We start from the raw sequence: 288,358 nt of genomic DNA, 5'->3' as shown, positions 1-288,358 counted from the left end.
GTCTACATCTAGTAAGTTAAACTAAAGATAGATAAGTTGTTGAAAGCGGCCGTTAATGTATTACTGCATTGCACAACTAAGCTGTTGCGTTTTCTGCTTAGCAATTATTATTGGAGTGTTTATAGTTTGTTGTTATGTACTGATGGTATATTTATTTTTTTGTAATCTCAAATACATAATTTTTGGTGTCATAAATTAGTCAAAATTACATGAATATTATGTTTGTTATATGTTGATGATATATTTTACCAGTGGGAGGCTCCCTTGCACAGGATGCCGGCCAGATCATGGTTACCACAACGGCGCCTTTTTCTGCCGTGTACCAGTAATGTATAAACATTACTACTGTGTTTCGGTCTGAAGGTAGCCATAGCTAGTGAAATTACTGGGCAAATGAGACTTAACATCTTATATGTCAAGGTGACGAGTGCAATAGTATTTCCGCTCAGAATTTTTGGGGTTTTTCAAGAATCCTGAGCGGCACTGCATTTTAATGGGCAGGGCGTATCAATTACCATCAGCTGAACGTCCTGCTCGTCTCGTCCCTTATTTTCATAAAAAAATATATATCTGCTGATGGCTGCAAGTAGGTCAGGTAGGAACTCATATAATGGCCATTGACATTTACAGTTAGTACACATGTCGAATAAGTTGCATACTATTGATAATCATTCAATAGTTATTTTATAAAAAAATATTGAAAAAACACTTATATTGGATCTCCAGACAGATTAAATCAATGTTAGTTTGCTCCAGATAAATAAAAAAAAATCAAAGCGTTGTAATATACCTACTATCGAAATGATACTAATAAAAATCGGTACAGGCGATTAGTGATTGACAGAAACATAAAAAGTAAATTGAACGTCTGTTAAAGGCCTTTAATTCTTATTTGAATTAAGGCTGGGGAGCGCGCCAACGGCCTTGAGCAATCGAGCGAGCTAGGTTACCTCTCTCACACAAGATCGCCATATAATAGTTTTAATTCAGATTTTTTAATTTGTTACAAACATAATACAGTTTTCTTAACAAAAAAAATAAAACTATGTCATGTTAAATAGTATTGGTAAATAGTTAATAATTGGCATGGCTCCAACTGTAAAAGTTAGTGTACTTTGGTGATTTTTTCGTAATGTCTATTGAAGATAGAAATGCTAAGAAAAAATGCTTTTACAAGAAGATCCCAGAAAATGTTCAAAACAAAAGTATTACGTTATTCAAAAGAATTCTTAAAAAACGTTTGTGTGGCAAAGGTTACTATAACATAAATGACTTTCTTAATGATAATCTGTGGTAGATTGGGAATGGACCGCCCTCAGGCTATTAAATAATATGTTTAATTGTACAATATTACACTGTAAACATTTTATAAAAAAAAGCCCGCTGAGTTTGTTGCGCCCATTCTTCTCAGGCCTGACGCATTCATTTTGGAATGGGTGGTAGTTTCTTTTGACTTTCAATAAGTAATGTTACATCCTATTTTGAACAAAAATATTTGAATTTGAATTTGGCTTTTTCTTGACATAGCCTTAAGAAGCTTTCACAATAATTATATAAGATTGCATTATTGTTTCTGTTAGTACTAATAACGTGGTAGGTATCACGCTATTACCACTCTCTAGTTCTAGTCTGAAGCTAAGATCTATAGAGAGTACTCAGACTTTGCTCAGACATTACTTAGCGTAAAACTTAGCTTAGTTCAAGTTTAGCGCTATGTTTGTATTGGTGTCTATATTCATTTGACAGCTGAGATTACGCTGAGCATAATGAGAGCCGAATAGAAAGATCAAGCGCGCGATTCATTACACACAGTACATTGTCGAATATCATTAAATAAAGTATTACAATAGAAACTATACTAATTTATAACAGTATCCAAAACTTATTTGATTAATAGTTTTATTGAAATAAATGGAAATCTATGAGTGACTTATGCGAATTGCGGACTTTTTAACTTTTTTGGTATGTGAAACGGTACGCATTTTTAGATGTGTGACATCCACTGACCTCTACTATTGACCACTGGACTGGCGGCTGTCAAAGTGCTTTTGTGCCTGTTTGATGTTCGCCATTCTTGTGCTGTTGGCCATAGCTGCATATCTGCGGTACTAAAACTAGTGATGACAGCCTCAGCAAACATCGATAGATGGTGTGAAACTATTTACAAAAAAAAAATGTGTACTTTATTACGTTGATTCTTGAGTTATAAATAACACGGAAAACGAACGAAATAATTCAAAATGATAAATACTTTAGAGTGCTTTACGTTCCTTCGCAACCATTTGTATTATACGTCAATATTAGGACGCTCGCGAGTGGCGCTTCAAATAGGCACAAAAATTTGCTGTCAAACATATGGGACAGCCTGTCCAGTGGTATTTATACAGATCAGTGGTGACAGCAGACAGTGTATCGAAGAACAGCTGTTGTCAGGCTAGCGAACTCTCTGAGAAATAAGCGATTCACTCAATTGTATGAAACGTGCAGTCATTGATAGATTGACAGATGACGGATATAATCTTGTAAAAAACCAAGATAGCCGTAATCTACTTCGTCATAAGCAACTGTTCGCTTTTAAACTTAGCCGGATTATACTTCGTCGCCGATCGCCATACTGTAATAACTACTATTTCAAACTTATGTCAAATGACTGCACGTTTCATACTAAACTAAATTTAAATTATTGATCTCCTTTTTGTTCAGATTATAGTCTCAGTTTTTCCTAAGCCGTCTTAATAATGTCTTCGTATGTATAAAAACACTTATACATACACAGACATTATAGTGGACTTAAGTGCGAGTTAATATCTAAATATCCTGTTTCAAGGTGGCAAGCGCAATTGTAGTGCCACTCAGAATTTTTGCATAATCTCAGCCAACAAATTCAACAGTCAATTCATCGTATATTTACTCCTGTTTTTCGTCGTGTCTTAGAAAAAAGCAAAGCTACTTAATAGAAATTAACATATATTTTATGTATTAATTACAGCAGTAAGCTGTTATGTGAATTGGACGACGATCCGAGTGACGATGTGTTCTGACGCCAGGCCACCTACCCACGACGTCGTATTTCAAGAAACAACGGATATACGCAACTATAAAAAATTTGACGTAAAACTCAATGACATTCTGTACACATATAACGACATATCATTCGCAGCGTTGATAGAAGATGGACACTTGATTCGCTGTCAGCGTATGTAAATGAGATAGCAATAGTCTGTGACGTGTGCTATGTTTTCGTTCTGAACGATTTGTACAACGTGATAGACAACAACGTCAAATATTCTAATAATAACTGAATTCACACCAAATCACTCAATTAGGTATTAACAATTAGAATTTAAATTAAACAGTTTTGCACCACGGCAGCCATTGTTTGTTAGGCGCCGATGAACTGGGTCCAAACTAAAAATCGAATAAGCGAAAGGGATAGTAGATATTGTAGTGTATCTCACTTACTCTTATTACCAATCTAATTTATGTGTCTCTGTCACATTCATCTTCTATCTACGCTATCACCGCTCCCATATTTATGTTCTCATAAATAAGATAATCTCTTCTTCAACTTTGATTGCCTGGTACCAATTTTTATTTATCAAGACGCGTTCGCGGTCTGATTTATGTACATATACATATAATCTGCACACATAACTGCGTCTCGTAACGGTGTCGCGAGTACTCTATACGCTACGATTCGCCGTCTGAAAGATGAACGGCAAAAGTGTGCTCATAGACAATGTAAGCACACTTCTCATCGTGTGTCCGAACCGTATTTTCAATTCAATTTATGTACGTAACTGAGTAAATGTTTTACATTGCTGCTTATTGACAAAGAATATTTTAAACAACTAAAGTAAATGCGGCAATGTATAGATATAGCAGTCAAAGCTTATTATAGTGTAAAGCGTGACATGTGCCATATGTCGGCTATGTTTTTTTAATGACGTGTTGTGTCTATATGTATTGAATGTCATTGCGTAACAATTTTTAGCTCAATGACCAATAGTCATTTGTGTTTACATAGAGAGCACTCGCTTAGTTTCCGAATCTCTTTGTCAGCCATTTTATGATAGATGCATGTATATCTATGAATTTAATAAAGATCATTTATACGTCTATATTGACTGTAACAGCCGCTGTGAAAACACATTTAAATAAAACACTATTAATGTTTACAATGCGAGTAAATGTTACTGTGTTCTTACATTAATTTTTGCATAAAAGTCACATTTTTATTATTAGTTTAGCTTACCCGGGATCTTCAAAGTTAAATTCAAATTCCTTATTTGCCAGAAACATTCACAAGTAAAGTTGTTACAAATTTAAGAGTAGACCTTCGAGACTCAAAGGCCCCCTGTACCCATGAAAAGTTCACGAAACATCTTACAATCTATAAACACACTTACAAATTACACGCGTTGTAATCCCTTAATAAATTGATTTATTCGAAGCTGTTAAAACTATGAAAGTTTTGAGCCATGCACTAACACAATTTGATATACGAATCGCGTGTGTAAGACGTAGATTGTCACACACACTAAAGTAATGAACATGGCTTGTTTTCATCGGTTGTCTATCATCTAGACGTATAAATTATGCAAGGAATTACCATTCATAATTAATCTATTTTTGTAACTAACTGAAAATGTATAATGAATCATATCTTATTACATAATTGCCGTAATAAACGAGAAACGAATGTATAAGGTATTAAACTTAGATTAAGGATTGGTCTCCGCTGCGCTCCAACTATATACCGCAGGCGTAGTCGCAAAGTGCGGCAACCCAGGTGGGCGTACTCGATCCAGTCTCGAACAATGTGTGACATTGACCTGCCACATGTACTGTTAAACTTAGCTAATAATTGAAACTAAAATGCCGGGTTGCGTATTAAACTTTGTAAAAATAATACTACATGAAAATATAAAATGGAAGAAAGACATTGGGATCACATAGCCAATACACACTACAATATAAAGTTGCCGTTACAAAAATACTATTATTCTTAGATAGTGCGGTACCTAGTTAGAGCGCAGCGGAGACCAATCCTTAATCTAAGGTATCAAAGATGTTTTTTGGTTTCTTGTAACAAACTCATAAATGTCAAAAAATTGTATTAGCTAAGCTTTGGTAACAAGTAAAGATTAAACATGTTTGAATATGTGTGAAATAAAAGCATCAAAAAAAATTCACGCCAAAATTGAAAAGAAATGGTCAAATTCAAACGTATTAGCTTAAGTTATATATCGGTATATTACTTCCGAATAGTATGCAAGGCTGCTAAGTTTTTGATGGAAATATTGTTTTCACATAAAATTCTAATGACAGTTATCACCAAAGCGATGTTAAAAGGTATGTGAAATAAAATTATTTAAAAAGGTTTACGCACCTATTCACACATTTCAGATTTATACAAATATATGTTCAGAACACAGCTTACGTAAAAATAATTATTTGTTTTTGAAGTTTGCAGTGATAATGTAAAAGACTCGCCTTAAAGTCAAATATAACTAATAAAGTATGGTCCTATCTCAGAGTTGGTTAAGTATAATTATATGTCTTTGTGATAATATCTTCAAAAGATGCATAGTTTATGTCTTTTTCCTCAAGAGTTATTATAGAATTGACTAAATAAAATACATCTCAAGATAAAAAAACATAAATTGGATATTTAAAACTTTCGATTCAAGGTCTTTTAAATACATTGCGCGTTTTCTTTGATAAGTTGTTTACAGCAATGTATGTCTTAATATGGATGTTAATATTAAATTTTATCTATAGCTAAAATCAAATCTATATTATAATTGTGATTATATATTTAATCTTATCAGATCAAATTATTGTTTGTCTGCCTGGTTCAGCGTTGAAGCTTTGGGGCTTGAAAAATATCTGAAATCTCTGATTGAATATCTTTAACGTTTAGCTATAGTAAATATTTGTGATTTTATGATGACGCTGTTTTCCAGCTTGGGTATCAATTCGTCTCTTTCTAACTTCGATCTAGGCCGGATAGTATAAGTCTTATATATATTCAATTTAGCTATTTTGTTATCTAATTATAATCTAGATAAGGTAGTGTCACAGTTTTGTAAGTTCTCACTATTTTGATTAAATTGTAAATATGTTGTAGGCTTTCATGTTTGATGAGCTAAAAGAAACAAGTTCTTCTACGGTTCAGTCTCGCTATGATATTTTATAGACTAGACCATGATTTACTTGACTTAAGTTCCTGTATCCCCTAGCTGGGGCAGAGGACATCCACAGTGCATCTCCATCGCGATCGGTCGTGAGCATCTATCTCTCTTGATTTCACTCCAGGTCTTTCCGATGTTTTTCGCTTCGTCAATGACAGTCCGCCACCAGGTTTGCTTTGGACCGCCACGTTTGCGTTTTCCTTCAGGGATCCAATCTAGGGCTTGCCTCAGTATATGGTTGGGATCACTCCGGAGTGTGTGGTATATCCAGCTCCATTTGCGGCGTTTTATCTGTTGGACTTCATGACAGCGTTGCCAAAGACGATCGTTGGAAATTTTGTCGGGCCTTATAATCCTGTCCAATTTTATTCGTAATAAACCATACCAATAAAACTTAGCAAACTTGAGAGTGTTTATCAGTGATTACATGCGTGTTACCCGGATTGACCTTCCTTACTGCTACTGTTTTTCGATATATAGGTTTGAGATAACCTTTTACCCCTTCGTCACGTCAACAAAACAAACTATCTTTTGTTGACCATGACATACTTACACTTGTTGACGAGTGAGTAATCTAATGTCATATACTACGCAACAAATAATTTCAAATCTATCTCTACTTATTTAGAGTTCTCATTCGATCGTGCGAGCCTATATTTCCGTGTTTTTGTTGCCGGAGTAATTATGACATTAAAATACAATGAGATTCAGACCTATATATAACATATAATGTTCAGATATTATGATTTACGCTCACGGGGCTCGTGCACTTCGAATATATAATATATAATTATTTATCGAATGTTCGCAAGAGTAATAACGACATGATTTGTGAACAACTTGTTTATTCTTCCTTATTAAGATACTGTTTGATATCATTTGAGAATAATCCTTACTGGAACCATATGTTTACTAGGCGTTAAATAAGTATTTAATACTTACAGCAGTAAGCTGCGATGGGTCATGAATTATTTTCAGAATGATTCTGGTGTTTGCTTATTCTGTATTCCTGCCACGTAAAAATGATTTACATATTCTGCAAGAACCCATTATCCAATCTGGGGAACTATTAATTTTTTAATATGAAGTTTCATAAGTTAAAGTGGTATATTTAATAACAGCCAAAAAATATTTTTTTGTGTTTTTAATACAAATATAATATTCAATAAAGATAATATTAAGTCTAATGCATATTCTACGGCTTAAAATGGTAATATTGTTTTCAAAGCATTCAATAAACAACGAAGAACAAAGTAAACTTATTATTAATTTGTACTTTATTCCGAAATATTAAAAATTTTCAAATGGGTTTATTTGCTTACTTTTCATTAAAAGTTAACATAGGTAAGATTATTCCATTTCATTTAAGTTGCGGTATCCCCTAGCAGGGGCAGAGGGAATCCACAGTGCATCTGAATCGCGATTGGTCCTGAGCGTCTCTCTTATTTTCACTCCAGTTCTTTCCGATGTCTTTCGTTTCGTCAATGACAGTCCACCTCCATGTTTGTTTTTAACGGCCACGTTTGCGTTTTCCTTGATGGGTCCAGTCTAAGGCTTGCCTCGGTATATGGTTGGGATCCCTCGCAGTGTGTGGCCTATCCACCAGGAGGGAGGAAGTTATGGAGTGGTGTTGGGAATCGCTGATTGTGAATGGTTAAAATAATATAAGCCATTTTACTTTTCTACTAAGTCCGTGTGAATCTTTCGTATGTATTAAGTTTGTCTGTATCAGACAGAATCATTATAACAATGATGCCACTTACATACATACTTTATACTTGCTTACTTAAAAAAAATATCATTGTAGAAAAAGTGGATATGCTTAGGCTTCTCGAATATATGCAGTTTATAAATATCAAAGAATAATATATTATGTTACAAAGTAATAAATTGATTTTAATAACAATTATCTTTATATAATACTATAAATTATTCCCAAAAGTATATTCCGCTTTATCTAAAGTAAATATGTGATATTAACATAATATTTTTTTTTGAATGGAATAAATTAATTATTTTTGTGTCTATTAAAATCTAATCATTATTTTTATACAATAGAAATTATTTTAGCTCCTGTCAGTCCTTCTATATCAGTAGACGGTGGGTAACATACTCGCCGGGTATAAAACGCTCTGGGTGTTGTATAAATCCTACCTAAATTCGCAGACGGAACTATTAGTATAATGTGCAACTCAAGCGAATGACCGCACTCGCTTCGCGATCAATCGACAGCGTCGCACGAGTTGCACATACTATTTTGTAACTTAAGGCCGCTATTCCAATTAAACGTCAAATTTGCGCGCTGTTGAAACCACTTTTTGACAGAATATATAAAGTTTATACATATATACGCTTTTCTTCGTGGTATTTTAAATATTAAACCACCCTAACGCTATACTTACAATAGTATATTGTGCAACGAGCGCTACAAGTTGTCGATTGCCCACGAAAGCGAACATGAACGCACGAACGTAATCGACAACGTCGGACGTGTTGTACACACTATTTTGTATTACAAATGCGACGTTTGCGAATTCATGTATTATTTTCGACTACACATTCGTTTTTAAGCATTTGAAACTTAAATTATAATATTAAATGAAATTCGCAGACGCGTCAACCTCAATTTAGTTTTGATATTTGGAATATTGCGTGTGCCAAGTATAATTTGCGTTCGACAAGTAAACTTTCCCTATTATCGTGCGCAAAGTTCGATTTTGCGCATGCATTTGCGTTCGCAAAGTAGCACTTTCCCATACGTTGACACGAGCGTGCGGGAACGTAGCTGAGCGTGCGGGAATGTGGTGAGTGTGGGGGAATGTTTAAAAGTAATTATAGTGGTCGAACTTTGCGCAACTTAATAGGAAATATAGTATACGATAATGTACTATTTCGCACTCGGCTCTCTTTCAACCGCCACAGCGAGCGCCAAGATACTACTTTTCCCGAATGAGTAATACAAAATTAACGAGTTAACCCTGTGTCAAGTCGTCTGTCTGTACGGTAGTGATGATGTGGAGGTAGCTTATTAAAACTATCACTAAACTTACAATATTAATTTAGTTAAATAGGAATAAATGTTGCTTACATACATACAATATCTGGATACATACGTTTGAAATAAACGTTTATTACTTATTATAATCAGCAGCAGTGGTTCTAAATAATATTAATAACGGAGAAAATTCTATCTAAGTCTTAATTTTATAATGTTAACAATGTATTAAATGGAAAATATTAAATTGTATATGTTTGTATCGATATCTCAGTTCCAAGGGGCAGGAGCAGTTTAATAACTGCAAAGTATAGCCTGTAAGTGGAGATGAAACAAGATTTACGATCGATGCGTCACTCAAACGGTTGGCTCAGATGGTGGAGCGCTCGGGCGGACCCCGAGAGGTGCGGGTGCGAGTCCCGCATCGTTCATAAATTTTGGCTACAAATCTTATTTGTATTTCTACTATACATTGGAATAACTAAAAAGTTCTTACATATTTATAAATCGGAGGTCTTATAAATATATAGGAAAATACAGTTATATTAACAACAGTTATTTTCAAACTACCCTATAATTAAGAACTGTATTAAATATAAAAATACATAAATTTCTCCTTTTAAATGTAATTATAATACTATTTAATTGCACATATTATTGTAATTATAGTGCACTGTATTATTCCAGCTATATTATATTGTGTTCTATAAATTTTTAAATGTATATAGTAAAAATATATATAAATTATTATTGTAAATAAATCTATATTGTTCTAGTCATTACTATTAACATTGACACAAAGTGTTGCTACAAATAAAGTACTTAATGCAAAGCTTTTTAAACAATTGTTTCTTTTATTCCAAAGTCTAAAATCAAATAAACTTAAAGTAAGCGTTGTATAATAGTTGTCTTGCACCGCATCTATCACGGGGAGTATTCCGAAGAGCTGTTTGACGTGATTCCTGCCACTAATTCCTTCGCACGATACGCCACAAGTTAGAATATCATCTCCACCATCTGGATGTGTAGCGATCCTCCACAGTGCGGTTTTCAAGGAACTTTCTTCCTAGTACGACCATGCTGTCGAATGAGCTTACTTTTGCGGTATTTCCTGGACGATACGACATGGGTAAGATCCTTTAAAAGAAGCACTAACACTTTTTTAAAGGGCCGGCAACGCTCTTGTGATACCTCTGGAGTTGCAAGAAGAAGTGGGCGGCAGTGATCACTTAACATCAGGTATCACAGGTTACGTGCTCGTGAGAAGAACATTCAAGAAACTCAACGACCACTCTTTTCAATCAAATGGAGTATTTTACAATGGCTGTAATATAGCTTACAAATTAGTTTGTAAGGTGCTGCATCCAATATATGAATAGTGTTTTTAATAATATCAAATATTTGATAAAAAGTAATAAATGTTTTTAAACTTTTATCATCGCGGAACTTCCACATTGCAATTATTATGACGAGTACTCACGATATATATATTTTAAATATTTGATGCCGATATTTCGATCCAATTGCATGAATCTTGGTCACGGCGGAACTGTTCACTGTCATAATAATTACAAAATGTAATAAAGAATAAACTGTTTATATTATATAAGTTATCCTATATTGGATGCATCAACCTTTAGAGCTTGAAATCATTGCTTGTGTAAGGATTTTTCGTGAACATGATGATCAAGCTTACTGTCATAATTAGTAATCGCATCCAACAAATAATATGATTTGTTAACTATAACAGGTCGCCTGGCACCACAAGCGTTCACGAGTTGACAAATCGACCAGCTATCGTTCCCTTCGTACATATTTGAGGGAAGGAGACGACCCAACGATACCGCCGCAAGCAATTCCATTTAAGTGAGCATGACGAACCATGTTACAGCTTACCTACGCATGATGACTACAAAATTAATGCTCACAAAGCAAGCCTACTAATGATTCTATATAATGCATTACGAAGCTCCGTAAAATATTCTCGTCCCAAATAACACAGTGTCTGAAGACGAAGGTTTTCAACCAGTCTGTGTTGCTAGTGAAGACTTAAGGTACACAGACGTGGTCCCTAAGTATGGGCCTTATGAGTAAGCTCATGGTCGCTCAAAGGGCAATGGAGAGGGCTATGCTCGGAGTTTCCTTGCGAGATCGAATCAGAAATGAGGAGATCCGTAGGAGAATCCAAAGTTATAGACATAGCCCAAATCATTGCGAAACTGAAGTGGCAGTGGGCAGGGCACATAGTTCGACGGACAGATGGCCGTTGGGGCAGTAAAGTCCTCGAATGGCGACCACGTACCGGAAGACGCAGTGTTGGTAGGCCACAAGATGGACCGATGATCTGGTCAAGATCGCCGAAATACATTGGATGAGGGCATCGCAGGACGATCGTCAAATAGATTATTATGGGATGCCTTTGTCTCCAGCAGTGGACGTCTTCCAGCTGATGATGATGATGAATGCAATTACAGTGGATTCTATATAAGCCAAAAGAATATATTATATTCATAGTACATTCATAAGATTATACAATCTTCATATTAAAAGAATTATTAATAGGTTTGATTATTTGTTTTGTATAAAAAGTTTTTTGAGGTCTACCTCCTCTAGGAGCACAAACGAGCATAAGGGTCACCTAATGGTATGTGATCACCGCAGCCCACACTTTCTTGTAATGAATCGAAAAACCGTACCAAATATATGAATTCCAGACTTGCTGGTCGAAATACTTGCGTTTCATTGAATTCCCTGTGCTTCCATGGGGCATAAAATGAATGGGTATGTCCCATGCCCAAGGGTAAGGTTAAGAACGACTAAGGGTATATAATATATACTTACTTAAACATACTTAAATACATATGAACATCCATGAATCGGAAACAAACATTCATATTCATCATATAAATCATTGCACCTACTAGAATTCGAACCCGGAACCTCTATAGCTCAGTAGGCAGGATCACTAACAACTGGGCTATAGGGGTCGTCATGATAATAATAAGTTAGCTCGCACCATTACTGTCCGCACTACTTATGCTGAACGACAGTTTGGCTGTCAATCAGCTTACTTATATAATAAAATAAACCGTGATCTTTAAAATATATCCTATGACATTACATCTATGCAATGATATTATAGTATTAAAAGAGGTAGATATGTCACTAACGCGCCGAAAATCAATCGACTAAATTGAGTCATTTGGTTCCTATGGTTTTAGTCGTTCTCTTGATACGAAAAAGGTACACACGCGTTTATTGTTGACAGAATTGCTAACAATTTGATATAGGTACAACATTAAAATGCCGTCTTGTGTTATGGGAAGATGCACTAATTACAAAAGTAAAAAAAATCATAGAATTACATACCACAGTTAAGAAATCATGAATTATAACATTTTATTTGATTTCATTATTTATCTAACAAAATTAAATATGTCGCCATGACAACGCCGGTCGCCGCCAAGCCGATCATAGATTAACGTACAGAAATGACAAAATATTGATGCTGTCTGTTGCGGGATGATCGAGGTAGAATATTTTAGTAAATGATGTAAAAAAGTCTTTGTTGCAGTGAATGTAATACAAAATGTAATATTTTTTAATAAACAAGTGCGTATATAGGTAGCTGAACTATCAAACTACTAAAACAAGTTTTAGGGTAGGTAGCGGATGTAGACAGTGAGTGCTATTTGTTTGCGTAGGAATTTTCACAGTAACACTGTTCCTTTCAGTATATCCCTTACTAACTGCAGAAGAATCAATGGATCATTTTCTTCTTCTCCCATTACCTTATTGTAATAATATCATAAATAATATAAGATACAAAAAATAATAATAGTAATCTTACAACTTTTTGGGAGCCGTCATTAGTAGAATTGTAAAAATGGGACCCGTACTGTTTTGTTCGGTTTTGTTTTGGTGTCTGTATGTTTTTTATTATTTTATGTATAAATAATTTATATCGTCAATGTGGCTATATATTATAATCAATATATTTTTTTTATTAAATCAATGACACATTATCTAATTTCAATGCAGTTTTACTACTTTATAGCTTTTACTACATGAACTCATGAATGAATCGTAATCTAGGCATAAATCACGGTGTACGGTAAAAAACATATCTGATGAATTAACTGTGTTTTTTCCATAGAAATACGAAGCAATTAGCAAATCAGAGTTATCTCTTTTTCGCTTGCGATAATTGCATTTACTATCCTTCTTTGACGTGTAATCGTAATGTAGTGTGCTATTGTAATGTTAAATTATTCATGTGTGCGTTACTGTATCATTTTCAAACACCGAATGTTGTCTACGTAACCTATCTATACTTTTAAATATCATTGCATCTATGCAGAAAAGCTTTAAGTCATTAGCTAACTTGTCTTACTTATGATGAAGTGGAAAATCTTCTGATCAGACTAACATGACAAGTACACTCAGTCGTAAGATGGAACCCAATTAAAGGTTCAAACTCAAACACACACACACACTCACTCACTGCATCACATACACGCACAGTTTTCAGATTGTAAAATTTAGTTTTTAATCATTTTTGGTTATATCTATATTGTTTTTCAAGTATTAAGTGTGAGTGGAAGTGGCGTAATTGAAAATATTAATATACCTTATAATTTAGTTAAATAACGTTTTTTTTATATATGTCATTAAATTATTTTTATACAATTATGTAGAAAAGTTTTTTTACAACTTGCCATATTTAAATTTACTTAATTCTTGTCCATTGGTTGTGGTTCAGTAGACATATGAGTTACAAAACGCTTGGTAACTGAAGTATTTACCATTTGTATCATACAAATGGTCTCGTTGACCAGCTATCGTCAGTGTGTCAAATTAGAGTGTTGATGCGCGTGCATCGCAATAATTATAGAAGTAAACCTTAAAAAAATACTTGAGAACTGAACTCGAGGATCTGGCTGTCCAGGCCCTTCTTTCAGAATCCCTTGGGAGCATAAAGGAATCATCAAAATTTGGTTAAAAACTTATTAATCTTAAACTTATACATACATTTTATCATCACGTCGGAAAAAAAAGAAATTTTTTTTTTGTTCTTCTCTTATATTCCTTTACTACTTCAGCATCACTGCAAGATGATGCAACATCAATACGTTCGACACGCTTGAGTAAGTTAAGCAAAAAAAATAATAAACAAAAAATTGTAAATATATTTTGTGACAAAAATCATCATCATCATCAGCCGGAAGACGTCCACTGCTGGACAAAGGCCTCCCCCAAAGATCTCCACGACGATTGGTTCTACGCTGCACTCATCCATGCTATTCCGGCGATTTTGTATAGATCATCGGTCCATCTTGTCTTCTTAGTTCTTGGGGTCTACTTATCTTGGCGCCCAAAAATACTATATCTTCCAATACGTGGTTGTCACTCTAGGACTTTACTACCCTAACTTCCACATAAGTTTCACAATGTTGATGACTTTGGTCTCCTACGGATCTCAAATTACAGATTACTTAAATTATAAAGAATATTTTTCTGATGACATAAAACTCTTAATTAAAATAAAAAAAATCTTCTAAAAGGAGGTTTTGTTCACCTTTCATCAATATTAATTACTCCACTATACGTTTTTGGGCGAGAGAAATTTTTCAAGATTATTGGATATGCTAGCTTTAAAAAATTGGAATCACATTTCAAATACTAGCATCTTTATTAGGTTCACCTATGTTGGTTTAAAAAAAAAGGCTTTTTGACAACTTATATTGGCTGTTATAGAAAATGATAACGATTAATATCGTATTTGTGCAAACGGCTTTTACATTACCGCTGTATAATTTCCAATTTTGAAAATATTAAAATGGATATAGTATCCTAGGTATGTTATCTTTAGGATATAGACATCTGCCATATCAGACTTTTCTGTAGACCTAAGATGAATAATTCCACCATACATTAGTTTGTTATATCTCAAAGGGTTTTTAGACAGCGTATCCGTTCAAAGCTCCCAGACGGTTTTTTCCGACATCTCCAACAAATTTCTGCAATAAATACAAAAAACTTAACTAATTAAGTATATACAAAAATCTTCCTCGAGAACCACGCTATCCATTGGTAAAAACAGGTTAAAACAGCGTGAAGATAGATGCAGTAATTTTTGAGTTTATTTCGAACAGACAGACACGGCGGAGGACTTTGTTTTATAATAATATTTAATGATATCCATCCAACTATCCATTTTTACCCAACTGCAGTAAAGCTTGATAAGATTTAGCTAAAAATGTTTTTGATGACGTAATATTTATTAACTGCAGCATAAAATATCGCTTGCAATACAACCTTAAGGTTTCTCAGTAATTACACAATATAATACAGCAATGCAGTAATGGTTACATGCCGTGTCACGCGCGGTCGTTGAACCCTTTTAAATATTGACGAAATTTTAGGTAGTTGCCTGTGATGCGATGAGCGATTAGCGTTTTCAAAGATATAAAAATTTATAGAATGATTTGACTCGAAAGGTAAAGGACTATTCTATCCGCACCCTTTCAGATAGTAAATCAGTACTACAAGCCCTACAAAGCAACACGATCACCTCAAAGCTAATATACAACTGTCACCAGTGTGTGAGGGAGTTATGTGCTAATAACAACTAAATATCTCTTCTATGGATAAAGGGTCACAGTAACTTATCAGGTAACGATGCCGCTGATGAATTGGCCACGATACTTCAACACACCAAGGAACTACATAATAAATATTGGATGGAAGTGAGTGGGTGTATACAAGCAAAAGAAGCTCTACCTAAAATAATAATAAACTTTATTAGCAACATTACACTGTAGGAAATAATAAAAATAAAACTTTATTTCATTTTCTTTTACACTCACTGCAAATAACGTAAATTACTAAATGTACAATATTTATTACATAATACTAATTATTTGCATCTTTTTATCGCTAATTGTAATAATACTAACATCGAAAAACGGTTTTGCAGTGATATTAAAAGAGGTTAACTAGTTAAAACTGTATATTGGGGGTCAGTGATTCTTCGAGAAATGACAATGACAAACGAAACAAAATTAAATAAATAAAAATTAAATATGAATGTATGTATGTGTGTGTGTGTGTGTGTATGTAATTCTTAGTGAGTAGGTTACAGTAGACTTTTCGTTTCTGAATATGATAATTGTTGTAAAGTTTAGAGGAAAGAGCATCATATTGACGTTTCGCGAATGCCTTTTTACATTTTATTATGGGACATAATTGGGTGCGGCGTCGTTCAAGAAAATGAATGTTTTCTTAATACACTCCGAAGAATATTTAGTTGCCGGACCGTTAAAACTTGGGATTCTGAGTAAAGTAGGTTTGTAGAGTATCGGATAGGTTTATAAAGCATTATCTTTAGAACAGCTCTTTTTGCTCTTTCCAGACTTAACATAATAGTTAAACGGGCTCCACCCCAAACAGGGATACAATAGGTCAAAAGTGATCGGCCTAAGGCAACGTATACAGTTTTCACTGTATTGGGAATTAAATATTAGGTCAAAAATTATATAATTAAAAAAGAAACCTTCACATAATAAGTAATTTCAACATAATGTGTAACAATAATTAAGAATAGTTAATACAGACCTAGTGGAATTTAAAAGTAATATGAAAACAATAACATTGAGGAGCAGTGCGATCACTTTAGTATTGCCAATCGGAGGCCCACTCAGTAGTCACTTACGGTCGTTTTTAACAACCTATCTACTCTTAGTTAAACTTACAGATACATTGCTGTCACCTTTTAATGACAAGATCTTATCTATCCATAGTTATGTCCAATATAGCTGTTACGGCCGTCCCCAATATTCAGTCTATATACTTGAGATAAAAATCGTAACCATCGTTGACTTTTCTATCCGAATAAACTTCGACGGTAACTCTCCTTATCCGTAAACGCTGTCTGTCAATGGGAAGACGTATAGCTTACCAGCCATAGAAGTTTTTATGGAAATTGCAATTCACGCGTCCCAATATAGTGCTATAAGAATGTCTTATCGGGTGTATTGGGAAAGATTCAGATTATTGACAGCTAATTACTGACAGGAGAAGGTAGTAATTTATCTCTATCTGTAGATAGTATATTGGGACGGCCGTTAATGTCCAATGCTATATGTCAATATGTTATTGAAATGTAAGTAAGCGTAAAAGGATAGATTTGTCTACGTCTAGTAAGTAAAACTAAGGATAGATAGGTTATTGAAAACGGCCGTTAGTCAGTATACGTCGAGCCGTTTGAGGTATGGTCTGAGGATCGACACTGATTTTCAGAGGACACTATGTCTCGCAGCCCGGATACCGATCACGACATACTACACATTTTTATTTTTAAATACTTATATAATATTACTTTACTAAAGATATATTAATAAAATATAATATGTATCACTACTGTTTATAATTTTTATGACATTATAGTTTCAGTCAGTGATTTATTGTTGAAAGTTGTACATAACTTACATACATACTTCGCGGAAATTGAGTATGCATACGCTATTGGGCCATAAAGAATACAGGTAATAGGTAACATTCATAATATTTTAAAATATTTTCATAATTCAATTAAACAATAATAATAATATGGGTGCATTTAAATATATTATTTAAATTAAACTTGTAAAGATCCAGGGTGTTTCAAGTAATGTGACTAATGTATTATACCTAAATATTGTTGCGTAGCAATCCTTCGAAGTTATATGACGAGAGTTGTCAAACTTCAAGACATTGTTAATTTCAACAGCTTCGTCAGCAATACTCGCAGCTCAGCGGAAAAGTGTTTACCTTAGACGCTGTAGACCCGGGTTCGATACACCTACCAGTGTATGGATTTTTTTGGGTTTTGTAAAGTTAAAGTTCAGGATCAAATGGAAAAGAAAAAAAGGGATGGAAAATATCTAAGCAGGATAAAAATAGTTAAAAGAATTTTCTAGTACAATTTAAATTTAAAGATGGAATGGGAGAATCATTTTGAAAATAGAACGGATCCGGGGTTATATAAGCCGTACTAAGCGTGGCCTACGGCAGTTCTAGGTCTGACTCGAAAGTGTAAAGAAGAAGAGGAAGAAAAGAAGAAGTAGTGAAAAGTGGAAGTGTTCCAAGAAGAAGAAGATAGAAGAGACTTAGTGTTCGGTGCGGTGTGACGCGTGGAAGGTACCGCCGCCCACATGAGGAACAGCGGCAGACCGGCGAAGTGCAAGTTCAGATAAAGCGAACGCAAATAAAGTCTCGTTCCTATAAGCGGAGTATTATTTCCAATCCCTGACCCACTCCCGTGTCAATATAATTTATTATTTTTATATAACTTATGAAGTATTGATTGCTTATTTTTTTATGTAATAAAAGATTGAATATAGACTCCAAGCTAACTCGCAAGCTGGTTAAACTCCCACGACATAGACGTTACCTTGTTACGTAAAATAACCCCTTAGGGCCTTGTTAAAAGGGCCTTGACCCTTCAAGGCCCTTTTAACAAGCATCTGTTTAATAGAAGTGTCACCAACAGTCCACTGTGCAGAGCCTGCATGGAGGCAGAAGAAACAGCCGCACACATCATTCTAGAGTGTAGGAGTTTGGCCACATACCGGGCCAAACACCTGGGGTCACCGAGGACTCTCCCCGAGGTCATGGGTGACATCAGAGGTTTGAAAGACTACCTTGAGGAGTTGGGATGACAAGATTATACACATATATTATAAAATCGCTTATAAAATGCTCACAGAATACCTTTATTTATTTACAGTGTGTGTGGATGATGCAGCTACTGTACTCAATAACTTTTGTTTTCTATTAATTTACATTTACTTTTTTGACTCACTTGTGTAATGCATTCACCATTTGACGTTTGAGTATGTTTATTGCATCACGTTACATCTTATATTATATTGTAATTGAAATGGTTTGTAAAACGATGAATATGTAAATCATGATTTAAATGAGTGGCAACAAGTTTCTTGCTACTTCTTCTCATTAGCTCAACACTTTGAGAAGTAACAGTAGATTCAATATAAAATTTTATTTTTACATTCATAAGTGTCATTTTTGAGAGATTTTGAGTTGATTGGATTAGCCACCTACTCAATCACGCAAAATAGGCGCGCTGTAGTCACGGATAGTAGCCCATGATAACCTTATAACCTATACCTAGTATGATTTGATAACTGCGCTTATGATTTATGTCTTTATTTTTAAGGCTAGGTATACCTGACCAGATCGTCAGTCCATCTTGTGGGGGGCCTACCAACACCGCGTCTTCCGGTGCGTGGTCGCCATTCGAGGTTTTTACTGCCCTAACGGATTTGGCAATATACTTAAATACTAAGGAGCTAACTAAGCCAAGCGTTGCTGGCAATGTACGACTATATTGTAAGTTTATGGTTACGAACCATTGGTTCAAATATACATTAAAATTCAGCGGTACCTTGAAGCTATAAAGCTTTATTTCAGTAATTTAAGTCAATGGTTTGATTGCCGTTTAAGGTTAATATTTGTACAATAAGCAGGTAATTCCAATCCTATAAGATCCTTATATAAGACCTTTCTATTGATAGAGTTGCATAATAATTGGTAAGTATCAAAATCCCCCCGGCAGGTTTAAAAAAAAATGAAATAAATAAATATTGACACTCTTTTATATAAATTATCTCGCCCCAAATTAGGCATAGCCTTTACTATGGGTACATGACAACGATATATTTAATACAATATACTTACTTAAACATATATAATTACATATAAACATCCATGACTCGGCAACAAACATTCATATTCATCATATAAATGTTTGCACCTACCGGGATTCAAACCTGGGACCTCTAGCTCAGTAGGCGGGGTCACTATCCACTGGGCTATAGGGGTCGTCCTATTATTAGTTTTTCCTATTTCTGAATTTCACTTGTTTTTATCCCGACGAAGAAAGTTACTTAGACTTTCAGTAAAGAGATGCTCAAAGTAAAAAAAATATTTAAAAAATGGCATAGGAGGACAAACGAGCGTATAAGTCACCTGATGGTAACTGACCACCGCTGCCATAATCTATTGCAAATTCAGGGAAATCACATAAGATTTTCCAAGCTTTTCAGTAGATGTTGACGCAGAATTTACATTTGATCTATCATATTTCAGCTTTAAGCTACTTATTTAGGTAGAGTCGAATCAACTTATATAAGGAAACGCGACCTCATCATATTCATTTTCTTTTTTCAATTTTAATTGAGCGAACGGCCAGGGCTAGGCAAAGGCCAATTTTCTGTTGCTGAATTGTTGAATTTTTAATCTTGATATGAATTTTCTGATGCACTAAATCTTAGTGGTACGACCAATTTTGCTTTTGCACTAATGCGGTTATTACACTTGACTGAATTTAGTCATTTAAATTCAGAAGCAAATTTATAAACATATTAGACTCTTTTGATCACACTGTCCTAAATTTAGTTACTGTATCTGTCACCACTTAAAGCGCGACGAATTCGGACGTATCGTATAAGTACGAGGATGGCTCCAGTATTGTCCAGGCACCAAAAAATTGGCCTTTGCCTGGCCCTGGCCGTTGGCTAAATTATTAAAATTGAGAAAAGAAAAGGAAGACTGCGGGTGAAATAATATTTATTACTGCGCAGAAAGTTAGCAAACATGAATATTATGGGTGGTTTATAACCAGCAGACCTTAGAAATTATTTACGAATGGATTCGAGATCGTTGGACATATTATTATTAAATCTTGTGACACCATTTATTAAAAAGCAAGATTCTATCCTACTAGACAGTATTAGTACAAAAGAAAGATTGGTCGTAACACTAAGATTTAATGCATCAGAAATTCATATCAAGATTAAAAATTCAGTTTTTTAATATCCCAACCTCTACTTTTTCATGCAAAACTTAAATACGTTCTGCGCGCACGAAGACCCACGTGCGACTATAATCAGTATTAACTAAATGCGATTAAACCTTCCTAAATGCGTTTCTAATTAGGCTTCTAAATAATTTCGTCAGTCAGAAACCACACTAGCTTCTGAGTTTAGGATGCTAGCTTGCTGAATTCAGTAATGACTGTATTAAGACGACTAAATTCCGTCATGTGTAATAAGCCTGTAAGTTACTACTTAATGCTTTTTATGTCAACTGTCAAATATAATTTATGACATAAAATGCAAATGTTTTTCTTTTAACTACTCACAGCCAAGTTATAACTGACTTCTGTGTAAATTAATTATTTTAAAAGATCTAATAAGAATTGAGATTTTGTATCTTTATGTAACTTATATGTGTACTTATTTGGCGTAACGAAATAGGAATGATTAAAAAAAATTTTAGTGCTATGCGACGTTTGTAGAAAGAGCAATATTGTAATAAAGAAGGTATTAAATAAAACCATTGAAAATATTAACCCCATAATTTAGTCTGAAATATGACACAAATAGTAGACCAACAGCTAACGTCATGGTTTTGTCAGTAAACGCGCGCATCGTAAATATCTACTCTGCTAAAATTGCACTACGGGAGTGCTGACAGAAGTGAAATCTTGAACAGTTACGTGTTAATTTTTTTAATCGTCATTAATTAATATTTTATTGTAAAGGATACTTAAATCGTACGATAATACTTTTAAATGAAGTGTTCTTTATTCACAATTATAAACGATTACAAAAAAGTAATGTTACAATTTATATTTAATGTGAAACATGAAAAATAGTGTATATTATTTTACATAGCAAAATTGCAATATTTTACTCAAAATGTAAATTTATGTAACGGTAACAAAAAATGCTAACATGCATGTGAATTGATATTTTTTTGATGATAGTAAGGGACGAGACGAGCAGGGCGTTTAGCTCATGGTAATTGATACGCCCCGCCTATTACAATGCAGTGCCGCTCAGGATTCTTGAAAAACCCAAAAATTCTGAGCGGTACTTAAAATGCGCTCGTCACCTTGAGACATGAGTAATTTCACCAGCTACGGCGCCCTTCAGACCGAAACACAATAATGCTAACACATAACTGCTTCACGGCAGAAATAGGCGCCGTTGTGGTACATATAATCTTGCCGGCAACCTGTACAAACGAGCCTGCCACTGGTAAAAATGTATGAAAATACACAAGATATGTTCATACAGAGGTTTCAAAAAATTTCCAACGCACTTAAAGAAGTTTTCATTTCAAAAAGCACAAATTTGTACTTGCTAGTGTTCACTTTCTTCTTCCAAGTTATTGTTAAGTTATGTATTCGCGGGCTTTTTTCGCAACATTCCTTGAAGTTTTTCACTTTTTTCGACCACGCTATCCTAGAGTTGGTCAATTCAGAGCTGGATAAAAGGCCACCAAAGCCTATCTTTTGGGCCACCGACGCTCTATTAATGTCAAATTCAAATATTTTTTTTCAAAATAGGATTTAAAGACACTATTGAACGTCAAAATCTACCCCCCATTCAAAAAAGACTGCTTCAGACCTGAGAAGAACGGGCCCAAGAAACTCATTGCATGTTTTGTCATGTTGACTTTTTCAATGAAAATGTTATCTGTTTCGAAAGAGACTAAAAAAGAGAGAAGAGAAATCCAACAGCGGGAACCAAGAGACCGGGCACATGTCTGGTCTCCGCTTCCGCTTCACTTATGACATCCATCTATACAAAAACACAATTTAAGACATTAGATATTTTAAGTTGCGAAAGTTTTCATTGTACTATAAAATATAATTCCCATTATTTATAACCTAAATAAGATCTTTGAGTGTTTTCTTTTATTAAAATTATTCTCTTTTGTGTAAGTATATTTTTTATATGTTAAATAATATGAATGTCAAAAAAAGAGACTAATTTGATTACTTATTGAATTATGGATAACTTCATTGTGACAAAACCAAGCCTTTATTTGATTCTTGTAATAATAAATTATATTAAAACATTACTTTGAAAAAAGAAAACCAAGTATCGCAAATCAGTTTTTTTACCGTAAAAAATTGTTCAACGACTCGTGGTGTAAGAGTATCATTTCTAAGGGAATATATTTTGAATACGACTTAATAAACTTACATGAATAACTAACATATTGTGTAGTATTTATTGATTATTTCCTGGTACCTTTTTTATTATGTTTTTAATATGATCCCAGAAAATGTACTATCGGTGGGTCGCGATTATATCGACAAAATATAATCGCGACCCACCTTAGTATCATTTTCCTGCAGTCATAATAAACAAGAAGGTTGAAATTTGCTTGAATATACATTTCCTAAGTAACTGAAATTGTTTTTTTAGACTCTAACAGTCCACCGATTGTCATACAATCTTTTTCGTGTAAATAAAAAACTGTTTTTATGATTTTAAAAGAATTATCAGTAAAGTATGTCAGGAATCAATTTGTCGATGCTACAAAACAAATGTATTTGGAAAATAAAACAATTCTTACAAATATTTATATGGTTAAAGGTAAATAAATACATTCTCTAACTGTTTCAAATATAATGAACAAGTTTTGTTAGACCTAGAAGTCTAGACACTAACGAGTCGTTGTAATAATATGAGGGTCACCTCTGAGCTTTTTTGTAGTAATCTCGTAGCATATCTTTCTTTTGCTACGCTTCTAGTATGCTACGAATTATGCTGCCGAATATAATATCTAACAGAAAATGTGTTATAATTGTGATTAAGTCAATTCACAAAAAGGAATTACATTTTAGTTTATTATATATTTTTTGTATTCTTGTAGTGTTAGCATTGTAAGGAAGGAAAATCCAGCAGTTAATAATATAGAAAAAACAATATTGAAAAAATATTTATTAATTTACAATTGCTTCATACAACTGCTTACAAGAATCAAAGTCAAATTAAAGTAAAATCAATTTAGCTTAATAGCTAAGCGCTTTTGAATCTTAACTATAAAAAGATCTTTTAAATTGTTGAATCTACCATACGTTCGGAAAAAGTAGAGCTCGTGATAAGAACATACAAGGAACTCAACGGTCAAAACGGTTACAATGACAATATATAACAAATTAGTTTGTAAGGTAAGTAAAAAATCCAATATATGAATCATTGCATAGTTAAAAGTGTTTAAAATATCCAATATTTCATAAAAAGTAATAAAGAATAAACTGTATAAATATAAATTATCGTATATTGGATGCATCAATCTTTAGAGCTTGAATTCATTGTTTGTGTAGGGATGCTTCGTGAACATGATGGTCGTGATTACTGTCATTATAATTAGTAATGGCATCCAACAAATTCAATTATTTATTTACTATACCTACAGGTCAACATGGCACCAAAAACAGCACTCGTTCGCAAGTCGACTCATGGACCAGCCATCGTTCCCTTCGCACATATTAGAGGGAAGGAGACGACCCAGCACACGACACCGCCACAAGCCGTGTTCTAACCCGTGGACGCAAAGCCGCCTATTGAATGTTAATATTTAAATTACTCAAAGAACAATACGCTTACAAATTAAATCATCTATGTTCTAGAAAGATCTAAGCCTGAAACGAATTGAGGGTAAGAGTTATGTTTTCAATACGATTGGCAAAAAGCCAAGTTTTTCTGGCCTTATTACAAGAGCTTTGTTACAAAACCTTCATAATAACTTGCTTACGTAAAGAATTGTTTTGCTTAAATTAAAAAACAATTTAAACAGTTAATTGCCTTCTCTAATTAAATTTAAAATGCGATACTTTATTAATTATAGAATATAATTAATTAACATGGTTCACCATGCTCACTGAATGGCATTGCTTGCGGCGGCGTCGTGTGCCGGGTCGTCGCCTTCCCTCAAATATGTGCGAGGGGAACGATGGCTGGTCCATGTGTCAACTCGTGAACGGGTGCTGCCCGTGGTGCCAGGTCGAACTGTTATAGTTAAAAAATCAATGTATTTGTTGGATGCAATTACTAATTATGACAGTAATCACGACCATCGTGTTCACGATGCATCCTTACAGCGAACACATCACATCATTCACAATCACACACAAATACACAGATTCTATACATTTTTTCACACACACCCACATCGTATTCAAATTAAGTAGGTACCTACCTACTTCTATTAATGTTAATTTTAAATTTCAAACATTATCTTTAACCGATTTATCCAAATATCAGGAATTTATCGAATGCCAAAGAGAATTTTTAATTCAACAATGCAAATTAAGTGCATGTTTAAAAAAACTTAAAAGACACTTTTATAAATGAACTAATCTAAAAATTGTATAAAATGACTGACTATTGATATGACTAAAATGACTATTTTCATTACTACTTATTATTGTATTGCGTACTAGCTGACCTGGCAAACGTTGTTTTGCCATATAAATTATATATGTAAACCTTCCTTGAGCTTCAACGAATCTATTACAAAAGATTTCATTGAGATCGGTCGAATAGTTTAGGAGTTATTAGGGAACATACAAACATAGTACATTCTCTTTTATATATATAGATAGTTTTACACACAGCAAGTATTTTTTAGAACAAATATTTACTGCACAGTTTCAATTTTATTGCGATTTTATTATATGTATAGATTATAGAATTATTAATTATTAAAAATATTGATAAAAATTTTAAATTTTTTTTTTTAATAATTTAACTTTTTTTCACGCTTATTTGAATATCGTTCATAAAACTCAAATTCAATGTATTTTTCTGTAAATCATCTAATATATGATTTTTATCTCCATCCAAATTTTGATGTGAAGGCATTAGTAATAATTTAAAAAAAAAGATGAAAAGCAAAATACAAAAAAAAATTGCAGGAAATATCTCGTAGAAATAAGTAAACTAGTCACGGTACAGTCAAACTTATTATAAAGTAATTATTTGACTTTTCAAATGAAATTTTATTTGCAAGAAACATTGTACTTAAGATGTTAACTTAACATTATTAATAATACAATATGTATCGTCAATTATATGCAAAATATGTTACAGAGTTGCCTACATGATCTTTATTGATCCATAATACCTACTTCCCTTTTTGGTAAATTTCGCTTATTTGTTTTTAAATAGCCTTTATTTTCTACTACAGCAATATTTTAAATCTTACTCTAGTTTGAACTATATATATATATATATATATGATTTTTAATTAATTTAATAGGTTATTAAACTAGATAACTGTTATTTTATTAAAATTTAAAAGTAGTAGTCTCTTCTGTAGCGTAGGCCTCTCCTGAATCCTTCCAAACATCTCTTTCTCGTGCCGTCCGCACCCAATGGGATCCACATCTGTTGTTGAAGATGAGGATGAACACTCACACTCACACACACACACACACACACACAGCTACACACACACGCAGTCTCACCAAAAAACACCGCACAAATATCATATCTTATTATAAATATTGTAAATCCGTTATTAGATGTAAGTACTACAAAATAGTATTATTATAACCTAATTTAAGTTCTGTGGATTTTGTGATGTTTTAAATAAATAAATAAATAAATGTCTCTCCATCTCTTATGTATTCGTGATCACCCTTTCTTCCTCACGTGGTACTCACTCGGTTAAGCGCTTCGTCCATCTATTATTTTCCATCGTACAAATATGTCCTGCCCTGCCATTTAAGGAGCCTTATTCTTTTCTGTGCATCTACTATTTTTGTTTCTCTTCTTATGTTTTCATTACTAGTTAACCTTAACCTAATTTCGCTTATTAGATACATTAATTTTGCTCAAAGTACAACTACTGTTAAACTGAAACATGTCTGATTTCACAATGCTATCATTTATATTAAATACTAGCTGACTCGACAGACGTTGTTCAGTATATAATAAATAAAATAATGTTTTTATATGAATTTTTCAATAATATATCATAGCATCAAAAATTATTTCGTAAAATATGCTCCCTGCTGTCGTAATGAAATTGTTTCATAGCAAAACTGTCAAACCGTGCGTCAATAAATTCTCTCATAGAAATTATGTATGGACACATCAAAGGAAAAACAAATTTGATGTTTTTATTTAATTTAGCAGCATTTTCCTATTTATTCTCCTTTAAAACCTTCTCTGGACTTCCACAAATAATTCAAGACCAAAATTAGCCAAATCGGTCCAGCCGTTCTCGAGTTTTAGCGAGACTAACGAACAGCAATTCATTTTTATATATATAAGATATGGATAACCGAGCCTTGCTCGGATTTTTAAGAATGTGCAAACTTGAACAGTAAAAATACTAATAGAACATTTGGATTCGAACCGGGGTCTTCTGCTTTCCCGATCACCCAATGTCCCATCTGAGCTATTATAGTCTTGTATATAGTGCCGAAATTTACCTTTGTATTATGTTATTGTAGGAGTGTCTCATTGAAAAACGGATAAAACTACATTTTTTAAAATTGAAACCTAGCTAGATCGATAGCCTCAGACCTAGCCCCCGAAATCCCCTATATACTAAATTTTATGAAAATCGTTGGAGTCGTTTCCGAGATTCAGATTATATATATAATAATTAGATATAAGATAACATTAAAATTTTATGATATTATAATTTAAGATGTAAGTAAATAAATTAATCATTCATTTAGAACATATTCTTAATATGTTTGTAGAATAGTATTTTTTTTTGTAATAAATCTTCAGTTTTGCGCAACGATTTGCTTACTGCAGGCTAAAATAGATTTCAAGGTGTTAGGGTGAAACAAGACATTCCGCCGCCGACCGACTCAGCATATAACATAGCATTATCGATCGGTGACTAGCGTCGCGCGCATTCTAATAACACACAAAACTTCAATTTAATCTGATTATAAACAACATTTTGCACACAACAACAATACAGTCTAACTATACCATTATTATTGTTAAACGAATTCAATTCTAAATTTGAAATAAATCCCAATCAAAACGTCATGATAACGTTCCATATTTGAAATGTTTTCTTTTATATGTATGCATTTGAAATATGACTATTTGAATGGTTTTCGAAGTGTTACGTACTCGATGTATCTGCGCTCCGTGTGGACTCATAGACTGTAGACAGTTGTAATCCAATCGCGGGCTTTGTACGACGTCTGCGTGAAGTAGCCGACAGAGAACAATATATAGATTTTTATTTTTCACAGGACAACCTGTATTTCTAATTGGTTGTGTATTAATAGTGGTAATTGATTAACGCTTCTAAAGTCTGGAGAAGGATACATAGCGATCCGTTTATGGTATGTTTATACGTTTAATTTGGTTTACGCAAATTGTAAGCTCATTTCAGATGGCAGTCTAAGTGGATTACTTTGTCTATTTATACTTAAGTCTTGGTATTTAGTACTAAAACGATGTTTTATTTACATTAGTGGTTTTCTTTTTTTGAAAATATAGTTTAAATACAGTTTAAATGTAACAATTACGATTGTCCACAATCATTCTACGTTTGTTGGAGTACTGTGGTTATGAAACTCTTTAATCGGATTAAAAAATTGTAAAATAATCTTAGTATCTAATAAGATTATACAAAATGGTACAAGACTTGATAATTTTATTAACGGTATAACAGAAATCCGTTCAAAGGTTTCACAATAACCATATTAGCTCTAATAATATTCTTTGGAGTTATGTAACAGTTAGTAACTTCGCTTAGATTGCTGAACTCTGCATGAAAATCGTAACAAAACTATATATATTAATTCCGTACTTAACTTAAGTTCTGTATCCCCCAGCTGGGGCAGAGGACATCCACAGTGTTTCTCCATTACGATCCTGAGCATCTGTCTCAATTTTACTCCAGATCTTTCCGATGTCTTCGCTTTGACAATGACAGTCCGCCGCCAGGTTTGCTTTGGACGGCCACGTTTGCATTTTCCTTGAGGGTTCTAGTGTAGGGCTTGCCTCGGTATATGGTTGGGATCCCTCCGGAGTGTGTGGCCTATCCAGGTTCATTTGTTTTATTTGTTGGTCGATTCGGACTTCATGACAGCGTTGCCAAAGATGATCGTAGGATATTTTGTCAATTCCGACCCTCAATTACTTTTGAATTATTTTCATTTTTATATAATATATTCTACTTTTATCTGTATTTTTATCATCAATTATTATTAAACATGATAACATACATATTCTAATAAGAGGTTTAGTATGTGAAAACTTTTAGCGGCGTGGAACACTTTTCTTGGGATGGGTATAAAATGTTAAACTAACGCCAGGACACGTGACCTGATCGAAAATTCGTAAGACAGTCGTTGAAATAATGGATGAAAGTAGATTTTTCTGAGAGATAAACTTTAAATGTAAAATTATTGTAATAGTTCTGAAGTGTTAAATTATTTTATGTAATATAAAGTATCAGTTAAACAACCACATAAATGTCAGTGCTTTGATATTATAAATAAAGCAATTTATGCGAAATTATTCCCTAACCATTCCGAACTATTAAAAAATGTACAACGTTAATGTTCAAGTTTTCAGTTCTGCTGTCACTCCCGGAGTGAAACCCGTTATTTATTTTTTTATACTGGAATTTATTCAATATATTATCAATTTAATCGATATAAACAAACATAATATAGTCACTGTAGATTATAACTTAGTTTGCATGTTTAGAATATTGATTAAAGATTTTGGTATGACACTATACTTATAAGTATATTTAAGAGTAAAACATAGCCGTTTGCCTCTCTTTATAAGATTTTTTATAATGAAAATAAGGGACGAGACAAGCAACACGTTCAGCTGATGGTAATTGATACGCCCTGCCCATTACAATGCAGTGCCGCTCAGGATTTTCGAAATACCCCAAAAATTCTGAACGGCACTATAACTGCGCTACCTTGAGACATAAGATGTTAAGTCTCATTTGCCCAGTAATGTCACAAGCCACGGAGCCCTTCAGACCGAAACACAGTAATGCTTACACATTATAGCTTCACGGCAGAAATAGGCACCGTTGTGGTACCCATAATCTGCTCGCCTCATTAAAAATTGCAAATTTTTATTTCATTTTTTACAATTATTTTCCATTTTTATATATATTCCACAAGATGGACAGACGATCTGGTCAAGATCGCCGGATAACGTTGGATGAGGGCAGCGCAGGACCGATTGTCGTGGAAATCTTTGGGGGAGGCCTTTGTCCAGCAGTGGAAGTCTTCCAGCTGATGCTGATGATGACTTAAAACATTAGGACAAACGTCCTTATGTTTTCTTAAAATGAATAAAGTGAATAAAGCGAATCAATCGGAAACTATCGCTCAATACACTCATAATAGCCACACGTGATTGATAATGTCGATAATTCTTTAAGTATTTATACCAATGACAAACCATCGAACTGGAACACAATGTGGCGTGAATTTAATAATATCAACAGAACTCTAAGCTGATATTGAACGGCTTATAAATAACGGAAGTTACTTTTCTGGAATAGATTTTCTATACTTTTTCTGACCACTCTTAAAGTGCCAGCCTTAGATTTTGTCAAATCATAATAAATATATTATGTACAAACATAGAGTTAAGATTATTTACAATCTTATAAGAATATCTGAAACAAAAATGCACAGCAATATTAATTGAATGTTAGTGTTTTATAATTAAGTACACATTAAAGTTATAGGAGGCTCCTTAGTTACAGGATGCCGGCTAAGGCCAAGCAGTAATGTGTAAGCATTACTGTTTCGGTCCGAAGGGCGCCGTAGCTAGTGAAATTACTGGGCAGTTGAGACTTAACATCTCATGTCTCAAGGTGACGAGCGCAGTTGTAATCCCGCTCAGAATGGTTGAAATTTTTCAAGGATCCTGAGCGGCATAACCCGGTCCCTTATTTTCATTAAAAAAACAGTTTAAATTAATTCAAGTGATTATGGATATACTTAGTAGTTTGACTGAAAATTATGATAATATTTAAGTTTTAAGTTATAGCGACCGCGCGCGTTACTGAGGGTTTTTAAATAAACGACGTACTTAGGCTAAACGTCACATTTGACGCTGAGAAAATTGTCAATTGATCATTTCCCCTGCTGACCCGCCAGGCGTTGTTCTGTGCAAATATTATACTCTTAGATAATAAGTCTATATAGAGCATCTTGCTTTTAGACAACCGACGAAAACAGGCCAGGTTTATTAATTTAGCGGGCGTAACAAGATCCGTCTTACACTCGCGATTCGTATGTCACTTTGTATTAGTGTGCGTGTATTGCTCTACTAGAGGTTAACTGGTAACTTCAATTTTTTAAACTAAAAACTTCTTTAGCGGCGTTGAGCACTCTTCTTGGGATGGGTGTAAAATATGAAACTCGCGTCAGGACACGTGGCTTGATCAAAAATTCGTAAGACAGTCGTTGAAATTATGGATGAAAGACTTACACTTCTAATTATAGTTAGGCTATTTCTACGTAATTATCATATTGTCATTGGACCATTGGTTGATTCTTTGTAATTGCGACGCCGAAACACCGCGAGGTCCAGGAATCGAATCTCAGCGTGAAATATTTTTACAGTTTATCAGGGATGAAAGGTGATATTTCTGAGAGATAAACTTTTTAGTGTAAAATAAATTGTAATTTTTGTGTACGATCGCTCAGTAAATGAATATTGTATTTAACCACTTAAATACTAGTACTTTTATACTGATAAATAAAGCAATTCGTGCGATATTATTGCCTAACTATTCCAAAATATTCAAAAATGCACAATGTTAAGTTTCACTTCTGCCGGCACTCCCGAAGTGCAACCTGTATTTTATACATCATATCAACTTTAATACAACCGTTTTGAGAACCTATAATATTTTTGTGGCCAGACGATGTATTTTCCAGTTTTTTTATTTTTGTTTAATGTGATGTGTGGTGGTGTGGAGTTTCCTTACAATCGTGATACCTGGATGATACGACATGGGTACCTTAAAAAAAAGTGCGTTCACCCATGAAGGGTTCCGTAACAGCAAGTAACATAATATAAAACTTATATAGAAAGGAAAATGATATTAAATTATTTTAATGAAAAAGGCAAAAGATCTTTGCTCAAAATCATACAGTGGAAATGAGCGCTCATCATTATACATATCAAAACTACTTACTAGATCTCGTTCAAACTAATTTTCAATGGAAGTTTGTAGGGTAATGTACATTAAATATTAATTTAGTTTTATTATTCTCTTATTTAGGAAGTTACAAGTGGAGCGGACACAGATTTTACCACTTTGGAAGTGTCTCTTGCGCAAACTATTTAGTTTAGAAAAAAATGATATTAGAAAACACAATATCATTTTTGAAGACCTATCCATAGATCCAAACGTATGGTTATGAAAAAAAATATATGAGTTCTCAGTATGGGGAACCCCCAAAATATTTTTTTTCTATTTTTTGTGAAAAAGTCAATGCGGTACATTTATTATGTACTTACCAAGTTTCAACAGTACAGTTCTTATAGTTTTGGGAAAAAGTGGCTGTGACATACGGACGGACAGACAGATATGACGAATCTATAAGGGTTCCGTTTTTAGCCATTTGGCTACGGAACTCTATAAAGCTGATTCCTCTGGTGTTGCAGGAGAATGTGGGCGGCGGTTATTGCTTAACACCTGGTGATCCGTTCGCTCGTTCGTCCTCCTTTTCCATAAAAAAATTATTGTTCGATCTCTTGTAAGACTAATTTAGTGAAAAGTAAAAAGAACAGTTACAGAGTACAAGCGCGATAAGCAATAGAAGCTGTTGTGAAGGATAATATTAAAGCTGGGGACCAAGCCAACAGCCTTGAGGAATCGAGCGGTGCTACGTTACCTCTCCCGTACAAGATCGCCATAGTTTTAATTAAGAATTAGAAGCATGTTTAATTTATTACAAACGTAATACAATTTTCTTTGCAAAAATAACAAAGCTATGTCGATTTTAATAGTATTTCTTGGCGAACAATAAATTAATTTTCGTACAATTTTAATCTAGATTGAATAATTAGCATAGCTCCAACTGTAAAAGTTAGTGGTATATCGGTGATTTTTTCGCAGTGTCAATAAAAAATTTGAATGTAATTAAAAATGAATTTTCTTCTCATATTGTTACATTATTTTTTGTAAAAATATATCCTTTTTATAAACCGTCGAGAAATGGTTTCAACTATGGGCTATTTTGGCAATTTCTTGGGATTGCAGCCTTTATGGCGCCAGAAATAAAATATGTTAGTCTAGAAATATCTGTGAGCTATATACTCTTGTTAAATCGATAGTAGCGCCAATCTGAGACATTTTGGCGTCGGGTAACTCAGCTGCGTAGAATAGTGTTTACATAAGCAATTACTTTGTTATGGATTCAATTTGTTAAGTTAATGTATTTCGAGACAGTTCTCTCCCTTATCTATTTAAATAAAAATAATAAGCATTTGTGTGCAAATCATAGAAAAACTACTGGATATATTATAATAAAATCTTCTTAGTTTTATTCCTTTGAGTGTCTAAGGAATGCCCTTATCAAAAATATATTGCGGTTCATTCATTTAAAGCTTTAAGAAACAACGATTTTTGCAGTACTTGCTCAGTCATATGTGTATGCGGACGAAGTCACGGGTGTTAGCTAGTAAAATCATAATAATAGAATTAGCATTAAGCATAGAGGTCCTATATTTTTTTGAACTAGATATATATTTACGATAAGGAAAGACATTAAAAACATATTTGCAACAACTCTTGGTAAACTTCATGACAGCTACATCAGATCGTAAAGGGACTTTGACTTATTCACTATAATTCATTATAAATAAATAAGCAAATATTTAGACTATAAATAGGCTTATAAGTCCTCTATTCCTGTTTTTGATTTTCTATGGCTACCAGGTTGCTACCATTTTGCCCCACTTATCTGGTCCTTTTGACTTTTACTGAAACATTCGCCACTCCTGTGAGGCGATCTTTATCTCTTTTCCTGACCTTTCCCTTAACACCGTTAATGTTTTTCACATTGAGTATGCCATGACTGGTAACTTCTCTGAAGGACCAATACCGCTTCCATACGCTTGCTTCACGACGGTCAACTTCTTTTTCATTATTGCATTATTTGGTAATAAATAGCTTTTATTTTCTAATTTCAGAAAATGTAAATAAGGATTATTCAAGACACAACGAAGTGAAGTCATAAATTGCAGTCTACAGCTACGGACTGATGCTACATGAAATGACCGAGCCGAGTTGAATCAAGCGCTATGATCGCTTCTAGCGACCTCACGCCAACATGGCCGACGAAGAAGAAAATCTACCAATACCTCCCACATTCCTCGAGAAACTTCTCTTCTACACAACAGCGACCTTTGTCCTTCTCGCTATCTTCAGCCTCTTCGCCTTTTTATTCTTAGTACCCTTTGTAATAGAACCTGCTTTTACAACCATATTTATGCAATTCGATCCAGTGGCTGCGTTATGCGTCACTGTAGAAGTAAAACACTTGGTAGGGGCAAGTAATTGTTCCTGGGCGTCTTGCAGAGAGGGTTGTACCAAAGATCTATTTGAATGCACCCAAATTCGTGTCAACTACAAGCTTGGGTACGCTCAAAATATATCAGCCACAGAATACGAGGCGCTCATAAGGGCAGAGAGATCTCTAAGAAAAGATTACGATTACGAAAATTACGAATCGCCTTTAGATAAACTTGATCCAGAAATGGAAGAAGAACTACCAGAAGTAATACCAACTGGTTTGCAGGGAAACGATTCTGAATGGTACTTTACTGGTGCTAGATTATTTCCGAATGTGAAAGGATGTGGTTACCCACCAGTTTTGAATTGTACAATATTTTATGGGAAGTACAAGCCCATAGGCACGAATTACAGTTGTTACTATAGTCGTGTAGATCCTGGTTTAGTGATCACGGATTTAGATATGTGGCAGAATACGCTCAATTTAGTTTATGCCATGGCTATACCGATTCCATCCTTTATTATTTCCGTGATATACCTTACATTTGCATATTTTATGATATACAATACTGAGGAAGAATCTGAACAAGCGCCTTTACAAAGCGATGCTGAAGGTATGGCTACAGGTGATGAAGGTAAACCTACCACACCTGGGTCAGACACATTTCGAGAAGATTTGGCTTGCTTTGGTCATCAGCTCAAGCTACAACTGGCTAATGAGAAGTCTAAAGAAGGTTTTGAATCTAACAGCCCACCGATCTCCAACTCAGCATCATTGTCTGGGTGAGAATCTTAATTTTACTATTTTAATGATTTTAGTGAATTTCTATGTCATGTATTTTGTTTCGTAGAATTTAGTATTAATGGAAATTAAGAGTTGAACAACAATCGTAAATTACTAATATTTAATAAACGGAGTTGTAGATATACTGCATGGATTTAAGTACCAAGTTTGACTATCCAGTAGTAATAACTAAATACTTTAAACTGATTAAGTTTTGTTACTTGATTTGGCAGGACTAAATCATCTTTCGTGAACGCCTAAAGAACCAGAGTCACAAAGGTATGGTGACTATCTAAAAACCTAACACGCTTTGTTACGCATTACATATTATTTTTAAAATTATCTGCCTTGTGAATCTTAACGAATTTACGATTAAGCCTAAGATTACGTATAAATATAATTTTTTATACTTACACCTTTATATATGCCAATTTTATCCCACTTGCATTTAATATTTATATCTCATGTTTTGCTTACAATTAAAGTAGTGAATTAACAAAATTGCTTGAACAAGAATTTGCTTAAATTTTGATGTTCTGCTAACAATGTTTTATTTTACTTTGTTTCATAATATGCAAGCTATATTTTTTGATGACTGCACATGATGTACGTTTTATCACTGAGAAATTATTGATTTAACACATTAATGATGAATGCCTGAGTTTCAAAAACCACAGTTGAATGATTGATTATATTCTGATTGGCCTCACTTAGTAAAAGTAGTTACTTTATGTATAATAAGTTAGAATTGTTTTGTTATTTGTTTATTTTCATGTTTGTTTCCATGGAAAATAATTGTTATGATATCAAAGGCCTTTCTAATATTTAAAAATTCTTCGCCAATATTTCTGTTGAACAAGGAAGACTAAAATCATTGCGATAAGAACAATTGCAGCTGCAGAGTAAAAATCATGAATAGATACTCAAAAACAGCGTTTCACTCTTGACTATTTCCCCATCCAACACTTAACAAAACTAAACAATATAATGAATACTCAATAGAATGGAAATATCTGTGTTGAACTGTTAAAATTTTACCAATTATTGTTGTCTGTGTAGTAGGCTGATTTTTGCATTGCTTATGTGATTAAGAAGTTGCAAGCACTGTTTGAAATAATATAGCACTTACAAGAGCAAAAATATCAAAACAGAGAGATGATATTGATCTATAACGTACATTCTACGGAAAAAGGAGATAACATAGTAGTTTCTTTAATTACCGCGAGTGTTACACATTTAAGGCTGCTATCCCAAGAAATGGCCAAAATAACGCATAGTTGAAACTATTTCTCGACGGTTTATATAAAGCTTATATTTTTACAAAAAAATTGTTATATATCGACAGAATATGAGAAGAAAATTAATTTTTTCACTATTTTTTTTTATAGACAGTGCGAAAGAAAATCACCAAAACACTCCTAACTTTTACTGTTGGAGCCATGCTAATTATACAATCTAGATAAAAATTGTACGAAAATTAATTAATTGTTCGCCAATACTATTTAACATGACATAGTTTTGTTAGTTTTGTTAAGAAAATTATATTGTGTTTATAATAAATTAATAATGCTTCTAATTTTGAATTAAAACTATGGCGATCATGTACGAGAGAGGTAACTTAGCACCGCTCGATTCCTCAAGGCCTTACTAATCGGATTAACTAATCAATATATTATTATTCCTGACATTAATAAGTATAATAAATGTTTCAAATTTGATTTTCAGATGACATAGCTCCTGAAGGTTTGGGTATAAGGTGTACCATGAGTTGTAATGGACAAATGAAGACAATTTTGCAGTGTGTGATGCTTTGCTTCTGCTTAAGAGATAATTACTCATACAATGTGTTGTGAATTAGGAAGATTTTCTTTTACATTAGTATAAAACTATTGCATACAAACGTTAGGTAAGTTTACATATTTTTTCGCGTTGTAGTCTTAAGTAGTATAAGTTAATTTAATATTTAATAAGTGAACATTATTGCGAAAGAAAGCATTATGTAATATTATTAATAATTGCGATTTTGTACGCTGATGGCTATGTAATGTTGAGATCGAGAAAATATTGCTGGATCGTTAGAAGTTTCTGGAAAATGAAACAGCAAAAATTTTGATAAAATATATTATTTGGAACAGTAACAATATTAATTACAAACGAAGTCCAATTTTGCTTTGATAATTCAACAGATATCTTTACTTTATTATTATTTTATTAAGTCCTGAAACTCAAATTTTAAACGTTTGGAAAAGAATATCAAAGTTCTCTGCAATTTTTTTAACTGATTTCGGCGCCATCACGTTAAACTGCAAACATTATTAAAGATCATCAAATCGAGCCGACTTGACTCAAGCTGAAATTTGGAAGTTTTTAGCAGCAAAGTATTTTTAATCAACATTAGATATGAAGCTTACTTATTTATTACTTTCTTGCAATTTCAAAATTTGGATGTTATTTGAAGTTATCAACGAGTAGTATCCCAATTTACCAGTTTTTGAATTTAATCATCACAGACACTCACAACTCTTCTCATTATAATGTTAGTTAAGATTTGTTTTAACATTATGTTTGTAACATTATTAGTATGATATTTCTATTCTGCAGCTTATTGGTATTTTAGTATCAAATTACTTTTACTGTCACTTAGTATATTTTTCATATTATTAAAACAATTATCATTACCAAATTTTGTATCTATGGATGGAAATTCATTGATTTTTAATATTTTCTTAGGGTCTTTGCCTAAGCCTTATTAAATAGTATATTTTCATTTCAATGCATGAAAATATACTATTTTATTTTCAATATTTTTTGTAAATGATTAAAAACACTTGTATGTAAATTATTAAGTTTACACAACAATACTCACCAAACGTATGTAAAATAATATAAAATATAAGTTAAATCTTATCTACTTGTTTGCTAATAACTTTACGTGTAGGTATTTAGTTTAAGTTTAAGTTATAATTACAAGATGAGCGGTGCTTATGCTCAATTTAATTCCTTTTTAATAACCTTATACTGCACGACGTATAATTTATTATTTTCTCTTAAACTTCTTCACCTTAAAGTCTATCCTAAGGAATATCTGGATTTAGAATAGATTTAAAATATACTAGCGTATGGATTATAATAATAAATAAATAAACTTCGTATATTTCAATGATTGCATATTATTAGTGATAAACAATATAGAAATAAACAAAAATGATTAAAAACCAAATTTTACATTTATCGCACAATTAAAACAATTTTGAAAAGTATGTGTGTGTATGTGAGTTTGGACCTTTATGCCCAATTAATGGTCAAAGCTCAAACGCACATGTACACACACAATCACTCAGTCACTAACACACACATACACACATAGATGACCTGATGTCAATGTGTGCGTTAGCTATTTTAATATTCAAAATTTGTTAAGAAGCTAATCCCAAGCTTGGCTTACTGTTGACGTCTTGTCAATCAAAACCGGTTACACTTACAATAGTTGTTTTTCCCTTTCGCAAGGTTTGGTTGTCTATTCGTATTAGTATATTGTAAATCTATGATCTAACCTTTATTGATTATTTTCTTTAGTCTTTGAAGAATCACAATTATTATAGGGCATACAATTGGATATTATAATCAATAATGGATATCCCAGTAGTATTTAATGAATATTCCGTCCCGTGAGTGAAGTGTTTAAAAATTTATCTATGCCTTGACGAGTCATCAAACGATTTTGTCACATTTTCTTAAGAAAATTAATTTTCAGATGAATCTGAGATTTTATTCGAGTATGTAAAGTTTAAAAATAAAAAATAATTACAATTGTATAGTTTTCAGACTGCGCCCTATGCTTGTAGTATAAGGTTATATCATTTGCCAAATTTTATAGTCCTATGTCAACAGTAACCCGGTAGTAATTTTGAGTTCCTTGAGAGTATCGAAAAATAGCTGTCGTTTTCTGCACCACAAACGGCCGTATCTTTTTTACGTTAAGTAAAAAGTTTGATTTTTTCACACTATCGATTGAATTTCAATTCGATACATCAATGCGTTCCCGAGGTAAAGGGTCTTAACAGACAGATGAACTGACGGTGTGATTAAAAAGTGATCCTAAAAGCTATCCGTTTTTTCTTTTTGCGGTATTGAACCCTGAAAAACATGGCAAAGATGATAAAAGCTCTCTTAAGGATACTTCGACTTTTAAAAATTCTTAGATCATTTAGATTTCGGCTAACACTATATTTGGCCTTCATTTATTTCAGGATATTTCCATTATAAGATATACTGATAAACATCCAACAATATTGAACTAAATCATGTACAATTTTGTTCTAATTTTCAGTGCTTGAAAATTTAATATTTTTTTTAGAGTAGACAGGCAAGACGTTCGCTGGGTAGTACCCTGTCCATTACAAAATACTCTCGATTTTTGATTGAACCCAAAAGTATGAGCTGTATCGCAATTCCGTTCAACACTTTAAACCATGTTAAATCTGAAATAATATAGAAATACAGGGCTGTTTCGTGACAGAAAATATGCCGTTGTGAAACCTACTTATCTGGCATTCTGTGCACCTCCCACTGTTATAATCAATGACGTTTTCTACATATGAAGCCATATAATTCACACACTGATAGCGGACCGGCAAAAGTGTGCTTAAAGACATTGAAAGCACACTTTTCTCCTTAGTCGTGTATCAACTGTCACTGTCCGAATCAAACCTGAACTAAATAAATGTTTTACATTGCTGCTTATTCAGGAATGAGATTTAAAACAGCTGGAGTAAATGCAGCAATGTATAGATATAGCAGTCGAGGCTTCTTATGGTGTAATGACATGTTGTCTATATGTAAAGAACGTCATTGGATATAAGCAAATTTTTTCAGATATTTAATAAAAAATCTAATTGTAAGTTTTTCATCGTAAACGTATTTACTGTACAGCTTTTTGAAAATTAATTTTACCAAATAATACATTGATTAGGGGCCATCCCTAAGATACGTTGCACAAATTTTACGCATTTTTAACATCTTTTTGTGACCCTCCCCGCTGCTGCGATGTCATTTTTTTTTAAATTTTGTTATTATTAGATTTAAAATAAGTATAGCTATTTTTTTAATTGTTTTATAGATCGGACAGCGATTCGGCGCTCACTAACTACTTAAACCTACAGAAGCCTTATAAATAAAGATCGGGTTATGAATATTTCTTTAAATTTTGCATTACATATTTATATTACGTTATGTGAAATATTATTGATGACGACGACCCTATAGCCCAGTGGTTAGTGACCCTGCCTAATGAGCCCGGTCCCGGGTTCGAATCCCGGTAGCTGCAATCATTTATATGATGAATATATGTTTGTTTCCGCGTCATGCATGTTTATTTGTATTTATGTATGTTTAAGTAAGTATATTGTATTTAATATATCATTGTCTTGTACCCATAGTACAGGCTATGCCTAATGTGTCAATATAATACTTATTTTAAATTTATTTTTGATTTAAGCATGCGACATCGAAAGCTTTTCAACCGCCTCCCCCCTCCCTTGTCCCCTCCCCAAAGTGTGATGTAATTTATAGATGGCCCCTTAATCATATTCAAATAATTGAAACAATGTTATTTATAAATATTACTTACTATACGTATTTTGCTAATGTCAATGTGGTTGTATTTAAAACATATAAGGCTTGTGAATATTGCGAAATCTAGGCTTAATATTTATAACAATAACAAAATGTAGCATGCGATGTAAGCTATAAGTAAATTATAAATAAAGTTTAACTAAAAAATATATTTAATGTTTATTGAAATTAATAATTTACTTCGTGTCGTAAATAAATAATTATTGCAAATATTTATTATATTATTAAAATGTTTATTTCGTACCAGAATAAGTAAGATAAAAAATTTCGAGAACCTATATTTTATTAGTATTAAAAAAGTTGACACTAATTGAATAAAAATTATAATATGAAAAAAATATGATTAGATAGATATTATATAGTACCCGGATACATTATCTCTAGACCTGACGTCGATGACGTCACATCGTCGCTGTGGTACCGTGTGCAAAACAAGCATTACTAAATAATATCCTAATATTATTATTAGTAAATAAACTACGATTTATTTTTTCATTTGTATTATTGAATGATGCAAATTATTAAATTATTGTGTTGCGATGTGGATTATTATTATTATAATGATGAAAAATCAATGAAAACTCAAGGTTAAGTAAAGAGTATAATATACCTGAGAGCCTACATCACTATTAACAATCAGAGTCAAACAATGCAGAAACAAACTTCAAAAACAAAGCAGTTATAGCACGATCAACGACATGTACCTAACGGTAATGAAGATGCAAACCGTACTGATGCATCATCACGAGCGCGAGGGGGTGAAAGGGAAACGGGGGGGCTTCACGTTCCAGCGAGGTCTGGAGATAATGTGGCCTTGTAGTAGGTTAGTAGGTAATTGAATAAGAACGCTTAGACTGTCGGTGTTATTAATTGGTATATAAATTATTAGCTAGATGATGGCAAACGTCATACACGCACGCACACTTAGGATAAAATTAAATACTAGATTATTTCATTAAAACCCCTCTCTAACATTCCTATAAAGTGTAACTGTTTTATCATTTAAATATAAAACAGCAAAATTTCAAGTTCAAACATTTAATTATCTAAGATCATCGCAATAACATAATAAAAGAAATCCAATTACGTGAACCAGCTCCAAAATAATAAAACCACTATGATAATTTTTCGCAATCTGCAAAAAGCATATATTTTTGGCATATATATTCTCACAAAAGCAACATCAACGTGGTTACTTTTCGTTGGCTACATAACATAATGACTAAAGAGAAATGTTACGGGCAATGTTTATAATCCGGTATTATGTACAATGCCTAGGCAATTTATAGAATACCCATAAGTTTCGGGCAATGTATGAAAAATTATTCAATTTATGCTTTGCCTGGGTATTGTGTAATAAGTAGCCTTTAATATTGTTTAACGAACATCTTTTTAAATGATATCATTTCTGTCTCCGACCCAAAAAATTAAACAGTTATATCATGATGATCTGTAATGACCTACTATGACTACGCAAAAAGTGTTTGAGGTGTTGAAACAGTTAGTTTTGACCACAATCTTAGAGAAACGAGCAATAAATATAATAAACTTGGAAACTTTAATTAAAAGAAATTAATGATGGGCTAAATTTGATTTAGATGTGACAGAAGGTTCGGAATGGAGGATTCATTAACTAACCCATCTGTAACTGCTTATATAAATTAACACAAATAATTAAAAATACGATCAAATATTGTTTAAATGCAAAATTGTGAAAATTTATGTAGTAGTAATTGAGTGGAACAAAATATTAATGGCTTTACCTTCAATCCATTTCATTTACACACAAAAACGTCCGACCTCGTCAAGCGATTACCAGCCAGTATTTTTCACAACACCGGGAGACTGTTTGCGCTACATAAGAATACTATTAAATGGACCATAAAAATAAACAAATTTCACACATTGTTTGGACAGCGTAAGTGTACTGTGGATTGCCAAGGTATATCGAATGTTTGAAATATACACATTGCCCGTAACATTATATGCGTTAAAACTATTATGATAACTTGTGTGCATTTTGAGATATATGTTACATCTAAAATAAGAACTACTTAGTTTAATATACTTACCTAATTATTATAAGTTGTGCTATTTCAATATTCATGTCGTAAATTGTATGAATTTTAACTTAAGCGAAATCCCCGCCGTTGCGTCCGTATACATTTTTTGTATAAATTTACTGAAATTTTTAGCAATTTCCTGCTTGTAACGCTTTATCTTCCGGCCCTCAAAACTACCTCTACGTCCATACTTATTCTTTAAAAAAAAACAATAATAATGACCCTCCAAATACTGTAAAAACAAATCTGTCAGTTGTGAGATATTTAAGTTTTCTTTTATGTGTCACCGATTCTATTGCGTATAAAAAAATGCGAGCGTAAATAGTACACATGTCACAAGTGAAAACTTCATTGTGCATGAACCTCTTAACTGCATATGAAGTCCTGGTACATGTTGCTAGGATGACACAATATGGTTTCAACCGCTAAGAAAGACTACACTTTACTATTACCGGTACCATATTTATGTTCTCCTGGTGTCTATGTAGTAATATGTCGTGCTCATGACGTCAGAATATATTATGGTATACTCGCGTATATAATATTCTCTTCTTAAACTATGATCGCCTGGTACCAAAACACTGAATAATGCTTCTCATTTTCTCCCACGTTAAATCTTATGAATTTACGTGTATACTCTTTTAACTGTCGCCCTTTTCGTTTCGTCGACTTTCAAATCACAGCGATGCTTACGAAGTTTTGACTTCAATCAAATTCTGTCCTGACTATATTAACAATAATTTTTGATGTGCTTACCGAGTTACAACAAATCTTTGTAGAGTAAATGTATAAATCAAAAGTCACTGCCAGTTTTCGGTCCGTACGCTTTCAACATGCCCGAAGTATTTTAAAGATTAGCTTACAAATACATAATGTAATAACATATTTTTACTAAAGTAATCATTGCTGTTAAATTTATGAGTTTTTCTATTAGATTTAGCATCATTTCGATCAAAATTCAACAACAAAATTATATATTTTAAATTGATACGACAGTTGAAAGTTGTTTGAATTTGGAATTTAACAATTTTTAAGTGATGTGAAAAAGGAGACTGTTCAGCGTAATTTATGCTGCAGTGGGTGCTATGAGCACTGGCTTTCAGCGGAGCTCATTGCGAGACAGCTCGTAACGAGGTTCCGAGATGCTTAAACATATATATATATAAATATCGTACAGCCCCAAACAATGAAATTGCGCTTAGCATTCCTGAATTGTGGGATTGCACTCTCACTTCGGAAAATATGATATTTGTAACCCTAAAATACTAGTTGAAAAATCCTACACTATATACCATATACAATATTGACTCATCACGCACTTTGCTGTTAATTGTTTTAAAATTGAAAAACATTGTATGACAATTAGTAGTGTACTGTTAGTGTCTAATAAAATGATATCATTTATTAAGGAAATGTATGTCAAGCGAATTTCGACTTATTTGTTTATGATGACTATAAGACAATGACACTAAGGTGGGTCAATTTTGTCGATACTACTTTATCGTCATGAGTAATAAATACTGCGTTACTAACAGTAGTAAAGGTACATACCTTTTGCAGTTCACACAACAAGCGTGGTCAAACATTGTCTAAGATTATAATATAATTATAACATAGGCCCTGCACGGTAGATTTTAGACCTTGGGTGGTGTTTTTAATTCACAAATATTCATTCGAAAACATTGATTCCGTTCAACGAACACTAGGCATCAACGCACGAGTCTGATTGTAATAATTAGGGTAACCATTTAGAACTTAAAAGCCCTGGAAAAAATCCGATAACAGCCCGGACTTTTAAGTTGATCTCGCTTCAGAGAGAGCCGGTCAAAATCCTGACTAGAGTGTAAAGTCCGGATTAATTCGGACCCATGGTAACCCTAGTTGCAATCAAATCGCCCTCGCTATATCTGCGTGTGTTAAAGACACCGCTCAAAAGACTACATGTCAAGCCTGTACACTATATTATTATAATTTGTGTATGTGCCTAAATATTAAATTATGAGCTAAATGCTTTTGTATATATACGGTAGCGGGCACAATTGATAGGTCTTGCAATATTTAATTTAAAATCTCATTATAGTTATATTAAATTTGCATAAACTATTTGCTATCGCTCTTATATTATATACTTACAAATAATTTACAATTTAATGTTTTCATTCACTATATAATAGTCATATTATTATTACATTTATATCAATGTGCAATTATGTTTTGTGATACTGGGTTGTTTATTTCTATGTAATATATACAAGCACGAAGGTTTAAAAACTTATAGCAATAAGTTTTCTGCAAATTAATGTTTTAATTAATATTATTGTTACTACTATAATTTAATAAATTTATATTGTATCTTATAACATTACTTAAAAGTAGGCGATTGGCGTGAAAAGTACTTGATGCTAAGCAAACAGAGTTATAGTTTTAAGAATAGAATTTGCTGTATATTTTGACCTCACAGAGGATCAACATTTTTTGGAAAAATTAAAATAAATCGAGTGATTTAAAATGTAATAGCATAAACACATGGTCGGACTTGGTACGTCCGGTCTATCGGACGGTCTGGTGGGGGCTTCTCACTGATTGGTCCGCCGTCGTATTGGTTATGTTTCGGACTATAATAATAATAATTTTGTGCGATGGACACAGCGACATACCATTGAATATGGTCCGCTACCAGTCCTCCCGATGGTTCAACCGTACCAAATCCGATCATGTGGCTAGGCTATAAGATTTTTGTTCAATTAAATTTAATGCTATGTTCAAAACTAATCTAAGCGTTCTAATTAAAACAAATACTATGAAAATTTATCTGAGAGTCTCTCTTGACGAAATCAATTATTTTTCACTTGATTTACATAATCTAGCATTGTTTATCTAAGCATATATATAAATTGAGAGTTGTGTTCGTGATGTTATCAATTTACAATGTTTTTTTTAATATTTAAAGTATAATTCGAGCGATTGAGATTCGACAAACTTTATTGGAATAATTCAATGGCCATATTTTTGGACTTACGCACTAGGTTATTGTATAAACACAGAAATATATTAAACATTAGATTTACAATTTTAGATATGATCGTTTAGATTCGACTCTTGAGTAATGAACCGATAAGTAAGGGTTAAAAAACAACCTAACTTTTACACTCCGAGAAAAATCTATATCGTATAAATTCTTAACAGACTAAAAACACTACATTGAAATTTAACAAAACTCAGTGTTGTTGTCTTGATCTCGATTAAGCACACAGCTATTTCACCACTACCTTTTACAACTGAGTTAAAATGTCATAAATAATAGAGTGTAAGAAATACCTGTCAAACATGTCATCGATAAGTATAGACAAAATTAAAATTGTTAAATATCAATGTGTCTATTACGAAAGCGACAGTGACAGCTAATGAACATGATCAAATATGTTGAACGCCCAAAATTTTGCTGTCAGCATTTAAACACGTTTAGTTTGTGTTGGTGAAATCCGATTTGAATCTTTAAACTCGTTTACAGGCGTAAGATTACTTAAAAGGGTTCTAATCGCGTTATACTTCACTAGTGAAATCAACCCTGAATTAAAATTTTGCATGAATATATTAATAAGAGATCGGGACAACATATAGGCTACATAATAGACGATTCACGCTTAATGCATTTTATAACATCCACGTCACAGGCAGCAGCTAGTAATAGTCTTAACACATGGTCGGATTTGGTACGGCCGGACCTTAGGACGGCCTGAGCGTGAGTGGGCGCGATCGAATACGGGTCGCTATGTGTTCATGCTACCATAGACATTTTAAATTTTAACCGTTTCAAGCCATGCTTGCATTCGTTACTATTCGGGACTATTTATAAGAAACAAATAAAATTTGAAATCAATTTTTTTATTAACGATGCGGGACTCGAACCCACGACTTTTCGCGATCCGTGTGAGTGCTCCCCCAACTGAGCCACCGTTCGAGTGACGTATCGTCATAAATTTTTGTATGTTTTATCCAATTCGGAATTAATCCCAGAAATGAGGGTTATCACTTTAAAAACATAAGAAATTATTTATAAGAAAGTTATAACATGCTCACCTCTATTTATACATCCCTATACCAAGTGCAACGCAATGAATTATACCAATAATGTTTATCAATTTTAATTCGCTTCGATACACATGCCTTATACTACTTTTGTATGTACATATGAGGGGATTTAGTTATAAATAAATATTCATTGGCTTCAATCAATAGTTTTATTTTCGTCTGACCTTAACATGCTGTTACGAATATGACATTAGTTATTCAATGCTTTCAAATATCATTCTGTATCATATACAGGATGTAACTTTTAAATATGACCAGCTGATTATTCTGTAACTATTACAGATATAAAAAAAAGCGGCCAAGTGCGAGTCGGACTAGCCCATGAAGGGTTCCGTAGCAGCAAATAAAGTCATAAAAAAGTTACATAGACAAAATGATATTCAATTATTTAAATGGAAAAAATGCAAAATATATTTGCTCAAAGTCATACAGTGCAAATGAATTCTCAGCAGTTATACGTATTATAAAACACTACTTACTAGATCTCGTTGAAATCTATTTTCGGTGGAAGTTTGCATGGTTGATGTACATCATATATTTTTTAAGTTTTATCATTCCCTTATTTTAGAAGTTATAAGGGGGTTAAGGTAAGGGTAAGTTATATACACACATTTTACCAATTTGGAAGTGTCTCTCGCGTAGACTATTCAGTTTAGAAAAAAAAATTAAGACCTATCCAAAGATGGGTATGGGTCTGATGAAAAAAATTTTTTGAGTTTCAGTTCTAAGTATAAGTTATGTTAATGCGGTTCACAAAATACATCTACTTACTAACCACGTTTCAACAGTATAGTTCTTATAGTTTTGGAAAAAAGTGGCTTTGACATACACGGACAGACAGACATGACGAATCTATAGGAGTTCCGTTTTTTGCCATTTGGCTAAGCTTTCGGGCCTGGGGACGGACCCAACGACCTTGGTTTTTGTTACAAGTTATGTTTTTGATAGCCTTGGCTTTTTAACCTAGATGTATTTCAATAAATTTAACAACTTCAGTAGAATAAATATAAAAATCACATAAATGTAATAAAAATCAAAATGATTTAATTTTTTGCAAATATAAATTAATAGTTAATATATCTTATTGAATGATTGATTTAAATTTGATCTCTGGTAACCAAGCCGGCCGGTCCTTGTCCAACAATCGGTGATAGTCCAGCTACGGCAACAGCTTTCAATGGTCTAAAACAAATAATATAAATCATATACCTACTGTATAGCGACAGAGTGGAAACAATGTATTGGTTGGTAAATATGTAATAACCCTTATTAATAATTTAGCGAAATATGATCCGACTATAAATCAGCCGGTTGATTAGCGGCCGTTATCAATAACGTATCTTTAGTTACAGATACATTGATGTCACCGTTTAATGAATCTAAATCTTATCTATCCATAGTTATATCCAATATAGTTTTAGTCCAATGCTTTATGTCGATAGGTTATTGAAATCTAACGGCCGTTCCCAATATACTATCTACAGATAGACATGAATTACTACCTTCTACTGTCAGTAATTAGCTGTCAATAATCTGAAGCTGTCCGAATATAGGTACCCGATAAGTCATTCTCATCGCCTTATATTGGGACGCGTGAATTGCAATTTCCATACAAACTTTATATCGCTGGTAAGCTATACGTCGTCCCATTGACAGACAGCGTGCACAGATATGGTGAGTTACCGTCGATAAGTTTATTGGGACAGAAATATCAACGAGAGTTATGATTTTTATCTCAAGTAAGAGATAGACTTAATATTGGGAACGGCCTTAAGTAACCGTAAAAGGATAGATTTGTCTACCTCTAGTTAGTTAAACTAAGGATAGATAGGTTATTGGAAACGCACTATGTTCTGTCATGTCAACAACACTAATTAATAATATTTCGTGTTTATGTGTTTACTTAAAAATGCAGCGTAATGTACAGCAAAGAATACTGTATAATGAGTATGCTTTTTCATAGATAGTTTCAATGAAATCCAATAGGTGGTGCTGTCATCAAATTTACATATTTCAACCCAAGGCTCAGCCGATCACTATGAACATGACTGTTTTAAATGAAATGGATGGAATTGATTTACAGGGATATTATGAATTTGACATTCACAAATCCGGTAATACTACAAATAATGGTTTTTTAACTTAGTATATCCTTGATATTGTGATATTAAGTAAGTACGTAACTAGTCTACCAGAGAAAAACTTATTAACTTATAATCTCTCTCGGAATGGGGCGTTCGCCACCAGCCTTTTCTATAATATATAAATAATGTAATCATTGGATTTTTTATTAATTTTTTAAATTGGTTATTTTGTGCCCTTGTTTCTAGTTACTAGTATGATCTGCAGAGATACTTATACATTATTCTACCAACTGTTCTATGAACGTAGAGTAACTAATAGGTAGAAATATTATTAAACACTTTTCAATGGCAAGAAAACATCTTGTTGAATTTGAAAAACCAATTCCTTTATTAAGTGTTAAATAATATTGAGACTAATATGAAGAGTTCTTCACAAGATTGTCCTCCTTTCCCTTCCTACAGTAAGTATTATTGACTTCTATGCAGTGCAATACACTGCTCAAGGCTTTTGTGATGCCTAATAATAATAATAAAAGATAATTAAAAAATTCCACGAAAGAAACACTACTGATGGGGCAGATTATTCAACCTAACTACCGAAAAACAATCGTAGGCATTTAAGAACTTCTTAAAATAATAAGTAAATCTAACGCCATCTGTCAACATCATGACGATATCAGTTAGAGCTCCGCTTCTGTGTTATTTTTAATCAACAACCCCAACAATAATTCAATGAACTGAAGTTCATTGACGTTCTGAAGATACTGATGTCCGCTACGATCGCATCGAGTTCAGAGTAGTACTACTAGATGGCGCTGAAACTAAACTTACTTGAAGCCCAGTTCTTCCGCTGGCACACCAAGCTTTGCCAACTTAGCCTCATACGTCGCCAATAAGTCATCGTGAGCTTTCCTCAACCTTGCTGCTTCATATCGAAGGTCATCAACTTGTGTATCTTTCATTTTCATTATATCCTGTGCATACAATGTTTAAATATTTAAATTAAAAGTATAGTCCTGAGAACGCATGAGCTATTCTCATATAAAGCCAAAAGCCATGATATCATCCCTCTTGACTTTCTGTTCTGTTTCTGTTTAAAGTACAAGTTTTCTGTTTTTTTTAGTAGTAAAAATAAATAACAACAATAAAGAACAACTTTAAAGACTTCAAAGTACATTCCAATGATGCCACAGTTTGAAGTAAACATAAAAATCGTTGGACAGCAAATTATTGTAAGGTGACTCGAAACGCTGACCTCTACCATATACCACTCGACTGGCGGCTGTCAAAGTTCTTAAATTGTGCCTGTTTGATATTCGCCATTTTGGCGCTGTTGCCCATGTAGTGAGAGTCTAAGGTACTAAAACTAGTGATGACAACCTCAGCAAACAGCGATAGATGGTGGGAAACTATTTACAAAAAAAAATGTGTACTTTATTACGTTGATTCTTGAAGTATAACACGGAAAACGAACGAAATTAATTCAAATTAAAAAATACTTCAGAGTATTATACGTTCCTTCGCAGCCATTTGTAGTATACGTAAAAAATTAGTTCTCTGGACGCTCGCGAGTGGCGCTTCAAATACCTAGGCACAAAAAATTTCTTGTAAAACATATGGAATAGCCTGTCCAGTGGTATTTATACAGGACAGTGGACTCGAAAGCGCCCTAATTTTGGCAATCAGTTCGTTGACAGCTGAGAGAAGGAAACACAAGCGGTCTCCTTTTTCTATTATTCAAATGGTCGTAGATAATTAATACATCTAGATAGACTATGACAGCTGTGAAAAAGTCGAAAAGAATAGTATAACTGACATATCGCGAGTGCAGTAATACACCTGGCCCGTTGTTATGCGTTGCCTGACATCAATTTGCTCTATCTAGACGCAAAATATATCTATGATTTTAATCAAATTAAGCTTTCTACATAATTGATGAATGTTCTGCAGGGAAAACCTACTTTAGTTTGTATTGGAATACATTATATAATATTCATAAATAATTGGAGTGGGAGGCTTTGCACAGGTTGCAGGCTAGATTATGGGTACCACAACAGTGCCTATTTCTGCCGTGAAGCAATAATGTGTAAGCACTATTTTGTTTCAGTCTGAAGGATGCCATAGCTACTGAAATTTCTGGGCAAATGAGACTTAACATCTCATGTCTCAAGGTGACGAGCGCATTTGTAGTTCCACTCAGAGGTACTACATTGTAATGGGCAGGACGTATCAATAACCATCACTTACTTATTCTTATTTCCATAATTATATTAATATAATTATCACTGCTTACATGTAATTCACTAGGACCCATGTCTCTGCCTTCAAAATGTTTGAGCTTAGCTTCCAACAAAGCGGTCTTCAACGCCGCTCTCTGTTGTACTTCAAGAACTGCTCTAGAGAATCTGCAAAACCAACACACAAACTTAAAAATTTAAAATATGCCAAAATTTACGACCTGTGCGTACTCGAACGGTTGGCTCAGTTGGAGAGAGCGCTGGTATAGAACCCAAGAGTTCGAGTGCCGCATCGTTCATAAATTTTGGTTACAAATTAAATTTGTATAACTTTAAATAGCATATATATTAATGTTAAATTGAGGTAACGTTTGTGAGGTTAATCTCTGGATCTACAGAACCGATTTTGAAAATTCTATTACCAATAGAAAGCCACATTAGTTGTCACTGACTAACCAGAAAACTATACAAACTTTTTCGTGGTATTCAAATTTTAATACGCTTCATACGAACGATGCGTTAACGATGTTAGAGATATATGATTGTTTTTTATATATGTATGTGACAGTATTAGAACACCAACTTATATGGTTACACTGGTAAATACTGACGAAGTCGTAGGTAACAGCTAGTTATAGGTATCTTTATATATATTTTTATACCAGTGTCTGTCCTGCCTAATACTCGATTAATAATAATAATTCGATTTAGTAATTCTGTTGTTGGGCGATTTAGATATATATTATACTTTTACAAAATAATCCCAGAATAAGTCAAAGTCAAATAAACTTTATTCAATTAGGCTCAAGCTAAGCGCTTTTGCATCGTCACTACAAATATTTCGTTTAAATTACTGAATTTACCATAGTTTGGAAAAAGTTGAGCTCGTGAGAAGAACATACGAGAAACGGCCACTTATTTCAATCAAATATACCTAGCCCTACCCTGCCTGAACGCAGTTATACACCGCAACGACCGGAACATGAGCGCTATCCATCTTGTTTCCGGCCTAATCCCCTTCGCACTAGCTTTGGCAGGAAGCGATAACCCGCATCTAAGCTTGCAACATTGTATCCCTGTGTGTCTACTCCCACGAGCAAAACAGAACTTGGGGCTGGTACACTGCAGGTGCTGGAGTCCTGGCCTACATTATAACAACAGCGGTTGCCAAGAAGGTGTCCTATCCTCTGTGCTTGGCGCTCATGGACTACTGCTATACTACTACTATTTTCTGTACACTTTTCTGGGCCTGGCGGAATATAAACTTTATGGATAAAAAAAAAAACAAAAAATATGGCTGTAATATACATAACAAATTAACGAATTAGTTGGTAAGGTGCAACCAATATATTATGAATCGTCTTAAAAGTTAATCATATGATTAACTGAAATATTAAAATTATTTAATACTCTTTAATTTGCTTCAATACTCAATACCTTCCATGAGTATTGAGTAAGTAAAAAAATGTCCTCCCGTCATCCGCTGAAGGACGGTTGGTCAGACCAACGGGCAGCATGGCATTAGTAATCTATGATTTTATACATATTCTAGCTGAACCATCAGTCGTTGTTATGTACATGATAAATAAGATACTGTTTTTTGAAATTCTCTATAACATTTCATAAAATCAAGAAGTATTTCGTAAAATTTGTTCCCTGTTGTTATAATGAAATTAGTTCACAGCAGAACCGTGAGTCAATAAATTCTCTCATAGAAAATAATAATAATAATATTGACACACTGTTACACAAATTATTTTGCCCCAAACTAGACATAGCCTGTACTATGGGTACAAGACAACGATACTTAAATACAAATACAACTCGGAAACAAACATTGATATTCATCATATAAATGATTGCACCTACCGGGATTCGAACCCCAGCTTAGTAGGAAGGGTCACTAACAACTAGACTATAGGAGTCGTCATAAATGTCCATATAAAACGAATATTGAAAATAAAAATAATTATGTGTCCCAAATCGAAACAGTAACTATTATATCTCTCAAGTTGGACTAAACTGCACTCCATGAAGAAATCCCCATTAAAATCTGTTTATTAGTTTAGGAGTTCACTGGAAACAAACATCAGGACACTGGATTTATATTATATATAAAGATTACAAAATCATTTTAGTTTTCTACCTTGCCTTTAATTCGTCTCGCTCAACTAAGATTCGATCGAAGCGTACTTGTATAACTTCGTACTCCCACTTGAGAACTTCAAATTGCTTTTCCAATGATGCGAGTTGTTTTGTTTTGGCCTGTAACATACAGCTACTATTTATATATTATATTCATACAAGAGCCCGCTATACCTCAGCTCAAACTTAGATTTACACCCGCGAATTTCATACCCCGCGATTTCATCACGCATTACATCGAACTATATTCACCGAAACCAAAGAATATGTTATAGTACAAGTACAGAAGTCTCACTCCGCAAAACTAATCAAAGAAATAGTGCTCTTGCGGCTATACAATAAGGCGTAATTCAGATCGCACAGCGCAATTAATTACATTTTTATTCATATATTGTTGCCTCTCTTTCTATTCGCGGGCATTAGGGTTGTCTTCTTTACCAAAAACTGTACCTACCAAGTATAAGGTCATCTCATAGAAAAAGCTCAGTTTTTTCTGTAATATCAATAGGTATGTATAATTCTTTTGTTGTCAAACCTACATTATTTGTAGATAGTAATAAAGTCTGCGTTGGAAGTCAACGACATAGTCAAACCTACTGAATATAGGAAATAAATAGGTAGCTATCATTAATGGTAATTTTCATAATAATAATAATCACTTTAAATAATATTGTTTAAGCGTCTTTAGGAAGCTTAGAAAATTTTAATTTGGATCGATGACCTTCAATATGCTTTGTTTTACAGTTTCAAAACTTATATAATCGTCGGTAATATTGTTAACAAGATTATTTGATCGTTTTAAAAAAAATAGTGACATTCATAACTGCACCACTAGAAATAAACATAATCTTGCTCTGATTCACACAAGGCTAACGAAAATAGACAAATTATTCAGAGAACAATGTGTCCGTTTTTGTAATAAAATCCCTGAAGAAATTTGCAAACTACAGTTAAAAAAGTTTAAAATACTTGTTAAACAGAAACTTTTAAAAAAAGCTTATTATACAATTAAAGATTATATAACAGATAAAAGTGCATGGGATTAAAGCAATGTAAATAATTTTAAGGTCTGCATACTATTTTAATTTATAAGCAGTAGGACTGTATTATTCTATTATTTGTATATATTCTTGACTTCAAAAAGTGATGCGGTTATCCTACTTTGAGAAATAAACTATTTGAATTTGAATTTGAATTACTTACAGCTAATGAAGCCTTATCTCTATCATAGTTAGACATTTGCCGTTTCAACTCCTTGTTATCAATGATAGCAGCTTCCAAAGGTTCACGCAGACTCTTTGATTCAGCCACGGCGTCTCTTGCTATTTTCTCTGCCCTCTCTTTAACTTTTTGCATTTCTTCCATCTGTTGTTTAAGACTGCTTATTAATCCTGTAACATTTTACACATGTATTCATTATTGGGTTTTCTTCTTATGTTACATTAATTTGCATATTTTTGTAAAAGATTTGATTTAAATGAGATTTCAATTAAGGATGGGTGATTTTATACATGTATAAAGAATTTATTAAGATTATAATATAGGCCACAAAATATGAGATCAATAATCATTGAAAACATCAAGATAATATTACACATTAACGGATATGAGATCGCGGTTTTATCGGATTACGTTACGATTTCGATCGTCTTTCGATGCGTTATGACTCAAACCATATTGGCAATGCTATGGACTCATGATCATGTATGTAAAACAAAAAAGCTGGGAAAGTAATGAACTTCGTAGACATTAAACTGTTACGTAGCATAGACATGTGACATTTTTATGTAATCATGTATCAGAATATGCATTGAAGTTTATGCAAGAGATTATTTAAATAAGACGTAATGTTAAATTGCTGTCGCCACGTTAATGTACGGAAGTGAGAGTTTGGTATGGCAGAAGAAGCATATAAGCAGAATTAACGCAGTTAAGATGCGATCATGGCGTAGTATGTGTGGGGTATGACTGATTGATATAATTCCGAATGCGGTAATACGAGCAAGCTGAAAGAAGATGTTGTGACAAGGACTGAGAAAGGAATGCTGAAATGGTTTGGACACGTGGGGCGAATGAGTAAAAAAATAATGATGCATCAAATATTTAAGGCAAGTGTGTGTGGGCAGGTTGGTCGCGGGAGACTTCGTAGAACATTCGTCGAGCAAATGACGTTTTGAGGAAAGGAAAGGACTGAAGCAAGCGGCGAGCATATATGAAAAGAGTAATGTTGAGGAAGCGCTTGGTTTGTAAGGATAGAAGCGAGTGGCATTCTATTATCTCTGCCTACCCCGACGGGAACAAGGTGTGCGTATGTGAGTGTGCTTGTATGTGTTATTTTAAATTTGTTACCTAAGTTATTCAGCGTTATATCGTTGTAGTAGTTCTTTAAATCTGAGAATGCTCTTTCGTGATGTGCAATCAGCTCCGATAGTTGTTTATTTTTTCTCTCCTCAACCTCTGCTATTTCTGTTCTATGTTTGACAGTTAACTCCACTTTTGTCTCATGCAGCTTCTTATCAGCTTTATCTTCAATTTGACGAGCCCTCTCTTCAAACTCAGCTCTGACTTTCGATAATTCCTCAGCATGAATGAGCTTAGCGCGTCGAAGTTCATCTTGTGCTGATAATTGTTTCTCCCTCATTTCTTGACGTATGACTCTTTTATCATGCAAAAGTTCTATCTCTTGTTCCGTATATTCTTCTTTAGCAGATTTTAATGCTACCAGATTTTCAGCTCTTAAAGCAGCCGCAGCTGCTTGCTGCTCATACTTAAGATGTTTGATTTTTTGCTTCTCTGTTTCCAAAAGCGCTTCATTTTCTTCTTGTGCTTCTTCGGTAGCTCTTTCTTTATTTCTCAATTCAGCCTTTGCTTCTTCTAATTGTTGACGTGTTATCTCCCAGAAAGTTCTTATTTTATCCCTCTCAAGTTGAAAGTAGTTTCTTTCTTCCCGTTCCTTATCTAGCTCCTCTTTAACTTTAAGAGCGAACTGCTCAAGTTTTTCTCTTGACATCTCAGACGTATCCACTCCATCGATGATGATAGCTAAAAAATATTTCATTTTATTATAATCAAGTTCAAAATATATCTTTTATTTCATCAATTTTGATAGCCATCATAAACATTATACCTGGTGCTTTTTTCCCTCCTTTTGGTGGCTGAAATTCATATTAAAACATATTAAATATGCAACACTCAGAATTTATTTACATAACAATAACTTAATACAATCTATAACATTTTGGCCCATTAGCTTCATAAATATAAAAAAGTTTTTAAAATAAAACTTACCATTTTGATTTAGTGTAGTAAAATTATAACAAATGTAAATATATCACGGTTTCATTACAAAATTTGACGTCAAAACATAATATTATCGCGTGGTTTCCTGTGGCAATAAACAACATTTAGTTGCCATGGTTACCAAATAGATTTTAGGGAGTTTATTTGCTTTTCACTGTATGGCTTATCGCTATACATGAAATAAAATTAGGAAAACAATTTTGAAATTACAATGACTTGTAACTAGACACAACACATACATTTCTTTTGAATGGAAGGTCCGAATTTAATAATTTAAAAAGTATTTTACAGGTATTGCGGGTTCAGTAATTTTAATAATATAATAATAATAGTTTATTTCATCTTTTCTTACACTCATTGTAAGTAACTTAATGTACTAAATGTACGATGTTTTTGTATAATACTAATTATTAACAGCTTTTTATTGTTAATTGTAATAATAATAACATTGGTTTTGCAGTCATATTAAAATGTTGGGACCCCGAAACTGGTTAAAACTGTATCTTCATGATTCAGCGATTCCCCGGCAAATGACAATACCAATGAAGTTATTAATAATAAATATAAATTAAATGTGTATGTATGTTGTGTGTGTTTGTGTGTGTGTGTGTTTGTGTGTGTGTGTGTGTATGTGTGTATTTTATGGGATAAAGATAAATTCAGAGGTATAAATAATATGGTTTGATTATATGTTTTCTATCTTGCTGTGTCTCTGTTAGCGACATTCTTCTGTCTTGCAAGCTTTTTTTGTCAATACTCTATTATGTTGTACGTCCACGGGTTTACTAATAGTTATACGACAGGGAAGGGATGGATACGTAGATAGAATATGAACACAAGCCCCCTTATTCATAATGGTCCGCTAACTTTAAACAGCCGCTTAGGAGTGTTTTTTCTCATTCTGACTTAGGTCAATAGAAGAAGACAGAGTGAGAATTAGCAATGCTTTAAGTTAGCAGACTATTATGAATAAGGGGGTAGATATGCTGTCAGCGTATGTAAATGAGATAGATTGTGACGTGTATTATTTTTTCGTTCTGGACGATTTGTACAACATAATAGACAACAATCAGTTATTATCAATCAGAATTCAGTTATTATTAGAATATGGGACGTTTGTCCGACGGTTGTCACACCGAATCACTCAATTACTTATTTACGATCAGAACTTAGTCAATTAGAATTTAAATTAAACAATATTGCACCACGGCCGCCATTGTTTGTTGGGAACCAACGACCTGGGTCCAAACAAAAAAAATCGCATACCCTAAAAGGATAGCAGATATTGTAGTGTATCTCGCTTACTCTCAATACCAATCTAATTTATGTGTTTCTGTCACATTATTATTGTTATTTTTGTGATACATCTATTGTTCATCTTCTATCTACGACTGTTAGTTACACCACAGAGAAGGTGTCGATACTTAGGTATTAATTTATACATAGGTACTTCTTCAATACTTCTTGTTTAAAATCTAATACCACTAACGTCATACATAAGTCATTTTTAATCATTGATGCGAATCGCAACAAAAAATCCTCCGTCTGTTATATAAAATAATGTAAAATTATCTGTCTCCAAATGCCTGTTCTCTGGGTGCAAAATGTTGCCTGAAATCCTCAGCCTTACTGTGTTCGGTCTCTCTGTGTCCAGTTTAATGCTCATTGATTACATGTTGGGTAACGGATTTGCGAATATCTTTCAAAGACTGTTTTGTAAAATTGTCTGTTTTGTGAGGAGGTCGATACGAGCTGAGGAAAAGGTTCAGTTGGCCGGGGCTGATGAAGTTATAAGTATACCATTTCTGGTCACAGAAATTATTTTCTTGGGACTTACAATCATGGTAAGTCTTATCAAGCCTTATCAACTTACGGTCGTTCCCAATGTACTATCTACAGATAGAGATAAATTGCTACCTTCTACTGCCAGTAATTAGCTGTCAATAATCTGAAGCTGTCCTAATATACCCGATAAGTCATTCTTATCGCATTATATTGGGACGCGTGAATTGCAATTTCTATCGCTGGTAAAGCTATACGTCCTCCTATTGGCAGACAGCGTGTACAGATAAAGTGAGTTACCTACGTTGATAACTTTACTATTTACCGGGACAGAAAATTCAACGATAGTTTGATAGATTTTTAACTCAAGTAGGCCACAACCGGAGAAAGACTGAATTTTGGGAACGGCCGCCAAACTATAGTGAATTTTCTAGAGATATCATCAACCACTAACTTACTTCAATGCCATAAGATATATAACAATATCTTAGTTCCAAAATGTAACACGTCTGAAATACAGTAAGTTTGAGATAAGTATTAGAAATTGTTCCATAAACAATAACCCAACATTACGACAAAGAAACAAATCGATATGTGAATTAAGTTTAGTAGTTACTTCCAATATATTTACGTTTAATACAGTGATAACACGAAGAGTTTTTGAATTTTGTTTGAAAACCCTTTTCAGAATTGTTACTCCTTGGAACTGAGGTATCGATTTAAAGTTCTTTCTAATTAAAATGTAATTATACGATTTAGGGATCTTCAAGTATACAGCATACTCCCGAGGCCGGTAACGCATCTTGACCCCAGGTGTTGCTGATGTACATGGGCAGCAGCCTGACCACCCCCAATCTCGTGAGCCTCTTGCCCGTTGTCAAATTTAAAATATCGACAAAAAACTTTATGTTCAGTTCACTATCACAATTTGTATGTTTTAGCGCCACATTTCCGTTTTGAACAGACAAGTCACATCTTTGTCCCGTTCACGTACCGTTCGTGTTATATCTTGTTACGTATGCAGCGACCCTGATACGACTGCACGATCACGGATAACAAGTTAGAAGGATTAGTAACTAATCGTCTAAATTGCTGACAACTTAGTGCTGTTGATAATTACTTCACCACTTCGTCAGTATTTGCCAGTACGACCATATTATTTGCCCGGAAGAAACGATTCCATTCGATCGTTTTTTCTCTGACTTTGCAAATCCGACTACCATGGATTTCATTTTCATTTTTCGGGCTAATATATAGCCCTTGACACTCATAAATAATATGGCTTTCTACTGGTAACAGAATTCTCAAAATCCGTTCGATAGAATAACTCTACCTACTTATAATATTAGTGTAAATGTGGGACTTACTTTAATGCAATATAATAATTGAACACTTCGATTTGATTTATATTACAGTCTTAGAACCAAAAATGGTGACATGTTACATGCTCCCTAACGGCCGTTCCCAATATACTATCTACAGATAGAAATAAATTAATACCTTCTGCTGTCAGTAATTAGCTGTCAATAATCTGAAGCTGTCCTAATATACCCGATAAGTCATTCTTATCGTCTTATATTGGGACGCGTGAATTGAAATTTCCATACAAATAACGATAGAAAATCTCTGGTAAGCTAAACGTCGTCCCATTGACAGACAGCGTGTACGGATACGGTGAGAAACCGTCGATAAGTTTATTGGGATAGAAAAGTCAATGATAGTTACGATTTTTATCTCAAGTAAGAGATAGACTGAATATTGGGAACTGCCGTAAAATTACCGGTTATTTTTAAAATTACCTCTTCTATCGGTCTTTAATAAAAGAGTCATATTTCAGTTTTTGAACAAATACAAGCAGTTACGATGTAGAGACAGGATTGATGATCTCCTGGAGGAGAGTCGGGACGCCTTGCGACAAACTAACGACTTCCTGGAAAAATGGCGACTCAGACGGGTATAAACCTATTGTGTTTTATGTTAGCTATAAAGAAAGTCGATGGGGTTAGGAAATGGGGGATGTTGGTATGTTGGAAAGTGAATTCCTGCCGCAGATCAAATCTATCAAAATGCTACTTATTTTATGGGAAATAGTGACGAGACGAACAAGTTGTTTACCTGGTGTTAAGTCATATGTTCTGCCTTTACAATGCAGTGCCCCTCAGGATTATTTTAAAGCCCAAAATTCTGATCAGAATAGCAACTGAGCTCATCACATTGAGACAAAGTATTAGGTCTCATTACCCTAGTAATTTCACTACCATACCAAACAGGAACACAAATAAAACTTGGAAAGGACTGCTTGGCGATAAAAAAGGCGTCACCGTGATGCCCATATAACCTGTGCGAATAACCTCCAACTAGTGAAAATATTTTCCCCACAAGATGGTAGACATGATGATGGTGGAGAATCCAGATGGATTCGGCGTTCCTCCTCATTGTGATCATCTAGAATGTTTCTACCACGTGCAATCAAAGTGTGGAACGAACTACATTGTGGGATATTTTAGGTCGATGGGATGAAACTTTTTATTTGAAAGACTTTGGAAGTTTGAAATTAAATCTAGCCGGTTTACTGAGCAAAGACTAGTGAAAATATTACAATCTTGTGAACATCACTTCTACCATCTGCTGGACAAAGGCCCCTCTCAAAGATTTCCACGATGATCGGTCCTGCGCTGCCCTCATTCAATGTATACCGGCGATCTTGACCAGAATGTCGGTCCATCTTGTGTTGGACTACCAACATGCGTCTTCCGGCCGCCATTCGAGGACATTTCTGTCCCACCGGCCTCTGCCTGTCGAACTATGTGCCCTGCTTACTGCCACTTCAGTTTCGCAATCATTAATGAATAATACCTATATTAATATTTAATCTATTGTAAATTACTAGGTTCTGAATGAGTATTCTTACCTGGATGAGGAACCCCAAGATTTAAAGCCTTTTAAGGTAGAAGTTCCAATACTTCACATGGCCATTGTTGATGTAAGTAGCCATCTAATATGTCGAAAATAAGGTTTCAATGTAGGTCTTAGGTTTGAATGTAGTTTTTCATATATAAGGTCTCTGTGTTATCCACGTTTTCATTCAGCATGAAATGGAATAGATTAGCATTATAATCCGTTCAAAATAATTTAATGAAAACTGGTGTAACTAATATGTAATAAAACCAGGAAAATTCTGTCACGTTTTAGTATACTACTAATTAACAAGATGACATTGCTATTCAATTGAGTAACATGGAAGCGTGGTTGAGCAAACTAATAATACTACCATTATTTCTTTCAATAAAAAATATATAGTAAATGGGGGGAGGGGGCTTAAAGAAGTTTTACCGGCGGTTATTAAAAAGAACGTTAATAGTGGGGATATATTTATAGCTTAAATTTTTTAAACAGTTTAATATTTTTAGGTGATATCCACTTACCCTTACTTCCGGGATTAAGTTAACAAATTTAATTTGTACCAAAATTTATGGACGTTGCGCGACTCGAAGCCGCGCCTCTCGAGTTCTCTCGCGCTCTTAACAACTGAGCCAACCGTTCTAGTATCGCATCGACCGTAAGTCTTGGTGTGTCTTGTTCAACTCTCAGGTTGTGGCTCCATCTATAGCATCTACTTTACAGTTGATAAACCGGTCAACCCCAGCAATTGTATATTAGAAAATGGACTTATTGTCGCTCTTTAAGATTTTTGAGGTTATACTTCTTTCGGCGCGATATAAAAAAATGATGAGAGTGAAATATTAAGATGCGCGCGCATAACTGTAACACAAAAGTAACAGGTTGAAGTTGGTTCCTAAAATTTTCTCACGTTTGCGTCATTCGATATTTTTTTGGTTTCTTCGTCCATTATTAGGACATTCAAAGGATTCAAGCCAAAACAGCCGTATTCATTACTTCATTAATAATTGTTAACGCCATCTTTGCAAGATTATTACAAAATTGTTCTTTCAAAAAAACGTAGAATATAGCACGAGCAGTAATTCATTTTAATGGTTTTTGCTTCGTTAGGCCAAGAAGTATAACTTCTTGCGTGCATACATAAGTACACACACTTTTTTTATTTTGAAAGTGTTATATTTTTTGATTAGATAAAGTTATCTAGTAACATCTGGTACAATTCTATGTATTTCCAGACCCTCGGAACATCCAGAAGCCAACCAGAGAGAGGCGATGCAGGCGACAGCATGAATATAACTGATTCGACATTACTATCTATGACGTCACTGCTGGATGATGAATATAACTCGACAACAGAAGTATCGAGCGAGGGAAGAATCGATGAATTAGTCGCGAATAAATCTAGTGTGGAGTTCAGGAACCGGTATTTGTGGGATGTTGTTGAAGAAGACGTTCGAAATTTGGATGAAAATTGATTGTTTTGTAAGTAATAAATGGCGTATTTGTTAATTGATTTGTTTGATTCAATATAAATAATATAACGGGGCAAGTTCAGTCATATGGTCAGGATCTTCGTGGTTGTGGGTGTTGATATCGACAGCATGTAAAACACAGTCTTACAAACACATGGTGTCATGAAAACGAGGTGTCACAAATACCACAGTATCTAAAGTCGAAAGGTTTTTTAACCAGTGATGACACATGCAACAGTGGTCACTAACTATGGGCCTTTTTAGAAGCTTATTGTCGTTCAAAGGGCAATGGAGAGTTTCCCTGCGTGATCGAATCAGACATGAAGAGATTCGTTGGATAACCAAAGTCATAGCCTACATGATTGCGAAACCGAATTGGCAGTAGCCAGGGCACACAGGCATCGAATTGAGACCACGTACCGGAAGACGCAGTGTTGATAAACCCCCCACAAGATAAGAATAGATTGAAGCGCAGGAGCGATCGTCATGGAGATCTTTGGGGGAGGCCTTTGAGCAGCTGTGGAATTCCGGCTAAAATGAAAAAACGACGTCTATTTCTGCCATGAAGCAGTAATGTGTAAATATTACTGTGTTTCAGTCTGAAGGGCGCCGTAGCTAGTGAAACTACTGGGAAAATGAGAGATCTTACGTCTCAAGGTGACGAGCACAATTGCAGTGCCGCTCATAATTTTTGGATTTTTCAAGAATCCTGAGCGGCACTGCTTTTTAATGGGTAGATCGTAACAATTACCATCAGCTGAACATCCTGCTCGTCTCGTCCTTTATTTTCATTAAAAAAATTATGATTATAATAAAAATGCACTCCAAGAAGCGGATATGATGTTTGGTGATAATACTTTCTGTATAAACTGCTACCGTGAATTTATCAATGTTAATCTATCTCTAATCTGATCTATACTTAATAAGATGTACAACCAAAGGGACAAATTGACGCGCACCTAATATGACGTTCAAACATAATCCCACAAAGCGAACCGCACACTTTTAGTGTCAAATCGCAAACACCTATAAGCCGCTAGATATTAATTTAGCACCCCACACTAGACAATCTTTATTATGTATCTTTTGAACCTTATTGCGCTCGGAATAAGAGTTTGTTTGCGCCTTAATAGATTTTGGTCATGATCGCTTTGAAGAGCTCAGCCTTAAGACATTTTTAATTAAAGGAAAGAAGATTTGAAATCTGTATTATTTCTAAGTAAGTGCTGACTCGGCAAACGTTGTTTTGCCATATGAAGACGGTGTTGATAATAAATATTTATAACATAATGAGTAATTTTGTTCGATGTATTTTTGTCATCTTTTAGGTGATTACAAACGAGTAAACAGTTCAATAGGTTTCTTTCGGTGAGATCGTGGGCACTTAAATAATCGAGGTTTTTTGTGTATATTTTATCAAATGGGTCAAAACTTTATTTGGCCAATTCTCAGTTATTAGCTATGTCGTAACTGCCGTTATGCCTATCTTACTGCACTTTTCAGGGTTCCGTAGACAAATGGAAATACGGAACCCTTATGCATTCATCATGTCTATCTGTCTGTCTGTCCGTATGTCACAGCCACTTTTTTCCATAACTATAAGAACTATACTACTCCTGTTGAAACTTGGTAAGTAGAGGTATTCTGTGAACCGCATAAGATTTTCACATAAAAATAGAAAAAAAAAACTTAAACATTTGGGGGTTCTCCCCAACATAGAACTGAAGAATTTTTTTTCATCAAACCCATGCCTTTCTATATAGATAGGTCTCCAAAAATTATATTGAGGTTTCTAATATATATTTTTCTAAACTGAATAGTTTGCGGTTAGAGACACCAATTCCAGAGATTCCAAAGTAGTAAAATGTGTCCCCCCCTCACCGAAAATTGGTTTGAACGAGATCTAGTATGTAGTTTTTTTTAATACTTCATAAATCGTAAACTGCATATTACCTTTCTTTCAATCAATTCAAATATTAAACGCGAAAATTTCATCCACCCAAAAAGTAGCTAATTATATATAAATTTATTTTAAATTTATATAATTAGATACTATATTTTAATAATTATTCACGTGGGCACGACCATTTCGGACCCATAAGATTTTCTCTAACCAACGCGGCTAAAGAAATTTTCACTTCAAAAACAAATCACACACGAATATCCCATGGACTCACGGTAAAATATATTTGATTATTTTTTTGTCTGTCAGCATAGTTGTTATTATGGCCAATCTATTTTTTATAAATTATTTCCCAAAGGGTGAATTTAAACGACGATTGCCTAACAAAACTTATAGGCGTGCACCCATCCATCATAAGTCCACAAAACACATCGCGTCAGCGTGTTTGTAGTGTAAGAGCTAAAGCAAGATTATGCTTCTATATTTTATAAAATAAAATTAAAAACGCTTTAAAATAAATAATTTAAATTAAAATTGTATTTGTATTTATGGCAAGCTTACTTTTCTTTATATACTTCTAACTTTTTTTAACTAGTAACAGTTTAAAAAAGTTTTTGGTTTAACTCCAACTTCAAAGATTGCTAACGTTTCCTATTCTGAGATTTCTATATCCATGCAGTCTGTCATCGTCATGATGATCATACTATCATCTTTTAAGCAGTTTTCGTAAGTGACTGATAGTCACTCTTATCATATGTGATTCTTCTGGTGCGAATGTAATATACTAGTTGAAGGAGAATGTGGACGGCGGTGATATCTTAACATCAGGTGATATGAATCAAGCTCGTTTGACCTCCTCTTAAAAAAAAGTTGCATTTTATGTAGAGCATACTGCGTTCCTAGTTGTTTACCAAGTAACTTACTGTAGTCCAAATTATTTGAGTTTTCTTTATTGTTAATTCCACTAATATTTGTCTTTAATATATATATATATATATATATATATATATATATATATATACTTTTGTTTGAGTCTCGTGACAGCTTGTCAACACGTCCTGAGGATGCCTCGTGTAGAGGCGAAACACGTGTCGAATTGTTTAAAGCCAAATATTGGCTGAATTAACACTAAAGAAAACTAAAATCATTTGGATTATTATGGATTTCCGCAAAGTAACGCCTACTTCAATAAATTTTTCGATTGTAGCACATTTTGTGCTATAAAACGATGCTTCGATTTGTAACAATAAAATATGGACAATCACGGTTTAATCGCAGTTGCAGAGCTCTATAGTCTATACCAAGTATAACTTCTGTCCCATTCATTTATTTAGCATTTAAGTAAATAGAATTTGAAGAACTTCCATTTTTAGTTCGCAGAACCTATGTGGAAGACCATCCTCTCCAACGGATAAGAATGTGATAAACAACTCAGCAGCTCTTACGCTACACTCTATTACAGGATGGTTATACTATAATTACTGCTACCACAAAGGCTACGATGAACAGAAACGTTGCACTAACACGTGTCCATTGTTTGTGATCGACGAAGAAATTAGTCGCTTGTATACGGGTTATTTGGTGGTTGTTTTGTTTTGGTGATGAACTGCGACTAAACTTGACGTAATGATGCTTTATGATAATATATGTCATTACAGATACATGTATCGCACTTACAAATAAGATAATGTACAAAGTTCCTACGAGTTGAAACTGTCGTAGAGCTCATCAACTTTTGCCACCACATTATGTCGTACAAACGCACGCAAACGCTTACCGTTATATCGAATTGGTGAAGCTTATAATGTAAATTTTAATCATATTTATGTGCACGTCAGTTGGAATGTTTAAACACCAAATAGTACAAGCATTGAATCATAACTAATACCTTTTATATTGTTCAAAATTTATAGTTTGCTGCACTTTTATCACTTTTTTTGTATCTATTACATTTTAACCTAGTAATTATTTAATAATAATAATATTGACATACTTTACACAAATAATCTTGCCCCAAACTAAGCATAGTCTGTACAATGGGTACAAGACAACGATATATTTAATACAATATATTTACTTAAACATACATAAATACAAATAAACATCCATGACTCGGAAACAAACATCCATATTCATCATATAAATGATTGTACCTACTGGGATTCGAACCCGGGACCTCTAGCGTGACCCTGACTACTAAGTCAGGGTCACTAACCATTCGGCTATATGGGCCGTCAGGTCAGTCTATTTCGGTGAATAACGTTTCATTTTAATTTTTTTTATGATTACGATTAAGTAGTTCTACCTGTGTGTTTATTTAGTAGCGCCTCGCTGTATATATATATTTCAAGGAGCTTTCTCCCTCGTACTACAAAGCTATGGAATGAGCTTCCTTGTGCGGTGTTTCCGGGACAATACGACATGGGTACCTTCAAAAAAAGCGCGTACACCTTCCTTAAAGGCCGGCAACGCTCTTGCGATTCATCTGGTGTTGCAAGAGAATGTGGGCAGCGGTGATCACTTAACACCAGGTGACCCGTACGCTCGTTTGTCCTCCTATTCCATAAAAAAAAATGTACAACATTATAAGTTATATTATATTAAATTCTCGTGTCGCGGTGTTATTTACCAAACTCCTCCGAAACGGCTAAGCCGATTTGTATGAAGTTTTGTGTGCATAGGTAGGTCTGAAAATCGGCCAACATATATTTTTCATAACTCTAAATGATAAGGGTGACCCCACCCTTAAATATATCTTATATATAAAATTCTCTTGTCACAATGTTCGTTCCCGTACTCCTCCGAAACGGCTTGACCGATTCTCATGAAATTTTGTGAGCATATTGAGGAGGTCTGAGAATCGGCCAACATCTATTTTTCATCCCCCTAAATGTTAAGGGTGGTCTACACGACACTTTTTTTTTATTGACATTTTTTTTAAATTTGTTTGATTATGAGTCAGCATTAAAAAATACATACAACTTCAAATTTTCACCCATCTACGATCAACAGTTACTTTTGTATCGCGATTTTAATATCGGCAATACAACGTTTGCTGGGTCAGCTTTTTATTTTATATTTTTGCCATTTTATTATTTTTATTTTATTATGATTTATCTATTATTTTTGTAGCGCGATTTTTATATTATTCTGTTTCATACAGAAAACCGCAATAGGGTTGCAAGATGGCAATCGAATACAATAATTATTGTAGTATGATAAATTTTTATGTACATTTATGTACATTTTATAAAATTTTAATTACTTTATATGGCAATATTACGTTTGCTGGATCAGCTAGTAATAATATTAAATATAATATAAAACTACTAATCATATATATTAAGTTAATAATGGATTTTCTACATATATTTTATGATCATGTTAATTCACAAAGAATAAAATCAGTGTTACAATAAAATCAATCCTTCTTCTCCGTATAATAAATTTTAAACTTGACAGTTAACAACATCCAGTCGTATGTAAGGTATCAAAAGATTCACTTAGTACCGCCGGATGACCCGCTCGAATCATTTATCACGTCTTTTCTCCCTTTCTATTCAATACTTTTTGTGTGCGAGATTAAATTTCGCGGTAGCTTCTATACCATTAATTTTGCGACTACCCACAATGAGCTTTCGGCCATCAAGAGTCTTTGCAAGTTCCGCTGCAAGATTTCCAGTTGGATGTGTTCTGATAGCTCAATGTATACTGGACATGTCTGTCTCTGGCGCGTCATAGATTTTTATTTTTTGCGAGTCTGCTTTCTGCGATTATAAATTGTGAGTCGATCTGATGAATTGATGTTTAGTGACACAATGTCTAAGATTATTTCTAGATTGAAAGTTTTAACACTCATCTTTATAAATGACCAGCTGACCCGACAGACGCTGTTTTTAACCGACTCCAAAAAATATGTATGTTTGTTACCTCAAAACTTTCGACTGGGTGAACCGATTTTGATAATTCTTTTTTATTTGAAAGCTTCCCGAGTGGTCCCATTGTAATGTGGTCCAGATCTGGCAGTGAAATCCATGAGAAAACCATAAAAGTCTTAAAGTTTTTTGTTGTTGCGGTTGTTTTTTTTTTAATTTTTTTATGTCAATAGATAATGATATAAGTATTTTTTTAGTAAAATACAAAAAAAAAAAAACAAAAATACAAAATGCTTATTTAATGTATGTATGTATGTAAATAAATCAATATTCATGGAGCCACCTTTTAAGCACTATAGCGCCTGTGTTAGAAGTCATAAAAAGGCGTAAAAGGCATTTACTTTCTCAAAATTGATTCCTTTAGAATTATTTTTGATGTAATTTCTAACTCAACCACCGCTTCGGAAACAAATGGCGCTCTGAGAGAGAAGAAGCGGCGCAAGGAACTCTCCCATCATTCTTTTAATGCGCTCCAAGACTCCGCTCTTCCATAGCTTAATAATACTAATTATAACATTATTTACAATTATAAGCATATTCTAATACTAAGATAAATATCTAAGAAGTATGAATACTAAGAAATAAGATGTATGTGTGCGTTGGGTGTGTTGTGAGTGATAAGTAAGGTGTGATAGGTATAATGAAGTGTGTGATCAAATGAATGAATATTTTATAAGTATGTCTCTAATGAAATGTTTGTGTTACTGTTAAATTAATATGATTGTGTTAAAAGTTCTCCAGTTTCTGTATAAGTGAGTGAATTTATCCAACTTACCAGCATTTTTTTTTACATTGAATAAGTTGTTTTGAATACATATATAAACATATACTTATTTACCCTATTATAAATATGATTTACACATATTATTACAATAATGACAAAATTATAATGTCCACAAATAATTAACTTGGCGTTTTTACCTTGTTTTATAGTATACTAGCTCATAGCTGATTCCCGCGATTTCGTACCTACGCATACACTGATAATATAAATACTTTTCTTTTGTATAAAGGCTAAGTAATAAATTCAAATATTTTTATTCAAAATGCAATTTAAAATAATTCCAACGTTAATGAACGTCAAAGACTAACACCCAGTCGAAATAGTGTGACTCAGATTTGAGAAGAACAGGCGCAAGATACTCAAAAAAAAACAAACTTAGAACTTACAAGACTTAATACAAATCTATTCAGTAGCTTTTCCTTAGGTAAGACCTCTATCAGCTTATTAATATAGATTAAGCATGTAGTCAGTATATATTTAAGAATAAATATCATATTTCATAAGCTTGGCTCAATATCATTACATTTCTTTCATCACACATTAGCCACGTGATTACACCCTTATTTGCTCAAATAAATACTGCACACGTTGTAGACACCCCTTAAATAACCCCAGACAAAGAGACAAATTACACATCATTCCTAACCACTGGTTATCATTCTAAAACATAAAATTTTCTTCAACTATTGTCGTGTTTATATTGTGTATACCAATCCTTATTTCGAACTGAAAAGTTTTACAACGATGCACTTTAAATAAAACTAGTTAAGGTCTTTTTTAGAAAAAATAACGCTAGTAGTTAATCTATTTATTTCGAAATTCAAACGTTTAAAATAATGACTGTTAATCAAACAAAAATGTGAGATCTCCTATATGGTTAGATTCATCTTTCTAAGTAGTTCAAGTTATAATGGTAGTGATTTTCAAAATGGCGACGATTACAGCGAGCACGTGTCAGTCACGTGGCTATGGTGGAATCAAAAGCGTTGGTTTGTAATAAATTCTTGAATATGGTCATTATTGATATGATTACACATGCATTGTTTATGAAGATCGGATTTGAAATGTATATGGGAAACTAGGATGGGCAAAAATGAAATTTATAACCTCGTGAACAATTTAAGGGCTATTTTAATGCTAGCATAGAAAAACGCTAAAAAATAGGTGATGTATTTTTAAGAAAATAGGCAGAAATATATAATTAATAAAACAGGTACAGAAATAATCAGAGCTTAATTACGATGGGTTCCAGGACATGCAGGGATCGAAGGCAATTAATGCTCTGAAGAACATGCAAGAATTGGTGCTAAAAGAACTCAATTTGGCCCTAAACCCTTCGGTGGTGTCCCAAGGAGTCATGTTAACCCAACCCTTGTTACATCATGTTCACAAGAGTGTAATAAACTCTGGACTAACACTCCGGGCTTAGCCCATCCCAAGACCCTAATCCAAGTCTTCAAGAAAAAGGGTGCGCATGAAGCACTCAACCCTAGTAGAGAAATGGCAAGCTGTTACCAAGAAATCACCAATACTTCAAATTCAAATTTCTTTATTGATACCAAAAGTTATGTTACATGACATAATTGGTTGGGACCTTCTTTTTGGTGACAAAACCTGTGTCAGAAGATCCCGCTCTTCCATATCTATAATCACAAAGTAGGTACCTACTTAACACTAATAAGATGTGGGTGTGTGTATGTGTGCGTTTCTGTGAGTATGTGTGTATGTGAATGTGCATTGTGTTCGCTAGTATATTGTGTAATAAGTTTTATAAATAAATAAAGAATAAAGTTCTTAAGAATTTACTGTCTATTTTTTTTTGTTAGAAATATAATGGATATATATTTACGTGTTTATTAACAGTTGTAAAGTCGTGTAGATTTATTTAAGAATTGATTTTGCGCAAAAGCAGATTTAGTTAATGAACTTATAAATATCCTGTCGCTTATTATTTTTGTCTTAACATTATTATCATAAGCTAAATTTTTATGCACTTTTAGAATAGTGAATACTATGTATAATTTCCTTACAGTTATTTGATAACCCTTGAAATATTTAAACTATATTTAAAAAATATATATAGATTATATATATAAAGACAATTTCATCGTGACCCACCTTAATGTCATTTTCCTACAGTAATAATAAACAAGTAGGTTGAAATTCGCTTGAACATATTACATTTCCTACGTAACTGTTATTGTTTTATTAGACACTGGCAGTCCACCAGCAGACCACTAATTGTCATACAATCTTTTTCGTGCAAATATAAACCTAACTGTTTTTATGATTTTAAAGTACCCACCGGTCAACCAGAGTTTGAAATTAAATCATAATTCATTTCATTTTTACACGCTTTTTATTATCTTCACCTGTATGTATGTTTGTTTTTAACCCACTCTTTAAACGGCCAGATTTCGTTCAAACTTCGTTGATTTATGACCGATGACAATACGTTAATTTGATAAAATTATTCCATTTCTCAATTTGCAAAATAAGATTTTTGTTAAATTATATCATTTTAATCTATCGTCTATGAATTGATGTTATTTTTAAATTTCAACCATTATCTTTAACCGGTTTATCTAATGTTAAGAAATATACGAATACTAAACAGAATATTTAATTTAACAATGCAAATAATACTTTTAAAAAACACTCTTATAAGTAAACCAAACTAAAAAGTAGGCAATATTTTCTATATTTTCGTTCGGTTTTTTAGTTTTTCTAACTACTATTTATTAAGTTTGAACTTAACTAGTGTTTATCTGTCACAGACCTCTCTATTGTCTGTGTGTGTATGTCATAAACTTAGTATACTAGCGTAATAGACAAACACTCTCCTCATTACGTCGAGACTAAATTTAAAATGTTCATGTGTGATAGTTTTACAGATGTGTTAGTGAGTTAGTGAAGTGTGTAGTATTTTGCTTTTAGTTAATCTCTATGACAAATATTGATAAACGGTGTCATATTCACGTATACATTATTTTATAATGTAAAACATATTTTTCAAAATAACTTACCCCTTTATTCATAATGGTCCGCTAACTTAAAACAGCCGCTAAGGAGTGTATTTTCTCATTCTGACTTAGGTCAATAGAAGAAGACAGATTGAGAATTAGCAATGCTTTGAGTTAGCAGACTATTATGAATAATCTTTATAAAATAGTGTTTTTTTAAAATGAAATTACAAATAAAACCACGAAAGTAGTATTGAAGAATCAATATTTACCTGTGAACTGTTTATTTTTTTGGATTGTTGCTGTATATAAAAACACAATCTAATACTGCAGAACACGACACCATTATATCTCTTAATTAATATACATTAAAACGCAGAACAATAACGATAAAAACGCTAAAATTACAACGCGGTCCAGTTTGACAGGAGACTAATGGACACTAAATTGTTTCAAACGGTTTCACGGTCCTTATATTCCGTCTCTTTCTCACACCTAGGTTTTTATGTAAGAATAGTTATCGGTTCGTCTATTACGCTATAATACTATGTTTATAAAGTATGTTGTGTGTCATTCAAGCAATAATTTGGTGTATTTTGGGGCGTTTTATATATAAAAAATATATATACCTTTATGCACGTATTCTCCAAATAAACTTTTATTCTGATATTATATTTTACGTTCATCTGTTCGCGATTTTTTTTTCAAAAGTATATTATATAAATTATCAGCAAAGTGGGATATGAAACAATTTTGTCGATGGTACAAAAAACTCAAATCTCATTAACTTTTTCCCACACTCTATGACTAGATAATCTAAGTAGACACGTGTCTATTCAATAAAAAAATTATCCCTCTCATGAAACTTATGATTGAACACCAGGTAATCTTTTATGCGGTTATGACGATGCACCTCAAATTAATATCAATTATAATATGATTTAATGTTTATGGTTTACTGGATATGAATCGCTTATAATTAAAACCCTGTAACTGGGGCTTAATTCAAGTGGCAAACAGCTCCATTTTTCACATCATCAAAGCCGAATGGATAAAGGTGGGGTTACAGTTTTTAGTTTATTAAACCTTAGTTACTACACAGCCACATCATCTCTAGACCTCGCTGGATCGTGAAGCCCCCTCCCGTTCCCCTTTCACCCCCTCGCGCTCGTCCTGTTGCGTGAGTACGGTTTGCAGTTTCATTACCGTTAGGTACATGTCGTGATATTTTCGTGGTATAACTGCTTTGTATATGAAGTTTTCATTGTTACGGTTTGAATTTTTCTTTTTTTTTTAAGGGACAAGACGAGCATGACGTTCAGCTGGTGGTAATTGATACGCCCTACCCATAACAATGCAGTTCCGCTCAGGATTCTTGAAAGACCCAAAAACTCTGAGCGGCACTACAATTGCGCTCGTCACCTTAAGGCATATGTTAAGTCTCATTTGCCCAGTAATTTCACTAGCTACGTTGTCCTTCAGACCGAAACACAGTAATCTTTACACATTACTACTTCACGGCAGAAATAGGTGCCGTTGTGGTACTCATAATCCTGCGCAAAGGAGCCTCCCACTGGTAAAATAAAACTTTTGCTATTAATAGTTCTGAAGTGTCTGTTGTTCTGTGTTGCTATAATATTTTTCATCACTATAATAATAAAAAATCAGCATCATAATCCAACACCTTACTTCAATCAATACTACTGAATCAATAAATCGTAGTTTATTTATTAATAATAATATCCTAGTGATGCTTGTTGTGCACACCGTAACAAAGCAACGATGTGACGTCATCGACGTCAGGTCCAAAGATAATGTAACGGGGTTCTAATTATCCACTACTACAACAAAATGTTTTATTTCATTCCATGTTAAATCATTGGGAGCCTCCTTTGCACAGGATGCCGGCTAGATTATGGATACCACAACGGCGCCTATTTCTTCCGTGAAGCAGTAATGTGTAAACATTACTGTGTTTCGGCCTGAAGGGCTAGCTTAACTAGCGTAGCTAGTGAAATTACTGGGCAAATGAGACATAACATCTTATGTCTCAAGGTGACGAGCGCAGTTGTAGTGTCGCTCAGAATTTTTGGGGTTTTTTCGTGAATCAATTACCATCAGCTGAACGTCCTTCTCGTCTCGTCCCTTATTTTCATAAAAAAAAAAACAAATCAAAATCAATTTATTAATAAAGGTCTAAAAACAATATTTTTAAATCCAAGAAAAATTGTAGCAGACGGAACCCATCTAGAAATGGAGGCTTAAGTGAATTGTGAGCACATATCTATATTGCATTGCAGATTACTCCAATTTTTTGATTAATTTAAATTTGATATGTAAAACAAGAACCCTTTTTTATGTCTGCATCTGCAGCACTAATGCGAAACGTTATGTTGTATACATAAATTAAACGTAATAATATCCGAATACCACGGCCACCCTCGCAGTGAGACATTTGCATTGATATTGAATGTCCAGCGGTTATTCCATCTACAATCAAGGGATGGGCTTACATCTCAATGATTCGCCGGAATAGATGCGGTATGTTGAGATATATTCATTATATTATTTTATTATCGAATCGCTCCATCGATGATTTAGCATATCTTTGGATTTTTTATAAAGTATTTATTCATAACGATATTTTTTTTATGAAAATAACGCTCGAGACGAACAGGACGTTCAGCTGATGGTAATTGATACGCCTTGTCCATTACAATGCAGTGCCGCTCAGGATTATTGAAAAAACCAAAAATTACTTACTTATTACTAGCGGTAATACAATTGCGCTCATCACCTTGAGACATAAGATGTTAAGTCTCATTTGCCCCGAAAAATCACTAGCTAGAAGGGCGCGGCCCCTTCAGACTGAAACACAGTATTGTTTACACATTACTGCTTCATGGCAGAAATAGGCGCCGTTGCGGTACCTATGATCTAGCTGGCTTCCTGTGCCAAGGAGCCTCCTACTGGTATATTTACAATATATGATTAAATTAACTTAAAACTATAGGGAAGTGTACCAAGAATACTGGCAGCGTGTAAAATAAAGTGTACACATTTATTTTGAAGGTATCCATCATTTCATAGTTTTATTGTACGTGGAAGAAAGTTCCATAAAAACCGCAATATGAAGAATCGCTACCTATGAAGATGGTGGGGTGGATATCCTAGTTTGTAGCGTCTCATTTCCAAATCAGAATATACTATATTATATTCATAATATTTTCACACAAAACAAATAACTATATATACAATACTATAATTACATTAAATTAAAACTATCATTACGGGGAAATGTACCAAGAATACTGGCAGCATTTCCGCGTTGGATAGCTAGGCTGGTCCGTTGACTGAAATAGCTGCCAGCGCTTGGGTTTTCAGTAGCACTATTGAGGCGCGTTGATAGTACTTTGTACATTCTCCGCGCCTCTGGGCCCCACGGTTCAAGTGTATCGACACGAAGCGGCACAAAAGTATCGCCAAACGCTGAAGCGTTGGTCAATCAAGGGTTTATATTTTCGCGTGTCGCTATACATTCGGCTTGATATAGCGGTCGTGAACGCCCAGCTCAAATGAAGTCTCTTAAGGTTTTTTTTTAATCGAATAAGAACATTATTATATAAACATCTACGTGATCGTATTAGATAATTATGAAACAAATAATTTAATTACCTTCACAAAAAAAGGATTGTGTGGTTTTATAAAACCACCGTAAAAGTGAAACTTTTTTTCACATTATAGACATTGAACTAAAATTTTTGGAATAATATTCCGTTAAGGGTATAAAAATCGCTTTATCAATCTTAATTTTATACTTGGAAAATTGAAATGATAATGGGAAATAATAAAATTAGACTAAGTCTCCAACTAAATGAGTAATAGTCTATAGACTACACGGGCAGCTGCTGCGAACTATAGGCGCCGCCCGATCATGCGACATGCAACACACAGACGAAAAAGTTTGAGGCGATGTAATAAAAGTTTCACTTAAAAAAATGTAACGCCTGATATTTTCTTTATAGCAATAACTACTTCAATAAATATTGCTAACCAATAAAAAACGCATCAAAATGTTATTGTTCCTTGTAAATGAATATTAAGGCTTCGCAGTCATAGCCGAGCAGCCTGTTTAAGTGATATTAGAGGCGAACACGCATGTCCCGATTGATTCCGGCAATTTCGATGGACAGTGGCTTGACGTGATGTATTAGATCTGTTCGCTACTATGTACCTTGTGATGATGTACTCATGTGATGACATCAAGATTACAGCGAACTTAGGTAATAATATACTTATAATTATAATACGATATTGTGTTGTGGTCAAAGTCAAAGTCAAATAAACTATATTCAATTAGGCTTATGCTAAGCTCTTCTGAACCGTCAGTATTTAAATATTGTTTTTAAAGTACTGAATTTGAAATAAACATATCTTCGGATCAGCCTAGCTATCCAGCGTGGAAATGCTGCCAGTATTCTTTGTAGACTTCCCCGTAGTGATAGTTTTTAACCGACTTAAAAAAGGAGAAGGTTATCAATTCTATTGGTACTTTTTTATGTATGTACACCGATCAATCTGAGATTTATGATCCGATTTAAATATTTTTTCTTTAGTTCGATGCAAAATAGACGTCAATAGGTAGCACATATAAATAATAGTATTTTATTAATATTAAATTAAAGGTATTAACTTAAATTTTTAGTTATTTGATACTTATCAGTTTTCGAAGTCGGTTTTTTAAACATTTTTTTTTTAATTTTACGTAATCATAGTATTGTAAAAATAGTTATAAGATTTGTTTTGTTTGAATAAACTCAAGTATATGACATATTATATATAATTTATATTTGGATAAATTTTGATTGTCAAATAACTTTATGCAGGTATTGTTTTAGTTTTTTTAAATTGAAATTTCCTTTCAATAATATTTTATTTCAAATGATGATCCTTTTATATAACTTATTTATAAATAGTGGTACTTCTTACCTCGATGATTTTAACTTTTATCAGCTTGTTAACAAACTCTTAACATCTATTAAAAAAACAAAGCAACATACGTCATAAAATTAAAAAAAAAACCATCGTGGTTCAGCTGCATAAGTAACACGACGCGTCAGTGTATGACTCACGTAACCCCTTTATCTGCCACAGAGGTGCTATTCTGTAAATTATTACAAAGAAAATTTTTTTTTTACAAAGAAAATTTTTTTTGGACTATCTTTTTATCTTATCCTATGGTAACATACTATTAGATCCGAATTAGTGAGAGTTATGGTATTTTCTTTTATTTACGTGATTGTTACAAATTTAAATAAATAATATAAAAAAAAATAAAAAAACACGCGCTATTTATAGAAAACCGAAAAAAGAAACGAAAATTTATTTTGAAATATAAAATTAACATCAATTCCTGTCTTATAGACGATAGATGAAAATTATATAAATTAACAAAATTCTTATTTTCCAAATTGAAAAATGGAATAATTTTATCAAATTAATGTATTCTCATCCGTTCTTGATAAATCTACGAAGTTAAAACGAAATCTGGCCGTTTAAAGTGGGTGAAAATCGCGCCCAAATCAGTCGTTGAGACTAAGGAGAAAAGTGTGCTTACATTGTCTTTAAGCACACTTTTGCCGTTTCACTATCAGACTGCGGAATGATATGTCTTTATATGTGCATAGAACGTGATTGATACAAATAAATTATAAAAAAAAAGTAACTCTTTTATTTTGGGCGAAACGTATGCATTTTCAACAAGATCATAGAAGATGTCACAAAACAAATGTAGGTACTTATAACGAAATTTAAAAGGAATTGTTAAAAGAAGTTTATGGGGTAAAGGTTCCTATATCATAAATGACTTTCTTAAGAAATTTTACTGTAACGTTATTTAATAAAAAAAAAGCCCCCTGAGTTTCTTGCACCCGTTCTTCTCAGGTCTGAGGCATTTATTTCCGTATGGGTAGTTTTTGTCTTTCAATAAGCGATTTCATATCTAATTTTGAATAAAAATATCCGAATTCGAAACTAAATCTATTTTTTTATCTTTATATCACTAATAAATCTTATACTCAAATTTATAACGTCAAAAGTCAAAATCAAATAAACTTGAATCAATTAAGCTTAAACTAAGCGCTTTTCACTACAAATATTTCTTTTAAATTACTGACTTAATCATGTTATTTTCGGAAAAAGTTGAGCTCGTAAGAAGAACACACAAGAGAGTTTCTTGTGTGTTCTTCGGCAACTCTTTTCAATAAAATAGGCTATTTTACAATGGCTCTAATAGACATAACAACTTAGTTTATAAGGTGCTGCAATATATGTAGAATGGGTTGGTAATTTATAAAATTGAAATTTATGTATTTTACAGTTTCCACTAATAATCACAATTTGGGCAGCGTTACCCCTTAGATTTCACATTTAGGTAAGTAATGTATACTCAAACTTAGCGCTCTGGCTTATTTAAGACACGACCGTCTACGGTGATGATGCTACCAACTGTTAGTTGGCACTACTGTAGTGCCAACTAACTTACAAAAATCAAGTTCTGAATATTATAGTTATTTCTATATAGTGATATTTTATATAAAATAACATTACTAGCACAGTTATTAGTCAAATATATGTAATTACTAGCTGACCCAGCAAACATTGTATTGCCGATATTAAAATCGCGATACAAAAGTAACTGTAAATCGTAGATGGGTGAAAATTTGAAGTTGTATGTTTTTATAATGCTGACTCATAATCAAACAAATAAAAAAATAAATAAAAAAAAAACCTTAACATTTAGGGGGATTAAAAATAGATGTTGTCCGATTCTCAGACCTACCCAATATGCACTCAAAATTTCATGAGAATCGGTCAAGCCGTTTCGAAGGAGTTTAACTACAAACACCGCGACATGAGAATTTTATATATTAGATTAATTGGGATATCTTATGACAGTTCATTACGTTGGTAGCGCTTGTTAACACATCAAGTAATCAATATGATAATATTTCTGAAATATCCTACTAATATTATAAATGTGAAAGTTTGTTGGTCTGGATGTATATTTGTACCTCTTTAACGCAAAAACTACTGAATGGATTTTGATAAAACTTTATAATAATATAGCTTACACACCAGAATGACTCATAGGCTATAATTTATAAAACTATAGTGTGAATTATCCAAAATATAAAATAAGTGTGAAGTAAGTAGAAAATAAATTTGCAATTTATATTGCAATACAACGTTTGCCGGGTCAGCTAGTAAAGTATACATAAGTAATAAAGAATAAACGGTAAAAATACAAAATATTATAAAAAAATAAATCTTTTCGCACTAGGATAATACTTTTTATAGAATAACTGCCAGAAACCCCATTCGAATAACCCGCTCCGAATCAAAAAAGCAATATGTAACAAATTTGTTTTTCAATTTCGTAACAATTTTGCATACAGCGACCCGTCGCCGTAATGCGAGCAAATAAAACCTTCTATTGTGGTTTTATGATTCGTGAATATTTTTGTATTATTTTCTTTATTGGCGTACAAGGTGGATATGAAAGGATTTCGCCCTCATAAAGGGTGGTGGAAAACATTCGTTAATACTGCCGGTTGAACTTGTCATTTTGTTTTGAAAAATTGATACGTCTGTGGGATGTTTCACGTATTTAACTAAGTCCTTAGGCTCACCGTTAAAAAATGCCCTTTATTTACAGACAGGTTTTTTTAGAGGACGGGACGAACATGACATTCAGCTAAAGAATGATTCTTGAAGAACTCCAAAAATTCTGAGAGGCAAGACAATTGCGCTCGTCACCTTGAAACGTAAGATGTTAAGTCTCTTTTGCCCAGTAATTTCACTATTTACGGCGCCCTTAAGACGGAAACAATAATTCTTACACATTACTGCTTCACGGCAGAAAAAGGCGAAGTTGTGATCCTGTGCAAAGGAGCCTCCCACTGGTAATTGGTTCTGCTTTGTTGATAATTTTTCACATTTAAAATACACTTCATCGATATAAAGGCATATGTAATCAGAAACATAACTTGTAAAAAAACCAGTTTCGCAACTCTTCAGTCAATTTAATTACTCCCAACTTAAGATATCATATTCAAATGAGATTGTCTTTGTACTGTAGTGACTTCCAATATGTTTGCAGACGGCTGCGTCACTGATTTCTTCTCAATTATTAGATTACGGATAATTTTGCTATGTTTTTAAACTGATAACCCTCACTTCTGTTAATTAATCCCAGAAGTGAGGGTTATCACTTTAAAAACATAACAAATTGTTTATATTTGCAAGAGCGACATCTCAAGGCAAACCGTGCCGATATGTTTTACGAAGTTCATGTCACTGTGGAATAGGTTTCCAGTATAATTTACAATAGGTATTATTTTAATAGTATTACCAAATAGTACTGCACTCTTTGAGGGATTGAATTCAATCTGCCATTTTCTGAACCATTCTCCTAGTTCATCAACGGCGGCTTGAAGCACTCTTATACTAGTCGCGAAGCGCCTCCGAGTGAGTAGGAAGAGGGTAGGGGACAGAACTGAGCCCTGAGGCACTCCAAACCTGATGGGTCGGGGTGAGGATAACGTGTCGTCTACTTGATAGCGGAAGCTTCGGTCAGTAAGGTAGGCTCGAATGATGCGCACGAGCCTGTCTGGCAAACCCAGTTTATACAGCTTAAAGATTAATTCGTTATATAATACCTTGTCGAAAGCTTATGGTAGGTAGGTATACAAGTTGGTGACCGATGCGCTTCGCTTTACTTAAAATATGCAAATTATATAAATAATGTACAAAATGAAAATATTTTTGTAAATTACATACGAAATTTGTAGAAGTTTAATCCTAACAATAATGATGTTGTTGTTCCCTGTTCTTGTAATTAATAATGCCACAACAGAACTGTGAAAGTGTGTGAGCCTCAAAAATGTATCTCATTAAATTATTCGTACAAAAGTAAATTTGAATTAAAAAAAGTCTAAGCGTCACGGACCGAAATAAAAAAAGATGATTAACATCCGTTCAGTAGTTTAGGAGTTCATCGCGGAAGAATATCGTGATACGACATTTTTAACCATAAAGATAGAATATAAAAATAACAGCTGATTTGGCAGTGAATGATATTTCTATATGAATTTATGGTGTAGTTGTGGTTCTGAATTGTACCCCAAGCCCGTGAACCCAGGGTCCCCAAGACTATGTGCTATCTCAAACGCCATTCATGGAGTTCCGGATCCATAGGAATAGTTTCATCCGTCTGTTTATCTATCAGCAGGTGTCATAAGGCGTATAATATGAAATTTTATAACAAAAAATAAAATCCAATTCTATTTTGTTATATTATGTAACGTACGGAACCCTTCTGTGGAAACAAACTCGCGCTTTTTTTTCAATTAAAGAACTTTAAAAACCTTCCAAAAAGCTACGCCTTGTCATTTTTGTTGAGTTTTGTGATCTTGACAGCGTCATTGTCGAGTATAACCTAGAAACACCTTCAAAGTAAATTTTGATAGCAATGATTGGGTATAATGTCAATATTAAAAACAGGAAAGAAAAAGTATTTTAAGAATAATTATATAATGAAATGATTATAAATATGACCCAGTTCTGATATTAATTAATTAACATATTAAATACGGTAATCGGCCATTTTAACTCACACATCAATCAATCACTTCTCAATTGCATCGCAAAAAAATAATAAAATTCCAAATTTCCATATTTGATAATAAAATATATACAACATTACTTATCTGTTACTAATATACTTATTTAAAAATCTTCAATTAAGCCTTATATATGTAGGTCTCAGAAAACTTATTTCTACAACCCTGTCTACGTAAGGGATAAAACTTTATTATGCTTAAAACGAATACATACATAAGGTTTTTGAGGGAAAATCCAGGAAACTGGGAAAAACTGGCTATTTGTCATCCTCAATTGCATCGCTTGGAAGATTCGGTTGTTATATTACACGTTTTTGATTTCTATAGCGTGGTGGCATAATTGACAACCATGAAACCTAACTTTTAGAGCATACTTAATGGTAACTTGATAAAAATAGAGTAATTAGCATTCAAGCTTATTATTATTATTGCTGAAATATTTTGGTGTATGAGATTATACAAGAGAATTATAGTGTAGGCATCTATAAAAGGGCGGCAACGCTCCAGTGATTCCTCTGGTGTTGCAAGATAATGTGGGCCGTGGTGATAACTTAACATCAGGTGACACGCTCGATTGTCCTTCTTTTCCATAAAAAAGAGGGATCCAAAAATCTGTCGTTATCATCATCTTCATCAGCCGAAAGACATCCAAAGATCGGTCCTGTGCTTCCCTCATCCAACGTATTCCGGCGATCTTGACCAGATCGTCGGTACATCTTGTAGGGGGCCTACCAACACTGCGTCTTCCGGTACGTGGTCGCCATTCGAGGACTTGTCGAGTCGTCATATTCAAACATAATTAAATAAAACAATAATAATCACTATTACTAGTAATAATTAAAATATATTTAAATAAAACCGTTCTCACATATTTCTTATATTATGTACGCGGATTACCATTACAAAACAGTTAGAGTCGTATCAAATCATCAATCTTTTTTAATCTCAGCGTGGAAAGCAATAGTATTGTAATAGTATGTGATTGATTATCGGCACCTTCTCTATATGCAAATAATAGTTTGCGGCTGATTTGAATTTCAAATTTATTTGATGTTTTTCGACACCGCGCCTAATGGTGGGTACAATATTGCGATGCGTATGCAAAATTTTTCATTTGTTCACTTAGAGGTGCTACACACGTTATATTGAGGGTGTCAGTATAAGTAATATACATAATATTATGTTCATAATTTTAGTTTTTTATATTTATATAAATGGGGGCAAACGGACAAGAGGCTAACGGGTTTGGAAGAGTTCAGACCCATAGATGTTCACAACAACAGGTGTCAACCGATGCCGGTGCCGGCCTTTAAGGTGGGAGTATGCTCTTTTCTTGAAAGTCATATCGGTTTGGGAAAACCGCAGCCGGTAAATCATTCAAGAAAGTGGTTGTGCAAAGCAAGAAATTTTTTGCAAAACGCGCGGTTGTGGAATGCCAGACGTCAACGTGATGCGGGTGGTACTTTGCACATAATGTCCGGTGGTGGAATTCAGCCGCTGGAATCAACCCAAACAGCTCGTCTGAGCACTCCCCGTGATAAGTGCGGAAGAAGATGCAGAGAGAATTTGCTAGGAACACCAATTCTTAATAGTCGAACTATATTCAATGTGTGTGTATAGCGGCCCTTATTTTTGATCAATAATACGATTTTGTTTAACCGGATTGTCAATGCTTGTCTTCATTAATGATTGATTGTATATTTTCAATGATTGCTCAAAAATATGTTAAGCGGATTTCGATTGTATCTAATTATATTTTACTTGATGTTCGCGCCGGAATCCCTTGAAACGAATTCTCGGATTCTATTCAGAAGCACAAACCAACTTACAATGCACCTGATGGTCAGTAATCACCAACAGCATTACCGACCTTGAGATGGGTATTCGCACTTCTTTTGAAGATATCCATTTCTTTTTTTTTATGTAAATATGGGACGAGACGAGCAGGACGTTCAGCTGATGGTAATTGATACGCTCTGCCCATTACAATGCAGTGCCGCTTAGGATTCTTGAAAAACGCAAAAATTCTGAGCAGCATTACAATTGCGCTCGTCACCTTGAGACATAAGATGTTAAGTCTCATTTGACCAGTAATTCCACTAGCTACGGCGCCTTTTAGACCGAAACAATAATGTTTACACATTACTGATTCACAGCATAAATAGGCGCCGTTGTGGTACCCATAATCTAGCCGGCCTCCTGTGCAAAGTAGCCTCCCACTGGTGAAATCTTTATGTAAATCTTTACGTAATATCAAGGAAGCTGATTCCTTAGTTTGGTTGTACGTGAAAGAAAGTTCCCTTAGAATGCCAGATATCCTGATGGTGGGGATGATATTCTAATTTGTGAATTACGATAACACGCCCCGTGATAAATGCGATAGAAGATACACAATGAGACGATGTCTCTACCACAATACAGTATTGTGTCTATACGCAAGCCAAGTAATAGAACCTTTCACAGAGCACTGGCTCTCCGACTATTCGAGCAATGATTTGAATGAAGTTATAAGCTAAATTACATTAAATTTGAATGTATTGCAGGGCATATAGTTCGATGGACAGATGGCCGTTGGGGCAGTAAAGTCCTCGTATGGCGAGCACGTACCGGCTGACTGATCTGGTCAAGATCACCTGAATACGATGGCGCATCACCGATCGTCGTGGAAATCATTGGGGAAGGCCTTTGTCCAGCAGTGGACGTCTTTCGCCTGATGATGATGATGATGACGATTCGAATTAATATATTTGAATTTGAATATGTTTAAATCGTTTATATATTCATCTTGGATTCACGTTAAATTATTGTTTTATTTTTTTCATTTCGATTACAATAAAAAGATGAAGTAAATAAATTTGCCGGGTAAAAGTTTGTTACTAGGTACATGAAGGAAAAGCAATTCAAAATTTTCTAACTTTTTCAAGCACTAAAACAATCTAAGCTTATGTGAAGTACTTAGCATAACGACACGTCTATTTTCTAACAAATAAGTTCTAACTTAAGTCTTCAACACTGTCTTAAACTTATTTAGTTTAACAACTTTCCAGATTGGTTTTGTTTTTGAGAAAATTTTAGAAAAATTCATGATTTCGGTGCCGTTATTTCAATCATTAACCATATACGGCTTCTTCTGACCTGTTTTTCAAAGAACGTACATTTAGAATCGATATTCTTTTATTATCACTTCATTTTAAATACGAAGACCTCCGACGCTGTCTGTCTGTCTGTTCGCGATATACTCAAAATCTACTCGACCAATTTTCATGCTGTTCCCACCAATGGATAGCGTGGTTCTCGAGGAAAGTTTATATATACAACTAGCTGACACGGCAAACGTTGTTTTGCCATATAAATTATTTTTAAAGATAGACCGTTTTTTCTCAGACTTTTTCTTTATCAGACTACCACGAAAAAGTTATTTAATTTTTTGGGATAGTATGAAATAGCCTATGACACACACAAAACATATGGTATTCTATTTGTTAGAGAAATTTTTAAAATCGTTTCAGTAGGTCCAGAGATTATCATTATCGAATTACATGGAAAAAAGGGAGCCTTAAATGGTATACCGATGGATCCAAGTTGGGTTCTGACGTTGGCTGTGGAATCTTCGGAGAGTGCCCGAAATTTGGCAAATCTGTCAACTTGGGAAATCTTGCCTCCGTTTTCCAGTTGGAGGTATACGCCATAATAGAATGTGCGGAAACAATTCTAAATAAAGGCTACGTTGGCAAGTGTATTTATATCACACAGATAGTCAGTCGGCTTTGTCCGCTATAGACTCCAACAGAACAGTCTCAAAGCTTGTAGACAACTGCCGTAATATACTGAATACTCTGGGAGGAATAAATAGAGTTACACTTCGATGGATACCAGGACATGCAGGGATCAAAGGCAATGAATACGCCGACGAACTTTCAAGAATTAGAGCTAAAAACACTCAATTTGGCCCTGAACCCTTCTGTGGTGTCCCAAGGAGTCTTGTTAAATCAACCCTTGATACATCATGTTCACAAGAATGCATTAAACTCTGGAGCAACACTCCGGGCTTAGCCCATTCCAATACCTTAATCCAAGCCTTCAACAAAGAGGCTGCGAATGAGGCACTAAGGCTAAGTAGAGAAAACTTACGCATATTAACCAGGACATTAACGGGGCACTGCAGATTAAACAAACACCTCTCAATCTTAGGTCTCAGAGATTGCAGAGCGTGTAGATTCTGTAATAGAGCAGATGAAACCCCGCTACACATTCTCTCTGAATGTCCTGGTCCTTTAACGCGTAAACGTAGCATCTCTTTGGGAAGTCCAATTGTTCAGCTATTTGAAATACGTCAGCTCACTGTAAAAGACATAATAAGATTCATGAAAATAATCAATGTTAGCAGTGAGCTATAGTTAACAGTGGCTATCACAATAGATCACATTGGTCGCAGTGTAACAGGGCTGAACGGAACTGGATTAAAGCCACTTTACAATCCATAACCATAACCATAAAATATATACCTGTTAACTATGTTCTTATTTATTTCGGTCAACATTACCTTGCCACGCATACCTGCAACCTACCTGCGATTTGTTGATGGTCATTAAAAAGGCATCTTTTAATAGGAACAACGGGTGTTTTAATTGAATAATTCCTCCGCCCCTCAGTCGTACGACTGCCTGCGCGCCCGTCCTATTCGCCCGTCACCGGACCGCACCATAATATCACGCACTTGGTTGTTTATCGTCATCGTCTTAACTATTCAAATATTTGTCCAAATGACTTAATGTAAGTGTTCGATAACCTGAGTTTGATTATAACAAAATGGTGATTCGAATGAGAACCTGTTGGTCAATGCTAGGCAATGGTAAATATAAATTTTCATTCACTAACCTTGGACTCCCACTTAATTGCTCTGCTGTAGTTTTCTCGGAGGCGCACACTATTGCACACTATTGTCATGGACAAGTGTAACACAAGGGGTTGGCGCGAGATATACAGAACGTCTGGTTGATAAACTTCTCGAATCACGGTGTAACGTTGACTACTGGGGGGGAGACAAACGGTGCGGGCGGGGCCGCGGTCGCCATTACATTGCAAACAATATGAGGGTAGTTTGAAGAATGAATTCAAATCTAACGTACAAACCTTACAATGACCGAGCAGTAAGAGACAAATTTTATCAGATGTAAGTACCAGTTTTTGACGTGATTAGCTCAGAAGTAACACGCTCCAGACACTCATTCGGATCTGTGGTGTGTACGTGTCTACTCACGATTCCACAAGGCGTCCAAACAGTATCTCTTGTGGATACATCATGGATTTGTAGTTATCACAAGAGTATGACGTGGTTCCAGAGGTACCATGCTCCAGACACTTATTCTCATTGGTTTTCCTCGTAGATTTATCAAAGATTTTTGTTGGACTGTTTATAGTTATTAAAAAGACATACTTGCCCTTTATTCTTATTGATTATCCTCACACTGTGATTCGTACTGTGGCTGTATTTATGTTTCTCTATTTTGGAGGTACTGGCTTATACACAAAAGGAATATGCTATTACGGGCTGTTTTCTTTGATTACTTAAGATAAATATTTAAGTATATTATGCATTATAACATTTGTAACTCCTACGGATTTTGCGGCGCACCCATGAATAGCTTGCAGATTTTTTCCAACTTACTTAACACTTAATGATTTATTTTGGATAATTCACACTATATCCTTATAGATTATAGCCTATGTGTTGTTCTGATGTGTAAGCTATATTATTATAATGTTTCATTAAAATCCATTCAGTAGTATTCTTACAAACTTTCGCGTTTATACTATTAGTAGGATTTATATAAATTAATCAAAATCATAATCTACTTTATGAACCTGATAGACATACTAACACACGCACTAGCATTTATTATATTATGTTAACATGTAATGTAATTTTACACATTACACTAGATTGAATATAATTCTACACATTTAATTACATTAAAGATTTTCTCGACGATCGGTCCTGCACTGCCATCATCCAACGTATTCCAGCGATCTTGGCCCGATCATCGCTCCATCTTGTTGGGGGCCTACCAACACTGTGTCTTCCGGTACAAACAGATCCTTAATATATTTAGAAAGAAAATCAGAAAGAAAATTTCTGAAAACTTTTATTTTTAGATTTCGTTGTCCGCGCGCAACGTAATAGTCAATGAAGTTTATATTCAATAACATCAAAAAGGTATAAACGTCATTAAGTTTCGCTTTTATGTCAATGTAATTTTGCAGTTATAAACCTATTTATATATGATTTAAATATTCTTTTATTGTATTTTGGTTTGGTTTGATCTTGTTACCAATGCTCAAAATAAATTAAAGAGACAATCAATGAAATTTGTCAGAAATGTGTCAATTGTCAATAATTGTTAATTATCAATGTTTAAAATATATATTTTAATAACCACCTTCAGCCTGTTACTTTTGTGTTACAGTGATGCGCGCGCATCTTAAAATTTCACTCTTATCATTTTTACATAAAGCGCCTAAAGAAGTATAACTTCTAAAAGATTTGGAGTAGGTCAAAGATTTGGAAACAGAATTCGTCAAAAATTAGAATTGGTAGAAATAAAAGACAAAGTTTATTTAAAAAAATTATATAATTTCAAATCAAAGAATATACAAAACATAGAAAATAATTGGCAGTTGTTATAAAAATAAGACATAATCTAGCGTCGCTATTCAATTTGTATTACAAAGCAAAATATAATTACCTAAATTACAATCATAAATTTAATTTATTTTGCTAAGATTACAAAATTAGTCTAAAATATACAGGCCATTTCAATTAATCTAAATAATCACACATCTTGTTTACATAATAAACTAAAAGTAAACCTTACTTTACTAAATCATATTTTAATATTTTTCAAAAATTGTTAGCGTAAATAAAATAATTACAATTTATTATTAAATTATTCATTTGATCAAAAGTCCAGTTATTGAAAATACATTACAATTAATAATTATAAATCGTAAAAAAAATCTTTCTTTTATTCACTGAAAAATAATTTGCTTTTGGGTAAAAACATAGGTTAAAATTTTACTGTTTTAGCTCACAGATCTTTTTTAAATAACAGAAATAAAAAATATCAGAAATATTTTATTAGCCATGCAAAAAAATATTAATCAATTTAATAAAGTTAGGAAAGAATTGGTAGTTAATAGTCTTACACGATATTATTATGTTAAAATTAACTGTTATAATCAACTATTTACAGGCAACTACAGCAAAAGCTTATTATTTAAAACTTTACGACAAAGATGTTAAATACATCATCAATTTTTTAAGCATTAATTGCAGTGAGAAATTTCGTGATCAATCAATATTTTTTATACGTCATAGCTTGAAAATTGCTAAAATTATAGCTTGACACTAAAATTTTCACTGAAATTTGTTTTACAAGAATTATATTTTATCATATAAAGCGAACATACATATAAAATGGACCAGCTGTAATTAGTGTCGCATTTTTCACTGCCCACTCCATAGATTTAGATACGATTCATAAGTTACGTTACGTTAAAATACTTATGAATTCATATGCTAAAAGCCTCAAAATGAGACATTTCCAATTACTTCTATTCCATTCTAATAGTTATAAATCACTACACATGTAAATTACAATACATGTTAATCACTACACATGTAAATTACAATACATGTTAATCACTACACATGTAAATCTTTATCGTAAAGTATAATTAGTATGGAAATTTCGAGAAAATTTCTACAAATATTATGAGCATAAAGCATACCAATTTTATGTACAAAACTCTTACTTAGCCCTATTTATTTAGTTTCGTGAACATCAGATAGTATTAGAAATATGCGTTCATTTTTTAATTTTTGATATGATTGAAGTGATTTGAAATCCTATTTTGAATGAAGCTATTTAAATTTGATATACTTGTATCTTAGATCATTTTCATCACGTTTAGATAGACTATGACAGCTGTGAAAACGTCAAAAAAATTGAGTGTATAACTAACCTCTATTTTGAGCAATGCGCTCACACTAACTCAAAGTGGCATACAAATGGCAAGTGTAAAACTTAGCTAACCACGCACACCAAATTAATTTTCCTGGCCTGTTTTTATTGTTTAAACTATACATTATTTTATAAACAAATTGTGTGTGTGTGTGTGAACGTATTATACGGTACGGTATTGTAAGTTTTCTGTGGAAGTGTAGAAGTATTTTTTGTAAACAAACTATGTATACAAATATTGATTTGGTAAATCTACAAAAAACCGGAAAACCAAAGGACTACACAAAAAACCATAACAGATATTTTATGACAAAAACTTATTATATTACTTACTTAAGTAGTGTTAAGTTTCATGGTTACTTTAATGATTGAAACGATGCTTAAAAATACAACAGACGTTCACCAAACTAAAACAGTAATGAATTTCAAGCAAATAAGAGTTTCCAAGAGATCATTATGAAAACTTTTTAATTAATTCCTCCTTACACAAATACATATCACATTTGAACACATCCTTCATATTTGTTCCACTCTAAAAGAAAATTAAACTATTCACTAAATAATACTAATATACGAAACTAAATTATTTTGTGCCCATTAAACAATTTTGATCACAATATCGTCTATTGCTTAAAAATTATGATTTCAATGGATATCTAAGACAACGAAATATTTGTTTACAATATTCATTTAGCCTCGAACTCTTTCACATTAAAAATATTAGGAAATAGTAAAATATTTTTAACTTTAATAAAATGTACATGTTTAAGTAGAATTTCCCGATCAAGTATACGGAAATTGCCATGTATTTCTTTTGATCAAAGCATTTAAATAATAAACTTATATATAACTAAATAAATTCAATTATGACGTAAACGAAATTATATTAATGAGCTCACTATGAAAACACAATACAGTTTCAAACAATACATACATCCAAATCTGTGCAGGCATTCAAAATAAGTAATACCAGAAAAAATTTGGATAGTCATGTGAAAATTTTACTTCAGTGGAACCCTGCAAAATGGATTATCGGAGAATCTTTGATGATAGAATTGAATAATGGTAGGAAGTTTCTAATCGGACGGTAAGAGCTTGACAGGCGGTGGCTAGGCGAAAATAAGTGTAAGGCTGCATTTAGTGCTCGATCGACAGTCAGCGCTGACGTCGGTTAAGCGTAGCGCGAACTATACGCGCTGACCATGTTACATTTAGTGCTCAGCTGACAGCAAATTTTATTGCGCGTGTACTTTGCGTGTAATTGCGAAGAAAAATGAATGAACCTATTTAATATGTGCGTACTACTTATGCAACCGATTCTGGAATAAAAGGCGGAGAAGGTATATTGTATACCCAATTATTATAGAGCGTCAAATTGAAGAAAAAATTATACAATATGTTTTAAATTGCCAGGACCATAATTTTAACGATTTTTGATAACATTGTTACGAACGCGCCTACAGTCGGTTGCTCAGTCAGCGGACCGACCGCGACGAGAATGACCGACTCTTCTCGTCAGCGCGACGTAGATATACGAGCGTAGCAATTCATCAGCGCTGGACTGAACGCGATCATATTAAGTTTTTATTGTTATAGCTATGCTACGATTACTACGTACGTCGCGCTGTCGAGGGACATCGGTCCGCTGACGTGCTATGGCGACTAATCAAATTTGCTGTCAGCTGAGCACTAAACGTAGCATTGTCAGCGTGAGCATTGACCGTAGTCGGTCGAGCACTAAATCCTGCCTAAGATTTTTCTGTAACGACGTTATACTGTAGACGGTTCTTATCGGAGTTCTTATAGCATGTATGCTATTGACTGTGCCCAGTTACAGATGCGCACCTATTATTATATTGTACGATCATGTGTCTTCGTGTTAGACCATTATATACAGTATATTTAAAATATAAATTAATTAAAAATCAATCTAGACGGTAACAAAACCTTATACTATTTATAAATATATGATACTTAATGATTAATAATTTCTTAGTGCAGATCGTTTTAATGGTTAAATATTTAGGTTAAATAAGACAATATATAATATGTTATTAAAATAAACTATTTTTGAATTATATTCAATACGTAGACCAAAACGCTAAGCTAGAAAATTAATTACAACATTTGAAGAACCCCCATCAGAGACTGCTGTAGTGATCAACTTGTCCATTACGCCGTAACGTATCACAAAATGATCTATGATCAAGCACATCGCGATATGACAACGGTAACATCGCATTGCACCGATGAACCGACACATAAGAATCTGAGATTGGAACCCAATTAGTTTTAGTTAAGCGAATCTGCAAAGCTATACCAAAATTTAAATATTCATCTTTTGTCTATGAAATATTTTGGGTCAACAAGGGGCGTTAATTAACTGATAGCTTATAACTTTGGTCTGCGTATGACACCTGACTTTAACACTAAAACGCTGGTTAAATTTTTGATGTTAATTATCTTTAAAAATACCTTAATTTCACTGTTCTATCAAAGGCTTTAATCTGTAGTTAAACTTAAGCAGCGTTTAAGTTTTCGGTCGTAATTCTCATACGCAACAGGATGTTATAAGAAATCGAAACACTAAATTTCTTTTCAGACTTAGATTAAGGATTGGTCTCCGCTGCGCTCCCGCTAGATACCGTACTACCTAAGGACAATAACTTTTTTATTACGGCAACTTTTAGATGCTTGTTTGCGTGGCATCTTGACACTCAATAGCATCTTTCAAATTTTATGTTTTAATACGCTTCGTGCTATTTTACATTGAAACTAGCTGACCCAGCAAACGTTGTATTGCCGATATTAAAATCGTGATACAAAAGTAACTGTTGATCGTAGATGGGTGAAAATTTGAAGTTGTATGTATTTTTTAATGCTGACTCATAATCAAACAAATTAAAAAAAAATCGTGTGGAAAACATAACATTAACATTATTTAACATTTAGGGGAATGTAAAATAGATGATGTCTGATTCTCAGACCTACCCAATATGCACTCAAAATTTCACGAGAATCGGTCAAGCCGTTTCGGACGAGTTCAATATTTAACACCATGACACGAGAATTTTATATATTAGATTAATAAAATACAAAATACTTACTGTCGGTATCCCAGTGTCAATCTTATTTCTTGCAGTATTATATTTATATTTTAGTTTCCATTATTAGCAAAGTTAAACATTGTGGCACGGCAGCGCCACACATTATTTGAGACTGGCTCGAGTACGCCCACTTTATCATAGTATTAGTTGCCGCACTCTGCGACCACGCCTGCGGTATCTAGTTGGAGCGCAGCGGAGACCAATACATAATCTAAGTTTTCAGAGATGTTAATTTAATTATCAATAAAAATACACGCTGCAAATTGATCTGTGAAATTCTTATTCGGATTAAAAGCATAATGCAAATCCTACAATATTAGTAGCGAAGTGATTTACGCCATTATAATTTTCCGAAATTTCACGTACGCTTCGAATATTCAGATAGTTTCGATTTCCCTACTCCTATTAGTCGTATATCAGTATCTTTATCTAAAATCTAAAATAAACTTTCATTACAAAACATAGTGAGATCAATCAATGACAATTTTAGGCTGATTTCTTTGGATTATATTGTGAAAACTTTATTCAGATGAGAAATTCAAATATTCCTTACAATTATTTATATCTACGTACGACAACACTGAAAGCGGAATGTGATAATATTTAAATATTATTGAATATATTTAAGTACTTAAGTTAAAATATAAATGTTATATAACCAAATATCACAGTAAATAATTTCGTAAGGAGAAAATTTATGAATTTCCTAGTTGCCTGCACCCGGCAACTAAACAAAAAACATGCCATAGACTTAAAATATACTAGCATTTCGACAACCTGACAGCCCGGTACATAGAGACTGTGTGACCAATTTTAATTCGCCAATGTGTGCGTTAGCTGGTAGTTTAATATTCAAAATACTAAGTAGCTAATGTCGAGCGTGGCTGACAGTTTACGATCCGTCAATCAAAATCAGTGACAGGCACAATAGATTTGCTTATCTATCATGCTGTATCCGTTAGTGAAGTTCTTCTCTCTCGCACGCTTTGTTAGTATATACGATAGTATATTGTAAGTCTATTGTCGATGCAGTCCTAAAGCATGCATAAAGGTATAAAAGTCATTTATTTTCTCATAATAATTGATTACTTTAGAATATTTTATGATGTCATTTCTTATATGCTAGATACTACTACCGCTTCGGAAACAAATGGCGCTCTGAGAGAGAAGAAGCGGCGCAAGAAACTCTCCCAGCATTCTTTTTTTGCGCTCTTTTTGACATTATGTATATAATTGTAATATTCTACTTTGGCTATATAACACTTACATAATTCTTGTATAATACTGTATCATAGTTAATAAATGTAGTATGTAGACAAATTGAATATATATATATATATGAGCATAGTATATTATATGGTACACTCATAATGTCACTCGTGTTAATATGTTCACACAATATGCATAATAATGAATTAATGATAATGTTTATTATAATTTATACTAAGCGGGAATTACTATGTTATACATCACTAACATTTATACTATACTCTAAAATTTAAAATAATTTTACAATGTGCGTAATAGTAAGTTTATTTAATGATGCCATTTTAAAACTAGTTTTTGTTAATATCAGCTTCTATCATTTTATTTTTGTGCATTTATTGGATATTTCCTTTTAAGAGCGGACAGTCACAATACCCTTTTCCCCAATACCAGACAAAAAAATGCGCAAAACCATCAAGATGCAATTTTCCATAACAAACAAATTTTCCGTCTGAACATTATTATTATTATAAAGAAATGCCTTGAAAATATTATAAACTTTCAAAATTAAGTCTAATAAATAAACTTAATGTTTACTTCATATTAATAATTACTGCAAAATTTCGTAGAGCAAACAGTTAAAACGACGCAAAAACTGTCTACTTTGGTGAAGTGAAACTTCTTTAGAATCATTGTGATTTGAAACTCGATGAAACGAAAAAGCGAGACGATAGAGACAAAAAAAGGTAGGATTCTGCCGGCGAGAGAATGAGAAAGGAATCAATAAACAGTGTTTTGATACCAGGCGATCATAGTTAAAGAAGAGATTGTCTTATGTACGACGCGAGTATACCTTAACATATTCTGACGTCATGCGCACGAGGTAATAACTAGTAATAACTAGACCAGGAGAACATAAATGTGGTAGCGGTGATAGTAATGTCTTTCAAAGCGGTTGAAATCATGTGTCATCCTAGCAACATGTACCAGGGCTTCTGCATATGAAGTCCTGGTACATGTTTATATAGATTATAGGTTCATGCGCAATGCATGATATGTTAAAATTATTTCATTCGTATTTCACCCCTTGTAATATTTAAAATAATAAAACCAAAAGTTATTTATATGAAATAACCACACTGCAAACATAAACAGTTGCTTTTGAAGATTTTAAGGTCTAGATTGATAAAAACACGTTTTTTTTTTATGGGTCACCTGCTGTTGTTGTTGCAACACCAGAGGAATCACAGCAACGTTGCCAGCCTTTAAGGAAGGTGTACGCGCTTTTTTTAAAGGTACCCATGTCGTATCGTCCCGGAAACACCGCACAAGGAAGTTCATTCCACAGCTTTGTATTACGTGGAAGAAAGCTCCTTGTAAACCGGTTTTCCTATATGCTAATGAGAGAGACTTATCATACAAAAAAAATTATAACCAAAATTTATCGGGTTTATCTCATTTACTTGACAGTTGATAACCTGCTCAACCCCTATAATTGCATATTAGGAAATTGACTTGAGATGTCGCTCTTTCACAAATTATTTAGAGCCTTATCGGCTGCTTTCCGTTATTTGCCGGTTAGTTTACGGCGAGATAATGAAACAGGGTTGAAGTTAGGAGCAAATATTTCAACTGCAATTTTTATCATTTTAGTATTTGAAGTAAAAGTAATACAGATTGCCGACGAATTAGAATAGATGTGATAAGCGGTGGTGATCACTTGTATTCTTAGGGCTATGTTGTGACGGAACCAGTCGACCCGATGAAATGAAGCCGTTAGTCACCTAATTCCAAAAAACCAAACCTACGTAACCCGGTCATAATTTAATTGCCATAGATTTTTGATCTTTATGTCTTATACAAATAAGACATTAATTTGCATTTACATTATGCTCGCTCATTTCAGGTTCTTCATTCATAAGTCAAAAAAAAAATATTTTCACCAGTGTTTGTTGTTGGCTCAAATAAATACATAGTTAATATTTGGCATCATTAAGTAAAACTTACAAAAATTTAGTACAAAGTGTTTAAAAAAACGCCCTTCTGAATAACATGACAAGATATATCGTTAATCCTTGATTCATAAAACATTAAATTCAGCGTTTATTGCTCAGCAGTTTCCATCCGATCATGAAAATGACAGCAGTACATATAGAGCCAGAAACCTTGTCCGGTATTATCGAGGAAAAAAGGGAGCTCTCCGTTGTCGTCTCGTTGTAGTTAGCAGATGCGTCAGTCTGAAATAAGAAAAATAACCAATTAGAATTGAAGTTTATTTTTGTGTAGTATTTATAGTAGAGTTCCTACCAGTGGGAGGCTCCTTTCCACAGGATGCTGGCTAGACTATGGGTACCACAACGGTGCGTTTTTCTACCATGAAGCAGTAATGTGTTTAGGTCTGAAGGGCGCTGTAGGTAGTGAAATTACTGGGCAAATGAGACTTAACATATGATGTTGAACTGATGATAAAACATGATTCATATATTTGATGCAGCACCTTACAAACTAATTTGTTATATTATATATTACAGCTATAGTAAAATACTCTATTTGTTTGAAAAAAGTGGCCGTTGAGATTCTTACAATATTTTCTTTTCACGAGCTCAATGTTTTACGAACATGTGGTAAATTCAGTAATTTATAAGAAATATTTATAGTGACGATTCAGAAGCGCTTAATTAAAGCCGATTTGAATAAAGTTTATGTGACTTTATATATGAAGGTGACGAGCGCAATTGTAGTGCCGCTCAGAATCACTGGGTTTTTCTAGAATCCTTAGCGCCACTGCATTGTAATTGTAAATAATGCAGGGCGATTCAATTGCCATCATCTGAACATCCTGCTCGTTTCGTCCCTTTTTATAATATACAAAAAAAGAGGAAAGGCTATTGTGATTAATTAGAAGTAATACTACCAACTCCAATTTCACACACTGTAAGTTATTCCATAAATTTGGAGCTTATTTTTTTTAATAAAACTGAAATCGGAGAAAACATCGAAAAATAAAGTATAACATAGTTGCACGCAATGTACACAATAGTGTACATTACATTCATAAGTCGCGTATGAGTGAGCGAGAACGAGACATTGGTATTACTACTCTTCCATTTAGTGGTCGCACGTCTGAATATCCCTTTTCTCTTTCTCCGAGTTAGTAACATTGAGCAGGCGGTCTGAGGTTCGAGCCTCCTTCCGAGACGCCCTTTGAGCTACATTTTCGGCCTCCAAGGCCCGGCTTCGCTGTAAAAGCCTTAACGGCTATCAGCACAGAGGAGGTTTTTAGTTGGTAGGGGGTGTTTACACCCGAGCCCGACATATGGGCCCTGCTTCGGGGTCTTCAATACGTAAATGTAGTTTCCTCCTCTAAAAAAAAAATAAGTATTCCGGCGATCTTGACCAGATCATCGGTCCATCTTGTACCAACACTACGTCTTCCGGTAGGTACCTACGTGATCGCCATTCGAGGACTTTACTGACCCAAAGGCCGTCTGTTCATCTAGCTATATGCCCTGCCCACTGCCACTTCAGTTTCGCAATCATCCGTTATTAGCTCACTAATCAATTTTTATATAAATATTTTGCACGCCCCGAACACAGCAGACGTAGGTCTACTGTGCCTCGAACGCGAAGCGGCGAAGTTGTGCTTTATAACCGATCTGTCAAGATCACACGATTTCCACTCTTTGCATATTTTTTTTCTATTACTATTACACATTATAAAAAGTACATCAATTTAAAGCTGAGACATTAATGAATAATCCTGACACTTTTTTTAAGTTGTCGAATACGTATTTTATTTTCTAATAATTAAATTAATAACTTCGTGAGAACATGAACAATGATAAACGTTTGATACATTGCTCATACGCTGTGATTATATTATTAAAACTTAAATCATAACACTTTGTTGAAACGGTAGCAGAAATATAAACAGTTTAATTGCAAATTCACATTACGACTAAGAACACTAAACTTATATCTATAAAGTTTGTAAACAGTGAAACACCAAGTTAGAACACTTTACTTGGAAGTACTTTTTATAGATATTAATAAAACAATGCCCTCATAAAGTTTAGTGCGCGAATCGTGGAGTAACTTTACAACGACGTAACGGATACGATACGACTTTGTTACGATGGTTATAAGTTGCAGTGAATCACGCTTCTTCATTGCCTCAAATAATATTATTAAGTGCGTTCTCATAAGTTTGTTAAAGCAATATCATTGTATTATGTAGATTTTTAATTTGAGTTTTGATTTATTGTCAATACCGCTTAGTTTATCATTAAGTTGTAGAATGTGTTTAAAAATGCTGATAAATATATCAAAGAAAAATAATAAATATTTGATTTCACAGTATTGTAATTGAGACAGATTAAAATATTTTTTTATCTAAGTACAGTATTTTTAGAGCGAAAATATGTATTTACGCACGCATTATCAATTTAAATTTATTATTACAACAAAAATCTCCATTCAATGTTTAATGACAAACTAATCATGTTTTATAATATTTAAATAATAAAGAAAACAATAAAAATTTTTTGAAGAAACTTTGAAGAGAACTTCTTATGGGAGGGTAAACCGCTTCATAACGTAACGCGTTACGGCGCCAGTCTGTCTGGCTTCCCTTTCTGTCACGCATCCGGCAGCGGTAGGCAGGCTCCTCCTCTCTCACTCTAACCAATTGTTTCTTTTATAGGATTGAATAATGATAATAATACAAAATTCTAATGTAAATATTCAAGAATTGTAAATAAGAATAAAATAATTCATAATCAATAAAAGATTTTACTAATAAATAACTTTACATTATCACTAACATACATAAAATTTAAGTAATAACCTAAGCTAATTCGGCCAGTAAGCGGGGCTCTGCTGGTTCGTGACCTTTATTTCCCTAGCTTCTCGTGGGAACAAAGTGGAGGAAAATAACATTTTAAGTTCTATTTTGTCTACCATAGGTGCAAACCTATCTATCTCGGAACCCGAGGGTGAGCGGCTAGACGCCCCCAAGGGAACCGAAAACTTACCTCAGGCCGAGAGACTAATCCCATGCGAGCTGGCAACCGTTAAGGAAACCACAACGCCTACGGAAACAGACTCGAAACTGAGAAATATAAAGACGAAGCCAAAGAAGCTGTCCGGTGCAGCCCGGAAAAGATTCAGAAAGCTTCTCCAAACGGATATGCCTGTAGAGGAAGCCAAGGCGTTAGCCAAAATGCCTTGGAATGACCTACAGAAAGCAGGTCACAACCCTCCACCACCTGAAGCGAAAGCTGAAAAACGTGGCAGGTCAGAGGAGATTTCTCCGAAAACCCAGCCGAAGAAGGTACCCAGGCTAGATGACACTCAGTCAACCTCGGGAAGACCTAGCTTCAAGGAGGTAACCGGGTCCTCACGTGTGGGCATTCGACATACCCATACTATGAGCGAGGACGAAATGCGGAAAGTGCGCCGCGCACTTCTTGCTTTGATCACCGGGGCTGAACAAGGTACCGGGCCGACATTTCTGGGCTTTGCCCACAAGCCTGGCTGGATTCTGGTGACTTGCGAAAATGATTTCAGCCGAGAGTGGCTTGTGGACAAAGTCAAGGATCTGAAGCCGTGGCCGGAGGCAGAGCTCTCATGCATGTCGGAGGAACAACTGCCCAAACCCTCCATAGCCACGACTTTTCTGCCGAATACTGAGGCTGACACAGTCGAAGAGGCACTGAAGCTGATCCGAGCGCAAAATGCGGGACTGAACACCGAACATTGGAAGGTGCTCCACGCGAGGGAGGACAAGGGAGGCCAAGTGGTCACTTTTTCCTTGGACGATCCCTCCGCGGAGACTCTGAAAGAGTCCGAGTGCAGAGCTGCCCTTGGTTTTAGAAAGATCAATTTTAAGATCAAGGGCGTCTCTGAGGGTTCCGCAGCAGCGAGTCGACAGCAACCCACCCAGACCAGCGGGCCTGTGCGACCGGGAACATCCGGGATCTCAAAGACCCCGCTACGGCCGGCTGCCCCCACAACTACGTTCCGGGGCAAAGGGCCGATGTCGAGGAACGTCTCAGGTCCCCTCAGGGGAGGGAAGGATCAGAGTCGGGCTAATTCTGGCCGCGGGCGGAAACACCCATACCAGAAGACAGACCGACCTAAGCCTTCCACCTCCGGTGGGATCCAATGACGCTCCACAGAAATAGGGCGAGGATACTCCAGGCAAACCTCCACCACGCCAAAGCTGCTACTGCAGTAATGGAGAAATGCCTTGCGAGTGGTGAAATCCTCTTTGCCCTACTACAAGAGCCGTGGGTCAATACCGGCAAAATACTGGGACTGAACACCGCTGGTAAGTTAATCTACAATACCAGCGGATCAAAACCCAGAGCTTGCATAGTCTTCAACAAGAACACTAATTTCTTACCTGTTACAGAGGTCTGCACCGACGACCTTGTTGCGGCGTATTTCTGTTTCGAAGGTTGGGAAGGCACCAAAGTGATCGTTTGCTCGGCGTACCTTCCATACGAAGAAAGAGACCCCACAACAGAATTGGCGAGAGTGGTCGAGTATGCACGACGCAACAACGCCGAACTGATTGTCGGGGCCGACGTCAATGCGCACCACACAACTTGGGGAAGCAGCGACGTCAACCACAGAGGTGAGCAACTTCTTAATTTCTTAGACACTAACGGCCTACAGGTACTAAACAGAGGTAATAAGCCAACCTTCGTTACCTCAAACAGGCAGGAAGTTCTAGATACTACTTTCGCTACCGACAACATTGCCAGGCGAATATCAAACTGGCGAGTCAGTGATGAAATTTCGCTATCGGATCACCGACACATAGCATACGACATCTTGACTTGCCTCGAAAAACAACTATATACGTTTAGGGATCCAAAGAAAACAAACTGGACTGTCTATAAAGAGAAACTCAGGAGTAATTTGGAGAATATCCCTAAGCGCATCAGAACCCTGGATGAGCTAGAGTTGGCAGTGAAAGTAACCACGGATGGCATCACTAACGCCTACGAGGCCAGCTGCCCTCTCTCCTTACAACACTCAAACAGGAAAGTGCCTTGGTGGAATTCAAACTTGAACAAACTAAGGCAGAAATCCAGAAGGCTGTTTAACAGGGCTAAAAAAACCCAAGAATGGGAACCCTACAAAGAAGCCCTAACAGATTACAACAGAGAAGTTAGGAAGGCCAAACGAGCATCTTGGAAGAGGTTCTGCGAGGATTTATCTAAAATTCCCCAAGGATCCCGAGTACACAAACTGCTCGCCAAGGACAAACCTAGCCAAATCGGCCTGCTTAAGAGACCAGATGGATCTTTTACAGCCGACGACGTAGAAAACGTAACCACTTTCCGGGGGCTACCTATCAACCAACTGTAGCAACGCCTACACAACGGCCTCTTGACGAGGACTGGCGTAGAGCGGCAAAGATAATCAGACCCCGGGATATAAGGTGCGCCATCAAGACTCTGAAACCCTACAAGTCAAGCGGTCTAGACAACATTTTTCCAGCGCTTCTTCAAAAAGGCCTGGATATCCTAGTACCGCTACTAGTCAAGATATACCGGGTAAGCTTTGCCTGGGGCTATCTTCCAGAGCAATGGACTAGGGCTAAAGTACTATTTATACCTAAGGCAGGCAGAAAGGACTACTCCCTGCCAAGCTCCTTCAGACCCATTAGCCTAACCTCCTTTCTCCTAAAGGTTATTGAGAAAGTCTTGGACAGACACATAAGAGAGCATGCTCTAAGCCTAAAGCCCATTCATAGTTCTCAACACGCCTACTGTAGAGGCAGGTCTACAGAAACGGTCCTTCTACAACTTGTGGATAGAGTCGAGAAGGCGTTACAAGACAAACAGATTGCACTTTGTGTGTTTCTAGACATTGAGGGCGCCTTTGACAATACCCCGACAGACACGCTAGTGAAGGGACTAATTAACAAAAATGTAGACTCCACCACTGTCAAATGGGTAAGGTCAATGCTTTCAAATCGCAAAGCTCTAATCTCCCTCCATGGGACATCACTGGAGCTATACACTACGCGAGGTTGCCCACAAGGTGGCGTTCTTTCGCCACTTCTATGGACACTAGCAGTAGACGAACTACTTAGTAAGCTGGCAGAACTCAGAATTGATGCACTAGGGTACGCAGACGACCTAGTTATTATCGTCAGAGGTTTCTGCCAAAGCTTACTAAGCTCTATACTGCAAAAGGCGCTAAACACCATCTCACAGTGGTGTACAGCCAACAAACTGTCAGTCAACGCAGGAAAGACTGTTATTGTGCCATTCACGAGGAAACGGACACTTAACAAACTGAAGTCTCCCACCTTGAACGGCTCTACTTTGGAATTCTCAGCTGAGGTTAAGTATCTGGGAGTCACATTCGACCAGAAACTCACATGGAATTCTCACATCGACAAAGCCGTGAAAAAGGCTAAAACAACCTTGGGTGTATGTCGACGTCTGGTAGGGAGACATTGGGGAATGCGCCCCAAGATCCTCCTATGGCTATTCAAAGCAATTGTGAGACCAACAATCACATACGCCTCCATTGTGTGGTGGAACAAAGCCAACCAGAAAACAACTGCAGACAGACAAAATAGCCTGCAGAGACTTGCCTGTATGTTGGTAACCGGAGCCATGACGTCTTCTCCTGGTGCGGCCATTGAAGCAATGCTAAACCTACCGCCTCTTCCACTGTTCATACAGCAAGAGGCGAAGGCAAGCATGCTGAGGGCAATCACCCAGGGGGGTTCATGTAACTGGATGTCGCAAACGCTTAGGACCTTAGAGGACTCAGTTCTGCGAGACCACATATTAGGCATGTTACCTGATCAGATGATTCCACAATTAATCTCTGTTAAACACTATATCGTGGAACTACCTTCCAGGGACGACTGGACGAACAACAAAGTCACGTGGAAGGACGGGAGCCTCATGTGGTTCACCGATGGGTCCAAAATGGAAAATGAAGTCGGCTGTGGGGTCTATGGAGAACGCCCCAGGTTTAAATCCAGCACAAACCTGGGAAGCTTTACCTCCATATTTCAAGCAGAGGTGTACGCCATCCTGGAATGTGCGGAAACCAATATCCAAAAAGGCTACTTCAATCATAACATATACATTCACTCTGATAGTCAGGCAGTATTGTTGGCTTTAGACGCTGACTTGACGTCGTCTAAGTTAGTCAATAATTGCGTCGAATGCCTGAATTCATTAGGCATGAAAAACAGAGTGATTCTCAGATGGGTCCCAGGGCACGCCGGAATCATAGGCAATGAAATGGCCGATGAGCTCGCAAGAGCTGGGGCTAAAGTAGTCCGATATGGTCCGGAACCCATTTGTGGACTGCCAAAGAGCGCCATCCGACACACCCTGAGTAACCAATGTAAACAAGAAGCACTTAAACGCTGGAACAACTCTTCAGGTTTAAACCACTCTAAAGCACTGATAAGGGCATTCAACAGTAGCTATGCAAATGAAGCCCTATCATTGAACAGGAAAAATCTATGCACACTCACTAGGATGCTAACCGGGCACTGTCGCCTAAACAAGCACCTCAGTGTGGTCGGCATCAGAAGCGACAAGCCTTGCAGGTTCTGCCTTGAGGATGATGAAACACCTATTCATCTACTCTGCGACTGCGGCCCACTAATGCATAAGCGTAACACAATCTTTGGCAACTACTTCGTACCACCAGATAGTGTTTGCAACACTCGCGTCAAGGAACTACTGCGGTTCGTAAAGGCGGTAGGGCTTGACGATGAGCTTTAGTATGAGTGGCGAACACAATAGTCCAATTCTGGACGCGGTGTTACTAGGAACCTTTTAGGACCAGGAAATAGCCACCCTCTTCAAATAATAATAATAATAAGCTAATTAAATAGGTAGTTCAACTTAGATTTGTTTAAGTTTTTTTTTAATGATTTTTTTTTTAAATTGTAAACTGAGATATAGTAAAAAATGATGCAGTACGCGATATTTATACGCTCGGATCCGATATCGTGTCGATTAGTCGTAGGAACATTAGATTTAATTTAAGTGAGTGATACGCCGGGTTGTTTTATTGTTAAAAATAATTTGAATGGTGTTTTATTATGTGGGGTGAAGCGCGTATGTGTTACGACGTATTTAAAGATTTCGATTTCTAGCCGATACCAATTTACAAAGGGCTTCGTATAAATACATAAAGCTTGGATTTATTATTATTTGTTCTGGATTTCTTATAAGTTTAAATGATTATATATTATATGATTATATCTTATAATGATATAATTGGTTGAGACCTTCTTGTAGGTAACAGAAGATCCCGTTCTTCCATATCTACAAGCATTAGGTAGGTGCATACATAAAATTAATTGGGAAGTCCTAGGACCAAGGGTATCGTAACTAAGGGCATTTACCAGTGGGAGGCTCTGTTGATTAGGTGGATTATGGGTACCACAACGGCGCATTTATCTGCTGTGAAGCAGTCATGTGTAAACATTACTGTGTTTCGGTCTGAAGGGCGCCGTAGCTAGTGAAATTACTTTGCAAATGAGACTTAAGATCTTATGTCTCAACGTGACGAGCGCAATTGTAGTGCCAATCAGAATTTATGGGCTTATCAAGAATCCTTAGCGGCACAGCATTGTAATGGGTAGGGCGTATCAATTACCATCAGCTAAACGTCCTACTCGTATCGTCTCTAATTTTCATAAAAAAAAAAGTAAACAAATGGGTTTGTGATTCCAAATTTTTTGGACTTAAGGCTTAAGCCCACTAATTATTCAAAGATAAATACTGCAACCTAAATTAGCATCAATACCTTAATAAATAATAAAAATGTTCAATAAAGTTATTCACACTGATGCAAATTTTAATGCTCTAACAACATACGGTGCTATGTTTATTTTAGCTATTGATATTAGATGCAATGCAATCACTCATAAAATATTTGCAATTTGATTTAAATGCTAAGTTCAAACAATAAAATGTGTAGAAATTTATATTCCCTCGGTAAAGATAAGTGTTATTGATATCTTTGAAACCGAAAGTGCCGTATGGCACACCTTTCCCTCAGCAAGTTCCGAGCCTTATTTTGTTAATAAGATGGTTTATTTTGCATGTTCTTATAGCTTGTTTCAATAGCTTTCTGATACATTCATTCAAACCATCATAATTATTAGCAATCTATTGCTACATGTAAAATAATACGCATTGACAGAACTTTGCTCGAGTGCCAAAATCCAAAGCCTCAGATTTTAGTGTTACACGCACTGACCTGTATAAATAAAACTTGACAATTTCAATATATTTGACAGCAAATTTTTTGTGCCTATTTGAAGCGTCACTCGCGAGTGTCCAGAGAACTAATTTTGACGTATAATGCAAATGGCTGCAAAGGCACGTAAAATACTCTGAAGTATTTTTGCATTTTAAAATAATTTCGTTCGTTTTTCGTGTTTATTACACTTCAAGAATCAACGTAATAAAGTACACAATTTTGTTTAGTAAATACTTTACCACCATCTATCGATGTCTACTGAGGTTGTCATCAGTAGTTTAAGTACCAAAGACTCTTGCTACATGGCCAACAGCGCCAAAATGGCGAATATTAAACAGACACAAAAGCACTTTGACAGCTGCCGGGTATGTTGTAGAGGTCAGTGGTTACACGAGGAGTAAGTAAAAATTTGACGATTTTTACTCTGACTTTCGACTACCAGGAAATAGTCTTTTCATGTTTCGGCTTAATATATAGCCTGTCACACATAATTTGGCTTTCAATTACTAACAGAATTTCAAAATTGGTTCAGTAATTCCAAAGATTACCCCCGACAACCTCACGAACTTACCTCTTTATAATATTAGTGTAGATTTCAAAGATTTGTGACACAAAAAGCATGCTGTGTACATTTATTTTTATGAAAATAAGGTACGAGACAAGCAGCACGTTCAGCTGATGGTAATTGATACGCCCTGCCCATTTCAATGCAGTGCCGCTCATAATTCTTGAAACACCCAAAAATTCTGAGCGGCACTACAATTGCGCTCGTCACCTTGAGACGTAGGATGTTATGTCTCATTTGCCCAGTAATTTCACTAGCTACGGCGCCCTTCAGACCGGAACACAGTAATGCTTATACATTACTGCTACGGCAGAAATAGGCGCCGTTGTGGTGCCCGTAATCTAACCAGCATCCTGTGCAAAGAAGCCTCCCACTTTTACATAAGTGTGAACTGCAATACATATAAGCTTAAAATGTTTGCAGTTTTTAGTGTCTAAATATATAAATAAATCACACATACAACAAGCTAATATAATATCCAAGTATGATATAATTTGATGGCTTACTTAGTCAACAATGGGACTACACCCCACAGCAGATATAAAAGTCTTTACAACCAAAATTTTATAACAGTTGGTGCTCTGAACACAACGTATATAATTCCAAATTTAATGAGATTACAAGCCACAGGTACAAAGGACCCCACGAATAAAACCAGTGAAAAATCCTCTTACAGGATATCATTTAGATCAAACGTTACCAGTGAACTGTATAATTTTATTATACCTAATTTCGTTCCTAAATTGAAAACGCAGTAGACAAATTACTTTTTCGCGATATCGAAAGAAAAGGTGAGGTAGATTGGACACACAATGAGATAGAAGAGCACGGTTGCTGATTATCTGAACCAAGAAAGGCGGGAAAATGATCTGCATATATTTCACAGAGTAAATAAAAAGCTAAATTAAGTTGGCGAGATTTTTTTCTCCCTTGAGAACGAAGATCCCAATGCAATGGGAATTTGATAAAATGCAAATTTCCAGTTGAAAGTTGGAGTTTCGTTTCGTTCTGAACTTTAAAACAATAAATTGAAACAATTTAAATAAACAATCTTCAAGCAAAGGTAAGCTAATGAATTATTTAAATATATTTAGATTCGGGCTCTATTGAATGAGTATTTTGTAGTTGTGTAATGTCGATTACATAATATTTATTTTAGATAGGTTTCCAAACTACAACAATTTAACTTTTTTTTAAGTAAATGTAGAATTATTTGTGAAGGTAAGCCTGTTGCCATTTTGTGTTTTTATCCGTAGCTTCGCTAACATCAACAAAATCTTTTTTACATAGCTTTTCTTTTAATACTTTGCAAAAATAATTCCGGATTGTCCAATCAGAATATTGTTTAATTTTCGTTTATTCATGTCGTTATACTTCTTTTGGCGCGTTAGGGAAATTTATCAGAATTAATTTTTACGTCACGCAAATTCGACACCCTGACGTTAGCTGTTCAACTAGACCATTTGTATCATTCTTCAGGTACCAAGCCTCTTGTAACTCATATGTCTACTGAACGGTCTAGCGAAATCACTGGGCAAATGAAATTTAACATCTTATGTCTCCAGGTGACGATCGCAGTTGTAGTGCCGCTCAGAATTATTGAGTTTTGCAAGAATCCTGAGCGGCACTGCTGAACGTCCTGCTCGTCTCGTCCCTTATTGTCATAAAAAACTAACCAATGACTACCCAATATTATTAATTTATAAGCACCCCGTTCAATCCAATATATATAAATTGTAGATTAAAACCTTCCGAATATTATCCATTATATTGAGTCGTAATATAATAATAAAGGTAATAAAAAGTCTTATTTGATAAATTTCAATGAAAGATATCAAATTAAATATCAATATACATAAAAGTAAACAATAGTAGCGGAGATCAGATTCGAACCGAACAAGCGTAATAATAAGCAAAAAATACCTTTGACGTACGACAATACAAACCGTACGACAAATCGCTTCAAAGGGATTGGGGTGGATAATTTTCACTTAATGCTGTAACTCTACACTTCAAATTGAAATTTTATGCTGTTGTAATAAGGTCACAGTTCGTTTGCCACTTGAATATTTACATTCGGAAGAAAGAGGTTTTATGAAAGGAGTTGCGAAATGAGTTATATTTAATTTTGGAATACTTTTTCTGTGATAGAAATGATTGTGTGATGTTTGCGCATTTGAAAATGGAATATTAAATATTTATAGATTTTGAAATATGCTCGACTCGACTGTATTCAGGCAGATTCAGGGGAGTAAATAATTATCTTGCTTGATAAAAAATGCATAATAAAATTTCAATTTCATATTAATATTAAATAATCATTTAGGGGTTTATTTACCTTTCAAAATATTAATTTTAGGTAAAATTTTATAGGTTTAAATTAAAAAAAAACCATGGAGTTAAATTTTTGTTTCAAGTTATATTTGAAATTTATAATATATTTTATATGAAATGATGTGATTATTATATACTTTAAGTTATTTTTTTTTATAAAATTAAGGGACGGGACGATTAGGAGGCTCACTTGATGGTATTTGATACGCTCTGCCCATTACAATGCAGTGCCGCTCAGGATTCTTGATAAGCCTCCTCGAGACATAAGATGTTAAGTCTCATTTGCCCAGTAACTTCACTAGCTACGGCGCCCTTCAGACCGAAACACAATAATGTACAATTTACAAAAAAAAAAGTGATGAAAATATTGACGAACCATAACCGAATGGTTAGTGAGCCTGACTACTAAGTTAGACGTCCCGGGTTCGAATCCCGGTAGGTTTGCACCTACTGGGATTCGAACATTTATATGATGAATATGGATATTTGTTTCCGAGCCATGGATGTTTATATGTATTTATGTATTTTTATGTAAGTATATTGGTATATTGTACTAAATATATCGTTGTCTTGTACCCATAGTACAGGCTATGCCTAGTTTGGGGCAAGATTATTTTGTACACACACAAAATAATGTAATGTAAAAAAAATAAAAAAAATATATACCAACTTAAAATTATTTTATTATCAAATAACAAATAAATCTGATAATTAAACTGGCTCTACTAAATATAATTTAGTGTGTTTAACACACTTTACTATTTATTGAGTCTAAACATGGCAAAACTAAGCTCCAGTCAGTTATCGATCAGTTTAGAGTCGAGAACTAGAATGATACACAAATTTTCACAGCAATTTTCACTACAACGGATAAACGTTAAAAATAAATAGTTGTTATAAAAATATTACGGTACGCAGACGTGGTCGCTAACTATGGGTCTTATGAGAAAGATCATGGACGCTCAGAGGGTAATGGAGTGGGCTATGATCGTACTATCCCGACGAGATCGAGTCAGGAATGAGGAGATCTGTAAGAGAACCAAAGTCAGCGACATAGCCCAAATGCTTGCGAAACTGAAGTGGCAGTGGAGAGGGCATATAGTTTGACGGACAGATGGCCGTTGGGGCAGAAAAGTACTCGAATGCCGACCACGTACTGGAAGACGCAGTGTTGGTAGGCCTCCCACAAGATGGACCGACGATCTGGTCAAGATCGCCGGAATAGGTTGGACGAGGACAGCGCAGAACCAGTCGTCGTGGAGATCTTTTGGGAAGGCCTTTGTCCAGAAGTGGATGTCCTCCGGCTGATAAAGGCATAAAAGGCATTTATTTTCTCAAAATTGATTTCTTTAGAATTATTTTTGATGTCATTTCTAATTTACTAGATACTACTACCGCTTCGGGGACAAATAGCGCTCTGAGAGAGAAGAAGCGGCGCAATCAACTCTCTCAGCATGATGATGATGATAAAAAAATATTTGTAAATCAGAATTCAGGCGAAAATAATCGTGATAAATATGCAGTTTGTTAGTTGTATACTGTGCACGCTTTTTTTATAAACTAGTACATTTTAAGTCCATGGATATAAAACCGGATTTAACTGTAAGGAAAACTGTAATTTAAAATAATAATAATAGTATAATAACCTTACAATGTTACAGTTTACAGAAGCGAAGGCAGTTTCCGTTGGCGTATCATTTGACAATAAAAAGATCTATCGACTTGAAGATTTTATCCCGAGCATTTCGAGTTTTATGATCGAAACTATGAATTCTATATCGATATCGATAAAATGGAATCTCTTGATAGATAACTGAGGGCAATCTAAGTCACGGCTTATTGACAAAGTATGGTTTCGCTAAAATAAAGATTACTGTTAAAATTTTATTGAATGGTGAAAAAAGTGGCGAAAACTTGATCCAGTGCGAGATGTTCTTTTTTGAAGTGATAACTTCTTATGAGAAGGGAATCCGCTTCGTCACGTAACGCGATAATTTCGCAAGAAAAAAATTAATAGAATTTTAATTTTAAGCCTTTAACAAAAAATTACTAACTGACCCAGCAAACGTATTCCTATATAAATTAATTATTCAATAATTAACATTTTTGGGTTATAAAAAATAGATTTTGACCGATTCTCGGACCTACAAAATATAGATATAAATTAAGGCATATTAAAATACTTACATATTAATTAAATTGTATTCATGAACTTTACGTGAATATTTATCGTACTTCAATTATAGTATTCGATTGCCATCTTACATCCCTATAGCGGTATTGTGTATGAAACAGAATAATATAAAAATCGTGATACAAATATAGTTGTAGATCGTAGAAGGGCAAAATTTCAAGTTGTATGTATTTTTCAAATACTGAATGATAATGAAATAAAAATAAAAAAATGACAAAAAAATAAAAAAATATATATTTAGGGTTGGGTCAACCTTATGAAAAATTGATGCTGGCCGATTCTCAGACCTACCCGATATACACAGAAATTTTCAAACAAATTCAGTCGTTTCGGAGGAGTTTGGTAACAAACTACCACCAAAACAATCAACCTATAACGTTATAAATCCTATAACGTTAAGCTGATATTTGAAATTATCTTTCATAAAGTGACACGCCAATGGCATTAAACTATCTGTTATCGATGCTACAAAATAATAAACAAAACGTTTAATATAATATGTCTATGCACACAACGTTGACCAAACTAAAGCCATAAAACATATTTCGTAACGCTTTTTTAATAATCATACACAATCGAATGAGATCTACATTTTAACGTCACCATGCAATCTCGCAATGGTGTCGTTAAAAACCGCGTGGGTTACAAATAATAATCTTGGACACAACGAGCTTCGGTACTCCATGTGACGTTTACGAGCGAACAAATAAATTAAGTGAAACCGTAAAATGTATCGAGCGGTATCGACTTGTGTCGCATCACTATAAAAAATATTACAACGTTTTATTATTAAACGGTGAATTCGGAGGGTAGATGTAACTATAAATTATATATAAGAGGAGCTAGTATTTGCCAATGACTTTTGTTTGTGTCTATCCTTGGATCAAGGATTGGTCTCCACTGCGCTCCAACTAGATACCGCACTACCTAAGAACAATAGCTTTTTTATTACGGCAACTATTAGATGCTTGTGTGCGTGGCATCTTAACACTCAATGGCATCTTTCAAATTGTAACATACGCTTCGGGTTATTTTACATTGAAATTAATAAAATACAAAATTTACTGATGATATGTGATCCCAGTGCTTTTCTCATTTCTTGTTGTATTATTAAGTCAAACTTTTTACTACGCAACTCGGCATTTTAGTTTCAATTATTAGCAAAGTTTAACAGAACATGTGGCACGTTAAAGTCACATATTGTTAAGACAGCTCGAGTACGCCCACTTGGCCGTAGTATTAGTAGCCGCACTTTGTGACTACGTATTCGGTATCTAGTTGGTGCGTAGCGGAGACCAATCCTTAATCTAAGTGTCTATCATGAATTATTTTATATTTTATTGAAGTTTAACTTCTTTACGTACGCTTGGATTGAGAAAAAATGATTGGGCGAGAAGTTCCCATACATCTCAATCTCATACTAAAATGTATATAAATATCAAAATTTTGGATTCTTTTCGTTTGATTACTTATTTACAGTGTATGCGAAATTACTGTTTTGAGTTTTTTTTAAAGAGCTAATCACTTCCTTTTTTATAAATACACTAGTAAGCTAAAACAATTGAGTAATTTTGGTGCATCACTTTACATACATTCTATAAAATATAATGCAAACTCAAATTTAAATATTTTTATTCAAAATAGAATATAAGATTACTTATTGAAAGTCGAAAAATACCAACCATTCCAAAAGGTATGCGTCAGACATGAGAAGAACGGGCACAAGAAACTCAGCGGGCTTCTTAATAATATAAAAATTTGGTTACAATCTTAATATCTTACAATAAAATTTATTATTTAATAGCCTGAGGGCGGTCGCTCTATTCCCAATCTGTGGTATCATTGGGAAGCTATTTATGTTATAGTATCCTTTACCACACAAACGTTTTTTAACAACTCATTGAATTTCGTAATACATTTGTTTTGAGCATTATCTGGGATGAAGATCCCAGATACAATCCAGATAGATCCCAGTCGTTAGAAGAAGTTTTAAGAGCAGATACAACACCCCACAAAAGAGTTACTTTTCCGCAAAATGCAGAATCTTTAAATATAGATTAAAATACAATGAGTTCCTTGCCACTTCTTCTCATTAAAGCTCAACAATTCCGAAGTACGCGAAAAAGCGCGTACACCTTCCTTAAATGCCGGCAACGCTCTTGTGATACCTCTGGTGTTGTAAGAGAATGTGGGCGGCGGTGATCACTTAGCACCAGGTCACCCGTACGCTCGTTTGTCATCCTTTTCCATAAAAAAAAGAAATAGATTAAATAAATGAAAAAAAAATAGATTGAATGAATGATTTATTCTTTCATTTCTTTCTTTATTCCAATCTGCTCTACGCAGAGCTTTCTATCATAATACCATAGCTGCAAAAAGCGCGATTGCTATAACCATATAATACCGATATTCAGTAAGTATAAATATTTTTATGATATATTAAAATCTCTCAACGCATCGGAGTTACCAAGCCAAAATAAACGGAATGACAGTTTTTATGTCGTCAGTATTGCCATATTTTATTATTTTTTTACACACATTATTTACGGTCAACTCGTAAGGATTTCGGCTAATCGCTGTCGTAATATACAGTGATCCTATGTTATGCGTATAGATTTAATGATGTATGAATAAGAGTGTGTATTAGTGGTACCGCGTGACTTTGTCTGCTATATTTTTAAAGTGATAACTTCTTTGCGCGTTGGCACTTTTTGGTAGGGGAGAAACTTATGTTTATTAATAATGTTTTAAAATTAACTGAAATTAATAATTTAATTGTTTTTAAACATTATGGAATATCAAATTTTAAAACGAAAAGTTCAAATTTTTCACTTTTCTGGGCAGTCTCTACTACAGCCAATTTTTTTTCGTTCATCTATCGCATGTCGCAGTACAGCCGGCCGTGGAGTAGGGGTGAAGTTTAATCTAAAGTTAGGCTCGAGGTAACGTGTATTGGTTTTTTTAATACACAATATTTTTAATAACAATTTGCCATTGTTAAAGTGATGTCGCACACCCATGGGATGATTATTATATAAATTATATTTGTTTCCAAAATTTAAATGTATATTTTTATTTTATGAATAAAGCATAATATATATTATATACATTTATTTCCTTTTGTTTCGATTATAAGGCTGATATAAGAATAATAGGTTATTTTTGAAAAAAAAAAAAAAACAGTTCAAATTACATCGTAGTTTCATATAACCACACAATTTATATTTATATATATATATATGCATAGGTTGCCTGGGGGCAGAGGAAATAGCCGCTCACGTTCTGCTGGAATGCAGTGAGGTGGAAAACTACAGGGCGAAGCACCTGGGGTCACCAGGCACTCTTCGGGAAGTCTTCCGCGACGTTAAGAGGTTGGGTGACTTCTTGGAGGAGCTTGGCTGGTTGGTGTAGCCTCTACCACCCTCGCACGCAAAATAGGCGCATATGGACGTCGAGTTGCGGAAAGCGCCCGTATGAAGAAGAAGAAGAAGAAGAAGATATATATATTAACCAAAATATTTAAAATTTATAAATGTAAAACAGATTTAAAAACGGACACTAAGGGAATACACTGTCTTTAAGATCCACCCCCACTCAACTTACAACTTAGGGAGGAAGGGATGGCTGAAAAACAATGATGCATGGAAACATAAATCCATGATTCCATGTCAGGTGAAGCTGAGCCTTTTCCTTTTGCCTTTTGTTTCATCGCGTAGCCTAATTATTCATTTTTTATATTTGTAATGTTTTTTTTTGTTTTTGTATGGCAATAAAGAATTTATTATTATTATTACTAAGAACTGTTTCAGAATGGTAGCAGTTTCTTATTTTTCAACATCAAAGACGATTGCAAATTAATTATTCGAATAAAATACTATTATGCGAGTTTACTGTACCTAAAATTATCCATAAGTATCTTTTCCTACTCTGTGGTATGACATGTGTGATTTTATAAATCATACGGACTTAATATATATTATAAAAAATGACAATAAATTTTCAAATCGTACAAATACTATCTGTTTTATGACGAGTTAAGTGATAAAACTACAGATTAAGCGATTGTATTTAATGTTCAGAATATCTTTTATTCCCAGTATTAAAACACCAATTAGCACTAAACATGATTGTTAAACTGAATCCAGCTATGCCGTTGTGTTGGTAATAAAAATGTGAGTTATATTTCATAAATACTGTTATTGATGCGGAAATTTAGAGACTCTTATGGCAGACGACAACGGACGGCCAGGGTTCACTTTATAGTATATTTCGTTTGTCATTACGAGCATACGATACCTGATATTAATAACCGCCGGTTACTTTCTCTAGCAATACCAGTGGAATCACAGGAGCGTTGCTTGCGTTTTAAAAGGTTTTTTGAAGTTACCCATGTCGTATAGTCCTGGAAACATCGCACGAGGAAGCCTTTTCTACAGCTTTGTCGCACGTGGAAGAAAGTTAGTTGAAAACCTAACTGTGGAGGAACGCCACACACAGGTGATGGGGATGATATCATAATTAGTGATGAATCAATGAACCGACGTCTCTACAGAACATCAAGTGATCCAGCCGTTCACAGAGCACTGGGTCCCCGACAATTCCAGCACCTCTAGGTTGCACGCACTCATTTATCAAAGCTAAATAAATTCATGACAGTTTTTACAGTTTCTGCTCAAAATATATTTTTTTGCAAGAACGGGGGCAAAAAGCAAGCCCATTTGAAAAATAAAATATTGTTAAAAACTACAGTTATAATATTTAATTAAATAACGTAGGAGCCACCGCTTCATTATGGTGAGGAATATAGAAAGTCATGGGCCCACTCATGCTGGTAACGGTAGCAGCCAGATAAGCGACGGGGTAGGGGGTGTTAAGAAACCACGGGTGCAGCAACGCTACCACCAACAAAGACCTGCGGACCGACGAGAAGTTAGAGGAACTGGAGAAAGCTGCGAGCAGATTACGATGGGATGTCGTGGGGTTATCAGAGGTCGCCATTCGAGGACGTTACAGTCGCAACGGTCATCTGTCCGTGGAACTATATGCCCTGCCCAATGCCAATTCAGTTTCGCAACCATCTGGGATTTGTCAGTGACTTTTAAATACTAATAATATGTGGATGTAAGTTTCGTGAGTACATTTCATGTGCAAGAACGCAACACATTCACTTAAAATGATACAAATGTATAATTTTCTATCTAGACGTATAAATTATCGCAGGACTTAGGGTCTGTCAGGCAATTTCATGTGTACATTTGAAGAGAGTGCATGAAACTTATTAGTTTTCCAATAATATAGAAAGCAATAATGACATGCGCACGCGCCTGACTCGTAAAAACATTTGGCTTTTTATGACGTCATTGTAAAATTTAAATTTCGAAGACATTTATAGCCTGTTAAACCTCCTAATGACCCTTGATTGAGCGCCATTTGTAATTCTTATATGACGTCATAAAAATAATTCGTTCCGCTGTATCTCTTGTTGAGATTCAATTAAATTTTGAAATGTATTTAACATAATTTATTATTGTAAAAACTTATTATGGAAATTAAAAACTTAAAACAACATTTACATAACTTTTGTAATGATCTGAATTACACAATATTGAGGTAGGTACTTTATATGTTATCAATTAAATAATTAAAATTTAATATATTTAAAAAGGATTTGCTCACGAATTATCGGTGGGGTACCGACTAGTTTCGGACCATTCGGAGGTCCTTCATGAGGGTGAGTGTTGTGTGTGAGACCCATATTTTATGTGAATCATGGACGAGACGAGCAGGATGTTCAGCGAATGTTTCGAAACGCTCAGAATTCTTGAAAAACCCAAAAATTCTTAGCGGCACTTCAATTGCCCTCGTCACCTTGAGACATAAGATGTTAAGACTCATTTGCCCAGTAATTTCACTAGCTACGGCGCCCTTCAGTTCGAAACGTAGTAATGTTTACACATAACTACTTCACGACAGAAAAGGATCGATTTTCCATAGTGCCGATCATTGTACTTATTGGAGATTGTGAGTAGGTTTTGTGCACCCGTGAATGCCAATAGTGATACAAAAGTTTTAGTAATACCGTGCGCTGGCGTACCATGAAAAATGATCAAAAAAAACTAAGCCTTTTTTTTATTGATTTGCAAGACATATCAAGTCAATTTCCTAATATGCTGTTATTATTGGGGTTGAGCACGTTATCCACTGTAAAGTAGATCCTCTAGATGCAGCCTCTAGCTGAGAGTAGAACAACGCTTACCAAAATATCGATCGATGCGTCATTCGGACGGTTGGCTCAGTTGGTAAGAGCTCTCGAACTGAACCCGAGACGCGCGGGTTCAAGTGCCGCATCGTCCATGAATTTTGGTATGTGCCAATTTTGGTAATTAGTAAACAAATCTCAATATTAAAACTCAAAATTAAAACAAAACAAATCCTCTAATTATATTTAAAATACTATGACTACATAAAATTAAAACTATCATTACGTGAAAGCGTACCAATAATATTGGCATCATTTCCGCGTTGGATAGCTAGGCTGATCCGTTGACCGAAATAGCTGTCAGCGTTTGGGAATCCAGTAGCTTTATTGATGGTGCGAAGGTAGTACTTTGTACATTTTCTACGTTTCTAGGCCCACGGGCGAAATGACTCGATACAAACGGCACAAAGATGTAAGACTCACTGAGACCAACATATTTGCGACGCTTGCTGTCGTCTGCAGTCGAAGCAGCAGCCCCAGCAACAACTGACATAACTTGAACATGAGCCTTAGTGTCGACGCAAGTCATCTCAATATATTTATTTGAAATTATAAAGTCACATAAAATTTTAATCAAGACAAAAACTTACAAGAAGGAAAATCAAAACATACAATAAAAGATATCCTATTAAAAATTTACACCATCTATAATCCAAATTACTTATCTTTCGCAATGAAAAACATCGGAATTACCGCTTTATTCTTTATTCCTGTTTGGAATTTAAACAGAGCCGCATTGTACGGCGTTAGATAAAAATAATGTCCGACTGTAAGTTAAGATAAGGGGTTCTTTAACATTTTTACAACAAATCTTTTATTCAGGTCCTTACGACAATACAATAAAGATGTTATTGCAGGAATAAAATTGTTACGTAAAATTATATTTTTAAAGGGAATCCTAATGAGTTCTAGTTTATAGTTTATTTATGTTTTCAGGGTTCAGTGGCTCTAAAAGAAATAAATTATAGTTACAAAAATTAAAAAAAACATTTTGATAGCCAGCCGAACTAAAATTTAAAATATTTCTTATATTAAAGATTTATAGTTTACCCAATGTGTTTTTTGATAATAATAATAAAAATACAAAGCCTATTTCTGCCGTGAAGCAGTAATGTGTAAGCATTATTGTGTTTCGGTCTGAAGGGCGCCGTAGCTAGTGAAATTACAGCATTTACATTTCCAATGAGACTTAAAATCCTATGTCTCCAGATAACAAGCCATGCTCAGAATTTTTAGAAGAAGAATCCTTAGTGGAACTGCATTGTAATGGGCAGGGCGTATCAATTGCCATCAGCTGGACGTCATGTTAGTATATTGTAAGCAAAGAAGGTATGAGATACAACAAATGAAAATGTTATATCGTATAATTTAGTTAAAAAACGTATTATTAAATATCATTAAATTATTTTTATATATTTGGAGAGAAATTATTTTCCTGAATCCTCCGGTGATTTTATCATCTGTTGACCAGGGGCGTGGATTGGTTTTCTAGCAAGGTAAGCACTATACATCTTACTAGTTGTAGTTGAGCTTTACGGCCGTTCCCAATATTCAGTCTATCTCTTACTTGAGATAAAAATCGTAACTATCGTTGACTTTTCTGTACCAATAAAATTATCGACGGTATCTCGCCTTATACGTGCACGCTGTTTGACAATGGGACGACGTATAGCTTACCAGCAATAGAAGTTTGTATGGAAATTTAAATTCACGCATGACAGAATAAGTTATCGGGTATATTGGGACAGCTTCAGAATATTGACAGCTAATTACTGACAGTAGAAGGTAGTAATTTTTCTCTATCTGTAGATAGTATATTGGGAACGACCGTTATAGGCCAGTTTCATGTATCAAAACTATATTTTGAAAGTTTGTTATTTGTAGAGCTTTTCCCTTAAAATACGGATTCAATACTAATTTGTTATAAAAACATGAGAACTGTTTACATTGTTTAATTTAAAATAATAGTTTTATTATCTGTATGTCACGTGACCGAAAACGCCGACCACCATTTTGTGACGTCACAGCAGAAACAATATATTTTTAGCAACACGCTAATGATACGGACTATGAAAAGTCATTTTTATATTTATAATAATCAAAAAGGATTGCACTGGCCATTTGACGTTTCTTTGTTCATGCTATTATGACGTCACGATCGTGGCGGCCGCCTTTTTGGCGCCACTATTGATCGTTTAAATTAAAAAAAAATTAAACATAAAGTTGAATTATTTTGTGGAATTAAAAAAAAACAGTTGGCTATCGAATCTTAACGATCATTTTTAAATATATTCTAAAATTCCGAAGAATAGTTTACTCCGACAGTATGACATAAGTTGTATGAAACGCTGCTTGCTTCGTATATGCAATCTGCAGACTGCCTACCGTAGGTAGTAAATTAACTTTAATACTAGTGCTATATTTAGTTTGGTTCGTAACGAGGTAGGCACTGCCTAATTGCCTATAACATGATATCCTTGGTATGCTCGTTTATATATCCTCCTCTTTGATGAAAAACAAGCTGATGCTCGCGACGTCATCTACGTAGATTAAGGGTTTTTTTAATGCAAGTTTGGAATTAAAGTTCGTCTCTATTTTATTCCAGTTCTAGTTCCCGTTTTCGCTCGCGTTCCCAACATTTTATATCTTATTTCGAGGAAGGTTGCTATCGCAAACTAAACCCTACTATTGGTATAGATAAAGCTCATCTACGTGAATTTTAGTTTTCCGCAAATCCCGCGGGAGCCATGGTTTTTACCGGCATGCAATGAAGCCTATGTCCTTTCCCAAGCTCAAGTCTATCACTGTACCAAATTTCATCAAAATCAGTTCCTTAGCTCCGGCGTAAAAGCGTTTCAAACAAACTAACATTCACCTTTATAATATTATTAAGTATATAAGTAGGGATGTATTTAAAGGTTGATCATATTAAAAGTAAATGATGGCTCCCGAATGTTCGACACATCAAAAAGCATCGTTTATTTTAACAACAGGAACCAAATGTGTTTTCCATCTCTCGATATAAAAAACGAATGCTCCTAACTTAATATCAATTTTATTGTAAAGATTACAATATTGTGTATGGGGGTGCATTTTGAGATTTCCGGTGACTTTGTTGTTATGGAATAAGGTTACTTTATGTTATGTTTGCAAGGTTTTAATATACGTTTACAAAAATCGTCACCTTTTTGCTCTTAATGGTGATTTTCATTATTATAACACTAGAAATAAGGGATTGCTTGTAATTTATAAGATACATAATAGCTTTAAAGGTATATATATACACTCTTATAATAAAGTCCCAGCCACTATTCAGGCATTATCTATAAATAAATACAAAGTATAATATAATGCGCAATTCTATGTAATAAAAGTTTCAATTTAAATTAATTTAAATATAGATTTGGATAGATTTTTAGACCAGAAACCCCAGGCTCGTCAGAACATCAAGCTAAGTTTCAACACAATCTAATCAATGATTTCAGAACGTATCATCATCATCGTAATCAGGCGGAAGATGTCCACTGCTGGACAAAGGCCTCCCCCAAAGATTTCCACCACGATCGGTCCTGCGCTGCCCTCGTCTAACGTATACCGACGATCTTGACCAGATCGTCGGTCCATCTTGTGGAGGGCCTAGCAACAATGCGTCGAGGACTTTTCTGTCCCACCGGCCATCTGTCCGTCGAACTATGTACCCTCCCTACTGCCACTTCAGTTTGGCAATCATTTGGGCTATGTCGCTGACTTTGGTTCTCCTACGGATCTCCTCAATTCTGATTCCATCTCGAGGGGAACATCCAAGAATAGCCCTCTATAGAACATATAGCAAACAAAAATACCACCATTGTTTTTAATTCATTAAGATTCACACATTCATAAATAACTTGCACGAGTGTACATTCTTGCAAAGTATTTTTCCACAGGGTTAAACAGAAATATTAGCTTTACACATTGGTTATGAAATATTTTATGCAGTCGACGACTTTAAACGTTTTATACGCGAATATAAACATGTTAGCAGTAACCTACCACCCTTTTATAGGGGCTTAAAGCATACATGAGCGTAAAACATCTCATGTAATCTGCTCACATATTTAATGTGCGTGATTTTTACCGTCAAAGTAATTTCAAAGATGTAAAATAAACTCAACGTTAGTAATTAATAATTTTATTTTGCACGTTTATATTATTTGATATTGTTTATTTTAATTAAAGAGGAGTACGAACATGGGTCACCTGTGATAGTAAGTGTTCACCTCCGCTCACATAATCTTTAAACACCAGAGCAATCACAGGAGTGTTGCCGGCCTTTTAAAAAGTATACTCGCTTTTTTTGAAGGACCCATGTCGTAACGCCCTGGAAACACTGCAAAAGGAAGCTTCCGTAGTTTTGTTGTACGTGGGAGAAAGTTCATTGAAAACTGCAATGTGGAGGAACGCCACACATCCAGATGGTGAGATCCTTGTTTGTAGCGTCTCATTTCATTTCTTCTCAACTTTACAAATCTGTGGTGGTCACAAGAAATTAATTGATAATTCAGAATTGTTATAAAAATCAATTAATTTCAAACAATATTACTTTCAGTAAGTGATTTCATAACTTTGGATAAAACTATTTGATTTTGTACATCTTATATCTCAAATGTGTCAAAATGACGAGCTGCTCAGAATTATGGCTACAATAAAGTATCCTGAGCGGCACTCAAAGTAATATGCAAGGCGTATCACACCGCATCTCGTGAACGTATTGATAGTCTCGTCCCTGTTTCACAAAAAAAATCTCTCGAAGGTGATATCAATATATTTGCCTTAGTAAACAATGTACACATTAACAATAATTGTAACTATAACGGTCCTCATTTTATAATCGATTTCATTATAAGTGAATATTGTTACGTTCGTTGATTAGAAATTGTTCAAAGATGGCCGCGGCTATAGTCTTACTATTGTGTGGAGTTATTCCCATGACCACAGTGAAAGGATACACCGCACCAGTGCATTATTTTCTAATCTATTCGCATGTTAAGCTGATATAAGTATCTTTATTTCACGTCGATTAAAACATCGTACTTTGATCACTTATACGTCTAGATAGACTATGACAGCTGTGAAAACGTCGAAAAAATAGACTATAGGGTATGTTCCGATATGCACTGGGAGCACTGCACACTGTAGAAAAATTCGTTCCGTTATGGACTGGCAGTATACTGCCGCAGTACCCTAGGGAAATATATGACGTCATAAATCGCCACCATATTCTACTGTGAGCAGTGGCGTTTTCGAGGTAAAGTACTCGCAGTACTTTGATCACGTGATCAGTCAAAACCACTCGAGTGCCTAACGTTTTTTAAACAGTACCTACAGTTTAATCCCAAATATTTTTAATTAGACAGTACTTCAACAACAGTTGTTTAATGAACTAGAAAACTTTAATACACTCATTTGAATGCTGCGTCGAAAAATGCGGCTGACAGTATACGTTATTGCGTTCCGTTTTAAATAGTAACCAGTATAACTAGCTATAAAGGAACGGCTTCACAGTATACTAAGTTGACGTCACAATGTACAGTGATCGCAGTGCATATCGGAACATACCCTTAGAACTAACCTCTGTTTTGAGCAATTCACGCACACTAACAGATGTCAAAGAAATCGCGGGCGTAAGACATAGCTTGTCAGCTTGTCATAGATTGTCGAGTAAGATAAGAGTTTATTTCAAATCCAATTCAAATATAAAGCCTCTTTCATTCACAATTCTAATATTAAAATAAATACTAAAGGAAAAGGTCTCTTAGTCTTTACTGAACAAATTGCGTTGGGCAACTAATCTATGTTCAAACCTGAAGCCGTATATTTCAGGTTTGTTTGTAGTAATTAATGACGTAAGTCTAAGTTAAGAAATATTCCTACCAAATTTCAAGTCACTGGGCCTTATGGTTCCAGATACATCGTGATCGATCGAAATCTCTGATGGATTTACTTTTACCCCAGCTTTTGTCCATACCATATTTTTATCGATTGTCAGTTTCAATTATGAAAGAGTACTAGTAAGCATTGATTTACTACCTATTTAAAATAATACTACAAATAAAAATGGAGAAGGAGGAATCAGTAAAGTACAGATCAACTGACAGACTTGCAATACAAGAGGAATCAAAGGTCAGTCTGAAGCTTTGAAATAGCTGTTAGTCAACTCGTTGGTCCGTTGGGAATTATAAGAGAAAAATATGCAACCAATTTTCATAAAAACGATATGCGCAAAACCTTAGCATATTCACGAAACAACCACAATGCCGAGTTAAAACAAACAAAAAATTGGCGTCAAAACATACTTCAGGCTTTCAAAAAATCTTTTCTAATTAATACCATCAGCGATATTGAGCGTTCGCGCGACGCCTCTCAAAATCTCAAAGAAGCAATGACACCAGCTTTTGCATAAATAAAAAAAGGAATTAACGTTAAAAAGTCGAAAAAATGACATCCACTTCGAGTTAATGATACGATACGGCGGGAGACGTGAAACAAAGAATTGGGAAATCGTCACACCGTAGCGTATTGGGAGTTGCTGCGAATACATTAGGGAGCAGTCATTTCTTTATCACATTATATTTACAACAGAATTATCAAATCAATTACTCCTAATTTCAAGAGAAATTATTAAGATTTAAAAATAGGAGGCCATTTTAACTTTATTGTAAAGAAGCTTAATATTCTTAATAAATTATAGAGACAACATTTTTTTAAATTAATTAATTTAATTAGCGAACCGATACAATTTAGGTATCTTCAAGCCTAGAGCAAACCTTAAAGGCCGGCAAGGAATCTCTTGTGTTTTTCCATGAGCGGTTGCTTGACCACTTCCAGAAAAACTTCTTTCCCGCTTTCCTCTTATATAAATAAACTTAACTTTTTATCTTCTGTTAAAATTAAAAAAAAACATATGCTCGATGTTAAAGTATACGATCGGCTGCAAATCATTGTTCCATTCTTTTATTTACAGATGCGATGGTAAAATTTCCTCATTCGCCCTACTAGGGCTTAATAAAAAATCTTATCCAATCAAAGATAATGTATATAGAACAGGGATAGCTACATAATATTAATTAAGATATGAAATTATATATGCATCTAGCAAAGTTGTTTCCGAACAGGTTCCAGACGATAATAACACCTCGGTGTAACAGCAGCTCACAACAAAACTTGAAGGTTCGAGACTTGAGACCGTCGCATCTAGAGATGTCTCGATTTTTTCTCTATTTTCGATCCGTTTTCCTCGAGTTTTCCCACAAAACCTCACGCTTGGCTTCCTCTACAACCTTTAACAGCGGAGCTTTGTGATTATTTTTTTAGCTTTTTATTACGGCTTTAGAGTCGAACACGTCAACGTCGCATACATAATATGATGCTATATGCAAAACCTACCCATTACCCGTATTAATTTCCCCCTTTTATTGGTACATCTTCATATATTTAGGCTGTATTAAATAACGCGTTTTACACGTAAGTAGCTGCACTGGTAAGAATTAAATAAGGTATTTTACATCTAAGTAGCTGCACTCTGTACAATTTAGCTCATAAAATAATAGGTATTATAATAAACTTAATTAATATTTCAATACAGACTAGCCTAGAACAATAAAATGACGCAAATTTGCACCAGAAAATGCTATAATACATCTGAAAAGATCGCGAAAAAATACTAAGATAAACAGAAAAATATTTTTAAAAACCTTTTTTATGGAACAAGAGAATAAGCGACATGGTTTGGGTTATCTGATATTAATATGAACGGTTGCCACCTTATATTCTGCAACATTTGAACAACAACAAGACCGTTGATGGCCTTTTAGAAATGTATTAGCTTTTTTTGAACGTATCGATGTCGAATGATCCTGAAAACACTCAACATTCATTATCATTTGATAGTTTTTATTATGAAATGAAATGAAAGAGGAGGACAAACGAGCCCACATTCTCTTGCAACACCAGAGAAAACATCGCAGCGTTGCCAGCCTTATAAAAAGGTGCAACGCTTTTTTTGAAAATTCCGTTTAAGGTATCGTTTTTGTTATTGTTATTTTGGCGCGTTAGAGAAAAAAGAGAATAAGTAAGAAATCAGAGTGAATTTGTACGATGCGCGCGCACACCGTCACGCGAACTCAACACCCTGACATTAGTCGATGAATTGTGTCATATTTCACCTCCGATAAGCCACTGTAACTCAAGCGACACGAAGCCGGTTGGCGCCTCTTTCGCCACGTACCAATGCGTTTCGGTTTTCGAACTCGACTCAAATTCGAGTTTATTCAACGCTGTGTAGTAATTCTCTTGTGATTCCTCTGGTGTTATAAAACAATATGTTAAGTATAATTCTTATTTAAAAAAATCGAAATAAAGTATACTTATCATAATCCTTTTTTCTTTTCCTTCATTAGTACCGAACTGCTTTCCACTCTTAAAAATTTTCAAAAATATTTGAGAACGTGCCACTTCATTATCCGAGACCGCACCTCATTTCCAATGCTCCCTTCTAACTTTGTTTTACTTTTTCCATTATAATCTCTTTTTCTCTGTCTTTTTTTTCAACGTCTCGGTTGATTGCTCCGTCGCTTACAAGTGGGCAACCGTACAATAGAATGATATTTTCTTTTTCCCGTATCTAAGAACCCCATCATAGGGGAGAAGGAATATTTAAATGAGTCAGGTATTCAATGCTTTGAAATTATGGATATGTTGCTGCATTTAAATTTTGCATTTCAGCCAAGACAGAATTTTTAATCGAAGGTTTCTGTATTAATTTTGGATTTGGCATCCATACCTTGTTATTTCATCTAATCTTTGAATGTATTCGTTTAATCTTTTATCATTAAACTTATGATGAAAACAAGAAATTCAGTATTAATGTCGATATTTTTATAATGAAAAGTTCTTTATGTATTTTGGTTATTGTTCCTTTGAGGACAATGAATTTGCGTTACCGTCAAGTCTAAAGAGACTAAAGTATACCATATATTATTAAATGAAAATGAAAGTGATTACCGAACGTTTTAGATTGTTTAACAATGACTTAAGTTCAGTCATTCAAATATTATTCATAAATGTTTTTTTTCATAAGAAACATGGTAATAAAGTAATATTCTACCATTAAACTTATTATTTAATAGCCTGAAGCCGGTCACTCCATTCCCGATCTGGTGGTATCATTAAGAAAGCCATTTATGTCATAGTAACCTTTACAACATAAATGTTTATTAACAATTCTTTTGAATATCGTAATACATTTGTTTTGAACATTTTCTGGGATCTTGTTGTAAAAGCATATACACCGCTCCACAAAAGACTTACTAACTTGACTTAGCCGAGAAGTAGGCATTATAAGTTGATGTTTGTTCCTGGTGTTAACATTATGGTTACGACAGTTTCTAGTAAATTCACTTCTGTGCCTATGTACGTACATTACATTATCAAGAATGTATTAAAAAGCAGCTGTCAAGACGTTTATTTCTTTTAAATTTGCTCTTAATCATTATTTAGGACCTAGTTTATAAATAACTCGAATAGCTCTCTTCTGCAGCACAAATATTGTATTATTATCGGCAGCCTTACCCCATAGCAATATACCATAGGACATAAAACTATGGAAATACTAAAGTATACTAGTCGCGCCGTTCGGCAGTGGGAGATTCCTTTGCACAGGATGCCGGCTAGATTATGGGTACCACAACGACGCCTATTTCTGCCGTGAAGTAGTAATGTGTAAACATTAAATTCGCTCTGAAGGGCGCCGTAGCTAGTGAAATTACCGGGCAAATGAGACTTAACATCTTATGTCTCAAGGTGACGAGCGCAAATGTAGAGTCGCTCAGAATTTTTGGGCTGTTCAAGAATCCTAGGCGGCATTGCATTGTAATCGGCTGAACGTCCTGCTCGTCTCATCCCGTATATTTATTTAAAAAAACACAATGAAACCGAACCGTTTTTGAAGAGATTGATACTATATATGACTAATGACGAAAAGTGAATCACGTACGAAAAGAACGTCCTAAAAGATAATGGTCATTGATCGGTCAGGCATGTGTATGGTTGGGTTGGAAGGGCATTATTGGTTCTGAACTTTTACTGACTAGCAGAACCGTCTATTCGGATCTAACATCTGATGAGAAGAAGAAGAAGTTGACAGAAAGAGGCTGGAATTGATCAATAGAAATGGTGTTGTCTTCTACTACAAAAACGTCAGACTACACACATCTTTAGCCAGTCAGCAAAAATAAATAGAGTTTGACTGGGAGGTTTTAATACATCCACCATAATTAAAGACCTGCCTTTGCACCTCGAGAATTCCACGTGTTTCGTTAACTGTTCAGGACTAAAACTTCTTATCGTTAACAGTCTTACAAAGTCCCAAAATTTCTACAAAAACGGGATTATGTCAGGCTTTGCCCAACAGTGGACGTCCTCCGGCTGAAGTGATGCTCTTGATAGAAATAATTCAAGGCGAGATTTGCAATGATTTAAATATGGCATTAATGTATATTATGTCAGTTGTCTAACCGGTCTGATAATAGACATACTTAATATTCTTAATGACTATACAATAAATACAAGAAACAGACTAATCAGAGACGGCTAAACTAATGACCAGTAAAAATTGTCAAAATATCTTCTAGCCGTCTAGCCTTATAATATCACTATACGGTACCCGTGACATTACAATGTCACTAAAACGGCAAATATAATAAAAAATAATGACTATACAATAAATACAAGAAACAGACTAACCAGAGACGGCTAAACTATACGACCAGTAAATATTGTCAAAATATCTTCTAGCCGTCTAGCCTTATAATATCACTATAGTGTACCCGTGATATTACAATGTCACTAATACCAGGCCGTTAAATTGCAAGAAATGAAGTCAATTGACAATCTACCGTAAAATTATAATATCACTAGTGAAATTGTAATATTACGGCTTTGACAACATACCTGCGACATATGTACGACTCAATTTGCAAAATGGATTTTATAATAAAAGAATATAAATCTATGAGCACGATACAGGCAGATCATCTCACCAATTTACTTATGAATATTAACAAGTTCGCAAGAAATGGGGAGTGAGGTAAAAAAGGAAAAGCGGACACTGTTAACAAAAAGCCTACCCTCTAGTGATCCTTGAAAATGCGAAAATACATTTTGACGGATGACAAAACAGGAAAGTAATCCGAGACACGCTTTTTATATTTTCTGCGCGTTTAATATTTGAGAGTGTCCTTAGCATAATTCAACTTTGGGTTTATTTGGGTATTAATATTAAATGGATCTTACTTGTGGAAAAACTCCTGTTTGAAAATCGAACGAAAATTTGCCTTCATTTAGATGGAGGTTGATGAAAATCTCCTAAATCTTATATCTTTAAACGAGCAATTCTTGCATATAAATATATATTCTGAATCTCGGAAACAGGTCTAACGATTTTAATGAAACTTAGTATACAGGTGGTTTCGGGGTAAAAAATGTAGTTTTATCTGTGTTTTAATGAGAAAAAGCTACAATAAGATTAGAATACAAAGGTAAATTTTGCTACTATATACAAGACTATAATAGCTCAGATGGGACATTAGGTGATCCGGAAAGCAGAAGATCCCGGTTCGAATCCAGATGTCCTATTAGTTTTTTTTGTTCAAGTTTTGTACCTTCTTAAAAATCCGAGCAAGGCTCGGTCATCCATCTACTAATATATAAATATGCAACTCTCCTATAGGAAGAGAAGAATTGAATAAATAAATATTTAAGCAGTGTGTCATTCTTAAAGTGATATTCCTCACTTTTGGGACTAATTAAATTAAAATAAATTTGTAATCAAAATTTATGAACGATGTAAGACTCGAAACCGCCATCTCTCGGGTTTCGTTCAAGCTCACGAATGACGGTTGGCTCAGTTGGTATGAGCGCTCGGATGGAACCCGAGAGGTGTGGGTTCGAGTCCCGCAACCTTCATAAATCTTGGCACAAATTAAATTTGTAAAAGAAACAGAGACTCAATTTTGCTATTGGCAGTTACGTAATTCGATTCGTTCACCGCTCAAGATCCAATTAAAGATATACAATATTAAATAAATTAGTAAGTCAGCATGCATATGCTGAACTTATATCAGACTTTTTACCAAAATAAGGTTTTTTAAATAAAATTTGAGGACAAACGAGCGTACGGGTCACGTGTTGTTAAGTGATCACCGCCGCCCACAATCTCTTGCAGTTTGTCAAATTTGCAAAGTAAGTCGGAGAAAAAACGGTGAAATGAAAGCGTTTTATACAGGTATATTATATAAAGCTGCCTTAACGTTGAGAAACACATTTATTATGATTGTTTTGTAAAGGTATGTCATATGACAGCATTTGAAAAACCAAATAATATGGTTACACATATGCGGACGAAGTAAAGAGTTTGTATATCTAATATAAAAAAAATCTCGTGTCCCGGTGTTTGTTACCAAATTCCTACGAAATGGCTTAACCGATTTGTATGAAAATTTTTAAACACATCGGCCATCGGATAAGTCTGAGAATCGGCCAACATCTATTTTTCATATCCCTAAATAACAAGGGTATATTATATATACTCCTACACCCTATATATTTGATTTGACATTTTTTTTTATTTTAATTTCATTATGATTCAGTATTAAAAAATACATACAACTTCAAATTTTCATGGTAGGTCTGAGAATTGGTCGTATTTTTATACCCCAAAAACTTAATTATTGATTTTTAAAGTGAAACTTTTATTACATCGTCTCAAACTTTTTCGTCTGTGTGTTGCATGTCGCGTGACGGTCGGGCGGCGCCTATAGTTCGCATATTGGATGCAATTGCGTTCGGGTGGAAGAGTAAGTTCGAACCCCACACACTTGATAAAGGTTTTTTTATTTTATGAAAATGTAAAGCATTATATATAAATTTGTTTTTTTTTTCGATGCTGATTAATACCTATGTTATTTTGTGAAAAAAGTTTCACTTGCATCGTGTTTTCATAAAACCACACAATTGCTTTTTTTTATTACTTTTTATGGCAATACAATGTTTGCTGCGTCAGCTAGTTATATATAAAGTGTTGACAGACATGTGCGGAATTTACTCGCAATCGTTGATGCGCAGTTGCACAACTAAATAATCTAAATGTGGACGAACTGAGCTCTCCCACTGAGCTCGGGAACAAAACAATGATGCAACATCGTATATTTACTAATTCATACTTTACGAATAGCATACAAATTAAACATTTACATCAACACATACATATATCACCGCACACGCCAGCGAGTGCGAAGTCTCTTCAAACCTAGAGTCCATTGGACTAACAGATATATTAGATCGTTAGTGATCTTCTCTCCATCCAGCTTAGTGAGCAGGCGGTCTGAGGTTCGAGCCTCCTTCCGAGACGCCCCGCGCCTGTGAACTACATTTTCGGCCTCTAAGGCCCCCGCCCGGCTTCGCTGTAAAAGCCTTTAGGGCTATCAGCACAGAGGAGGTTTAGTCGGTAGGGGGTGTTACACCCGAGCCCGACATATGGGCCCCGTCTCGGGGCCTTCAATACGTAAATGTATTTTCCTCCTCTCGAAAAAAAAGCATATAAAATAAAGCAAAAAAAAAAAATTTGTAACTAGCTGCCCCGACAGACGTTGTTCTGTAGATATTAAAAAAGACTGTTTTATAGGATTTTGCCAATAATATTTCAAAACATCAAGAATTATTTCATAAAAAATGCTCCCTGTTAGTGTTTTAAAGAAATTGTTTGACAGCGGAACTGTAAACCGTGCGTCATTAAATTCTCTCATAGAAAATATTATGTCCATACAAAACAAATATTGAAAATAAAAATAACTATGTAAATAAAAACTATCCTATCTCTCAAGTTGCACCAAACTGCTCTCCATGAAGTAATCCCTATTAAAATCCGTTCATTAGTTTAGGAGTCCATCGCGGACAAACAACGTCACACGTAATTTATATATATTAAGATTAATGGTACGTTTGTTGCCAGTGATGATACATTATGGCACAGAAACATGGATTTTCCATGGTTCGACGAAATCCTATTAAAGTAATAAATAGTAGATAGTTATAAAAAAATGACTAAAATACACGCTTTTTATAGAAAACCGAAGTAAAAAAAAATATTTTTTTTTAATTAAAAATTTACATGAAATTCTGCCTTATAGACGATTAATGAAAATTATATAAATGAACAAAAATCTTACTTTGCAAATTGAAAAATGTAATTATTTTATCAAATAATATTGTCATCGGTCCTCGACAAAACTGAGAAGTTTGAACCGCGCGTTATCTGTAGGTACTTACATTAGTAACTTAAGTTTAACATAGTTAAATTTACTTAAAAAAAGTTAACTGTGTTTTGCTTTTCAGTTTTTTCGACGGATTAATTTTATTAAAGAATAGTTTCCTTTTAATTTCAACACAATACATAATATACAATTTTGTTTGTTGAAATACCTTTATATAGGTATCACGATATTATTCGAAACGTTCTTCTACAAATCGAAACAAACAAAAAATCGAATACATTTATCTCGATCATTTCTTCTTTATTATTCGTAACAAACGAAATGAATCGTTCTAATCCTAAGCACCTTCAATGAAATCCATCCAATACCGCGTAAATCTTCGCCCCCTAGCAATGTTTGTGGGGCAATTAATTTCCTACTAAATACTAAAATAAGTTTATTCCACTCTAAACATAAAACTTGAGCGCGATTCAGCTATCAAAGATTTGAGAGTATAATATGGATGCGGCATTTTGATGGATTATTTCAGTAAATTTAGTATTATTAAAACGTACCACCTTAATGAGACTATCTGATAACCGCGACATTGTCCGCGTACACATATGACTGAGAACGTAGTGCTTATAAAAATCATTGGTTCTTAAAACTTTAATAAATTTACATTAAACGATAAAATTTAGAAGACTTAATTGAATCGATCCGGTAGATTTACCACGATCTTATTTATATAGATTAAATTATATACTCTCGGCTTCATTTGCATTTCATTGCGACACCGCATTTATCACAGGGAATGTTCCGAAGAGCTGTTTCACCTGATTCCTATCGCCGAATTTCATCTTCGCACGACATGCCACAAATTAGGATACCATCTCATATTGCATGTGTGCGATCCTCCACTGTGCGCTTTTCAAGGAAGTTCTTTTTCTTCCACGTTCTACAATTCTGTGGAATGACCTTCCTTGTGCAGTGTTTCCGGGATGATACGACATGGGTTCCTTCAAAAACAGCGCGTACACCTTTCTTAAAGGCCGGCAACGCTCCTGTGATTCCTCTCGTGTTGCAAGAGAATGTGGGCAGCGGTGATCACTTTACACCAGGTGACCCGTACGCTCGTTTGTCCTCATCTTTCCATAAAAAAATACCAGAAGATCGCCTGCCGATCGACCATAGCAAAAGCCTTACTGTCGGTCGTTGATCAATTGGTGAGCTTCTAGGTATACCAAGAGCTGGCGGTTAATTATGCTCTCCATGATTTTGATTCTGAATCATTATAGATTACTGCAAAACATCTAAAAGAAACTAAATACCTTTATAACTACTGAACGACAGTTCTATTTTAGTTCGCAGTGACACAGATATGAATATGTTGAAGGGTATTCAAATGTTGGTACATTGCCAAGATGCGTACGCGCATATGCGTGTGAATAACACTTATTACAAGTACGATACGAGATTATAAAGTGGGACGACATAGATAATTGGCGGCATCAGATGCATTTCCTGATGCAATTTTCTGCCAAGTATAATACAGTAATAATCATATGCATTAATATAAAATAATAATTGAAATAAATATATATTTTTGAAGGTTTATATTAATCTTTGTAATGATGGTATTTCATACTCCCTGCCCATTAGAACGCAGTGCCTCTCAGGATTCTCGAAAAACCAAAACATTCTGAGCGGCTCAAGAATTGTTGTATGTAAAACTTCTAGTATCTTCTGATTATTAATTTAGTAATCATATGGTCGAACTTTTGAGCTACTTTTTTTTAGTATAATTGAGCGCAGAAATATACAGGGTATTTATGGATGTAGACATTCCTTCCTTGTGCGGTGTTTCCAGGAAGATACGATATTAGTACCATCAGAGAAAGCGCGCTGTGATTCCTCTGGTGTTGCAAGAGAATGTAGGCGGCGGTGATCACTTAACACCAGATGACCCAGGCACGCTCGGTTGTCCTTCTTTTCCATAAAAAAATAGGGAACGGTTTAAATAGGAAAGAGGAATTTTATGATCATATCGGGCGCTTCTTGTGGTCGCCATTCGAGCACTTTACTGCCCCAACGGCCATCTATCCTTCGAACTATGTGCCCTGCCCACTTCCACTTCAGTTTTGAAATCATTTGGGCTATGTCGATCACTTTAGTTCTTCTTTTAACCAATGATCTGGTCAAGATTGCCGGAATTCGTTGGATGAGGGCAGCGCAGGACCGATCGTCGTGGAGATCTTTGGGGAGGCCATTGTCCAGCAGTGGATCGGGATCGCTTATTGTAAAGTGATAGGTCGCACATACGAAAGCTTCCATAAACGGGAATATAAGTGTAGGAAGACAGGATAGTCTGATAGGTACATGGCAATTTGAAAAGATCTGTTTATTAGCCTGTATTAGTCGAGATGGGCTGCGGTGATCAAATACAATCTGAATCAGTTGACGTACTAAACGTTTACCTAACTAAATACGAAGTGCTTACACCGTTATAAATGTTAAGTTATATATTAAGTTACTTATTATAACTATTTCTTCTTCCGTTTTTAACTTAATAAAAAAATTTGAAAGAAAATCAGTCATATCCAGATATTTCTCCAGAAATAAACCAGTCATAGTAAAATTTGAACGTTACGCAGCTCCTGTTCAAAAGATTCATTTCCGCTTCAGCCAGCACTTTTTATTTTATTAGAGCATTAACGATATTATTGTACACCCCACTGCCTATACATTTGATTTCCCAGAAATTTTAAGATAAAACGCCTGATAATTTTGAATAGCAATCAATGAAACTGCCGCGCGGAGTATTTGCTATCACATTCTAAAAGGAGCTACATTTTGTGACTAAAACCATCTTGTTAGGTTAATTAAAAGTTAGTAGAACACGATAACTGATATATTAACGGGCACATCTATATGAAAGGAAAAGTGTTTATTCAATGTATTATTTTTATTATCTCGTATCTGTTAATTACGTTTTTAGGTCGGCTTCGTTAATTTTCATTTTGAGTCGTTCTCTCGTTATATGTAGCTGATACGAGCCCTGATACAAAGTTAACACTTTATCTTTGCACATTGCGGTTCAACGACTCACTTGTGAATCATTTGAGCGGGAACAAAGAGAGACGCGTGCGATTTTTAGAAAAATAACAAGTCGTTAAACATGGCCGACAATTATTATTCGCGTGTATTTTATTACTTATTGAATGTTCTTGCATGAAGACAATTTGTTACTTTATGGTTTTGTTTGATTTGATTTAATGATTTCTTATGGAAGTTGAGCACAAACGAGCGTACGGGTACCTGATGGTACCTGATCATCGAGAGAAATCCTAAGTGCCTTGGCGTTCATTGCATTTAGTGAGTATTCATATTCATATTATATAGATGAACACTCTTTTTTGATATTTGGTAGAGTTCTCGTGACAGGCATCGTCATGCTCGCTTAATGCCACTGCCTGTGGCGGCAACGTGTTGCGGGTCGTTCCCTTCTCTAAAATATGGTCGAGGGAGACGATGGCTGGTCCATGCGTCATGTTCGTGAACGGGCGCTACTTGTGGTGGCTGGATGATCCTATCACTGGGAAATCTGCTTCATGTTTTTTTCTGCTTCATTAAATTTATTGAGTATAATATTTTTTTTAAATAAAATGTTCGCATAATGCCTTTATTTTATTTACGGTATGTGTGGATTGATGCACCTACTGTATTGTAATATATGTAATAAGTATATATATACTCAATAACTCTTGTATTGTAATTACTAATTAACATTTTTTTTTCTTGACTTACTCATGTAAGGCATTTAGTATTTGACGTTTGAGTATTTTTGTTGCATCGCTTTGCATATATTGTAATTGAAATGATTTGTAAATTTAATTTAAAATATGAAATTGTAATACCGAATCTGTTTTGAAATCTTAGAGTTTCTTGCTCGTCCTTCTCTGAGAAAATCTGCTTTCCAAATAAGCTGTGTGAAAATAGGACATACGTGTAATATAATATTTTCTACCTTGCTGTATCTTCGTTAGAGATGTTCTTCCCTTTCGCATGCTTCATTTGTATATACGCTGGTATATTATAAATTAAATTTGAATTAAGAATAGAACAAACTATGTTAACTAACCTCATCAACCTCGATGGCGCCACCTGTCCCACCTTTATCCCTCCAGTGCTTCTCGTTAGTGGAAAAACTGAACGCTGTCTCCCTTCTGGGACTCAGCAGAACACCAGCTGGGGTCCTGGGACTTCCGTATCTGAATATCTCTATGTTAGTAGTGGAGAATGGATTGTTGCCAACATCCGAACGAGGAAGGAACACGTCGTCATCGAGATCCATCTCCAGCGGCAGAGTTAGTGGTGGAGAAGATGCTGATCTTCGGCTAGGAAGAAGCGCTTCAGAGGGCCGCGGTCTTTCGATGTCTGATTCGGAGAACGGGCGATCTGAAAGGAAATATGAAACTATATATATAAAAATGGATTGCTGTTCGTTAGTCTCGCTAAAACTCGAGAACGGCTGGACCGATTTGGCAAATTTAGGTCTTGAATTATTTGTGGAAGTCCAGGGAAGGTTTAAAAGGTGATAAATGCTGCTAAATTAAATAAAAACAACAAATTTGTTTTTCCTTTGACGTGTCCATACATAATTTCTATGAAAGAATTTATTGACGCACGGTTTGACAGTTCTGCTGTGAAACAATTTCATTACGACAGCAGGGTGCATATTTTACGAAGTAATTTTTGATGTTATGATATATTATTGACAAATTCATATAAAAACATTATTTTATTTATTATATAGACAGAACAACGACTGTTGGGTCGTTACTAAGCCTTTACTAATAATTATAAATTTTTAACCTTTTGTACGACTTCTCTTTATGTACATACTGTATCCGCCTGTATATGTAATTATATTAAGTATCCTTGGTACCTAAGACTTGTTTCATGTTAATGTATCACATGAAATTTTGGTTGTTGCTCATTTCTTTTTCTTGCAGCACCAGAGGAGCGTTGCCGGCCTTTAGGGGGTACCTTAAAAAAAGTGGTGGAATTCGGCGGTAGAAATCAGGTAAAGCAGCTCTTCGGGACACTGCCCGCTCATAAATAAAAAATAAGGGTTTAAAACGCGTGTAATTGTAAATGCATTTTTTACATAACATATATATAATATACATAATATATAATAATATTACTTTGTTTATATTTAAGTGGAAACTTTATTGGCTTGTGTAATATAGATTATGTGTTACAATGTGTATATAACTTAAGCTGTTTGTTACCAATAAATAAATAATGTATTTGATTTAAAGTAATATTTTTTATAATTTTTTTATTTAACCCGACATTTCGAGACCTTTGCAGAGCACGTTTACGGGGGACTGCGACTAACAGGAGTCGAAATGGTACTTGTAATAGTTGTCATTATCCATTTTGGCGCCATTTGTTGCCTCGGAGGTTGTATTTGCTGTAGACAGATGGTTTTTGGCAAAATTTACTGACAGTGTCCTTTTATTTTTTGGTATGCGTAGTCTTGGGTTAATATATGATTATTATTTTTTTTTATCTAAATCCTTCGAAAAAGTGTAATGAACTGATCGATCCAGCAACACGATACTTGACATATATACACTAACCGCTGTCCGCGACTTCGCGTCGTTCGGTTGGACGCTAAGGGTTATATTTCTGAGACACCACGGTGGCGCATACAGTCGCCGCTACCAACAAAATATATACAGCTCTGTAGAGAATTTACTCACTTGGTGTTCGTTTGTTTGGGCAAAAAAAACCAACATCACGCGGTGTTCCCAAGCGGTCACCCATCTAAGTACTGACCGCGCCCGACGTTGCTTAACTTCGGTGATCGGACGAGAACCGGTGTATTCAACGTGGTATGGACGTTGGCGACAGATTAGTTGAATTTTATTATCATATTATAAAACCGATTTAATTAACAAAGTAAAGAGTTATACCACAGAGTAGTGATCTATTCTTAGGTACGTATAGAGTTATACAAACAAGCGTCGATTTTTCCTTCGGTTATACTGCGAAAACTACTGAATCGATCTGAATGATACTTATACCATACAAGCAACGTGTTTCGGAGAAGGTTTTAGTATATATTTCTTGGTGATTACTTATCGAGAACCTACATTTTTTGACTTAGAAATATCTATGTATGCAATACAAATAATTCAGTAAATGACATTTCATTACATATTAACAATTCATACAATGAGCGGACGCGGAGAACTTAACTTATATGGCAAAACAACGATTGCTGTGTCATCATTCGTGAACAATAATCGAATTCCGTCACATAGGAAACCTATTGTAACTGTATGTTATTTTAAGTGAATAATTTTAACCTAGAATCAATATAATGAAGTTCTTGTAAAATTAATTTATCTACCTGAACCATTAATTGAATAACAATATGTTTATATTTTTCCCATTTACTATTTATACATATTATTATTCCGTTTGCATAATATATATTGCAGATTTTGTACAAATGCCACTTTACAAAACGCCTTAACTAACATTTAAAAGCTTACAAACAGACAACACCATTCTGTATGGAAAACAAGGCAATTGAAAAGTGCCAACTCGTCATTAAAATCAAACCCAAAATGACGGAACAAAGGCAGAGTAATTTGTTATCAATGAGATCGATGATCTAGTACCAGGACGCAATGATAAGCAAGGAGGTAAAACGGAAAATATTAAAAACTTGTCCGAAACCTGTTTTGCCGATGCACGTGCAGAGCCTGGCCACCGTGCGAGCGAGACAGATGTATCGCCGTCTCACGAGTGCAACGATCGTATGTTGTGGAGACGTTGCGTTAACCGCAAGCTATAAGCATCTTATGTTACGTCAGTAATCCTAGTCTATTGTCTATTGCGCAATTTACTTTATTTGATATCAACAAGCATTCGCCCGCGACTGCGCCTGAGTAGATTTAGTATACGTGGCAATCCGACCATTGAACTAAATTTTATTATTGGTTAATATTTTTACGAAGCTTTCTAGCTATCTACGTCTTCTAAATCGATTCAGTCTTTTTAGAGAATAGCTGAAACAGCCGAATTAAAACAAAAGTGTGTGTGTGTATGTATCCACGCAAGAAGTTATACTTCTTTGGTCTAACAAAAATCATTAAATTGATTTATTCCTCGTGCTATTCTACGTTTTTAAAAAGAACAATTTAGTAAAAATCTTGAAAAGATGGCTTTGACAATTAATTATTACATAATGAATACTGCTGTATGGGCTTGAACCCTTTGTCTGTCCTAAAATGGATTAAAACCAAAAAAAAAAAACGAATGACGTAAACTTCAGAATATTTAAGTAACATTTAGATGGTTTATAAAATCTTGTCTGCTTTGTTCAACAGGTTTGTTTTCAGTTTTATTTGTGTAATTAATCCCAGATGTAAGGGTTATCACTTTGAAAACATAACAAATTGTTTATATACATTAATATAACTAGGGTCGATATAATGGTAATATTATTAAAAACACAAATTCTTAATCGTTCTCACAATCACAGATTCTCAAACTAGTTTCAAACAAAACGCTAATTCGTTTCAGAATACACAAACTGTAAAGTCATCAATGTCTTTATGTGTGATAGGATTACGTTTGAGTTTGACAAATCATTTGAGTGGACAGCGGTCATTCAAATTTGATTTATGGGAACCTATTTGAAACTCGAGAACTTGATTTGAAATTGAGATTTACGAAGTTTTTGTCTATTCGCATGACGAGGCATGATTCAATTGTTAAGTTAGACCATGTATTAACAATTTTGGAAAACAACTAACGGTGCTATTACAAAAAATTAATTTAAAAATGGCTTAGACACGTGTTTTGTTAGACAGTGATCTAACTAAACAACGTCTGTTACCTAAAAATAATGACGTCTAAAATGGAGTTTATTTTTATCTGTTATTTATGCTTTGCATACGTAATTTTTTATTAATTTTGTTTTATTCCCTTGAGAAATATAAATGATAAGTATAAGGAAGAAATCACAAAAAAATTGTTATCAAAACATCGTAAATAAAATTTTCAAAACATATTACAGGAGGACAAACGAGCGTACGGGTCACCTGTTGTTAAGTGATCACCGCCGCCCACAATCTCTTGCAACACCAGAGGAATCACAGGAGCGTTGCCAGACTTTAAATTGCGGCATTGCGTTTAAATTTTTTATTTCTATTAGTAATCGCATTTAAATAACCCAAAGCGAATGAGTTAAAGTCGTGTCGAGTTCATTTTTAAATTGCCCACCTTAACTATTAATTGCCCCCCTATGGGGCGTGGGCTTCACTTTAGCAAACACTGGCTTAGACTGTTTTGTAATAGCAAAAGCTAAGCTAAGCATAAGTAAGTTAGCAAAGATAACACTAAACAAAAGCTAAAGCTTGTGTTTAGTGTTAGTTTTAAGTTAAAAAGGTCGTTAAGCACAACATAAACAGAAGTGCAGGTACAGGAACAATAACTAATGGAACTAAAGGAAATTTTGTCAACTGTCATCTATGTATCTGTTATCACATAATCAATATATTACTATATAGCTGACCCGACAGACGTTGTACTGTACATAATAAATAAAATACAATTTTTTATATATTTGTCAATAATATTTCAAAACATCAAGAATTATTTCGTAACGTGTGCTCCTTGTTGTTATAATGAAATTGTTTCACAGCAGAACTGTCAAACTGGGCGTCACTAAATTTTCTCATAGAAAATATGTCCATACAAAACAAATATTGAAAATAAAAATAATTGTGGGTCCCGAAATGAAATAAAAATATATCTTTACCTATCTCTCAAGTTGGACCCCATTAAAATCCGTTTATTAGTTTAGGAGCCCATCGCGGACAAACAACGTGTCACGTAATTTATATATACATATTAAGATTTATGAATATGATCTATCCGTTATTATAAGGAATGTCTAAAGATTGTTGAACGCTAAACAACATAAAGACACAGTTTTGTAATAGAACTTTTTTTTAAACAAGTGTTCAACACATGTTTATCTTTTATCTAATAACACAGTAATGGTTTAATTTTTTATTAAACCTCTTTTCATTCGTACTAGCCGCCAAAATTTTATGCTTTATAAGAACATAATTTAAGTTGATCAAAGAATACTTACACCTCTGATTTAAAGAATTTTTATTGTTTGTATATAAAATTATGTTATGCGACAAGTATAAAGTTATCAGTTGCCAAAAATGAATAATGCCTGTACAATATTGTATAATTTTTTATTGAAAAGAGCGCAAAAAAAGAATGCTGGGAGAGTTTCTTGCGCCGTTTCTTCTCTCTCAGAGCGCCATTTGTTTCCGAAGCGGTAGTAGTATCTAGTAGTTATTAGAAATGACATCAAAAAGAATTCTAAAGGAATCAATTTTGAGAGAAAATAAATGCCTTTTATGCCTTTTTATGCCACAAATATATATTATAATATAATATATTAATTAATATGTACCACGACTTACATCTTTGTGCCGTTGTTGATACGCTTGTCCCGTGGGGACCAGAGGCGCGGAGAATATACTAAAATATACTATCTACGCGCCTTAATAGGGCTACTGGTAACCCAAGCGCTGGCAGCTATTTCAGTCAAGCCTAGTTCATTTTACGCAATTGCAGAATACATTATTCACATGTTTTTGCACACTAGTTCCAGAAAGAAAAAGTAAGTACGGATTGCACTCCGGGAGTGCTGGCAGAAGTGAAAACTAGAACATTAACGTTGAACATTTTTGCATTTTTGAATATTTTGGAATGGTTGGGAATCATTTCGCACGAATGACAATTTATATTACATTAAAAAGATTATCTCTCAGAAAAATCAACTATCATCCATAATAAACTATAAAAATATTTCACGGCTGAGATTCGAATCCTCGACCGCGGTGTTTCGTCTTTGCAATCACAATGATTCAACTAATAGTCCAATGACAGTAGGATCATTTACGGCCGTTCCCAATATACTATCTACAGAAAGAGATAAATTACTACCTTCTACTGTCAGTAATAAGCTGTCTGATAATAATTATAAATAATCTAAAGCTGTCCCAATATACCCGATAAGTCATTCTTATCGCCTTATACTGGGACGCGTGAATTGCAATTTCCATACAAACTTCTATCGCTAGTAAGCTATACGTCCTCCCATTGACAGACAGCGTGTACGGATAAGGTGCGTTATCGTCGATAAGTATTGGGACAGAAAAGTCAACGATAGTTACGATTTTTATCTCAAGTAGGCTACAACCGGAGATAGACTGAATATTGGGAACGGCCGTAAGTTGAAATAGCCAAAATATAATTAGTTAGAAGTATAAATCATCCATAGTTTCAACGACTGTCTTACGAATTTTCGATCAGGTCACGTGTCCTGACGCGAGTTTAACATTTTATACCCATTCCAAGAAGTGTTCAAACCCGTTATAGAAGTTTTCACTTCAAAAATCAGTATTCAAATACAGTACTGCCAGCATCAATACAAATTGATAGCAATACATACAAGTGTCTCCGGTTTTACTCATTTGACAACACAGTCTCGTCCATGCATCCGTAGACATTGTATGCTAATGTACGAACCGACTTCAAACTTATTAATTATAGCAACTTGAGTAATGATGCACAGACGTACAAACTTATGACTGTTAACGTCTGTTCTCTCATAAATGTGCACATATGCAGTTCAACTAAGTTATTAGTTAAGTGTATGTTATATTAATAGTGTTGTAAATAGGTACTTGAATATCATCCCCACTATCTAGATTTTTTTTTTATGAAAATAAGGGACAAGACGATGAGGACGTTCAGCTGATGGTAATTGATACGCCCTGCCCATTACTGACTCTTGAAAAACTGGTATGTTTATGAGGAATGAGCTTCATTGTACAGTGTTTCTATGAGGATACGGCAAGGGTGCCTTCGAGAAAAGCGCATAAACTATCCACTTCTTCGTATCTCCTAGGATTTTCTCCATCCACTTAAAAAATACTAGATTATAGAAAATCAAAATAGGAGATCTTCTCTAAAAGAGATACAGCAAGATAGAAAAGGAAAGCAAAAATATTGTTACTGTAATCGATTTTGGTTGACAAGTCGTAAACAGTCAGCCACGCTTGGAATTTGGAATAGTATTTTGAATATTCATCTTATCACCTTAGTATCTGTCTACCTTTCTTTCTTAGGCAAGGTGGGAAGATATTAATAATAACTTTTATTTCCCAAACAATACAATAATTATTAATAATAGTATTACATGTTACAAATGTTTCTAAATTATATTATTAATTATTTACATACAATACAGGGAGCAAAGACAGATAAACTAGTATGAACTGTGTTTCAGCTGTCAGTGACTTCTCGGTACCAGACATAATTACCTACATAGTCAAATTAAATTATCAAAATCAAATAAAATAAAAGTATACTTCTAAGAATGGGTGTGTGTGTGTGTGTGTGTGTGTGTGTGTATGTGTGTGTGTTTGTGATATGATATAAAGAAGATTGCTGGACGAGTTTGGAGTAGAGAAGCGCGGGAGAGAGAGCACTGGAAGGTCTTAGAGGAGGCCTATGTCAGTGGACAAGCTAGAAATAATTAAAAAATAGAGGAAATATAATAAAAAATGCTACTACATATAATATCTAGCAATTAAAGGCTATCTTTATCTTTATTTTGAATATTCAACTACCAAACGCTGAGTGCGTTACAAATCAAAATTAAGTCATGCTTTATCGGACTGTCAGGTTATCTAAGGCTTGTATATTCTATTTCTATGATTACCCCCAATCAATTTAACGTATGTCAATTATCTAAAACAAGTGCTTACCCGGCTAACGATATTTTGCCCCTAAATTAAGTACCCCACGCCCGCTCATTGTATGAATTGTCATACGAAATGAAATGTCATTGAGTGAATTATTTGTATTCCGAATATGTAGGTATTTCTAAGTGAAAAAAATATAGTTTCAGCATACGTAATCACTATAAATTAGCTACTTAAATCTTCTCCGAAACACACTGCATGTTATGGTAGTTCCGATCGGATCAGTAGTTTTTCTAATACCTATAAAAAATAACGGGTTTCACTCCGGTAGTGCCGGCAGAAGTGAAAACTTTAACATTAACGTTGTGCATTTTTGAATATTATGCAAAGATTAGGGAATAATTTCGCACGAATTGTTTTATTTATCAGGATAAAAGTACTAGCATTTATGTGGTGAAATACAATATTCATTTATTGCGCTATCGTACACAAGAATTACAAATTATATTAGATAAAAAACTTAACACTTCAGAACGATTACAATTATTTTACTTTGAAAAGTTTATCTCTCAGAAAAATCAACTTTCACCCATAATTTCAACGACTGTCTTTTTTTTTATAAGGAATAGGAGGACAAAACAAGGGTCACATGGTGTTAAGTGATCACCGCCGCCCACATTCTCTTGCAACACCAGAGGAATTAGAGAAATGTCTTACGGATTTTCGATCAGGCCACGTGTCCTGACGCTAGTTTAATATTTAATATCCATCCCAAGAAAAGCGCTCAACGCTGCTAAAGAAGATTTCACTTGAAAAACTTTTCATTTATTAGTATAGATTGTATACTTACATATGACAAGCAACTCATTATTTACATAGATATTGTAGATGCGTGGACAGAAGGCTATTGAATTTAAATTACAATAACTCATTGACATGAAACTATAGATAAGTTATCTGACGAAGTCTCAGCTACTAAGTTACACAGGCTTTCTTATGCTAATCAGTTGGAGAACGTCAAATAAGTGTGCGTTGACGCCTTTTGATTTGAACATTATTTTTTCTCGTTTTATACGTAATGGTTATAAGGATATTTCACATGTGGAGTAAAGAACGTTATAAGGTTACTATAGTGTGTCTTTTACCCGTGTATGCATGCCTGGTAAAGCATATTATGCAATTGTAGTTAAATCTTAGAAAAAAAAGTGCCTGCGTAGAGTACACATGTCAGAAGTGAAACCTGTCTTGGGCATGAACCTCTAAACTGCATAATATTATGAAGTCCTGGTAAATGTTGCTTGGATGACACATGATTTCAACCGCTATGAGTGACATTACTATCACCGCTACCATATTTATATTCTCCTGGTGTCTATGTAGTAATACCAGATTGTATTAAGGTATACTGTCGTCATACATATAACAATCTCTTCTTCAACTATGATCGCCTGGTACCAAAAGGCTGTATATTGCTCCTATCACATTTTCTCTTACGTGAAATCTTATGAATTTCTATGTGTCCCTTTTTACTGTCGCTTTTTCGTTTCATCGACTTTCAAATCAAAACGATGCTACAGAAGTTTTCACTTAAAAAATGCTGACTTATAATGTAAACAAACCAATTTATTCAAAATGGCCATTGTCACGTCTTACGGACGTTTTCAATAACGTATCTCTAGTTACGGGTATATTGCTATCACCGTTTAATGACAAGATCTTCTCTATCCATAGTTATTTCCAATATAGTTATAATATTAGTTATAGTCCAATACTATCTGTCGATAGGTTAACTATGCAAGTAAGCGTAACACAATAGATTTGTCTACCTCTAGGAAGTTAAACTAAGGATAGATAGATTATAGAAAGCGGTCGTTAGTGAACAAACAAATTTTCAATATAACTCTATAGGCAATGTTTGAAGCTGAATAGTTTTTGATTCCGACCACCTAGAAACCCAAACTCAACGATTTGAAGCTTTTCCCATTACAAGACCTTTCCAAAAATATATAGGGGTCTGTTGTCTGTCTCCTCAGTAACCTATTGCGGTTACTGAGGAGTTAAATTTCCATCACCGTAATGGAACACAAAAATTTGACAAAAACATAAAAATTATATGTTATGTTTTTTTAAAGTGATAACCCTCACTTCTAGGATAAATACACAAATAAAATTTGAAAAACAAAATTTTATGAACGATGCGGGATTCGAACCCACGATCTACGGCGTACCGTGCCGGTGCTCTGACCAACTGAGCTAACCGTTCGAGTACCTCCTCGTTATAAAATTCTGTTTGCTTTGTTCAACTCTCAGGTTGTGTCTCCATCTACAGGACCTACTTAATATAAACATTATTTAATTAAGTATTCATAAGCACTAATTGTGTAAAAGTTTATTATACATTTGATTTTAATATAATTTTGTTTTATGGAGAGCCGTTTATTCCTTGGATTATAGTGCGAATACTACTGAACCCAACGGAATAATACTTTTACGTTTATAGTATATAATTTATGGGGCTTACCTATCCGAATCCTATTTAATTTTTTTATTTTTTGACTAAAATGGCTGTATATTCTCAATACAAATAATTCAGTCAATGTTCATTACAATATATAAAAATTCATACAATGCGGCGGGCACGGGGTACTTAATTTATATGGCAAAACACAATTTGCCAGGTCATCACTTATGTATAAAGAAATGATTGTTCAGACAAGCAAAAGTATGTGACTCAATAATTGCGATAAAGTTGTGTTGCCGGTTGTCAAACGTATATTTTTGGTAACAAGTACGAAAATACCAAAAATTCTCAGCCCCTATTTTAAGGTTATGTTTGCGGCTAACCCACTCGTCAATAATTTGGCACCAATTTTTCGTACCGGTATTTAAATGGCCGGCCCGTATCGAAAGAGTAAAACCAGAAGCTGCGGTTTTTTAACCAAAAATTTATGAGCCCTTATAAAATTTTAGTATGAAGTTTTGGCAGGTTTTATTGAAATGATTTCTTTGCAGATGAAACACACGCAAAGGTAACATCAATGTTACTTTGACGCGCGTTTCAATTTCAAATTTCGAATTCAAATATATTTATTATAAAACAAAGTTCTCTCGCGTCTGTATGTCTGTCTTTTCGCGCTAAACTCAATGTAACTGCACCGATTTTCATTCTGTTTTCACCAATGGATAGCGTGATTTTCGAGGAAGATTTTAGAATAAAATGAGTTAAGGTTTTGTATTCATTAACGATTTTTGTTGGAGGTGTCGGAAATGAAGACCGTCTGAGAGCTTTCAACGAAAACGCTGTCTAAGCACTTGGAGATATAACAAAATAATGTATGGTGGAACTATGTATCTTATATAAATCTACAAATAAGTCCACAATAGCATATGTCTATCTCTTAAGGATAATATTATATTTCCATGTTAAAACTTTAAAAAATGGTAACTATAAAGAGGTAATGTAATAGTTATTTATGCAACTGTTGTGTAATAAGGGGCATTAAAATACGAATGTGGGTTTATCACACGAGCCCAAGCCGATTGTGGTAATAGTATCACATGAGTGTTTTAATACCTGATTATCAACAGTTGCATACACTATAAGACTTTATTTACACCCATAATATGAATCCTCTATAAAAGATTCTGAAACAGTTAGCTTATTGCTAACATTAAAACAGCCAGTGCTAGTAACCATAATATCATCCAAAGGAGTGTTATTATGAAAACGGTTGATATAATGTTGTACTGAATTTCATTACAACACTCGGTTGGATGATGTAATGGTTATTAGGATATTAGGTGTTTTAATGTTGGCGATAAGATAACTGTCTTACAATCCTAAATAGAGGATTTAAATCATGGATGTAGATAAAAGCTGTTAGCACAAATACTATTAATGATAAGGATTTATATCATTTCATTACATTATATTATAAAATCATTCATTTCCAATTCCTTTAGACTAGATTATACCTGAACACTTAGGTACATCATTTTTTTTTCTATTAACAGAACAGAGTGTGTCGAGTCAGCTAGTTGAAAACAAATAAGAATTTTTAATCAAGTTCGAAAATTTAAACTTCAGATCTAAGAAGAACTGTGCGCAAGGCTCTTTTTATTATATATTATTTCGTTACAGCTAACTTTAATAAATAAATAAATAAAACAAGCCTTTATTGCTGTTCACAAATATTATAAATGATACTTAGCTAAATATAAACTTAAATCTAAAATTATATGTTACTAGCTGACCCGGCAAACGTTGTTTTGCCATATAAATTATTTTTAGAGTTTCTTGGAAATTGCTTTATTTTTCTAAAATAAACGTAGCCTAAGTTACTCCATATTACATCAGCTACCTGCCAATAAAAGTCGCCGGATTAGCCGGAACAAACAGACAGACAGAAAGACAAAAATTGTAAAAAAAAATATTTTGGTGTATGTACCGTCTATGTATTCATAATATACTTACATTTAGTAAAAAATGGTTATTTCAATATTACAAACAGACACTCCAATTTTATTTAAATGTATGGATAATTCACATAATATTTTTAAAAATTATAGCCTATATGTTATTCTGGTGTGTAAGCTATATTATTGCAAAGTTTCATCAAAATCCATTCAGTAGTATTTGCGTTAAAGAAGTTCACTCATACATCTAGATATACAAACTTTCACATTTATAATATTAGTAGGATGTTAAACAGCTTGTCTTTCGACAAAGGCCTCCTCTAACGATTTCCTCGCCTCTCTGTCTTTCGCTATTTGTATCCCTTTAGGCCCAGCGACTCTTTTTACTTCATCTTCCCAGCGTTTAGTGTGTCGCCCTTTTCTTCTACTACCATCTCTTGGATACCAGTCGGTTATTATTTTTGTCCATTTTTTTTGTTTTTCTCTTAACATATGTCCTATCCATCGCCATTTTAGTGTTCTGCATATTGATTTTGCGTCTTTGAATTTAGTCATACTTCTTATAGCTAACTTTAACCATACGTAAATAAATTACTTTACAAGTCAGTCAATCCCTATCTTCTTTTCTTCTTTAAGCACAGCGAACACTTTATTTTTGGTTATTGAATTAGACTGAACTGTCTCGGTCGGCTTTGTAGCGCCCATCATTAAAGTCCGCTCGAGTCGAACGAGGAAGCACGAACTGCCAGTTTTTCGAAAATAAAGGCACACAGGTTTATTTCCTATTTATTTGGTAATTACTGACTATATTATATATATATATAAGAATATTAGGTGAGAGATAATTTTATGATTTTATTAATATTATTTCATTATAGTTAGGTATATTTTCAAGTTCAGTGTTTTTATCACATTATAACGAATACACACTCACACACACACATATATATATATACAGACTTCCATCTGTCCGAATGCAATCATGGTGTTTTACTGTGTTGATTGCATAAAAATTCAAATGTTAATCCCCTTTTGGTTGTCAGATCCAATATATAAGTATTATTTAAATCTTTTAAAGAGCTGTTTACTCCGTTTGGTCTGAAGGGCGCCGTAGTTAGTGAAATTACTGGGCAAATGAGACTTAACATCTTATGTCTCAAGGTGACGAGCGCAATTGTAGTGCCGCTCAGAATTTTTAGGCTTTTCAAGAATCCTGAGCGGCACTGCATTGTAATGGGCAGGGCGTATTAATTACCATCAGCTGAACGACCTGCTCGTCTCGTCCCTTATTTTCATAAAAAAAACTTTTTAAGAGCTGTGGATTACTTATAATTAATAAAAAATCTATCAAGCTATCAATATAGTTATAGGCACAAGATGTCTACTATCAATTGAACCCCACACTTGTCAATAGCCAACACAAGCCCTTGAAATCAATACGCATTCTATCGACAAAGGTATCAATGTCAAACATCACTATGGGGAACGTAGGCCAATGACCTACAACAAGAATAAGATGATAATATTTTATTTTCAAGATACAAGTACTATCGAGGCATAAATTAAAGGGTTTATATTTTCTCTCTGTCTCGTACCACGTGTTCAGAGCGCGAAAGACTTGGCGACGTACAGTCAGCACAAAAAAGTAAGAACTTATAAATTATTAATTTTATAGGTATACAATATTATCAAATAATTGTGAAAACGCTTAATAAAGTCTCTTGTCGTGTTTTATACTATAATATAATTATAACGATATATTATAATTTATATAACAGGCGAAAAGCGGTATTTCTAGTAGAATGCTACTTTTGTCAAGTTTAATTTTTTGAACATAAATATGTTGATGAAATATTTAGTATGTTATGATTCATCATTCAATCGGAACGGTTTTATTTATCAATCGTTTATACTTGTCATTTTGAACTTTAAACTAATTCCCTGTACAATTAGAAACCCTATTGTATTTCCATCACTTTTAAATAATTTTAAGAACAGGCTTATGTGCCAGTACATCAAATGCAAATAGCATGATTTTATATTTAATTATTATTTTCATAATATAATGCTTAATAAATTATACAATAAAAACTTTTTCATGAAGGAAAGTCAGTGGCAATATAGAGCTGGGTGTTAAATTACAAATTGAATCATAAAACTGTTAAATTTATAAGCAACAAGCTTTAGAATTCAATGTTATTATAAAACCACTAACCATTAAAATCAGATGCTTTGATAAAGTATAAAAGTCAAAAAATTGAAATCATCACATAACACCGCATCTCTATCTCTCTGTTCATTTTTACACAGTAATTAAGCTTTACCAATATCCTTATAACACCGACATAAATATATTTTTATACGCTTTTTATTAGCTTCACCTGTATGTATGTTTGTTTGTAACCGACTCATTTGGGCGCGATCTTGGCCCCCTATAAACGGCCAGATTTCGTTCAAACTTCGTATATTAATCTAGAACCGATGACAATACATTATTTTTTTACAAAATGAGATATTCTTTTAATTTATATAAGTTTCATCTATCGTTTCTAGTTCGGTTTTTATAGAATGCGTGTTTTTAGTTTTTTAACCTATTATTTATTATCTCATTTGTTAGTTGATTGATACCGTACTGTTTTGTGACTGAGAGAGCCATTATCGCTCATATTTATAACTTTATAAATCTTGTCAATATCCTAATTGATTTGCTATCGATCGTGGCACCCATAAAATATATCTCTCCGTCCAAGTTTTACTGCTGTGCAAGAGATTTGATGTATTTATGTTTGTTGTTATAATTTATCGTTTGCAAAGAGTAAAATAGAATTTAATTGGATCTGTTCACCAATAATACTTACAATAATCACTTGTGTTGTGTATTGAAAGGGTAATTGTAATTTACGTTGCATAATTCAACATTACAATCCTATTTCAAAACAAAAACTATTATGACTAATAAAGCAGAAGATATTTTAAGATTTAAGAATAAAAGTAAATATACAATTTATTGCAGATATAATAAAAATAAAACTTTTTTGGCTATATTTTAACATCAATCTATGTCTGTAGTTTTAAGAATACAATCAAGTAGAACGATTCTGGTAGATATAAAAAACAATCTTAAAAAACGTATACCAACTAAATAACTAACTTCACGCCTATACGCTGAGTAAGCAAACTGAGTAAGCGTTAAATTAAAGGTAAGGATTGCAGTTTAACACCAAAAGAATTCTTAATAAAAAACAATACTTCAATAGATTTATGAATAATACATAATGCACCCACGAATGATCCCCTTTAGGAATCGAACAAGATTTGTGTCAATGTTTGTTGTTTACTAGGTGCTTCCCGCAATGTCATCCACGTGAACGCAGTAAAAATGCTATATCTCCATCTAGCTTGTCCAAACATGCAAACAAATAGACAAAAATTATATAAATTCCTTTTTTCGGTTTCGGATTGTTTGTAGAAAATACAGCAAGTAGGCTTTTAAAGATACATTCATGTACAGTTGTTACTTTGTAACGATTTTATTATAAATCTGTCCCATGATTCTGATATAAAACGCAGTGCATTGCTATCCGTACACAACAATATCACGATTATTACCGTTCGGTTACGTATAAACTGGTTGGCTACTGGTTCTCCGCGACGCGTCTGTGTGGGTGTCTTGTACACCTGGTGAGTGTTGCGGGCGTGTGCGTCCCAATTATACTACGCAGTTACTTCACAACTAATACATTTTGAGTACCTCAGATCTTTGGGGCTTAAGACGAAACATAGTGGCCATATATTTTAAACAAACATTTTTGACTCTCTTTCTTTTTTGATTTTACAGAAGAGTCGAGAACGTTTGAACATTATTTTCAAATATTATGATCAAATACATCATTTTCTGTGTCTCTTTGTTTGTTTTTGTTGAAGATTTCAGACATTATTTAATTTTTTTTAATAGTGTACAATAACATGAAACTTATCGAGTGCGTGTTCGAATCACATTTTATGGGTTTTTATTCATTTCATATAGTTATGAAAAATGGACAAGAATTATATATATAGCTCTCAAATAATTTGTATTACCCATTTTATATTATCTTCATGTTTTGAAATAATATTAGCTTTGCTTAGCAGTTCATTGGAGAATGATGCAGCGGATGAACTTGCAAGGCGGAGATCAGTGACCCAAGTGGCTGACCCATTGCTACTCCTGCCTCTGCCCTTCAGCCAAATGCGTTCATAGATACACTCTCTCACCAACAACCTACACAAAACCCTACTGATAAACGTCTCAAGCTGTTAACTGACATGTCGACTTATCAGCTTAAAGAGACAAGATATCCGAATCATGGTGGCACGCTAACAGGTCACACATTGCTAAGTAGCTACACTTTTCATAATCTGTGTTTTGCACAGCCATGAGTGCAGAGGATGTCTGGCTGAGGACAAAATGGTTACTCATGTAATCCTGGAATATACAAAATTGGAATGTACAAACGCTGCGAGAAGTTTGTCCCAGGAGGGTTATTAAGTATTGGAAGGAGCTGGACTAATTGGAGTGTCTGGAAAACAATGCACGCAAAATTGACCCAACTAAAAGGTTAAATTGCGGAAACAGGAGTCCATATTCCAATGTCAAAGATTTGCTTAATAGTTTACGTTTAAATGCTAATGAACTTTACTTACATGATGAGTCGTGTGTGAATAATGCCTAAGAGATCAGTGTGTTAGTAATAAAATGAGATCTTGTTCAGAGCGATAACATTTAGCAAACACAAACACCATAATTATTGTCTTACAATTTCTTTATAAAAAGACAAATCCTTTTCCTGCACTATTGAAAACGTAAAGTTCAGTTTCAACATGAAATTACCAGAGTTACGATCAAAATGAGATTGAAATATTCAAATCAAACGAACGTTTGTATTCAATAATTTTTATACAATATATAATTACTAGTTTTATAACAGAAAAAATTACTAAACAAATACCCCCATTTTTATTTATTTTAAATATCGACCTTATAAGGTAGAAAAATGCTGGGAAGACAATAAATTAATACTATCAGTAATCATGGTTATTTAAATAAAAATAATACGTTTTAACGTAATTTATACATACAATAAAATTGTAAAATTAGAAAACTGTACACTCAATATGTTTTAAAAGTATACTTGCTGTGTTGTACAAACAATACCGAAGCCCAAGAAGAACTTTTAAGACTTTTTGTACTTTCTATACTCTATATTAATTAAAAATTAAAGGGAGATCAATTCATTTCCAAACAAACTAATTCTACCATCGCACGATACGCCATATATATACGATAGGATATCATCCACCCACCACATGGCGATTCTCCACAAAGCTGTGGAATTTGCTTGTAGTGGTGTTTCCGGGACGATACGACATGGATACCTTCAAAAAAGCGCGTACACCTTCTTTGAAGACCGGCAACGCTCCTGTGATTCCTCTGGTGTTGCAAGAAAATGTGGTTGGCGGTAATCACTTAACAACAGGTGACCCGTACGCTCCTTTTGTATAAAAAAAACTCAGCTAAAACATTACTAAAATTTTAGTTTGATAATATTCTTAACAGGTAGCAATCAACATCGTACTTCATATCAATTAAATAAAAAAACCACTTCGGAATATATCCAAATGCAACATAATAATCTGAAAAGGAGAAGCAACAAAACGAAATAAGAAAAAAAGATCCGTCACGAACATAGGCTAGGGAGTGGAAAAAAAGAAAAAAGTGGTAAACAAGTTCAACGTTTATTTTCGTTCCGTCTCATTCTAACACATGGTTATATCGTATTTTTGTCTCGTGCGCACTGGCCGAACGTTGGACACCTGTGCTTTAGTTTCCCCAGAGTAACAACGACCTCAACTGCACATTATGTCGAAATGCATTAAGCGACAACATTATTTATAACAATATAAACTCTATTCTAATGCAAACAAATACTGTATTACCTTATATCAGATGTAATCATAGTTGTATTACTTTTCAATGCGAAGCAATCATTGTCGTATACCGATTTGATTCCGAAAGCTAAACATTTTTTGCTTTAATGCGTAAACTAATGTCTTGTAATAATAATGAAAGTGGAACACCTGTTCTTTAATCCTATTGTTGAAAAATAAATGTAAGGTGAATTAGAATTTTTTGTGCAATTTTTTTGCGCGCCGTACACGGATAATACACTGTTGTTGTAGTCTATGTACACTGTAATGTATTTTGGGGTGTAAAGATTTTATGTTCGTAAAATGAAATAAGCAATAGTTATTTCTGATTCCATTTATTGCTAATATTCGTAATAATACACAAAATAACTAAATATTGCTTTCTTAAACCTTTAAAATACCAGGACATTATGACTTATGAGTGGAGTTATTGGAGAGAGAGATTACGAGACAGTGCCAAATGGGGGTTTAAAAATAATCACTGCTGGAAGGATTTATCGGTTTAGTAGTGTGGGTTTGAAATACCTAATTTTATTAATTTTTATTGATTTTTTTTATTTGTACGAATAAACATGCGTATCACCAGATGGTAAGTTTGGACTAAGAGGATATAGCTCCTCTCGAACACTGTGACCCTTGGACCCATTATTTCTTTACCCGATATATATAGATAATACGATGTTTCTACAGCATCTCTCTCAGGCTAATCGGCTCTATGAAGCATATAATGTCCTTATGGCAGCACGCATTTAGAAACTTTTTTGGGATTTAAAATATCCTTCTAGATATTACTGACTCTCTTTATTCCTATAGTGTATTGATATATCTATTACGTAATGATGCCACAATTTGTTTTAAAATTGAATTATCACTTTCAATGAAAGCCCATTTTATCTGTTTACAGAGTTTAAATTTAATTCTAGGGCAGTTTTTTTTTAATTTAGACACACATTTACACAAATTATCTTGCCCCAAACTAGGCATAGCCTGTGCTATGGAGTGCAAGACAACGATATATTCAATACATTATAATGATTTAATCATACTTAAATAAGCATCCATGACTGAACCCAATATTCATCATATAATTGTAAGTAACTCCCGGTATTCGAACCTGGGTCCTCTAGCTCAGTAGGCAGGGTCACTAAACACTGGGCTATATGGGACTCCGTCTTGTAATTACCATAAAAAAAATTAATCCTTAATGGCTTTACGAATAAACTTATTGACAACACTATTAATACAATAATCATTCTGAAGTTTTCCGAATGTCAAGTAGCCTTGCATGTAAACATAAGAAACGTTATACGTCCGAATAAACCCATCGTACATTTATTCTCAGTTATAACTTTAAACCAAGTTTATTTGTAAGGCCTATATATATAAAATAAAAAGAATAATATATATTACATCAACTGATAAACTTTCTATAACTGCTAAACTCTACATTCTTATCAAATTCTAATTTAACTATACGAAAATTCTCTATAAAACCTTTTTAACACTTAAAGACATACATACAATCGATAAGACTTAGCTGTTAGCACCTAACATTTATCATACTTACAAAGTTAACATTGAAATTGAAAAAAAAAACTTAATTGACATTCAGTAGCAGGGTCCGGTAGGAAGGGCACCCATTTATAAATCTTCCCACAGGGAATATGTTACTGAATATCGTTTTGAATAAATTACTTTTTATAACATTGATTTTATCTTTTGAGTGTCGTTGGTTTTACTCTTTTTATTACGATAGGTGTTTTATAGGTTGTTTTTAAATTGATCAGAGTATGTTGGTAGGTACCACCGGTATATTTACCAGTAGGAGGCTCCATTGCACCGGATGCCGGGTAGATTATGGGTACCACAACAGCGCCTATTTCTACCGTGAAGCAGTAATGTGTAAGCATTACTGTGTTTCGGTCTGAAGGGCGCCGTCTCTAGTGAACAGGGTAAATGAGACTTAACCCTCAGAATTTTAGGGTTCTTCAAGAATCCTGAGCGGCACTGCATTGTAATGGGTAGGGCGTATCAATTACCATACCATCAGATGAACGTCCTGCTCGTCTCGTACCTGATTTCTATAAAAAATATAACATACTTACCCATGACTCGGAAACAGACATTCATATTCATCATATAAATGCTTGGATCTACCGGGATTCGAACCCGGGTCCTCTTGCTCAGTAGATAGGATCACTAACAACTGTGCTGGTATGGGTCATCAATATTGTACAAAATGTTCAAATGATGAAAGCGTAGAAATGAATTGCATTATGGCTTAGATCATTTATACGTCTAAAACAAAGTTTCTGAAGTATCGCGAGTGTAAGACGTAGCGGTCATGCACACTAAAGAAATAAACCTGGCCTGTTGTCTAACAGCACGAAGCTCTATCTAGACATATTAATTATCTAAGTAAAACTAATCTATAAACGACGTCTGCCCACTTGGGTTGTTTTGTTCAAGTTTAAGCTATCCATGTTCAAAGTTACGCGTGACTACTGTAGGTACCTCTATTAGGTAAATTTGGCACCGACTTCAGACCCACCGCACAAGGAATTCTACATTCATCTTATTCCACATCTTGGACGTATGTGGAAGATAGGTCCTTAAAAACCGCACTGTGAAGATGAAATTCGGCGCCAGGGATCAGGTAAAATATCTCATTGATTTAAATTGAATTTGTAGTTATAAAGGAACCTTAACTATTAAAAATTAATTCTGACCCTAAGATAATTCTTGTAACATGAGCTATCAATTAATTTCCCGTCAAAATCTGTACAGGCAGTTTTGAGATTTATTATCATCATCTCAGCCGGAAGACGTCCACTGCAGGACAAAGGCCTCCCTCAAAGATCGCTATGACGATCAGTCCAGCGCTGCCATCTTGACCATATTGTCAGTCCATCTTGTGGGGGGCCTACTAATACTATGTCTTCCGGTAAGTGGTCGCTATTCGAGGACTTTACTACCTCAATGGCCATCTGTCCGTCGAGCTATGTGCCCTGCCCACCGCCACTTACTTACCGTAACTTTGGTTCTCCTACGGATCTCCTCATTTCTGTTTCGATCTTGCGGGGAAACTCTGAGTAAATTCCCCTCCGTCTCTCTCTTTAAGAGAACTATCTCTCTAAAACAAAACTCATGGTCGCTATTAGCGAGGTTGGTCTGAACAACTCTGTTTTTGTTTTTTTTTAAATGTTTTTTATGGTTCAGCCTTGTATTGTTTTACTGGATTGCATTATTTATAAAATATGTATATTTTGTAACTTTTGTGTAATTAGCATGTATCATAATTGTATTTTTGATTTTATGCCAATAAAATATTTTTGACATTGACTTAGATAAAATTATATAATATTCTCAAGCAAGAGAAATGATGGTATTTAGATTCAAAGCAGATACATCAATTTTATTTATACGTATGTTTGTGTATGATCAAGTATATATTATTTAGATTTCCCAGTGGATAAATAGATTGAATTAATTCAAATTATGTGAAGCAATTTGTAAAGACCGATCGAACTATTTAAATATAGGTAATTTGCAATTCATTAAAGTTCGATAAAATGTAAATTACAGCTACACTCACCAACTATTTATCAACAAAACAATTCGAAGCGGCGACTTCAAAGAAGCGACCGATATTAATGTCGGAATACAACTGTTTACGGAATCTGCTGCTTGTTTCAGGGTTGTCACATCCGAATAAATAATTGATATATATGTATCTATAAGTGGAACTTCTGTGAGATATATTCGCGATTGGTTGAAAGAGTCAGTGTGGTAGGGACAGGCTTTTCACTGGCCTAGACACACTCTTCCTTGAAAGCTTTAGAGAAACTTCAGCTTTCTTTCAATCATTCGTTTTATTATGTCAGTCGTCACACTCAGACGGTGTATCAATTACAACAAAGTTGTTTTTACTTAGTAACCTTTAACACACACGCTTAATTTTGCCACATTTGTATTTTGTTAATTAATATATTATACAAGCTGACCCAGCAAACATTGTATTGCCATATAGATTGTTAAAAATATGCAATAAAAAGTTTGGGTACGAGTATAAATGGTTCGGAGGACGTTTCCGAGGAGTTTGGTAACAAACACTGCGACACGAGAATTTTATATATAAGAGATTCACTGTTTTTCTTTGGAAGTGGCAGCCCTAATATGAAGTCAGTGCTGGTATGATGGCATTACTGAGTTGCTTGTTTACGTATAGAAGCATGCTACGTTGACGTAGGTCACGCACATCTGCTGTTTTAATGATTTTTCAACACCAAATGGTTTCAAAGACGCATTAAACAAGAAACTAACTATGTAGTAACTAAATAGTCACTGAACTGATAATAGGGTTGACAACGACGATTCTCTTTGATCTATTACTAATATTATAAAGAGGAAAGATTTGTTTGTTTGTATTGAATAGGCTCCGAAACTACTGAACCAATTTAAAAATTATTCCACTGTTGGGAAGCAACCGGGTGACATGGGCTATATTATATTTACAATAAACATAGGGATAGTAGCCGAAGGTATAAAAAAGTTATCTAATATATTCTTTACATCGCGTGCGCTGTGAAAACTATTGATGATAGAATATATATACTACATTATAGTACGACTTTGCAGAACACATACTAAAGACTTATTGAACATTATTTACAAAAAATATCGCGACAGAATCCCTAATTATATCATGGCACGCATCATTAGGTCACGCATTTTTGGGCTGTCAGATCGTCTATACTCTAGTATATCCCAAGTCTACGGGAATATCTGTCTGACCAAATAATGTTATTTAACTTCATTTAATACTTAATTCTCATTTTTTCTTTGTCAGACTAATCTCCAAGCCTAAACTTGAAAGCTATAACCTTAGATCATCTATACGTCTAGATAGACTGTGACAGCTGTGAAAACGTCGAAAAAAATTGAGTTTAGAACTAACTTCTATTTTGAGCAATTAACGCACACTTACACAAGTGTCATACAAATCGCGAGTGTGACGTAGCTTGTCAGACACACTAAACTAATATTCCTGGTCTGTTTTTATCGGTTCTCTAACAACAAGAGACTCTATCTAGACGTATAAACTCTTGTTTTTATTGTTGTTTTTTTAATCTTCAATTTTTAGGCACAATGGTTGTTAACCGCGTCTGAAAATCATTGTTTAGAAATGAAAAAAGTGAGTTTTCGTATAGAAGATGCTGAAAATAAATAAATAATAAATAAGGCATTTTATGTTTATTAAATATTATTATTATATTATGAAGTGACATTATGACATTATTCCACCAATAGCAATCCTGTACAAATTAAATTGAACTACCCACAAATATGACCTAAGGCTACAGAATTTCAATTAAAACCCCGAACAATTCAATGAAGTGATTTGCAAAATTCAATTTAATTTATTTGACACAAATCCAATTATTTGAATGATCTCAAATGACGTTGGCCTGCTGTAATTACGCGCTGTGTTGGGCACAAAATGCGTTTTGCACAAAACGAAATAAAGGTACTTATAAAAAAATTAATTAATTCGTTTTTAAAGGCTGTATTGTTCGCTTCAAAATGGTTAATATAATGCAGGTATTAATACATATTATGATTATTATGTTTTATTAATCTTTTTACTAGATGCATCAGAAAAGAATCATATTTGTTTACATATAAGTACCTACTTATATAAGTGCGTACTACACTTAGTAATAGTTATTTATGCAACTGTTGTGTAATAAGGGGTTGTAATGTTTTAATACCTAATTATCAACAGTTGCATACAAGACTTTATCTACACCCAGAATATGAATCCTCTAAAAGATTCTGGAACACTTAGCTTACACACCACACACAGCTAAAACACCAGTCCTAGTAGTAATCTAATATCATTCATTACTGATTATATACAAATAAAATAAGTATTAATGAAACAATTATTTATTTTAGTAGTAAATTACATTTTGTTTAGTGAAATAATTAAAATTCACTCGTATATAATGTTCTTTTGCAGCGTTTAAAATGAATCGCTTATTTTTTGTAAACAAAACAATAAAAATATCGAAGAAAAATGGCGGAGATTCGAATAACCTACTTTTTTTTACGGCGCGCGACGTTCTGGGAGGGAAATGCGCGCGTAAACGAAAATGTTCTTTTTTTGAAATTCATACAGATACCACGAATCGAGCAATAAGAATGTGGCTGTATGTTGAAACTCTTTGCGCATGAAGGAATAAAAAATAAACAGAGGAGTGTTGTTATGAAATTCAGTACAACATTACAACACTCTTTTGGGTGATGTAATGGTTATTAGAACATTGGATGTTTTAATGTTGGCAATAAGCTAACTGTTTCAGAATCTTTAAAAGAGGATTTAAAGCATGGGTGTAGATAAATATTATTTTAAATATTAGGCTATTCATCTGTTTATTTTGGCTTAGGCTTAAGTGCCATTTCATAATAAGAGATGTAATGTAGATCCATATAGCTCAGTAGTTATTGAGCCTGCCTCTTGAGCTTAACTTCACGGGTTCGAGTGCCACTAGGTCCAAATATATATAACATGATGAATATAAATTAAGTGTTAGTTCAATCCTTTATAAATCCTTTTTTTTATGGAAGAGGAAGATATACGAGCGTACGGGTACGGGTCACCTGATGTTAAGTGATCACCGCACAAATTCTCTTGCAACACCAGAGGAATCACAGGAGCGATGTCGGTCTTTTAAAAAGTACGTGCTTTTTTTGAAGGTACCCATGTCGTATCATACCGGAAATACCGCACAAGAAAGTTCATCCACAGCTTTGTTGTACGTTGAAGAAAGTTCCTTGAAAACCGCACTGTAGAGGACCGCCACACATCCAGATGGTGGGGATGATATCATAATTTGTGGCATGTCGTATCAAGGTTAAATTCAAACAGCTCTTCGCAACTCTCCCGTAATAAATGCAATAGAAGACACACAAGCCTGTAATGTGTAAGCATTATTGTGTTTCGGCCTGGTTTGGTCCGTAGTTAGTGAAATTACTGGGCAAATGAGAGAGACTTTACATCTTATGTCTAAGGGAGACGAGCGCATTTGCAGTCAGAATTTTTGGGTTTTACAAGAATCCTCAGCAGCACTGCATTGTAATGGGCAGGGCGTATCAATTACCATCAGCTAAACGTCATGCTCGTGTCATAAAAAAGTCCTTTATTTAATTAATGTGATTTAAAAGCTACACCAAAGCAAGTATATGTAGGTCCCAACACGAGGTGCGTATTGAATAAATCGCATCCATATTTAGCGATGCCATTGATATTGGTTCGACTTTCTCATATCGATGTATTTGTATGCGCGGCCACGGAACTCAACTATGGTCCTGAGGCGATTGACCGATTGTATATACGTGAAGAAAATCCATAAGGCTATTTAGTTTTGTGTTTATATTATGTTCAATTTTGTTTTGTTTATTGAACATGTACTTCTTTTGGCTCGTTAAGGAAACATTATCACACAGTGAATTTATACGATGCGCACGCACACCGTCACGCAAATTTGACACCCTGACGTTAGCTGGTCAACTAGACCATTTGTACTCGTATCATACTTCAGTTACCAAGCCTCTTGTAACTCATTTTTCTACTGAACCACAACTAATAGACGAGAATTAAATAAATTTCAATATTATGTTAACCTAAGTAGTATATAAAAAAAAATTTTGGATAAAATTATTTCGAGATGTTTATATAGTATTATAGTGTGTACTATTTTAATCATTGTGATCCTTATATCTGGGGGTGAGTGAACTGTAATACAGGGTCAACCTACTTCAGAAACCAGCTCCTCACAAAATACTATATGTTAAAAAATGTAACACTACTGTACTGTTTTAGCTTTAAGATCTTTGTGAGGGGAAAATAAATAGATAAAAAATATAAATAGATAATATTTTTAATTGGTTGTATTGGAATTGGAATGACCCTGGTGGCCTGGGCACGGAGAAGGGAGCTGATGTGGGATGTGACTTGCATCGACACTCTGGCTCTTTCTCATGTCCAAGTTACGTCAGTTGGTGCTGGGGAAGAACAAGGAAGGCAGCAAGCGTCGCAAATATGTTGGTCTCAGTGGGATTTATATATGATTTTTGTGCCGTTTGATGTCGAGATACTTGGCCCATGGGGCCCAGAGGATGTACAAAGTACTATCTTCTCGCCAAAATAGGGCTACTGGAAATCCAATCAATGGCAGCAAGATCAGCCTAGCTATCCAACGCGGAAATGCTGCCAGTATTCTTGGTATACTTCCCCGTAATGATAGCTTTAATTTAGTGTAGCTAGATTGTAAGCTGAGTTTCAATGGCTGTTGAAGGCAATTGTTGCTAAATTAAAAGATATGAGAGGAGACAAGAAGAAACACCAGAGGAATTTTTTTAAAGGTATTGTTGCGCAGCAACCCTTCGAAGTATATGACGAGAGTTGTCAAACTTCAAGACATTGTTAATTTCAACAGCTCCGTCAGCATTACTCGTAGCTCAGCGGAAAAGTGTTTACTTGAGACGCTGTAGACCCGGGTTCGATACACGTACCAGTGTATGGATTTTTTTGGGTTTTGTGAAGTTAAAGGAAATTTCTAGTTAGTTCAGGATCAAATCGAAAATGTCAGTTTTAATTCAAACAGCTCTTCGGAAAACTTCCCGAGATAAATGCAGTAGAAGACATACTATGAAGCAAATGTCTCTACGCAACGCCTCTACATTGCACGCAGTCACATATTAAATCGATAAGAGAATATGACTAAATGTGAGCAAAACAGGCATTATCATTGAGGCATGCTATTTATAAGTAAACATAATATTGCAACTTTTTAATTTTGAAGGTTATCCAGGAAAAGATCGCTAAAATAAACGCAAACAAACGTAAAGGTTGTGGCGCAGTGAGAGCCTGTTTTTACCGTGTGGTTCGATTAACGAGCGACAGCGGGTTAATTTAATCTTATTTGGCGATATTTATAGAGATCTCAGGCGCTGTTTGAACAACTGAATGAAATAATTCTTGATGTTATGAAATATTATTGATGAATTCATAAGCGTCATCAACGTCTGTCGGGTCAGCTAGTCTGATACACCTTTTTGCTCTTAATAGTGATTTTCATTGTTATAACACTAGAAATAAGGGATTGCTTGTAACTAATTCTAGTAGGCTTCATAAGATACATAAAAGCTTTAAGGGTAAATGTATACACTTCTACAATAAAGTCCCAGCCACTGTTCAGGCATTATCTATAAATAAATTTAAATGTTTTATAAAAAAAATGGCTCTGTCGTAAATCCTATTACTCCACTGCTGAATATCTAAATGATCGGACAGCCTGGGACTAGGTTGTGATTATTTTATAGCGATAGAAATGACTGTACAATATTGTATATTTTTATTTAAAAGAGCGCAAAAAAAAAGAATGCTGGGAGAGTTTCTTGCGCCGCTTCTTCTCTCTCAGAGCGCCATTTGTTTCCGAAGCGGTAGTAGTATCTAGTAGTATAAGAAATGACATCAAAAAGAATTCTAAAGGAATCAATTTTGAGAAAATAAATGCCTTTTTATGCCTTTTACAAAAGATTGGCTGGATGTTTCTTATCAGTCCTTTTCCTTATTTCAAAACCAATTTACGAACTGATGTATGAAGTTTACTAATTATAGTTGTTGTTGTTGCAATATGTTATGTCTCTCCATATAGTAAAGATATATATTTTTATTCTATTCTTCCAACAAATTCTTGGAATTTCGCTATACAACCAATATTATCCCTGAAATATTTTGCCGCAAAGAGACGGAATTTAAATTGCTTCATACAACAACGTTGGACGACAAAATAAATCAATAATATATGTGAAAAATTTACTGTCCGAGTAAGATCATTAACTTATGTTATGCGATACACCCTGCTCAATACAATTCAGTTCCGTTGAGTATGCTTGACTTAACCCGAAATTATGAGCAACATAGTCTCATTAGACCATCATTTAGCATTTATATAATGAATATGGATGTTTGTATCCGAGTCATGGATGTTTATATGTATTTATGTATGTTTATGTGTATGTTTATATGAATTTATGTATGTTTAAGTAAGTATATTGTATTAAATATATCATTATCTTGTAACCCATAACACAGGCTATAAATGCTTAACTTGGGACAAGATAATTTGTGTAAAAAGTGTGTCAATATTATAAAAAAAAAAAAAAAAAAGTAATAGACCATAATTTTTAAAAGACTTATAATAATTACTTGACTTTCTTAATGATAAATTGTTATTTTTTTTAAAGTGATAACCCTAACTTCTAGAATTAATTACTGGAGGTTGCAGGTCCGAGTCTCTCCTGTATCGTTCACAAATTTAATTTTTATAAATTTTATGAAAATAATGTTTCTTAATGAAGCCACAGATAAGTAGTAGGTATTATCTTTTGACTTTCAATAAGTTATTTTATATTCTATTTTGAATAAAAATATTTGAATTTGAATTTATTCGGAAAACAGTAACAGTAATATTTACGATCAAAATATTAGTAAGGATTGTATCTCTTATAACTTGTACGGTGAGTGAGTGATTGGCGCCTCTGCGTGGGTCCCGTTAGCATTATTGGCCGCCACAAACAACAAGTTAAGGTATAATACGATTCTATTCAATTAGATATATTATTTAAGTACTAGAAAGATTTAAAATAACAGTATTAAAAAAATCTTAGACAGAGTTCTATCGAGCGTAGACTTTACTGAGGCTATACTTAGGCAAGACTTAGCTGAGTTTAAGTTTAGGGTCATTTTTGTGCCGTAACTAGTGACATTACGGGATAAAAATCAAAATCACTTTATTCATGTAGGTCACGGAAATGACACGTCTGATGAATGTCAAAAAAAAATTTTTTCTGATTGAATCTACCGCTACTTCGTAAATTGAGCTAATGAGAAGAAGTAGCAAGAAACTCATAGCCACTCTTTTAAATCAAGATTTACATTTTCATTGTTTTAAAAATGAGACTTGACATCTTATGTCTCAGAGTGACGAGCGCAAGCCGCTCAGAGTTTTTGAGTTTTTCAAGAATCCTGAGTGGCACTGTATTGTAATGGGCAGGGTGTATCAATAACCATCAGCTGAACGTCCTGCTTGTCTTGACCAAAATTATGCTGATGTTAAGCTTAGTCGGCAGACCAACGAAACAGTGGACTGTTGACAAAGTAGAGATTGCGGGAAAAGACTGGATGTATAAATACAAAAATGGAATACTTTGGAAAAAACTGGAGGATGCCTTTAACGAGATCTACATCTTAAATAAATAGAAGCATAAGCAAGTAATCTTTCTAACACCAAACAATTATACCACTGGGAGGCTCCTTTCCACAGAATGCCGACGTACATAATTATTGGAAACTCTGGCTTGATAAAATAATATTCGAAATTACGAGTATTTCAAGAAATTCAATGAAATATTATTTCGAATGCTTTGAAGTCGGACGCAAATTTATCATCAATTAAAATGATCTAAAACAATAACCACGTGGACACTGAACAGATCACCGCCAGATGCTTTGTGAATCATAAATGACACACAGACAGAAAGGAGACTGTCGCCAAATTTGTAGTAATGAGCTTGATACACTATTATAATAGGTGAATAATAACCATCGACTCAGAATAAACTAGCCCGTAGACAACCTGACAGCCCGATAAAAATTGACAAACATTGATTTGTCAATGTGTGAGTTAGCCAGCCACTAAGCCACTAGCTTACGGCCGTTCCCAATATTCAGTCTATCTCTTACTTGAGATAAAAATCGTAACTATCGTTAAATTTTCTGTCCCAATAAACTTATCTACGGTAACTCACCTTATCCGTACACGCTGTCTGTCATTGGGACGACGTATAGCTTACCAGCGTTAGAAGTTTGTATGGAAATTTCAATTCACGCGTCCCGATATAAGGCGATAAGAATGACTTATCGAGTATATTGGGACAGCTTCAGATTACTGACAGTAGAAGGTAGTAATATATCTCTATCTGTAGATAGTATATTGGGAACGGCCGTTAATATACAAAATACTAAGGAGCGAATGCCACAGTACAATTAATAAAACAGTAGCGTTACTCAGCGGTCTCAACATGCAAAAATATTGGTTATTGGTTAGTGACTATTTTAAGCAGGCTATTTAGCTAGATGTCCCGGGTTCCAATCCCGGTAGGTGCAATCATTTATATGATGAACATGAATGAGGAACAAATATAAACTTGTTATGCCTATCACTCGGCTAAGTCGAGTTGGTAAGTCTTTTGTGGGGCGATGTATATGCTTTTACAACAAGATCCCAGAAAATGTTCAATGCGATATTTAAAAGAATTGTTAAAAAACGTTTGTGTGGTAAAGGTTAATATAACATAAATTACTTTCTTGATGATGATCGCCCTCAGGCTATAAAATAATAAGTTTAATTTTACAATATTATTTTGTTAAAATATTTTTTGATGAAAAAAAGCCCGCTGAGTTTGTTGCGCCCATTCTTCTCAGGTCTGAGGCATTCGTTTTGGAATGGGTGCTAGTTTTTGACTTTCAATAAATGATGTCCTATTTTGAATAAAAAATATTTCAATTTGAATGTTTGTTTGTATTTATGTATGTTTAAGTAAGTATATTGTATAAAATATATCGTTGTATCGTATTGAATCTATACTATAGGCTATGCCTAGTTCGGGGGCTAGATAATTTGTGTAAAAGTATTATTATTACGTAGCGGACAGCGCGGCGTAGCTAATTTAACTCGGCCGTATACGGCGCGGCACTCAATACTTTTGTCTTCCCAAGATTGCTTACCAGCCGAATAAATCGTGTGTATGTGTGCGTGCGTCGATTCGGGTGATCTAGTAAGAAGTTAATGTACTGTTTTATTACTGTATTGTGCTAATACTAAGCGAAGCCGACTGTTTACGATTTGTCAATCAAAATCAGTTACATTAACAATAGATTTATTTTCCTTTTCTATTCTAATGTATTTCCATTAAGGATATTCTTCTCTCTTGCAAGCCTTGTTTTTCTGTGCGCTAGTTTAATATAGATTTTTTTATGTATCTTAGACGCCATTTTGAGATCGCATTTAAAATTGGAAATCGCTTTCAAATCACCATCATTAGCAATTACATTTAAAAGTACTCAAACAATTTTACCAGTGGGAGGCTCCTTTGCACAGGAAGCCGGCTAGTGTATTGGTACCACAACGCCGCCTATTTCTGCCGTGAAGCAGTAATGTGTAAACATTACTGTGTTTCGGTCTGAAGGGCGCCATAGCTAGTGAAATTACTGGACAAATGGGACTTAACGTCTTTTGTCTCAAGGTGACGAGCGCAATTTTAGTGTCGCTCAGAATTTTTGGGTTTTTTAAGAATTCTGAGCTGAAAATCCTGCTCGTCTCGTCTCTTAATTTCATAAAAAAAATAAAAAAAAATTTTAATCGTTCAAGTCTATGAAAATTTCGTTTTTTCTACGTAACTTTGACGCCGTTTTGAGATTGCATATAAAATTGGACATCGCTTTCATATCATCACCATCATTTACATCATACATTTAAAAGTACTAAAACAATTTAAAATTTATTTTAATCCTTCAAGCCGTACCGAAAACTATATTTTAGTACAATATGTTCCCACGTACAAAAATAAACCGAAATCATATCAAACAATTACGATAATACAATACCAGAACCTATTCCAAGTAATTAAGACATAAAATCTAATAGCTTTATAGTAAGTTGTATTATAAAACTCAAGAGTAAGTCGAGATGTTATTTTCTTGAATGAGAATTAGGAGTACTTACTACAATTATATTTTCAAGTGTAGTTAGTTTCTCATGCCGTTATTAATAGGGCAACCAATGCAATGCTCTATAAAAGCCAAGTGATTGTAGCTAATTGATAATAATGTTATGGTACTTACAATATATTTAATTATTTACTAAGAAAACAAACAGATACATAATATAAAAGTGAAGTTAAATAAAAAATATGTGTGTATCTTAAGTGTGTGTGTGGCTTAAGATAAAAAACTTACTTAAGATACTTATTGAACGTCAAAAACTGCCACCAATTTGAATTTTTATGCCGCAAACCTGAGAAGAACGTGCGCAAAAATCTCAGCGATCTACTTGTTTTTTTTTACCCGACGGCGGTAGCCCTAGTTGCAAACGGAGGTATTATTATTAAGAAAGTCATTAATGATATAGTAACTTTTACCACACAAACGTATTTTAAAAATTCTTACAAATTTCCTAAGAAATTTGATTTTTAATATTTTCTGTTTTCGCACTTCTTACTGCAAATAGTTTTTCACAACATATGCGGCATTAATAATCATTATAAGTATTCAAACATTAAATTCCTTAAAACAACACTCACAGTAAATCCATCCATACTTAACCAATGTCCATATCCTTTAACTGCCTTAAGATAAACAAACCAAGCCATAACGGAAGAAATATTGATCAATTTTCTGTAAGCTTTGCACGTGGTATTATAGCCGTCTGGAAGTTAATATGGCCAACTCATCGCTTCCATACCATTGTTGAGTGAATTAATTCTATACTTTTATACTCATCGTGTCTTATTTAAATTGTTGTTAGGAGTGAACTATGTTTAAATTGCAACAACATATATCAAAAAAGTGTGTGTGTGTACTTATGTATGCACGCAAGAAGTTATACTTCTTTTATCCTAACAATTCAAAATCCTTTATTTATTCCTCGTGCTATTCTACGTTTGTAGAAAGAACAATATTGTAAAAATCTTGCAACGATGGCTTTGGCAATTAATTATTGAATAACCAATACGGCTGTACGGACTTGAACCCATTGCCTATCCTAATAATGGACGGAGAAACCAAAAAAAATAACGAATGTCGCAAACGTCAGAAAATTTTAGGAACTAACTTCAGCCTGTTACTTTTGTGTTACAGTGATGCGCGCGCATCTTAAAATTTCACTCTCATCATGCGGCGCATAAAGAAGTTATTAACTTAGGTTTTTGAAGTTATACGTATCCAGAACAGTTGGTAAATTTATACCCTAAGTTATTTTAAATTTACTAACTACTACAAGTCCCGTTCCCCTTTCACCCCCTCGCGCTCGTCTTGTTGTATCAGTACGGTTTGCAGTTTTTTTTTATGAAAATAAGGAACGAGACGAGCAGGACGTTGAGCTGATGGTAATTGATACGCACTGCTCATTATAATGCAGTGCCGGTCAGGATTCTTGAAAACACCCAAAAATTCTGAGCAGCACTACAGTTGTGCTCGTCACCTTGAGACATAAGATGTTAAGCCTAATTTGCCCAGTAATAATGCTTACATTTACTGCTTCACGGCAGAAATAGGCGCCGTTGTGGTACCCATAATCTAGCTGGCATCCTGTGCAAACGAGCCTCCCACTGGTACTCCCACATATACTATTTTTTTTTTAAAGTTTAAGCCGAAGAGTGAATTTTTAGGATGTTGACGTTAGCTGGTCAACTATCATTAGTATCATACATACTTCAGCTACCATAAACATCTTGGAACTCATATGTCTACTGAACCAATGGACGAAAATTTATTAAATTTCAAAATATAATATGTATAAGTTGTAAAAAAACAGTTATTTATTATCGTAATATTAATATTAATAAATAAAATATTTTCATTGGTCATATTTATTATCCTTTTCATTTCAATATTTTTTGGTATTTTTTGTGTTTCACCAACACTTACACCAACACTGTTTTATGTCATATAACAATTAACAACCTATAATCTAATACAGAATTTACTTAAAAGCTCAGAATAGCAGGGATAAGATAAAAAAATAACTCCTGTCCATTGATCGAGTTCAACCATCTGTTCAAAGCTTAACTATGATTCTAACTTTTTACGATACGACGCCCATTCAAGTAAATTGACATCAATATGAGCGAAGTTTGCTCTAAAACAGCTCAGTAAAGCCACCTTAGCACTGATAGTCTTAAAGTTACTTTTTAAATGCTATTAAGTCTTAAAATTGTGTGAAATCTGAACGGTTATGGGCGTTAAATGGTTTTGGAACTGACTGCACGCTGTGATAGGAATTTTAAACGGAATTAATCTTTGGGAAGCTGCAATTGTTATCATCAGTAATAACCTGACTTGAAATAATAAAAATATGTTTTATTAATAATTTTTTATGTAACATGATATATTTTCATACGTATACAAGATCTGACAGCCCTATAATGCATAACCATTTGATTGGTCAATACGTGCTTAGAATTTTTTTTTTGTGGAAAAAGAGGACAAACGAGCGTACGGGTCACCTGGTGTTAAGTAATCACCGCCGCTTCTTCTCTTGCAACACCAGAGGAATCACAGGAGCGTTGCCAGTCTTTAATTAAGGTGTACGTGCTTTTTTGGAAGGTACCCATGTCGTCACGTCCCGGAAACACCGCACACCTTAGCTCATTCCACAGCTTTGTAGTACGTGGAAGAAAGCTCCTTGAAAGCCGCACTGTGGAGGACCGCCTCACATCCAGGTGGATCTAGTATACAAAACACTAAAGAGCTAATGAAAATCAAAATCAGTAATAATAAATTCAGTTTCCTTTTAAGCTTGATTCTTAATGTACGATATTACATTGTAACTTTGTACTTGTTTCTTGCGTCCGTTCTTCTCGTAATGTGTTATTATGTTTCGGTCCGAAGGGCGCCGTAGCCAGTGAAATTAATGGGCAAATGAGACTTAACATCTTGCGTCTCAAGGTGACGAGAATTTTTGGGTTTTTCTAGAATCCTGAGCGGCACTGTATTGTAACGGGCAGAGCGTATCAATTACTATCAGCTAAACATCATGCTCGTCTCGTCCCTAATTTTCATTAAAAAGAATATTGGGTATGCTTATTTAAGTGCTGTATTGGCAGGTTTCTAGTGCTCTAATATTCTGGGTAGATACACTCCATATCTGACACCTGTACGTCATCTACGATAGTATACACGAATTAAATATGTCTGACTTGTAAAATATTGCAAAAATACCTAGTTGTAATAAAATTTAATATTTGTATAATCTTTGATTTGTTTAAATGTCAAATATTTCATCTCTCTCCTGACTGAGGATCATGGTCTATTTGTTTCTAACTGTTTGTTTCCATCGGCTTCTGTCCATCACGGCCCTGACGACGGAGCTAAACCTCGGGGACCTGGAGTCTTTTATTTGGTCGTTTCATCTGGTTGGAGATCAGCCTCGGGCTCGCTTGCCGTTTGTGTTCCAACTACGATCAATTTCTGCAGGCTCTCATTACCCGTATGCATTATGTAGCCAAAATACGAAAGAATTCGTCAAATATTTCATTAAAAATAATAAAAAATATGCATATAAAGGATTTATCAAGCTATAGAGCTTGACTTCATTGTTTGTGTATAGATGATTTGCGTACATGATGGTCGTGATTACTGTGATACTACTTCAAACGAAAATGTGAAAAAACGGTTCAATTTAAGTAAACGCAAAACTTATAGTCCTCAGATCCAACTAATACCAGACATAAACCATGCCTACTCCGCCTTTAAAACACAACAAGACAGCCATAGCTATAATAAACCACAGAGATTAACTAAAACACATTTATTTTACATTCATAACAATTCATTAAGAACGACTTATTGTTTTCACGATAAATCTAACGACAAGGCGCGTCTTAACTCAAATTGCTTTTCAACAAAACGGTCTTATGTATAATTACAGCTAAATTTATTGACTCGGTAGCGTCGATGTTTAAAAAAAAAGTTAAAAAAAAACTATCATTAATTTCTGCCGTCAACTTTGAAGTTACGTTTTGTGATGTCGAGTGTAGAACTACCCTAATTTGGGGTTCTTTTGTCCCCAACTTATTTATATTCATTGGCGCTGATTTTAAGTCACGATTAAGGTGATTCTGGGATTGTTCTATTTTGGGATGAAGTATGTCATAGAAATGTTTGACTTTGTTTAATAGTTCACTATTAATATTTGATATTGTTGTGTCAATTATCTGCCTTATATTTATAGGGTGGTGAGATTTTAATGTTTATTTGGGGCTATTGTTAAAATATCGAATGAAATTAATAATATTCATTTAAACATTCATGTTTTAACGGCTACGGAAAAACTTTTACTGTAAATGGATTACGTCTTCATAATGGATAAAATAAATTAAAATCTAGTGAGTAGCAATGGCTGATTTATTTAAAAAAAAATTGCGGATTCCTGCGATCATTTCAATAATGAATCCCATGGTATCAAAACTTTGATATAGATCGAATTCTTACTGAAGTAGCGGCGAACTGCTATGGCTTTACAAATAAAATTGGCATACAGTTATTACTAATCATAAGCCAAGAAAATGCAGAATTTTTACAAATAGACATTTTGCTTATGATTGGTTTATTTGGAGGTATAATGTAACCCGCGTTTATTTTCAAGGCTGGTTGTCATTCGGAAAACTTCAGAATTATCATTGTATTGACAGTGTTGTCAAAGATATGGTAAACATTTTGCGTATTTTTTGTTTATTCTTAGTTATAACTTTATACCAAGTTTATTTGTAAGGCCGCTAGTGTTTTATAAAAGTTTTGTATTTGCACGAAAAAGATGATAATGGTGGAATATCAGTATCTAATGAAATGCCTAAAATTAGGAAATATTTAGTATATTAAAGCATTTTTTTTTATTTCAACTCTAGGAAAATGACCTTAAGGTTGGTCTTGATTCAGTTATGTCGACAGTACACAGTAATTGAATTAATAGATAAAAATACTAAAAAACATACCTATGACTACAGATAATATGCTCATAATTCGTATACTTACGGTACATTATAATATAATATCGGTGTATAAAAACAATATAAATTTAATTAAAATATTGTATCGTATCTCATTATGTTTAGAACTGTTTTAAAAATTCTGTTTCTTTCTAAACAAATGTCTAAAAAATGCGACACAAAATTAGAAACCAATTAAGAAATATCTGAATGTTTCCGTGAGCACCCTAAATTCCGTAAACGAAAAATTTGCCCGCGCGCATTGACACATGGTGCTGTCAAGGTGACATTGACAGCTACATTGATTTTCGACGTTTTAATTTCAGGTTAAACAGCGGACGCCCCGTGTATTTTTGGTAGCACACGGAATTGCTCTCGCCTTGTCAACTTCAAATGCAAAGAATTTGTTTGGAGATAAACGTGACATATTGGACATTTTAATTTTGGAACTTGATGGATCTTGTTTTGTTGACGAATGTACGAGTGGAAGAAAAAGTTTTGAATAATGAACAAAATAAAGACTTAATAGTTTCTTCGAAAATTCTGAATCTGGATATGGAAATTACAAAAATTATGTTCCAACCAAAAACGAATAAATTCCTGACTCACTATATACTTACTATATTATATTTAAAGTACTTTTCCATTCGAAAAAGAATGCGTCAGACCTGAGAAGAACTGGCGCAAGAATCTCAGCAGCCTTCTTTTTTTCATAAAAATATATTTACAATGTAATATCGTGCATAAAAACTTATTATTTAATAGCCTGAGGGCGGTCGCTCCAATCTCAATGTGTGGTATCATTAAGAAAATCATTTATGTTATAGTAACCTTTACCACACAAACGTCATTTAGCAATTCTACTGCATCGGAACTAGGTTTGAACAGCATTATTAAATAATAGTTAATATTGCAAACGGCTTAAATAATAGAAATTTATACGCAAATAGATCTTAATACGATCCATTATGTTGTTCCAGTAATTGTTTGAGTAATTCACGTTTTCATAACTTTCAAGGATATTTGTGTTTTTCTTAGCTCGTAATTGAAGTATCAAGTTGCAGAAGTTATGATTCATTGCAAAATCATGGATTATGATACTTCTACAAAACTTATTACATTAAATTTTTTATGCAAGAAGACATACTAGGAGTTCATCACGGACAAACAAAGTGACACGAAAATTTTATATATAAAGATGCTAGGTAACGGTCGTGCAGCGAAAAGAGTTTAAGTGGATTAATATGGTCAAACAAATAGTAGTTAAAAAAACTAAAAACACGTTTTTTATAGAAAACCGAAATAAAAATTTCAAACTTATTTTGAAATTTAAAATTAACATCAATTTCTGCCTTATAGACGATTGATGAAAATTATATAAACTAACAAAAATCTCATTTCGCATATAAAAAATTGAATAATTTAACAAATTAATGTATTGTTATCGGTCCTCGATAAATCTACGAACGAAATCTAGCCGTTTAAAGTTCGTTAAATTCGCGCCCAAATGAGTCGGTTACAAACAAACATACAGATTAAGCTAATAAAAGCATGGAACAATTTTAAGTCATTTATTCATCAATGAGCACGCGGCACTGGGCACTTGAGCGCAGTTACATACCGAGTTTTGAAGTTTTTATTTGTTTAAAAATTATTAGAATACGTTATTTATCAAATAATTACTGCTTTACTGCCTATATAATCAAATTCTCTGTACAATTATGTAAGTTTCATTCCAAAATAACTATGGAGTTAGCTTGACATAAGAAATTAAAATAGTGATTATCAGATATTTTCTTTCAACAGTAAAAAATACTGTTACAATAAAAACCCTGCTTCAGTGTTTAGTTGTACATATTATCTAGTAAAAATACTTACTTACAAACACGGACGAGTAAAAAAAAAGGACTGATAATTCTCACTATGGCAACCTATCTATTATGGCCCGTAGTAGTGTAAGTGTGTGCGTGGGGCTATTTACACGTTAATCGGCTTGTTTGTTTGGTGCTACACTGTTATGTAAGGTGACACGGAGTCCTTAATTTTTAATAGTCCGTCCTAATCGTGGATTCTATTAATCTAATCCCGATTAACTTTCGTACAGCTTTATACGCAACAAATAGGGAATCGATCATTTTTCACTCAATGTTAACTTATGCTGTTTCACAGAACAGAAAATATTTCTGTTCCGTGTAACACACTCTGTCTGTTCTGTGTGACATATCATAACACAAAGTATTAATAAATGAGACGTGTTTTTAATATAATATAACACTTTGAAAAACAACCACTTAAAGTACTGATAATTGGATATGTCACCTTAATTAAGTTACTATTTCATAAAATACACTCAGCTGTTTGTCCCAACGTTTATTTGATTGTTAATATATTTGATTCAGTTGTGATTTTTGTATGACTAACAATAACTGTTATAAAAAGTATCTTTGTACTACAAAAAACGTGAGGGCCATAAGCCTATTGTTTATCGAATTATAGACATATAGTGAAAATAGAGTGCATTTTAAATTGGTTTTTGAAATACGATTCATGGATACTGGAAACAGACTATACAAAACGAAAACAACTAATTTATCTAACAATACAATTCACTCGTGCACACTATATGCAAGTGTTATTTGACTATACTTTACTAGCTTTGCCCCGCGATTTAAGATTATTAAAGTGAAAAAATCTTTAGCATAGTTGTGATTTGAAAGTCGATGAAACGAAAAAGCGAGACATTCGAGACAGACACATAAATTCATCTGTAGGTACGCTATACTAAGTTTATGATGGAGACTGGATTTTTAACCGACTTCAAAAAGGAGGAGGTTCTCAATTCGTCGCTATGTTTTTTTTTTGTTACATCAGAACTTTCGACTGGGTGAACCGATTTTGAACATTTCTTTTTTTAGTAGAAATTCCCGTATAGAAATAATCGTAACTAGAATTAGATTAATTTTGGATTAGTTTTTTTGTATTTTTTTTTATAATAATGAAAGGTATATGACATGAAATGAGGATGATATTTCGTGTAAAAAATTGTATTTATGTCAAATCCTTTCACTCATTTCATAATAAAAATATTATGTTTGTTCGAATACGTCTCCCAACTTAGTGTTGAAACACTGCATTAAATAAGCGGAGGGTAGTTTTTGTAGATATTTCTTTCAGCGTACACCTGCATCGTGAAGAAATATTGTAAAATATAAACACAGGCACATCAAACGCGTGACCACACATGTTGATGGATCAGGGTGGTGATAAAAAACCAGACAAGTGTGAGTTGTGCTCACTAATCAAGGGTTTTGTACCATAATGCAAGAATATAATAGGATGGAAATATATTTATTTACCATTGGGAGCGAAAATAGCATAACATATTCATTTGGAGGTTGATATGAAAAACAGCGCCTTTACACACAACACACACCCGCGCGCGTGCACACACACACATATACAGACACACACACATACATAACATTTAACATTCATTCAAATGTTTTGAGTTTTCTTTAGTGTTCATTCCGCCAATATTTGTCTTTAAACAATTCGACACCTGTTTCGCCTCTACACGAGGCATCCTCAGGAGTTGTTTTCTCGCCAAATTCTGGCACGAGACTCTCGAGTCTGGAAACACGTGTCAAATTGTTTAAAGACAAATATTGGCGGAATGAACACTAAAGAAAACTCAAAACATTTAGATAATTATGGATTTCCGCAAGGTAACGCCTACTGCAATAAATTTTTCATTCATAAATTATTAATTCAGATCTTATTTAGCTAGTTTCGGAGTCAGGGGGTCAACCCTTTTTGATCTCATAGCAAAACCGTACTTAATTTTGTTAAGATTAACAATAAACATAGTTTAAAGTTAAGTTACGTTCAGTGAAGTGTGAAGAAATGAAAATAAATTATTCGTTTTTATTATTAATCTAATGCAACAACACTTAAAGGTAAACATCATCAAGCTACATCAGTTCGTAAACCTGGTACACGGGGAGAAGAACTGATAAGAAACTCCCAGCTAATCTTTAAAATCATCAACTGGCCTGCGCAGAACTAAAAACGTTGGCAAGACATTCCAACCAGACCAACCTCTACCAGAAGTTCTGAACAATCAGGAGTGTTGCCCGGTGTTCGCAGACTTCTTAGAGCGACCTCGTATTTACTAAGGTATTTGCCCGTCGCTTGGCCATAAAATACATTAGAGGACGTCTCCTCATAGTTTTCGGTTATTATCCATCAAGTTACAAGTTTTTTACAGTCATAATTATGTTTCGTATATATATTTACAAGTTGTAAGTGATTATAATCCCCCAATGAAATGAGGAGATCCGTAGGAGAACCAAGGTTACCGACATAGTCCTAATAATTGCGAAACTGAAGTGGCAGTGGGAGGCCTTTGTCCAGCAGTGGATGTCTACCAGCTAATGATGATGATAACTATCCTCCATGCTCTTTTGCAACGCTATAGCAGTCACAGGAAGCAAAGGAAGTTCACAATTTGTTTGTATGTTGCTGTTGTTTGAGAACGACACAGTGTGGATGAAAGGCATGGCATAGTATGGTATAGGGATCCCGTCTTCGCAATTAAACCACTTGCAGTATTGGCCAGTTACTTCCAAAACACAGCCTTCCAGAACTTCAGAACACTCCTGGTGTGTTTTCAGACTTATTGGAGTGACCGAGTATTCACTAAGGTTTTTTTACCATTATTTCCCTTTCCAGGATTATATGAGTAACCGTTTCGTCCTCGGCCAGACAACCTCTGCACTTAGGACTGTCCATTACGCTGATTTTGAAAAGGTCCTTGTTAAGTGATGTGTGAACCGTTAAGGTGTCCACCATAATGGGACGTCATGTCTGTTTACGCTCATAAGTCTACGTGTCAGTTTGGCTGATAGTGCAGGAATCGCTTCTTTGGACTGTCTACAGCTTGAGACATTTATACATTGGGTGTTGTGCAGGTTGTTGTTAGAGAGTGTATCTATGAACGCATTTGGCTGAAGGGCAGGAGTGACAATGGGCCAGCCACCTTTTCCCAGCTCTGGTTTTTCATACAAGCAAACATGCTGAGATGGGACCATTTTGTAACGTAATTTATTGTAACGTAACTTAACGTATTTAACGTATTTTGTAACGTAATTTATTTAATTTGTTCAAGTAATTTTGTTTAATATTACAATTTTTGTTGTTTTTAATTCTGTAATGTTTGTCTCTTTCATAAAATATTTAAGTGTTTTGTATTTACGTCCACATAAAAAAATCTGTTTTTTCTATTCTAAAGTAATGACAATTACTGTATAATAATCTATAAATCATCATTTAAACCATAGACTCAATTGCAATATACTAGTTTGCAATATATCAGTTTTTATTTAAGTATAGACGAACAAAACGTGCAAAGAGAAAAGAACATCTCTAATAGTGAGAAAGCAAGAGAAAGCGAATCAATGATTACTGTAACCAATTTTGATTGACAAGTCGTAAGCAGTCAGCCACGCTTAGAATTTGCTCAGTATTTTGAATATTAATCACTAGCTGAGGAACACATGGACAAATTCAATTTATATTCTAAGCCTATGATCGAAATCAAAGCTCTAACCACGAAATTCCTTCTTTCCATTTCGCCATAACAGCCCAAACCCCAAGTAAGGACGTGTTTACACTGCGCCTAAATTTAATGCCATATTTATTTACATTGAATATAATGCATGCAATCTAGTGGCACGTGTTAACTTGGGCCAGTCGTTAAACATTTTAGAATTTGTTCGCATCTGGTGCGGTTCTTGCTAAGCTCTAAATAAAGTGCACGTAAAAACGGTTTTACGTCAAGTTTATAGTTTATTACGGTGTTCTGTGACGTTTTTAGAAATACAACGGCATTATCATTTTATAACTTTTGAGAATACTGAGGTAATAGTAGTGGGCCTTGACGGTAAGTAGAATTACTGAAAAAATTGGAGAGTCTTCAATGATGTGTTGGAAAAGTTTGATATAAGGAAGGTGTTTTAAATTATGTCTTGCTCACACAAAAAAGGTCGTGAATATTTTAAGTAAAAGTGTGATAATATTAAAAAGATGTGGTGTCGTGGGACACCAGATAGGAACGGAGTTCCTTCGGCTAATCGACACAATATGTAAAAAAAAATCGTATTCAATTTTATGTAGGTTTTCTTGATTTTTCTCTTAAATTTTGCAGATTAGTTTTTATTTAAGTACAGGAAAGTATTTAGGAAATTCAGTATTTTAGGAAATAATAAATTCATAAAATAAAAAAAAAATCGTAATCCAAATTATCAATTAAAATAACAAAATATGTCTCTTTATATTTGTTTGACAACATAAAATTACACAGAAATAGAAATAATCACAAAATATACACGACTCGCTTGTGTATACGACTGTCACGCCTGCGCACGTCTCATTTAACGGTTTTATTCCACGGACTTTTTCTTACGGTTTTACTATCACATTTTTTCAGTTCGGTCCCGCAGCAAAATCCCTATCTCCTCCAAGCCTGCCGTAAGGAACTTCGTTCCAATAAAAAAAATCTAAAATGTATTTTTACTTACAAAAAAAAATTGTGTTATACACCAGAGTACACAGCAATGAAGCTTCTTTATGGCATACCGTTTTTCTTCTATTTACAACATCTCAGATATTAAATTAAAGCTATTTTATTATTATAGACATGCATACAAATAAGTCTTTTATATAATCACTTTAAAAACGAATATATTATTCTTCACGTCACTAAAATGAACTTTGATAAAAAAAACAAGATGGCGTGTAACCAAATTCGAAACGACATTGCTATAAAATTTCTCTCATATGTCGAAAATGAAGTTTCGCATCATCATCATCAGCCGGAAGACGTCCACTGCTGGACAATGGCCTCTCCCAAAGATTTTCACGACCATTCTCTCATCCAGTTTCACTTAAATTATACATTATTTCCAAGTTACATGAAGCTAGAAACTCTTGAAATTGTAAAACTTTTTACTGATACGTACGTGACATATCTTGAATCAACAAGAAACGTTAGGATTTCAGTTCCTTAGGCGATCTTACAAGGTGTGAGGGCGGTAGGATATTATGTATTTGTTAGATAGTTCGTAAATATTCATTTAACTAAATTATGTTTCGTTGAACATAGTAATATACAAGTAGTGAAATTTAAAAATGAACATAATATTATAACATAAAGATCATCATAAAATATCATTGAACAAATTATTTTTCTTACATAAATATAGAAATTGGTTGAGAAGAGTCTTTTTTTAAGTCAGTTAATAATTTGCAGATAATTCGTAAAAAAACAACATTGTCGTGTTAAAGCTTTTTGCAGAACCTTGACACGTAAACTTTGTAATAGTGTTTGAACACCTGCGGCCGACTTATATAATGAACACAAGATTAACTGTCCGTACTTACGACGTGCTTGATTTTCCTTTATTAAAGACAGAGTGAACGAGCGACTTAGCGGAGCCCTTCGACTTTTGTCTTAAAACGGAATGTTTAAATGTTACTTTGTTGATAGGAGTCGAAAATTCAACTCCTTTGTTATATTTGGCAATGTTTAAGTTTTGGTCTTCCGTTGGGTGTCGGCAAGGCGACCCTCTTGGTCCCGCAATATTTAGCTTAGCCATTCCTTCCGCCACATAAAAATTAAAATCAAAATTTGATGTTTAGTAGTGGACTAACGTTTTCCGGATGATATTGCCAATTAATGTAATGTTCTAGCCTCCAATAATAAAGTTTTGGATAACGATGATCATATTTAAAAAAAAACTAAAAAACGTTTCGGACAGATTATTTAAGGGTAATCCTCATATGACCTTAACTATTATTCGGACTTGTTTATTTGTTCCAAAATTTATATACCTCTTAAGGTTTTGATTTTTCAATTCTCTATTTTTTGGCATTAACTACTAACAGATTGGAACACCAAGGGCTTCTCACGATCATACATAAAATATCTACTTTTTAATGATCTGATGCTGATCTTACTATAACACTATCTATTTTGTAATACTTTTAAAAATAATTTTTGTTTTAATTCGCATGGCAGCCATCTTGTAAAAACAAAAAGGCAAGTACGCCATTTTGCCATAAATTCTTGTTATAGAAGCGATAGTAATACAGACGAACAGATGGAGTAAGTGATAGTAATAGGGTCGTCGTTGGATATCCTACGGGCATAGAACGCTATAAAAAGCGTAGTCCTTGATTTCTTATCGTACGACTTAGTCTTAGTCTATGGTTCACTCTGGCTTGACAAGACACTCACATCAACGTAGGCACAAGTTATCTATTCCACGTTGACAATCGATTAGCGGGAACCACAGTGATCACGTTCTCTAGATTCGAATCTGCTGTCACTACACAACTATTACCTTTTTGTCGCTGTTGTGAACAACACAAAGTTAGCAAAGAACTAGCTGTTACCCGCAACTTCGTCTGCATTTACCAGTGAAAGTATATTAGTCGGTGTTTTAATGCTGTCACATACATATATAAAAACAATCGTATATCTCTCATCGAGAAACGTTTTCATTCGACAGTTTTTTTTCTGATTTATTTTGCTACTACCACAAAAAATATTTGTTTTCTGGTCAGTGGATAGCTTATGATACTCACAAATAATATTGCATTCTATTGGTAACAGTATTTTCAAAATTGGTTCATTAGATCCAGAGATTACCCCCTACAACCTTACTAATTCATAAACTTTACCGGCCCATAAAGTAAACTTGGTATAAAGTTATACATGAGACTAAATAAAGAATATGCAAAATGTTTACAAATAGACATTTTGCTTATGATTGGTTTATTTGGATGCATAATGTTTTCCGCGTATATTTGCAAAGCTGTTTGACATTCGGAAAATTTGAGAATTATCATTGTATTTACAGTGTTGTCAGCGATATAGTGTACATTTTTTAATATAAACTATGTTTATTTGTAGCGCCATGCCTGTTTAAAATATTACTATGGATGAAATATCTGTCTATGTAACGATAATTATGCAGAGTAATTTTATTTTTTTATCACAAGATAATTGCTAATTTGTTTCATAATCATTTTAAAGTTATTTTTTCCGATACGAGTATATTATGTATGAATTTGTAAGAAGTGAAATAGGTACCTAATAAGGGTTGAGACGCATGACCCTACAGGTGATATAGTTAAACACATATTATCATTTTGCATGCCATTATTGCTGTAGCTATGACAAATGCTATGTTATCCTCCTCCGCTCCCCCGCTGCATCAGTTTCTCCCGTACGATTCTCCTCCATCTGCTGCGATCCTTAGCTTTATGAAGGGTATTATGGAAGCTGATGTTCAGAGAAGATCGAATTTGGTCCAACCATCTCGTGGGACTGCGTCCTCTGGGACGTTTGCCCTCTACCTTGCCTGTTATGTTTACATGATATGTTATAGTTTACATATAATATTATTCACTGTTAAAAATGTGATAACGTCATACAAATGCTAAATAATGGTTAACTTTTTATTAGTTTTTTTAAAACTGTAAGAATTTGGAACGAGTACAACAAATACTCACTCAAGTGTGAGTATTTGTTGAACCTGTCATTTATTTATATCGAACGCTAAAGAGCTTAAAAGCTAATTAATTCTTTCAGCCTTTGCTTTCTTTTTTAACTTTTTATGAAATATTTGATATAACGCTGTCGCTTTTAACTTTTCACACAATTCATATATCGGATACAGCACCTTACAAACTAATTTGTTTTGTATATTACAGCCATTGTAAAAAACTCTATTGATTGAAAAAGAGTGGCCGTTCAGTTTCTTGTATGTTCTTCTGCGAGCTCAACTTTCTTCCAACAAATGGTGGGTTCAGTAATTTAAAAGAAATATATATATAGTTATTATTCAAAAGTGCTTAGTTTAAGCTTAACTGAATAAAGTTGATTGATTTTGACTTCAGTTTCAACACACACTTCGTGCCTATAAGATTCATGGGTCACAGCAAATTTGGATCTTTGCACAAATCAAAATCATAATCTGTTGGCAGACTTGGCTTCAACTAAACAACGAGCTTCTCTTGTTGACTCTGGTGAACGGTGTTATGTTTCAGGGGTGCGTATATCAAAGGAACTGTTTGTTTTAAAACAACATTGGCACTGTGCAAATCATACGATATAGCGTGTAAATAATTGAATTAATATTTATACTATATTAGTTCTTATTATCTTCTCGCTTGCGTACATATAAGTTCTCACCAACTTTTTTTTATGAAACCTTTTGTTAGGGCACTCTACTTATGGAATTTATTATGACAAGTAAAACATTTAAATTTTTTACGGTAAACATAAGAACCTATGAGGAGACTTTTATCAAATGACAACTAATCTATCACAATATTCATTTTGCTTGGGGTACTAATTGAGTCAAAATAAAAGAGTGAGAAGTCTGTGGATAATGCGGAACCTGAACCCGCGTCTTTCAGGATACACGCCAATGATCTGACCAAATAAGCCAACCTTCCGCGTGACGCGTGATCTATAATTCTGGTTTTAAGAGCACTGGGACGTAACCCAAAAGGCGCGGGTTTGAGTCCCGCATCATCCATAATTTTTGTTGTGGAATAAATTTGTATATTCAACCCAAAAGTGAGTGAGATCACTTAAAATCTCAGTGTAATTATTTAATCTAATAAAAATAACAATTAGTTAGAGTGAGAGAGGATGAGCCTGCCTACCGCTGCCGTATTCGTGAGAGAAAGGGAAGCAAGACAGACTGGCGCTGTAACGCGTTACGTTACTAAGCGGTTTACTCTCCTATAAAATAGGTTCTGCTAATTCCTCCATTGTTGATGAAACTCGACCTGACCCCATCTTGAAATTAAATTTTATAAATCTGATTGGAAACTTTTAGTCAATATGTGACCCCTGTTTTTTAGTACTTAGAATCTAAGAAAATAATATCCAATATTTATCAGCTTATAACTTAAGCCAATCACGTTGTAACGATTGCTGTGAACGTTCAATTTGTCTCTAATTAGCCACCGAAGAAACCTCGGTTTATGTTGATGTTATCAGTAATTCGATACCTCACGTACCACCACAATAACCTATAGTTTGTATAAAAATATCTGATTAAACTGCTGAGACAATTATGTTACTCATACAGCCGTGTAATTACGTATTTTATCTCAGTATTTTCATTACTTGAACAGTGTCTCATTAACATTTATGTTTATATCAAAATGTAGTTTTACATCATTCAACTGTATTAAGCTATTTATATTTATGTAAAAGTAAACATTAAAAGGCATAAACTGCATTTATTTTCTCAAAATTGATTCCTTTAGAATTATTATTGATGTAATTTTTTAATATACTAGATACTACTTTACTGACAATATTCTGTCATAATATTTATTTCTTTAAATTTATCTTTAAGAGACTGTCTATATCCAAGCTGATATATAGCACGAACAGCTGTCTTTCTCTATTTAAAAGTCAAGATAATTTTTTAAATTATTGTTGCTTTGTAGTTTGATTAATAATAATAAATTAGATAAGAAAAATAATAAAAATAAGAAGTTATTCTTCTTTGGCGTAATAAAACAAATTCGTTTTTACGTTTGTAGAAAAAACAATGTTGTAATAAAGGAGGAATTGGATACAACGAATGAAAATATTATTTTACCATATAATAAGACACAATATTTTTTATTCTAAGACTTGTTTATAAATTGAAATTATATTTTGAAATTTATTTAATTCTAGTCCATTTGTTGTGGTTCAGTAGACATATTCATTTCAGTAAGAACTTAGTATATTAAACTAAAATCTAATAAAACTATGATGATTGTTTATCAGATAATATCAATATTCAATAGCAAACTTAAAATGAGGAACCATTATAATAAATTGGCGATTAATGATATTCAAGACGCAAGCGATAAAGTTATTAAACAATTTTCGGTATTAAAAATTTAATAACTAGGTTTGTCAGAATTTATAATTCTCTAATCTGGCTCGAAATAGCTAATCCCTCCTTTTTAGAAGTTGTTTAAAATGTTCGAAAGTTTAAAATAGATTGCCTGTACCAGCGTACATCCCAGGTGTATCTCCGGGGGTTAGCCATACCGGTTTGTGGCACGGTAGCCCCTTCATATACAACAACCATTCTATAAACAAGTAATCAATTGAATTCGAGCGAGCGTCTTATCACCTCTTACGAACTTTTGATTTCACATATTATGTTGCTGTATATTTTTTATCAAAAAGGAGGACAAACGAGCGTACGGTGACCCTAGTGTTAAGTTATCACCGCCGCCCACATTCTCTTGCAACACTAGAGGAATCACAAGAGCGATGCCGGCCTTTAAAGAAGGCGTACGCTTTTTTTGAAGGTACCCATGTCTCATCGTCCCGGAAAAACCGCACAAGGAAGTTCATTCCACAGCTTTGTAGTACGTGGAAGAAAGCTCCTTGAATACCGCACTGTGGAGGACCGTCACACATCCAGATGGTGAGGATGATAACCTAACTACACGTGTCTTGCGAAGGTGGAATTCGGCGGCAGGAATCAGGTAAAACAGCTCTTCGGAACACTCCCCGTGATAAATGCGGTAGAAGACACACAATGAAGCGACGTATCTAGGCAACGCCAAGTAATACGAGTATATTTTCGCAACAGTATCCCAAAAGATCTACAAGCTACAATATATAAGTATCAAATTAAAATGCCACCAAGCTGTTCATGAAAAAAGTTGTATTGGAATACAGTTCGTATACAAGACAAACTGTTGCAAAATTTCTGGCGTCCATTCTTTCCTGAACCATTTTTCTCCCGAATAGGCGTAGAATACTGATTTTCAATAATTGCACCCTAAATCCAATTGTAAATTACAATGTTTGAATTTAAAATTTATGATATTTACTTTCAGTTGAATGATACCAAGTTCGTTATAAGTAAAATAAGAACGTGTTTTGATACTTGGGTCTAGTGCTATCGGCCCTGCCAAGGTACAATTATTTATCAATTTATTTAATGACACAACTGAGCTTCTACTTGTCTGTTAGCTATGACCTTATTTACTTTGCTTGTTCTTAAGTACCTTACATTATTAGTAGAATCATATTCATCGAATATTTATTTATTTGGTTTATTTTTATAGTGAAAAATTCTTTAGCCGCTTTGGAGACTTTTTGGTAGGGGAAAATCTTATGGGTTTGCGTCGCCGATATGCTCATGACTGGTGCACACGATAAATAAATAATTAAAAAAGTAATATAAATATATATAGTTTAACACTTTTTATATAATTACTGAATGGGTGAAATCTCATGAGTTCGCGTCACCGAAATGCTTATAGCAGTATATCTGTAGCCAAACAAAACAGCTGACGTATTTTGCAACATTAGTGTTGTGTATATCTTTTATGTGTAATTGAATGGTTAGTGAATAGTTCAATGTGTATATACTGTGCATTGTTCAAATTGTGATTTAGTTTTAATACTAAAATAAAATTTTAGAAGACCTTTGTAGAGCGCTAGAATGTGGGCCGGCTTGAAGTATTGCCGTGCTCTATTAATGACGCCCAGCTTCGTCGAAAGCAATTTGGTTTTCCCTCTGAATCTATTTTGAATATAATGAAGAATATTGCTTATTGTTTGAAAACGCAATAAAAAACCAATGTATTATGCATACATCTTCTTCAAGGAATAAGTCAATCTTTCGTGACACTAGGAACAATATTGAAAACTAAACACGTTCCTTAGGTCATGTAGATCCTAAACTAGGTCTAACATGGAATATAAATGAATACCGTTAGTATCGTGACAATGCTAATGAGTAATATGTGTGTTTGATTGAATGCTAATTGTGTGAACAGCTGATTATATTAGATTATGTTCTGTACGCTCTAAGAATGGCAGCGTGAGACTTTTAGGGTTAATAAACGTCTTTTGACAAATCAAAAGAATTTTTAAAAGACATTTTAAAGGTTACTATAACATAAATGACTTTCTTAACCATAGATTGGGAATGGAGCAACCGCTGTTACGCTATTTATAATCTATGTATAAAAGGAGAAGCCAACTGAGTTTCTTACGCCCGTTCTTCTCAGGCAATTGAAGCATTAATTCCGAATGGTTGACTTTCAATAAGTGATTTCATATCCTATTTTGAATAAAAATATTTGAATTTGAATTTCTTCTTTTTTTAAGAGATAAAATGGATTTATTTCTAAGGATGCTTGATTAAACTGACGTAGCCTAATAATTTTATAATCCTCAGAGCCATTAAAATCAAAACACAATATTTATTCTAGTATAAGACTGCTATCCCATGAAAATTCTTGCACTATGGTACAGAGTCCTTCGTGTGCGAGTTTGACTTGCTATTTGCCGGGTTTTAATGTTAATAATTCTAGTTAGATTTTAATCAATCATGTTATTCTAATTAAAACTATGGAGGATGCACGCAAAATCTGCAGGAATTACTACATTATGATATTCATTTCCTTGATAGATAAGACGGGTATCTGCTAAGACTATATTTTTTAGTTTAATATTAAAAGTATTAATTTATAGAATCTTCATAATATATTCAAAAATATGAAAATTGCATCTTTATTATTGTAGGAATAAAAATAAACTTTTATTGTAATAATGTATGTTTTATTACTTGCTAACTAACCTTGGTGAATCTTGTGTCATTCTTCGTTTCAGCGCCATCTTGTGGACTCGTAGCAAAAAGTATAATGAGAAAGAAAGTAATCTTAGTGGTTATTTAAGCTGGTGTCTGTATTCGTTTAATAATTTTAAATAATATCGTGGATAGACGAGCAAGACATACTACACTGTCTCACTACTATACAATTTGAGGATTTTTGATTAAACCCAAAATTAGGAGCGGCATCGTATATAAAAATTAGAATATTCATGCAAAATTAGAATTAAATCTCCATTTTGCCCCGACATACATACAGACAAAAAGACAAAAATTCTATTAACTACTCTTTTGGCTTCGGTATTGCTTAAAGCAGGTATTCTTTAAAAATAAATACAATATATATATTTTTGTATTTTGGGAAGCGTATCAAGAATACTGGCAGCATTTCCACGTTGGATAGCTACGCTGATCCGATCGAAATAGCTGCTAGCGCTTGGGTTTCCAATAGCCATATTGAGGTGCGTACATAGTATTTTGTACATTCTCCGCGCCTCTGGGCCCCAATGGCCAAGTGTCTCGACAGCAAACGGCACAAGTATGTAAGATTCAGCAGTCGAAGCAGCAGCCCCAGCTCCACCTGACGTAATTTGGACATAAGAAGGAGCCAGAGTGTCGATGCAAGTCACGCCCTTCCCCAGGCCTAAGCCTCCAGGGTCATTCCATCAGGAAGCCTAATGCCACCACGGCAATTTTTACTATTTAACGATTTCATTATACGTATAGATAAATATATTTGGATCTAATGCTAAAGTCTCTCATATTTATACCTGTGATATATCAGTATACATATATTCCTCAAAATAGAAGCAAAGAAGGAAAAACGCATAGAGCATTTATAATATCATTAGGGTATAAATTGCTTCGGTAAATAACTGGTAAGGGATTCATCATTTTGCGCGCACGAACGGTTTATACCTATCTAGGTCAAGAACATGAGTCATATTTCATTACCATTATTAGTGTTCATAATTAGGAAGTGTTTTGCAAAATGGAATAACATTTGATATCTAGAATAATATTACACATGAGCGAAAAGCAAAATGGAATCTATAATGGAAATTATCATTGCGAATACCACAGTATCTGAAGACGAAGGTTTTCAACCAGTGAGTGTTGCCAGTGATGACATAAGGAACGCAGGCGTGGTGGCTAACTATGGGCCTGATGAGAAAGATCATAGTCGCTCAGAGGGCAATGGAGAGGACTATGACGATATCGACGGATAGCTGGTGGTTGGGGCAGTAAAGAGCTTTTTTCATGTAAATAAGACACGAGACGAGCATGACGTTTAGCTGCACTATAACTGCGCTCGTAACCTTGAAATATAAGATGTTAAGTCTCATTTACCCAGTAATTTCACTAGCTACGGTGCCCTTTACTTCAACCTTTACTTATTTACTTTACACATTACTGTGCAAAGAAGCCTCTCACCTCGAATTGCCACCACGTACCGAAAGACGTAGTATTGGTAGGCGATGGACCGACTCTGGTAGACATCGCTGGAATATGTTGGATGAGGGCAGCGCAGGACCAATCATCGTGGAGATATTTGGGGGAGCCTTTTTTCCAGCTGTGTGATGATGATCATAATTTTATGTATGTTTATAGGTTACATTGGCGAATGTTGTACAAATTATGGTAATGAGTGAATTGATCCCTAATATTTATTGAAAAAGTCTGCACTGAAATCTAGATACTAAAAAGAATATTCCTGTACTATAATTATTTCTACCAATTTCAATGCCACACACACGGATATCTAGAAAAGATTATTTTTAATGTTATTATTTACTATGTTAAACAAAATAATTGATATTGATATATATTTCATTTACCTCACAAATTATTTGACTTGATATAAATGCGATATAAATAAAGACGGCCTAAACGGCAAGGACTTACGGGCTATTAGTAACTTGAATTGGAACCAAGGCGCAACTTGAGACACGAGAGATACCAACTGCTCCAATTTATAATGATGGGCAAAGTAGAGGGCAAACGACGCGCTGGAAGAAGAAAAAAGTTGCGTTACATCCGGGAATGGACGAGGATCGCCAGCGTAGAAATACTATTTCGCTTTGCGCAAAACCGCGAAAAATTCGCTGAGCTGACGGCCAACCTCCAGTAGTGGAGATGTACAAGAAGAATAAGAAGAAGAGTAGAGCACACTTCGCAAGGCTGCTTGACATTCGGAAAACTTTAGAAGTATTATTGTATTGACAGTGGTGTCAACGATATTCCTAGTCAACATTTTGCATTAAAACACCCAATGTCCTAATAACCATTACATCATCCAAACGAGTATTGTAATGAAATTCAGTACAAAATTATATCATCCGTTTTCATAATAACACTCCTTTGGATGATATTATGGTTACCTACTAGGACTGGCTTTTTTATTGTTAGCAGTAAGCTGTTTCGGAATCTTTTATAGAGGATTTATATGTAGATAAAGTCTTGTATGCAACTGTTGATATTCAGGTATTAAGACACTCATGTGATACTATTATCACCCACATTCGTGTTTTAATACCCCTTATTACACAACAGTTGCTTAAATAATTATTCAGGTTTATTCTCGGGTGTAACTCTATACCAAGTTTATTTGTAAGGCTTAAGTGTTTTTTATTGTATTTTAAGCTGTACCTATACCTTAATATGTATTAGTAATACTGATTTGGTAAATACTGTTTAAAATAAAATCTTACTCCAGCTAATAAAACGAGTTAGTTCATTGCCTATACCAACACCCACGGCAGCACGTGGGCGAACAAGCATAGTTCAGGTTGCAAATTTGTAAATTAATACCTAATTTATAGCGTGTATTATGATAGCTAGTTCTGCAAAATTTGCACACAATTGTATTGACGCTGGTTTATATTTTCTGGGAAATCAATTGGCCTTGCGTAGAGACTATGCTTCATTGTGTGTCTTCTATCGCATTTATTACGCGGGGAGTGTGTTCCGAAGAGCAATTTCACCTGATTTCTGCCGCCGAATTCCACCTTCGCTCGATACGCCACAAATTAGGATACCATCCCCACTATTTAAATGTTCAGCGTTCCTGCACAATGCACTTTTCAAGAAACTTTCTTCCACGTACAAACAAGCTGTGGAATGATCTTCTTTGTGCGGTGTTTCCAGAATGATATGACATACCTTCAAAAGACCTAAGTGTGCCCAAAATCATATCAACGCTGGTGTATATCTTTAGGGAAATATACAGGTATATGCCTTGCTTCTCCAGAGGTAGTATACTTTGAAGTTCCGCTAAATTAATATGGATAGGTTTTCTTCATTCTGTGTCTATAACTGCATTTATTCCTTATACTGCTCTTAAACCAATTCCTGCCGCCGAATTCCAGCAACACATTTCATACACACCACAAGCTTAGGTATAGTTGACCTTCCTTGTTTTTTTGTATATAAGAGGGGGCAGACGGGCAATAGGCTCATGGGATGGGGAGAGATGAGGTAACCGCCCATGTACATCCGCCACAACAGGTGTCAAGAGATGCTTTGCCGGCCTTTAAGGTGGGAGTATGATCTTTTCTTTAAAGTCCCTAAGTCATATCTGTTTGGGAAAGCCACAGCTGGTAATTGATTCCACAAAGTGGCTGTGCGAGGCAAGAAATTGCAAGTAAAACGCGCGGTTGTGGAATGCCAGACGTCAAAGTGATGAGGTTGGTATTTTTCAAGTAATGTCCGGTGGTGGAATTCGGCAGCTGGTATCAACCATTGGTGATAAATGCGGTAGAAGATGCAGAGAGAACCCACATCTCTACGCAACGCCAAATAATCAAACCGATCAGAGATGACTTGATCGTCGATGATTCGAGCGGCTCTTTCTTGTTAAACGCGGAGCGGTGTTCCAGGACGATATGACGCAGGTCGTTCAATAAAAGCTCCTATAATTCCTCTGGTGCAGCAGGATTCGGCGGCGGTGATCACTTAACACCAGGTGACCCGTACGCTCGTTTATACTCCTTTTCCAATAAAAAAATCAGTAATTTGCAAACGATATGAATATGATTTCGTGTAAATATTCGTGAGAGTTTATGCCGAGACGCATTTATAATTGGCAAAGGTCAGTATCAGTTTTTATACAAGAGAAAGCAAGAACCTGTTATATTGCGACTCAAGTTGCAGGTTCGATTTAATGCTGGTTTCAAGGACAACGCGTACCTTACAAGCAAAGTAGGTAAACACCTCAAGTCCATAACATGATTATACTAATTTAAGTGACATGTACTTTAAGGTTCCCAACATCTTGTAGGAGAAATGAAATATATATTACGGTCGGTGGAATAAAATGAACAGTATTTTACCAAAAAAAAAAAACAAAAAAGACATTAAATTGTTTAGTCTAATGAATTAAACATGGAAATATTATGTATGCAATAAATTACCTAATATTTCTATGATCGTACCATGCCGAACCAAGATTTAGTTGTCTGTGGCACCAAAAAAAACTGCATTTTAGGCCATAGATTAACTAGACTTTGGCAACGACTCAATAAAGTATGTACATAGGTATATTATTGATCGTGGTTGCATAAATGACATATAAAGGTAGAGGAGTAGATTTTTTTTTATCTACTATGAAATGCTAAGATAGAATACTCAATATCAAATATGTATAAAAAATATAATAATAAATTTTGTCAAACTGTTGTAGTTTACGATTTTGATAACAGCGCCATCTATCTGCTGAGCAATGTGAAGTTCAGATGCCCTTGTAACACATCTTTATTAATTTAATAAGCTGTTTTTATTAATTCGATTAATTTAATATAACTTATAATATTAGTAGCAATTTACTTTTCAAGGACATATTGTTATGTTATCGACACTAACTAATTGTAATTTTTAAATTTTCATCCATAAGTTTAGCCTTGTCCAAACAATCAAGTTTAAAGTTCAGCAAAACGTAAAATGAGTAGGTATTTCTTCTTTGAATGTCTTTGTTTTTTAAAAGTTAGTTATTAATTAAAGTTTCTCTAAAATACTGTCCATATAAAGCGACGCTTCGGCGTACACAGAGTTGTCAAAGTTCAAGGCATTGATAATTTCGACAGCCCCGTCAAACAATACTCGTAGCTCAGCGGAAAAGTTCTAGTACAATTTAAAAAATATATAAGGAAGAGAAAAAGTACTAGTGAAAAGTATGAAAAGTGGAAAGTCATTCAGTGAGAAGATAAGCGCTTTTTACATTTAACTGAACTTGGTCGTCTAAATTTTGTCGTTACTGAATTTAGACAAGTATAATCGTATTCAGCAACCTTGCTTCCTAAATTCAGAAGTAAGGATGGTTTCTGAATGACTGAATCATTTAGAAGCCTAATTAGAAACGCATTTAGGAAAGTGTAAGTGGTCGCTAGTGGCTCTTCGTGCGTGGAGGACGTATCTAAGTATTATGTTTCCGAATAATAGTAATAGCGAAAACAAGTTTCAGAGATAGTTTTTGTCAGCAGGGCTAGGGATATAAAAGAAATGAAATTTAAATCTTGATATGAATTTCCTGTTGTAAGAAATCTTAGTATTATGACCAACTTTTCTTTTGCACTAATACTGTCTCGTATGAGTAGTAGTATCAAGAAGAGGTAGTATCTTGCTTTTTAATAAACGGTGTCACAAGATTTATTATGTCAAACGACCATTCGTAGATCATTTCTGCTGGTTGTAAAACATCTACTCTCTTTGTAATGTTTGCTAACTTTTTACTCACGATATTCATTTTCTTTTTTCTATTTTAATTGAGTCAACCGCTAGGGCTAAATAAAGGCCAATTTTTCGGTGCCTGAACAATACTCGAGACATCCTCGTATACGACACGTCCGACTTCGTCGCGCTTTAAGTGGTATCTGATTCTGTAACCAAATTTATGACAGTGTGATCAAAAGCTTCTAATGTTTTTCTAAATTTGCTTCTGAATTTAGATGACTAAATTCAGTCAAGTGTAATAACCGCAATAGTAGAGAACGAGTGTTCGGTGCGGTGTGAAAAACACTTTATTCTGTGTCGTTTCGGCAACCTACAAAACATTGCGTATATAGATCAGTCATTTAACTTCACGAACTACAAGTTCTCGGGACTACCAAATACAAATTATCATTACTAATTCTGTTTGTTCGCGTGTCAAATTGTACAAGTAAGGCTCTAGTCGCAAGCGGGTGATTTATGTCAGAATTATACGCAGTCTTTAATAAGCAGAGCTGAATCAATCCTACGCTATTACGAAACTCTTGCCACCTGCAATGGTGAACACGAATTACATCGAATTTTAATGAAATTAGTGGTTGTAATTAATTTGTGTATTCATATCTGAAGTTAGTTATAGTGTAGTTCTATATTGCTACATTGAACTGAAGTTTATTAATTATATATATTGTGTATGTTCATAGGCACATAAGTGAATTTGCTAGAAACTGTCATAACCATAATGTTAACACCAGGAACAGACATAAACTTATAATGCCTACTACTCCGCTAAGTCGAGTCACTAAGTATGGGGCGATGTATATGCTTTTACAACAAGATCCCAGAAAATGTTCAAAACAAAAGTATTACGTAATTCAAAAGAATTGTTAAAAAACGTTTGTGTGGTAAAGGTTACTTATAACATAAATGACTTTCTTAATGATACCACAGATTGGGAATGGACTGACCGCCCTTAGGCTATTAAATAATAAGTTTAATTGTACAATATTACTTTGTAAACATATTTTTTCGTTGAAAAAAGAAAGCCCGCTGAGTTTGTTGAGACATTCATTTTGGTATAGGTGGTAGTTTTTGACTTTCAATAAGTGATGTCACATCCTATTTTGAATAATTAAATTTGAATTTGAATTTATACAGACTCCTACTGCAACATGTTTATGTATATTGAAAAAAACAATGGACGTGAAGCCCCCTTCCGTTCCCCTTTCACCCCCTCACGCTCGTCTTGTGCGTCAGTACGGTTTGCAGTTTCATTACCGTTAGGTACATGTCGGTGATATTTTCGTGTTTTTAAGTGTAAGTTTTCATTATTACGTTTTGACTTTTGTTGTTAATAGTTCTGTAGTTTCTGATGTTCTGTGTCGCCATAATAGTAGTACCAAAAAATAAATACTTTTTTTACTTAACCCAGATTCCAGCGGTGGATTTACACTAGGGGCAGAAAAAAAATTTTTAGTCTTATCGAGATTGCTCAATATAATTAATTAATTCTGTTAATTAATAATTTATGGTTTTATTGATAATTCAAGAAATTCAATTTATCCATTATTTGTAAATTATTATTTTGGCACGTTTAGTCAAAATAAATAATAAAAAAGATTTAATCAATTTATTTTCTTGGAGATTTAAAATAATAACCGATTTTATTTTTATTTTGTAGAATTAAAGAAATTTAATTAGTATTTTATATTTTTACTTTAAGTAAAATTCCAGGATTGGGACGGATTTTTTTCCGGTGCCCAGGTGCGGCATTAAGTTTAAATCCGTCCCTGCCAGATTCTACCATTATTTTTCAACATTTTTACTAATTTACTTTTGTACTCGTAGGGCAAGTTGAGTATCTTTCAAATAACATTGAAATGAATCTGTAAATGTTGATAAAAAGTTTCATTGACTTTCTTCACTTCTTCTTATAAAAGCTCTACCTTTTCCGAAGTAAATAAATGGTATAAAGAAATTGCCATTCAAAAATATCAATAACCGTGACTTAGATGAATAATTAAGTGATTTTGATTTGATTTGAAACACACTAACATTTTTAAATGAGTTTTATTTATAACTGACTAACTAATTTCTTACACAACACAAACAAGATACATAAAATAAGGCTTTCTAGTTTCGACTACTATAAATTACAGTGACTACTGGTCTACAGTACGAGCTGGTAGGACGCATCGAAAGATTCTGATTCCCGGTTTTGTGTTTGCTTTAGATTAAGATAAGATAGAACGGTGAGATATAATTGGTTATTTTACGATTTGAAACGGTACACTGTTTTTTATTTAATGCTTACATTTTGTATGTAACTAATACTTAAGTATTGGTGATTTTTATACGACTCTACGAAAGAGGAGATTAATTTATAATTATTTTAAAATTCAGATTACAATTCAACAAATCTATTGAACAAGTTAAAAATGGTAAAGTAATTTGTAGATAAATTAGTTAATTTGTTTTTTTTTTTTCAACAATAAGTTTAGATAGATAAGTATTAGATACTGAAATTATTATCAAATGAAGTGGAACTCCTGATGATATTACAGGGTTAATATATTAAAAGGGTCATAACCAAATAAGTGTAAAGGGTTCTAATTGAAATTAATTAAGAAAGAATCTGTTTGACCATATTCCTGCCACTGAGTTCCACTTTCGCACGACACGCCATTAATTAGGATATCATCTGGATGTGTGGTAGTCTTCCACAGTGCGGTTTTAAAGGAATTTTCTTCCAAGTACTATAAAGCTGAGCTTCCTTGTGCGGTGTTACCAGGACGATACGACCAATGCATCTTCACCTTCAAAAAAAGTGTGCACACCGTTCTACAACGCCGGCAACGCTCCTGTAATTCCTCTGGTGTTGCAAAAGAATGTGGGCGGTAGTGATCACTTAACATCAGGTGTTTATAACGCTCGTTTGCATATAAAAAACACCTGGTTCACAATTGACCCTTTTTTGACCTGTATGTATGTTTGTTTGTAACCGATACATTTGGGCGCGATTTTGACCCACTTTAAACAGACAGATTTCATTCAAAGTTCGTAGATTTATCGAGGACCGATGACAAAACATTAATTTGATAAATTATTCCATTTTTCAATTTGCAAAATAAGATTTTTGTTAATTTATATAATTTTCATCTATCGTCTTTAAGGCAGGAATTGATATATTAACCGATTTATCTAATATTATGAAATTTTTGAATACCAAAGAGAATTTTTAATTCAACACTTGAAATTACAATTTTATAAAAATCTAAAAAAATACGCTTTCATAAATAAACCAAACTAAAAAGTAGCAAATAAATAGTTCTATTTTTAGGTCGGTTTTATTCAAATACAGTGTTTTTAGTTTTTTTTTAATTCAATACCTTATTAGCCTCCACAGTCTCCAGCCTTAACATCATACTAAAGTAAGCTTTAATTTGCCCCGTACTTAGATAGTCCGACGGACAGACAGCGTAGAATAACTAATATGGTCCCTTTTTGTTACTGCTGTTTGCTAAAACCTGAACATTATAAAAAGAGCGGCCAAGTGCGACTCAGACTGGCCCATTTAGGGTTCCGTAGCAGCAAGTTACATAACATAAAAATTATATAGAAAGGAAAATTACTTGAATTGAAAAGGCAAAAGCTGGTTGCTCAAAATCACACGTTGCAAATGACTCTCATCATTTATATGTATTAAAAAAACTACTTAATAGATCTCGTTCAAAGCACTTTTCAATGGAAGTTTGCATGGTAATAATAATGTACATATATTTTTTTAGTTTTCTCATTCTCTTATTTAAGAAGTAACAGCCCCCCCCCCCCTGTACATTTTACCACTTTGGAAGTGTTTCTCGCACAAACTATTCAGTTGTTATTATTGTGTTTTTCCATTTTTGTGTGAAAATCTTAATGCGGTTCACAAAATACACGTACTTACCAAGTTTCAACAGTATAGTTCTTATAGTTTTGGAAAATAGGAGCTGTGACAGACAGACAGACATTACGAATCTGCGGCAGAATTTGGCTGCGGAACCCTAAAAATGAACAATAAGCAATGTAACAAACCGCCTAGGCTTATATCAAGTTACACTATCTAGAACTTTGCTTGGCAGAAACTTAGCACTGCATCGTGTAAGTAATTTAATACAATGCTTAAGTAAGATAAGTGATTACGAGTAACTTTATCTTTTAAGTATTAAATATCTAATAAAGTCTATACACACGATAAGGGCGCCAGCAAGGCTTATAAATAGATATAAGAATTTTCATCTGTTTTTAAAGAAACGGCTAAGCCAAATTAGATTTACATTGATGTTTTCATTAGCCCAGGAGTTCCACTATGAAATTGAAACTGAAATATTTTTATACAAAATAGGATATGAAATCAATTATTGAAAGTTAAAAACTCACTCGGAAATGAATTCCTCAGACCTGAGAAGAACAGGCGCAAGAAACTCAGCGGGGTTCTTCTTTTTTTTTAAATAAAATTTAGATACTATCAAATTTATAATCCTATTAGCCTCACGACGGTCGCTCCATTCCCAATCTGTGGTATCATTAGGAAATTCATTCATGTTTACTATTAAGTATGTTATATATTACAGTAAGTAATACATATACATCGCCCCATAAAAGACTTACAAACTCCCAGTAATAGGCATTATGAGTAAATGATTGTTTCTGGTGTTAACATAATAGTTATGACAGTTTCTCATTAAATAAAATTGAACTAAAAATCTACTTCTTTCCTTTTTTTGTTCAGACTGCTTACTTCTACCAGTGCGAGGCTCCTTTGCACAGGATGCCGGCTAGATTATGGGTACCACAACGGCGCCTATTTCTGACAAGCAGTAAGGTATAAACATTACTGTGTTTCGGTTTGAAGGGCGCCGTAGGTAGTGAAATTACTCGGCAAATGAGACTTAACATTTTACGTCTCAAGGTGACGAGCGCAATTGTAGTGCCGCTCCGAATTTAAGGGTTTGTCAAGAATCTTGAGCGGCACTGAATTGTAATGTGCAGGGCGTATCTATTACCACCAGCTGAACGTCCTGCTCGTCTCGTCCCTTATTTTCATAAAAACTTCATATTATGAATAAAGTATCCTTTTCAAACTATTTTTTTATCATTGATATAATGTATGTATCAAAACAAGATCGAAATATAGGTCTTATTCTTGTGAACGGGAGTTGAGTGTGAGATACTGTATGAAAGATGCGCGTGCATCTAAATTAAAAAAAAATTTAAAAAAAAAAATTGGAAAAACAAACATACTTGATACAGGCAAATTAAATAACAAGTTTTGAATAATAGATTCAAATTCTATTGAATAATAATAGGTTCAATCATTTATATGATGAATATGGATCTTTGTTTCCGAGTCATGGATGTTTATATGTATTTACATATGTTTAAGTAAGTATACTGTATTAAATATATGGTTGTCTTGTACCCATAGTACAGGCTTTGCCTAGTTTGGGGCAAGATAATTTGTGAAACAGTGTGTCAAAATTATTATTATTAAATATTTAAGGAAATAAACACTTTTAGTGTTGCAGCTCAATATTATTTACTTGACGTCTGTATATTGTTATGCCTACTACTCGGTTCAGTCGCGCTAGTAATAGTCTTTTGTTAGGCAAAAATTTGTTACGAAATTCAAAAGAATTGCTAAAAAGTGTTTATGTGGTAAAGGTTACTACAAAGTAAATGACTCTCTTAATGGAATGCGGTCGCTCCATTACCAATCCTTCACAATCAGGCTATTTAATATTAAATTTCATTGTACGATATAATGAGTTTCTTGCGCTCGTTCTTCTCAACTCTGAGGCATACTAGTAGACATAACACAATAACATAGAATAACAACATAATATAAATGTTATTAGATATACCAAAATACACTCCGTTTTATAAACTTTACCCCCCTAATTATAATGGTCCGCTATCTTTAAACAGCCGCTTAGGAGTGTTTTTTCTCATTCTGACTTAGGTCAATAGTTACCCCCTTATTCATAATGGTCCGCTAACTTTAAACAGCCACTTAGGAGAGTTTTTTCTCATTCTGACCTAGGTCAATAGAAGAAGACAGAGTGAGAATTAGCAATGCTTTAAGTTAGCAGACTATTATGAATAAGGGGGTAATTGAACACGTAATAATTGTAAAAATCAGATTTGATTCGCACACCATAAATACACCGTTTAAATATAAGACATAATACAAGTAATATATTATAATAATAGTTATACGACATTGAGTACTCTTGCTAAGCAACTCTATGTAAGCAACTCGTAATGTGCGCAACAGAACAGGTTTCAAACCACCTCTGCTTTTCTTTGCTTGCAAAAGTTCATATACTCGCTGTAAGGTACAAGTCACAAGCGTTATAATTAAACTGTAATTTTAAATCTTTCAAGATAATATAGATAATTTGACAATTTAATTAATTAAACAATTTAAATTAGTAATTTAAATTTATGAACGATGCGCAACTTCTTGGGTTCCGTCCGAGCCTCTTTTTTTTCGAACTCGAACGGTTGACTACAATTTTAATTTCTTTCAAGATATGTCAAATAATTTAACTTAAGTCGAAACTCAATATTTTATCGTATTTATTTGATATATTAAAATTAAATAATTAAAAATATAAAATTGCGTTTTTCCCGAACATATATTTAGACAAAAAAAAAAATAAACATACAAACAGACAACAATTTTGTATAGTTCTCAATTGTATTCGTTATTGTTTATAGAGCCTACAGCAAGTATTCATTTAAAAATATTAAACGCACAGTTGTTTCTTAGTTACGATTGTGCTCTATGAAAATATTTATAAAACAGTTATTTAGAAATAACAATATTATAATGAATGATAATAAATCACATACAACTAATGAAAATATTATTATACCGGATAATTTAGTTAAAAGACGTGTAATTAAATATATGTAATTAATTATCTTTATACAATAAGAGAGTAATAATTTTATTTTTATTTTAAAACTAGTATATACATCGAAATTATGTATTGAAATTTATTTAATTCTCGTCTATTATTTGTGATTAGTTAATATAATGAGAAGGGTGTACGCGCTTTTTTTGAAGGAACCCATGTCGTATCGTCCCGGAAACACCGCACATGGAAGCTCATTCCACAGCTTTGTAGTACGTGGAAGAAAGCTTTAAACCGCACAAACCGCACTGTGGAGGACTGCCACACATCCAGATGGTGGGTGGATGATATCCTAATTTGTGGCGTTACGTGTGAAGATGGAATTCAGCGGCAGGAATCAGGTTATACAGCTCTTCGGAACGCTTCCCATAATAAATGCGGTAGGCGACACACAATGAAGTACGCGCGACGTCTCTACGCAACGCCAAGGGATCCAGCCAATCACAGGGTGTTAAAATTCCATGAAAGCGTGCATCGTAAAAATACATTTTGATTACTTTTACCTAAAACGCTAAAAGAAGAATATCTTCAAAAATACTGAGAATCGCTACATCTTGTGACTTCTGCCCGCGAAGAAGATAGACGATATCCGTTCACGGTACCTACTCCTTTAGTTCCTTGTTGTATTTACGTGAAACTGTATTTTGTATTATTTAGCAAATCAATTTATTGTTTTTGTTAAATTATTTTAATATCACACCAGGATGCCACACGTCCTTATCATGAATTGATAACTACCAGTTGCAGACATACACATTGCACTTTGTACATATTTATAATGCAATTCTTTATTGTTTTAAGCTTTTACGGTTATTCACTAAACTTAAACAGTTATTTACGTGACACCTTTTATGATGTTATGAATGGCACATATAATTATACCTACTCTAGTTAAATTTACATAAAATAGGGGAAAAAAAAATTGTATTCATATAACATGCAAAGAAACTTTTCCCCCACCTATTTCATCAGTGTTTTACATAACTTATTTTATAAATAAAATACACGCCAATATTTTTTGACTACCGTCATATTGCACTCCACTGCTGTGCTAGTCCGTCAATATCCGTAGCGTTGCAAGGCGATAGTCGTCCCGCAAGAAATTAGCACTAATAGCATGTCTGTTACCTTTTTATATAGTTCACAATGATTTTAACAAATATTTAGAGTCGTTAAATAGGTACTATTTTAATATAAATAAATTTTAAAACGAAATTCTCTTTTAAATTGAATGTGCTAGCTGTACATAGATACGTAGATGAATTTGCGTTGCGTAGAGACGTCACGTCGCTTCATTGTGTGTCTTATGCCACATTTATCACAGGATGTGTTCCGAAGAGCTGCTGAACTGAATCCCACCCACCTATTCCACGTACAACCAAGCTATTTAGTGAGCTTCCTTGATCGGTGTTTCCAGGATGATAACAATGACATGGATATATAAAACAGCGAGTAGGTACAGCTTTTTTAATGGCGGATGACGCACCTGTGATTCCTTTGTTGTTGCAAGATAATGTGGCCGGTGATCACTTTATACAAGGTTAAGTCACACCCGTACGCTCGGTTCTATTCCATAAAAAAGATATAAAATTCAAATATTTTTATTTAAAATAGGTTGTGACATCACTTATTGAAAGTCAAAACTACCACCCATTCCAAAATGATTGCCTCAGACCTGAGAAGAACGGGCGCAACAAACTCAGTGGGCTTATTTTTCATCGAAAAAATATGTTTACAAAGTAATATTGTACAATTAAACTTATTATTTAATAGCCTGAGGGCGGTCACTCCATTCCCAATATATGGCATCATTAAGAAAGTCATGTATGTTATAGTAACCTTCAACACACAAACGTTTTTTAACAATTCTTTTGAATAACGTAATACTTTTGTTTTGAACATTTCTGTGATCTTGTTGTCAAAGCATATACATCGCCCCACAAAAGACTTACTAACTCGACTTAGCCGAGTAGTAGGCATTATAAGTTCATGTCTGTTCCTGGTGTTAACATTATGGTTATGACAGTTTCTAGCAAATTCACTTATGTGCCTGTGAATATACATTATATATACATACAGTATGTATTTTGATATCAATTGAACTTAAACACGAAATCCTCGTTATAAATTGAATTGTTTGTGTCGATGTATAAACAGAATACTGCTCAGATAATACAGAGTTTGTCATATCCTATCATGTGCGTTGCAGTTAAATATTTGCAATAATAATATCAAATGCGTCGGAAGTCAACATACTGCATGCGTGGGAACTGATAGCGACTCATGTTTAAATCTCACCATTATTATTATAACTGACTAGTTGTGCCCGCGACTTCGTTCACCACTTTGGTCATCACCGGTGCTACTTGTGGTGCCATCTTACAACAGTGACAGTTATCACGACCATCATGTTCACGACGCATCCTTACGCAAACAAGAATTCATGCTCTAAAGTTAGATGCATCAAATGTAGGATATTTTATATTTATACAATTTATTCTTTATTAATGAATAAATTAAACGCTTTTATCTTTGATCACGTTTTACATATTGGATATAGCACCTTACAAACTAATTTGTTATGTATATTATAGCTATTTTAAGATACTATATTGATTGAAAAAAGTGGCCGTTGAGTTTCTTGTATGTTCATCTCACGAGCTCTACTTTTTCCGAAGATTCCGGTAGATTTAGTAAACTAGAAGAAATATTTTAAGTGAAAAGTGACGATTCAAAGGTGCTTAGTTTGCTGCTTTTTTTTCGATTCCATGAAACCATGCAAACAATAACTTGTCTCTATTCCATGCACCGATTTCGATCAAATACAGCCTACTACCACCTACTACTATACATATATATATACATATATATATACATATATATATACATATATATATATATATATATATATATATATATATATATATATATATACGTATACATACGAAATGTTGTTCCAAGCTACTAAGAAGAGAGGCCTGAAAGTTTCATGAAAGTCTGTGCAGCTATTCCAGAGATAGTATTTTTGGACTAACGCATGTGTTACACATACTGTGGAACTTAAAGCGACGATCGCCTGACCTTTTTAGAGCACGTTTACAGGGGGATACAAAACCTGAATACAGGCTCTGAAAAGGTCTCAAAACGACGGGTTAGCTAATATTATAATAAAAATGCAACTTTTACGCAAAAACTAATGTGAAAACACAGTTATTCTCCCTTAGAAAATATTTTATTTTAATTTCAGAGATGAGTGTGTAGAAAAATCAGACAATTCTTTTTAGATTTGTATTTTTTGTGTTTAGTTATACTCCCTTTAACTTTATTGGTTTTAAGAAATATATTTAATGTACAGACACGTACAACTCTACAGTTTTACGAGTATTAGTTATTAGAGTATATAGGACGGCTAATATAGCTTGTAGGAACTATCTGTATGTGTACACGACAGAAGTGATAGCCTCATTAAACAGAGGTTAACTATAGGAATAATATATTTGTTTTTGTTCTACACTCATAAAGTTACAACCTTAACAATACTATTAACGTATTTTTAAGTTCACACGCGAATAATATTAAACATGGTATTGAGATGGCACAAACCGTGCTTTTTAAATAAAAAATAGAGGACGAGACGAGCACGATGTTAATTGATACGCCCTGCCCATTACAATGCAGTTTATACCTACTAAAACTCTGTGACGACCCATATAGACCCATATACCAGATTCGAATCCCGGTACGTGCAAGCATTTATGTGATGAATATGGATGTTTGTCTCCGAGTCATGGATATTTATATGTAATAATGTATATTTAAGTATATTATAGCGCAAGCCATGACTTGATTGGAGCTAATTTCTGTAAAAGTATGTCAATATATTTATTATAACAGTGTGTAAGTGCATCATGCATCACGTAACGCTTATCGAGTGACCCTGACTACTACAGGTCCCGGGTTCGAATCCCGGCAGGTGCAATCATTTATATGATGAATACGGATGTTTGTTTATATGTATTTATGTATGTTTAAGTAAGTATATTGTATTAAATATATCGTTGTCTTGTACTCATAGTACCCAGTTTGGGGCAAGATAATTTGTGTAAAAGTGTATCAATAGTATTATTATTATTAAATTGATTGTCTATGGTTTCTACGACAAAATCCGCAAGAGAGAAGCTATAAATAGTCACGCTGAATTGACAAAGGCACAGATAAATTACAAATGTATACAGTCGAAGCGCATTTCAAAACACGTGCTCATATCGTACGAACACATACGTCACTGTACGAACACGTGATCGTAGTAAAGTATAGTTAGTAACTTACGTACAAGGAAAACAATTTGAAATCAATGCAACGCAATTCGGATTAATTGCGATATATTAATTATTTATCAACTGGGACTAATGCTGCGCGGTTAAGATAAGCATTTTTAATTTTTTATCGTAAATAATTAAATTATTTATGTTGAGTTACTGCTCCTTGTATTTCACAAGGAATTTCGCGTATTTTCTTTATAATTTTTTTATGAGAATACATTATAGAGTACATTCAACTGGTGGGATTACAATGCAGTCGCAACAGGATTCTTGAAAAGCCAAAAAATTCTGAGCGGCACTATAATTGCGCTCGACACCTTGAGATATAAGATGTTAAGTCACATTTGCCCAGTAATTTCACTACCTACGGCGCCCTTCAGACCGACACACAATAATGTTTATACATTACTGCTTCACGGCAGAAATAGGCACCGTTGTGGTACTCATAGTCTAGCCGACATGCTGTGCAAAGGAGCCTACCACTGGTTTATAACAAAGTAAAGGTGATAACTTATAAAAAATTCAGGTAACCAAGCGCTCCTTATGCTCCTTTGTCATAAAAGAACTAACTGAATTGGCAATGCGTCTGGGTGTGTGCGGTATTCAAGGAGCTTTCTTCCACGTACTACAAAGCTGTGGAATGAGTTTCCTCGTGCAGTGTTTCCGGGATGATACGACATGGGTACCTTCAGAAAAAGAGCGTACACCTTCTTTAAAGGCCGGCAACGCTCCTGTGATTCTTCTAGTGTTGAAAGTGAATGTGGGCGGGGGTGATCACTTAACAACAGGTGACTTATGCCTTAAAAAGATGCTTTTCCTGGGCAATAATACCAGACCTATCGGTTTACCTGCGTGGCCTGTGATTACAGGGTCAAGTTACTCTTAGCTGCAGTATCAAATCATTAGGGTTGTAGGGCATTACGTTTTGCATAAGATCAAATTCAAATATTTTTATTCAAAATATTAAATCCCTTATTGAAATTCAAAACCACCCATTCGAAAATACGCCTCAGAGAATTAGACAATTTATAAAATATAATATACTAGCTGCCCCGACAGACGTTGTTCTGTAGATAATAAAAAAAATGCTCCCTGTTGTTATAATGAAATTGTTTCACAGCGGAACTGTCAAACTAAATTCTCTCATAGAAAATATGTCCATACAAAACAAATATTGAAAATAAAAATATTTATGGGTCCCAAATCGAAATAAAAACTACCCTATCTCTCAAGTTGGAACAAACTGCACTCCATGAAGTAATCCACATTAAAATCCGTTTATATATATATATAGTTTAGTAGTGCATCGCGGACAAACAACGTGTCACGTAATTTATATATATTAAGATAAAATAAGAAGTTGGTAGCAATATTTAGTTACGTGTTTCCGTGCATGCAAGTCGATTAATGTGTGGCTAAAATTTATCAATTATAATGGAACGAACATGAAGATACAATTACAAAATATTGTGCAATCTTATTTGTTTCCGGAATTTTTAAATAATCTATGAAGTATCTCAAATAAGCTGCGTTAACTTTATTATCAACTGAACTCCTCGTCGCCTAAACCGATTTTAGTGACATTTTGTGTGTGGTTTTGTAGTAGTTTTATTAAGTTTAAATTAATTTATTCAATATTTGCTGAAGTTTTTTTTATTATAGAAGTTTGAAGTTTTATTTTGTATCTGTTATTTTAAATTTTTTCGCAATTCGTCGATATGTTATTTTTTTTATGTTTGTTACCACAAAACTTTCGACTGGGTGAACTGATTTTGATAATTCTTTTTTTATTTGAAAGCTGGTGCTTCCCGAGTAGTCCCGATTTCGATTATTGTAATTTTTGGTGTTGGTGTCAGCCGAGATATATTTGTCACATACATAGTTATAGGTGATATGTGCTTGAGTCGTGAGGAGGCGAGAGGCGAAAGTTTAGAAAGGAATTTTTTAAAGTTAAATTCATATTCCTATAAAATTAACTTTAAAAAACTTCTTATTTTAAGTTTAAGTAAGTTTTTTAAAACTACAGTTTAATCAATTTGTTATCTTTATAAAGTGATAACCCTCACTTCTAGGATTAATACACAAATAAAATTTGAAAAACAAAATTTTTTGAACGATGTGGGTCTCGAACCGACGACCTCTTATTAAATATCTTTATACGTGGGACTATAATCAATATTTCCAAGCACTGTACTACACTTGATACTATATCGACCATTCCATATGTCTTCATACATAAATTCATAATTCTATACGAAGTTAAATTAATTTTAAACAATATCAATACAGTACTTAGCTAGACGCAATACTGTTGTTTTATCAACTGCAATGTTTGCACACTACAGATAACAGATTATTGCTATTTCAAGAGCTTTTAAGCTTTAAGTAAACATTGTTTTGATTTACAAACAGTTTCAGGAATATCGCTGATTTGAAAGTTTTGTGGTGAGACAGTGATATTTTAGCAGTACGGTGAGTTTCAGATTCACTTGATTTCAATAATTGTAGTGGTTATTGTTTGAAATATTATAATACTTAGATTGAGGATTGATCTCCGCTGCGCTCCAACTAGATACCGCAGGCGTAGTAGCTAAGTGCGGCAACTAATACTACGCCCAAGTGGGCGTACTCGATGTGTGACGTCGATGTGCCACGTGTTCTGTTAAACTTTGCTAATAATTGAAACTAAAATGCCGGGTTGCGAAGTAAAACTTTGTAAAAATAATGCTACAAGAAATAAGAAGGACACTGGGATCACAATATATCATCAGTAAGTATATTGTATTTTATTACTTTCAATGTAAAATAATACAAAGCGTATGTTACAAAATTTCAAAGATGCGATTGAGTAATGCTTGCCGTAATAAAAAACTATTATTCTTAGGTAGTGCGGTATCTAGTTGGAGCGCAGCGGAGACCAATCCTTAATCGAAGACTAAGTCTGAATAAATATATTAAATACTCTTTTACGCACTTAAATGTCGAAATACACATCTGCACGTACACACACACACCTAAAAAAACACACACACTTATACATATTAATATGTGCTCAGATTTGTTTGTAATCGTGCGATTTTGTAATTTTGTTTTTAATAATTTTTGTTTATTTATTTATTATTTAAAAAGTATCCGGTAAGGAAGTTTCGAGATATTCCCAACACAAGTGTCTGACAAATTTCTAAGAAGCCTCAGCTACTAAATTGGCAACTTTTAAAATAAAGAAAATTTTTATTTATTTTTCTTATTGTTAGACAACTAATCGGTTACATTGATTTGACTAGATTTTAGTTGTCTAATTTTATTTATATAGCAAATAGACAGGTTTGCAAATAGACATGTTTTTTTTTTATTGAGACGAATGTTTTTAGTTTAAATATAATATAATGCTCGCATAATACCTTTATGTACAGAGTATGCGAATTGATACATCTACTGTACTAGTTATTGTCTGAGTTTTTTTTTATGATTAATAACTTCTTTTTTATTTACAGAAGTAAGTCAAATTGTTTAAGTAATTTTTGTGCATCAATTTTTTACACTATTTTTATAAATATAATGTTAAATTCTGAAACTATAAACATATATTTAATGTTACTTCTTCTCATTATAGCTCAAAATTTCCGAAGTGCTGGTAAAATCTTATGTATGGTGAAAAAATTGACGGGAAACTGGAAAGCCCCCGTCTAGAGGTGAGAAAAGTACTTACATCAAGTATAATATCATACTACATACTACATTTCCAAATAAATATATCATTTAGTCTAACGTCAAATTTACAAACCCCAAATTTTTATAGTCGTTAATATCTTTAAAATCAATCAGTGTACCCAAGAAAGAGCTACTGTTTACAATAAATAACAGGTTTCAAACCATCAATATTGAATAAACGAAGATTTGGTTACTTCTTCATTCTGTTTGTAAACCGCATAATATTATATTTTACTTACACCACATAGTACCGTTTTCTCAATACGAAAGCTAGTGATGAGACCATAGTTTCGATATCGATAGAGATTTTTGATTTCTCCATAACATAAATGTCATCGCTTATAAAATTCGTCTTTTTACATATCAATTCTCTTATGAAATAGATGTTTCATTGTTAGATATTTAAAGTATATTTTTACCATGTAAACAATATCAAATAACTTACAGATATACATAATTTTTTGACTTCATTTGACTTCTATGATGTCTTTATTTATTTTTGTATTGTCATTAATATACCTTCTTGCCATACAAACATAAAAGTAATAAATATTAAACGAAACGTTATTACAAAATCCATTGCATCCAAGTTGGCATTGGACTAAGCTAAAGGCCAAGGACAAGCGGCATAGAATGCAGTTGCTATATATAGCGATAACATTTTCTATCTATGGACTTTTTAAGGACATTTCTTATATTGTATTTTTCATGCACTTACGATATGGTAGCGTATAGTCGATCTCACTGCCTGATGATGCGTGATATATAAGCCAACTAATCACGTTTTTACTACAAACTACTAATGCAGTGATGATGGTCCTTATCTATCTTACCACTTTCCAGTTGGAGGCACCTTTGCACAGGAAGCCGGCTAGATTATGGGTACCACAACGGCGCCTATTTTTGCCGTGAAGCAATAATATGTAGGCATTACTGTGTTTCTGTCTGAAGGAAGTCGTAGCTAGTGAAATGTAAATGAGACTTAACATCTTATGTCTCAAGGTGACGAGCGCAGTTGTAGTGCCGCTCAGATTTTTTGGGTAATTCAAGAATCCTGAGCGGCACTACATTGTAATGAGTAGGGTGTATCAATTACCATCAGCTGAAAGTCCTGCTCGTTTCGTTCTTTATTTTTATTAAAAAAACCTTACGAGGGAACTCCTTTTTAATTAGTTGCAAGGACGTGAAACATTGTATGGAAATTTAATTTCGTGTTAAAAATTTATTGTTAAAATTAAGTTAATACTAAGGCTATGAATTGTAATCTTTCTTAAACCTTGTTCACATACAACGAATACAAGCTACCCAATATTTACTCTTCTCATTCATTCTCCTAATTGGGTGTATTTCAACACCCAATTAGGCCTTCAAAAATGTTATTGAAATACTGGTTGAAGTCCAACAGCTTTTGTATTTCTTTTAAAAACATTTAATAGGAGGTAGTCATATAGCGTGGAACTACTAGCTAGAAATTTTGAAATAGAAAAAAAAAATACATAATTCGAAACAAACTGTATGTAATTTTGTAGCACTAGCACTAGCGTAACTCAGACATTTGTCCCACGTCGCGCTGTAGCTGTTCAGAACTCGTATTCGAGTAGTGTCCTCGTAAAGCTAATTGAAATTATCATTTTAAATATAAAATTGTTTTAGTTTTAAATTTCATAATTCTAATTATTTACTTTAATTTATGAATGAATGAATATTTTTATGAAATTCTTCCCGTGTATTCATATTATGTCGCTATTGTAGCGCCATACTGTATTAGACAATAATTTAAGCTGTTCAGTAGGTGAGGCGTGAAAGTAATATTTATGTGTTTATTAAACGAATTCAATAATATTTTAGTCCAACATACTTCATTGAAAAATAATTTTGATGTATAAATATATAAAAACAACGTAAAAAAGATTTATTTCTGATTTTTCTTCCATATTTAAAATCGGCGTATCTTGTTGTAAATATTTTCTTTTTTAACGGTTAATCCAATTATAAAGTAACAGATACAATTATGTACTCACATATTGTATATGCCTCTACCGTTTCATATTTATACATATTTATTGAAATTATCGATAAATTGGACAGTAATCACAACACTGATGCATCTCGCCCGGGCACGCGCCAATGTGGCAAACACTAGTAATTCAATATTGTATTTTATTGCTATAATATCTATATATTCGTTTATGGTTGACCGCGGTTGGAAACCATCTTTAGTATTATATAAAAAGTAATGGTTAAATGTTTGAAAAAATTCAAGATGTTAATTAGCCTATAATTTGAAGAGTCTTAAATACCCACGTTTGAATTTTTGAAGGCAACATATTTTTTATGGAAGAGGTGACAATTGCGCATATGTATACATACGGGTCACCTGATGGCACGGGCGAAGATCGAACCCTGGGCTTATTGGTAAGAATCAACGTGCCTACCTATTGTGTCACCGACGTTTATAATAAGTGAATAGGAGCTTGGAAAGATGACCGCAAAATGCCACCAGATTGTTTAAAGATATAGTTAATCGAATATAACTTATCACTATTCTATAACTGTATCATAAAAAATTTATGAAACTCTTTGCTTCACAAAACATCTACTAAATTTAGTTTAAAAGTTGTAGAAAACATACATAGTTTATAAATAAATATACCTGATGAGAAAGCTCAAGGTTGCTCAGAGGGCAATGGAGAGGGCTATGCTCGGAGTTTCCCTGCGAGATCGAATCAGAAATGAGGAGATCCACAGGAGAACCAAAGTGACCATAGCCCAAATGATTGCAAAATTGAAGTGGATAGGGCACATAGTTCGACGGACAGATAGCCGTTGGGGCAGAAAAGTCCTCGAATGGCGACCACGTACTGGAAGACACAGTGTTGGTAGGCCCCGCACAAAATAGATTGATCTGATCAAGATCGCCGGAATACGTTGGGTGAGGGTAGCGAAGGACCGATCGTCGTGGAAATCTTTGTCCAGCAGTGAACATCTTCCGACTGATGATGATGATGACACCTATAGTAATAAGATTGTTCATGACCCCACTATCATTAGTAAATCGTGGGTAACGGTGTTGATTGTACAAATGGCTAATTATTAGTTATCTGTGACACTGTTTTTATGACTGTTATCCTTAATAAAATAGAATTGAAATATCCTACGAAAGGTTTTAATGAAAATGCCACCATCAAACTAACCTGATGTTGATGAAGACGGAATTTAATCATTTGAAACTCTTCATTCATAATTTGTCAGTATACGTAAACAAATTATAGTGTTACTAAATCTTCAGCTCATACGCAGAGGTAAAACATTGTTTAAACTTTATTGTTTTTATGTCCCGACGTAAAAACAATAAAATTTACCGTTGCGATAGCGTCGCCTGTGTGGAGATACATTTAACGATCACATCTACCGCTGGCCGCGATACGAAATAGGCTAATAAATCAAAACTTAAACGCCACTTTATTCGTTGCTAGATGAAGTGCACTATGTACTCACTTAGTTGGCCGTCACTTACACCGATGTGTAATATAAAAATATGATTCCATTGATAAAAAATATATTCTTTTAAGAGTGCTTTTTAGTGACTTAAGTATTTGATATTTTTTCGAAATAAAATACTTTTTAAAATAATTTTAGTATAAATAATAATCGAAACTTACATTAATAACAATAATACAGCGACGTTTCTTAACGTACAGGTATAGATGATTAAAAAAACGTAGTTAATCTGAGTTAAATTAAATATAATATTAATATCGCGCCTTCATTTGCCTAAAATCCGCCACATAATTAACATAGTCTGTATCTTTATCGTAATGTTAATAACCATATATGCAAAAAAATATGCATAATAGTCAATTTAATAATTATTTCATTATTAACATACTGACACTGTAGAATTAGTGGACTCAGGCTTCTATTGCAATTGCTATTGTCGATGGATGTCGCCAAATATTAGAAAATGCCAGTTTTCAAAAAATAACTTGCAACAATTGTAGAGGATTATTCGGTCAAAAAAACTCAATAATGCTCGTATAATAGGCGAATGTTTAGTTTGATTAGTTGCTATTCGGTGTAATAGGTTCCATGCAGATCAGTTGAGTCGGTTTTACTGTGCTTGTTAATCCCTATTAAGTTCATTTTACATTGTGTAATTCCTGGTTGTTTAGCCACTGTTAGAAGTTTATGATTTATTTGGCAGGACTAGTGCGCTTTTAGGATTTTAAAGGCTTATTTATGCGGGATAGTCGGATATATTTCCGTGGATTTTGATATGACTCTTGCTGCACATAATATAAATATTTGCAAAACTTGTCTAATCTTCAGTGTCGTTTATTCCTTCAAAGATTACGAATACTTATTAAAAACTTTGAATCCCAAATTCACTCCATGTAGCGTAACTTTGAAATATGCCAATAAACGCATAAGTTCATTTTTTAATCATAATTAACGGGAATACAACGAAATAATGACAGTTAAAAAAGATAAAAACAAAAATAATAAATATAAAATACAATAAAAAAAATTTACTCACATTTAAGTACAAACATAAAACCATTCGGGTTTTACCGTATACCTAGTGCAATCGTCGATTGTTATAAGTTATTAATAAAAATAAAATACGTATTTGGAAACGTCAGGAAATATTTTATTGTGAAGGAAATACTTCTAATGCATATGTATCTGCGTAAAAACAAACGCTATATATGTACATACATACTTATATGCAAAAGTGTTGGTAACAGTTTTTTCCCATCTTAAAATTGCCTATATGGATGTGTATCTGTGTACAAACAAACACAATATATGTACAAACATACTTATATGCAAAAGTGTTGGTAACAGTTTTTTCCTATCTCAAAATAATTCCCAACGCGCCTAGTAAGTTTTCGATTTAAAAACAAAGAAGTTATATTATTATGTAGCTGTTGTTCGTGATAAAAATAAATAAGTAATTCAAGGTATAGCTTTAGCGATCCATTAACAACAGATAGAGGTTATTTCATACAAAGCATAACGAGAACCATCAGTGACATTATTACATGTCACGCTGACGATGCGCAGGCGTTGCGAGCGCACGCCGATAAAGATTTAGGGATCCGTTGGCGATAATAGAAATTTCTTCAAATTTTATTTATTTATTCACTTTATTGGAGAGAGAAACAGAAACAAAAGATTAAATACACATACAAAATATAACGAACTAAGATAATTACAATTATTCCCTTGGAACGTCTCACTATGAACATGGATGTTGAAGATACAAGCGACAACGTACAGTTTACAATAAACGTTAATTATTGCAGTAAAGGTAAATTAATTAGGTAAAAGTAAGCTATATCACGATTTAATGATTGCTAAACTGAAGTGGCAGTACGCAGGGCATAGCTCGACGGACAGATGGCTGTTGGGGCAGTAAGGTCTTCGAATGGCGAACACGTACTGGAAGACGTAGTGTTGGTAGGCCCCCTACAAGATAGACCAACGATCTGGTCCAGATCGCGAACACGTTGGATGAGGGTAGCGCAGGACCGATCGTCACCAATGGCGATCTTTGGGGGAGGTCCAGCAGTGGACGTCTTCCGGCTGAAATGATGATGAAGCTATATAATTGAAAAACTTGAATATACAAAGCAAAAAAGTTTAAATTATTTAAGATTAGAACTGAATATTTTTTATGATTAGTTTTATAGGTAAACGGAGCACGAAAACATGCCAATGTTATTCAATGTGAGATTATGTATTGTACATATTCTGTGAAGTGGCGCACGTTAAATAAGTTTTGTGATCTAGTGGCTATAGATGCTACACGAAAATAAATTTCAGATAACAATAGGCGTTACTGCGTCAATTAACTGTCTACGGTTACTCAAAGATAGGGTTTTTATGTTTAATAACTAACAGATCATTGTAAGAGCAGCGTTTATAGCATACGCAAACGGTAATTAAGGGTTCTAAGAAATTTTTGTTGGAATATATAGTTGTTAGATATTTATTTTTATTGAAGTAATTCAAGTTCATCTAACCTATATCAAGATTTTTTTTGCCCATTAACCTAAGGGGGGTCATTCTATTATCGACAATATTGAAAAATGATTTAAAAATTATTCTTTTATTGTATTTCAGTTTAGGCTGATGGTTTTGTTACCAATGCTATATAAGTAAATAAAACTCAAAACGTACTTTACACAACAAGACTCCCAATTGCCTAATAAAACGTCGTCAAAAAATGTCCGAGCGGCGTTGACATTAACTTATACAGATAACATTCATTCAAATTAACACCTTACTTCGTTGTAGTAATGTTCAAAGTTTATGTATGAAAACTCTGCCTAATAGACGCGTAGGCAGAGTTTTGCTTCAGACAATTATTGAGCGGATTGCGATATGGTGTGGCATTACGTTTTTTTTTTCATACCTATTTATAACAATATCGTTCAACTGTAATTGCTAATGGGCGTTCTATATCACCCGTTCGTGCGTTTGGGGAAAACTGAGATAGCATTAAATAAACGGCAAAAATTGTTCTGTATATACTCTTAATAAAATATTGCGGAGACCATTTAGAAAATACTTACTAATTTGTTAAAAGTCAAAGAACTTTATTGAAATATATTATACTTATAAAAAGCACTTTTAAATGTCATTTTATATATTTCTTTTAATTTTCTGAATCTACCGTAAGTTTTGGGTTTTTCAAGCATCCTGAGCATTACATTATAATGAGCAGGGCGTATCAATTACCATCAGGTGATCGTTCTGCTCGTCTCGTATTGTGATAAAAAAAGTTACATACAAGAAACTTAATGGTTACTTTTGTTAGAGCGAGATCTTAAAATGGTTGTGTTTAATTCTATTTTGTACGGAACCAACAAATTATTGTGTTATCAAAATCATATTTTCAAGTGTGTTCGCAGTTAATGGCCATCGTTAAGTATTAGGTTAATATCAGTCCAAGTTATTTAAAAGCTCGTTATAAAGAGGAACGTTAATAAAAATTTGGTGTAGCTGCGCCAGATAATTATTACATTCGATTGACCTGCGAAAGTTTACTAATGAAAAAAAAATGTATTTTCAATTTCTTAATAGAAATTAAATTATTAATTACTATATTGACAATACTAATATATATAAATCCAGTGTCCTGATGTTTGTATCAAATGAAATCCTTAACTAATTAACGGATTTTAATGGTGATTACTTCATGGAGTGCAGACCTATAATTTTTATTTCCAATATTTGTTTTGTATACACATATATTTTTAATGAGAGAATTTATTGAAGCATTATCAAAACAGTTCTGCTGTGAAACAATTTCATTATAACAACAGGGTGCATATTTTACGAAATAATTCTTGATGTTATGAAATATTATTGACAAAGAACAACGTCTGTCGGGTTAGTCGTACTAAATATTACTAAATTACATAAAGTAAAAACTATCATTACGGGGAAGTGTGCCAAGAATACTGGCAGTATTTCTGGAACTGGAAACTGGAAATCTAATGAAGCTGATCTTTTATGAATATAAGGGACGAGACGACCAGGACGTTTAGCTGATGGTAATTGATACACCCTACCCATTACAATGCAGTGCCGCTCAGGATTCTTGAAAACCCGAAAATTCTGGGCGGCACTACTATTGCGCTCGTCACCTTGAGACATAAGATGTTAAGTCTCATTTGCCCACTAATTTCACTAGCTACGGAGCCTTTCAGTTCGAAACACAGTAATGTTTACACATTACTGCTTCACGGCAGAAATAGGCGCCGTTGTGTACCCATAATCTAGCCAGCTCCTGTGCAAAGGAGCCTCCCACAGGAAAGATCCATTTACTGAAATAGTTGCCAGCGCTTAGATTTCCAGTAGCCATATTGAGGCGCAAAGATAGTACTTTGTACATTTTCCGCGCCTGTGGGTCCCACGGGCATAAAGATGTAAGACTCACTGAGACCGACATATTTATTAAGTGAAAATGTAGGATTTTTTGTTCATAATATTCCATTATATATGATTAATGAATATTGTTTAGTGTACAAAAGTTTAGTTTAGGTTAATAATTTTACCAAAAAATTCGTTATTAATTAAATATAAACTTATTTTGGCGCGTTAGGAAAAAATACGTTTGACCACACACCTACACACAAATTCGACACCCTGACGATAGCTGGTCAACTAGACCATTTGTATCATACTTCAGTTACTAAGCCTCTTGTAACTCATATGATTACTGAACCACAACCAATGGACGGGAGTTAAATAAATTTCAATATTTTGTTAAATAAAAAAAATATTTCTGTTCTATATTATTTCTTTTTTAATAAACTTTATTTTACGAAATTATGCAATATTTTAATATTTTCACTAGTTATATTTAATACCTTCTTTATTACAATATAGTTCTTCCTATAAACGTAAAATAATTGTATTAAGGAATCTTATACTTTTACGCCAAACAAGTGTAACTTCTTGCATGTGTACATAACAACACACATATACATACACATACACACACACACACGTATAAAGTAAAGGGAGTATAGTCTTTTCTTGAAGGTCCCTTACTTGTATCACTTCGGGAAAACAGCAGCCTGTGATTGAGCAGCTGGTATTAATTTTTAACAGCTCGTCTTAGCAATCCACTTTTACAAAGAATTTAGAAAATTTTCGAGAACTCTCTAAACCTTATAATATTGCATGTCTAGTCGTTTATAACACCAAAGAACGCGTAATATGCTAAAATTATTATAATATAATTATAATTAAAATGCATTTATTTATGCAGAAATACAAAAAATACAGAACAATGAACTTAAAAGTAAAATATTAAAAAATATCAGAGTCCCTTTAGCCAAGGTTCCGAAGTTACTGGCAGCGTTCCCCCTTTGAAGAGCTAAACTAATTCTTTGTCCGGGGTAGTTGCCAGCTCTTCCGTCTCCTGTGATGTCGACTAACCTTTTTCCTTCAAAAGGCTTATAGCGTTAGGACCCTAAGGACCGAGGGTCTCTAGGTATATTTATTCACTAAAAAAATTATATAATTAACTCACCACAGCACATTAATAAAAGAATTATGAATAACTCAACATCTAGCATAAATAAAACTACACATGCTTTATCACATCACATCTAAAAGCCTTCATAACATTTAAGTTATCAAGCCTACAGTTAAGATTAACTTAGGAGTGCATTATATCCGCTATTATGAGTCGTTAAGTACATTATATGGATCGCTCTAAGTCGTTATACATTTAAAAAGTCGAATCAATCTGCCATGATAGCGAGTGATCACGCATTCATGTTTATTGAAATGGGTTTTATGATTTTGTATATGACATTAATTATGAATACTATACTATAAGCAAAATGGTCAAATTGTAAGTAGATGTATTAAGTGAATATTACTTAATATATTGTAAAATAACATTCTTTTTTTGTTAATCGATTGAGTTCTCGAGACAGTTTTCATCGTGCTCATCATGTCACTGCTTGTGGCGGCGACGTGGGACGGGTCGTTCCCTTTCCTAAATATAGTCGATTTGACAATGGTTTAATATTGGTATGATAGACTTATTACTTGAAAAAAACTGAAGTAATTTGAGTTGAACTGTTAATAAACTTATACCGCCTATCAGACCTAAACACAATAATGCTTACACATTACTGCTTTAAGGCAGAAATAGGTGCCGTTGTGGTGAGTAATTGCTAGATTATGGGTAATAATCTGGCAATTGCTTTGCAAAGAAACCTCCCACTGTTGGTACTGTGCGGAAGGGTACGCCACACATCCAGATGGTGGGGATGCTATTCTAATTTGTTGAAGCCATTTTTATCACGTTTTTTTTCCTCACTTTAATCTCCGATCATCACAGCAACCACGCTCTGCTACCACTGTTGGGGAGTAGTTTCCAGCAGAATAAACCATATGATTTAATATTTTCTTTTTATTTTCTTCCTTTTACATGTTGTCCCCTTATTTTCTATTTTTCACCAACTTTTGATTACTTAGATCGACCCTTTTTCTCCATTATGTCAACTGTCATCTGTGACACTTAACTTTTTATTTCCATAGACTACGCTTACTTATTTTCATTCTCTATGTTTTGGAGATAAACATTGGTACCTCAACACATGTCGTGCGAAGGTGGAATTCGGCGGCAGGAATCAGATCGAACAGCTCTTCGGAATACTCCCAGTGATAAAAGAATAGCGTACGAGTAGTAATCGGTGTACATGCATAAAAAACCGACCGAATTGAGAACCTCCTCTATTTGGAAGTCGGTTAAAAATACAGATATTTCAATTTTAAGTTCGTTTAAATTAACAACCCCTTCTACATCTATTAAGCATAATTTTATGTATTTTACAAATACCAATACTTCGCCATTGCGTAGTAAGAACCTCAAAGCGAGTTATTAATAAGAAAACAGCACACATTTCAAATGTGGGTAACCATTAAAACGTCGACATAACTCTGAACTAAAACTGCTCAACTTGTCATAATATTGATACGAGTGAGCCCCTGAATGCTTTGTAGAAGTCGTGACTATTTACAGAAGGTCTGCACTTTGCCGATAAACGGTGTACTGTTTAAAAGATTTTTTTTTATTTCAATCATTTAGTACTTTTTACATACTTAGTCATATTCTGACTATACATACACTAAAACACGCAATTATTAAAATTAAGAAACAATAATTTTCTTTACATTTTAGTGGAACGAGTCTTACGCGTTGTTTAATAAATATTAGTAGTTTTACAGATTTTCAACCGAATTATAAAACGAATGTTATGTTTCCATTTTGTGTGGCAATATTTTTTTCCACCTTGAATTGTTTTGAATAATAATTACATATACAAAAAAGGCATAAAAAAGCATTTATTTTCTCAAAATTTATTCCTTTACAATTCTTTTTGATGGCATTTCTAACACTACCACAGCTTCGGAAACAAATGGCAGCTGTGAGAGAGAAGCGGCGGAACAAACTCTCCCAGCTTATTTTGCGCTGTTTGTAATAAAACATACGATATTGTACTGTCATTGTTATAAAAGGGCAAAATTTGAACTTTGTGTGCATATATGCAAGAATTTTTTATATTAGAAGATTAGGGTTGCAAAAGAAATATCCTCAATGGTAATTTTTATTGTAATCGGGTAATTATTATACCTGCTTGTCGGTAGCCGGAAAAAAATGTACAAGCACAGATTGTAATAACTTAAGTCCCAACCAACGCGAGTACTTAAAAGCAATTTCACGAAATTATCAACCAGGACTTTAACAACAAAACCAAAAGTAATGAAACGTCATAAATCATTTCTAACAGCACAATTCCTATAAACTCGGATTGCAAACGCAACGACAGTAAATCTCGGCAGCCTTATTCAGTTGGAATAAAGTTTAAAATAGAAGCGAGAAAAACGAAAGAAAATGTAGCGATACAAAAGCTTATGGCATGCTTCATTTAACAAATGTATATCGAATTCATTTTACATAGTATCTTCTTCGTAATATGTTTTTACTAAAACTGAAGCGTTCATGGCAAAGTACTTTCCTTCCCTGACTAATTGCTGTTGTAATTCTATTTTGATAGGTATATTTTATCATTAGTCATGAGCTGGCTTTATATTAGGGAGTAGAATAAATTGTTCATCATCCTCATCCGGAAGGCCTCCTCCAAAGATCTACACGACGATCGGACCTGCGCTGCCCTCTTCCAACATATTCCGGCGATCTTGACCAGATCATCGGTCCATCTTGTGGGGGCCTACCAACACTGCTTCTTCCGGTACGTGGTCGACATTTGAGGACTTTTCTGCCCCACCGTCCATCTGTCCATCGAACTATGTGCCCTGCCCACTGTCACTTCAGTTTCGCAATCATTTGGTCCATTTCTGATTTGATTTCGCAGGGATACTCCGAGCATAGCCCTCTCCCTTGCCCTCTGAGCGACCATGAGCTTTCTCGTCAGGCCCACGTCTGCGTACCGTAAGTCATCACTAGCAACACACACTGGTTGAAAACCTTTGTCTTCAGACACTGTGGTATTTGGGACGAGAAGATTTTACGGAGCTTCCTGAATAAATGGTTAAATAAAAAGTTATGTATGTGAGATAACCAAAATTGATGTATCATTCAATTCAAAAGTAGTCCGTAACAAATAGTAGGCTTAAATATGAAATGAAACCTCCTTGATAAGATCTAACATTTAAAACTGTTTCAAATCTTAGCTAGAACATTCTAAATTAAAAATTACATATTAATACGAGTATACCAAATTTTTCTATTTGACCACATACAACGTAGCACGTCTCGAATCATTGACGATGAAGTCATCTCCGATTGGCTTGATTCTTTGCGTAGAGAAACCGTATACTCATAAGTATTATGTTAATAAGAATACAAGTTGCAAACTATTAATATACATGATTAATAACTCTTTTTTCAAAAGTAATACCTTCGTTTAAGCCTGAGCTTGACCCAAAAGAAATTCCGGGCGTGAACAAGTTTTGGCACGGATAACTATGTGAGAGTAATGTTATCGTGACCGCCCGAGGTGTTGTATGAAAATAATATAATAATAAGATAATAATAATTAAAGCTCATTTTATACCAAACTAATAATTAATATTCTACTTGTATTCGATACAATACTCCTGTAACATATCGTCAAGATACACGTCGTATTATGTCTTACAGTTCAAACGAAAGTTAATCTGACAACCAATGTATACGTTTTGATCGATCATTGGGTGAATCTACACTTATTTCTAGCTACAATATTAACTTCACCCGAATTGTGTCTTTAAATTCTGCTTAATAGGACTCAAGGTTGTTTGAATATTTGTTAGGAGTAGTTTTAAGGTTATAATTTGGTACGGTGTCACCTTTTTGTGATGGGGTTACAAAAGGTGAAGGATTAGAAAGGTGTGATTAAACTCTACGGTTGACTTCATTTGTATAGAAATCGTTACAATTTGGGACTTTTTTTGGTAGTTTATTTCTTTTATCTTTACGCGTAAGATTTGTCATTGAAATATTGTTGTAAAATGGTTGGTCATAGGATTTAAGAGCGTGTAATAACTTAATTATAAAATGAATTCGTGTAGACATTCCTTCCAATTAATCGCATTTTTAAGAACAACAAGCTATCGTTTATTAGATAAAATAAATCTTCTCAATTTCAATTAATTTCTATTATGCTGAGGTGAACTCCATTTCTCTATGTTCATGTAAATTAATATATAAGTCTACTTGTATACTTTTAGTTGCAGAATAAATGATTTCTTTCTTTCAATTTAAAATTTCATTAGTACAATTTTAACTCAGCTATATTCAGTTGAAGTTATGAACAATAGTAAAACATTTCATAACAAGTTTTGCCTAGGATTTCATGACAAATTATATTCATAATAAATTGATGGCGTTTTTGAAAATATTTTGTTCTTTCGTTGTCTTATTGGTAACATATTTACCTCATTTATTTTGCTGATATTAACTGCGAAATACATACCTGTAACAAACAATAAAATAATTTATTTTAGTGATAGAAATACAATTAAAGATTGTATCAAATTTAACATCAGTGTCACCTTAGAACTAATTATTCTAAAAATTTATAAAATCAGAATATAAAAATTTCATTTGCAAAACTATGTTCAACTACAGATTACAGACTTACAATATAATAACGTATAGACAAACAAATCGTAGAAGAGAAGAATACCTCTAATAGAGGTACAGCAACATAAAACCGATAGAAAAGAAAAAATCCTGTAACCAATTTTGTTTGGCAAGTCATAAACAGTCAGCCACGATCCTTAGTATTTTGAATATTTTACCACTAGATAACACACACATTGACAATTCAAAATTGCACGCTCTGTCAGGTTGTTATTCTAAGCCTACGATTTTAACTTACAGTAATTTCTTAAGGAAGTATACGAAAACAATAAAAATTATTTTCATTTAGTTTTCTTTCGATAAGAGACACCAACATAAGACTTCCATATTTTAAAACTGCAGGCTCCTTTCCACAGGATACCGGCTAGATTATTGGTACCACAACGGTGCCTTTTTCTGCCGTGAAGCAGTAATGTGTAAGCATTATTGTGTTTCGGTCTGGAGGGCTCCGTTGCTAGTGAAATTACTGGGCAAATTAGGCTTAACATCTTATATCTCAAGGTGACGAGCGCTGTTGTATTGCCGATTAGAATTTTTGGTCTCGTCCCTTATTGTCATAAAAGAAAAATTTATAAGCCAAACCACACCAAGCAAGATACCAAATTCTTAAAAGATACCAAAGCCTTCCGCTGTACAACTCTGAATTATTTCATAACTAGCTGTAACCCGTGACTTCACCCACATTTACTAGTGAAGCCATATTAGTATGTTCCAGTGCTGCCACATGTATTAATACAAAACAATCATATATTTCTCTCATCGTTAAGGCATTGTTTTTGTCCGACTGCTTTACCGAAGCAGTAATGTGTAAATAATACAGTGTTTCAGACTGAAGAGCGCCGCAGCTAGTGAAATTATTGGACAAATGAGACTTAACATCTTATGTCTCAACGTGACGAGCGCACTTGTAGAGCCACTCTGAATTTATGGATTTTTCAAGACTGACTTTCCTGAGCGGCACTGCATTGTAATGGGCAGGGCGTATAAATTATCATCAGTTGAACGATCATGCTCGTCTCGTCCCTTATTTCATAAAAATAAATAAAGATCCCTACAACCTCACAAACTTTATCTCGATATAATGTTAAAATACTTTTAGACCTAACCAGTAGGTCTTATTATATCAGATAGCCTGTCAAAACGTAGCCAGCTAATCTGAGCTAACATGCAGTATCGCATCTAACAGTAACAGTAGTACACCCGAGGTATACTTAGTAGTAAATTGTAGTAATTTCGAACCGGTAGCAGCCGCCGTAAACCAGTTCTGGTTACCATTACAAGAGTGATGTTGTATAGATGTTTTTATGTTAATCATTTGTAGCGCCTATGACTGGATATGAAACATACAGAATTGTAGCTTATTATTAGGTGATTGACCCGAGATCTTGTTACATTCAACTTATACAGAAATTATTCATTTGGTAATGCCACGATTTATACATATAAGGATAATAAATCATTTATATTACGAAATAATTAATATTATTTAAACACGACTCATGTATTGGATGCAGCACCTTTTGGGCTATGTCGGTGACTTGGATTCACCGAGCCCTCTCAATTTCCCTCTGAGCAACCATGAGCTTTGTCATAAGGCCCATAGTTAGCGACCCCATCTTCATACCTTAATAATAATATAAGGATAATATTATGAAATAATTTATATTTCATAATATAAATTAGCCCCATCACCTTTGTTACGTATCTCTTCCGGGGGTAATACGTCACAACAGCCGACCAATCACAGCGCGTCATTTCATGGGATGAGGGTATAAAAGAGCGGCTTCCGGCTCATTTGATTAGTGCCAGATTTTGGCGAGACAACACATCCTGGGGATGCCACGTGTAGAGGCGAAACACGTGTCGAATTGTTTAAAAACAAATATTGGCGGAATTAACACTAAAGAAAACTTAAATGTTACAAACTAATTTGTTATGTTTATTACAGCCATTGTAAAATATTCTATTTGATTGAAAAGAGTGGCCGTTGAGTTTCTCGTATGTTCTTCTCACGAGCTCAACTTTTTACGAACATGTGGTCAATTCAGTAATTCAAAAGAAATATTTTTAATGACGATTCATAGCGCTTAGTTTTAATAAGCGTAATTGAATAAAGTATATTTCACATGACATTTTGAGAGTTACTTCCATGCAGCGTGTAATCGTCTGTTAAGTGTGGACCTTAATTGTGACGGATAGCAAAAAATCTATCGAAAGTAAGTTAACTATTCAAATGATATCAATAAATTTCTCATCAAAAAAACCTCATACTAAATGTATGGGATATGGAGTGTTTAATATCAACATTTTGGATACTTCTCGTTTCAGTTTTAAAAAGTTATTAATGTCAATTTACTGATAACGTACTATTAATATCAGTTTAAAGTTTTTTGATGTATTTTTTTTAAATAAGGGACGAGACGAGCAGATCACTTTGAGACATAAGATGTTAAGACTCATTTGGCCAGTAACTTCAATAGCTACGGCGCTCACAGTAATGTTTACACATTACTGCTTCACGGCAGACATAGGCGCCTTTGTGGTACCCATAATCTAGCCGGCTACCTGTGCAAAGGAGCCTCCCACTGGTCATCTGAAATATTGTGAATAGTCGCCTGGTCATATTTAACGATTACATCCTGTATATATGACAGCATTAGTATGTTCATATAAATTTACACACAACCTGTAGAAAAATGATAATCGCAATGTAAACACAAGAGCCATCTAAACACAATTGTTTATTAAACTCTACTTATCACTACATATTATAAAACAAAGTCCTCGGTCGCGTCTGTCTGTCTGTCTGTTCGCGATAAACTCAAAAACTGCTGCACCTATCTTCACACTGTTTTCATCAATGGATGGCGTGATTCTCGATAAGTATTAGTATATAATTTGTTAAGTTTTTCTATACATTTTTGTATGTATTAACGAAATTTGTTGGAGATGTCGGAAAAAATAAGCCGTCAGGGAGCTTTCAACGAAAACGCTGTCTAAACCCTTTAAGATGTAACAAAATAATGTATGATAGAATTTTGTATCTTATATAGGTCTACAGAAAAGTCCGTAATGGCATATGTCTATCTCTTAAACAAACTATATCCATGCACACATGCACAAATACCTACGATATTAATCCTTTTCATTTTCTATTGACAGAATAGCACTAGTATTACATAACATTTTAATTGACATTTTACTATACCAACTTATCTACAACTTAAATAGTAACTTAAAAAACGTGGGAAATACATTTCCGCTTCACCGCTTGAGAAAATTACTAAATTATTTTGAGCTTTTGTTTTATTGACAATTAAACCGGGTACTCTTGTTGTTAAATAGTGGGTAAGGCACTTATTATGAACAAAATACATTAGTAGCAGACATTATAAAAGCATTTTATTGTTGCTCATTTAAAAACTTAACAATAAAGATGTTATTAGTCAGATGTTACGTTGAATTTCTTGTTACAATTCGTTTTTATTTTATAACAGTCCCCGACTTCGCTAACGTTAAAATACTTAACTTAATAATCAGGCCATTTAATCGCATTTTTGTCGTTATACTTCTGTAGGCGCGTTATGAAAAAAAATTAGATTTAGACATCTTTAGACATAAGAAACTATGAGATGAGATTGAAATTTTAAGATGCGCGCGCATCACAGTAACACAAAAGTAAGTGAAATTGGTTGCTAATTTTTTCTGACGTTTGTGACATTCGTTATTTTTTTTTTGGTTTCTTCTTCTATTATTAGGACAGGCAAAGGGTTCAAGCCCATACAGCCGTATTCGTTATTTGATAATTAATTGTCACACAAGATTTTTACAATATTGTTCTTTCTACAAACGTAGAATAGCAGGAGGAATAAATAATGCGCCTAAGAAGTATAATTTCTTGCGTTCTTCTTCTTCGTGATATTTTTGTGCTATCACCGTTTGTGGAGTTTTCATTGTTAGTATAGTTCTGTATTTTCTGTTGTTCTGTGTCGCTGTAATAGTTCTGCCAGAAAATTAAATCCCTTTTATCTACCCCAGTTTCTTTCATTGATTCAAATCAAAATCACTTCATTCATGTAGGTCATGGAAATGACACTTATTAGTGTCGAAAAAAAAAAATTTTTCCTCATTTAATCTACTGCTACTTCGTAATAGGTTGAGCTAATGAGAAGAAGTAGCAAGAAACTCATTGCCACTCTTTTAAATCAAGATTTACATTTTCATCGTTTTACAAATCATTTCAATAACACTATAATATGTTAAGTGATGCAACAAACATAATCAAACGTTAAATAGTCAATACCTTACATGAGTAAGTCAAAGAAGTAAGTGTAAGGTTTGTCACCACAACATGACAGATTTTCATATTGCACTCGATGTGAATGCAAATTTTCAAAAAAATCGTAGAGTTGAAAATGGTGGACAAATACGTTTATGATTTCGTTTCATCGACAGATGCTGGTCATGGTAAATCATAGGAAAATGTAGTTATGCTGAATACGCGTTTAGCCCTGATGATAATATATATTATATACCAGTGGGAGGCTCCTCTGCACAGGATGCCGGCTAGATTATGGGTACCACAACGGCGTCTATTTCTACCGTGAAGCAGTAAGGACTAAGCATTACTGTGTTTCGGTCCTATGGGCGCCGTAGCTAGTGAAATTACTGGGCAAATGAGACTTAACATCTTATGTCTCTAGGTGACGAGCGCAAGTGTGGTGCCGTTCAGAATTTTTGGGGTTTTTCAAGAATCCTGAGCAGTACTACATTTTAACGGGCAGGACATTCATCAGCTGAACGTCCTGCTCGTCTCGTCTCTTATTTTCATAAAAAAAATATATAAACCCACTGATTTTTAAATATACTTGGTAACCAGCTATTAACCAATACGGTAACCTCAGGGCGAGTATAAATTATACATAATGACTCGCACACTTCTAAGAAAACGATTCGTCGTACTTGGAAGGTCTCGAGGAAAAGTTGAACGATTTCTACGAATAGTTCATTTATTAAGTTACATCTTGATCAATATTTGAAAATGTAATTTGCAGGTAGTTGGTATTGTTTTAAAAGTATATTTTTTTTATGTAAATAAGGGAAGAGACGAGCAGGACGTTCAGCTGATGGTAATTGATACGCCCTACCCATTTCAATTCAGTGCCACTCAGGACTCTTGAAAGACCCAAAGATAATGAGCGGCACTACAATTGCGCTCGTCACCTTTAGAAATAAGATGTTAAGTCTCATTTGCCTGCCAGACTGAAAGACAATAATGTTTACACATTACTGCTTCACGTCAGAAATAGGCACCGTTGTGGTAACCATAACCTAGCCGGCTTCTTGTGCAAAGGAGCCACTGGTAAATGGCAATGTAGAAATTTGTTATAAGTCAGCATTAAAAAATACATACAACTTCAAATTATAAAATCTTCGATCAACAGTTACTTTTGTATCGCGATTTTAATATCGGCAATACAACGTTTGCTGGGTCAGCTATTCTAATATATAAAATTCTCGTGTCACGGTGTACGTAATTGAACTCCTCCGAAACGGTTCGACCGATTTTCGTGAATCTTAGCGTGCATATCGGCTAGGATGGAGAATCATACAAAATCTATTTTTCATCCCCCTAAATGTTAAGGGTCCACCCAAAAAGTTTTTTGTTTATATTTTTGAATTTTTTTTAAATTTGGTTTAATTATGATTGAGCATTAAAAAATACATACCTATTAAATAACTTAAAATTTTCACCCATCTACGATCAACACTTACTTTTGTATCGCGATTTTAATATTATTCTAATCCATCCACAGACACGCAATAGAGTTGCAATATGGCAATCTAATATAATTATTACTGTAGTACCTTAAATTAATGTATGATATATTTGGTAGGTCTAGGAGAATCAGTCGTCATCTATTTTAATATCCTTAGAGTTTTTAATTATTGATTTTTTTTATTACTTTATATGGCAATACAACGTTTGCTGGGTCAACTAGTTATATAATAATAATATATAATATTGACGCACTTTTACACAAATTATCTTGTCCCAAACTAGGTATAGCACAGTAGACATATGTACCAGTACCACCCTGTACTATGGGTATATATATGGGTACGATATATTTAATACAATAAACTTACATAAACATACATAAATACATGTAAACAACCATGACTCGGAAACAAACATCCATCTTCATCATATAAATGATTGCACCTACTAGGATTCGAACCCAAGACCTCTAGCGTAGTAGTCAGTGTCACAAACCATTCAGCTATATGTTGATGTCTGGGATTCTAAAGCCGAGCATTTGGCAAAGAACTTCTTGCCTCGTACAGCCACTTTATGGAAATGATCCTGCTTCAGTTTTTCCGTACTGATACGACTGACGGACTATTAAACTTCTAACTAAAAGGCCAGCAACGCATCACTTGACCCCTGGTTTTGCGGATGTCCATCAGAGTTTTCATAAAAAAGTCAATATCAGCACACGGACTAGTAAAAAAAGAAGGAATCCGCGCCGTGGTACTAGCAAGTGAAGCACCTTTATGCTCGTGTATGCAAAACCAGATATATAATATAAATGTAAGTAACTTTAGACGTAAGTAACTCTAATAAGTCACAATTTATGACGGATAAGCTAGTTTATATAATAGAGAGCCTTTTAACTGCAAAGTATCTTATGCAATTAAGTACCCTTCAAAAAATGCTTTCGTTATGTAAGACGTAATTTACACGTAATAATACTAATCAAAACGATGCAAGGGAAATAATATCACCAGACGGCTATAAATTTATATAGCACGTTTTATTTTCTGTGGCAACTTGTTAAGGCGCCATCTGTCGGTGATTTAAGTAAGCTTGATTAGACCCAAGCTAACATTGGAATATTGGTGAATTTCAAACTAGTATCATAATCAATTCTATATTGTAAGATAAATTAAATCCAAATTAGGTTTACAAAGCTTATAAGTAATGCTAAAAAATAAATAGTACATGTAGTTACAAATGTTAGGTATCCCACCCTAAACTTATCCAGTTGTTAGAACTCAACACGTGGCCAATGAAGTTAGGTAGGTATTAATGTTTGCCTTTACGAATGGTATTTATAATTAATTTTATAAATCAACTAGCTGTGAATACTTACAGTCTAAGGTAGATTAGTGATCACTAAGAGAAATGCACATTTGACCTAAATAATGGAAATACATATTTTTGTAAAGTACATAGTATATTCGGTATTGGCAATATTTACATCAAAACACTAACGGCTGTTCCCAATATTCAGTCTTCCTCTTACTTGAGATAAAAATCGTAACTATCGTTGATTTCTGTCCCAATAAACTAATCGACGGTAACACCTTATAACGCTGTCTGTCAATGGGACGACGTATAGCTTACCAGCAATAGAAGTTCGTATGGAAATTGCAACTCACGCGTTCCAATATAAGGCGATAAGAATGACTTATCGGGTATATTGGGACAGCTTCAAATTACTGACAGTAGAAGGTAGTAATGTATCTCTATCTGTAGATAGTATATTAGGAACGGCCCTAGTATGTGATCTACGCAGCAGAAACACAGCGAGGTCGAGGGTTCTAATCTCAGCCGTGAAAATTTTTACAGTTTTTATTTCTTACATAATATTTTCATTTGCTTATTTTGTTTCTTATATCAGCTACAATAAACATATTGTATAATTTTTAGAGATTAGCGCTGGTGGTACTGGTAATTAAGATGGTGAAATACTCGTTGAAATTATGGATGAAAGTTGTTTTTTCTTAGTGTTAATTTATAGTGTAAAATAAAATAATAGTTCTGAAGTGTTAAATATTTTATATAGTATAAATTGTTATTTTTATGTACGATAGCGCAATTAATGAATATTATATTTAGTCACAATAATGCTTGTACTTTCATACTGATAAATAAAGCAATTCGTGCGAAATTATTCCCTAACCATGCCATATTTATTTTTTAAGATACATCAACAGAAATTAAACTCACAAGTATTAAGTTTCTGATGTGAGTACTAATAACAGATGTACATAACAGTTATAAAAGTTGCTATAACAATTAACTACTACTTACATATTATTATTTAATGTTAACTAATATTATTATGTTATCAAAGTCAAATAAACTTAATTTAATTAGGCTTAAACTAAGCGCTTTTGAATGTCAATAAATATTTCTTTTAAATTACTGAATTTACCATATGTTCGTAAAAAGTTGAGCTCGTGGGAAGAACATAATATTATATAAGAAACTCAACGGCCATTCTTTTCAATCAAATAGAGTATTTTACAATGGCTGTTATATACATAACAAATTAGTTTATGCTGCATCCAATATATAAGTCGTGTTCAAATAATATAAATTATTTCATAAAAAGTAATAAAGAATTAACTGTATAATAATAAATTATTGTATATTTGATGCTTTAGAGTTTCAATTCATTGTTTGTGTAAGGATGCTTCGTGAACATGATGGTCGTGATTACGGTCACAATTAGTAATTACATCCAACAAATATAACGATTTATTAACTATAACAGGTCGAGCTGGCACCACAAGCAGTACCCATGAGATGATGGATCAGCCAGCCTTAAATAACGTTATAAATCTTTAATCTAAAGTTAGTTATAATTAAAAAATGTTTTAATTTTAACTATTATGTATTATTATTATTATATATTATTTAATTTATGAAGGGTTCCGTAACAGCGAGACAGAGTATAAAAGTTCTTGTGGTTCGTTGTAACTCTGATCGGTGTTTTAATAAAAGTGAATTAAAAAAAAATTACTTACTAGATCTCGCTCAAACCAATTTTCGGTGGAAGTTTGCATGATAATGCACATCATATATTTTTTTTAGGTTTAATCATTCTCTTATTTTAGAAGTAACAGGAGGAGCAGAGACTGCAGTGTTGAAAAAAATGATATTAGAAACTTCGTTATCATTTTCCAGACCTAACCCCCCAAAAAATTTTTTTCAGTTTCAGTTCTAAGTATGGGGAACCCCCAAAAAAAAATGCTTTTTTTATTTTTGTGCGAAAATGTTCATGCAGTTCTTTGAATACATCTACTTACCAACTTTCAACAGTATAGTTCTTATAGTTTCGAAAAAAAGTGGCTGTGACATACGGACGGACAGACAGACAGACATGGCGAATCTATAAGGGTTGCTTGAATCTAAAAGGACATGGAAAAAAATATGGGTTATAGTTCATTGAGACATCTAAAAACCTGAAACATTAGCGTTTATATAAATAAACATTTTCATACAACTTTGTTAGTTTACAATGCGCATAATATATCGCGGTTTTAATTAAGCACATGCGTAAATGCTGAATACTGATGCAAACCAGCATAGCTCTTAATAAAGGTAGAGACTTTTAAGTCGTCAATTCAATTCAAACTTTAATAACATACACATAGAATTCATTTATGTGAAACCTCGTTTAATATTGTCAATACAATGTACTGGTACTGCGTAGAAGTTAATGACAGACTGAACGAGCGTCTAAATGCTTCAGAAAGCTTTTTAACGCGTTAGGATTAAAGCCTCACTGTACTCAAATATTGTAGAATTATACTATCATGCATTCATTTAATTTGGAAAACAATGGCAATATTTAAAATATGTAAATAAGAAAAAACTATTTACATGTTTTCGAATATTTTTATAAATATTGCTTGCATGATCTACAATTATTTATAGAAAAAAGGAAAAATAAAGAAATTATTTTCTTAGGTTTTAAAATAGATAATTTGAAGCTAACCTCACCAAAAATCACAAATAAATCGAACTGTAGGGATTTCTGATAAAAAAATAATTTTATTTCAATTGGATTACTTCACAAATTATATTTATATTCTTTATCGAAATGTTGTAAGTTTTCTTGAGTTATAATTCCGCCTAGATTTGTCTTTAACGAATTCGACACGTGTTTCACCTCTACACGAGGCATCCTCAGGAAATGTTGACTCACCAAATTCTGGCACGAGACTGGCTGTGTAGAAGCGAAACACGTGTTGAATTAGTTAGAGTTAATTTTGGCGGAATTAACACTCAAGAGAAATTTAAATTAAATACATCAAACAGGCGGATATTGTTTTTTTTGAATAAACTTGATAATTGAGCACTAAATCAACAAAACACAATAAAAACATTTACTGATTCTTTTGTTAAGTTATATTGTTTTTATTCTAATGTTACATTATTGACTTTTTCATTCATAATTACAAATTAAACGCCATCTTGCTCTCCATCTAACATTCCAATAAGTTTTTTTTACATTCACTATTTAATTTCTATCTATTTAAATATATTTCTATTTTTGTGCTATCTTCGAGCAATATTGAATATGCTTTGTCGTTTGAGGTTACGTACCTACTTATATTTATTCGGTGATGTAATAAATGGAAACATTCTGAAAATATCATTGTTACAATAATTCTGACCAGGAGGAAAAAAATTATGAAAATTTACTGTTTTCATTTCAATATTTGACGTGGTATCAACGCAAGCGAAGACATGGGATTATAGTATATATCTGGTCAGCCTTTTTCAGCAACGCATTTCTTATCCTCTGCTACTGCACATGTCCAGGGTTGGGCATCAGATAAGCCACTTGCCTGTTTTACCCTTCTAATAACAAGAACGAACTTGCCAAAACATTTTAAAATAATAATTTTATTTGTTCCTGCACGCAAATGCATTTTTCAACTAAACTATATTTATATTAGATAAACATTAATAAATTGGTAACTATAATGAACGTCCAATTGAAAAAAGAGGGGCTGGTAGGCTATACAGAAAACGATCGTTTATATAAACGCCGCGTTTCTGTAGTCTCGCTCTCTCTGGAAATAGTGTCAACAAGCTCAAAGCACAATAGCCAGCCCTTTGTCTCATAATTGGTCACACGTGGTTCAGAACATCTGGTTTATAGGAATTTTAATAGCACCTTAATAACAGTATTGTGTTTCATTATTTTATGTTGTTTTTAATCTTCTATCTTGATAAAACATTCACGGATACTTTTATCTGTTGAAAAACATAGAAATCTGTATAAGAAAGTACTAGATGTACTATAACTGCGCTAGACGTGTCCCAGATGACTTGTACACCACTAGCAAGTAAGTAGTGATTTTGTATCAATCGAAACTGCGGATGTGTATCAACGTGTAAATACGATGTATTTCAGTATAACTGCGCAATGTAATCCACAATTTTTTTTTAAAACTAACAACAATTATTTTTTGGAAGAGGAGAACAAAAGTACCCATGTCTTATCTTCCAGAAACACCACGCAAGGAAGCTCACTCCACAGCTTGGTTGTAAGTGGAAGAAAGTTCCTTGAAAACTGCACTGTGGAGAAATGCCATACATACATCCAGATGTTGGGGATAATATCCTTATTTGTCGCTTGAAGTACGAAGTGGTATTCGAGCAGCTCTGCATTGTACGCCGTCCAATGGTTCGAGCTGATACCGGGCTGCGCTAGACCAGACATGACAGCAATCCTGTGGCTGGACCTCCGCTTTGTAGAGCGCTAACAACGTGCGCTATTTATGTTGCCCAGCTTCTTCGAAGCCAATTTAGTTTTCTCTTCCAGATGACCATGGAATTGGCAATAGCTCGAGATTTCGAGACCCAGTTTTCCAATAATAGGCAAAGCCTTAAGGGGAGCGTTCTCGAAGATAGGTGGTACCACGAACGGGATGCTTTTTTAGTGATAAACGCTCAAAATTGAGTCTCCTGGGGTTAAAATTTGATAAGGTCCATTTTACCCCATTCCGCGACTAGTCTATCTAGTCTATATATACTATCTAGTTTAAAGTTATAAATTACTTTTTGCTATGCAAGTACGGCAACATTATATTAATAATAATATCATGTTCCTTAGAAGAAAAAAAAATCTTCATCTATCGTTTCCACTTAAAAATATTTAATTGCGTATCTCACCGTTTCATCGACAGTAAGCGTTATCCAACATTTAACATAATAACACTAACGGTTGTGTGAAGTATGAGGAAAGGTTGCTAGAACAGGTTTAAGACGCTTAAGTTCATTAGGTCCTAGTACTTTGTTGAGACTGGCTACTTCACTTACAAGGGCTTACTGTGAGTGTAATTGCAAATTATGATCTCAATCTAAAAGAAAATCGTGTTGCAACTTCATGCAAACTTTATCTAGTAAAATATTAAAACTGTACTGGCATTATATATCTCAAGTATGTAATTCTTTTGATGCATCAAAAGATATAACGATAGGTTGCCTGACATTTACAGTATAAACAATCTTAGTACGAAGTTATACCTGAGGGTTAATCTAGAATATGCAATATGTTTACCAATAGACATTTTAGTTGTTATGATTGGTTTATTCGGACGTATAACGTTTCCCGCGTTTATCCAACCGTTAACCTAATATGCATTTATAGGTAATAGCTATAGTCCTGTAGTTTTCCGGATCAGAAATGTCTCTTTTTTTTAATCGCATGGAGAAGGGCTAACTTCCATGAGGGACTTCGCCTTTAGAATATGACTGCCATAATAAACGCGTTAGCACCGGCTTCAACTTAGAGGCACACATTCTAAGCACGATTGGAGAAATGCCATCCCGCCCGCTCGACTTCCTGACGTCCAACGAAAACAGAGCTCGCCTAACAGTTTTCTGTCTGAACTGTACTTCAGGCATAGAGCTCTGACACCGTGGGATGTTCCGTTGTCGTCAAGAGTCGAGTTCGAGGCAAAAAGAGCGCACAGAAGATCGGCTTTCTCTTTTACCATATGGACCATTTTGTCTTGCTATGACAAAAAAGTGAACAGTTTTGTATTTAATTATTTGAATCATTAAAGTTATAATTCCACTACATTTAACTTGTACCTAGTACTTCAATAACAAGCCCCCTCTACTTATATGAATATAATAGCTAGGTATCGATACCTCTGTACTAATGATCCTATGAAGCGAACAAATTGTTAAAATGTCAAGGAACAAGCCTTTCGAATTCACTGTGTCAGCGTGTCACAATGTTTCGTGAAGCAGCAATATTATTTTTGATACTGTAAAGAAAATTATCAAACGATTTATTAATAGAAGTGTGAATTCGAAACAACTCCAACTGTCAGCAGTAGAAATGAACGCCAGAAGACTTGACATACAATTACATCTGCCGTGAAGCAGTAATATTACGTAAGCATTATTGAGTGTCGATATGAAGGGCGCTGTAGCTAGTGAAATTACTGGGCAAATAGAAATTAACATTATACGTCTCAAGGTGACGAGCGCAATTGATGTGCCCCTCATGATTTCGGTTTTTCAAAAATCCTGAGCGGCACTGCATCGTTATGGACCAGGCGTGTCGATTACCATCAGCTGAACGTCCTGTTCGTCTCGTCCCTAGTTGTCATAAAAAAAAGGTTCAACTTGGGCTTACATGTCTGTAAGTACAATCAACAATTATTTTCACCAAGACCCAAATGTGCCAATGGTCAAACAGGAGATAATTAGTTAGCTCAATTCTTTCGCAAAACGTGTTTATGTCCAAACAAACACTCTCGCCTGCAATCTGTTGAATAAAAGTTCTTTTAAAAGACTGATAAAATATTGGGATTACAAAAATTACCGTACCTACTCTGTAGCGGACCCGGACACCTAAGTTTTACGTAAGTAAAGTCTGAGTAAAGTGTAAGTACGCTGTATAGATCTCAGCTTAAGTTTAGGTTTGGCCTTAGGTTACGAAACCCTAAAAACAGTGCTTGCAGAAATTTGTTCAGTATAAAGTCTGAATATATTGCTGGTTCAAAAGTAGATCAAATACAGTGGAGCTAGACTGACCATATACGGAACCAAGTCTTGGAACCCCAAGGACACCTTGCCGCCTCAAGCACGATAGTGGCAAACAATGATTGCAAAAGCAAACACCAATTATCCTCCTTTTAGAGTAAATGGCCAACGCATAATATGATTTCGTAGGCCAAAACAAAACTTTGAATGGAAAAAAATCTGTTAGTAAATTGAATTAAATAGTTCAAAATAACGAAGAGAAAATAATGGTAAATGGTCCCCAAATAAGTTTGGTGTTCGTTTATGTGTATGTAATGAGGTTAATTATAATTCCACGTTGATATAAGTTGAAAAAGTTTCTGAAATAGCTAATGTTTACTTATCAGATGTAAGATCATCTACGTATAAGTTATCAATTGACTTACCTTATGTTATAACAGACAGTCATCAGTTTTCATCATTTCATACAGTCAAAAGATATCCACTGCAGGACAAAGACCTCCCTCAAATATCTACATGATAATCAATCCTGCGCTGCCCTCATCCGACCATCATCAGTCCATCTTGTGGGGGGTCTACCAACGCTGAATCTTCCAGTACGTGGTCGCCATTCAAGGACTTAACTGCCACAACGGCTATCTGTATATCAAGCTATGCCTTGCCCACTGCCACTTCAGTTTCGCAATCATTTGGGCTATGTCAGTGACTTTGGTGCTCCTATGGATCACCTCATTTCTGATTCGATCTCGCAGGGAAACTCCACTCTCCATTGCTCTCTGTGCGACCATCGGCTTTCTCATAAGGCTTATAGTTAGTGACCTCGTCTATCAGACACCCTTAAAGCCCTATAAGTTTTTTAAGAGAATTTACTAAGCAGTCAATTATTTAATGGGTTGACATTGGAAGTTATACCAACATGGTGTGGACTAAAATGTGATGAAAAAGTTTCTTCACTTGTAAAGAATGGTACCCCAGCTATATTACATGAACCAAATATATGTGGGGTTTCAAGATATATCGAACACCATACAGCACTGGGAGGCAATCAAAGGCTCGTATAAAAAACTTTATCAAGGTGATTTCTTTAAACATGAACAAGATAAAAGATGAGAAAAAGAAGACAAGAAGAGACAGAGAGAAAGATAATGACCATTGCTGGTCTAACAAACACCTATAAACCATGGGCTCATTACGTCCCCAGACGTATGTGTTTAGTTCAGTCGCACAAAGGATTCAAATTTAAATTCAAATATTTTTATTCAAAATAGGATGTGACATCACTTATTAAAAGTCAAAAAACTATCACCCATTTCAAAATGAATGCCTCAGGCCTGAGAAGAACGGGCGCAACAAATTCAGTGTACTTTTTTTTTTCATCAAAAAATATGTTTACAAAGTAACATTGTACAATATTATAGAATTATTAGTTAATACCTTGAGGGCGTTCGCCAATTTCAGCCCGGTATTATTAAGAAAGTAATTTATGTTATAGTAACGTTTACCACACAAACGTTTTTAACAATTCTTTGAATAACGTAATACTTTATGATTAAGAACCTTATCACTAGAGACCGTATTATATGCAAATGCATATTTCATATGCTTTTACATATTTAGTACCCTTTCAGCGGTAGTTGCATATTTTAGAAAAAAAAAAATTATGCATTTTTACGCTCGATCTCGCTCATCGTAAACCCAAACATTGCACCCAAATTTAAATTCCGCCCAGTAACCGGGAGAATTATTAATGACAATATATTTTGTCTTTAATATATACTGCATTAATGTAAAAAAAATGTTCGTATTTCTAAATAAATAAATAATATTAGACAATTACAACCCCCCTGATAATCATAATCTTATCACAGACCATTTCATAGATTTTGACCACTAGCGCCACCTATTAGCTGCCTTAAGTAACACGTAATGTGCGTGCAGAATTATTGGCACTTGGCGAATTTGATGTACTTTTACCTTCTATGTTTGATGATTACTTCTAAAATGTACGTAATTAAAGCAATTAACAGTATCTTAATAATAGTTACTAAAACTTTATTCCACTATACAGATATATTATAAGAAATAGAAGATATGACTCACTTAGGCACTTACCAGAAAAACACCTATGCTTTTATTTCTTGTGCAATTCCATATTTAATAATTTTTTTATGAAAACAAGGGACGAGACGAGCAGGACATTTAGCTGATGGGAATTTATACACCCTGCCCATTACAATGCAGTGCCGCTCAGAATTCTTGAAAACCCCAAAAATTCTGAGCGGCTCTACAATTGCGCTCTTCACCTTGAGACATAAGATGTTAAGACTCATTTGTTTGACCCAGTTATTTCACTAACTAAATAAACATCCATATTTATCAATTAATTAGTGTCTGCAGTAACCATGAGTCGAACCCGGGACCTTTAACTCAGTGGGCAGGGTCACTAACTGGCCTATATGGGTCGCCGTTATTTTTATTTCATTAATTAATAATCTTTGAATTCGGTTGAAGTATCTAGTATATTAGAAATGACAACAAAAAGAATTCTAAAGGAATCAATTTTGAGAAAATAAATGCCTTTTATGCGTTTTATCAAACGCACAACCCAATCATAAGTTGAGAGACAGATAATTCCACCACTCGACTAATGAGTTTGTCAATATATAATTCAATACCCGTTCCAACAAATTGTTATTCCATACAGTTAATAAGCTGTGGAAACAAATTGCTGATAAGGCTTTGTTCTGTACTCGACATGTCGGGACATGACTAAAAAGAAGCTGCACATTATTTAATCTTTTTTTTTTATGACAATAAGGGACGAGACGAGCAAGACGTTCAACTGATGGTAATTGGAGACGCCCTGTCTATTACAATGTAGTACCGCTCAGGATTCTTGAAAAACCCAAAAATTCTGAGCGATGTTAAGTCTCATTTGCCCAGTAATTTCACTAGCTACGGGGCCCTTCAGACCGAAATATATATACATATTTTATCCTTGGTTGTTTATGTCTTGACATGACAACTTTTGTTTACATTACGATATTTTTATATTTACTTTATTTATTTCTCTCTAGCAATAGATGTATTAAAATATTTGTATAATATAACTAGGCATTTTTTTATGGAATAGGAGGACAAACGAGCGTACGGGTCACCTGTTGTTAAGTGATCACCGCCGCCCACATTCTCTTGCAATACCAGAGGAATCACAAGAGCGTTGCCGGCCTTTAAGGAAGGTGTACGCGCTTTTTTTGAACATACCGATGTCGTCACGTCCCGAAAATACCGCACAAAGAAGCTCATTCCACAGCTTTGTAGTACGAGGAAGAAAGCTCCTTGAAAACCGCACTGTGGAGGACCGCTACACATCCAGGTGGTTGGGATGATAGCCTAACTTTTGGCATGTCATGCGAAGGTGGAAATCGGCGGCAGGAATGAGGTTAAACAGCTCTTCGGAACACTCCCCGTGATAAATGCGGTAGAAGACACGCAATGAAGCATTACCGGCGACTTAAATTATTTATTTACAATAGGGAGTGACAATAACATAACATATTGCAACAACACTTGGGAAACCTTATGAAGGTACATCAGTTCGTAAGTGGGTTTTGAGATGGGGAGAAGAAGTCATAAGGAACTCCCAGTCTATCTTTTAAATCATATAGATAACAAATTACCGCCAGTTGCAGAAATCGTCCTTAAAGTTAATGTTTCATTAAATATAATACCGTCACTTTCTTTTTCATCTTGACAGTAAGAGATAGCATGTGATATGACGAAAATTTTCGGACGTTTGCGTTAGTTATTTTTTGGTTTCTTTGTCCGTTATTAGGACAGACAAAGGGTTCAAGCCCATACAGCCGTATTCATTATTTAATAATGAATTATCAAAGCCATATTTGCAAGATTTTTACAAAATTGTTCTTCCTAAAAACGTAGAATAGCACGAGTAATAAATTATTTAATGATTTTTACTTCGTTACGCCAAAGAAGTACAACTTCTTGCGTGCATACATAAGTACACACACACTTTTTTAACCGACTTCCAAAAGGAGGAGGTTATCAATTCGATCGGTTTTTTATTTTTATGTATATACACCGATTACTCTGAGTTAATGATCCGATTTACGTAATTTTTCTTTAGTTCGATGCAGAATAGATGCCATTTGGTCCCATAAAAAACTTACATAGTTTTGCCCAGTAGTTTTCATTTTATGAACATTTTATACGAAAATTTTTGTTTACCTTAATAATAATAATATTGATTTTTGTGTACGACTTTTTTATGAGTTTTCAGGTTGATTATATATTATAATTATTAACTGACCCTAAAAAGAAAAAAAAAAAATAGGTTAAAAAAACCGACTCCAAAAACTGAACAGTATCAAATAATTAAAAATTTAATTTAATACACCTTCACATTTAATATTAATAAAATGTTATTATATGTATAATACTTTTCAGTTTTTGAAGTCATATTTAATTATCTTTCATAGTGATTAGGGGTAACTTTGACCTGACCTTTCTTACGATTCAAATATATTATGTACCATAAGCATTGTGTAAAACTAACCAAAATAAAAAATAACGAGGGTTAACAGACTGTAACCGATCCCTAAATAAAGGGAATCTGGGCACCTGTTTCGGGCGACACCTGTGGAATACATAATACCCTCGTCCTTTGAAAGCCCTTCACAGTTGAGATAAAAACACGAATGATTTTGAGTACCTTTACTTATTTGCGTATTGTATTTTAAATATAGTACTTTTGTTGTGTTTTCTATTACGTTAGAGTTCCTTTAATAATAAAAATAGCTTATTTATACCGCATTAACATTTTTACACAAAAAAAAAAAACAAAAAAAGTTGGTTTCCCCATATTTAGAACTGAAACTCAATTTTTTTTTCAACACACCCAAACGTGTGGGGTCTATGAATAGGTCTTCAAAAATGATATGGAGGTTTCTAATATATTTTTTTTTGTAAACTGAATAGTTTTTGCGAGAGACACTTCCAAAGGGTAAAAAGTGTGTCCACCTTTAACTTCTAAAATAAGAGAATTGATAAAACTAAAAAAATATATGATGTACATTACCATGCAAACATACACTGCAATATGGTTTGAACGAGATCTACTAAGAAGTATTTTTTTAATTTAAAAAAAACACACTTTTATTAAAACATCGATCAAAGTTACAACGAACTTCAAGAACTTTTATATTAAGTTACTTGCTCCCACGGAACCCTTCATGGGTGAGTCCGACTCGGACATGGCCGCTTTTTAAATTACCACCAGTAAAAAACCGCAAACAAATTTCAACCAGTAGATTCTTTAAATAATTCACTTTAGTTAACCTCTTGAAACATTTAATTGATCACAAGCCAAAATGTCACCAAAGAATAATTTTCCGAGCAATAAAATATGTTAAACCGACCACTGCTTTGTAGATCACAGCTATTATATATGTAAATTAAAATAACAAAAACATCCAAGAATCTACAGTTGAGAACGCGAATTATAATTATCATTTGCATAATTTTTCTTCTTCAATGCATTTGAAAGGAATTCTGAATTGTGTGTGTGTTTTTTAATGAAAATAAGGGACGAGACAGCTGATGGTAATTGATACGCCCTAACAATTAGGTACTTTTATCTTGAAAAACACAAAACTTCTGTGCGGCACTACAATTGCGCTCGTCACCTTGAGACATAAGATGCTAGACCATTCAGACCGAAAGATAGAAATGTTTACATATTACTGCTTCACGGCAGAAATAGGCGCCGTTGTGGTACCCATAATCTAGCCGGCTTCCTGTGCAAAGAAGTTTTCCACTGGTAAATATCATTATCTGGAGTTCGGAATTGTGCGTATAATATCATTATCAAAAGTTATTTTTATTCCTTTATCTATTTCCGGTGTGTGTGTGTGTGTATTAATGCATCTACTGCACTCAATAAATCTTGTTTTTACGCATCAATTTACATTTACTTTTTTTGACTTACTCGTGTAAGACATTGAGTATTTGACGTTTGAGTAGTTTTGTTGCATCACCTTACATATCATCATCAACTGGAAGACGTCCACTGCTGATCAAAGGCCTTCACCAAAGATTTTAACGATGATCGGTCCTGCGCTGCCCTCATCCAACGTTATCAGCGATCTTGACCAGATCTTCGGTCCATCTTGTGGGGGGCCTACCAACACTGCGTCTTCCGGTACGTGGTCACCATTCAACTTTACCACCCCAACGGCCATCTGTCCGTTGGACTACGTCGGTTACTTTGGTTCTCCTACGGCTCTCCTCATTTCTGATTCGATCTCGCTGGAAAACTCCGAGCATAGCCTTCCCAATTGCCCTCTGAGCGACCAAGAGTTTTCTCATAAGGACTATAGTTAGCGACCACGTCTGCGTACCGTAAGTCCTCACTAGCAACAAACACTGGTTGAAAACATTCGTACATATATTGTAACTGAAATAATTTCTAAGAAGATGCAGCTCTTAATGTGGATTTCAAAGAGAGGACAATGAGTTTCCTGGCATTTCGTCTCATTAAAGCTTTCCGAAGTGGCGGTAGTTGCAAAAAGAAAAGAAATTTTTTGACATTTAACTACTGAATAGTTTTTATGCCGGCAGTAAAGTCTTCGAATGGCGGCTACGTACTGGAAGACGCAGTATTGTTAGGCCTCCCACAAGCCTTTGTCCAGCAGTGGACGTTTTGCGACTGATGATTATAATGACATTACTATAACATTTTTGCATATAAAAATTATGTTATTTGGAGATATATTTTGCGAACGTATAGGTTTTACTTAAAGTTCCGTTACCAATTTAGGATTTTTTAGTTACAACTATTAGACACTATATAAACCATAGTTATATTATCCCACTGACATACATCTATGACATAGACCACAGTCTATATCACATTACCACAGATAACCAACCATTAAATTATGGCTTGTCATATATAGGTAAATTCCTTTTAAAAAAAAAGTAATTTGTAAACTAAAAAGAATCTCGATTATTGACATGAAAAATAATTTTTAGATCCTTTTGTGAACTTAGTTTTAGGAGAGAAAACTCATACAAACTCTATTATTGTCCACATTTATCACCGGGAGTATTCCGAAGAGCTGTTTGATCTATTTCCTGCCGCCAAATTCCACCTTCGCAGGACACGCCATAAATTAGGATATCATCACCACCTTCTGGATACGTGGCATTGCAAGCTGTGGAGTGAACTACCTGGGACGGTGTTTCCAGGACAATATGACATGGGTACCTACAAAAGAAGCGCGTACACTTTTCTAAAGGGCCGGCTTTTCTTGTGGTTTCTCTGGTGTTTCAAGAGAATGTGGGCGGTGGTGATCACTTAACAACAGGTTTTTTTTACGGAAAAAGGAAGACAAACGAGCGTTCGGGTCACCTGGTGTTAAGTGATCACCGCCGCTCACATACTTTTGCAATACCAGAGGAATCACAGGAGCGTTGCCGGCTGGAAGCTTATTCCACAGCTTTGTAGTACGTGGAAAAAGCTCCTTGAAAAGCGCACTGTAGAAGACCGCCACACATCAGGGATGATATCCTAATTTGGCGACAGGAATCAGGTGAAACAGCTCTTCGGATATCATCCCCACCTTCTGGATGTGTCCTCCATTGTGTGGTGACCCGTACGCTCGTTTGACCTCTCTTTCATAAAAAAAACCAATAAACATCTGAAGTTAATTAAGCAGCAAAACGAAGACAAGCTTACTCTCCCAGAAGAAACAAGTTAAACCACCTAATGAACAAAACAAGCCGTTATACAGAATCGTTCATTTAGAATCGATGTTACAAAAAATATTTGACATTTGTAACCGTTGAAGCGACACTTTCCAGTTGAGCTGAAGTCATCATTGTTGCTTCGAAGAATTAGTACAAAATCAATTCATATATTTTTATCTTAAATGGGATATAATATCACTTATACTATCAGCCTGGGTTATGATTATTTTATAGTAACAATAGGATTTTTGGGTTTTTCAATAACCTTGATCGGCACTGCATTGCAGGGCGTATGAATTACCACCAGCTGAACGTCCTGCTCGTCTCGACCCTTATTTTCATAAAAAAATATAGTAATGATAATGCAATATTGTACATTTTATTAAGAAGAGAGCAAAAGAAGAATGCCATTTGTTTCAATACGACATGGGTACCTTCAAAAAAAGCGTTAACACCTTCCTTATGGGCCGGAAACGGTCCTGTGATTCCTCTGGTGTTGCAAGATAATGTGGGCGGCGGTGATTACTTAACTACAGGTGAACCGTACGCTCGTTTGTCTTCTCTTCCATAAATAAAAGAATAAATACTTAAAATAACTCTTAACATTTAGACATTGTTACTTGTTAGTAAATATTGAATTCTGCTTTACAATGAGTGAAGTTTGCATTAATTGAAACATGTCATGTATAATATTTAAATTTAGAACGCATAAGCGTTGATGAGTTTCCTGTTTAGGTTATTTATAGACATTTTTTTATCAATGGATGACCATGGTGTGTCGACTATCCAGTAGTTATTTGAATTGTACCATTTATGTACTCCTGTTCTACGATCATTTTTCACGTTCAAATAAACCAATTGGTATACGGTGTAAGTAAGTACTTAAATGTATTAAATAATTTCGTTTGTAGATTTTGTAGTTTGTTTTTGTAGCTGGCATTAATAATGTAAAGTGAGAAGTTAGATTGAAGTATGTTGTTTTTCACACTCAATAAATTAACTTGAAAAATTTATGCTGAAGAAATCAATTATTATTTGATTACTACCCGATTTTGTTCTTATATTATTTAGTTTTTTCAAATATGCATCTATACATTAAAACAAGGCAATTCGCACATCGCAAAAATAGTTATTTATACAAATTTCTGGCAACCGGAGTAATTCGAACGAAATTTTTCGATTCGGTTCTTAAACTTGCGGAGATATAAAGTAACTACTACAAAAAGTCGGTTGAAAAATACAAAGACATTTTTTCATCCATGTTTTAGTGAGATTTAGCTACTCTGGGGCAGTTATTTTATTATTGCCGATACTAATAAAGTACAATATGTAATTGTTTAAGAATTTGGCTGTTATAAAAGTCCCATAATAGAATTTTCATATGGTTTTGTATATAATAGATTTTATATGATTATTTTCTACACCGCAATATCTTAAAGTTTTATAACTATATGACCCGACAGACGTTGTTGTGTACATAATATATAAAATACTGTTTTTATGAATTTGTTAATAATATTTCATAACATCAAGAATTATTTCGTAAAATATGCTCCCTGTTGTTTTCATGAAATTGTTTCATAGCAGAACTGTTTTGACAATGCGTCAATAGAATCTCTCATAGCCATACAAAGCTCATGTCCATACAAAACAAATTTTGGAAATAAAAATAATTATGGCTCCCAAATCGAAATAAAAACTATCCAATCTCTCAAGTTGGACTAAACTGCACTCCATGAAGTAATCTTTATTAAAATCCGTTCATTAGTTTAAAAGTTCACTGGAAACAAACATCAGTACACTGGATTTATATATATTAAGATTTTATCTATTCTATAGTTAGAAATATTAAAATTCTATTGTGCATTACATTAATGTAACTGTTGCCTTGTAAGAAAGATCACTCATATCCAATATAAACATAACGTTCATTAATTGGTAGAAATTCAAATAAAATTTAAATATTCAGTTGTGAGTAATGTACATCTTAGTAACTCCTAATTTTACAAAAAGTTAGCAAAATTTTCAGGATTACTTTTGATGATATTATCAATTCATTGCTTTCATCTAATACTTGTGTTTTTTACTTGGATAGCGAGAATGCTTAGTATTTCTTTTAATCGCTATTAAGAAACGTTATTTATTACACTTTCTTCAACTATAGTGCTATCATTGTGTTGTAAGGCTTTATTTCCCGCAACTTATCAAATTTATCTTTTAAAAGAATGATAACATTAAGTTCATTATTAAAAATCTGGTCGGTATACTTACTTATATATTTAAAATATGAGACCTTTACATATTTTAGTAGATCTCTGACCTAAAAAGTAACCCCAGTATTTATAACACTGTCCTTTCATTCACTGTGGCCAGTAAAATTATTAATAATGCAACAGTTTTCGATTTCAACTGAAAATTAATCGATTTCGCTTTCGGTTGAATGACTTGCTTTTGTAACTTATAATTAATTTGTACTGCCAATATAATTATTATTACGACTAAAATATCTTAATATATATAAATCCAGTGTTGTGTTTGTTTTAAGTGAAAAGATTTTCATGGGAATTACTTCATGGAGTGCAGTTTAGTCCAACTTGAGAGATAGGATAGTTTTTATTTCAATTTGGGATCCATAATCATTTTTATTTCCTATATTTGTTTTGTATGGACATATTTTCTATGAAAGAATATATTGACGCATGGTTTGGCAGTTCTGCTGTGAAACAATTTCATTATAACAACAGGGTGCATATTTTACGAAATAATTCTTGATGTTATGAAACATAATTGACAAATTCATTAAAAACTATTTTTATTAATTACGTACAGAACAACGTCTGTCGGATCAGCTAGTTGGAATATAAAAATATAAAACAAATATGGTAGCCAAAGTCACAATTATTTATTTTAAATTATTAAGTTTTTTTCTGAAAAGCGGAAACATATATACATGGGTATGTAGTTTGTATGTTAGATTAATCAAGCAAAACCTACTTGAAAAGGAATTTGTATTTCAGAAAATGTTATGCTTGCTTGAAGCATTGCAATAATTATTCACACAGATTAAGATTGCAGAGAAGAAGTCTATTATTAAGTATTTAACATAGGGACCTATAAATATTAAGAACGTATTTGGTCACTTTTCAAAATTAAGTTAAAACAAAATAAGATACATTTACGAATAATACATTACGAATTATTAATATTGTTCTCTATGCGAGGCTTCTACGGGACCTGCTGACCCGCCTAACACGGCATACGAGATAACAGTACTATTTTAAATCGATATACGTAAAATCATGTCTATATCTACTAATTTTACTATTGTACCCAGCGTTAATTGAACTCAAAACCCATCGCTAAGAAGACACAAATTATATAACGCTTGATCACTGTAACCGTCGAAATAATAAGATTATAATTAAGTTTACAAATTAAAGTGAGCTCTCGGAGCTTAGAAAATAAACTTGAACTAAATAGTTCGTGACTGTTTCCACAATTGGAATCAAGTTTAAATGGCTTGTTTCAAGTTCGAACTAGTTTTTGTCTGTCGTCCCTTTCTTAAGGTTCTGCCCATCGGTTTTTTGCGAAATTACCTGATCTTTACAAGTCCCTTTGAGTTACACAATAGTTGTTATAGAATTGTTATGTTAATTACTTATGTAAGACTTATAGGCGAAAGATAATGTGTTACATATCGGTATTTACTTTTTTTATGCAAAAAAATACATAAGTATTGTAGCCTCTCTGAACAGAGATTTTAAGAGGTTTGAAAAGTAAATAAAGTAACCGTGAGTATAAGTATTTTATTATGTGAGTTTTGAATGACAATATTTTTTTATTTCCTCTACCTCTTCTAAGAACCTCTTTGAAGTGGTAGTAAATTTAAAAAGAAAATAATACTTTTGACATTCATAAGTGTCATTTTGACCAAAATGAATAAAATGATTTTGATTTGATTGAAAACAACTCGTATTTCTTGTAACGAGTAGTAAGTTTCTTGTAGTAAGTTTGAATCTATTGATAATGTTTCAAAATATCCTTTGGAAATTTAATGAAACCTCGGCGAGAATACGTAATTTAGTTACACGCGTTTTAATCCTTTAAAAAGTGTTTTATTAAAGTTTTGTTAATTTCAATTAATTTAAACTTTTCTATATATAAATGATATTGCATATTTTATATTAGTTATTATATTTCGCTGTAAGTGAAATAATAACACTAAGATTTAGTTAGTTGGATATTGTGTTAGTGATGCTAATAAATAAATAATCTTTAATGTACAATAAGTAGTTTAATCTACTACTATTTAGGTATATAATATAACAAATCTAGCTGTTATTCTGGGTAGGTCCAAAGCCTATATTAGTGGATGTAAACAAAAGTTATTTTCGTATTGAATGATGACACGGCGGTCTGACAGTGTTTATGAGACATGCGTAGCCGTAGTGAACAAGTACAATATTTACGCAGTTAAAGCTCTTGTTTGATATTTCAAACATTGTTTTTTCTCTAGCTAACGGTCTTGCAAATATAGACAATCAGTAATTTTGGCGCACTATTTGAAATTGGAATGTTGTGATAGAAACTCCTTTGTTACTTGAAACTTTTTGCTTTTATTTGAATTTAGATTTTTCTCACATTGTTTTTTCTCTAGTTAACGCTCTTGCAAATTTAGATTATCAGTTATTTTGGTGCATTATTTGAAATTGGAATGTTGTGATAGAAACTCCTTTGTTACTTGAAACTTTTTGCTTTTATTTGAATTCTGATATTTCTCACATTGTTTTTTCTCTAGTTAACGCTCTTGCAAATTTAGATAATCAGTTATTTTGGCGCATTATTTGAAATTGGAATGTTGTGGTAGAAACTCCTTTGTTACTTGAAACTTTTTGCTTTTATTTGAATTCTGATATTTCTCACATTGTTTTTTCTCTAGTTAACGCTCTTGCAAATTTAGATTATCAGTTATTTTGGTGCATTATTTGAAATTGGAATGTTGTGATAGAAACTCCTTTGTTACTTGAAACTTTTTGCTTTTATTTCAATTCTGATATTTCTCACATTGTTTTTTCTCTAGTTAACGCTCTTGCAAATTTAGATAATCAGTTATTTTGGCGCATTATTTGAAATTGGAATGTTGTGGTAGAAACTCCTATGTTACTTGAAACTTTTTGCTTTTATTTAAATTCTGATATTTCTCACATAGCAAATTCTTGCATGTTATTTTTATAAAATATTATGAACATGGATAATTAAATCAGCATACATTTTCGACTTTTATAAATCACTATGTTAATTGTTAATAATGTTTTTTTTCTCTATATATTCCAAACTCGCTCCAGGTACGATTTTTACATTATATTATGTTTAATTTACAGACCAAAATGAATAAAAAATTTTACTTTGATTTATTTCGATGTAAAATAATAAATTGAAAAATATCATTTTATTTTTGATTTGATGACTTTGGAAATTCAACAAAGGATTTAATGACATTTATTCATGCTATGTGTAATTATTTAAAAGACCTCTATACCTACCAATGTCTTTTAGATTAAAATGAAATTCAGGGAATTTGAATATATTAAATAAAAACAAAGCATATTCATAAAATAATAAGTTTATTTTTAAAAACTCCCATGTGGGTAGATACGATTAATACAATCATGTTATATATGTGTGATTACATACGGCAACTTACCTAGAGAAGAATATTTTATAATAATAATTGTAGTTTCTTATATAATTAAAAATCACAAACACTAAATGCGATATTTACATGTTTTAAAAAGTCTACAAAATTGATTTTACAATTTTTTTGAAATTTTATAATTTAATGGATAATAATTTCGCAGAATATGAATATAACAAAAATTAAGAATAATATTTACAGATGTGGCAACAATTGTTAAACACATATTTGTTGATTCGCTGAAGCGCATTTTCACTAATATTTGGTGTGTCCGAAATAATTTTCCTAATTATTATCGAGATATTATATATATTCGAGACTATTATAAATCATTTGGAACTAAAGAAAATTTGAGATCAACGAAACAGGATTTACGAGACTACTTAGTTAAATAAATTACTAGTACATTATTAGATACTATTAAAAACTACACTATTTAAAATTGTTAAAAACAAAATCAGAGATCAAATGGATATTTAACTAAAGTTTAAACTTAACAGAACTAAAACAATAATTACTTGAAATTACTTAAACGATTTATCTAAGAAAAAAAATAAAATAAAATTTGCGCTGCTCAAATACATAAAGCGATAAGTAAATATTCCGACATAAGAACATAATGTACATTAACTCTTAAATCGTAACTAGGTATATTAAAAGTGAATTATTTCAAAATGTCTATCATTAAATCGAAGAGGTTTTGTCGAACTTCACTCAATGTTAATACTAAAGCAAAATTCAATAAGCGATCGTGTTAATTGCAAAACCGATTTAAAACGGCAACCGTTTTGAATCGGCAACCACCATTTACGAATTAAGTGCAGTTAGACACAACATCTTTTACATAATTGTAACTTAGAATTACTTAACAATTGTTCAGATTTGCTTTGCAAATCGCCGTTAACAACACATCTAGTATCTTCTCTTATCTCACTGTATTGAAGAGCGATGACGCGAGAGAGACTTTTATGATAGCAACTACCATCACCAGGTTGACGATGTAGGTCGAATTGCATCTTAAGTAGTAAGGTGGTAAGTTATTGTCCCCAGGGCACTCACCTCGATGGCCTTCCTGTGTTTCTTGACCAGGCTGCCGGGCCACCAATATGTGGCACAGAACATCGTACAACTCGGCCAAAAGCCGGTTCAATCGTGAAAAGTTCTCCTCCGTTGCCTCTCTCTCGCTCGGTAAGTTGAATGCTATCGCCATCTCTCTCAGCGTCTTTTTCTACCGAAGAATCGTGAACAGGTCGTTTGTTTTGTAAACACAAACGCTTGGCGGCCAATCTTGTCAAAATCCCTCGCGAATATTTTTTCTAGTCCAAAGTCGCGAGTAATTTTTCAATTACAAAAAGTTCGAATAATAATTCAACACTTGTACTAGGAGTTCATAAGTTCAAAATTCTATTTGGTTGAAGGAGATCACACGTTACGCTCCAAAGTTTATTTCACTCGTAATTTAGCGGTAAATAAGCCTCGCTCAATGACACAATTGCGTTAACTGACGCACTATGCATTACACTGAATTCGACGTAAACCAACAGTTCGCTCCACAAAAGAGGTCGGCTGAATACTAATGCACGTGCGCCGCTCGCGGAAGCAGGTCGTGTAATAAGGGATAATACTTTGTGCACATCACCGCTTGCCCGGCGCGGATGTCTATGTGTGCGAGGTGCATAACGTAAGCATACGCTCACACAGCTGCGCGCTATTTGATTATAAATAGTTGAACGCACGGTAGCACGCTCCCTTCGCCCTCTACCACTACAATAAACTGTGACACGGTTGTCGCCATCTCTTTCGCACTCACGCAACTCAACGCCTTTCATTTCATTCTGTCATGGTTACATCAGCATCGCGACGGCGTTGATATCTATTCGTGTTCTCTTTTCGATTACAGGGTTTAACGCATTAATGTACGAGACGGCATGTTAGCGCAGGGTTCGCGTTTGAGGATAGGAAAGCGCGGCAAAATGAATTAGCCAATGGGGTGGTTAGATTAGTATGGGGTGAGGTGACGTAAGAAAAGAGTTCTCGAAAGCGCAGGGTAGGAAAGGGTGTTGCGTTCACTTTGCTTTGAGCTTTCGACGTAACTTGTTATCGTCCGTTATATTTTAACGGCTCTTTGTTCCGACGTAGATTAGTGCATAATCTCGTTTTAACGCGAGTTAGGATCGGGTTTGATATCGTAACATAATTTACGTGTGTATGTTTTATTTGTAGTAATTCGGTAATGGTTTGGTTTACTACGTTCGTATAAATGGTTTTACGTTCGCGGTTTTGCTGTAAACGTAGGTTGTGCAATCGAAGGTGCTTTTAGGGTTTATTGGTTTTTAATACCAAGTGAAAACCTTTGTTTAAACTGATTTAATACGGGTAATAAAAATGATAACTGCTCAAGACGTAAAACGGTTACGAAAACACTTAGCGGTGATGCATTGGAAAAATTTGTGTTTAATGTTGACTTAAAATAAATTAATGAAAGTGGTGAAAAAATTAAAAAAAACACTCGTTTTACGATATAATTTTTTATTAAATTCTAAAGTTTCGTTTACACATTGTTTAGTTTTTAAAAATCAAGCTTTTTTCTAAAATGAAACTATATTTTTATTTAAGTGTTTATGAAAATAGTTTCAACTTCTCTGTACATTTTTATTAGTTCTGATAAATTGTTTAAAGTTTTGAAGTACTAATTTTCTCATGTTAAGTTAAGGAAATTACAAAAATTCCATACAATTTAAATCCGGACTCGATATATCAAATATTTTCGCGAATAATAGAATAATTCAAAGCAAAAGGTATGATGACTCACGTCGAGAACACTTTGGGATGATTTTTTTTCAGCTCTTAAGGTAAGAAATGAAATGGAGCTGCAAATTAATTTCCAATACGACAAATAAGTAACACCAAACTGAAAATATAACTAAGATAATGCGATAAATTAATTAATGCATTATTTAATTTAATAATAAATATAACATTAAAATGTTATAATATTACACCACTTATGAACTACTGCAGTCCTACCAGTGGGAGGCTCCTTTGCACAGATGCCGGCTAGATTATGGGTACTACAACGGCGCCTATTTTTGCCGTGAAGCAGTAATGTGTAAGCATTATTGTGTTTTGGTCTGAAGGGCGCCGTAGCTAGTGAAATTACTGGGTAAATGAGACCGAACAGTCTCAAGGTGACGAGCGCAATTGTAGTGCCGCTCAGATTTTTTGGGTTTTTCAATAATCCTGAGCGGCACTCCATTGCAATAGGCAAGGAGTATCAATCTTCTTATAAAATGTTCAATCTTCAAATTTAAAACATTTTTCACAGTATATATACAGATTAAATATATTTTTCGTTCTACATTAACACAATTATATATGAGAACCATCTTGTAACTCTTTCTTAAGAGTCACAAACACTAGCAACATCAAATACATTTAATTAGTGTGTTCATTTATACGACACTAGAAATAATGTCATACAAACTAGGTATGGTAATTTAGGTGTTTAACACATAACACACAACATACATAATAGCTTCAAAGGAAGATAATATACAAGTCAAAACAAAATAAGGGCCACTTTTTGACCTCATTAGCGATAATTTATTTTTTATGCATTCTCAAATAGCTGATTATTTATCGTGGTGTTAGCTTATTTGTTTCTACACATTTTTTTGAGTATTCCACCTGCATAATTGTTTAAAGTGGGTAGTTTTTGATAATTTATTGGAACCACTTGATTCTCCCATTTTAAGACGGATTTCAACTCAGTGAAATTGACGATTCTGTCAAGAACACTGTAAGTTTTGTTTAACTAGTGGCTGAATTAACATTTTGAAATAGTTATGCCGGGAATTCGACTTCATATGGACTTGCCAATCGTAACTAGGCCGCAACATTGCTTCAAGAATGTCATTCGCAACGTTCTAAAGCGTTGCAGCTGGGTTTTTCCCGGCGAGCGATCCAGAATACTTAGAATCGTTTTCAAGACACTGGAAGACTAATCAGCAGACAGGGATTTGGCAAAGTTCGAGCAACTACCGCACCGAAGGACCGCTACGTACGCTTGACTGCGCGCAGAGAACGCTGCATCATCTGGCATGGAATATGAATGATTGGTGGACAGTATTGTTTACGGATGAGTGCAAAGTTAAACTTTTTAGTGATTACCGTCGCATCAAGGTCTGGAGGCGTAAAGGTGATCAATTTTCAGATGCTTTTTCCATGAAAGTGACAGATTTGGGGGCCCCAATGATATGGTATGGGGAGGAATCTAAGCTGGTAATTCTAAACGAAAGCACAATAACTCTCTCATATGCACAGAGAATTGGCGCAAGATTCCATCTGATGCACGATAATGCTCGCGCTCATACAGCTAGGGCCACCAGGAGGCGAGGAGGCTGGTTTACAGTGTTGCCCTGGCCTGCAAACAGCCCGGATCTCAATCCCATTGGGACACCACCAATCCAGACATGTGGGATTTACTGAAACGCAGTATTCGAAGCACAAACCAACCCGTGCACAATGAAAGACAGCTAATAAACGTTCTGAATTCAAGCTGGGATCAAATTCCTCAAGAAAGAGTGGAGAGTGTATCATCTAGGCTTCAAGAGTGCATTAAAAAATGAGGAGGGCTTACTAGATATTGAGGAAAGTCACAAATCAACCAACTTTTTATGTTTTTTTTTTCTCACTAAATATTTTTGTAAAATGTTAATTTTTGGAAAAGTTGTTTCTTTTTTAAATTGTTTGCATCATTATTTGATGCTGTCTACAATAATCATTAACTAATTTATCCAATCGAATCATTAATCAACGTTTAAACCTCAAGAATTCATGAGAATACTATAAAAACGTGGTGGCCCTTAAATATTTTGTTTTGACTAGTATAAGTAGGTATATATAGTACTAGTGGACCCGACAGACGCTGTACTGTACACGTGTCCCACGTGTTATTCGCCTCAGTTTAAACAGAGCTTAATGTTTCCCGCGATTTTTGCATGGCCGCTTGATATTCAGAAAAAATCAGAATTATCATTGTATTGTCAGCCAACATTTTGAAGATTATTGGTTAATTCTCAGATATACATTTATAGCAAGTTTATATGTACGGCCGTTACGGCTGACTTTGTTTCATTTTATTTTATGTGTTATTGTATTTAAATACCGAAATTCACTATTCCATTGTTTCATATTGTAAGGATGTGAAGTAACTTTGACATACTTTCACTCTTAAACAAAATTACCACATTTTATATTTCAAATGTTAACAGAGGATAGTGTGTGAAAAAGAGAGTTTTATTTTTTCTTTGATAACAAAATATATAAAGACTCGTGGTATCGTTAAAATATTCAAAACCGTAAATTTAATGTAGGTTTTAGAGCGTATACAGAGTATACTCACATCGACGCCGCTAGATGGCGCTACATGTTTTTCAGTAGACTGCCAAGTCCATATAATCTAATGTTTTTAGTATCTAGTTTCTTAACAAAACCAAAAAATTTATCGAAGTAGGCGTTACTTTGCGGAAATCCATAATTATACAAATGATTTAAGTTTTCTTTAGTGTTAATTCCGCCAATATTTGTTTTTAAAACAATTAGACACGTGATTCGCCTCTACACGAGGCATCCTCAGGACGTGCTGTCGGTCTGTCTGAATGTTTTATATTGCTGTTTATTGACCAAGTTATTTTAAGTAACTCGAGTTAATGCCGCAATGTAGAGATATAGCACAGATTTTGGCGAGACAACACGTCCTGAGGATGCCTCTTGTTGAGGCGAAACACGTGTCTAATTGTTTAAAAACAAATATTGGCGGAATTAACACTAAAGGTAACTTAAATCAATTGTATAAAACCAAAAAATACGCAATTACACAAAATATTTATATAATAACAAAAAAAAATTCGGTACTTACTGCACGACTGAAGAGAAAATCTCCTTTGAGTATCTTTTAGTAATCATTTTAATCAACGTTAATATACATACGACATACCCAGTGATAAGTGACCCTACCTACTGAGCTAGAGGTCCCGGGTTCAAATCCTGGTAGGTACAAACATTAAATGATAAAAATACATGTTTGTTTCAGAGTCATGGATGTTTTTATGTATTTGTGTATTTTTAAGTATGTATTTTATAATAAAATATATTTAAGTTAGTATATTGTATTAAAAGTGATATTATAAGCTTATGATTATTGAAATAATTCCTTTCAAGTGTCAAATCTTAGATAACTTATACGTCTTGCTACGAGACAACCGATGAAGATGCCTTAGGTTTTTATTACTTTAGTGTGCGTAACAAGCTATGTCTTACACTCGTGATTTGTATGTCAATTTGTGTAAGTGTGCGTTCATTGCTCAAAATATAGGTTAACTGTTGACCTCAATTTTTTTAGACGTTAACACAGCTATCACAGTCTATCTAGATGTATAAAATGATCTTAAATCAATGATTCAAATATAATATGCGGAACTGAGGTTCGGAAAAAGTAGAGTCCTTAACACGAACATTCGAGAAACTAGCCGGATACTCTTTATAGTATTTTATTAATGAAGATAAGGGATGAGATGAGCAGGACGTTCAGGTGATGCGAATTGATACGCCCTGCCCACTACAATGCAGGGCCGCTCAAGATTATTGAAAAACCCATAAAGTCTGAGTGGCACTGTAACTGCACTCGTCACCTTGAGACATAAGACGTCAAATCTCATTTGCCCAGTAATTTTACTTGCTACGGCGCCCTTCAGACTGAAACACTTAACGTAACTTAACGTAATGCTTACATATTCTTGCTTCACGGCAGAAATAGACGTTGTGGTACCCATAATCTAGCCGGCATCCTAGGCAAAGGAGCCTCCCACTGGTAAAGTTTTTCGGTGACACATTAATTAGATCCGTTGATACACATCGCGGAATCATCGGTTTGCTCGCCCGATATGGTCTACTTCGTTTAAAGGTTTTGAATTCATTTATACGTATTTGACTCTTTATAAGATCGGCCATGCTGATTCCTCTGGTATAACAATGGTGAGCACCTACCATCAGGTGACTCTTATGTATGTTCGTCTGTTTTCCATAAATAATTCAAAAAAATTGTTATGTTTTTTTAGTGATAACCTTTCACCTAAGCTAACCTTCTGGAATTAATACTAAATAAAACTGAAAACAAAACCTTTATGAACGATGCGGTACTCCAACCCCATCCCAAATCCCTGAAGTGATGATTATCACTTTAAAAAAATTAACAAGTTGTTTAGATTTGCAAGAGCGACATCTGAAGATAATTTCCTAATATGCAATTATTGGGGTTGAGCAGGTTATCAACTGAAAAGTAGATCTTGTAGATGAAGCCACAACCTGAGAGTTGAACAAAGTATACAAGATTTTATAAACGGTAGGTACATCACTCGAACGGTTGGCTCAGTTGGAATGAGTGCTCGCAAGGAACGCGAGACTTCGCGGGTTCACGTCCCGCATCGTTCATAAGATTTTGTTTTCAGTTTTATTTGTGTAAATAATTGAAGTAGACGGGTGCTTCTTATGGCGGCTGCATAATCCTGTTATCAGAAACTTTGCTTTGTTTTTTCGTTAATAATATGCTCGCATAAGAAACACCTTTATTTATTAAAGTGTGTATGGATTCATACTCAATAAATCTTGTGTTTTTATTATTAATTTACATTTCCTTTTTTTTTTACTTACTTGTGATAAGCATTGAAAATTTGACGTTTGAGTATTTCTGTTGCTAGCTTTGCATATTGTATTGTAATTAAAAAAAATGTAAAACAATAAATCTGTAATTGTTGATTTAAGTGACAATGAATGACTTTCCTGTCGCTTAATCTCATTAAAGCTCTGCCTGTTCCGAAGTGGTAGTAAATTGTATAAAGGAAAAATAAAATATATTCATTGGTTCATTTTTTTGAAGTAGACCAATAAAGTGATTTGCTATTCAGCCATCAATTCTAATATCTTACATTTATTGGTTGGCAGACTACATACCAACTAGAGTATCATTGACAAATTGAATTTTGAAAAAAGTGTGTGTGTACTTATGTATGCGTGCAAGAAGTTACACTTCTTTGGCCTAACGAAGAATGTATGTTTGTGGAATGAACAATATTGTAAGAATCTTGCAACGATGACTTTGACAATTAATTATTAAATAACGAATACGGCTGTATGGGCTTGAACCCTTTGCCTGTCTTAATAATGGACGAAGAAACCAAAAAAAAAACGAATGTCGCAAGCGTTAGAAAATGTTAGGAACCAACTTCACCCTGTCACTTTTGTGTTACAGAGATGCGCACGCATCTTAAAATTTCACTCTCATCATTTTTTCATAATGCACCTTAAGAAGTATAACTTCAAAAAAACTTTTCACATTCAGTAGTGTCATTTCCTTGACCTAGACCAATAAAGTGATTTGCTTTTCACATTACTGATAAATAATGTTTTATTAATATAACAACCACCAAGTGAAGCGCCGTTATACTAGTGTGTGTGCGGTTACGGGGGATACTAGTTACACAATTTTTTCTCCCTTAAATAATCATATATGACCACAAATACTAATAAAGTATCGTTTTTACACTTTTTCACAACGCATGACGGCATTTTTAAAAATATTTTATTGAGACGCAACCTGATCTGTCACAGACGATGAAAATTCTCATAATGTCCGCCTATCGGCCTGTAGTAGTGTAAGTGTGTGCGTGGGGCTATGTATTTACACGTTAATCGGCTTGTTTTGGTGCTACACTGGTATGTAAGGTGACACGGAGTCCTTAGTTTTTTACTAGTTCGTGCCATCAACACTTAACATCTTACATTTATTGATTGGTTGGCAGACTTACACCAACTTGAATATCATTGACAAATTGAATTTTCAAATAAAAAGTATCAAAACTTGCCCGTCCAGGGAGGGACATACAAAAAAGATCTAAAAACCCACAGCACGTTATAAAGAGCTGAGCTTAAGTCAAGCTGTAATCCAGCGTGTCAGCTACCGGTCGATTTCATGCCACAAAATGAACTTGATTGCCCTTTGTTGCTCCGGTGGTCCAAGAATAAAAAAATAAAACATTATAAATTTAATATTTTTTTATTTAATTTAAATTTATAGAAGCAAGTACAATAGTATAACTATAGTTAAACACTCGTACCAAGATTTATGAACAATACGTCACACACAGGACGCTTCATAGATTTAAAATATAATAGCGTATTTAAGGCATAAAAGGCATTTATTTTCTCAAAATTGATTTCGCTAAGATTCTCATTCGTTAGAAATTTAGGTTAAATTTAGGAAACAAATGGCGCTCTGAGAGTGTCGAAGTGGCGCAAGGAACTCTCCCAGCATTTTTTTTGCGCTCTTTTTAATCAAATTTACAATATTTTACAGTCAATGCTATTGCTATAAAATAATCATAATCTAGTGCCAGACAGTCGGATCACTTAGATATTCAGCTGAAGAGTAGAAGGATTTACGACAGAGCCATTTTTTAATAAAACATATAAATTTATTTATAAATAATGCCTGAGCAGTGGCTGGGACCTATGGGGACCTGAAAGCCTGATAATGCATGACAGATTTTAGTTTATCAATCTGTATGATAGCTAGTGTTTTAATCAGCCTATAGAAAGTCATCTAATGGAAGGCAGAATTGATAGATTGACAGATGACGGATATAATCTTGTAAAACCGGAGATCCGAAATCCACTACGGTTGAAGCAACTGTTCGCTTTCAAACTTGGACGCATTATACTTCGTCGCCAATCGCCATACTGTAATTACTAGTATTACAAACTTATGTCAAATGACTGCACGTTTCATACTTAACTAAATTTTAATTTTTACTTAGGCAGTCCCACCTCATATTACGAACAGTTTACATCCTTTTTGATTTTTAAGTTCAAATTATAATGGAGTTAGTGAAAAGCATCGCTGACTCCTTACGACTTGCCAATCAGAATTGGATAAAATAACAATAGAATCGCTTTCCTTTTCTGTCTTGCCTTAAGGCCGTTAGACATGTTCTTCCCTCTCGTACGATTTTGCCTATACGATAATATATTTTAAGTCTTTTCTAAGAACTAAACATATTGCCCTCTTCCAATAAAGTACTACAAAACATTAGAATTGTTTTTTATGATACATAAACTCGAGCTAACTTTTGTTTTTACTTGAATTCTACCGCTGCCAGCTTAAACTGTTCTCTTTTACGACAAAAAGTTATGAGAGGAGCTAGTACTTATCTGATGGTAAGTCAATACTGCTGAAAATTCTTGTAAAAACCCAAAAACATTGCAGCATCATAATTGCAATCGTCACATTGAGACAAATAAACAACAAACAAACAAGCAAAGCGGAAATATGAGAAATGCCACGAATTACATCATAATAATTAGCTTCGACTGCTACATCTATACAATGCTGCATTTACTCCAGTTGTTAAAATATTATTGGTCAATAAGCAGCAATGTAAGGCATTTACTAAGTTCAGGTTACGTATGTTGCATTTGGAACCCGCTTCAGACAGTGACATTTGACACACGACTAATTAGAAAAGTGTGCTTACATTGTCTTTAAGCACACTTTTGCCGTTCAGCTATCAGACTGCGAATGATATGTCTTTCTAATATTAAGTGTAATAGAACGTAATTGTATAAGCTGTTTAGTCTCATTAGCTGAGTTATTTCACTAGCTATGGCGCTCTGCATCGAAATACAATAATGCTTGCACAGTACTGCATAAGAAGACGACACTGTGGCCTATCTAGCCGGAATCCTGAGCAATGAAGCCTCCAACTGGTATAAAGTAATAATATATCTTTAAACGAGCAATTCTTGTAATTGTATATAATCTGAATCTCAGAAACGGCTCCAACGATTTTCATAAAATTTAGAATACAGGGGGAAAAATGTTGTTTTATCCGTGTTTTAATGAGAAACAGCTACAATAACATCGACTTAGATAGGACATTGTGTGATCCAGAAAGCAGAAGACCCGATTGGAAACCAGATGTCCTATTAGTTTATTTTTGTTCAAGTTTTGCACATTCTTAAAAATCCGAGCAAGGCTCGATCGTCTGGATATTATCATTAAAACACGCAAACAATATCTAACATCTCAAATAAAAAAAAATTTTAATCGCTATGTCTTATAATTTAGACATCAAAGCGTATTGGTCAGTGTTGAGTTCAAGTTTCGATTTCTCTAGTTAGAGATAAGATTTCTCGGTAGTCACTTAGTTCGAGAACAGTTATTTTGGTATCTTTACAAAATCAATAACGGCTATTGTTGAAATTTGGAAAAGCAGTTATCTATACTAACATTATCAAGAGGTAAAGTTTGTAAGTTTGTGAGGTTGTTATATTATCTAATTCTACTGAACCGATTTTGAAGATTTTGCTACCAATAGAAAGCCACATTATGAAAATTTAATAAAACTTTTCCGTGGTAGTCGGATTGGCAAAATATATATATATATATATATAAAACAACTTATTGGATTGGTGACTTCTGTTTCATGATATGTTTGGAATTTGGAATAATAAATATAGACCCATTTTCGGCGTTGAATTAGAATTATATATAATGGTTTCAGCAGCATTGCATTTTTGATTGGAAATTTCCTCCTGTTTTAGGATCTCTTTTCATAAGTCTGAATATTGTGTTTAAGTTATTCACGAAATTTTTTTTAACTATATGAAATCAAACTCTGCACAATGCGAGCTTAGTTATGGTTAATCACAGGCTATTTTGCGCAGCTGAATGTCTATGACTGTAAACATATTTTGCGTAAAAAGGTCCTAGGCTCAAGCCTATGTAAGCGTTCTTATTGTAATGTTTCCTCGCGATGCTTTCCTTATCGGTAAGAGCGTCAAACTTTTTGGCTTTTAAAAGAAGTTCACGGGCTTACGTGGGCATTTAGGCTCTCAAAATTATACAAAGACACCAGAAACGGTGTTATATACGCTATTAATATTTTGTATTAGAAAATTAAATCCAATATGTCCCTTCGGTCTTGCCGGAGGGGGGAGGGGATGGAATCGACGTTTCACAGTTGAGAGGCTCTAATTTTTGGACCTGACAAACGCCTCAGTCACAGTAATACTTTTAAGCTGAAATTTTAACAGTATGTTATAAGTGTATGATTAGTTAAATATATAAGTCTTTCATTCGTAGTTTCAACCACTGTCTTATGGATTTTCGATCAGGCCACGTGTTCTGACGCGAGTTTATCATATTATACCCATTCCAAGTCAAGAGTTCAACGCCACAAAGAAGTATTCACTTCATAAAAAACAAGCAAGTTACATAAAAGTGTTACTTTTTAAAAGTACGTCGTCTAGAGTCTTGTCTACATCCCAAGTACGACTCCGAATTTTTCAGGTTTTTTATATATTGTATAAAAGGCACCAATAACACATCTAAACTACCAACTCCATTAAATCCACATTTAGTACCTCCGTGTGACAATGTCAATGTTTGTAAATTAATGAATATATGACTCCTCCATTAGCATATAATTTTCGCACTCAATTTTACATTACACAATGGATTCTCATATGCAAATGACGTGGTGATATTAAAATAACATGTAATTGGATTACGGCATACAGGCTACGTGTTAAATTATTCCATTTTGTACCGTGATGGATTTTCACAGTCAGTTATTGTAAGGAGGACATTTCACTGGCCTTTGGTGAAATTTTTAGCTTTATTAAATCAAATCAAAATCACATTTATCATCTAGGTCCAGGAACCACAAGTCCACCGATCCACCAGTGGGAGGCTCCTTTGCAACGGTTGCCGGCTAGATTATGGGTAGACATTTATTTAAGTGAAAAAATTTCTTTTCATAAACTGGATTCAAGTTAAGCTAGTGTAACAAGTGGTATAAAATCAAATCAAATCATTTATTTCAGATACTGTATAAAGTAAAAGAATAAATAAGAACAAAAAACCCCTCAGGATTCTTGAACGACCCCAAAAATTCTGAGTGGTGCTACAACTGCGCTCGTCCCCTAGAGACATAAGATCTTAAGTCTCATTTGCCAGACCGAAACACAGTAATGCTTACAAATTACTGTTTCACGTCAGAAACAGGTGCCTTTGTGGTACCCATAATATAGCCGGCATCCTGTGCAAAGGAGCCACCACTGTATGTATATATGCTACATAAAACTTGTATGTATTTACGCCCCATTACACTTACCTGAATCAAGGGACATTCGAGAGTAATCGAAATGTAAATAACTATTACGAATATTACAATTATCATTACCAAATTGCTCTTAAAATTACATCAACAGCAACAGCAAGTTGCAACTGTGTAATGAACTATCTGAACATCAGGTGGCCGCAGTGAATTACAACCAGTCAAGTGCATTGGCGGTAAAATTAACAGCAGCATACAAGTGCGTCTGACTGATTGATTTAGTATCAATTATGTTGTGTGTGCTCCTGAAAGCAACTGATGTGCATTGTAGTGAGCACTATGCTTAGGAACTGTTCTGTATACAATATACTAGCTGACCCGACAGACGTTGTCTTAATCGAATCTTAATATATATAAATTACGTGACACGTTGTTTGTCCGCGATGGACTCCTGAACTAAAGAACGGATTTTAATGGGGATTACTTCATGGAGTGCAGTTTAGTCCAACTTGAGAGATAGGAGAGTTTTTATTTTGTTTTTTTTTTTTTTTTTTTTTTTTGGAATAGGAGGACATACGAGCCAACAACGATTTGAGACCCATAATTAATTTTATTTGCAAGATTTGTTTTTTATGGACATATTCTCTATGAGAGAATTTAGTGACGCACGGTTTGACAGTTCCGCTGTGAAACAATTTCGTTATAACAATAGGGAGCATTTTTACGAAATAATTCTTGATGTTTTGAAATCTTATTGGCAAATTCCTGTAATACAGTGTTATTTTTTATTATCTACAGAACAACAAATACCACATTATAAAAAATTAAAAAAAAAAATTAAGGGTGAACAACCCTTATTACTTAGGGGTATGAAAAATAGACGTCGGCCGATTCTCAGACCTACTCAATATATTCACAAAATTTCATGAGAATCGGTCAAGTCGTTTCGGAGGAGTACGGGAACGAACATTGTGACACGAGAATTTTATATATAAGATGTAACGAGAATTCGTACTATGTAATACTAATTCCTTAAGATTATATATATATATATACAAGAATTTCTCGTTTAAAGATTAAAGATATATTATCTTTTCTAAATTTCTAATCTTTTAATATTAAATATTAATCACTCTTTTTACGTTACACTTCACCAAGACATTCCAATCTTTCTCAAGTGTCACTGTCAAGTGACATTTTAAGGAATTAATATTACATAATAGTAATTCTATTTACATATAATATGATACTCATTGCTACGGAAGATTGATGTTGACAACATTTTATGCCTTTGCGATAGAACTCTGGGGACCTTTTGAGAAACCTGGGGAAATTTTTATGTAAAATTTATAGTTGGTTGTAGTTATATTTGTATATTACCTAGTCTTACCATAAATACTGAAACAAAGAAAAAAAAATTATGTTGCAAATAACACTTATAACGAAAATTTATTGAATTAGGCGTTACTTTGCGGAAATCCATAATTATACAAATGATTTAAGTTTTCTTTAGTGTTAATTCCGCCAATATTTGTTTATAAAACAATTCGACACGTATTACGCCTCTACACGAGGCATCCCCAGGACGTGTTGTCTCGCCAAAATCTGGCACAAGTGGCTGCAATACAGTCCGTTAAACGTTGAGGCCAATTATCAATAGAAGCACTTCTCAGAAAATTCTTCACTGCCAATCGTACGGATTGTTTTAGGGACTTCAAATTATCATTGCGTTTAGAGCAAGCCATAATATCTAAAATTGACCATAAATCATCATCCAACAGATTGAGATTGGGACTTATTGATATATCTTTGAAACTTCATTTTACAACGGAAAAAATGGTGTTAATTAGGGGATGCATTATGAAAATAGGTCTCCTTACATCACGAATTAGTAAAAAAATAAGGACTCCGTGTCACCTTACGTAACCGTGTAGCACCAAAACAAGCTGATTAACGTGTGAATACATAGCCCCACGCACACACTTACACTAATACAGGCCGATAGGCGGCCATTATGAGAATTGTCATCGTCTGTGACAGATCAGGTTGCGTCTCAATAAAATATTTTAAAATTGCCGTCGTGCGTTGTGAAAAAGTGTAAAAACGATACTTTATAAGTATTTGTGGCCATATATGATTATGTAAGGGAGAAAAAATTGTGTAACTAGTATCAACCCTAACCGCACACACACTAGCATAACGGTGCTTCACTTGCTAATATCACGGCGCGGAGTCCTTCTTTTTTTACTCGTCCGTGCCTTACATAGATAAATGCTCGAATTTCATTACAAGCAGTTTGTGTTTGCTTTGTAAGCGGTCAAACATTTTTCACTCTTCATAAAAGTTTTTAGAGCTTGTTTACTAATAGTTGTTTTATTTTGGTTCACAATATTCTCCCAAAAACATGATGGTTGTAAAAACGACCGACTGTAAAGCATATTTCACGAATTTTATGAAAATATTCATTCCCATATTGGGTTGGGCTTACAACATTACAATGCAATATAAATAGATGGAGCGTGAAAATATTACTATTATTATACGAGCCAACTTCATTTTTATTGTATTCCTGTAAATATAGTTTTAGATACCTTCCACTTGCAAACAAGGAGAAGAGAAAACAGTTAGTCATTTCCGATCTCTGACGTATCGTTAAGATATGGGCATCTTTTTTTTTAAATAAGGGACGAGGTGAGTAGGGCATTCAGCTTATGGTAATTGATACGCCCGGCCCATTACAATCCAAAATTCTTAAAAACCCTAAAAATTCTGAGCGGCACTACAACTGCCATCGTCACCTTGAGACATAACATCTTAAGTCTGATTTGCCCAGTAATTTCACTAGCTACGACGCCCTTTAGACCGAAACACGTAATGTTTACAAATTACTGCTTCACGGCAGAGATAGGCGCCGTTGTGGTACGTTGTGGACCTCTTGGGTTCCGTGCGAGTGCTCTTCCAACTGAGCTAACCGTTCGAGTGACGTATCTTTATAAAATCTTGTATGCTTTGTTCGACTCTCAGCTTGTGGCTTTATCCACAGGATATACATTATAGTTGCTGTATAACCTGCATAACCTGCTCAACCCCAATATTTGAATATTACGAAATTGACTTGAGATGTCGCTCTTGCAAATCTAAACAATTTGTTATGTTTTAAAGTGATAACCCTCTCTTCTGGGATTAATTACACAAATAAATCTTGTATGCTTTGTTCACCTGAAAGTTGAACAAGTTAGCTCCGTTGGAAAGAGCGCTCGCACGGAACCCGAGAGGTCGCGGCTTCCAGTCCCGCATCGTTCATAAAATTTTGCTCTCGGTTTTTTTTGCATAACATTACTCACCTTTTAACCAAATACCTCACGAGTATCTGGGTACAGAGAACCATTAATTTTGTTTTTACTTTTCAATTTTTTTTTCAAAACCTACTTTTTTCAGGAAGTATTTTTAAAGTGTGTCTTGATTTTCGTGGTACATTTCTTGCAGCTTCTTGGGCAGATAGTAATATTTGCTAAAAAAGACTTCGCTCTATCTAAAATTACCAAAGCCAATACATACAAACTATTAACCCGTGCTCACAGCAGCAAACGTAAAAGAGCGGCTAGATTGGCAAGGCTCAATATCGCGACTGAAATGAATATTTTTTCCATTAGTTTATGTTTAACTTCCACGCTCTAGTAGCTGTTTTTGTTTGAGCGGACTCAAATTAATATTTTATGTTTGTAATTGATGGAAATATATTACGCGAGTCCGCAATAATTTGTATGAATATATTGATATCAGAGTTTTATTTTTGAAGCGAAATGAAAACTTGCAGGTTGCATAACATAATAATTGTAACAGTAACGGCCGTTCCTCAATATACTATCTACAGATAGAGATAAATCACTACCTTCTACTGTCAGTAATTAGCTGTCAATCTGTCAATCTAATCGCCTTATATTGGGACACGTGAATTGCAATTTCCATACAAACTTCTATCGCTGGTAACCTATACGTCCTCCCACTGATAGGCAGCGTGTACGGATAACGTCGAGTTGAGTTAACGTCGATAAGTTTATTGGGACAGAAAATTCAACGATAGTTACGATTTTTATGTTAAGTAGGCCACAACCGGAGATAGACTGAATATTGGGAACGGTTGTAAATAGATTTGTCAGCTTACTGTTAGTTTTAAATTCTAATTAAAAATTCAATTTTGATTTGTTTTCATATTAGTTATGCAAGTTTTTTTTGTGAAAATATGGGTTGAGACGAGCAGGACGTTCAGCTGATGGTAATTGATACGCCCTGCTCATTACAATGCAGTGCCGATAAGGATTCTTGAAATACCCGAAAATTCTGAGCGGCACTACAACCGCGCTCGTCACCTTGAGACATAAGATGTCAAGTCTCGTTTGCCCAGGTATTTCATTAGCTACGACGCCTTCAGACCGAAATCCAGTAATGCTTACACATTACTGCTTCACGGAAGAAATAGGTGCCGTTGCGGTAATCTCCCTACGGTATTTTTTTATTTGGGTGCAGTACCTCTAAAGAATAAACAGGAACCTGTATTGGATCATTTTATTATCCATCCATCAGGCCATCTGTCTGTCTGACTATCTGTCTGTCTGTCTGTCAAGTCCCTTTATCAGGCGAACGAGTTGGAATCAAAACGATATACTAAGGTTTATAATCTCTTGAAGTAGTAAAAAAAAATTTCTAAGATAATTCAAAGAAAAAAATAAGGTACTTTATGCCGCAAAAATAGTATTTTCTGCAACAGTTGTATAAGAAGGGTCAAAAACTTCAGTGGTGTGAGTTTTTATTGACCTAGTTATACATGCTGTTGCATCCAATTATTTTTCTACGAATAGGTTATTTATAAGATAACAAAAATTAAAAAATGAAATATCACATGTTTTGTAGCGATGAGACACATGTAGGCAGAGACCATGGAAGACTAAAGCCATATGCTCGATGGCCTCAATTCAGATTCCCAAGGAGTAGGTCTCAAAATGATCATGGACAAGACGAAGATCATGTCTAATGTCCATGTCCCCCCTACTCTCATAACAATTGGGAACTGTACTCTCGAAATTGTAGACGAATACGTCTACCTCGGACAAACAATCCAGTAAGGCAGATCCAATTTCGCGAAAGAGGTCACTCGTCAAATCCAACTCGGATGGGCAGCGTTCGGGAAACTCCGTAAAATCTTCTCATCCCAAATACCACAGTGTCTAAAGACGAAGGTTTTCAACCAGTGTGTGTTGCCAGTGATGACTTACGGTACGCAGACGTGGTCGCTTGCTATGGGCCCTACGAGAAAGCTCATGGTCGCTCAGAGGGCATTGGAGAGGGCTATGCTCGGAGTTTCCGTATGAGATCGAATCAGAAATGAGGAGATGTAGGAGAACCAAAGTTACCCACATAGTCCAAAATATGATTGCGGAACTGAAGTGGCAGTGACAGATGGCCGTTGGGGCAGTAAAGTCCTCGAATGGCGACCACGTACCGGAAGACGCAGTGTTGGTAGGCCCCCCACAAGATGGACCGACGATCTGGTCAAGATCGCCGGAATACGTTTGATGAGAGCAGCGCAGGACCGATCGTCGTGGAAATCTTTGGGGAGATGATGGTGATGATGATGATTGTAGCGATGAAACAATTAATATCCTCTTTAATAAAGATTGTTACAATTTTAGCGGATTATCAGAAGAGAAATTTGCTAGAAATGAAAACACAGTACATAATAACATGTCCAGCAGTGGTTTTAATAAATTGTAAATCCAACTGGTTTGTGGATTAAGTGCAGTATTTTCAGGCTGGGACATCATATAAAGGAGATAATACAAAATATTTGAAATAAATTTCCATAGGCTATGCTTGAGATAAGCGGGGGTGGTTGTTTGTCATTTCATAATAGCTTACAAATAAACTGATGTAATACTAATGTTTTATAGTTGTGTAATAAAGGGAATTAAAAAACGAATGTGGGTTTATCACAAGAGGCGAAGCCGAGATAAAACTATCACATGAGTGTTTTAATACCTAATTATCAACAGTTGCATACATGACAATACTTTATCTACACCCATAATATGAATCCTCAATAAAAGATTCTGAAACAGTTAGCTTACTGCTAACAATAAAAAAGCCAATCCTAGTAACCATAATTTCATCCAAAGGAGTGTTATTATTGTACTGAATTTCATTACAACACTCGTTTGGATGATGTAAAGGTTATTAGGACATTGGGTGTTTTTATGTTGTTTAAGAATCTGTTATAGAGGATTTAAAGCATGGGTGTGCAATGTTATGGATACATATTACCAACCATCGAGTAAGCACCGTGGTGATTTCTTGATGACACAATATAAAACCTTGATTTTCATAGTTGTATCAACTCTATGTGTTCCATTGCAATTCATCGCGGGTAGAGTTATGAGTGTATTCATACGACACCTGTTATTTAGTAAATGCATATCATTTTACTGTACTTTCCTATATTAACTCGTCACGCCAGATATGAAACGAAACTGTGGGAACAAAGGAAATTTAATGAAGACTTATTGCTGTTTATGACTGGACAGAGCTAAAGAGTTTCATTGAAAATTAATTATGACTTTTAGATAATTTCAAACAACACTAAGAAAGATATTAATAGTATTCAATTCTAAATTTCTTATTAGGGCATTTCTGTAGATTGATTCATATTATTTAATGTAAAATAATTTCTCGTATTCGATCTCGTTTGGAGAACATTGTGTATACTACAAATTGAATTTGTATACCGAAATTATTGAACGATGCGGGACGCAAGCCCGCGCCTTTTGGATTACGTCCCAGCGCTCTACCAACTGAGCCAACCGCCCGCAGATTATCAGTTAATCTTGGTATGTTTGTTCAACTTTTGGATTGTAGCTCCCTCTACAGGATCTATCCAGTGAAATACAAATATAATTTGTATTAATCCCAGTGAAGGGAATCTATCACTTTAAAAATAAAATATTGTGTATAACTACAATTTTTGCATTGAGCGATGCCTTTAAGGGGTAGCGGTTGTTAAGCCATGTTGTATCAATCTGGAAATTCCGAAGTTCATGGTTAATAGTAATAATATTGACATACGTTTACACAAATTATCTTGCCCCAAACTAGGCATAGCCTGCGCTATGGGTACAAGACAACGATATATTTAATACAATACACTTACCTAAATAAACGTAAATACACATGACTCAGAAACAAACAACAAAATTGATCATATAAATGTTTGCACCTACCGGAATTCGAACCCGGGACCTCTAGTTTAGTGGGCAGGGTCATTAACCACTGGGCAAGCCCAGGGTCCAGCCAAGGGTCGTCAATAATTAACAAGTCATATCTTTTTTGTGGTCAACATAATTATAGATGCAAATCGAAGTTACATTTTGAAACGGACATAAAGGATCATTATTTTAGATTCTTAATATTCGCCTATCTTCAAGCAGCAAGTATTTAATGGATATGAAGCACATCTGGATGTGTGGCGTTCCTCAACAGTGCGGTTTTCAAGGAGCTTACGTCCACGTACTACAAAGCTCTGGAATAAACTTCCTTGTGCGGTGTTTCCGGAACGCTACGACATTTACTTTCAAAATAAGCGCGTACACGTTCCTTAAAAGCCAGCAACGCTCATGTGATTCATCTGGTGTTCAAGAGAATGTGAGCGGCGGTGATCACTTAACACCAGGTGACCCATACGCTAGCTTGTCTTCCTTTTCCATAAAAAAAAATCGAAATATTTATTGAGGTAATGTTATTATCGCTCAAAATCAAAAACCAATAAAACTTAACTTCAGTACAACATTGCAACAGCAATTTAAATAAAAAAAACTTAAATCCAAATGTAATTTGGATGTTCTTTCTTATTATATTAATTAATAATAGCTGCTTTAACTTTAAGGGTTTGAAATAAAACTCCAAACGTAAGTCGAATGCTTTGTGTTGTGAGTTTATAAAAAAGAGGTAGGTATGTTTTTGTTACCTACCGAGTACCCACGAGTACCTTTTATACAAAAAAGTGAAATTCTGCCCACAGCTGAGAGCAACAAAAAATGTAAACAATTTTTTCTAGCACAGGTCTGGACATGTTGTGGACGATAGACACGACAGGGTAAAGTCTACAGTTATTGACCCTTTTAATAAAGTGAAAAATATACTAGAAATATTACATTTTATAATTTTCTTCAGATAAATATTTTAACCATCATAGATTTACCTACGTACTGTAAATAATAAGTATTAAAAAGACTTAAGAATTATTTATTTAAATTTTAACAAATTACATAGAAAAAATAAAATAAATAAACTTACAAACTCATTCGAGTTTATGCGTGTACAAAAGGCCTTCGGAATACATAATATTATTTACTTTTAAAGTGTATGTGTAAAATCTTTATATTATATTCTCTCTAACTCCTCCTAAGCGGCTGGACCGATTTGAATGAATTTTTTGTGTGTGTTCAAGTGGATTCGAGGACAGTTTAGACTATTATTATTATGACTATTCACAACTGAACAACCTCCAAAACGACTGGAGATTCTCAATTCAGTCCATATATAATTCTCCTGCCCATGTGTATAGTAGTGAGCTTCTCCTAACGGCTGGACTGATTTATAAAATTTAAGACGTGTGTACAGGACAACGTCTGTCGAATCCGCTAGTTTATATTATATATAATATCCGGACAATCGAGCATTGCTCGGATTTTTAAGAATGTACAAAACTTGAACAAAAAAAAAACTAATAGGACATCTGGATTCGAACCGGGGTCTTCTGCTTTCCGGATCACCCAATGTCCCATCTGAGCTATAATAGTCTTGTATATAGTGGCGAAATTTACCTTTGTATTCTAATGTTATTGTAGCTGTTTCTCATTCAAACATGGATAAAACCATTTTTTTTAAATTGGAACCTAGCTAGATCGATTTATCACCCCCGAAATCCCCTGCATACTTAATTTTATGAAAATCGTTGGAGCCGTTTCCGAGATTCAGATTATATATATATATATATACAAGAATTGCTCGTTTAAAGATATAAGATTATGTAGCGCTGGCAGCTATTTCAGTCAACGGATCAGCCTTGCTATCGCTGCCAGTATTCTTGGTACGCTTCCATGTAATGATAGATTTAATTTTATGTAGTCATAGTATTGTAAATGTAGTTTACTATTTGTTTTGTTTGAATAATAACTATATTATGTAACGTTCATCATTTCAAATTATTAAACAGCAATGTTATTTATTTATTAAATAAGGTAGTATTACATATCAATAAGTTCTCCAACACCACAAGTTACATGTCTTCCAAAATAAACAAATTCTATACATGAAGAAATGTGTGCTAGTTGCATATACTATATATATACTACTCCACATTTACATTAAAAGTTAGTTGATTACTCTACCACCTTTTCCATAGTATCGACGATGGTATCAAGATTTTCATTTAGTGTCATCATTATACAGTAGTCAAATTATTAATTTCAAACGAATAAGAATCATTGAACACAATTATAATTATATGAAATGCGAGATAACTTAACTTTTTCCTTAACGATATTAACAAACATAAGAAATACTACAACTTTGCAGTATTTTATAAGTACTTCTTCTTCTTCTTCGTTACAGCCTTGACAGAGTGGTCGTGGTAATCACGAAGTGAAATCTTTTGGGGCAGATCTGATTCGCCCCACAAGCATTCGCCACTTTTCCCTGCTGGCCGATAGTCTGGTAGCCTCGTTCAATGAACCGCCCACAGCATACTTGATTTGGTCAGTCCATCACACGGGCGACTTTCTCCCTGTCGTGCCCTCCACTTTGCAGTGTCCGAAGAACTTAAGTTCTTATTATAAATATTATATAAAAAGTAAATAATATTGCGAAGATAGTATTTTGAACATTCTTAAGAATGCGAAACTGTACTAACACCGAAAGGCGTTGTTTTATGTAAAGTTCTTGGAGAATTTAGACGTTGGTGCATGGTTTAGCACTACAGTTTTATTCAAACTAAACAAATCTTATAACTATATTTACAATACTATGACTACATAAAATTAAAATTATAATACGTGGAAGCGTACCTAAAATACTGGCAGCATTTCCTCGTTGGATAGCTAGGCTGATCCGCTGACCGAGATAGCAGCCAGCGCTTGGGTTTCCAGTAGACTATTGAGGCGCGAAGATAGTATTTTGAAAATTCATTGCCCAGAGTCGCGGAGAATGTTCAAAATACTATCTTCGCAATATTATTTACTTTTATATAATATTTATTATAATATAATATTAATATGTTATGTAATAGGGGCGTTTACTCTATTTTAGCACGTATAGCCAACCACTGCGCAATAGAAAAGAAAAAAGCGAACATGTGCCGAGGATCGGTACAAATAAAAAAAGATTTGAAAAACCATTAGCAGATAAGAAAGACCCATTAAGGGTTGCGATAAGCAAATTGGTTCTATACAAATAAAATCAGTGTTGATTTGAAGTGAAGTTAAGATAATTTTTTGATTACTTAGATTAGTACTTTTTAAATTAAAGTGGTTTAAAAAGTTCTAAGTGGGCTGCCTGTGGTGTCAGGTCGACCAGGTATACTAATTATGACAGTAATCAAAACCATCATATGTTCACAAAGTATCCTTACACTAACAATTAATTCAAGCTCCAAAGTTTGATGCATCCATTATGCGATAACATATTATTTATACAGTTTATTATTTTTAATGATATAATTTATATTTTTTAAACACGACTCATATCGGATGCAGCACCTTACAAACTAATTTGTTATTTATATTACAATTATTGTGAAATACACTATTTGATTGAAAAGAGTGGCCGTTGAGTTTATTGTATGTTCTTCTCGCGAGCTCAACTCTTAACGAACAAATTATGGTAAATTCAGTAATGCACATTCACTGCTTACCGCTCGGATCTGATCCGGAGCTATAATATGATTTTTTTATGAAAATAAGGGACGAGACGAGCAGGACGTTCAGCTGATGGTAATTGATACGCCCTACCGATTATATTGCAGTGCCGCAGGATTCTTGAAACCCAAAAACGCGAAATTTCTGAGCGGCACTACAATTGCGCTCGTCACCTTCAGACATAAGATTTTAAGTCTCATTTGCCCAGTAATTTCACTAGCTATGGCGGCCTTCAGACCGAAACACAGTAATGTTTACACATAACTGCTTTACGGCAGAAAAAGGCTCCGTTTTGGTACCCATAATCTAGCCGGCTTCCTGTGCAAAGGAGCCTCCCACTCGGATCCGAGCAAGCGTCCCGTTCATTTTGTAGTAGTCACTAGTCAGTAAATTGTAGTATTTATCTAGTAGTCTGTATGAATTCATCTGTCCTGTCTGATACCGAATCACAGACTATAAAACAAAAATCATCTATTCTCAACTGCCTCTTATCAGTGAAGTAAATCGACTGAGTACGTCCTTTGTTCAATGTATATGCTTTTACCTCATGAAAAAGTACAAAAAAAATGTGTTTTCAAATTCAAATTCAAATTCAAATTTTTTATTCAAAATAGGATTTATAATCACTTATTGAACGTCAAAATCTACCACCCATTCAAAAGAGACTGCCTCAGACCTGAGAAGTATGGGCGCAAGAAACTCAGCGGGCCTTTTTTTATATAAAATATGGATTACAATGTAATATCGTACAATAAACATTAATAATTAAAGAGCCTGAGGGTGTTCGCTTTAATCCCAGTCCGTGGTGTCATTAAGAAAATCGTTTATGCTATAATAACCTTTCCCACACAAACGTTTTTTAACAATTCTTTTAAATTTCGTAACACATTTGTTTTGTACATTTTCTGGGATCATATTGAAGAAGCATATACATCGCCCAACAAAAGACTTACTAACTCGACCCAACCGAGTAGTAGGCATAACAAGTTTATGTTTGTTCCTCGTGTTAACATTATGAATGTCACAGTTTCTAGAAAATTCCTCAATGTGCTTATGAACATACAAAACATTATCAAAAATGTATTGAGAAGCAACAGTCAAAATGTTTATTTCTTTAAATTTTTCTCTTAATGATTCTTTAGGACCTAGGTTATAAATCGCGCGAATAGCCCTCTTCTGCAGCACAAAGATAGTATTAATATCGGCCGCACTGCCCCATAACAATATACCATAGGACATAATACGATGAAAATAACTAAAGTATACTAATCTCGCCGTATCTATATCAGTTAACCTTCTGATTTTCTTAACCGCACATGCTGCAGAACTAAGCCTATTCGCCAATCCTTCAATATCCCCCACTGCAAAAGAATTGTACAAAAAGCTTTTATGTAGTAAAGATTACTATAACACGATGACTTTCTTAATTATACCATATATTGGGATTGGATCGATCTCAGGCTATGGAAAAAAAAAAACGCTCAGTTTAATGCGCCCGTTCTTCTCAAGTCAAACTTCAGAATTAAGAAGAAAACTTCTGTGTAACAGGTAGGCTTTTTTTGTAACATGATTTTTGTCGAAGCTTCTGGATATAAGTAGAAATTCGTACTGGTAGTATTCAAAATGTGAAACTACCAGTGACCGACCCATATCGCCCAGTTGATAGTAACCCTGGCAACTGAATTAGTAATCATTTATATGATGAATAGGAATTTTTGTAGCTATTTATATATGCTTAAGTTTTTATGTTATACTAGCTGACCCAGCAAAATTTGTATTGCCGATATTAAAATCGCGATACAAAAGTAACTGTTGATCGTAGATAGGTGAAAATTTTAAGTTGTATGTATTTTCTTACGCTGACTCATAATCAATAAAATTTCAAAAAAAATTTCAAAAAAATTTAAAAAAAAATCATGTGGGCCACCCTTAACATTTAGGAGGATGAAAAATAGATGTTGTCCGATTCTCAGACCTACCCAATATGCACTCAAAATTTCATGAGAATTGGTCAAGCCGTTTCGGAGGCGTTCAAAGTTTAACACGATGACACGAGAATTTTATTTAAATAAATCGTTGTCTTGTACGCTTTATACAATATGTTATGTATAAAAATGGACAGTTGTATAATGCCGTGCCTGCTAAATGGCTGTCAAACCTGGGCATTTACAAAAGAAATAAAACTAAAAATAGAAAAGACACAAAAAGCAATGGAGAGAAGCATAATGTGGATCAGGAAACTACAAAAAGTGCGTGCAAAGAAATTAGAAAGAAAACTAAGATTACCGATGCATTAAGACACGCGCTAACTTTGAAGTGGCAATGGGTTGGCCACATAGCACGCTATACAAACAGAAGGTGGACAATAGAGACCAACAATTGGTAAGAACCACCAGGTAAAAGATGCACTGGTAGACCAAAGCAGCGATGGGCAGATGACATCGTGTAGGCGGTAGAGAGAAACTGGATCGATCAGGGCAAGGATAGGAAAAAATTTAAAAAGTTGGGGAAGGCCTATACCCAAAATATAGCCATAACCAAAATTATATAAGAATAAATAATTAAATTTGTCATTTTAAGTAAAACTAACACCAGATTTTAAAAACTTTAAATTACGAACATTTGATTTAAAATAAGGGTAATAAATGGCTTCTTATTATTATCTATATATATATATATATATATAAATGAATTGCTGTTCGTTAGTCTCGCTAAATCTCGAGAACGGCTGGACCGATTTGGCTAATTTTGGTCTTGAATTATTTGTGAAAGTCCAGAGAAGGTTTAAAAGATGAATAAATAGGTACATGCTGCTAAATTAAATAAAAACAACAAATTTGTTTTTATATTGATGTGTCCATACATAATTTTTATGAGAGAATTTATTGACGCACGGTTTGACAGTTCTGCTGTGAAACAATTTCATTACGACAGCACCCTGCATATTTTTCGAAGTAATTTTTGATGTTATGATATATTATTGACAAATTCAAATAAAAACATTATTTTATATATTATATACAAAACAACGTCTGTCGGGTCAGCTAGTTATGTATAAAAGTGTGTCAGTCTTATTAAGTGCTTATTTATCCATCTTGAAAAAAAATTAGATGAGGTTTAAATAACATTCATAGCATTTTACTTTTGTATTAAGAAAGCCGTACCCATAGAATAACTACGCACTATACTTGTCAACCCACTAAATTGAACCGGTTCAAACCAGTTCACGTTGGAAATAACAAAGCGCTCAGTTTATCTAAATCTAGGTCAAATCGACGACAGTTTATCCGATCTAGGGCTTAGGTTTTGTTTATACAAATGCCCTTGTGGAACAAAGTGTCAATTTGTATTATATTAATTGCTTTATGTTTTGTTTTGATTCCGATTAAATCTATTTCCGACTCCGAAATTATAAAATACAATACACGATTTTGATAAGCCAGATTATAACGCCCTGTATTTACGCAATTTCCCCAAGTTTTAAGGTGTCCTGCCTCTAAAAGATAAAATAAATTATATTCGTGATCATGTCGTTTATCTGTTTGCCATTTTTTCAGAGATGAATAGAGGAAATTAGTTCAAATAAATAATCAAAAAAACTGGGAGTTAAGAAATATCGAATGATTGGAAGACCTGTTTCGAATGGCACAAAATAGGAAGAAATTTCGCTTAGCTGAAGGCTAACCTCCAGTAGTGGAGAGCCATATGGAATGAGAGAGAGATCCAAATATAATACCGTGATTCAACGAAGTGATAAAAGGTTAGAAAGGCTACAACTTAAAAAAAGGTTAAATTTTTTAATCTTTTGATGATTTGTTACATAAAATGCAATAAATTATATAAAATGATCAAGATGGCACAAAAAATTACTCTACCCGCCATTTTCTCTGTGAGTAGATTTGACTTTTAAATTTGAATTTTTTGGGGATCTCTAACTCGATACACTAAATTATAAAGTCGTGTATTTATTTTATTCGTCTGTTTATTATAGCTCCAAAAATATACGGTAGTCTGTTAATCTGTATTTTTTGTCTTCAAATTTCAGAAAAAAACAATCATCGAAACAAAAAAAAATCTTTTTTTCATATATCCTCAGGATTATCCCTATTGCTGGTGGTAATCAGAGTCTTGGCGTCTAAAAGGTGGTAATGAAAATGTTTTTTTTAATAAAGTGAAACTTATATTACATCGCCTCAAATTTTGTCGTCCATCTATCGCATGTCGCTTTACAGCTGAGCGTGGAGTAGGGGTGCAGTTGAATCATTAATTTCAACTACTGCTTTCAAATCAGGTCGGCCGAGTAGTGTTAGGCGCCAGATTTAACCTCTGGTTTCTAGGAGTCAGCGTGGGTTCGAATCCCACACCTGACAAAGGTTATTTTATTATGTTATTTTTTATTTTATGAATAAGTAAAGCGTAATTATATTAATTAGTGATTAATTATTAAAAAGTATCAATTGCATCGTGGTATCCTAAAACCATACAATTGCTATTTCTATTCTAAAATGTCATCAACACTATTAGTCATCAAAGGTGTCCCATTATTCTCCAACAAAAAAATGAAAAAGTAAACAATTTAACATATTCAAAACTCAAAATAAATAACACTTAATATTAAACAAAAGTACGAATATATGTACAGATCGATATTATCAGAGCATAGTTATTACAATTTAAGGTCTTAATAATATTAATTTTAACATCACTAGCACGTCAAAATTCTAACCTAATATTTTAATTATCAATACGAACCATTCTACATAATAGCTTTAAGGGTAAATGTATACACTTCTATAATAAAGTCCCAGCCACTGTTCAGGCATTATCTATAAATAAATTTAAATGTTTTTAAAAAAAAATAGCTCTGTCGTAAATCCTATTACTCTACTGCTGAATATCTAAATGATCGGACAGCCTGGGACTAGATTGTGACTATTTTATAGCGATAGAAATGACTGTACGATATTGTATATTTTTATTGAAAAGAGCACAAAAAAGGAATGCTGGGAGAGTTTCTTGCGCCGCTTCTTCTCTCTCAGAGCGCCATTTGTTTCCGAAGCGGTAGTAGTATCTAGTAGTTATTAGAAATGACATCAAAAAGAATTCTAAAGGAATCAATTTTGAGAAAATAAATGCATTTTATGCCTTTTATTCAACTTTATTTACATGTTATTTAAATCCAGTTATCTCTCTTTAAAGTAGCATTTATAGTTTTCTTCACAACCCTATTGTATGGTCCCATGTTTTGTTAAGACCAGTGTCAAAGAATCGCCTACGCGTATCGACGCAGTAAAAGCGAACACATAAAGTACAGCTGGGTCAATATCACAGATTAACAATCGTCTTGAAACAACAACGAGGATTCTAAAACAAATACTATTCGTGACACGAGTGTTTAAGTTATCGTATGCGGATTTTTGCAACTTGTTCTGTTATGTTGTGATAAATAGTTGTTAGTTTTAAAAGGGCTTAATTTATACTATGTCTTTTCTTTGATTATAGATTAAATTTAAAGAATGAATAGTGATCCAATAAAAATGTTATCAAATACGCTATCCACATCTTACTATGTGAAACGATATGTATTATTCACCAGTGGGAGGCTCCTTTGTACAGGCACAGTAGACATAGTACAGGCTAGAATATGGGTACAACAACGGCGCCTATTTCCGCCGTGAAGCAGTAATGTGAAAGCATTACTGTGTTTCGGTCTGAACGGCGTTGTAGCTTGTGAAGCTACTGTGCAATTCAGACTTAACATCTTATGTCTCAAGGTAACGAGCGCATTTGTAGTACCGCTCATAATTTTCTGGTTTTTCAAGAATCCTGAGTGGCACTGCATTGTAATGGCCAGGGCGTATCAATTACCATCAGCTGAAAGTCCTGTAGTCTCGTCCCTTATCGACATAAAAAAAGGTATACAATGTTAAATGATTTGGTTTCTGAGGCGTTACGTAATAATGTCCCCCTACGAGCATTTTCGCGCGTAATTTAAACTAGATTACATTAATTTGCGTTACAGATCACTTTATTGATGAAATATAGTTTTTGAAGTAAAACTTTTTTACGCACGCTTGATGTGGGGAGTAAACTGGTGAATGCATGGCGAGAGCGTTACAAACGAACGCTAGCGTTACGCGAACGGTGATTTCTTGATGATTTTACTTCAGTCATGTGGTCGAAAGCATCTACGTTTTTATATTTTTTTCAACAAGTACATCTGTACCTTATTACAATATATTATGGGAAATCTTTATGACTACGGAATTAAAATTTGTCACCTCAGAGCCTAATGGTTAAGTAACTGACACCTCTGTTCCATGTGTGAATTTCAGTAGATGCAAGAATTTGTAAGAAAAATATATATAGTTAGAACTCTCTAAATTATATCTTTGTATAAGTATATTGTATTAAAAATGTCCGTGTAGTAAGAAAATTAAAGCTCGGCTCGGCAAAACGTCAAGCCGACCCACATTCTAGCGCTCTACAAAGTGCAGGTCAGGCTGCACATGGAGTATTGCTGTCATCTCTGGTCTGGTGCACCCTAGTATCAGTTCGAACCATTTGACCGCGTGCAACATAGAGGTACTCGATTTGTCGGGGATCTAGAGCTCTGTGAACGGCTTGGTGTTGTTACAGCTAATTGACCTAATTCCTGCCACCGTATCCCACCTTTGCAAGACACGCCATAAATTAGTATATCAACCCCACCATTTGGATGTGTGGCGTTTCTCTACAGCGCTGTTTTCACGGAACTTTCTTCCACGTACAATCAAGCTGTGGAATAAACTTTCATGTGCAGCGTTTCCAGGACTTTACGACATGTGGCTGTACAGAAAAAAAACCTTTCTAAAAGGCCGACAACGCTCCTGTGATTTCTCTGGTGTCGTAAGAGAATGTGGACATCGGTGATCACTTTTTATCAAGTACAATCATTATTCATTTTAAGGCACAAAATTTGCACTCTTCTTTCGCACCTTTTCGAAGAATCCTAATAATTAATTCGTTACTTAAAAACAATTAAGTACTTTCCAGCTAAAAATGCACAAAACAATTTATGGCTAAAGCAAACAAATTGTTCAAACATTGCTTGATGTTGGGACATTCATTTGGCGCCGAAAAAATCACATGTTTATCAGCTTGCGTTTTTCGTTTCGTTCAGACTATGCGACCTTATAAGTTATCTTGTATGCGTTTCTGGAGGTCTATTACCAAAATCGAAAGCCGAAGTTTCGTCCGAAACGAAAGAATGGCGAACTTCAAATTAAATCCTATTACCAAAGTACTTCGGATCCGAATAGTGCGGAAGGGTTTCGTTTCGGAACCATAAGGAAAAGTAAATGTCAAGTGAATTTGGATATAAGGTAAACTTAAGATCTTTCGATCGACATTATAATTAAATGTAGATTGAACCAAAGTGTGCAAGTCGATTAAGTTGATTTTCATTTTCTTTGGCTTACAAGGAGGCCTTATCGAGCCTGTTGAAATCTTATTGTTGATAAGTGACATACACCGTAGAAAGTGAATTGTCATAATGATCAAAATATCTTAGAAGGAACTGTATTTGAAAATACTATTTACATTGGTGCCTTCTGAATAAAGGACTTTACTGAATGTCTTGCGTCACTTCATACTACCTATAGATATAGCATGTTGCAATTATTATTTCCATATTATATAATATTAGCTGACCCGGAAGACTATCATAAAAACAGCTATTGCGGGTTGATTTTCATAAAATCTATTCTTACCTGACCACCAGTCAATATATATATAAATTATATATATAGGAAGAAGACTCCCGCCAATTAAATCTTATTCATCTTATAACAAATACAATAAAAAAATAAGTAGCTATAATAATAAATAATAAATATAATAATGTAATATAATTAATGAGACTTGACATCTTATGTCTCAAGTTGACGAGCGAAGTTCTTGGGTTTTTCAATAAAATTGAGCGGCGCTGCTTTGTAATGGGCAGGGTATATATATGTGTATACTATGAGCTGAATCCATCATGCTGCTTGTCTCGTCCCTTATTTTCATAAAAAAGGCGAGATTTATAAAACGAAATACAATTTCTTTGTTCTGTAATCAAAAAGTAATAATATTCACAATACATAATATAAAATTGCGAGTTTACTCGACTCGCGCCGAGCGTGAAAACTCAATTTCATTCAACATCCACGGAGAGCTAAAAACCGTCTAAAGATTTTTCACATTAAAAATAATATATTATTTTACAAAAGATACGAAACAATATGTCGTAATCTGTACACGCACTAATATTCTCTTCGCGTGCACATTTCAATTGAACGCTGAAATAACTGATGATAATTCAGCCAAATTTATTGATTCACCCCCCGCCTAAATCACTTTGCTGTTGACAAATCTTCACACATTGTTTGTATTGAACGTAATTTAAAAAGACCAACACGATATTGCTGTACAGAATATTTGATTCGAGAGTTTTTATTGATGCGGTTAACGGCCGTTCCCAATATTCAGTCTATCTCCGGTTGTGGCCTACCTGAGATAAAAAATCGTAACTATCGTTGACTTTTCTATCCCAATAAACTTATCGACGGAAACTCACCTTATCCGTACACGCTGTCTGTCAATGGGATGACGTATAGCTTACCAGCGATAGAAGTTTGTATGGAAATTGCAATTCATTCGTACCAATATAAGGCGATAAGAATGACTTATCGGGTATATTACAGCTTTAGATTATTGACTGCTAATTACTGACTACTGTCAGTAGTAATTTATCTCTATCTGTAGATAGTATATTGGGAACGGCTATAAAACAAATTAGCTAACCTATCGCGAGTGTAAGACGTACGCTAAACTAATGAACCTGGCCTGTTGTCATGCGGTGCCTTAGGCTTAGAGAGCTCTATTATATTATTGTAAATACCTCAGTTCCAAAGAGTAACAATTCAGAAAAGGATTCTGAAACAAAATAAAAAAAAAACATATCGAGTTGTTTCTGCAAAGTGCAAGCCAAATAAAGAGGTAGACAATATTTAAGTTGGGAAGACGAAATTAAAATAATAGCAGGGAGAATATTGATTTGACTCACAAGAAACATAGAGAATTAGAGATAATGTGAAGATTGGAAGAGGCTTTTGTTAAACTTGGGCTAACAGATGAAGTAATCGTCGTCGTCCAACTCCAGGAGAGTTCAGCGAAAACGACTATTTTATGTGTCAAGAAAAACTGTAAATACTTTTCTGAAATAAAAATACTTTTTGCAACACAAAAGAGACTTATCACTTAGTTGAGAAAATCAGTTATGTATCTCAATTATCTTCTTCTTCTACATATTTATATTCAAAAAGGGTCTTTGAGGTTCTTTAAGGCCTAAACCACTGATCGTATCGACATGAAACTACTACCATTCGATGCGAAATTTATCCTAGATGGTTTATGGCTACCTATTTTTTGAATTCCAACATTCCTCGCTTTTAGAATCGCCCAGCGAAGCGGGTGGGAAGGGCTAGTCTTCTATATATATAATGAAAATGGTCTTTGTTTGAGGCTCTTTCACGCCTAAACCACTGATCGTATAGACATGAAACTACCACCATTCGATGTGAAATTTATCCTATTATTTTCCTCTTTAAATTCGCCCAGCAAAGCGTGCATGAACGGCTAGTAAAATATATAATTCCACCGATAATTAGCGGTTTGTGGACCATGGAATTGATGAAGAGAATTTTCAGAAATCACATACAAGTAAATTATATTTATTACCGGAAGTTTAATGAACTAAACATATCGGCACTTTACAAACAATTTGTTCACGTTACATTAGTTAAATCGATGGTCATATCCTGGTTACTACAATTACTATTCAACGTTAATAATGTTGAATTAATAGGTAACTACAGTGAAATATATAGATTGCGTTTTAAAAGGGCTCCAAGTACAAAGGCTGTCTGTAGTCAGAACCGTAAATTAGGATATACTAGTTAATAGGCGAACTGACAGCTGGATAATGCGGGAATTATATTTGAGTGCGTTACCTAGAGGCTTAGTTCTCAAAATACTAATGCCAAGCGTGGCTGACTGTTGACCACTTGAAATTCAAAACTGGTTACAGTAACAATACTTTCGCTTTTCTTTTCTATCTTGCTGTATTTCCGTTAAAGATACATTCTCATATGCTTTGTTTGTCTTTACATTACTATAATATTGTGATTCTATGGTCAAAACTATTGCGACTTTGAAACTTCATTTCTTTTTTTTAATGTAGGGGGTAAAAGGGTATATGGTTGACCTGATGGAAACTTAAAAACTACCCGTAGACATTAGCCATATCAGAGATCTATAGATGCATGACCGACCTTTGAAATTCGAAAAGTCTTGTTGGTATAATTGCATCTCTTAAGACATTGATGGCCCAGACAACAGAAAAACTATTTAGGTTGAAGGGTTTCTAGTTTAAGCAAAAAAATATATAAATCTTTTACTTTTAAAAATGACACTAAATTAAGAATAATTAACTATTTCGATAACTACTATTTCGACTGTTAATCCAACGAAACCATAACTTAAACCTGGAAATTGTGACATTGAATATTTTATTTTTAAGGGTTTTCTTTACCGCTTATACCTCGGCTATTTTATTTGTGAAAATGACTTTATTGAATTAATCATATGATAATCACTTTATACTTTATCTTTGAAATTTGAGCAAGAATAGTAGAGACAATATTAAGTTCAGTAATTCGTACATAATTAGATTTCTTTTTAATAGATCCTTAATTAGAGATGATCAAATCTATAATACTATCGGTAGTTAGTAAAAATTTTGACTAAAATAATGTTTTAATTACCTTAAAATCCCATTAGTGAGGAAAACAAAAGCCCTTATACTAACAAAATATCCAATGTCAAAGTTTCCACGACAAAACAGAGTAATGGTTCAAGACATCTTCTAATATATAAAATTCTCGTGTCATGGTGTTAAACATTGAACTCCTCCGAAACGGCATGACCGACTCTCATGAAATTTTGAGTGCATATTGGGTAGGTCTGAGAATCGGACAACATCTATTTTTCATCGCCCTAAATGTTAAGGGTGGTCCACACGAATTTTTTATTTTTTATTTTTTTGAAATTTCTTTGATTATGAGTCAGCATTAAAAATACATACAACTTCAATTTTCACCCATCTACGATCAACAGTTACTTTTGTATCGCGATTTTAATATCGGCAATACAACGTTTGCTGGGTTAGCTAGTATTATATAAAAACTGTTTTAATGGGAAAAGATTACTATAATATTAAGGAATATATTGAGGATAAAGAATTTTGGAGTACGGTACCATGCATATCGCGAGTCTCTGCGAGCCTGTAGCATCCACTGACGTATTTTTAATTACTTACGTATTTTACCTTTTTACGCTTCTACGCAGTTGTGAACATTGTATGACTATTTACAGTTACTATATCTCTTGATTACTGCGTCTTTTTTTCTTTCTTGTAATCTTATGTTTTAAGCCGTTTAAGTTGTCGTAGGTTATGCAGTTAGTGTTACTTACAATATTTATTTTTCTAATGTTAGTGTGTAATTGTTTTATGTCCCAAATAAAATAAAATAAAGAAAATCATAAGTTCATCTTATTTTAATTACCCATTATCACTATGATCACGGGTTATCCTGCCTAAAATCGGCAGGCCGTATCAGTCGTCACGCCAGCATTAATGAAATCATCCGCAGGGCATTTGCCGCTCTTTATAAACCAGCTGTTTTTGAGCCAAATGGTTATTACGTGCCGCGATGGCAAACGTCCTGATGGAAAGACTCTGGTGGCTAGGGTACGAGAAAGAGCGCTGGTGTGGGACGTGACTTGCGTCGACACTCTGGCTCCTTCTCATGTCCAAGTTACGTCAGTTGGTTTTGGGGCTGCTGCTTTGACTGCCGAAGATGGCAAGCTTCGAAAATATGTTGGTCTCAGTGAATCGAATCATACATCTTGGTGCCGTTTGGTGTCGAGACACATGACCCGTGGGGCCCAGAGGCGCGGAGAATGTTAAAAATACTATCTTCCCACCTCAATAAGGCTACTGGAAACACAAGCGCTGGCAGCTATCTCGGTCAACGGATCAGCCTAGCTATCCAACGCGGAAATGCTGCCAGTATTCTTGGTACCCTTCCACGTAATGATAGTTTTAATTTGATGTAGTCATAGTATTGTATATATAGTTATAAGATTTGTTTTGTTTGAATAAATGTATATATTCTTAAAATTGCTGATTATTCTTTATAATATGATTTACTGTTAACCTATTTTTCCTATATCATTAAGATCGAATATAATTTATATATAACAATCACGATACGCATAATTGTCCTAATAATAGTATCGCATGTGGTTTTCGATCATGTGACATCGTTAATCTAATGATCTGTGCTTTAGCTATGGTCTTTGTTTCCCATGCAGGTATCTTTATTGGGTTTTTTCCACACAATACTCAAAATTAGATTTATGTTTTGTGTGTGACTGATCTTAAAAATAGAATAGCATAGTACAATTTATTAATTCAAAAGAGAGGTAATCAGCCTAATGAAACTCTCTAAGAAAAAAGCAATTCGCTCCCGTCAAAGTCACCGATGGCCCAGATGGTTGTAAAACTGAAGTGGCAGTGTCCACCTACCGGAAGACGCAGTGTGGGTAGACCCCCACAAGATGTCCATCTTGTGGGGGTCTACGACGATCTGGTCAAGATAGCCGGAATACGTTGGATGACCGAACGTCGTGGAAATCTTTGGAAGGTTTGAAAGGCTTCCCCTTTGTCCAGCAGTGGACGTCTTCCAGCTAAAATTATGATGACGTGTTATTCAAAATGCCAGTCAAATAATCAATATGTTGTCATATTATATATCAGGTGAGTCAGAGTAAATCAAATAGTTTCGAGTTAAACCGGTGATTATAAAAACAGCGATAATTTACATTTAGAAGTCGTTACGGGGTTTCAGCTGACAATAATGTTAGACCTACTTTACTGCCTTTTGACTTACTGATGTGTATTTTTGGCTTAATGTGTTTTAACAGCAGTTAAGGATTCGAGTTTGTTTTTTAAGAAGTTTGTTTTGACTGAAAGCAAACATTGTACAGTCGTTTTAATCTGAGTGTCTTTCAGCAGAGTTTAAAGGAATTAATTTATGTGAATACACGTTGCTTTTTGCAAATAGTATGGTGTTAAAAATTAAGTATTCTACGTTAAATACTTATACATTATGTCATTTTAATATGGAATGTATTAGTTTTTTTTTTAAATACTTTTAATCCAATTAGGATTTCAAATCACTCACTTATTGAACTTCAAAATTTACCACTCATTCTAAAATTATGCCACACATCTGAGAAAAACGTGCGAAATATACTGAACGGGAAATTCTTTATTTTAAATAGGAATTTAGAAGTAATATATTTTTAAATTAATAGCCTGAGGGTCTCTGCATTCTTTAGATGTGTGATAAAGAAAGTCATTTATGTAATAGTAACCTTAACTACAATATAAACTATATTAACAATTTCTTTTGCGTTTCGTAATTTTAAAGCATACTTACAAACTCGACTTAACCGAGTAGTGTAATAAGTTTTTGTTTATTTCTCGTATTAACATTATGATTGTTGCAATTTCTAGCAAATTCATTAATGTTCTTATGAACCTTAAGAAATTATCTAGAGCTTTACATAGAGATGCATAGGTCAATTTGTTTATTTCTTTAAATTATTCTCATGATTCTTTTGGACCTAGGTTATAAATAGCGCGAATAGCCCTCTTCTGCATCCTAAAGATGGTTGATGATGCCCCGTAATAGTATATCATTGAACATAAAAAATATACCTTTACAAAATACATAAACCTATACCTATAGATACTTACAAGTTTTCTTTTAATTTTTCTCTTAATGATTCAGTAGGACTTAGGTTATAAATAGCGCGAAAAGCCCTCTTCTGCAGCACAAAGATGGTATTAATATCGGCCACATTGCCCCATAATAATATACCATAGGACATAATACATATACCTATATAAAATACATAGACCTATACCTATAGATACTTACAAGTTTTCTTTTAATTTTTCTCTTAATGATTCTGTAGGACTTAGGTTATAAATAGCGCGAAAAGCCCTCTTCTGCAGCACAAAGATGGTATTAATATCGGCCACACTGCCCCATAATAATATACCATAGGACATAATACATATACCTATACAAAATACATAGACCTATACCTATAGATACTTACAAGTTTTCTTTTGATTTTTCTCTTAATGATTCTGTAGGACTTAGGTTATAAATAGCGCGAAAAGCCCTCTTCTGCAGCACAAAGATGGTATTAATATCGGCCACACTGCCCCATAATAATATACCATAGGACATAATACATATACCTATACAAAATACATAGACCTATACCTATAGATACTTACAAGTTTTCTTTTGATTTTTCTCTTAATGATTCTGTAGGACTTAGGTTATAAATAGCGCGAAAAGCCCTCTTCTGCAGCACAAAGATGGTATTAATATCGGCTACACTGCCCCATAATAATATACCATAAGACATAATACATATACCTATACAAAATACATAGACCTATACCTATAGATACTTACAAGTTTTCTTTTAATTTTTCTCTTAATGATGCTGTAGGACTTAGGTTATAAATAGCGCGAAAAGCCCTCTTCTGCAGCAGAAAGATGGTATTAATATCGGCTACACTGCCCCATAACAATATAGCATAGGACATAATACATACACCTAAACAAAATACATAAACCTATACCGATAGATATTGCAGCTAATGTTTATATCAAAACTAATTAAAATTCTGTCCATCGCCTCAATTTAAATGTAAGAGATTTAACGATGTTAACAGTTATCACCCTATCATGATCTTTACGCATCTTCTTGCCCTGTTTTAACGAATTGTCTTATATCAAAAATTACGATGGGTGTAAAATGTAATGTCTGTACGTTTAATATGCTTTTAAATTACGTAATATTGTAAACTGTTGAAGTTTGAAGCCGCGCTAGGAAAGTTTAAGGTGAGGGCTTCGGATAATTTTTAAGTAAGAGTTATTTTGTTATTTATTTTTTATTTTATGAAAATAAGGGACGAGCAGGACTTTCAGCTGATGGCAATTGATACGCCCTGCCTATTTAAATGCCATGCCGCTCAAAATGATTAAAAACCCAAAAATTCT

General features: G+C 34.1%; 4 protein-coding genes, 1 long non-coding RNA gene and 2 other non-coding genes across 9 annotated transcripts in view; 3 read left to right on the top strand and 4 right to left on the bottom strand.

The window, feature by feature from the left end:
• Window positions 1-9,915, top strand: part of LOC126977346 (protein tipE) — an 11,372-nt gene extending 1,457 nt beyond the window's left edge. The window contains exon 2 of the mRNA XM_050826115.1: window positions 2,990-9,915. Coding sequence (XP_050682072.1) covers window positions 2,990-3,041 — 52 coding nt within the window. The 3' untranslated portion in view covers window positions 3,042-9,915. The remainder of the gene's footprint in view (window positions 1-2,989) is intronic.
• Window positions 9,916-28,116: 18,201 nt separating this feature from the next.
• Window positions 28,117-42,997, top strand: LOC126977265 (protein tipE). 2 transcript variants are annotated; one of them, XM_050826016.1, is made up of 4 exons: window positions 28,117-28,381; window positions 34,233-35,337; window positions 35,572-35,617; window positions 37,064-42,997. In XM_050826016.1, exons 2-3 carry the CDS (start codon window positions 34,373-34,375, stop codon window positions 35,597-35,599), a joined length of 993 nt encoding a protein of 330 aa, XP_050681973.1. In that variant the 5' UTR covers window positions 28,117-28,381; window positions 34,233-34,372; the 3' UTR covers window positions 35,600-35,617; window positions 37,064-42,997. The 2 variants fall into 2 exon arrangements, with proteins under 2 accessions (XP_050681973.1, XP_050681982.1); XM_050826025.1 differs by lacking the exon at window positions 35,572-35,617.
• A 5,227-nt stretch (window positions 42,998-48,224) lies between these two features.
• LOC126977131 (dynein regulatory complex subunit 4) lies at window positions 48,225-56,969 on the bottom strand. The gene is made up of 8 exons (XM_050825835.1): window positions 56,882-56,969; window positions 56,721-56,748; window positions 55,943-56,635; window positions 54,797-54,984; window positions 53,595-53,713; window positions 51,505-51,616; window positions 50,043-50,185; window positions 48,225-48,309 (listed from the first exon to the last, which is right to left on the bottom strand). The coding sequence occupies exons 1-8, from the start codon at window positions 56,882-56,884 to the stop codon at window positions 48,225-48,227; spliced, it is 1,371 nt and encodes a 456-aa protein (XP_050681792.1). The 5' UTR covers window positions 56,885-56,969.
• A 1,439-nt stretch (window positions 56,970-58,408) lies between these two features.
• On the top strand, window positions 58,409-71,261 carry LOC126977838 (uncharacterized). 2 transcript variants are annotated; one of them, XM_050826481.1, is made up of 5 exons: window positions 58,409-58,737; window positions 60,513-60,629; window positions 61,566-61,658; window positions 62,812-63,058; window positions 70,923-71,261. In XM_050826481.1, exons 1-4 carry the CDS (start codon window positions 58,498-58,500, stop codon window positions 63,049-63,051), a joined length of 690 nt encoding a protein of 229 aa, XP_050682438.1. In that variant the 5' UTR covers window positions 58,409-58,497; the 3' UTR covers window positions 63,052-63,058; window positions 70,923-71,261. The 2 variants fall into 2 exon arrangements, with proteins under 2 accessions (XP_050682438.1, XP_050682430.1); XM_050826473.1 differs by lacking the exon at window positions 70,923-71,261 and having other exon boundaries at window positions 62,812-63,085.
• A 20,344-nt stretch (window positions 71,262-91,605) lies between these two features.
• Window positions 91,606-250,182, bottom strand: LOC126972090 (uncharacterized). The gene is made up of 3 exons (XR_007731046.1): window positions 250,043-250,182; window positions 135,703-136,019; window positions 91,606-96,890 (listed from the first exon to the last, which is right to left on the bottom strand). It is a non-coding gene; the product is annotated as an uncharacterized LOC126972090 (long non-coding RNA).
• Window positions 137,363-137,481, bottom strand: LOC126978276 (5S ribosomal RNA). Its single transcript, XR_007732577.1, has one exon. It is a non-coding gene; the product is annotated as a 5S ribosomal RNA (ribosomal RNA).
• On the bottom strand, window positions 145,576-145,649 carry Trnat-ggu (transfer RNA threonine (anticodon GGU)). The gene has a single exon. It is a non-coding gene; the product is annotated as a tRNA-Thr (tRNA).
• Window positions 250,183-288,358: the final 38,176 nt, after the last annotated feature.

The sequence above is a fragment of the Leptidea sinapis genome, chromosome 2 (genome assembly GCF_905404315.1).
Source record: "Leptidea sinapis chromosome 2, ilLepSina1.1, whole genome shotgun sequence".
Classification (NCBI taxonomy): Eukaryota; Metazoa; Arthropoda; class Insecta; order Lepidoptera; family Pieridae; genus Leptidea; species Leptidea sinapis.
The sequence above is the reverse complement of the archived record's forward strand: the minus strand, read 5'-3'. Positions and strand labels throughout refer to the sequence as shown.

Excerpts from the sequence above, each read along its gene's own strand:
- LOC126977265 (XM_050826016.1), top strand. The coding sequence starts at position 34,373 with ATGGCCGACGAAGAAGAAAATCTACCAATACCTCCCACATTCCTCGAG. Across the intron at positions 35,338-35,571 it reads AACTCAGCATCATTGTCTGG|GACTAAATCATCTTTCGTGA; the intron begins GTGAGAATCTTA and ends TTGATTTGGCAG.
- LOC126977131 (XM_050825835.1), bottom strand. Across the intron at positions 53,714-54,796 it reads GAGATAAGGCTTCATTAGCT|GCCAAAACAAAACAACTCGC; the intron begins GTAAGTAATTCA and ends TGTATGTTACAG. Across the intron at positions 50,186-51,504 it reads TGGGTCCTAGTGAATTACAT|GATATAATGAAAATGAAAGA; the intron begins GTAAGCAGTGAT and ends TTGTATGCACAG.
- LOC126977838 (XM_050826481.1), top strand. The coding sequence starts at position 58,498 with ATGTTGCCTGAAATCCTCAGCCTTACTGTGTTCGGTCTCTCTGTGTCC. Across the intron at positions 58,738-60,512 it reads TCTTGGGACTTACAATCATG|TTTTTGAACAAATACAAGCA; the intron begins GTAAGTCTTATC and ends GTCATATTTCAG. Across the intron at positions 60,630-61,565 it reads AAAAATGGCGACTCAGACGG|GTTCTGAATGAGTATTCTTA; the intron begins GTATAAACCTAT and ends GTAAATTACTAG.